We start from the raw sequence: 283,123 nt of genomic DNA, 5'->3' as shown, positions 1-283,123 counted from the left end.
GCTTAGTATTTGAAAACTGTAATATATGCAAGTTTCTTCTCCTTTCACAAAGCACTGACTGTGCAGAAATTGGTACTGTGTGGGGATTTTCTTACCTGCAAGTGGCACAACAGCCGAACTTTTAAACTCTGCAACTTTCTTTGTTAGAGTTCTTGGTTGTAAATCTCCTGATAGAAATACTATGCAGGATTCTGGAGATCAAGCTTGGGGAAATGTCACTGGGTCAGAACTGAGTCTCCCCCCCCCCCAATATATTTTCAAACAGGCCATCCCCATCAAACATGTTGTCTTATAAAACTTATCTACAATCTTACTGAAAGCTCGCTCTGTACAATACAGCACGTCTTCATCTCTTTTGCACAATGCTGCAATCCCTGTATTTGTATTTTGGAATTATGAGTTTTATTGACTTCTGCCTGAGACAGAAAAGCCAAATGTGGGTTGTGTGAGCATCAGCTATTGGTTCAGAGCTCTTGAAGCTATCTCCCAAGGTAAGTAAGTAACTTGACAAGGAAAAAAGCATTGATTGGAGGGGGATGAATTAAGCTAATTGAAGCCACTTTCATGTAAATTTTGTCACTACATATGCTTTTTTTTAAAAAACCTTTTAGACACATTTGTGAAGAATGTCTTGAGTTCTAAAGATTGTTTGCACATGGTACTTATTTTGAGATACTTTGACCACTTATGTTGTCAGGGTAGAGATGGTGATATTTGTTTTAACTGAATTATCCAATGTAAACAGGTTAAATTTAAAAAAGATTCCAATCTAGTTGATAAGAAAAATATCATCATCTGCAAGTGGTAAAAAGGTTGTTCAGTAGGAACTAACGTTAGTCACAGTTTTGTAGCAGTTTTTCAATTAAAAATGTTTCTGAATAAACTATGTTCCCAGAATCCACATCTACACACACACACAAACACAGAAAACACAAAAAAATACAATAGAAATGAGTAGCAAACATAAAAGTTGCAGTCAGGTTGTAGTGTGTGTGTGGGGGGGGGAGGTGAATCGGGAGCATAAGTAATGAACTATTTGAAACCTGTTCCTTTTTGTTCCTATCAAATAGTACCCATTTTTAAACACACTGGATTTGTGTCCTGTTCTGTATTTTGGGGAGTGAACACTCAGTTCTGACCTTGCAGTGGTGCATTTTTTCAAAGAGATCTGCTTATTTTGTGTCACTTTTAGTTTACGCATTTCTCGCAATAACCCATGTTGGGTGTTTTGTAGACACAACTTCATAGGCAGCAGTATTACTGTATAGAATTTGCACAACTTCTTGTTTTCCATTTTTTAAAGTTACTGTGTGTTTCTTTTTGAAAGTTTTTTTTTAATACACTGTATAAATGTATGTACCTTTTTTTTAGTATTGTGGAACGATAACCCTGTGGAAGTTGGGGGGGGGGTTCTTCAAAAAGAGTGAAAATGCTAGTGTAGATGTATTGCAGGCTTACCAAATCTTTTCTTAATGTTTTTGACAGTGGAAACATGCAACTGGGATCCACAACTTCACGTGATTCGGGTTTGCTAAAGACACAGGGCCATTTTGCGCTGCAGGTTTTAACATGGGGACTTCATTAGGTCTTTTGAGATCTCATGCATCCTGCCCGTCTAGCCTTCAGGGGGTTGCAACATTCACAAGTTCAGTTCACTGTTACCAAAATCTACCTTTAACAAGGGGAGAGATGGCATGTTTGCGAAGGATACGCACTGAAGATAGCCAAGTTGATTTCTTTCCTTCTGTCAGCCTTCTCTAAAGAGTAAGTTTCAAAAGATGAGGGGAAAGTATAAAAATATAACAAGCAGTCCAATTACATGTGCGGCTACGATCAGCTCTTTTAACTGCTTTTTTCAAGTTTAATTTTTCATGTGAGGGCTTTTAGAAACATGAAACTGCCTAAACTGGTTTGTAAGAATAATGGAATTGTGACATTTTTAGAGGGTTTTTTCGGTTAATTTTCATACATCCCATACATTTTTATTGGGTTTACCTTGAATTCATTCAGGTCATCTTAAAACATTGTGTACACAATACTGAACCACACCAGTTTTTTTGAGGTAGTTGATTTTTCATGAACAGACTTCTAAAATCTTTATATTTAGATCTACATTTTCCTGACTCCAGAAGTCCCAAGATAAAAAATAGGCTTAGCTATGAAGATCTGATTTATATTTCTATATTGGTAGAAAGCACTATTTAATATCTACCATGTGCTTCAATAAATATTGTTTGAAATCTCAGTGACTTGAAATTTTACAGCTCAGAGCTTTGAATCTCATTAGATTTATGTATTAATTTTGAAATAGTTGAGTTTGGAAAAAAAGCCTGCAATCCAAAAAGTCTTAAACCAGTCTGTGTCTGAATAAAGCATGTTAATCACCACAAGTACCTTTCAGAATAAAGCTAGCTGTGCAGATTTTAACACCATCAGGGATTCTACCTACTTAAACTGATTTGACAGTAATGAATTGAGTATAAGCTAGCTTCCACTTTTTGCAAGATCCTTACACCCTTGTGGCTCAGTGTATAAACATACTATTTCCCCCCAAGGGAGTGTGTTTTATCATTTCACTGAAACACAATCCAGAGATCTTGGTGTCTTTTGTAAAAAAAAAAAAAAATTCTAATGTTTTTATTAAATAGATCCACACAACTAGAGTACATATAAACCACGTGCCTGATTTCTGTGAGCACTTTAAAATATATATAAACAACGCTTGAGCTACAGTGACTCAGCATGTATTTTGAAAAGAAGGTGAGTCATCCTTTGAAGTTTCCCACGAGGAATGTTTAACTCTGAAGGGCAGCATCTGTCCTGTTAAAAACTAGAAGAAGAAAAAAGAAAAACCTCACTAAAGAAGTCAAAAGACATTTATTGGCTGTAGAATGCCTTTTTACTGTGCCCATTTTTCTGCCTGTGCTGATTTTCATCATGCATACCTTGGATAGGGAATCAGTTTACCTCAGCTTTGGACAGTTTCATAAGAAATCAGTATGCAGTTTTTCCAGTTTGAGATATGCTAAAGTGCTTACTAACATTTCAGTTACTATCCTGCAATTCTAGGTGTTTTTTTGGGGGTGTGTGTGTGGGCTTGTAGTTTAATAATAGAAGGTAGGCTGAGAAAATAAAGTAGTCTGCTCGTAACACAGCCAAACAGCCTAGGGAGAGTGTTCCTTGTGATAAAACTCCAGCTAAGGACCAGACCACACATGAACTATTGGAAAATCACTGTGGAGGCAAAATGGTGTGCTTTCGTATCAGTGAAATCGATATTTCATTGTACGTGGTTTTATCTCCTACTACCCCCAGTGTGGAGAGTATGGGAAAAAGGCCTTGAGAGAGTTTGTCTAAGCTGCCCATGTGAATGATTTTTTTTAACCATAACCATTTCTTTTGAATCTGGCTGCTAGAGGCACACCACTACCAGGCATAAAAAACAACATGAAACAAAGTTGCAGGGCTAAGTACAACTCATGGTTTACTTACCCGTTTTCATTCAAGCACATTCCTTGGTGTTCAGCCACTTGGTGTTCAGCCATAAGCATCTGGCTCCAAATTAAGCTCAATTATGAAGTGATCTTTCTTTGGCTCTTCCAGTTGCATATTTCTTCTTTTTCACTTTCTCTTTCTGTATGTGTTCCTGTTCTATTCCCTGGCATTAGTAATCTTGATCTCCTCTCCCCCCTGTTTCCCCTACCCCAGTTTGGTATACTGCCTGCCACGAAAGTCTCGAGTCACTACTGCTAGTACTAAATGACTGATTCTTTTCCCCTAAAAAGTCCATCTTTCAAATTTTTGTGATTTCTTCATTGCTCCCCTTTCCCCATTAAAAATGGCTTGTGTCTAAACTTTAAAACTGCAGATAAAACAGGAAACAAACAGGAGATGCTCCTTCAAGAGGAGTAGCATTTCCTGCCCATCATAGGATGATTGGCACTTCATTTCTGCATATGTTGTGTGTATTTTTGTGTCAGTGCCTTAACTACCAGTTTAAAGACCAAGGGGGCAGTCCACCTAGCACCACTGCTATGCATTTCCCCACTCATGCTAGCTGGGTTTTTGCAGGAGCCCCATGCAAGGCTCAATTTAATGAATGGAACTTGTGCAGCCAGCAGAATTCCTGAACAGTCCGTGCTTCTGTTTTGTTTTAATATTTAATATTGCTCCAGCACTGGGCCCAATAAACCTTTCCCCATAATTTGGGCAAGTTTCATTCCATTCCACTAATCGCCTCTTAAAAATTACAATTTAGAGTTGATTTTGGGACCATTTCAGACATTAACTTTGGCAGGTTCTGTATTCTAGGCACTCGTCCTGAGCCAGAGCTATGCATTTGCCGTGGTGTGGCCCCCATTCCACTTAAGAGTTTACCATTACAATAAATGTCTGAAAGGGTGCTTTGATCATGTAAAATATAGCTACAAAGATGATTGCTGGATTATTTTGCTGACTCTGTTGGTATCTCAGTTTCTTTATAGGCTAGTAGCAAGGACTCCCCCCTCCCCCCACCCTGTCTTCACTACGTTAATCAACAAGCTGGAAATTGGAATGCTTCTATCAGTTTAGCAAGCCTAAAATAGACCAGGTTATATCTGAATTTCAGTAGCTATTTAGAGAGCATATCTTTGATGTTCCATTATTTTGATTGATGGTTTTGGTATTTGGGTTTTTTGGTTACTAAATGGTATTTGTGAGGAAATGTGGGGGGGAGGCGGGTTCGGTTAAGACTGTGGAAACAAGTCTTTCACAACTTGGGGAGAGTATTGAATACCTTTCTCTCTTACAAAGGCTGAAGTTCTTGGATTTTGAGAGAGCTGCAGTAAAAACAGAAAATCTGATGGCTGTATCCATTAGACCATTTGTTTGTATTTGTTCAGAAGTTATAGGGGGAAATGGGCTTCATATCTGAGTACACTAAAAAGTAAGCCTAATTGTCAGTTACAAATGATATATTTAGCTGTGGCTTGCAGAAAGTAAAACTCATTTCTGTTAGCATGTGTTGTAGTGCCATTTGTAGGAAGCTTTTCTCAGGAAAGGGTTGTATATAGATTAAGTGAGCTACAGCCCATACCATGATAGTTCCTGTCTAGCCATTGTTGAACATGCAAGAAACAAAAGATATACCTAATTTTGTTTGTTCGGTGGAAGGCTCCTTGTGGCAGAGGAATGCATTGATCATAGCTTAAAGGAGTGGTAGGAATAAAACCCCATGGCCATTTCAGTCATATTCACCCAGGCGTACCCTCTCGTGGTTGCTGAACGCAAGCCATTTTTAATACTTTTTTCTTTCTTGGTGACTTGAAGCACCATTTTGATGGGGGGATTGAATGCACTATGACCTCTATGAGCGATGTGCGGTTTGGCTGCACCATGTCCTTTTCCTCCTTCTGATTTTTAATATTTTCCCCATGTGTGTGCGTTTGAACTGTCTGTTTGCATAAGCTGTTTCATGATGGCTTGAAGTATGGACTTAAGAATAAAAATTTTCCTACTGAAATAAATTACTTCAAATTTGGACTATGTGTAGTGTCATTTTGCATAATCATATTTGTGTTGCAAGAATGTTCTCTAGCTTGGAGCCAACTTGTTTAAAATGGAGTGACATCTTAGATCAGCTGGAATTTGGCTATCATGAACTGGGTTTTAGTTGAATGGAAGGTAATCCGAAAACATACTGTTGCCAATCACTGGAAAAAAGAAAATACATTGTTTTAAACCTAGAACCTGATGTAGCTTGAGGAAATGGAATATGGGTTTTTGGGTTTTTAAAAAATATATATTATACAATCAACAACAGATATATACAAAGACTAAAAACAGATAGTCATATAATCACATAAAATCACGTAAAATACTTGAACAGCTCCACATCAGTAATTCTCACTTAACCAAAACTATAGCTTAATACAAAATGGACATTTGTATTCTTCGAATCATGCTTGGTCATAAAAAGTCTACACTATTAATATCATTTTTTTGGGGGGGGGTGAGCGGTTCACTAAAATATAGGCCTGTTTTATTTTTGATATTCAATCATGTATCTTAGGAGAAGCTTTCTGATTCCACTGCCTAGCAAAGACCATTCTTGCTGCAGTTATCATATGTAAAGCAAATATCCGTTGACCTCTCGGATTATCAGGAAGATAATTCAACAACAAGGTTTCTGGCTTAAATGGAATTTGCTTCCCAAATCCAATTGACATACTTTTTACAACCTGTTTCCAAAAGATTGATGCCCATATGCAATACCCACCACATATGAAAAAAATCTGCATTGTCTTCATTACAAAACCAGCAACTGCTGGTACCTGTCTTATAAATCTTTGCCATTCTTGAAGGTGGTAGATGCCATTTATAAACCATTTTCATCTAATTTTCTTTAAATAAGAGGCTAACTGTAAAGTTTGTACTGTGTCTAAAAATGTATTCCCATTTGAATCATCTAGCTTAATACCTACATTTTACGCCACCTATTACAAAAATTTAGGTCAGGTTTAAACCACTTTCAAAAAATCAGGTATATACCATCTGATATCAACAGTTTTAAAAATTCTGTTAAAGTTTTATAATAGATTTACCATATCTTAGCAATTCACCTAAGTATCCTTTTACCTGAAGGTACTCAAAAATTGTAACATTACATTTCCAACCGTCTTTAGTCAGCTGGAATTTGGCTATCATGAATTGGGTTTTAGTTGAATGGAAGGTAATATGAAAATATACTGTTGCCAATAACTTGAAAAAATACATTGTTTTAATCCTAGAGCTTGCTGTAGCTTGAGGAAATGGAATATATTAACAGTATAAACACACACAAACCCCAATTCTATTAAAATGTGCCAAAAGTAGCATCTCAGAATTCTTCCAGTTTCACCTAAATACTATAAGGAATTTTTAAAATAGTCTGGAGATATTTTTGGAAAATGCAGATTTTGGCTAGCTTCCAAGAAAGCAAAGTTGGGGACAGCTGAAAGTGCCTCTCTGTGGGGCACTGTTGGTCTGTGGGAAAGGATGCACTTTCAGGCCATTTCAGAGTTCAATGATCCAAGCCGATGCCTAAATTGTTCCCAGACCCTATCAGGAAGGTAATGCAAATATGGGAATCTTGCTGGAATATGACCCCAACAAAGCACTCCTCAAAACATGAGCTGTTAGCTTATTTCAGTGGAATCTTTTAAACTGTCAGAAAGGACGCTCCCAAGAAATATGTGTTACAGCATTCTGCATCAGCCGGTTCTCAGTTTGTTTGTGCACTGGGACTAGTAAGCAGTACATTCTGTGGCCACATTTCCTTAAATATACACCAAGCTCTTGAAATTCATTCAACTGTTGCTGTAGCTGGAATTGTAAAGTTATAAACAAATTTTAAATGTCATGTTTTGACATGCAGACCAGTATAGAATCATAGAGTTGGAAGGGACCACCAGGGTCATCTAGTCCAACCCCCTGCACAATGCAGGAAATTTACAACCACCCTCCCCCCACCTCACTTCATGCCCAGAAGAAGACCAAGATGCCCTCCCTCTCATCATCTGCTTAATGTTATAGAATCAGCATTGCTGACTGATGGCCATCTAACCTCTTTTTAAAAACCTCCAGGGAAGGAGACGTTACCATCTCCCGAGGAAGCCTGTTCCACTGAAGAACCGCTCTATAAAACAGCCTAAGCATTAGTGGAAGTTTCTACTGATTGAACTGTTTTCTGGAATTGTTTCATTGATGGTATGAATGACAGGTACTAAATGGCAATCAACAAATATTGACAGACTTTTCACCAAATGAAGTTAGGGAAACAGGCTCTGGAAGGCCACACTGGGATTAACCGTACAATAGGGAATAGAATACCATTCATAACTGATGTCCTTATGCTCTCGGGTCACAGGTCCAGTTTGCTATCATTACTTTATTGGATTTACTGTCAAGTATGCCACCCACAAATGCAGATAGTTTAAGAACTTAAAGAACTGTGCCTGAACTAAATGGAAAGGGACAAGAATCTGGGTCTATGTTTAATAATGATGCCAGACTCCATGGCTACAAGCTGTCACAGAGCTGGACATCCATAAGCCTGTTAAAATCAAATGGAACGCTGATGGAGCTCTGTTGAACAGGCGCTCCTCACAGAAAATCTTGGGAGAGGATTACAGACAACCCACAACGTCTTTGTGGACTTCACTCTTCCAGTAGAGCTGTGAACACTTTCCAGGTTCCAACGAAGCTTTAACAGCACTGCTTGATCAGTAATGTCAAAGGCTGCAGAAAATCATGAGCAATAGGAGGCAATTGCCATGCAAATTGCTCTGAAGGAGGTGCTGTTCAAAAGCACTGCTGGGAATTCTTTCTGGTGATATTTTAAAAAATAATGATTTAGCTAATTTCTGCCAAATGTGACTCAAATTCTGTGGTGTGTGGGATCCCCGTGTAATTTGCCTCTTCTTCTAGCCTTTCAAATATTGTTGGACCTGTAAGAGATGACAAAGCAGAAGCTTTTATTAAAGGTTTTTTATCCTGAGTCAGCTGGGGGACCCAATGAAGGTAACAGTTCTGAAGAGGGTGTTGTGGCAGACATGACAGCTTCTTGATTTTGTCCTTGGCACGTTGGCCTTCTCTGTGCCAACCTTGGAATAGAGCCATTTAGCTCTGGCTGAGAAATTATGTGGATTAATGTTTGTCGATCTGCGAGTCTAAATCCCCCTTCTGCCTTATGTCCTTGATAGCACTATATATTTCTAGTCTCTCCATTGGTTTTTGATGGGTTTCTTTTTTTAAAAAAAGTGAGGCAGAGCAGACTTTTCATTATTTCCAAACTAAGGAACTTTTTACAATCCTTGAAAGTATTTAGTTCTGTTTAAAAGTACTGTGGAACTAATTTGTCTGTTTTTTTTCCTAATGATTTCTCTCATAAAACCTTTTCAGTAGTGCTCACCACAACAGGATTTGGTTGTCATATTTTTGGACAGGACCCACTTCCAAAGCGTACATTCAGGTTCTGTATTTTCAGACCGGCAGTGTCTGGGGCGCCACAGGTTGAATGATGTTGACATGGGAGCTGCGTCGCTCTTGGCTCAAGTGTGTGCTTTTTTACGAAAATCTCAAGGGAAGTTTTTTCTTCCACCTAACTTCTTTCCATACAACAATCTTTATGTAAATTTAGAGTGCTGTTTTCCTTTTTTGAAAGAGATTTACCACATATATATCCCAACCTTTCTCTAAGGAGTTCACAGCAGCAGACATAGGTAATAATTTCCTCACAGAAACCCTGTGAAAAGGTTAGGTTGAGCAACAGTGAATTTCCCAAGGCCATTCGGGAAACTTCATGTCTAAGTGGGGGTTTGAACCCAATCTTCCTGGTCCAAGTCTTAATACTTCATCCGCAACAACAGGAGGTCTCAAAAGCTTTCATGGACCTCATCCCTGCTATCTTTCCTTGCTAGCACACATCACATGCCCTACAGGACCTTTTTGAAGCATATGCACCAAGTCCATGCCTGTGAAGGCTTCCATCCCCTTGCATCCTCAATCAAATACAATGGGACCCATCACAATCGCTAAAAACAAGTTGAAGAAAAAAATGCCTGTACCGAGTGATGTCCCGGAGTAGCTCTTTCTCTAGGGCCCTTACCCAAATTCTAATCCCCTTGTTTGAATTGCTACAGAGATACTCCCCTGTTCAACTTAAAATCTGCAGGAACCAGAAGATTTCCCCCAATAGTTTATGTAGCCATTTCACCCAATGTGCTGTTTCTGTCCAGATGCACAGAGATATTCATTCTTGTTCAGCATGTGAGTGCTCTTGGATTTTGACCAAAGAGTGGGCACCATGACAAAATGGCTGCCATGTGAGCCAGGACCAATCACCAAAGGGCTGCTATGGGGGATGAGCCCATACCGAAGTTCCTCAGTGAATAGAGGGTGTTGTTTCTGGATGGGTGCGCCCTGCACGAGCAAAGTTGTTCTTCTGAAGCAGCTCCTGCTCCAATAAGATGGAGGAAAGCCAAGACTTAATCTCTATTTTGGGGAAGAGATGCTTTCAGGAAGATTGGAAATGATGCCAGATGGAAGTGGGCTCAATACTTTAACAAGACATTTCAAAAAGGTCAGGATATCATCTCCATGTCTTGACTTTATTTTGCTTGCTTGTTTTTTTCAGTTTGTTGTCCGGTGGTTTTTCTTTTTCAATCTGGATTTCTTGCTCTGTGACCGCTCTAGTTTTCTTCCTTTAAAGCGCTTCTTAAGAGCTTCTTGTGTTCTCCACCACGCCCCAAAATCCAGTCCCAAACCAAAGAAATTAACAAAATTTTATAAGAGTCTAGTGCTTCACCATTAACCTTTGCACAGTCTTGTTTCCCCGTCCCTTCCCACTCGTGCTCAGTAGATATTTAGAATGGAAGCTTTTGCCGAGGGGCTTGTTTATAATTCTTTATGACGTTTATTTTAAATACTATGCAAATAATAATGGGAGAGAGGGAACCATGTAAAACTCAAATGGAGGGGTGTGTGAAGCTGTGGTGTGGACTCAGCAAAAAACAAACTGGGATTTACAGTGCCATCCTAAGCAGAGCTGCATACTTCTAAGTCCACAGACTTCAATTAACTTTGAAGGGTCTAACACTGCTTTGGGTGGCACTGTTAGGGGAGGAGGGAACAGTGTAAATTCGCAAAAGTAAATTTGAATGTTTCAGTACTTTTCCACAATTTAAATCACCTCCACTGTCATTGCTTCCTAGACTTTTTCAGAAAATGTCTGTGGTTTTGTAACTTTTCCTATTGCTTGTAAATCTGTGTTCCTTCATATTTTCTGTTTTTCCCTCTTCTTCCTTACTGATGTTTTGAAGGACCGATCCAAATAATGCAAGCCAGTAGTTTAACAGTAGACAGGAAAAGAACATGTGGCCTGTCAAATGACCAAGAGGGCTGTCAAACACACAATAGGAAAAAATGTGTTGTCTGCAGCAGCACGCTAGGAAATTATTCACACCATTACATAATATAACAGATCTTGGAAATTTTCTGTTGGAATTTTCTCTGTTGGGTGCAGCTGCTTTACCAGTTGCACAATGGTAGAAGCGGATCCTGGTAAAATTAACAAGAAGCAGATGTTTGAAGCAGGCAAAGAGTATTTAGTATAACTAAGAATACTCTGCCGTAGAGAGCTAGTTTGGTGAAATAGTTATAGTGCCAGACAAGAATATAAGAGAGTAAGTGTTAAAATCTTAGGCCAGCCACAATTTCTCAGCCTAACTTATCTCTCAGTGTGGTTGTGAAGATAAAATGGGGAAAGGGAGAACCATGTGCACCCATCTGCCTGAAAGGCAGAATATGGCAAATGCCAATAATATAATAGAAAACAAGTAGCAAACGTTTATAGAATCACAGGGCCCAAAAAGAGGAGAACATCTGAACCTTCCAACATTTTGGCCCTTTCTTCAGATTGCTGGTAAGAAGCTGGGGGCAGAAGCCCCTACAGAAGTGGATTTGAACCATTTGTGTTTATTTGTACCACCTACTAGAGACGAAAGCAACCCTTTAATTCCCTCCCAGATCATTCAAATTATGTTATCTACTACAAAGTTGGGAAAACCCAGCTAGAAACTGGTTTCAATCCTGTTTTTATAAAAGGTGTAATTTTTTAAAAATTAAAAATACTTTCCCCTACTTCATTTTGGTTTCCTTCACAGTCCATTCTTGGGAAGAATCACATTTCAGTGAATGAGTGTCATTGTGTGTTTAAGAGCTGGAAAAATTGAATCACATGGGGACCGTGCTCCCTTTCCATATTGGAGGTTCTATTTACTTTACATTTGTGGTGTATTTTAACTAGCTCTTTGCTGCAGCTGTCCACATACAGCTTTTCTGCCCTGATATTTTAAGCCATAGGTGTCAAATGTAAATGATTTGGCGGGCAAGTTAGAAAGGATGGACAGAAAACTTTACACTTCCTCAGTCTTCAAGATAGAAAATTATCAGGCTGCTACGGCCCTCTATCAGTTCCCTGTGAGAAGATCTCTCCACCTCTGGATCTTAGAAGGAAATCATAGCCTGGCGAATGTCCTTCAGTTGGAGGCTTCCAAGCTGATTGCTCTGCCCACAATCTACCTACAGTTTTTTTAAAATGCATGCCTGGTTGCAATCTACTTCCTTGCCTAAAGAAACAAAAGCAAGAGTGGCAGATCTCCCTTTCCATGGAGTTGAGCTATTTCGCTCTCAGAGAGAGATGAGGCTGTAGAGAAAATTTGTAAGAATAAGAATCCTGCAAGGTTGCTCTCTCCAAAACATTCTTTTCAGAAACCAAGACCATATCTCCCAGGTCTTAGATTCACCATCATAAGGGACAGGGATGTCAGTATTTTCAACCACATTCGAGCTGTATGTCTTCATATGGACCTTCATATTCCAGTTCTTCGCCTCAGACAAAAAATTAGTTCCACTCTCAAAGGAGAAGAGTCCAGTAGCACCTTAAAGACTAACAAAAATATTTTCTGGTAGGGTATGAGCTTTCGTGAGCCACAGCTCACTTCTTCAGATACAGCTAGAATATGAATCCATCGGTCTTTAAGTAGAGGAACAGTATGTAAATGTGAATAGCAGGCTTGATTGGATTAGGTGTGATATGCAGAAGAGTCTGTGATGTCCAGGGGAGAGATGGGTGTGGAGAAATCAGCATTGGTAATGGGCCATGAATGCAAGGTTTTTATTCAGCCCAGGTAAATGCATTGACTTTAGTTTGAATATCAACTGTAATTCAGCAGTTTCTCTTTCCAATCTCCCTTTAAAATTCCTTTGTAAGAGAACTGCTACTCTTAAATCTGCAACAGAATGTCCTGGAAGGTTGAAATGTTCACCCACTGGTTTTTGAATATTGTGGTTTCTGATGTCAGACTTATGTCCATTTAATCTTTGTCTAAGAGACTGACCTGTTTGTCCAATGTAGATTGTGGAAGGGCATTGCTGGCATGTGATGGCATAAATCACATTAGAAGATGAGCAGGAATATGAACCTGAGATAGTATGGCTGACATTGGTGGGTCCAGAGATGGTGTTCCTAGAATCTATATGAGGGCAAAGTTGGCACCTTGGTTTGTTGCAGGCCTTGGTGCCAGAGTCTATGTTCTTGTTAAGTAGTTTATCATCATGGGTGAGAAGTTGTTTTAGGTTAGCCGGCTGTCTGTAAGCAAGAAAGGGATTGCTTACAGACAGCCGGCTAACCTAAAACAACTTCTCACCCATGATGATAAACTACTTAACAAGAACATAGACTCTGGCACCAAGGCCTGCAACAAACCAAGGTGCCAACTTTGCCCTCATATAGATTCTAGGAACACCATCTCTGGACCCACCAATGTCAGCCATACTATCTCAGGTTCATATTCCTGCTCATCTTCTAATGTGATTTATGCCATCACATGCCAGCAATGCCCTTCCACAATCTACATTGGACAAACAGGTCAGTCTCTTAGACAAAGATTAAATGGACATAAGTCTGACATCAGAAACCACAATATTCAAAAACCAGTGGGTGAACATTTCAACCTTCCAGGACATTCTGTTGCAGATTTAAGAGTAGCAGTTCTCTTACAAAGGAATTTTAAAGGGAGATTGGAAAGAGAAACTGCTGAATTACAGTTGATATTCAAACTAAAGTCAATGCATTTACCTGGGCTGAATAAAGACCTTGCATTCATGGCCCATTACCAATGCTGATTTCTCCACACCCATCTCTCCCCTGGACATCACAGACTCTTCTGCATATCACACCTAATCCAATCAAGCCTGCTATTCACATTTACATACTGTTCCTCTACTTAAAGACCGATGGATTCACATTCTAGCTGTATCTGAAGAAGTGAGCTGTGGCTCATGAAAGCTCATACCCTACCAGAAAATATTTTTGTTAGTCTTTAAAGTGCTACTGGACTCTTGCCCTTTTTGACTACTGCAAACAGACTAACACGGCTACCCACTGTGATTTATCTCAAAGGAGAGTTTCTGACAACCATTTCTTCCTGGACCCCTCCCCTTCACCCAGGCATGTAAGGGATGTGTGTGAGTGTGTGTGTGTGTTAAGTGCCGTCAAGTCGCTTCCGACTCATGCCGACCCTATGAATGAAAGTCCTCCAAAATGTCCTATCTTTGACAGCCTTGCTCAGATCTTGCAAATTGAAGGCTGTGGCTTCCTTTATTGAGTCAATCCATCTCTTGTTGGGTCTTCCTCTTTTCCTGCTGCCCTCAACTTTTCCTAGCATGACTGTCTTTTCCAGTGACTCTTGTCGTCTCATGACGTGACCAAAATATGACAGCCTCAGTTTAGTCATTTTAGCTTCTAGGGTCAGTTCAGGTTTGATTTGATCTATAACCCACTGATTTTTTTTGGCAGTCCACGGAATCCGTAACACTCTCCTCCAACACCACATTTCAAAGGAATATATTTTCTTCCTATCAGTTTTCTTCACTGTCCAGCTTTCACACCCATACATGGTAATAGGGAATACGATTGCATGAATTAATCTAGTCTTGGTGGCCAGTGACACATCCTTACACTTCAAAATCTTTTCTAGCTCCTTCATGGCTGCCCTTCCCAGTCTCAGTCTCCTCCTGATTTCTTGGCTGCAGTCTCCCTTTTGGTTGATGGTGGAGCCAAGGAATAGAAAGTCTTGAACTATTTCAATTTCCTCATTGTCAACCTTAAAGTGTAAGGGATACCCACTCTTTATATAGGAATCTACAATCTCCAACCCTAGGGCTTTGCAGTTATCTCAGAGGAATTCATGGCCACCCATACAACCTGCCTCTTCTAGCCATCATTCTCATCCCATCCCCGCAGTTCTACTCAACATATGTCATAATCAGAAAAAAAGCAAAGGCGGGGGGGGGGGGACCTAAGAAAGCTCAACAAGTTTCTGGTGGTCCAAAAGTTGAGGATGGTCTTTGTGACAAACAGGAAGCTGTCCTGGCCCTGAGGGGGGAAACAGACACTCAGCTGGACCCATGGGAGTGCTGTTCCAGCATTCAACCACCATTCAGTTTTGCCTCAGGGAGAGTGCAGTGAGAATCTGGGTCTACCCCGGTAAAAGGGCAGACAGAAGGTTAGCTCTGCCTGGTAGTGTGGCAGAGTGGCTTAGCTCTACCTCTGAGAGATAATAGAGTACCTGAATGTCAGGTCTGTCTCTAGTAATGAGTAGACCTTGTAACATTTAGTCTGACTCTTGGGCAAGGGCAGAGGCTGGTGTGAGTGCAATCCTCTCTGTGAGAAAGGATTCAAGTCAGTGAAAGCATTAAATAGAGAATTCAAACCACACTCTGAAGCCATAACTAGCTTAAATTTATATGCCTCAGCCAGGTTTCCCCTTCAGCTATCTGGAGAGCTGTGCTTCCCATCTGTTCTTTGAAACCAACCTGTATAAAAATAAATATTCTATGTCGTTTATATACAAATCCTACCTCAGTGATCTCCATATTCTACTTGCGCACCACAAAACTTGTCTCATCGCAGTGAACCCATTCCTATATACTTGCTACCTTAAGAACCACTGGTAACTGAGCGGAAGTTTTATAGTTTAAAACAGACCCGATCCCCCAAAATCGTAGAAGGCTGTATTCGGTTGGTAGAAAAGGCCTGTCACAGTCTTCATGACCGATGTCATTCTGATGCAGTTTTTCTGTTGATGCAGTCTGTACAGCTGCAACATGTCCCTCTTCCTCAATGTTTGCAAGGCATTACTCCATGGATTTTGATGCTACAAAGAAAGGAGAAGTTGTAGAAAGTGTCCTTCAGAGTTTAGTCAGCTGAGAGCTCCATCACACACCATCCACATGTGCTAACTCAGCTCACCATTTGCTCATGAAGGACAGCACATTGACCATGATGATGCAAACATTCCCTGTAACTGATGCTTAAGTGGTCACCTGTGCAGTCACAATTATTCCAGCCCTGCTGTGAGCTTTCTCACTCTGCACTCTCCTGGTCTTCTGCAGTGGCTTCGAGGAACTGACGGACGGGTGCTCCCCTCTGTCTCTTTTGCTGAAAGGGAAGTGATGTGAGAAGGAAGAGTGTTAATCCGGTACATTTTTGGCCCTGGATTGGCCCCGTTGCAGCCTCCATCTTTGAACAAAATGGATTTCAGACCCTGACTCTGCATTTGGCCATCAGAAATTGTAACTTCTGCTGAAACTGCAGAGAATACAGCGCCAAGTGATTGTTGTGCAACGGTGATCCATTCAACTGACACCTCCAGATTGGACTACTGTAACTCACTCTACACAGGGCTGCCCTTAAGACTGCTCCAGAAACTTCAACTGGTCCAGAATACGGCAGCGCGGGTTCTTATGGAGACCCCTTGGACATATTCAGCCAGTCCTCTGCCAGCTGCACTGGCTCCAGTTTGAAGACCGAATCGGGTTTAAGGTTTTAGTTCTGACTTTTAAAGCCCTTAACAGTCTGAGACCCTGAACCAGGTTGGTTTCCCCACTCCTACACATGAAGCCAGCTGGGTGACCTTGGGCTAGTCACAGCTCTTAGAGCTCTCTCAACCCCACCTACCTCACAAGGTGTCTGTTGTGGGGAGGGGAAGCGAAGGTGATTGTAAGCTGGTTTGATTTTTCCTTAAGTGGTAGAGAAAGTCGGCATATAAAAACCAACTCTCCTTCTCCTTCTCCTTCTCCTTCTTCTCCTTCTTCTCCTTCTTCTCCTTTCCTTCTCCTTCTTCTTCTCCTTCTCCTCCTCATTAATAGACCTAATCAAATAAAATTATCTTGTCTGGAATAGTGTTTATGTCCTCATTTTTTTAAGTTGTGGCACTGGGAACATTTGAAGAAGAAGAAGAGTTGGCTTTTATATGCCGACTTTCTCTACCACTTAAGGGAGACTCAACCCGGCTTACAATCACCTTCCCCTCCCCACAACAGACACACTGTGAGGTAGGTGGGACTGAGAGAGCTCTTAGAGAGCTGTGACTAGCCCAAAGTCACCCAGCTGGCTTCGCATGTAGGAGTGGGAAAACAAATCCAGTTCACCAGATTAGCACCCGCCACTCATGTGGAGGAGTGGGGAATCATACCCGGTTCTCCAGGTCAGAGTCCACCTCTCCAAACCACCGCTCTTAACCACTACACCACGTGCATACTTGGTGGGCGGTAGTGGGTGTAAAGGTTCAGCATCACTGGTCAAAATCAAAGTATGCAGTGGCCGCACATTCTTGCAGATAAAGTGTAGCCAGTTTGTCTGCTGTCCTCCGCTTCCCACATCCCCTCTGCCCATCAGCACTGGAAGCCTTGTGCCATTTCACAAGACAACAGCATCCACCCATTCTGCTCCAACGGCACAGCAGAATGGGTTGATTTGAAACATTAACACATCATTACAAGCTGATCTGGAGCTGGAGCCATTGCTGAATGTGTCCCGTCCAGAATGCTTAGTTGCCAGCCTAGAATGGGCTCATTAAGTAAACTGTATCATGCTGCGGTGCCTTACTGATGCCAGTTCAAAGCTGTCTGTACAACAGGGAAAAGATTAATGTGTCTAACTGAAGCAGTAAGCCTTAGGTTGGGAATCAGCTGAACTATTTTGTGATTAAACACATTCATCACTAGCCTAGCTGTGGAGGTCTGGTACCTATTAGAGGGGGGACAAAGCAAGCTCGCTACTATGGTATCCAGTAAACATCTCCCAAATAATGCTTTGCTTAAATCAAGGTCTTGGGTTGCTGTTCTTCCATACGCCCTGAAGTGTACAAGAACTGTCAGAGAAAAAATAACCTTCTGGCTACCAGTTCAGAATCTGTTGCTCCTTATATGCCAGTAGATTCCTGTTAACTAGTTGGACTGGAAACAGACCACAGCTTTTAAGAGAGATTAAGGTGGTATGCTAGAGGCACAATTTTCTGTCATCCCCCCTCTATTTTAAAAAAATATGTATCAGTAATACCAGATGTACCGTTGCATGAACAGAGAATTGCATATGAATGATTTGGGTTGCCAACTGCCAGGTAGTAGCAGGAGATCTCCTGCTAATTCAACTGATCTCCAGCCGATAGAGATCAGATCACCTGGAGAAAAATGGCCGCTTTGCCAATTAAACTCTATGGCATTGAAGTCCCTTCCTTCCCCAAACCCCGCCCTCCTCAGGCTCCACCCCCAAAATCTCCCACTGATAGCGAAGAGGGACCTGGCAACCCTAATGAATGATACAGGGTTTGAGTTGCTGGAAATGGGGTGATGGGGCGGTCGCCTCAGGCGCAGACCTCAGGGGGGTGCAGAACTGGCCAGAGGGGTGCAGTTTTAAACAGATTCGTTTCTGGGGGGGGGATGCAACTGAAAATGTATTTAAAAAAATAGAAATGGGGTGATGGTTCTCAGTATAATGGGACAGGAGTGGTTATCAAACAACTGATGTTCATGCTTAGCGTAAAGAGAGGAGAGGGGTCTTGAACCAAGCATTGCAGCAGCCAAGCTCCAATCCCTTGGTGTCTGGGCCACTGGCAATTTGTATCTGAAGCCTGAGTCATGGGCGCCATCAAGAGTGTCATTTAGGCTGCGGTACCAGCTTTGCCTGCTCAGCTGATGTCCAGTCCTTTTCCACCAAGCTCTAGGAACTTGCATTTGCTCCTCAGTCAAAACGACTCATCTTTGGGGTGAAAACAGTGCTCAGTCCAGCTTCTTTCTATCATGACTTGGCTGGTTTAACTATGGTACTGGATCCTGCTTACTATCTTAGAGCAGACCCTTGTTTGGACTATGTCCCAAACTACTGGATTGCATTTGATATCTGTTAATCCCCCCCCCCCCTGTATACCTGTGCTTAGAGCCTTCATCTGCACACCTGGACTTGAGAACACATGCTATACTTGTCATGTTTTTTTTAAAAAAATATTGTAAACATCAAAATAATAAGAAAAAGAGGGGAGAATCTTGAATATAATTGATTTAGTTCCACTGATGCCTCTGATCAGTCGCTGTTTTGAAGAATGCAAAAATTTTGCAAGGGTTTGCAAGAGAGACCACAGAAGGATAACGGTGCAAATCACACTCAAGTGAAGTTTCTGGGCAATCCATTTGAGGATCAAGTCTGAATGTGACTAACCAGTATTTGTAAACATATTTTCATCATGCATTCCCACTCCTCAAAGAGTGGAGATTGGCTATAGGTACCTTGTGCATGCACGCTGACGCAAAATCAAATTTGTTGCTGTGTAACTTGTTATTTATTAGGGGAATTTCTCTGCTACTTTCCCCATTAATTCAAAGTTATTTGAGAGATAAAAATAGCACTTAACAGCCAGAAAAACCTCACTGATGCCAACAGGGGAAAATGTTATACTGTTCTTAAGGATATGTAAAAGTGATGTGGCCTTTTGAACTCTTCAGGGAGGCAGTTCCAGAGCATGGGGGGCTACTATGTAGTGTTGCCATTCTTCAAGTGGGAGCTGGAGTTCTCCTGGAATTATAACTGGAGAAAATGGCAAGTTTGCAGGGTATACCATAGTCTATAGTATACCATAGTTAGGAGAAATGAAAGTGTCTCTTCAGGTACTGCCTCCAAATTTCCAGGAATTTCCAAGCCAGAGATGGCAACCCTACTACTATTGCAAAAAAGCCCACTCCACCTTTCATCTGATATAAGCGTGGAACCTGATCTTAATTGCTGCATGAGCTCACTGTGTGAAATAGCCCCTAATCTTCCTCTTCCTAAAAATGCTGTCTCGGGCCTAGACATTTGGAGATGAATTGCTGAAGTTATGCAACACAGCCTTCCTTCTGTACTCCTTAGGCACGCCCCTACATTCCGAGAACACCGTGTTCTTGATCATATCGGCCAAGACTCGTAATGTGTTTTGTTCAAATTTATTAACACAAGAAGCAGGCACAAAGTGGCACTAGAATGCAAAGGCCAGAGACAGATTATAGCAATTCTCAGAGATAGGGTTGCCAACCTCCAGGTACTAGCTGGAAGTCTCCGATTACAACTGGTCTCCAGCCGATAGAGATCGGTTCACCTGGATAAAATGGCCGCTTTGGCAATTGGACTCTATGGCATTGAAGTCCCTCCCAAACCCCGCCCTCCTCAGGCTTCACCCCCTGAAACCTCCCGCCGGTGGCGAAGAGGGACCTGGCAACTCTACTCAGAGAGCTGAACGTGGGTTACAGATGTGGGAGTAGGGGTAGGGTTGCCACTTCCAGGTACTAGCTGGAAATTATAGTGATAGGGATAACGTTTATTGTCTGTGGCCAAAGGCCACCACAAGCCACCATACACGGCGAAGAGGGACCTGGCAACCTTAGGTGGGCCCCACAAGTCTGAGGGTCTCTAGCACATTGGTTCATATTGCCTACAGTTAGTGGACTAACTGTAGGCAATATGAACCAATCATTCTCCTCCATTTTATCCTCATCCAGAGTGGGGCTTTGAATTTGAGCCTCCCAGATCCCAGTCTGACACTGTATACCACCAATTTCGCCCATCCCATCAGATTTCTTTACCCACTACATCTATGTTCTCATTTAATACAAAGCACTCGTGTGGTCTAAATGATATATTTATTACGTTCTCAGCTGGGGACATGATGCCTGGCAAGATAACTTTCCACAAGTGTTGATTGGTGCAAACATTAATCTGCATTGTGAGGTGTAAAGGATTTTTTTTTTTTTGATTTTTTTTACCAGAGTTCTGGAGGTTCTTTACCCTATAAATCATTGCAAGTTTCCTAAAGGAAGATGTAGAAGCCAGTACTTTGAAAGGGGAACCACAGATGTTGACAGATAGTTCTTGTTCTTTCTGACAGTGTGAAATGAGAAATCTAAGGCCAGCTAATACTGAAATCCTCCTTCTGGGAGTATAGTGGAAACATTCAGAATGTCACAGGCCAAAAAGATCATGGGAAAACCCCAAGGAACATTGAGGTGGATTCCTGAGATGGCAAGCTAATGATTGAATACATCCAATGTATGTGGTAAATCTTATGAATCAGTAGATGTGTGAGGTGAAAACATACATGTGCCCTTGATGTTTGTATTGTTTAGACTAGACCTTATCTTGGAGGCATCTAGTGTTTGTGCGTAAACATCTATGCTTTGTTACCTTCTCCAAGTGCCCTCAGCATACACATTTCCCTCTACAGCCCTTATGTCTCCAGAAATGGCTAGCATTTTCTGGCACCCGTACACTAGTTTGTGCCCATTTAAATGAACTGGACTAGTTAACTCACCATCCTTTAGGGATGAGTCATCTCAATCTGAATGTTCTCCACCTCCTGCTGCTTTCCCTCTGGAGTTAGTTCAGAAGCTGCTCTGAAACCCTAAGCACCAGCAGTCTGGTTCTGGTTTGGTTCTGGTGGAACACATCTCTAGTGTATGGGATTGGCTTGTTCCAAAATGTTCCTCAGCACCTAATAAACCAAAACCCTGCCTCCCAGCACCACATTTGTATTGAGAGCCATGTCCACTTGTATAGCTGGCCCAGTCTGTGGAACAGGAGATGTGTTTCTCACTTATTTGTCATTGGATCTTCTTCCCAACCCACTCCCATCTTTGTATGGGTAACAAGATGTTAATTCTCTTCTCATTTTTTAAAAATTCCTGATCACCAAAATGAGTTTGAATTGATTTTTTTTACAGTACTTCTGGAAAACACATAGACTCAGTCTTTGGCAAGTCTCCAGGGGAAGAGAATTCCAAAGGTGAGGAGCAAAGATGGTGAGAACATTTCTCTATGCACCCTTGGGCTACTGGTTTGGAGCACAGATTTAAAAGATCTTTCCTAGTCAATGGTTGTGGGGTGGATGGGTGTCTACACACACACACGCCATATGGATGCTTTTAGAGATGCTGGGATTTTCTTCAACCTTAGGGGCCTCCAATGAGCTGGAGCCTGCCCTGCCCCACCACCTGCTCTTGCCTGGCCCAAACGGCATCCATTAAGATATCTAACCCAGCATGAAATCACCACTTCTTCTTCTGTTCCAAGCAAATGGCTATGATTTGTTTTGTTTTGTGGTTTTAATTCCTGCTTGGAATCGTCTGCAAAATGGTTTAACAATGTGCTCAACCGACTCCAAGACTTTCTCTTTGCTATTTCAAGGAGCGTGAGCAAAACTCCCCCCGGGGAGTTCCTTGCCTTCCCCCATTTGAGCAGCCGAGGGCCAGCTTCCAAGAATGTTACATTCCAACTGCCTTCTCTACCAAAAGCCTGGTTAGTTTAGTATCCCCCCTTCCCCACCCCAGCTCCCTTTTTCTTCTCTGGGTCTTTAAAGTAGGAGATATTCTAGCCAAAATATTCGTCATGTCTCCAGACTTCCCTACTGCTTGATTTATAAGCAGAGAGTGCTGAAGGAAAGATTCCAGAGGGCTGTGCAGAGTGTGAACTAACTTACCTGTAGATGTGTAGCAGTGTGTGCTAGTTGTGACATGACTGACTTTGCCCAGGGACCCCCATCGAAGCTGGTGTCACAGCATCGATGGACTGGGCTTGAATGGAGGAGATGCCATTTCTTGTTGCCATACTGGAAGATAAGAGGCTCAAAGAAAATCTCTCAAATGCCCCATTATGTGTTCCAGAATGCAGCTAGAGTGAAGAAGAAGAGTTGGTTTTTATACCCCAATTTTCTCTACCTTTTAAGGAGTCTCAAACTGGCTTACAATTGCCTTCCCTTCCTCTCCCCACAACAGACACCCTGTGAGGTAGGAGGGGATGAGACAGAGAACTGTGAGTAGCCCAAGGAGAGAACTGTGACTAGCCCAAGGTCACCCAGCTGGCTTCATGTGTAGGAGTGGGGAAACCAACCCAGTTCACCAGATTAGCCTCCGCCACTCATGTGGAGGAGTGGGGAATCAAACCCGGTTCTCCAGATTAGAGTCCACAGCTCTTAACCACTACACCACGCTGTGAGGGATGCACAGTCCAACAGAAGGCAAAACCAAAAGGGTCATGGGGGATTCATTACCGAGTTGGTTTATAGATTTCCCAATCCAGTTCAAAAGTTAATGATCTGCTTCCCAAGGGCAGGTGCTTAACCTATAAATTAAATTCAGTCTGAACGCTGATTTGTTAATCTCATCCAGTTCACTCCAAAATTAAATAGATCTACTTAAACACTTGGCACAACTGAAAGGTTCGTTCAAGTGTACGGATCATAAAAAAGCTACTCTTTCCATGTCTGGCTTCCCTTGCGAATGATTGATGTTCAAAATGCATTGGGAAATTTGGGCACCAACTTGTCAATAAATCTTGACTACCTCTGTTGATTTTCCTTCCTTGACATACCAGGAATGAACATATCCATCCCTGAAGATTAAAAGGAAAATTGCTCTTCTTTGGTTCCATGTAACTGGATGACTGCTCTGTTTAGAGGTACGGGTATGATGGTAGGAGCGGATAAGGACATCCCCCTGCCCCTTTTCCCTGCTTAGCCTTTTTCCCCCTGAAAAAAGACATGACTCCTCTTCGCCAGGTTCTAATCCAGTACAAATGTAACCAATCTGTTTCCTTTATTCAGGGGTCGGCAAACTCATTAGTCAAAAGAGCCAAATATCAACAGTACAACGATTGAGATTTCTTTTGAGAGCCAAATTTCTTAAACTTAAACTATATAGGTAGGTACACTGTTTATTAACTTAATAAACTTTAATTAAAGTTTTAAGTCTTAATTAAACTATAGGTACACTGAATAAAACTTGATATCATACTTAATAGTGATCTTATTTATTGATAAAAATTAAATTGTAAGTCCCTGCCATTTCCCCCTCCCCGTCTGGAGTCCTCATCTGGAGGCCTGGTCTACCGCCAGAAAAGCCTATTGGTAGACCTGGCCTCCGGCTGAGTCCCATTGGGAGGCCAGGTCTACCCATTGGCTTTCTTGGCAGTAGACCTGGCCTCTGGAGGCCCATAGAAGCTAATTGGTAGACCTGGCCTCTGAAGGGGGACTTTTCCCCCTCCTCGGAGTCCAGGTCTACCGCCAAGAAAGCCAGTGGGTAGACATGGCCTCCCAATGGGACTCAGCCGGAGGCCAGGTCTACCAAAGGAAGCCCGCCCCTCCCAACAACTGATAGGCGGGCAGGGGGGCAGGAACCCCTGAGTCGCCTGCCCAGCAATCGCGCAGCTAGAGGGGAGGGGAGGCTTTAGCCTCCCAACCATTGAGGGCAAGGGAAAGGGGGACCTGGCCATTCTCCACGGCGGGGGGAGGGAGAGACAGTGCGCCCGCTCGCCTGCTCTCTCTCTCTCTCTCTCAGGCGCGCCGGCTCTGCAGCCCGGCTGCCGGCGCGAGCGGGCACAAGAGCAGGGGCTCCGAACCAAGCTCGGAGAGCCGCACTCAACGGGCCAAAGAGCCGCATGCGGCTCGGGAGCCGCAGTTTGCAGACCCCTGCCTTTATTATTTTAATCATTGACTGCTTTATATTTTAACTGTTTTATGCATTTGGATTCTGGTGGTGGAGGTATGATTATATACACTCCAAGTATTACCTCCTAGCTGGGGACACTTCTAATTTTCTGGCACTTGTCCTTGATAATCGCTGTACCTATGTTCTCTCTATTTTCATTTTCGAAGTGTACTGCTTTCCGTCAGAGTTTCCATTTTTCAGGGTTCAGCCCTTCCTTCTAGATCTGTACAAGCGGGAAATAGCTGTTCTCTAGTACAGCATTTTTCAGTCTGTGGGTCCCAACCTGAAAGTGGGTAGGTCCCAGGCTTTGCAAGTTTATTGATTTGTGCATGCTCTGTTTTTTTAAAGTGGGTCACCAAGTAAATTTGGACATGTGCCTCACTACACCATGAAGTTAGGAACCACTGCTTTAGTTCACATGCACTTACATGTATGCGCATGAACGCTAAAGAAAAATGTAGTACGCAACCACCCATTTCAAACAATGCCTCTGCTGGGGCTTGTTTTGAACTATTGATCATGCTAGGATAACTGGTCCCCCTCAGTGTATCTTAAAAGTACAGATATTTCTTTGCTTTTAAATTATTGTTGGAGAGGTTAACGAAACTAGCATATACAGAGTAGAACTATCAGTGTCTAATTATGGATAGCTTGGGCGGTGATTCTCAGTAAGAGGATAAGAGCAGTGCAAGAATACCAGTATTTTCATCTGTGAACTGTTAGAGCAAGGGTGTTGAACTCATTTGTTATGAGGACCAGATATGACATAAATGTCACTTGGTCGGGCCCGGGCCATGCCTCACCAGCCCAGATGAGGACTGTGGGGGTGGTTGCCTTGGCTGGCTCGTGGGCCGAATAAGAGCTTTCAAGGGGCAGGATCTGGCCCGAGGACCTTATGTATGACACCCCTGTGTTACAAGGTCCATGAGTGAAGAATGGAGTTTCCTCCTATCTTTCAATATCTGAAGGACTATCTCCTTCCATACATCCCTGAGTGCCAACTACGGTCATCAGTAGGGTTGCCAACCTCCAGGTAATGTAATGCCTTATTAACTTAGTTTATGGGGAAAACATATATTCTTTCACATATATGTATATTCACATAGCATGAGACACACACATATATATTCTTATATACAGATCTAGAATCACTATGCATGATGGGTAAAGCAGAAATCTTTGGTGAAAGATTTCACTAGTGTGAGGCCTGGGTCAGGTTGACCCAGCAAGCAGTTTGCAGCTGCAAACTGAGATCATTCTCACTTGGTACAGGCAGGCTCTCTAATTAAGGCTGAAGCTTTGATTTAAGACAAGAAATGTCATTATGGAATGTTAACTCTCGGTTCCTCATCATTAGCTAAAGTCAACGTCTTTAGAAGATTCTGATAGCTGTTTATACGTTTCTAATGGTCACTGGCTCAAGTGTTATACGCAATTGTAATTAGTGCTGTCTGTTTAATGACCTATAAAATCTGCTGTCTCCTTTGTTCTGTGTGGAAGACTCTGACACTTTTGAAAGAGTTTTCTTCCACGTGCGCTCTGCTCTTTTATTGATCAATAAAAGACCTGTTTGATTGTTAATCTCTTATTTTAATTACTTAATTGAATGCTAAAAGTAATTAGGGCTTTACAGTACTAGCTGGAGATCTTCTGCTATTACTACTGATCTCCAGCCGACAGAGATCAGTTCACCTGGAGAAAATAGCCGCTTTGGCAATTGGACTCTATGGCACTGAAGTCCCTCCCCTCCCCAAACTCTGCCCTCCTCTGGCTCCACCCCAGAAATCTCCTGTCAGCAGCAAAGAGGGACCTGGCAACTCCAGTCATCAAGAAGCCGTCTGTTGGCTATCCCATCACTTAGTGTGGCCCGTCTGACATCGACCAGAGCCCCGGCCTTTTCCATCATGGCTCTGGCTCTGTGGAATGGGTTCCCTGAAGAGGTGAGAGGGGATCCTCCTGGGAGATTGTCAGGAGGCACTGCAAAGCTTACCTGTTTGCAGGGCATTTGAGGGGGTGGGGATAGCAGGCATCTTTTAAAGGGGGGAGGAAGATATTTGGGCTCTGTTGTTTTATTCTGGTCTGAATTTGAATTGCCTTTTAACTATTATTGAAAGCAGCCTTGAACCATGAGGAAAGGTGGAGTATAAATGCTTTAACAAATAAACATTCAAACAGATATCTTTTAAACCATGACAACTCTGCTATGGGAGAAATGAAGAACTGGCCTCCATATCACCTGCCAGTAGGCTTGCCAGGCCCCGTAGCTCCACCGGCGAGAGCTTTGCGGGGCTGCGGCCAAGGTGCACGATGCACGGCACGCGTGCATCCCGCACAACATGCCTACATCACTTCCAGGTTTACCTGGAAGTGCCACAGATGCTCTAGCGATCTCGGCTGAAACTCTGTGGTTTCCATAGAGTTTTAGCTGAGGTTGCCAAAGCGTCCGCGTCACTTCTGGGTAAACCTGAAAGTGACGCGCGCACTGCATGTGCGCACGCATGCATGCACTGCCCACCGGCCCTCAGCTGGTCGGCGGGCAGTCCGGTGGATTGCGGGATTTTACCCGCCACCACTGGGCACTTGGCAACCCTACCTGCCAGTATTCTGAGCATGCCACCCAAACACATTTCTAATACATTGAAAGCTTAGAGCTCAGAACGTGCATTGAATGCACACTTGTCCTCCATTCCTGACTATCTGTCAGTGGTGAAATTGAATGGGTTTAATGTTTAGAAACGGATCTAACCTCCACGTCAGCTTGCTGTGTTGATTCCGGAGGCTTTGCAGGAGCATCATTGGTCACTCAAATGTTACTTTGTGCATCACTGGGTGCTTGAACTTCATAACCAAAAATCAAACAATCAGCCATGCAGTTCAGACAACACTATGCCTAAGCAGCACTGCTTGAGGGCCTTGTGCTGGCTCTTCCTTCTCCTTATTTACTTTTCATCTTGGCACTCTGAGGGCTTTTTCCCACTTTTATTCCAGCAGCGACTTATGTAAGTAACCATAAAGGAAATTAGTAACAGGCTAAAGCTTGGCTTCATCTTGTTACTGTAAGTGCAAGCTCCAAGGAGAAATATTTCTGCTACTGCCAAATGCTGACATTCCTTCCTAATCTGCTTTAGTACAAGGCCTATATCATAATTTTTTTTTGTGCTGCTGAAAATAATATAGTTGACAAAAGAGGGCTACAAACTTTAAATCATTTGACTACCTTCTGGAGGACACGCTTGCTGGGGCAGATTGGAAGGTTAAAATGACCCTGGGGAAAAGGCATCAGTGTGGCCTTTTGTGTCCTCCTGATGAGGTTAAAGGTCAAGGTCTAGCAGGGCACAGAGAGGGTGGCCGACCTCCAGATGCAGTCTGGAGAGCTCCCAGTATTACAACTGATCTCCAGAGATCAGTTCCCCTGGAGAAAATGGCTTGCTCTGGAGTATGGACTATATGTAGGGTTGCCAGGTCCCTCTTCTCCTCCAGCGGGAGGCCGCTGTCCAAAAGCACATGTGAGCGCGAGTAAAGTGGCCCTTTACCACTCAAACTAAGAGGTATAAGGCCCCTCGCGAGGTGGAACTTCCGGTTCTAAACCGGAAGTGACACCCGCGGTATGCACTTGCGCATGCACGTTTGCCCGCCGACCCTTAGGTGGTCGGCAGGCAGAGGAGTAAATTGCCGGGGGTTTGCTCTCCACCAGCAGGCACCTGGCAACCCTAACTATATGGCATTATACCTCACTAAGGTCCCTCCCCAGGCTCCACCCCCAAATCTCCAGGAATTTCCCAACCCACAGTTGGCAACGGTAGACCCAAAGTTGTAAGGCATTATAGCTGATTTTGACCAGGCTTTTTGTCTTGTTTCCCTTAGATACATTCCTTCTTTAAAAGGTTGCCCTCCCCATTTTTTCACTAGATGTTGGGTTTTCTTTAACTACCATGGTCCCTTTCACTTTGAACTAGTAAAATGTTCATCAGGAGAAGCAGGATCTGCTTGGAGGGAGGGAACATATCATGGCTGGCCTGCAAAAGGATAGTATAAGGAGGGTTAGGTTTGTTTGTTTATTTACTTCATTTATACCCCTACCTTTCTCCACAATAGGGACCCAAAGTGGCTTACATCACTTGCCACTTCTCCATTTTATCCTCATGACAACCTAGTTAGGTTAGATCGTCAGTATGTGTCCAGCCCAAATAGGGTTGCCAACTTCCAAGTATGAGCTGGAAACTGATCTCCAGGCGACAGAGCTCAGTTCACCTGGAGAAAATGGCTACTTTGGCCGTTGGACTCTATAGCATTGAAGCCCCTCACCTCCCCAAACCCTCAGGCTCCGCCCCCAAAAACCTCCCACCAGTGGCGAAGAGGGACCTGGCAACCCTAGGCCCAAGGTCACCCAGCAAGCTTACATGGTACAGTAGGGATTCGAACCTGGGTCACCCAGATCCTAGTCAGACACCTGAACTACTACTCTATGCTGGATGTAATTACAGCAAGCATGAGAGCATTCAGAACCCAATAATTATTTTTCTAGGCCCAATACAAACTTCTGGCACAAAGTCCCTTGGTCATACACACAATCCATCCTATATACATACAATCTCATGAATTACAACATAAAAACCTGTTTTAATTTCTGGGAAAAATTTCATGGAGAAGGGCTTAAGTCCTCACCAACCCCAGTACTGTGTACCAAACAATGTTCCTGTGCAGGTCTTATTCACTTTAATGGAGTTGTTGGAAGGAAACTTCCATGTGGATTGGGCTCGTGTATTATTATTTCTGGTAGATTCAGCTTGTTACTCTGCAAAGGGTTTGTTGAAGCTGCGAAAAAATATGCGTGGTTACCTGAAAGCATGTAACAAACGCCATTCTTTTTTTGTTTCTGTGAGTCTTGCTAGCATATTAAAACTGCCTTTGCTTTCTTTTCCAGTCCCTCTGAGATCACCAGAGCATATAAAGCTTGGCAGATATTTTTCTTATGTACTTAACTGTGAAATTTAAGATCTAAAAATAAAGAATTACTTTTACTGAGTGTTACTTTGTAAGGTTCAAATGAGCCTTGTAAATAAACACAGCTCTGATTTTCAGTGGAGTAAAGTCTGCTCTTAGGTTCGTCCTATTTCTGCTTTTTTAAGATGCATCATTCCCTTCAAGGTCCATAATAGAAAACATTTCCATGTTCATCCCTGTGAGGTGGGTTACTTGTTTATTCCCATTTTACTGACAGCAAAATGGAGATCTCTGTCAAAACAGGCGGTTTGTACCCGTGCTAGAAACCCTCACCCTTGCAGGAGAATAGTGTTATGTATTGGTCAAACCAATCTCTCTTATTCCCTGCCCCAAACCAAATTCAAACAATCTAATTTGTGCATGCTACCGACGGGATTCCAGAAGCCATAACATGTGCGTATGTGCTAGCCATTGGGCTGCCAACTCCAGAGTGGGAAATTCCTGGAAGTTTGGGGGCAGAGACTCCCAAAGTGGAGTTTGGGAAGGGGAGGGAACTCAGCAGGGTTATAATTCCATAGAGTCCACCCTCCAAAGCTGCTATTTCCTACAAAGGAACTGATCTCTGGTGTCTGAAGATCAGTTGTAATTCCCGGAGAACTCCAGACACTACCTGAAGGTTGACAACCCTAGCTAGCCATGGGCTGCCTGGAGAGGGAGAGATAGAGTTGCCAGCTTCGGGTTGGGAAATACCTGGAGATTTTGGGGGTAGAGCCTGAGGAGGGCGAGGTTTGGAGAAGGGAGGGACTTCAATGCCATAGAGTCCAATTGCCAAAGCAGCCATTTTCTCCAAGGGAACTGATCTCTGTGGAGCTCCTGGGCTACCTCATTGTGTAATGCCTGAAATCATTATATGCTATGGGAAATGTATTGGAAATGTATGCTTTTATGCTCAGTCCGCATACTCGCACTTATAAAGATGCTAAGCCCAGGATATAAGGGTTAGCATCTAGCATAATACCATGTGAGAGCACATGTATGTAATTGACATGCAGCCCCAGGTATAAGGGGTGAAATATTAATCCTTGGAACAGATGCCCTAATGTGTAATCATTTAAGTTAGCATAAGTCTGGCAGACGTCATTATGAGCTGCCAGAACAAAAGACTACATTGCTTGCCTGGTACGGCCTTTCACCAGTAGAGAAAAACAGTATCTTACCTTCATCCTTAGGAATGTGGTTTCTAGGTCACAAGACCTAGTGCTTGCTTAAAGACAGCTTCGGGCAATATCTATGCTAATTAGAGTGAAGTAGACAACCAATGTGCAGTGAATCTACATAACTGTAACACCCCTGACCCAAAGTTATAAACGTTTGTTCGGTGTGTGAATTGTCCTGCACGTTTGGGCCAATTCTCACCCGGTATGTATATTGAGCCTGATAAACTGACTGCTTTGAACTCTCAACCTCCTACTGTGTTATTGTCATTGGGAATTAATACAATAATACAGGCACATCAATTGAAGCTGCAGGGATCCCCCTGACCCCATCCAAGGTCCGGGCGATCCAGAACGCTCCGCCGCCTCGTTCCAAGCAGAAACTCCAGGCGTTCTTGGGACTTTTGAATTTCTACCACGCCTTCTTGCTGAACAAGGCGTTGGTGGCGGAGCCGCTGCACCGCCTCCTGGACAAGACTGCCCCCGGTCCTGGGGTCCGCCGAAGCAGAGCGCATTTGAAGCCGCCAGGGGCTGCTCTCCTCTTCTAGCTTGCTCGTCCATTTCGACGAGCGGAAGCCACTGGTCCTGACCTGCAATGCCTCGCCTTACGGCATCGGCGCCCTGAAGAGGGCGGGGTTTGGGGAGGGGAGGGACTTCAATGCCATAGAGTCCAATTGCCAAAGCAGCCATTTTTCTCCAGGTGATCTGATCTCTGTCGGCTGGAGATCAGTTGAATTAGCAGGAGATCTCCTGCTACTACCTGGCAGTTGGCAACCCTAGGCTCCTGAGGTATGTGGGGAAATATGATATTGTAAATGAATCAAAAATAAAATAGCTGGGGGGAATGAATATATTTAGGAGGCACCACTCATGAGTGGTGTGTCAGTTAAAGGAAAAAGTGCGTGGGGGGGGGTTAACCTGCTCCCATCCTTGAGAACTTAGAAAATAGGGGTGGGGGTGGGTGGGATTTCTGCTCCTGGAGTGGAATTTCCAAATGGTTCCCCCTTCCCATAACTCCTTGCAGCCCCCCTCCTACTTGGTAACTTCTTGCTTCTATTAAACATGCATTTGATTTGTGGCACTGGTTCAGAACTTATTTGACTAGATGCAACACTGGGACAAAAGAAATTGAGGTCCATCCCCCACACATTGTTGCCATACTATTTTTAACTCCCTTAAAAAATGATCATCTGTCACCAGTGGGAAATGTCATGAATGAAATTCAAATTACTTTAGCAGTGGAAAAGAAAAACTGTGCTTGCTTTGAGCTACATTCGGCTGTAAGGAATAGTGGAAGACCGAAGACTTGACAGCTGTGAGCGCGGTGTCCTGTGGATTGTAGGACATTTCTCTCTGGCAGAGAACCCTTTTTGTGACTGTCCTTCCTCATTGTTTTAAATTTATACCACCGTGTGCTTGGACTCCCAGTGGCCCACGGCTGCTGCTGCTGCTACCCCGAGAGCAACCCGGCCATCTTTTCAGTCTGGCTGTCCTGAATGGGATCTCCTGTGTATTTAAAGGGAAAACCTGGACCTTGAGACTGAAATTTCACCTTTGATTCTGAGGTGGATGAAAAGAGATTTTCTCTGGAATTTATGCTTATAAAACTTGACGTTTGGAATCTAATGTCAGAGCTGTATATTATCTGAATGAAAAAGAAGAAAAACCAACCAACAACGGTAATCCTCAGAATCTGGTCTTCAGAGATACACTGCCTCTGCACTTAGAAATTTCATTGAAGTACCAGGGCTAAATAAACTATTAATAAGCCAAATAAGCTATTAATAAAGAAGCCACAAGTTTGCCTGATTCTTTTAAAAGGTTATCTGAGCTATCGGTCTTGTAGTGGTGAATTCTATAAATTAATGTTGTATCCTGTGCAAAAGTATTCTCTCTTTCTTTCATTTACAATGTTAATTAACTTCATTGAATGCCTCTCATTTTTAGGTCAGTAATTTCATAGACATTCCTCAAAGAAATGACAATAAAAATTAAATTTGTGTTTTTGGACTTAGAGAGGTCTCCAAAACCTACATCAAAAGTCTAGAAAAATTGAAAGAGGTTAAAAAAATCTGTCATTTTGGGACAATGTTTCTGATTTTCATTAAGAGTGATTAAAATTTAAAAAAATGTATATAGTTGGACTTCTGTTGGTCCAATTGATCTCAAATGTGTCAATGGTAAGCTATCTTAATGCTAGCTTGCACACTAGAAACACATTGGCAATTTATTCTTGGTTATTAGCTGTGCATTCCATGCTGAAGTGGCCCGTTTTTTTCCTTTTATCCCTTAGAAGCTCCTTGATCAATTGATCTTGAGCAGCATATATCTAGTGTTGGAGGGATATAAGGACTGAAACAAATCTTGCCACTGACAATGTAGCCTTGGGGTCCCTATCGCTTAGTAAAAAAGGCATTATGTCAGTCACAGAGGCATTGGATTTGTATATTAAAAGGGGGGAAATATAGTGCGAAGTTCCTCGTAAAAGCGGCATTCCAAAAGGGCATGGGCTAATGTGTCAATAGAGCCAGAAGAGCAAGGGCAGATCCTGTCTGAGTATGGTATATTCAGAATTCTGCCCTGCATTACCATAGAAGGGTTAGCATTCAATCTACCCAAGCAAAAAGCTCTACAGAGACGAGGAGTTGACAGATAATATGTATAAGCAGGCAGACCACGTGGAGGGGGTATTCCGAAGAACTGGGATGAACAGACGCGACGAGCATGAAAAGTAGTGCTGTTATAATCGAGCTCTTTAATGCGCTTTTTAATTCTCTCTTTTTAATAGAGAGTTCTTCATGATTAATCCTTAATTAATCCTCTGTTCAGAAGTCACCTCGGAGCTGACGTGCGCTTGCTCAGCATTTCTAGGGAGCCCTTCTAATGCAACCTTTTTGTTTTGTTCCGGCCCTACCGCGAAGCAGTCATTCAAGAAATCGTGAAGAATCACAGCCCTGGGCTTCTGTGATCATGCCCCTTTGCTGCCCACTGTTGTCTTCCTCCCTCTTTCTGCAGAGCCAACCTTCCACTGATGGAAGCCATTTCCCCATTGGAGGTACAAATGCGATAGAAATTGTTTTCCAAAGGTCACTAATTCTAAATATTGTTTGTTATAGTTTTAAATCTCTGCAAATAGAGGAATGGTGTACAAACTGAACTTCCTTTCACTACCTTCTGCTCTACATACAGTTCTTGAATTGGTCCCATGCAAACAGTGTTCTGTGTAAGTAAATGTAAGTATAATGGTCTGCCTTGGCATTTGGAGCCCTGTGTTTTTCTCTTTCTTTTCTGTAATATATGATAATAAAGAGGGTTTTTTTAAAAAAAAAAGTCATCTGCATTTTGTAAACTCATGACTTTTTATGTTGGCAACTCTGAGATTTGTAGATGTTTTGATTGTCTGATAAAGCAATAATGATATTGGTTCTTGTAGGTTATCCGGGCTGTGTAACCGTGGTCTTGGAATTTTCTTTCCTGACGTTTCGCCAGCAACTGTGGCAGGCATCTTCAGAGTAGTAACACGCACTGCTAGCAAACGGCTACTCCAAGAATGAAATCAGAAGGGCCATTAAACCAAACAAAAATCAGAAAACTCAAGAAAAACAGTCTCCCATAGGAAAGGTATTCTTGCCATTTATTAAAGGAGTCACTGATAGGATGGAGAAACTTTTGAAAAAACATAACCTACAAACAGTGTTTAAACCCACCAAGAAAATACAACAAATGCTACGATCAGCAAAAGACAAAAGAGACCCCCTCACCTCTGCAGGAGTATATCGTATACCTTGCAGCTGTGGAGAAGTTTACATCGGGACCACAAAACGCAGCATACAAACAAGGATAAAAGAACATGAAAGATACTGCAGACTTGGCCAACCTGAGAAATCAGCAGTGGCTGAACATGGACTGACACAAACAGGACACAGGGTCTTATTCCAAGACACTGAAAGACTGGACAATTCTACCAACTATTTTGTCAGATTGCACAGAGAAGCCATTGAAATTCATAAACATCAGCACAACTTTAACAGAAAAGAGGAGAGTTTAAGAATGAATAAGGCTTGGCTTCCTGCCCTGAAAAACCTCCAGACAAAGACAACATTCAACAATAGCCATACAGATTAGCTTTGGATTACACACATTAACAGATCACTTCAGGATACAATGGTTCCATATTAACATACCATACCCTCATTAGCACATTATCTTGATACTTACAGGACAATACTTTTGCAGGACAATACTCAGCTCAAACCCAACCCCTTTCTGACTATATATTACTCTTCCTACACCCTTGACACTGAGAGACACTGTCCTTCAGTGTTACTACTCTGAAGATGCCTGCCACAGTTGCTGGCGAAACGTCAGGAAAGAAAATTCCAAGACCACGGTTACACAGCCCGGATAACCTACAAGAACCAATGAACTCTGACCGTGAAAGCCTTCGACAATAATGATATTATTTTGGGGACTCCACTGTTTTAACACTTGCAAGAACTATCCTGCATGTGTGTGTGTGTGTTTTAATTTAAGCAACTCAAATGAGGAAGCACATCTCCTAGCTTGAAGTGATTCCCATTCTGTATCCCTTCCCTTTAGGGATAAGATCAGGATATTTAGAGAAGCAGCTGCTCCCCTCCCCCAGTCTCATGACCACTTCCAGCTTAGACCTTGGAGGAAATCCAGTTTTCCTTTCCAGGGGAGGAGTTCATTCAGCAGCCCCAGGAATAGGGGGGGGGAGGTTTTTACAAGCCAGGGCATTCTCTGTGAGACTTTTCTCTTTCTCTCTCCAGGAGCAGCAATGCTGGCGTGTGCTGGGGAAGTTGCTGCTCCTGTTTAACTTTCTGCCAGTGGAACATCTGATGAGACGTCAGTTTCCACACCACTGGCCAGCTTGACTTGACTGCCGTCCCCAGCTGTGGGCACGAGCTTTGGGGGCCGAGGTTAACTGAACAATGTTGGACAGAGTGAATTGCTGGGATGACTTCTTGCAAGGCGAAAATGACTGTCAGTTCACCTGCACATGGGTTGAGGAACTGCCATGCCTGGATGGGGCCCCACTCACCTGGACATGTGCCTGGGGTTCAATTCTCCCTCCCAAACAGTCCATCTCATTTTTCCCTTCCCTCCTTCTTCCCATTCCTTCTAGAAGAAGGATGACCAACTGGCAGCTCAGGACTGCAGATGGTTCCAGCAGCCACTTGATCTGCTGGTCCCTTGATGCTCCTGGAAGATTTTGATTGTAGTAGCAAGAAGGAATTTGCTCCTTGTTTCACTTATAAGGAAAATGGTTGACGTGTCTCCATGTACCTCATACAGAAGGATGGTGTTCTCGTACACAGCATAGGCCCATGACCTCCTGCCATCCAAATGCACACTTTTTCTATGCCCAGAGAATGGGAGAGGAGAGGCTGTGGCTCAGAGCATGAGCCTCTGTTTTGCATTCAAAAGGTCACATGTTCAGTCCCCAGCATCTCCAGTTGAAAAGGACCAGGCAGTTAGTGATGTGAAAGACCTTTGCCTGAGAACCTGGAGAGCCACTGCCAGTCTGAGTAGACAATACTGATGTTGATAGCCCGATGGTCTGATTCATTATAAGGCAGCTTCATGTGTGTTCATGTGTTATGTGTGACCAGCCAAGCAGGGGTACGCTTCTTCTATACAACATACTCACCTCACATGTTCATAGGCCAGCTGGGGCAGCGATAACACAGTGAACGAGAGCATGTTTTGTATTGGGAAGGCCCTGGGTTCAATCCTTCTAGCGCCTCAGGTAGGTGATTGAGAAAGGACTTGGCCTGTTGCCAGTCAGAGCCGACAAGACTGAGCTAGACAGACCAGCAGCCTGAGGCAGTTTATGTGAACTTCTTGTGGTCAGTATGGATATCACAGAGGGGCAGGAGCAAGGAAGCACGGAAGGGGCTGCCTTCTGTGGCTAGGGCTGTTGATTCGGTTCGGCCCGAACTGAAAAACAGCCGAATTTCCCCTGATTTGGTGGTTTTTAGTTCAGGACGAACCGAACTCAAAAATGGAGGACAACCGGGGAGCCGAATTCAGCGAGTTCGGGAGTTCACGAATGAATCCGGCCAATTCGGGGCGTCAGTAAGCAGCATAACCGTCAGTAAGCAGCATTCTCCTTCCCTGGCCAATCGGTGGGCAAGCTGGGTCTTCTTCTGGCCAGTCAGTCAGGATTGAGTACTGGAGGAATCAGCTGATGTGTGGCCCGGCCGGGGAGAGAGAGAGAGAGGGAAATCCTCGTGTGTGTGTGTGGGAGTGCTTGTGCACATTCGCTCCTTTCTGTGGCTGCAGGGGGCGTATTTTTTGGGGTACAGACCCCAAACTTTCAGCAGAGATTCAGACAAGCCTTCTTAAGAGACCACCCAAGTTTTGTAAACATTGGGTCAGGGGGTCCCGAGATATGGGCTCCCCCCTTTTTTTTCCATGGCTGCAGGGGGTGCATTTTTGGGGGTACAGACCCCAAACTTTCAGTGGAGCTTCAGATGAACCTTCTTAAGGTACCCCCCAAGTTTTGCAAACATTGGGTCAGGGGGTCGCGAGATATGGGCTCTACCCCTTTTCCCTCCCCCCTTTTCCATTTCCGTGGCTGCAGGGGGCGCTTTTTTGGGGATACAGCTCCCAAACTTTCAGCATAGCTTCAGACAATCCTTCTTAAGATACCACCCAACTTTTGTAAAGATGGGTTCAGTGGGGGCAGAAATATCAGCTCCCCCCTTTTCTCTTTCCGTGGCTGCAGGGGGCGCATTTTTGGGGGTGCAGATCCCAAACTTTGCGCGGAGCTTCAGACAAGGCTTCTTAAGAGACCACCCAAGTTTTGTAAACATTGGGTCAGGGGGTCCCGAGATATGGGCTTTCCCCTTTCCCCTTTCCCCTATTGGGCTGAATGGATCAGTATGCATCTCCAGAGCAAAATGTCCTGTGCCTAAATGGAATCATCTTGGATTACCGAGTCCTCCCCAGCCCCTCCTGATGGAACAGAAGACAGCCACAGTAAGACCCCTTTGGGGGCTTTAATCTATAATTTTTCTCCTGTGTGTGTGTGTGTGGGGGGGAAGCAGAGTCTGTGTGTGTGTGGGGAGGGAGCAGTTTCTGTGGGTGGGGGGGGGAAGCCAAAGGGGGCTTTTGCCTGTTCTGCCTGGGGTGTGTGTTCCCCCTCGAGTCTCCCTCTCCCTGGTTTGAGGGGGGGTTTCAGTTGTGTGTCTTCAGGTTTTCCCTCATTCATAAGAGCGGTTAGGTCTATTTGGATGCTTGCTCAAAACTTGTTTTCAAATGGTGACTTAAAGAATGCATTTGGAGTCCCATGCAAAAGGGGAAATTCCACCCCTCCTGCTCATTATGCATAGCTAGCTGCCTCTGTCTCTTTCCATGGTTTGCAAACTCCCAGGTATCAGGTGTTGCTTTGCACAGTTGCAAAGGTGTTGCTTACAAGGTTGTGTTGCTTTTCAGTCGTGTTGCAATGCTTTGCAAACTTCTCAGCTGTTTGTCGGGGCTGGGAGCTTTGTGCGTGGGCGGCAAGCTCTGCTCAGAGATGCACATTAAGGGTGGGGTGGACCCCTTTCAGGGCCCATATCTCAGCCCCCCCTGACCCAATCTTTACAAAACTTGGGGGGTCTTTCAAGAAGTGTCCTTTGAAGCTTCGCTGAAAGTTTGGGACCTCTACCCCCAAAAATGCCCCCCCAGAGCCGCGGAAAGGCGCGGTTGTGTTTTTAATGGCTTTATTCGGCCGAATTTTCCCCCCGAACTTTGAATTCCTGCCGAATTGCATGGACCCGAAGCGGGGGAGTTCGGACTTCAGCATATCCCGAATCTAAACGGGCCGAATTCAGCCGAATCCGAACTATACCCAAATTTTTTTAATTCAACAGCCCTACCTGTGGCCCAGTGAGCGACTTTTCTCATGGGTGGGTTGGTCCAAAGCAATATTAACTGAATGAAAATACCTGAGGCAGTAATGTTTTCCATCCTGTTCTCTTATAAGCCAGATTCTTTCAGTATGCCATCACAGGCAAACAATTTGCCTTTCTAAAATTAAAAGCAGCTGGCAGCGGTGGGGGGAGGGGGGAATGACTCTCTCCCCCCCCCCCGTTTTTTTGGCGATGCTCTGAGATTCTCTCTGATCTCTAACAAAGCCCTGATATTTCCCTTTTGGTTTTGCTGCAGGAGAAAAAAAATGGGGCTACTAATTTTTTAACATTAGAAACTTGGGCTTTAAAAGTCCAGTTTTCCTCCAACAAACTCTTGATTTCTTTCCATGCTCAAGGATGACAGCAAATGCAGGTGTGTGTGTGTGTGTTTCATTGGGCTTAGACTGGAGTAACTTTGCATAGGAGATCTCAAACGCAATCACACAAAACTTCCCAAAGCCAAACGCTCTGGAGATCTCAAACGCAATCACACAAAACTTCCCAAAGCCATGGGATGACCCTTAGGAGGATGGTTTGAACATGCTTATCTCTTGAGGCCTGCAATATCAAAGGACGACTGGGGAAGAAGCCTGCACTCCCATGGGAGTAGAGGCTGATGAGGTCATGGGAGGCAGGCACCTGGGTGCAAGCAGATGGGGATGGTCACACATGGCTTTTTCGCCAGGGCAACAGGAACACCTAGATGCTGTTCCAGGGAGCAATGGCTGCACATGAATCAGTGGGTGTAGCTGGGGAGCTACTGATTCACCATGCAATCCTAAACAGAGCTATACCCGCCTAAGTAGGCTTACCAGGCCCTGTAGCTCCACCAGCGGGAGCTTTGCAGGGCCGCAGCTGTGGTCTGTGATGCGCGCGTGCCTGACGCAGCATGCGCACACACCTTGCGCAACGCGCCTATGTCACTTCAGGGTTTACCTGGAAGCGACGCAGACGCTCTAGCGATCTCGGCTGAAACTCTATGATTTCCATAGAGTTTTAGCTGAGGTTGCCAGAGCGTCCACGTCGCTTCCGAGTAAACCTGAAAGTGACGCGTGCACAGCATGCGCGCACTGCCCACCGGCCCTCAGCTGGTTGGCAGGCAGCCCAGTGGATTGGTGGGATTTTACCCACCACCACCGGGCACTTGGCAACCCTATGCCTAAGCCTATTTACTTCAACAGACCTGCTTAGGTTGGCGTTGTAAGTAGTGTTGGGTACCCAAATTTGGGTGAGATAAATGAAATATAAAAATAATGAAAATATAATTTATTTGGAGCACTATGTCTATATAAAAATTATTTTAAAACATTAAAACAGCACAATGGCATTCCTTAAGGCTGATATCTATAACCACCTGCCAAGAAGTGTGTGTGTGTGGAGGGATTTGCAAGCGTGCAGCGTACGCACACAATAATGTCCCACAATGGGGATGCTCTAGCATGTCCCGCATTAAAAAAAAAACTCTATGGAAACCATAGAGTTGATAGAACAAACCCGGAAGAGACAGGGACGCTCTAGCACCGTTTTGGCCGCTCTAGCACCGTGTTGGCGAACCTATGGCACCCGTGCCGGACTTGGCATGCCGAGCCCTCTCTATAAATATATATACAAGCCCTCACTTGTATATATATTTATAGCTGTTTTCACTTGTTTGTAGATGTTACACGTCTTTCACAATATATGTTTGCATAGTTTGCTTGAGTATTATTGTATCTTTTTGTTTGAGCTTAGTACTATACTTCCATAATTATCCCTGTAGTACTTGTGCATATTTTCTCCAGAGCCCTCTCTGTGGGCACGCGCGGGTAAGTTGAGCAGCCGTAGCGTCTGCCTTCCCTGGACTCCCTGCCGCCCAGCTTAGGGGCTTTGAACAAACATTAATTGTTCAAAAGCATGCCACATGCAAACTTTTACCTTTCAATAAAAAGTTGTTTGTATCATTGAAAGCTCTGTTATTATGTTTTTCTTTTAAGGCAAAAGATGTTAATAATGTATGTGTTGTTGTTTTTTAAACTAAAACCTCAGTATTCAGGTTAAATTGCTGGGTTGGCACTTTGCGATAAATAAGTGGGTTTTGGGTTGCAGTTTGGGCACTCGGTCTCTAAAAGGTTCGCCATCACTGCTCTAGCATATTCCTCTAAAACCTGTATGGTTTCCATAGAGTTTTTTTAAGGGGCATGCTAGAGAGTTCCTGTCGCTTCTGGGTTTACCTTGGAAGGGACATTATTGCGCCATGCCACGCCATGCACGTGTTGGGATTGTCTCTCCCCTTTAGCTGGCCTGTTTCCTCCACCGGGCAGTTGAGGGGCAGTGGGCAGGCCTGTTAATTGGTGGGCAATGGCCTGTTGTTAACAGGCGCATGGCAACCCTAATCGTAAGGCACTGAAAGCCAGTGTGGTGTAGTGTTTAAGAGTGTCAGACTAGTATCTGGAGAACAGAGGTTTGAATCCCCATTTGTGCCATGGAAGCTCGCTGGGTGACCTGGGGCCTGTCACACTCTCTCAGCCTAACCTGCCCACAGGGTTGTTGTGAGAATAAAATGGAGAAGAGAATGACGTAACTCGCTTTGGGACCCCGTTGGGGAGAAAGGCAGGGTATAAATAAATTAAATAATAAATAGACAAATAAATAAATAAATATTTTTTGGGTGTATGCCCCATTGAATACAATGGGATGTTGTTACAGGGTGCCTTTCTGGCATAGGGATAGATGGGCTGCCTCAATGGAAGAGAGCTTTTTATCAGGCAATGCTGACAAAAGGCTCTCTGATCATTTTGGACAGAGGTTCTGGCCTTGAGATGGCCTCAGTGCCAGGTGGACCTCCCTTCCTGGCAGGAAGTTCCACTGCATCCCTTAATCCACAGTCGAGGGGGTTTCGGATGCTCTTCCTTGTCCCTGTCTCTTGGCCCCAACTGGCACTCCTGGCCTCTACTGTAACCCACCGCAGGGGTGAGGGGAGCTACTTAGGTGCTCGGGCTACCCAGTCTTTGGATGGCCAGTTCTCCTGATTGGGTTGTTTTACTTCCATCCTCTTCTCCGGCTCTTCTTGCCTCCCTGGAGTCCCACCCCTGCAGCCACAATTAAGGGTGCAGCTCTGCCCCTTCCCATACTCCCTGCCACCTCCCAGAAGCTGTGGCAGACCTTCTCTAGCCGCCACTCCCACAGGGCACGGCCTCAGTAGCTAGTAGGCTATAGTAGAATTTCCACATCCGCATGCAAAGGATTGGGTTGCCAATCTCCAGGTACTAGATGGAGAACTCCTGCTATTACAACTGATCTTCAGCTGATAGAGCAGGGGTGGGGAACCTCTGGCCCGCGGGTCGGATCCAGCCCGCGAGATCATTTTGTCCGGCCCCCGGCCTGCCTGCCGAGGCCGGGGAGCTCCATGGAGTTAGCTGTCGCTAGCCAGGCCCTCATCTCAGCACTTCGGGCTTCACTGGGAAGCCAGAGCGTGTGCGCACAAAGCTGAAGGTCCCCTGCCAGCCCTCCCCATGCTCCATTCCACCAGCCTGCGCGCTGCCACGGGAGGGTCCTCCGCCAACCCTCCGTGTGCTCCATTCCCTCGGCCTGCGTGCTTGCTGCACTGCCACGGGAGGGTCCCCCCCAGCCCTCCCCATGCTCCATTCTCCCGGCCTGCGTGTTGCCGTGGGAGGGTCCCCCCCAGCCCTCCCCGTGCTCCATTCCCCCGGCCTGCGTGCTGCCGCGGGAGGGTCCCCCCCAGCCCTCCCCGTGCTCCATTCCCCTGGCCTGTGTGCTGCCGCGGGAGGGTCCCCCACCAGCCCTCCCCGTGTATGTGCGTGTGTGCGCGAGATCCCCGGGCTGCTGGTGAGTGCGTGTGTGTGTGGGGGAGAGAAGCCTCCCACCCTCTCTTTCCTTCCTTCCTTCCCTTCTTTCTTCCCTTCTTTCTTCCCTTCCTCCTTCCCTCCCTCCCTCCCTCCCCTCCCTCCCTCCCTTCCTTCCTCTTTCTTTCTTTCTTTCTTTCTTTCTTTCTTTCTTTCTTTCTTTCTTTCTTTCTCTTCTTCCTTCCTTCCTTCCTTCCTTCCTTCCTTCCTTCCTTCCTTCCTTCCTTCCTTCCTTCTTTCTTTCTTTCTTTCTTTCTTTCTTTCTTTCTTTCTTTCTTTCTTTCTTTCTTTCTTTCTTTCTTTCTTTCTTTCTTTCTTTCTTTCTTTCTTTCTTTCTTTCTTTCTTTCTTTCTTTCTTGCAAATCTCCTGGTGGTGGCTGGAGATCTTGCAACCCTAGCCTCTTTCTCCCCCCTCCCCCACACTGGGAGATCTATGCCTGGTATGGCCCCCGAACGATATTATAAATGTGAAAATGGCCCTTGGCAGGAAAAAGGTTCCTCACCCCTGCGATAGAGATTGGATAAAATGGCCGCTTTGGCTATTAGACTCTATGGCATTTAAGTCCCCCTCCTCCTCAAACCACACCACCTCAGGCTCTGCCCCAAAAAACCTCCTGCCGGTGGTGAAGAGGGACCTGGAAACCCTAGCTTACAGGGATCCAAGAGGCTGCAAACCTTGTGATGCAAAAGCCAGGGAACTTGGCAGGACAAATCCATTCTTAACAGGTTCTCTAATCAATTCTTCTTTGAGACAGCTTCTTTGTTTATAAACATTCCTTGCGCAAAGAGTGCTGATGGGTTTTTTTTTTTTGTTGGGGGGGAGTTGTTGTTTTTTGCCTGTGGGGTAGCCTCTCACCCCCCCAAAGATTGGAACTTTGGCAACTGGGAGAAAAACGAATGTGATAGCATCACTGTAATTAAGAACAGAAGCAAGGAAAATGAAAGAGTTTCTGGCTTCCTTCAGACACTGGGCTTTTCGAGTGGCAAAGTCCTTCGAACTTTCTACAAAAACAGGAAAAACCTGATCAGGCGGATTCAGATGGGCCAAACACTCCCCTCAGGATCTGCTGACAGGTTAACCCTTTCCCAGATTCTTTGCTGTCTGTCTGTCTCTTCTCAGGGTGCAGAAACAGTGCGCTCTTTTCAAAATGCATTGCCAAAGTGGTGGCTGCGATATAGCAGAAGAGGCTGAACATTCACGCACGAAAATCTGCACGCATCTGGAACGTCTTTGAAGTTTTCAAGGCAACGGTTCTGATTGCCAAAGCAATTTTATGCACGGCTGTTTCCCTCGCCGTCACCCCTCCAACAACTTTGGGTCTTTGTTTGGATTATGCATGCCGTTTCTGACCGTCAGAGGTCACTTCACTCTCCTTTCCATGCATTTTGCCCATGTTTTCAAATTTGAGATAAAATAGGTCCCTGAAAATGTGGGCAAAATGCAAGGAAATGGAGCGGGAGAGCGAGGCTACCTCTGACAATATTTGGAGTATTAGAAATTGATAGTGAGATGCTTATATGGTTTTCTGTGTGCTTTTGGGTTTAACTTCCAGGTAGTAGCTGGAGATCTCCTGCTATTACAGCTGATCTCCAGGTGACAGAGATCAGTTCCCCTGGAGAAAATGGCCGCTTTGGCAATTCGACTCGATGGCATTGAAGTCCCTCCCCTCCCCAAACCCTGCCCTCCTCAGGCTCCCATGGCTGGCGAAGAGGGGCCTGGTAACCCTACTTCTAATGTCCTGGTGTGTGGCCTTGTGCACATACATGTGTTTGCATATGAGCAGGAAGTTGCATACAAGGGGAATTTCTGCTAGCTGGCATCGCAAGTTGTAAACCAGCGTGTTACAGAGAACCTTACGTCATCGCAAGTTGTAAACCAGCGTGTTACAGAGAACCTTACGTCAGCCTATCTTTTTCCTTGATGCACTCGTTTTGTGTATGCAGGGAGCTTTCTTTCTTTCTTTCTTTCTTTCTTTCTTTCTTTCTTTCTTTCTTTCTTTCTTTCTTTCTTTCTTTCTTTCTTTCTTTCTTTCTTTCTTTCTGCTGAGAATATATACTGGAGCGAATACAACCTTCTATTACTCTCTTTCCTCCTGAGTAGAGATTCAGAAACATTTCTCTTGAGGAGCTCCTTATTTCCTATTTAGATTTTAGTTGCTAGGCAGCACATTAAATCCCCCCAGATTAAATTTACAGCTTTCCAACTATCCCCCCCTTGCCTTTCCCCCCTCCCAACCACACATCTGTAATGGGTCTTTGATCTGCCAGGATTCCCAGGTTGCTCCATTCATCCTTGGCTCTGCAGAAATAGAAAAGGAACCTGAGAACGCTTGTGGTTTTCACAATTCTTTTGTTTTCCTTCTCTCGTCTCCCTTCCTCCATCTCTCCCCGGCCTCCATCTGTAATTAATTCTTCCACAAAGCCACATCTGTGGGGGAGGAGGGGGTGGTGGTGGTAAAAGTGAAGTCACTCACTCTTGCCCAATAAATGCCAAAAATGCTGCAGGTGGGAAACAAAAACAGTTTCAGTGCCTGGGGAGGAATCTCTCTCCATAGCTCCCGCCGTGGTACTACTGAATTGCTGGAGTTTACTCACACTTGAATCCTTGTTCATTTGGAGGATAGAGCATTAGGTCTCTCTGGAAAGTGAGAGGTGATTCTCCCTAGGGAGACCACAAGAAACCAGAAAAAACTCTCCCAGACTCCTCGTAGGGTATGTCAGTGTTCCCCAACATGGGGTGCCCGCCAATAATTCCCTTGGAGCCCAATGGCCTTTTCAGAAAGCGGGTACAGCCATTGTAAAACAGGGCTTCTTATTGGCTCCTTTCATTCAAATGAAAGGGGTTTCCATGGATGCAAAGTAGGGAAGGGTGTATAGCTTTTGGCTCCAATTCCTGTGGCAGCCATTTTGGGGTGCTATTCTCCACTTAGGGTTGCCAGGTCCCTCTTCACCACCGGCAGGAGGTTTTTGGGGCAGAGCCTGAGGAGGGCGGGGTTTGGGGAGGGACTTCAATACCATAGAGTCCAATTGCCAGAGCTGCCATTTTCTCCAGAGGAACTGATCTCTATCAGCTAGAGATCAGTTGTAATAGCAGGAGATCTCCAGCTAGTACCTGGAGGTTGGCAACCCTATCTCCACTCCCTCTCAAAATTCCATTGGTGACCCCTGCTGTCATGAGCCCATTACACTGGAGGTCTGAATTGTGGTAAATGTCATAAATCCTCAACAAATATTTATTCATTTAGATATTAATTCCCCACATTTCTCCCCAGCAGGGACCCAGAGCAGCATACAATGTCATTCTCCCCTCTTCCATTTTAACCTCTCAATAACCCTGTGAAGTAGGATAGGCCAAGAGAAAGAGAAATTAAATGGCCCAAGATCACCCAAAGAGCTTCCATGGCAGAGTGGAGGTTCAAACCCGGCTCTCCCAGATCCTACTGTTGCACTCTAACCACTGCATAAGGTTGCCAACCTCCAGGTGGTGACTGGAGATCTCCCGTAATTACAACTGATCTCCTGCTGATAGAAATCAGTTCCCCTGGAGAAAATGGCCGCTTTGGCAATTGGACTCTATGGCATTGAAGTCCCTCCTCTCCCAAACCCCGCCCTCCTCAGACTCCACCCCAAAATCTCCAGGTATTTTCCAACCCAGAGCTGGCAACCTTACCACAGCGCCTCACTGCAGTGCTAATAGTTGCTGATATATATAGCATATTTGTGTAGCACAGTGAATAACTGACTGTGGTATTTATCAGGGCCTCCCTGACTTGAATCTCCCCTCCGCTAGGGCTGTCAATTCGGTTCGGCCCGAACTGAAAAACAGCCGAATTTCCCCTGATTCGGCAGTTTTTAGTTCGGGACGAACCGAACTCAAAAATGGCGGGAAACCGGGGGAGCCGAATTCAGCGAGTTCGGGAGTTCACAAATAAATTCGGCAAATTCGGGGCGTCAGTAAGCAGCATAACCGTCAGTAAGCAGCATTCTCCTCCCCCGGCCAATTGGTGGCCAAGCTGGGTCTTCTTCTGGCCAATCAGTCAGGATTGAGTACTGGAGGAATCAGCTGCTGCGCGGCCCGGCCGGGGAGAGAGAGAGAGTGAGAGAAATCCTCATGGGGGGGTGCTTGTGCACATTCGCTCCTTTCCATGGCTGCAGGGGGTGCATTTTTTGGGGTAGAGACGCCAAACTTTCAGCGGAGCTTCAGACGAGCCTTCTTAAGAGACCCCCCAAGTTTTGTAAACATTGGGTCAGGGGGTCCTGAGATATGGGCTCCATCCCTTTTCCCTCCCCCCTTTTCCATTTCCGTGGCTGCAGGTGGTGCTTTTTGGGGGGTGCAGCCCCCAAACCTTCAACATAGCTTCAGACGAGCCTTCTTAAGAAACCCCCCAAGTTTTGTAAAAATTCGTTCAGTGGGGGCAGAAATATGGGCTCCCCCACTTTTCTCTTTCCGTGACTGCAGGGGGTGCATTTTTGGGGGTGCAGCCCCCAAACATTCAGCATAGCTTCAGACGAGTCTTCGTAAGAGACCCCCCAAGTTTTGTAAACATTGGGTCAGGGGGTCCCGAGATATGGGCTTTCCCCTTTTCCCTATTGGGATGAATGGATCACCCGATACTGTATGCATCTCCAGAGTGCTTAAATGGAATCATATTGGATTACCCAGTCCTCCCAGCCCCTCCTGATGGAACAGAAGACAGCCACAGTAAGACCCCTTTGGGGGCTTTAATCTATAATTTTTCTCCTGTGTGTGTGTGTGTGGGGGGGGAAGCAGAGTCTGTGTGGGGGGAGGGAGCAGTTTCTGTGGGTGGGGGGGAAGCCAAAGGGGGCTTTCGCCCATTCTGCCTGGGGTGTGTGTGCCCCCTCAAGTCTCTCTCTCCCTGGTTTGAGGGGGGGCTTCAGTTGTGTGTCCTCAGGTTTTCCCTCATTCATAAGATCGGTTAGGTCTATTTTGATGCTTGCTCAAAACTGGTTTTCAAATGGTTACTTAAAGAATGCATTTGCCTGGTCCTGGGTCCCATGCAAAAGGGGAAATTCCACCCCTCCTGCTCATTATGCATAGCTAGCTGCCTCTGTCCCTTTCCATGGTTTGCAAACTCCCAGGTGTCAGGTGTTGCTTTGCATGGTTGCAAAGGTGTTGCTTTGCAGTTGTGGGTGTTGTTTTGCAGTTGTGTTGCTTTGCAGTGTTGCTTTGCAGTTCTGTTGCTTTGCAAACTTCTTAGCACCTGCCCCACCCTTGCTCTCAGCTGTTTGTGGGTGGCAAGCTCTGCTCAGAGATGCACATTAAGGGTGGGGGGACCCCTTTCAGGGCCCATATCTCAGCCCCCCCTGACCCAATCTTTACAAAACTTGGGGGGTCTTGCAAGAAGGGTCCTTTGAAGCTCCGCTGAAAGTTTGGGACCTCTACCCCCAAAAATGCCCCCCTGGAGCCGCGGAAAGGCGCAGTTGTGTTTTTAATGGCTTTATTTGGCCGAATTTTTTTCCCGAACTTTGAATTCGCGCCGAATTGCACGGACCCGAAGCGGGAGAGTTCAGACTTCGGCATATCCCGAATCCAGACGGGCCGAATTCGGCCGAATCCAAACTATACTGATTTTTTTTTTCAACAGCCCTACCCTCCGCCATGAATTCACAAGCCACTCGCTCTTTCTCACTCCCCATGCCTACCTCTCTATCAGTTGGAGATTAGTTGTAATAGCAGGAGATCTTCTGCCACCACCTGGAGGTTGCAACCGCAAACAACTAGCATGGGGCTTTACAAATTCTAATACATATACACCTATATCTAACTATTTACATACTTGTATTATACTTTTCTTTAAACACCTCAACAGGTTGATAACTACTCAATCCTTGGGTGCTTGTAACATGCTTCTATTACAAATTCAAAAGGAATCAAACAATTGTCAGCCCAATAAGTTCATACAGAAAGTCGGGGTCTGCCTGAGTACAAAGTTCAAAAGGCATCATCTTCCCAAAGATAACAAGAAATCCCAGACTGGAGATGGCAAAGACAAGAAATCCCGGACTGGGGGTGGCAAGTACGCAGAGCCGGTCTTTCACACCTTTCTGTCCTCCTTCTGCTTGCCCATCAAGTAGTATCTTGCAAAGCAGTGATTAATCTCACTTGCACTGCTTATATCAACCAGTACAAGGCAAAGGTACAATCTCAGCATTAGGAGATTTTTTGTTTGTTAAAGAGACCCTATTTGCTCGGGATGTTTGCATTTAAATGAATTTTAACCTAATCAGATGTTCATTGTCTCCCGCTGACTGCAAAAGGAGCCATGGAGCTGAATGTGGAATACCACTATTATTTGTTTGTTTTAACAGGACTTGTGCACAAGATCTCTGCAGTGCACGCTGCCCCAGCTCTCCAGGAGCAATAGAAGCAGATCGTGCATTTCTCTGAGCAAACTCCCCATTCGCACCAGTTCTTGACCCACATGGATCACAGTGCTGCTTCCTTCCACCCTGAAAACCAGAGTGAAAGAGAAGACGGCTCCCCATTTCTCCATGATTATAGATTCAGTCAACCTGGAGGACCACAAAATAGCATGGAAGGGAGGACCAATTTGGAAACCCCACCTGCTCTTCAAAACCAGCCCCTTCGGGTTTTGCTAAATTCTTGGGGACTAAAAACAGAATTCTTCTCCCCACTTTTTTCTCCTTTGTCTGACACACCATTCCACTTCTTCTGGAGCCTTTCCAGTCCAGGCTGTTTTTTAATGTTTTCTTTTTCTCTGGTTTCGTTTACAAAGTTATATTTTTCTGCCCAGTTGGGGAATCCGCCCAAGTACAGAGCTTCTTCCTTGTCTGTGGATGCCCCTGTAGTGCTGTTTTTATCATCCAGATGCAGACCCGCAGCTTTACTACTGGATAGCGATGCTATTTTAGAGGGTGTGCCTCCTGTCATATCCCAGGAAAGTTGCAAGTGAGGCTTCAGGCTTAGCCTCACTTGCAGTAACGGAAGTTTGTGTATTTGCTTGCATTTTTCTGCAAGCAGTTTCTGTTCAATGGCCTCAAGAAAGCCTCTGTACCCTGTTCCACGCTAGAGATCATATTTTGTTTGTTACAGTTGTATCTGTTCCTTCCTCTAAGAAGCTCAGGACAGCATGCGTGACTTTTGAATATGTGGGCGTTGTTTGCAAAGCAAAGGGAGTGGTGGAGCTAGGGTTGCCGGTCCTTCTTTGCCACCGGCAGGAGGTTTTATGGGCAGAGCTTAGTGTTCCCAACCTCCAGGTAGTGGAAACAGAAAAACACACCTCTATACCAATATATAGTAGTACAAAATCAGTATAGGTTCAAACCTCCTAACCTCCAGGTAGTAGCTGGAGATCTCCTACTATTACAACTGATCTCCAGCCGATAAGATCAGTTTGGACTCTATGGCATTGAAGTCCCTCTCCTCATAGCTACTAGTAAAAATGGATACTAGTCATGATGCATACCTATTCTCTCCAGGATCAGAGAAGCATGCCTAGTATATTAGGAGAAAAGGGCAAGAGTCCAGTAGAACCTTAAAGACTCACAAAAATATTTTCTGGTAGGAATGAGCTTTATATTAGGTGCTTTGGAACACAGCCAGGATAATGCTGCTGTAGTCATCTTGTTTGTGGGCTTCCTAGAGGCACCTGGTTGGCCACTGTGTGAACAAACTGCTGGACTTGACGGGCCTTGGTCCAATCCAGCATGGCCTTTCTTATGTTCTTATCTAGCTCTGTTCCTTGCAAAATTATTAGGGGGAAGGTAAGGTGCACATTTTACCTTGTATCTCTGCTATGAAAAGGAATAGAGGCTTTCCCCCCCCCCCTTAAGCTGAGCATGCACCAAAACATTGCTAATCCAAACATATTGGAAGCACTTAACATTACTAAGGCCAGTTTACACAAGCACTAACAGTATGATTGTTTAAAAACACATTTATTAATGGATTTGTGACTGTCTAAGGCTGCATCCAAAATAGTGAGCCTGCCTTTCCCCCTGCTGCACCACTGGAAGCCTATAAAATCATCAGTAATTGCAACTGCAAACTACACACTAACATTCTAAACAGCTTATATCACCATCTCCAAATTCCCAGCTTTCCTTTTAAAAAGTATCAATGCAAAGCTGTTTAATAGGCATTTGAGTTGCTCAGTGTGAGCCGAATAGCCAGGGTGACCAGTTCACATCGTGTCTGATTATTGCACATGAAAATTATTGCACATATTCAGTTGAGCTTGATAAGGAAGAGACATTTTGAACTTACATTGGATTTATGTGTACTGGCTGTAAAAACGCCACAATGTTAGATAAGTTTAAGAAGACAACGCCATTTTAAGTTGTAAAGTTGACATGTAAGTAAAATGGAACCATCTTGTATCCAGGCAGAAAAACAAAACAGCGTCGTGATAGGTAGAATGGAACTCCTCCGCGAGGCCTGACATTGGCCAGAGGGGGAGAGAGGGCATGTTGCGTCGGGGCTATAAATTGAGCTGTGCTGTGTCACAGGCTCCAGAGACAGCACCCTGGTGCTTTCTCTCCGTGAACTGCAGTCATGTATCCTGAATAAAACTACTTGCTACTAGCTGCCTTTGTTCGACTGATCTTTGATCTGTCCATAACAAGCTCATTTGATGCAAGGTTTGTGGCATCCCTATTCAGAAACCCGCCGCAATAATAGTTGGAATTCATTACTTTGTCTTTTTTACTTTCCCAATATCTTGTTTAGAATCTGGGCTCCTAAAAACACAGGCTTCCACACACACACCAAGTTCGTCCCTTATGACAGAGGGAAAAAAATACAGGAAACATTTGTGAAAACACTTCAAAGTTCAGGGAAGCATGGAGTTTCTGCAGGGCTCTGCTCCCCTTCCTCATTTCTCCCATAGCCTCCAAACATGTTTGGAGAAATGGTTTTATCATTATCACAAACATGGGAGAAATGGTTTTATCATTATCACAACTCTTTCCACCTGGTGAAAACTCTGCAAAACACAAAAATGTTGATTTGCGAGCAGGTTAATGCAAAATCTCAACATGTGCATAGCTAGCTATGGGAAGGAAAGTTTTGATATAATACTTCCTGCCTATTCAAGTGCTTTGGAGGGCAAAAGCATGCATATGAACCCACAGGAAAGTGTCCTAAGAGTAACCAACTCCTAAATAAAAAGGTAACTCTTGAGATGTATGCATGGGATACTGGTTTTAGTCTGTAGAGACGTCTGGAAAAGGTGCCACCTGGTGGCAAGAAAGGGAGTGGCAGCGGAGCACCTTTGGTTGGGTTTTAGATTGGCATGAGCAGGGAAGTGAAAACAATGTTTGCATAAAGACTGGAAGAATTTATAGCATAAACTTTTATGAAGGAAGGCTAATTTCATCAGATGCATGAAGGGTGCCTTTAGTTACCAGGTGTGTGTGTGTGTGTGTGTGTGTGTGTGTATGGAGAGTTGGATCTACGTATATTGTCACTTCAAATGAAATGTGAAATCACCTAATTTGAATTATTTCATACAATTGATTATATTAACCATGTCTTAAATTGAAATGGCACTTTCCTCACCTACTAAAGGTGTTATTTGCTTATCATAACTAGGGATGAGACAGACAGGAGATGCAATTTATCTATTAATTTACTATATAGTCCACTGTACTGGGAAGGTATATTTGAATGCCTATCCTCTCACCACTCACCTACACCCAGCAGAGGCAGCTCCATCCACCACCACCCCGCCGGCTTCCCCTTGCCTCCACCCGGGGGATGGCGGGGTGGAGGAGCAAAGAGCGGTAGCGGCCCCTTCTGCCGAGGCAGCTCTCTCCAGCCCCCAAAGACAGGATGGAAGGAAGGCCCAGAGCTTGTTTTGGTGGCTAGTGCTGCTGCTCTTGTGGGTGAGAGAGGCAGGCAGCTTAGTGCTGCCCACTCGGCAGGCTTTCTCCATCATGCGTTCGATTTTTTGAACGCGGGATGGAAAAGCATGGGACGTAACAGGGGCGAAGCAACGACTTTCCAGCCATGTGTTAACAGCCCAAGTGTTCGCTTCTCTTCTCCCCCTCCCTTCTCATGTGCAACACAAAAGCAAATTTCAGTCAGAAACAAGCTCCAATTTCCTGTGATGTCCGAGGGCAGGCTCCTGGCCCAAAGACCGCCCCCTCCCCACATTCAAAGAATTGAGGGGAGGGGCGCATTTTGTCTGCGGGCGCGAAAGGAGAGCCAGTCCTCTTGCATCTTTGCCTGACGTGGGGAAGAGGGCGGGCCTGGGGGAAAGGGCTTAAGAGCGCCGGGGTGGAAATTTCCTCCCTTTTTTGGAAGCGGACGGAGCAGACAGGCAGTCGGAGGAACAGAGGAACTCACACCCGGACACGTGGCTAAGTATCCGAGCGAGGGAGAAAGGCGGGGGGGGGGGCATCCGCGTAGTACAGTCCTCCCAAGGGGGTGGCAAGCCTCTGCTTGTGCACGGAGGGTATCAGCAGCTCCCGCTGTCCGCACGCTGCTTCGCTCCTTTTGTTTCCTCTGCTTTTAAGGGTCATATCCTTTGTCCTGTTTAGGAAGCCGGGTTGCGGACGGGCTGCCCGGCAACAGGGTCCTACTGCCCCCATTGTTAAGGGGCTGGTGGCTTAGCTTTTGTTTCTCACTCACGCACGTTTTAGAACAGAAACTTTTGTCGGCTGCAGCATCTGCCTCCTGCTTCGCGCACGTTTTTGAATCGGAAGCCCCTGCATTCCTTCTCTGACCCCTCAACCTCTGGCCTTACCAGCCATGGGATCAAGGAAAGGCACACAGCCCTCACAGGCCATAAGGTCTAAAAGGGCACGTAAGCCTACGCTGAAAGTGCTGGAGGGGCAGGCTGCTGGCCACGTGGCCCGGCACATCCAAGCCAGAAGCACGACCGCCCGGAAAGGGAAGCGGGGCGGTGCTTTTCAAGGAGTGAGTGGGGTGCAAGGAATCGTGGGGCAAGGGAGGCCGCCTGCTCGGGGTGGGGCCTCACCACAGGGGGCTCATGATTTAGAATCCATTTACCAGATTGTGTCCGTGATTGCAGGACGTATGGATGACATTGCAGGGCGTATGGATACGCTGGAGCAGGGGAATGCCAGTGAACCCAGGGAGGGCAGTGAGTCTGCCCCTGCACCAACAGGGGAGAGCTGCTCTCCACCCAGGCTCCCGGAATCAGGTGAGTCCCCAGTGCACACACAGTCACGGGCCACAACATCTACTGGGGAGTCTTTAGTTAATGAGCAGGCAATGGACTTGCCACCCCCTTACCAGTCAAATGAAGCACTGCCTGCCTTGGGGCCCACACAGTTCTCTGGGCGGGGGCGGCAGCCTTCTCGCCAGCCTGCTGCCACTGCCCAGGATCCAATGTCTGTGGTCAATCAGGTTTGGCAAGGACAGCAGGCCACTTGCCCCCGGGGGACGCTGGACGGGGGAGCCACAGGGCCAGCTACAGTGGCTGGGCAGCCTACTGCTGCAGCTACGCTTGGCCAGGGCCCTCAACCTCAGTTGATGGCACATGGGGAGATGGGGCTTCCTTTGGGATCCCACCTTCCCCAGGCCCTCACAGACAAAATACTTAGAGGGGAATATGTGGATATGTTTTCACTCCTGAATGGGGATGAGGAGCCAAAAGGGAGAGACAAGGAAGGGCATAGAGATGACGATAAGTGGCGGAGGAGGAAAGTGGACCGCACTTGGCCCAACTGGCTGGTAGGTTACCTTATCTACCAGGGGGTGATTGTGCGTGAACAGCCATCCAGGGCCTTGGCCTTGGTCAAGTATCTGGACATCATTAATCGTGCTTATAGCGAGTTCACGGGCCAGGCTTGGCTCCAGTACGATGAGAATTTCAGACTGCGAGCGGCTCGTAATCCGGCACTTGCTTGGGATGTCCCGCAGGGTGAATTGTGGATGCAGTGCATGATGCCTGCAAGGGCTGTGCAGGGTGAGAGGTCCCACAGCGGACACCTCATCGATCGCGCTCCGAGCTCTAGGCCCCCTGGGGGCCAGGCGGTTCAACCCCGCTTGCTCTGCTGGGATTTCAGTTCCACCGGCCGCTGTGATCATCGCCCCTGCAGATACAGACATGAATGCCCCATCTGTAGGGAACCCCACCCCGTCACTTCCTGCCCCAAGGGCCGACCCAATAGGCGGGGTCGAGGGGACCGGGGCTGGGGTCAGAAAGGAGGTGGGGGAACTGCCACAGGTGCTGCTCCAAAAGGCGCCCAGTCCAATTAAAGTTCTCGAACTCCGGCGCCTTTTAGCTGCCTACCCGAGGGACTTAGACGCACGGTATTTGCTGGATGGTTTTACATATGGTTTTCGGATCCCAGCGGTGGGCCCTAGGGCTCATAGCATGGCCAGGAACCTGAAGTCATTAACTGGGATGGAGGGTATAGTTAAAACGAAAATTGATAAGGAAGTCAAGGAAGGCAGAGTAGCAGGCCCGTTCAGTGACTTGCCCCTAAAAAACCTGCGTATTTCACCACTGGGTATAGTCCCAAAGAAGGCTCCTGGGGAGTTTAGGCTGATACATCATCTATCATTCCCAAAGGGCGGATCGGTGAATGATGCCATTCCCCAGGAGCTTTGTTCGGTCAAATATTCATCCTTTGATAATGCAGTGCGTTTGATACGCAATTTTGGAGAGGGTGCACTGTTGGGGAAGTGCGACATTAAGTCTGCATTCCGCCTCCTCCCCGTCCATCCACTTGACTTCGATCTCCTAGGTTTCTCATTTCAAGGCAAATTCTATTTTGACAAGGCATTGCCTATGGGCTGTTCCATATCATGCGCAGCATTTGAGAAATTCAGCTCCATGCTGGAGTGGGCAGTTAGGGTGCTTTCTGGTCTATCAGGTGTAACACATTATCTAGATGACTTCCTTTTTGCCGGCCCCCCCGATTCGCAGAAGTGTTTGGAGCTCATGCAGCGATTTCATACATTGTGCCAGGGGCTGGGAGTGCCCCTGGCCCACGAAAAGACTGAGGGCCCATCCACCAAACTGACCTATCTAGGTATCGAACTGGATACCGTGGGCCAGCTTTCGAGGCTGCCAGTCCAAAAGCTTGCTGAGCTACGGGGCCTCGTGCTTAAGGCTAAGCGGGCAAGGAAAGTCACGCTGCATGAGCTCCAATCCTTGGTGGGACATTTGAATTTTGCATGCAGGGTAGTCACGCCGGGGCGTGCCTTTTTGCGTCGCCTCTGCCGGGCCATGGCCGGCGTGCGGGCCGCCCACCATAGGATACGGGTCACTTCTGCCATGCGGCAGGACCTTTGCATGTGGGCCCATTTTCTGGAAAGTTACAATGGGGTATCTTTCTGGAGGGAAGACCTTTTGCTCGAGGCAGAACTTCAGGTGCACTCTGATGCAGCGGGGGCCCATGGGTTTGGCGTTTACTTCCGGGGCAGGTGGTGTGCCGAGCGGTGGCCAGCAGAATGGAAGGCCAGTGACATAATACGGGACCTCACTTTCCTAGAATTTTTCCCAATGGTTGTGGCAGTTCACATCTGGCCGGAGGCTCTAGCCAATCATTCAGTGCATTTCTGGTGTGACAATCAGGCTGTGGTCCACATCGTTAACACACTGTCCTCCCGCTCCCCTAGAGTCATGTCTTTGGTGCGGGCTTTTGTACTACAGTGCCTCAAATATAACATCCTCTTTTCAGCTCGCCATGTTCCTGGAATAACAAATAATTGCGCTGATGCACTATCCCGTTTTCAGATAGAGCGCTTCAGGAGCCTGGCCCCTCTAGCCCAGGAATCACCAGAGGAGATGCCCGTGGCACTGTGGAGTCTTGGAGGGGTGAGGCCTGGCGTGCCATAAACAACTCTTTGGCTCCGCGTACTCGGAATGGCTATGCCAGGAGTTTCCGGGCTTTTGAGGAGTTTAGGGGGAAGGAGCAGCTACAGCTGGCTTGGCCTATACCGGTGGACCACCTCATGCAGTACTGCGTCCAGCTGCACGACACAGGGTACACGGTTTCCACTATATCTGGCCGCCTGTCAGCTTTGGCATTCTACGCAAAGGCAGCCGGGAAGGCAGACACGACAGGCGACTTTAGGGTGCGGAGGATGCTAGAGGGGTGGGCCAGAGAAAAGCCAAGGAAGCCAGATGCCAGGGCCCCTGTGTCCCCTGAGTTGCTAGCAGGCCTGTCGCTGGGCCTAGAAGCGCACTGCGCCTCAGCTTTCGAGGTCAAACTGTATCGTGCAACTGCCCTCCTGGCCTTCTTTGGGGCCCTGCGGATTAGTGAAATGTTAGTGCGGTCCAAGTGGGATCGATCAGGCAGGGCACTGCATATGCGGGATGTTTCCGTAACGGCCACGGGTTTGGCGGTCACGCTCCGAACATCTAAGACTGATCAGAAGGGTAAGGGAGTGGTATTTCAATTGTACCCCTGTGCATCAGTGGCCATTTGCCCCGTGCAAGCCGTGCAGAGCTATGTTGCAACACGGGGACAGGGATCTGGGCCTTTTTTCCAGCATGCCGATGGCAAGCCACTTACTAGGTACCAGTTCTGGGCGGTGGTGAAGAGAGTTTTAGCCAGCCTGGGAGCCCCCCCTCACCTTTTTGGTACTCACTCATTTCGCATTGGGGCTGCCTCCACAGCGGCCACTCTGGGACATGGGGATGAAATGGTTAAGGCAGTTGGCAGGTGGCGATCAGCAGCCTTCAGGTCTTATGTCAGGCCTTTGGTCGCGGTGGCACAGCTACAAGGAGTGGGTCCGGGGCAGGGATCCTCTTTGCCGGCACACTGACATTTTGTCTTTACAGGCTGCCAGCGCAGGAGGAGGCGGGTGCTCATCTGTGGCCACAGCATTATCTTTTGGGCTAGCCGCAGGGCAGCCACAGGGGGTTTCGGCACGCAGCTGGGTTTAAGCGAAACGATGCTGATTGCATGGCTGGGCAGAAGGGGCATGCAGTGGGAACAGTTACTGCCAACCCTCCACGATCACCTGAAGGCGTCTCACCCACCTCAAGTAATCGTCATCCACTTGGGCGAGAATGACATGGGAAAGCGGCCTGGAAAGTCTATTGTTTTGCAAGCCCTGGCGGATTTTGAGCACCTGAGGGCCCTGGTGCCCGGCGTACGGTTGGTTTGGTCAGACATGCTCCAGAGACGGGTCTGGAAGGGTGCATTGGCCCCAGGGCACCTGGAAAGGGCTCGGGCAAAGGTGAATGGTGAAATACGGCGTGCAGTAGTCTCGGGGGATGGCTTGCATATTGCGCATCCGGAAATCAAGCATTGCTTTCCACACCTATACAGACCTGATGGGGTCCATCTTTCAGATGCAGGCTATGACATCTTCTTGAGGGATCTGCAGCGGGGCCTCCTGGCAGCCTAGAGGGCAAGTGGGGGCTGGGGGCGGACCAAGCATTGGGCTGATCCGCCCCCGTGGCGGGAGCAGTGCGGGAGAAAGGTGGCTTCATGGTTCATTTTACAACTCCGGTGAGCACCCTGAGGCATCACTTGGGAAGATGAAGGAGTAACCCTCAAACCAGGACTGGGGCCTCGGTGCCTGGCAGGGAACTGGGACAGGAACTCCTTGAGGGGTGCCGCTATCCTTTACCTATAGACCTCGCGGCTAGGGTGGATTGGACGCGGCACACCTCCCTCGAGCACTAAAAAGGCTTGGCAAGGAAGAGCGGGAGCCGTACCACATGTGACGGCTCGGAGCTCAGAGCCAGGGTGGGTCTCGCCCTTAGAGCGGGGATGCAAAAGCAAGAGGAGGCCTGACTCTTCAGCATCCCCACAATGGCCCGCACTGCAGTCAGTTATTGGGGATATTTTGGTTTTGTGCGCTGCAGATCCCTATTGAATGATTAAATAAAGTTGGCCCTTTTATTATCCCAGCTCTGGTGTCGGCTCACATTATTTACGCATCCGCGGACAAGACCGCCCCCTCCCCACATTCAAAGAATTGAGGGGAGGGGCGCATTTTGTCTGCGGGCGCGAAAGGAGAGCCAGTCCTCTTGCATCTTTGCCTGACGTGGGGAAGAGGGCGGGCCTGGGGGAAAGGGCTTAAGAGCGCCGGGGTGGAAATTTCCTCCCTCTTTTGGAAGCGGACGGAGCAGACATCCCACCCTCCCTCTCCGTGTTTCAGAGTAGGCGTAAGCTGGTCGCCCGTCTGGGGGCCGGGTAGGAATTTTTTACCCCCCAGGCACCATTGGCAACTAGCCGAAGGGGTTTTTTCGCCTACCCTGCTCTGAAAGTGGTAGGTAGCATGCGGGAGCAGTGCGGGAGAAAGGTGGCTTCATGGTTCATTTTACAACTCCGGTGAGCACCCTGAGGCATCACTTGGGAAGATGAAGGAGTAACCCTCAAACCAGGACTGGGGCCTCGGTGCCTGGCAGGGAACTGGGACAGGAACTCCTTGAGGGGTGCCGCTATCCTTTACCTATAGACCTCGCGGCTACGGTGGATTGGACGCGGCACACCTCCCTCGAGCACTAAAAAGGCTTGGCAAGGAAGAGCGGGAGCCGTACCACATGTGACGGCTCGGAGCTCAGAGCCAGGGTGGGTCTCGCCCTTAGAGCGGGGATGCAAAAGCAAGAGGAGGCCTGACTCTTCAGCATCCCCACAATGGCCCGCACTGCAGTCAGTTATTGGGGATATTTTGGTTTTGTGCGCTGCAGATCCCTATTGAATGATTAAATAAAGTTGGCCCTTTTATTATCCCAGCTCTGGTGTCGGCTCACATTATTTACGCATCCGTGGACAATGGAGTTTGCTGGGAATTCACAAACCCGGATTCGAAACTGGGAATTGCTTGAGAATGCCAGTTTGTGAGGGGAAGGCAAACTACTTTTGCTCAGGTGCCTGCATGTGGACATCATGGGTAACTGAAGCTTCTTTTCAACTGGAATTTGTCTTCCCACACTTGAAATGAGTGGGAGAAGAATGAGTGATAAGGAGGACATGGGAACTCAGTGAACAAGCCACATGCGCGCCCGTGGGGCAAACTGAGTTTCATTCCTGCTTAGTGTGACATCTGAACACAGACATTAGAGTTATGTCCCCATAATGCTCTTTAATTCCCGTTTTATTTTTGGCTCAGAAAGGGGGGGAAAGAGATGAGAGAGCAGAAGATTGGACTCCTCTCTGAACAGGGAAGAAAATACCAGATGGAGGGAAACGAGGAAAGCAGCATTTTAAATATGTTTATAGCATTTCACTCTTGTTCGGTTTTTGCTCCAGCTAAGCCTGCCAATTGGGTTTGCATCCTCTCTGATTCTGGTTTTGGACATGTTCTGTTCTGATGTGTTTTTAATGACTCTCTTGCGTTTCCTTCTTCGAATGGCCTGAACCAGGCTTAGCTTGGGGTCCTGATGGATTCCAGAACTAGTTGTTACTCCTTCCAAGGGAAATCAACCTGAACTGAAAGCACATCTGGGTTTCATGAAAATCATCACCAACCTACCTGCATTTAATTGCTGTACTCTGCATCCCGTTGCTTAGCATCTCCCCACCCCCGACACAGAAAAACTGCTCATTCTCTTTCCACCCCAAATAAATTTCAACTGGCCTAGTTCACTGGCCCTTTGGCTGTTGTCCCAATGGCTGGAATATCCGACAGGTCTCAAAAGGGAGAAAAGAAACTCAAGTTTGGAACGAAGATTGTGGTTGTTTTGTGGGCAAGGTGATAATTTTTTTCCTATCGTTAGCTCCAGGCAGGTGCGTTTCCAGGGTAATAAAGATGTGTTGTGTTGTGCTGTATGTGAATGATCAGCAAATTTACTTGATCTTTGCCAGGTCTGCTAAGTGAAGAGTATTCCCACGGTGGAATGGGGAGCTATTTTACACTCAGTTTACATTCATGGAGGCAACACAAACCCATGCTAATTGTGCGTGAACCACAGCTCCGAAAAACAATGCACAAACAAGTTAAAATGCACTGAGGACAGGGAAACTCTTGAAAATGTAAAACTGTGGGAAATACTAGCTCAAATGTGTTAACTGTGTGTGAACTGCCACTGACAGTCTATAAGAGGAACCCTTTCCAAGGTTTGCAGCAATCACCCCTTCCACCCTTTTTGGACATTCAGTATTAGTGTGCCAACCACAAGTAATGGGAGTGGACATTACTCGCAATCATCATTTTGTGTGAATGGGGCAACATAGTGTTTTCCATGTGTGCACAGCTTTGGTACTTGTGAACATGTTTCCTCAAAACTTTGGTGTTTCGTTTGTGCATACCGATGAGGTACGCACATGGAAATTGCACCCATTGCCCTGTTCACATGAAATGGGAAAAACTCATATCGGGAGGATTGCATGTAGCAAGCACTCCTGTTGTGCATGGCTGGAACAATAAAACTGAACATCTGAAAAGGACTCTATGAGGAGCGGTTGAAATGCTTGGGACTGTTTGGCTTGGAGAGAATGTGGTTAAGGGGAGATACAGGTCTGTAAAATTAGGCATGGTATGGAGAGAGTGGACAGGGAGAAGCTTTTCTCCCTCTCGCATAATACTAGAATGTGGAGTCATCTGCTGAAGCTGGAGGGTGAGAGATTCAAAACAGATAAAAGGAAATATTTCTTCACACAACGCATAGTTAAATTGTGGAACTCCCTGCCCCAGGATGTGGTGATGGCTGCCAACTTGGAAGGCTTTAAGAGGGGAGTGGACATATTCATGGAGGAGAGGGCTATTCATGGCTACTAGAAAAAATGGATACTAGTCATGATGCATACTTATTCTCTACAGTCTCAGAAGAGCATGCCTATTATATTAGGTGCTGTGGGCCACAGGCAGAATAATGCTGCTGCTGCAGTCGTCTTGTTTGTGGGCTTCCTAGAGGCACCTGGTTGGCCACTGTGTGAACTGACTGCTGGACTTGATGGGCCTTGGTCTGATCCGGCAGGGTTTTTCTTATGTTCTTATGACGCTTGAGAAAAAGTTATTTTCTTACTAATGACTCTCTTTCCGTAATATGATAAATCTTTTCTACAGTTACTTTACAGTCCAGTCCTCTGCACAGTTCTTGGGAAGTAAGTCTTGTTGAATTCACTAAGATTACTTCTAAGCTAGCATGCAGAGGATTTCATCTGGAATGGCCAAAGGGCTTAAAATCCTTCTCATTCACTTGGTAGCAATCCTGGAAGGTAGGCCTTTCGTTCGGACTTTATAACCACACACTGTACTATACGTCTGCTCCTGTTGTTTATTAATATACTCCTGTCTACTTGTAACAATAAATTATTTTGGCTGCTGCTTTATTGTTACAATTTATCCCACTATGATAATCTCTACAGGTTCTCTGTTTCTCTTCTGTGGTCTATTGTCCGTACACCCTTTGATAGATGACACTTATGCTATCATGGTTCTTTGCTGAATTCCATCATTTTGTGAAGCATTGGTTGTACAAATGTCAGGTCTCAATATCTTTTAAAAACGACAGTTTGGATCACAAGGATCCACTAACAGTGACACTTTAGGGAATTTATATGCTGCTTCTGCAGAGTACTGCTCAAGGCAGCTTACAAGTAAACACAATACCTTACAACTAATAAAAACTAATCAATTATCAATATAAAAACAAAACAGGACATTAAAAACACCCTAAGTCTGCCCCCGATGCAAGAGGCTCGAGATCCAACTCAGTGTTTCTAGAATGTAATGCAATCATTTTCTTCTTGGACAGACATAATGGCCTACAGTGTCCAGGTGAGGAGGTCAGTAGAAACTATTACAAATGCCGCAAAAAAAGTAGCTGCTCAGATTGGTTGAAAGCATCCAACACTGACAGTGCCATCCTAAACAGAGCTGCACCTGGCATAGTTCAGGGAAGTCAAATGAGCTTAGAAGGGTGAAACTGCTCAAGTTTGCACTGTGGTGTTCTCAGGTTGACAATGATCTTCCAAGAAGGCTGTACTGCTTAGAACAGTGGTTCCCAAAGTGGGCAATACCACCCCCTGGGGGGCGATGGGATTACCTATGGGGGCACGAAGAGGCAAGGGGGCAGCAGGGGGCACCAGAGGTGGGCCCCTTCAACTGTGTTGTTCACTAGTTTACAATAGATCAAGCTGTGGCACCATGCTGGCAAATTTGGGGGAAACCACCTGAATTTTATTCCAGACTTTGAAGAGCTGGTACCATTGGATCAAGTTCATCAGTTTTGTTGAATAAGCTTCAACTAAGAAGTTTAATTTGATTTCGAATAGATGTGCAATTAATTGTTACTGTTTTGAAATGTTATTGTTATTATCTTCTTTAGTGAGTCATGCAAACCCCTATTTTGAATCATGCTTTTTATAGGACAGGGTAGGGGGTGCTGGGGTTGAGTTTGTGGAACCAAGGGGGCGGTGGCCCGAAAAATTTGGGAACCGCTGACTTAGAACTTACAGAGCCCTAAGTGGCTTGGGTCCCACTCCTGTGTCCATTATATATCAAACTCATAAATGATCTGTTATCTCTTGACAGGATTGTACATTGGCCCATTTTTTGGGGTTGTTTTTAAGCTGAATGTTTGCTTTGGGAAAATTGCACAGATCCATTGCTGCTTCTGCTATAACTGTGGCCAAATCCAGTTACAATTACAAAATGTAATTTCTTGTGGGCATTCTGGCTGATGTTCAGATTTGAGTTTGAGGCCACAAGCCTAACAGTGCAATCCTATGCATGCATGCTTCCTCAGAAGTAAGTCCCACTGTGTTCAGTGGCGCTTCCTCCCAGCTAAATATACTGGTCGATAGGAAAATCTTAAAGATCTGCACTGACTACCCATTTATTTCTGGGCACCATACAAACTGTGCAGAGTCACACTTCAATGGATTTAGAAGGGTATAATGATTTAGAAAGTAAATATGGTACAACTCTGTTTAGGACTGCACTGAAAGTAGGGTTGCCAGGTTATTAAGATTGGCGGGCACTTGCCCGCCTATCCAGTGCCCTGCTTGGAAGCCGGGATCGTGTGCGGCAGCACCAGTGTGATTGCGTCACTTCCAGTTTACACCCTAAAGCACTGCTTCGCAACGGGGCTTTTACCACTCAAACTCCCTTAGAAGCTGTCGAGCAAGCATCTTTAGCTGGCTCTAAAAACAGCATGTGAAGAAGAAGAAGAAGTAGTAGTTGGTTTTTATATGCCGACTTTCTCTGTTACTTAAGGGAGAATCAAACCGGCTTACAATCACCTTCTCATCTCCTCCCCACAACAGACACCCTGTGAAGTAGGTGAGGCTGAAAGAGCTCTAAGAGAGCGGTGACTAGCCCAGCTAGTGGGGAATCAAACCCAGATCTCCAGATTAGAGTCCACTGCTCCAAACCACTGCTCTTAACCACTACACCATGCTGGCTCACAACAGGATAGCATTTTTGTTAAATTAGCACCACAGTGAAACTGTGGTACGGTGTGCTTAATTGCCCATTGTTGGTTCAGCACTGAATTTTGTATATGAATGGTTATTTTCTACTGGGATCATCTGCACCATCTATTAATATGGGCTCTAGCTTAAGCAGTCAATCAAGTATTAGCCACAACCATCACTACTGTACCAAATGTAGACAAAGGGTCCATCAGCACAATATAACATTTCCAGAACTCAGTCAGAGTCCAGCTTCGGGACTTCCACATTCCACCAGCAGGATGAAAAGCAAAGAGGGAAGCCCAAGCAAACACAGCTGGAATTAGTTCAGTTTTACAGGACTGGAGAAAGCCAAGACTGCACTTAGAGAGCCACCTGCTGGGAAAAGCTGATATTACAATCATCAATATATCTGATTCTGAACAGTGGTCCCAGAGTATGTATCAAAAAGAAGATGGGGGAGGCCAAAAGAAAAGGAGTGGGGAGAGACTGACTGACTCTGCTAAGGAGAGAAACAGGAAAGGGTCGGAGAGTGGGAAAGAAAGAAAGCAGGTAGGTGCAGGCGAGAGGCTAGAGGTGCTACTGGGGGAGATAAAGCAGTGTCTGCAGCTTTAAGAAATGAATGGCTACTGAGATGTCACTAAACTACATTCTAAGATCTCAGTGGTAGGGTTGCCAGGTTTGCCCCTCAGAGGTAGGGTTGCCAGGTTTGCCCCTTTGCCCCAGCTGACGGTCGGCAGGCAAACGTGCACGCGCCTACACACCGGTGCAGGTCACTTCCGGTTTACCACCGGGACGTCCAAGGCCTTATGCCACTCAAACTAAGAGTTTGTAAACCGGAAGTGATGCGCACACGCGTTGGAACGTCCACACGTTGCCTCGCAATCCCGAGATGTGCCTTAAAAGTCTCCCGCTGGAGGAGAGGTAGGACCTGGCAACCCTACTCAGCGGGCATGTGGGGTGGTTGCTAAGCAGCCATAACACCATTGCCAAACCATCAAAATCTTGATTCCTAGCAGTCAACTGGGGGTGGGGGTTGGATATAGACTGGGAGCCTGAAAAGGGTCCTACACTCCTCCCCTGCCATTCCCTTGATAGAGGAGGAATCACTTGGGCCAGGCCTAGGGTTGCCAGGTCCCTCTTTGCCACTGGTGGGAGTTTTTTGGGGCAGAGCCTGAGGAGGATGGGGTTTGGGGAGGGGAGGGACTTCAATGCCATAGAGTCCACTTGCCAAAGCAGCCATTTTCTCCAGGTGAACTGATCTCTAGAGGCTGGAGATCAGTTGTAAGAGCAGGAGATCTCCTGCCGCCACCTGGAGGTTAAAAAAACACAGTTGTAGGCTAAGTTTTTTTTTGACTACTACTTATAATTACAGTTGAGTTTACTATATTGAATGCCACCTGGAGGTTGGCAACCCTAGCCAGGCCTGATGGCAGCCACCACACAACCCACCTGGGTAACTTGCTACTGCACAATTTGGCCCGGCTTGGTGGCAGCCACCACTGAACTCACCTGGGCAACTTGCTCCCATGTAATTTGCAAGACCAGGCCCAGCCCTGCAGCAGGGGTCACCCAGCGACTAGCCCAGGTGACAAACTACTGCCTAACTTGCATGAATTGGCCGGGCTCAGTGATGGATATCTCACTGCCATGCAACATGTTCAGTTTGGCTGGGCCTGGTGGCAACCACCATCCAACTGAGTACTTTGCAACTTGCATGACTTGATTAGCCTTGGGGGGGTCCAGTGCTGCACAACTCACTCCAGCGACTGTGCATGACTCAGCAAGGTTCAGTGGAGGCTACTGCATGACTCACCTGGGTGACTTGCTATTGTGATTGATTGGTGGGGGAAGTTGGAAGAAAGTGATGTGGTTTTATTGGTTGTGTATTTGCAAGCATTATTTTGTTTCTTTGATTGTATTCCATGTTTTGAACTATTGATAAGGTCTGTCATTGACAGCTCACACTTAGTGGCAATGCCTGTTGACATCCCTCTCATGGCCCTCATAGAGTCCCTGGAAAGGAAATGATCCGTCGTTCCTTTCCTAAACACCAGCCTAACTGGAACCCCGACCTTGCATGCACCTCTTTCATCCTTGGAAGAACCCAAGGTTGAACAGAAAAAGAGAGGAATGTTGTGATTGAGTAACCACGTTCAGACACCCAAGCTACACACATAGCCAAGAAGCCGCTTGTCAGAGGCCCCAACCCCCCTCTTTAGCATCAAGCAAGCAGCCTTACATACAAATATTCCAAAGGCTGGAATGTTCCCTCTCACATAAGGAGGAACAGCCTCCCTCCCACCTATTCCTCCCGTTCTGATACTTCCATGTCTCCGTGTAAGGGAGCAATAGAGTCCCATGGTCTAATGTAGTCATGCTTACACAGGCAGGGTATAAGCTAATGACGTGGCAGTTACAAGCTATATAGGATGTTGATTGGAATGTGAATTGTCTATAAAACCTCTTGCATTGCCCCCCCTTGGGTGTGACCAGGGTGCACAGCTTACTGATTGTATCCTGGTATCACCCAGCATGCCTTATTGATCAATAAACCAGCTGTAAGCTCAATCAACCTCCTTCCTTTATTGCCTAATTGAATATTCAGGTAATTAGGAGTATACATCACTATGAACAACTTAAGCAGCTCAACTCAGCCCAGTAGCAGCCATGTGACTCACCCAGGAGTAAGGTTGCCAACCTCCAGGTAGGGCCTGGAGATCTGAAATTACAACTGATCTCCAGATGACAGAGATCAGTTTCCTTGAAGAAAATGGCTGCCTTGGAGCAGGTGGACTTAGGGTTGCCAGGTACCCGGTGGTGGCGGGTAAAATCCCGCCAATCCACCGGGTTGCCCACCAGCCAGCTGCGCGCGCGTCACTTCCGGGTTTATGGACTCTCTGGCAACCTCGGCTGAAACTCAATGGAAACCATAGAGTTTCGGCCGGGATCGCCAGGATCGCTAGAGCGTCCGCATTGCTTCTGGGTAAACCAGTAGGTGCATCACGTGGAGTGTGCACACGTGCCACATGAGGTGCGTGCACGCACACAGCACGTCCTCCATGGCCCCGCAAAGCTCCCGCCGGTGGAGCTGCGGGGCCTGGCAAGCCTAGGCAGACTCTATGCGGTTATACTTTGCTGAGGTCCCCTCTCCAAACCCTGCCCTTCCCATACTCCACCCCAAAATCTCCAATTCCCAACCCTGCTCAGGCAAATCACTGCCATGCAACTGAGCTGGGCCTAGGGTTGCCAACCTCCAGGTACTAGCTGGAGCTCCTGCTATTACAACTGATCTCCAGCTGATAGAGATCAGTTCACCGGGAGAAAATGGCCACTTTGGCCATTGGACTCCATGGCATTGAAGTCCCTCCCCTCTCGAAACCCCACCCTCCTCAGGCTCCACCTCAAAAACCTCCCACCGGTGGTGGTGAAGAGGGACCTGGCAACCCTAACTGGGCCCGATGGCAGCAACCACACAACTCCTCCAGTCAACTTAGGGTTGCCAGGTCCCTCGTCATCACCGGTGGGAGGTTTTTGGGATGGAGCCTGAGGAGGGTGGGGTTTGGGGAGGTGAGGGACTTCAATGCCATAGAGTCCAATTGCCAAAGTGGCCATTTTCTCCAGGTGAACTGATCTCTATCGGCTGGAGATCAGTTGTAATAGCAGGAGATCTCCAGCTACTACCTGGTGGTTGGCAACCCTAAATCAATTCACTACCACATAATTTGTGCAAATTGGCTGGGCCCAGGGGGAAGAAGGGAAAACTGAAGACTGGTGGAGGGGCAGACAAAGTTTAGTTGACTGGTGAGGAAAGGGGAGAAGGAAGCAGGGAAGGTGGAAAGGCTATGGGGCCTGCCAGTGGGAAGGGACATAAGGAGGGATGCTGGTTGTCATTTCCTAATGCTGTGCTCATTGTTCCAGAAACCACCTCTCTAAAAATGCTGGAGAAAGATATAGCAGAGCATTATTTCCTTGAGGACTGAAAGTGGTATGATGGGGCCTTTATAGTCTGTAGTTATCTCTTGTGCCCTGCTATTTTATCTATTTTTGAAGCATTTGAGCTGAGGCAATAGTGGGACAGAAAAAGAAATGTGTGAACATACCAGCTTCACTTGCTGAAAACATTTATTGCCTCTTTTCCTGTCAAGGTCTCCTGATTATGAATTCCATGGTACAGTAGTTAACATTCTTTTCAGAATTTTACCTCTCACTTGTTAGATTGACCTTTTCTTCTTATACCAATCAATATCTATCATTTTGATGCATAGGTAGGTAAGACTTTATCTGTGCAAGCCTATAACTTGTGTGTGCGTGTAAAGTGCCGTCAAGTCGCAGCCGACTTATGGCAACCCCTTTTGGGGGTTTTCATGGCAAGAGTCTGTGGCGCGAATATTTATAATTTGGGTTAAGAATAACCACATTCATACCTTAATATTATAACCTATAGTCACACAAAACCTGACTAAGGCTTTCAGAAAGCAGCCCTTTTTTCAGAAAGCAGCCCTCTATAGTCACACAAAACCTGACTAAGGCTTTCAGAAAGCAGACCCCAACTTTTCCATTAGGATCCTGACCTTAGAAAGTAACAGGAGATTTGCATTACTAACAGTTAGTCACCCAGAACACATTAGGTACCTAGAAATTATGTGCAGGGGTGACAAGGTCATTTAAAACGGACAGCAGAGTGCTTGCTTACGCAGGGAGGAAATTATTTATGAACATTGGGTGACGGACGGAACAAGATTTATCAGAGACCTGAACATGGCAAACTTATTATGGAACAAGATATTTCTAAACAATGTAGTCGTGATTTGCAAAAACTCATTTCCTAAAGAATGTGACAGGGAGGGGCCATTTGAGACCCTATCCTCACGGCCCAGCCTATAAAAAGGCGGTCCAAATGTCCAGTCCTTTGTCCTTCCCAGGGAGAAACCATTCTGTCTCTCCTTTGGAATGACCCAGAGCAGCTCTGATTGTCTGTCCGTCTGTTTGTGTATCAGTCTTTTTGTGGGGTGTTGTTAAATCTGTTTAAGTATTCTTCTTCTCTTTGCCTTACAACCTTTTGTAAGTTTAATTAACCTATATGCTTTACTGCTATATGTGTGTGGCCTGAAACTGTCCTAAGCACATGGTTTGTGTTTTCCCTATTACACTCTTTCCTTGGTAAGTAGCGGGCAGTGGAGTCCAAAGAAAAAAAATAAAGGGCTCAAGGGAGAGAATTTGCAGAATTCTCGCAACAGAGACTAACAGAGGTGGTTTGCCAGTGCCTTCCTCTGCACAGCAACCCTGGTATTCCTTGGTGGTCTCCCATCCAAATACGAACCAGGGATGACCCTGCTTAGAAAGTGCAAAACAACTACCTAGGGCAGCCAACTCTAAGTTGAGAAATTCCTGGACATTTGGGGGATGGAATTGGGGGGGGGCAGGGTCTGGGGAGGACGGGGTTACCAGGCAATCGCCAGGGGTGGGGGATCCCACTCTCTGAGCCCCTCCACCCACCATCAATCAGCTGGCCAGCAGAAGGACTTGTGTGTGTAAAGTGCCTTCAAGTTGCAGCCGACTTATGGTGACCCCTTTTGGGGTTTTCATGGCAAGAGACTAACAGAGGTGGTTTGCCAGTGCCTTCCTCTGCACAGCAGCCCTGCTTAGCTTCTGAGATCTGATGAGCCTGGGCCATGCAGGTCAGGGCAAGCCTATAAGTTACCCCACCCTAAAAGGTTGAATTAACAGAATAGGCTTTACCACATAAAACCCCTCCTGAATTAGACCACAAACCCACCCAACCCAGCACTGGAAATACCAACTCATCTTTCCTGGGCGCAGAGAAGCCCAACTAGCCTCACTGCGCCCACTCCATCCCGTCCCATCCTGTCTTTCCCAGGCGTCTTGGCTGGTGGTGGCCGCCTTGGCTGGCGACCTCACAGTGGGCTCGCCAGCCCAGATCTGGACGGGATGGTGGTGGCCGCCTTGGCTGGCGAGCTTGCAGCGGGTTCGCCAGCCTAGATCTGGACAGGGTGGTGGGTTGGTGAGCCCGCTTCCAGCTTGCCAGCCAAGGCGGCCACCACCACTTCGTCCAGATCTGGGCTGGCGAGTCAGCTGTGGGTTCACCAGCCAAGGAAGTCACCCCCCCCCCCCAGTTTAAAATGTTTTTTAAAAAATTAATGCGAGGGACTAGAGATCCTAAATTTATAGAGGACACAGGCATTTTATGGTATTTGTTTGTTTGTTTGGTACACATAGTCGGCCCAACCAAGTGACATTTATGTTATATCCGGCCCTCCTCACAAATGAGTTCGACACCCTTGAAATAGAGTGTAGTAGCGTATCCTGAAAGTGATTAAAGAATGGCCAGCGATTGTCATGTTCTCAGGCAGCCTTCTCAGGTAGAGTGGTAAAAGGCGCTCCTTGTTAAGGGTATATGAAACCTTCGCATATGTTTTGAATGAAATTTCTACATTGCTTTGGGGAAACTCTTGAGGCAACTCTACTGATCTTCAAAAGCGGATATGCGATTTGCAGAGCTAAGTTTTTTTTTCATGCTGTTAACTGGCCTTCAGCCCATATTTGATATTTGATTGCACCGTAAAAGTGGCTTTTGTTATTCTGTTTGCGGCTGCCATTAAAAAGGCAGCCTTCCTCAAGATGATCTGTCATCTGGACTGAATTTCCTAGTGAGGTAAACCTTTCCCTCTAGAGGTTGGAGGGGGGTTGCAGCAACCCACTGTATAAGTCACAGGCAGTCATTCAAAATGTACCTTCTCTGACCTGAGCTGTGGATCTGAAAGCTTGTAAGTAGGGTTGCCAGCTCCGGGTCAGGAAATACCTGGAGATTTTAGGGGTGGAGCCTAAGGAGGGCAGGATTTGGGGAGTGGAGGGACTTCAGTGTGGTATAATGCCATCTAGTCCACCTTCCTAAGTGGCCATTTTCTCCAGGTGAACTGATCTCTGTCTCCTGGAGATCAGTTGTAATAGCGGGAGATCTCCAGCCACCACCTGGAGGTTGGCGACCCTACTTGTAAGGGGCATAACATTCATAAAAAGATGTATGAGTGCAACACTGCACCCCCCAAAAAATTAGGAAAACACACAAACACCCCTTTTTCCCTAGGCCATCTCCCTCAAAAAAAAATTCCAATGAAAATACCAGAAATTTGGTGAAGGGCTGAAAAACCACCAAATAAATATTTTCTGTTTTGGCATGAGTGAAATGCTTCTTAAGTTTTACTCAAAACTTGTAGTATTACACTTTTTATGTAAGACAATCAATAGCATTACATAATAATTTCAGTGTATTCTGTAGATATATAGAAGCTATTTGCAGCCATATATTTATTGTTTAAATGTGACTGATTTTATCCACAATTAATATTCAACACTTGGTAGGTCTTAGTGAATCAAGTGCGTTGTCCACATCATCAGAACAAGAAGAATTGGTTTTTATATGCCGACTTTCTCTACCACTTAAGGAGGAATCAAACCAGCTTATGATCACCTTCCCTTCCTCTTCCCACAACAGACACCTTGTGAGTTAGGAGGGGCTGAGAGAGCTTGAAGAGAACTGTGACTAGCCCAAGGACACCCAGCTGGCTTAATGTGTAGGAGTGGGGAAACACATCCAGTTCACCAGATTAGCATCTGCTGCTCATGTGGAGGAGTGGGGAATCAAACCCGTTCTCTAGATCAGAGTCCACCGCTCCAGCAACAGCCTAGGCCTCAGTTTGCTGCTGGTAAGTCCCCCCACCGGCTCGCTGAATGGTGCTAGGGGAGGGGCCCCAAAGTGGGGGATCCCCAATCCCCGCTGAGGGTCTGGGAACCCTACTACGCACCCTGGTCCTGTTGGTTGCCATACCGGGCTTAGCAACTAGGGTTGCCAGGTCCCTCTTTGCCACCAGCGGGAGGATTTGGGGGTGGGCCTGAGGAGAGCGGGGTTTGAGGAGGGGAGGGACTTAAGTGCCATAGAGTCCAATGGCCAATGTGGCCATTTTCTCCAGGTGAACTGATCTCTATCGACTGGAGATCAGTTGAAATAGCAGGAGATCTCCAGCTAATACCTGGAGGTTGGTAACCCTACTAGAAACCCTAAGTGATTCATGACAATGGAGTCAAGTAGAACCTCCCCACTCCCAGAACATTATTATCCAAACTTCTCCAGAACATCAATGCAAAGTGTGACCAGCTACGTGTGCTGGGCACAATGTCAACTGAGACCCATTCATGGTTCACATGAGGGCCATGAAATCCTGAACCAGCTCAGACGGCAAAGATTCCAGTAGTACTGGTGGCAAGACCAGTTTGGTCGGCTCAGGCAGGAAGACAGAGGGGTAGATGTAGGGTTGCCAGGTCCCTCTTGGCCATCGGCCAAAGGTATTTGGGGTGGAGCCTGAGCAGGGCAGGGTTTGGGGAGGGGAGGGACTTCAATGCCATAGAGTCCAATAGCCAAATCGACCATTTTCTCCTAGTGAACTGATCTCTATCAGCTGGTGGTCTGTTGTAATAGCAGGAGATCTCCAGCTACTACCTGGATGTTGGCAACCCTAGGTAGATGGCACAAGGGTAGGCAGAACGGTAGGTGGTACACCAACAGAACCCAATTCTACCTTGAGAGACCAAAATCAGGAATAAAGATTCAAAATTCAGGGAACAGGTCATTGTTTAAGGCAATAGACTCATGCTAGAGCAAGGCAACACCACCACATCAGCCTTCAGAGTGTGCCTTTTGGGGGGCATATTTACTTCCAACCACTGTACACTAAAATCCTCCTAGACCCCCGCTCCCTCAATTGTGTTGGACAATAAGGATAGTACAGGGACTCCTACTTTCAATATCTGGATATTAAAATGAATATATTATAGATATTATCTCCCAAACTGCTAAATGTATTCAAAAGTGGATTAATTTTATAGGTTTTTGAAATACATTCCAAGAGTGTGCTTATCTATGCCAAAAGGCTTTTATCCGATTTGTCTTTCTAACTTGGTAGACTTGTCACCTTTTTAAAAAAATGATACCTAAACTGTAATGCCTCTATGTATACTTTTAAAATACAGTGATATCCTCTTGGTGATATACAGACTGTGTGTGTGTAGAGTACCATCAAGTCGCAGCCGACTTATGGCGACCCCTTTTTGGGGTTTTCATGGCAAGAGACTAACAGAGGTGGTTTGCCAGTGCCTTCCTCTGCACAGCAACCCTGGTATTCGTTGGCGGTCTCCCATCCAAAACTAACCAGAGCTGACCCTGCTTAGCTTCTGAGATCTGACAAGATCAGGCTAGCCTGGGCCATCCAGGTCAGAGTGATACACAGACTAGTATTTCTTAAATATGGCAACTTTATCTTAATGCCTGCCAGTCCATGGCCCCTAGTATAAGGAAAATATATGAGCAATTGTGCTCTATTTATGTTTATATTTATATTTTCCCCAATGGTTATGTATCTCTTTTTAGAAAGCTGATGATTTCCGTCTCTGTTTAAGTACAATTAAACTCTTTCCTATTATAGAATTCATACTTTTGTCCTTCTCTGTTTCGTTACATCCTTAGAGGATGACGTGTCCAGGCCAGCCTGTGTTTCTCAATATTTGTTTAAATAGGAGAGTTACATTTTTTCACCACAGTAACAAACTCCACCTTTCTTGCATTTCTTTAGCCACCCATATTGGATGAACAGCGCAGACCTATTAATGATTGGGTGGCTCATACTGATCACAACAAATGCAAAACGGACAAGGATTTCTGCATATTTAGGGCAGCAGGTAGGCAATTTTTTTTTTTTTTTGTAAATATGCTCCAGAAGGCACAGATAGTTGAGAGCAGTTCCAGGCCAGTTAAAGGAAGGGAAAGAGGGGAGGGGAAATTATTTTGCTGAAGAGGTTTGTTTTTATTTATTTAATTAATTCATTTGTACCCCGCCTTTCTCTCCAGTGGGGACCAAAGCGGCTTATGCCATCCTCCTCTCCTCTGTTTTATCCTCACAACAACCCTGTGAGGTTCAGGTTCAGATTTATTGCATATGGCCAAAGGCTGTTACAAGAACTGATAAAAAATCCGTATAACAATCATTGATAAAAGTTACATTTTGGTAACAGATTAAAACTCAAAAAGCATATCTCTCTAACCCGCCACAGAATGTTATAAAAGACTGAACATTTGAAGTTATCTGGGAATACTCCAACATTGAATGACAGCAATACCAATCCAGACTTGCTATAAAATAGAATAAAGTCTTGGAGGTAGCTCGGCCGCGAGCGGTTCCGCTGGGAACGGCGCGGCGCCGGGATGGGGGCCATTGGACGGTCTGTTGGCGCCGGATCAATCTCACCCTCGGTTGCTGGGTCATCGGTGTTATCCATTGCAGGCAGCTGCAACAGTGGCTCCGGGCGCTCCGGCTGTTCCGGCTCTCTGGTGACGGGGGTTGGCAGTGGTGCTGGAACCGTGGCTGCTTCCGGCAAGTCAGCAGGGCGGCGGCGTAGCTGATCGATGTGGCGCCGCAGAATGCGCCCCTCCAGGGTGGCTACCCAATAGGATACCGGGCCGGTGGTGTCCTGGACCGTGGCTGGGATCCAGGCGGGGCCCACTCTGTGGTTCCGGGTGAACACGGGGTCGTCCTGCTCAATGACCCTCAGTGTGGCGGTCGAGTCCTTGAGGCCCGGGTACTCAGGCGCCAGGTCAGGGTGCAGCCGGTCGAGCAGCGTTTTTGCCCGCCGACCCATGAGGAGTTCCACGGGGCTCTTGCCAGTCGCGGAGCTGCGTGTGGTGTGCTGAGCTAAGAGGAAGTCCACCAGCCCCCTGTCCCAGTCACGGCGGTCGATTCGCCGTAACGCGTCCTTTGTCGTTCGGACCATGCGTTCCGCCTGCCCTTTGGTGGCGGGGTGGAACGGGGCCAAGGTTGCGTGGCGGATCAAGTTCTTGGCCATGAAGTCTTTGAATTCGAAGGACATACATTGGGCCCTGTTGTTGGAGACCACAGTGTCGGGCAAGCCGTGGGTTGCGAAGACCTTGTGCAGCTCATGGATGACCACACTCGAGATCATGGAACCCACGTCAACCACCTCCAGCCACTTGAAGTAGGAGTCCATGATAATCAAGAATGTCTTACCCTGGAATGTTTGACGGTGAGCCCCGCAGTCCTGAAGTGGCCGAGCACCAGGCGGACGCGGTCTAGGAGTTCCCCCTTGGAGGCAGCGGCAATCAGGACGTCATCGAAATACGGGACGACGCCAGGCAAGCCTTTCAGGAGGTCCTCCCTGATGTTTTGGAATATCCCCGGGGCAGTGCTGACTCCGAACTGCAGGTGGGTCACCCAGAAAGCGCCCCGGTGAGTGACGATGGTCTGCGCCTCCGCCGAAGACTCGTCAACCGGCAGCTGCTGGTACGCCTGGGCCAGGTCAAGTTTGGCGAAGACCCGGCCCCCAGTGAGGAATGCCAGAAGGTGGCTGACGACAGGCACGGGATACGCGTGACTCTGAAGAGCCCGATTCAGGGTGCACTTGTAGTCCGCGCAGATGAGGATGTCCCCGTTCGGCTTCAATGGAGTTACAATCAGAGTCTCCCACCTCACGTTGGGCACCGGAACCAGGACGCCCTGGGCGATGAGCGGATCGAGCTCCGCATCGATCCGGTCCTTGAGTGTGAAGGGGACGCGGCGGGGCTTCAGGCGGATGGGGGAGGCGGCAGGGTCGATGAGGAGGAGGACAGGCGGCCCCTTGTAGCAACCCAGGGGGCCACGCCAAACATCCTCGAACTCAGACCAGACAGAGTCGAGCGACGCCTGACTGAGGTGGTGGAGGCCTGTGATATTCAGTCCAAGGGCTTTGAACCACTCAAACCCCAGTAGGCTGGTGCGGCGGCCCTCGACCACGATGAGGCGCAGGCAGCTGGTGAGGGACCCGTATTGCACAGACACGTGGCCAACACCCAAAACCCGAACACGGTGGCATTGGAAATCGGCGCGTCCAGACAAATGTCCACAAGGGTGGCCAGTGCTGCAATGCCAACTCATGCCCTCTCGACCTCCCTTCTGGCTCTGTGGTCACTGTGGGAGCTGGCCAGCCGCTGAATCTCAGCCTCACAAGAGTAAAGCCACCAAGCGTTGCCCACTGTGGAGACGGCACCAGAAACACCCCTTCAGTGGGCGCCCACATCCCTCCCTGGCGTCTGGGAGTGCCGTGTCTGCCGTGGCAACCCCTACCCACCCGCCGCTCCCCCGCCACTAAGACATGAGTCAGGAGGTGCGGCCTTCAGCGATATCATCTTTATTGGGAGGCACTGGGGATTGGGGAGTAGGAGGACACACAGGAAGGGGATTGGGAAGATGGAGGAGAACCGAGGCACCCCGCCCATGGTGCTGGTAGGGGTGTATGTCAAGATGGCCACAGCCCCTCCATTCTGCCCTCCCAGTCAATGCCAAGCAGGGCTATCAGAAGGCTGGAGGTGGGGGCTGCCAGGGCGAGGGCGGGGCCTGTGCGCTGCAGGATGGCGAGGGGAGGTGTCGGGTTGGTTCAGGAGTCGTCGCGCCAACAAGGCCGGCCGTGGAGGGAATATGGGCCACTGAGTTGCCGTGTCAGGGACCCCTGGGTCAGCAGCACGACCTTTAGTGGCACCCAAGCACCACACTATCCCTTAGCATTACTGTCAGGGAAAGTTGCATGGAGTCGCCAGGAGCCAGATGACTGTGACTCCTGAGTCCCCTGTAATCTGGGGTGACCCGGTAGTGGCCGTGGGTGCCTAACATGCAGGCGGCGGTGGCATTAGGGGTGCTTCGCGGCAGCCACAACCGTCGGCCAGACTGCAAGAACGGGGAGAGCGTCAGGACCCTCTGGTTCTTGCACAGGGAGGGGCTGGGTTGCATTCACCTGCACAGGGCAGTCATACACATGAGCTGGGAGGAAAAGCCCACCGACCGCCAAAGGGGGAGGCTTTTGCTGACATTGTAATATCACTAGTGAAGATCTGGAAGTGACAGCAACCCCCCTGCCAGGGTGAATCTCTACGAACGGACCCAATTTCCCTCCCACCCCTGCCAGTGGCCAGGGGGAATCTGGCAAACCTACTCTATAGTATTTGCTGTAGTTTTGGGGATTCCTAGAATGCTATGAAAGGCAATGACTCCCCTTCCAGGCCTGGGCCTAAACATCTCCGAGGGAGGCTGGGCATCATATGGGGGCTTACTGTGCTATAGCAATCATTTAACTGGATTTTCTTGTGTAGACAAGGCAGGAGGTGAATGATTGTTAAAGGGTAACCATAGCACAACAGTTAACTATGTATTATTATTGTGCAACTAAAAGTGCTTTTGGAAGAGCCCTGTGGCGCAGAGTGGTAAAGCTGCAGTACTGCAGTCCAAACTCTGTTCACGACCTGAGTTCGATCCCGACGGAAGTCTGTTTCAGGTAGCCGGCTCAAGGTTGACTCAGCCTTCCATCCTTCTGAGGTCGGTAAAATGAGTAACCATCTTGCTGGGGGTAAAGGGGAGATGACTGGGGAAGGCACTGGCAAACCACCCTATAAACAAAGTCTGCCTAGAAAACGTCGGGATGTGACATCACCCCATGGGTCAGGAATGACCCGGTGCTTGCACAGGGCACCTTTACCTTTACCTTTTTAAATGCTTTGGCATTTATGTTTTGTCTTTGTTCATTTTTACAGCTGGCCATCAATTAGTTGTGTTGCTAAAATGTGTTGCATAAAAATGTTAATTAATGTAACCATCCATTAGACTATGAATGATTACCACAGATAATAGAGTGCTTTGGGCATCACAAATACTTTCTACAGTAGCAAATATACTGTAAAATGTAGTACCATTTTAGATAGCTCCAAAATAAAACTGTAGACAAAAGTCTGGCCTGGCAATAGCTATTGAACATATGAAGCTGCCTTATACTGAACCAGACCCTGGGTCCATCAAAGTCAGTACTGTCTACTCAGACCAGCAGCGGCTCTCCAGGGTCTCAGGCAGAGGTCTTTCACATCACCTACTTGCCTAGTCCCTTTAACTGGAGATGCCAGGGATTGAACCTGGGACCTTCTGCATGCCAAGCAGATGCTCTACCACTAAGCCACAGCCCCCCTCCCCACCCCCGTATTAAGATTGGAAGGTAAATGCATGTATAGGGGCATTTTACTGTCACAGAAGGCATATTTATTCATTTTCTCACTTAGATTCATTTTCTCACTTAGATGGGTTTTATATTGAGAAAGCTAGGATGGAAACAACGCACTTCTTGCTAATTCGGATGCATAAGCATAAGCAGACCTACTCAAAAGTAAGCATCGTATTATCAAATGGGATTTTTACTCCCAGCCTGTCTTCTCCAGCCAGGACACGGTTAACAGGAGCACCGCGCGAGGCCCCACCCACTTCGCCTTGTATTCTACAGCGCGCTTTTTCCAATTGGCTCGCAGAGAAGGGAGAAAAGCAGCATGATTGGACAGCGGCTTCCCATTGGCGTGGCCGAGTCGCTCCGAAAGAACTCTTTTCGGGCTGCGACGTCTCCGCGTTTAGCGCGAGAGGAAACCGCGCGACGTCTCCTCGTTCTGGGCGGCCGTCGGAGGGAGGCGTGGCCTCGCCGGGCGCTCCCGTTGGCTGAAGGGGGGGTGGACGAGATGGGCGGTACCATGTTGCGTGTGTGAGAGAGGGGGGGCAGCTCGCCGAGAGGGGGCCGCTGGCGGTGGCGGCAGTGCCGGCTGGCCCAGTCAACGGGGATGGCGCGTGAGCGCTCGTCGGTTGCGTAAGTGATAAAGTAACCGTTGAGGAGAGGGAGGGGGCAGGGGAGCGAAGGGAGCGCGCGCGCACGCTGGAGGGCCAAAGGGGTTGGGGGAGGGGGGGAGAGAAGCCGGGCTGCCTTCATAATTCCCCGTGGATCCGTTCATGTGGCTGTAGTAAAGGGGGGGGGGGAGAGAATAAGGAGGGATGTACCAACCCTGTCTTGTAAGGGGGGGGGCAGAACATGCTGGCCAATTACCTTACAACTTCCCCGTTTCAGTTGTGGTGAGGGGAGGCGAAGGAAATGAAATAGGGTCTCATCTTCTATCCACCCCTTTCGTGTGTTGGGCAGAGGGGTCTTTCAGGAGCTCGACAGTCGAGGTGAATGGGTGGAAGGGGCTCTGAGCATGTGCAGAGTGTACTTTACTTTTTTTTCATTTGACAGTGGGCGGCCGTGTTAGTCTGTCTGCAGTAGTAGAAAAGAGCAAGAGTCCAGGAGCACCTTAAAGACTAAGAAAAATATTTTCTGGCAGGGTATTAAAGACTTAACAAAAATATTTTCTGGCAGGGTATGAGCTTTCGTGAGCCACAGCTCACTTCTTCAGATACCGAAGGTATCTGAAGAAGTGAGCTGTGGCTCACGAAAGCTCATACCCTGCCAGAAAATATTTTTGTTAGTCTTTAAGGTGCTACTGGACTCTTTTTATTTATTTATTTAGTGATTTATAACACGCCCTCCCCCCGCCAAAGCTGTTGACTGCTACAGAGAGCAGGTATCTGAAGAAGTGAGCTGTGGCTCACGAAAGCTCATGCCCTGCCAGAAAATATTTTTGTTAGTCTTTAAGGTGCTACTGGACTCTTTTTTTATTATTTATTTATTTATTTAGTGATTTATAACACGCCCTCCCCGGCCGAAGTTGTTGACTGCTACAGAGAGCGTGGTACTCTGTTGCTCAAAGGATGTGGATGGGGGAAAGACCCTCTGAGCATGTGTAGAGGGCTGTTCATTGCTGAATCGCTACAGACCTGCTGCTTCTCCCCCCCCCCCCCCCGCTCTGGCCTTACCTAGATGTGCTGCAGAATGAAGGGGTGGGATGGACGGTGCCGCTTCAGGCTGCAGGGGAAAGCAACAGAGTTCCACAATCTGCGGAGGTCCAGGCCAAAGTCTTTCACCCTGATGTTCTAATTCGTTATTTGCAGGGCGGTGTTTTTTTATATCTATGTAAAGAAGCATTAAAAGCTTGACTCTGCCAGCATTCTGAAGTGGGACAGCCTGTTCTACCACTTCGTTCAGCTGCATGTCTAGACCAGACCTCTCTGCAAAGGAGGAAACTTTCAGATTGGAAGTGTTATTTGCTTTCAGAAAGATCTGAACCCTGGCAGCTAGCTATCCTTGAAATATATTTTATTATTACAAGTTCTGTTACAAAGCTAATAAACATCATGGAGCAATCCTGTCTAGACAAAACGTAAGGTATAACTTCATCCTGAAACAGATCTACAGGTCTATTTGGTACATTGCTTGCCGTGGTCTTAAAATTTATGTAATGGGTTCTTAACAGAATTTCCCATCATATCTATAAAGCGCGGCTTCAGCTCTTTCTTGTTGATAGCTCTACACAGCTTAGCTGCTGTAAGCAGATCAAGAAGGATCTCCAGATCTTTCTATGCTGTCCCACCTTTCAAGTAACAGAATAGAATTGTCTTAGGTTCAAATGCCAAATAAATAACCACCCAACTCTTATTAGCTGATAAGTGCCCCAACTCGACTGAAGCAGTTGCCGAATATTTGGCAAAAAAATTAACTATGTATCCCTGTATTGACAAGTAATAGCTTTACCAATTGTATGTGTTACTTTGGTGTTTACAGTGAATTTTACTACTGTATTATACTGAACTTGATAAGTAGTCTATTAACCTAATCTGCTTCTTTTATGCCATTAAAAGTTTTTTGATTTGATTTTGAATTGGTCATTTCGTTAATGAGATCTATTGCCATAGGTGTTTTAAATCAAAGCACATTTCTAAAATATGCATAAGACTGGCGTGTATTTTTATCTGGCCCTTTTTCCAAGGAGCACAGGTTCGTTACTCCTTTTCTGTTTTGTCCTCACAATAAATTTGTGAGGTGTGTAAACAAAGTGCCGTCAAGTCGCAGCCGACTTATGGCGACCCCTTTTTGGGGGGTTTTAATGGCAAGAGACTAACAGAGGTGGTTTGCCAGTGCCTTCCTCTGCACAGCAACCCTGGTATTCCTTGGTGGTCTCCCATCCAAATGCTAACCAGGACTGACCCTGCTTAGCTTCTCAAATCTGAGGAGATCAGGCTAGCCTGGGCCATCCAGGTCAAGGCAAAATGTGTGAGGTAGGTAAGGCTAAATTAGAGTGACTGTCCATAGCAGATGGAAGGGTTGTGCCTGTACCTCTGCCATTGAGATCTGATACTCCTAACCACTGTACTACACTCCTCTTTTCTCTCCTTCTCCCCCTTGAAATTAAGCACCAGGGACAGTTCAACTAACAAATTCCAGATGCTCAATTTCCTCATTTAGTTATTAGGGGAAAGTATACCCTGCCATTGAATTTGTAAATAAGCTAAGAAGTTTACAATAAATTTTAAAAAGCTATAACATATCTGTCTTATAAAACAATTATGCCTGAACAGCTAAAAACAATAACTGCAAAACAGCAGCAGATCAAGACCTAACAAAAAGATAGAAAAGAAGAAACTGTAGCAGCCATTGAGCAACATAGTCTGTGGTAGAATTAAAACCTACAAGGTATAAACAGAGGCTATAAAATTTCAAGGCAATGAAATAATTGGTTCTGTAGGCTTTTGTGAACTTTTAGAAGTTCCATGGAAAACCAGCAAAGAAAAATCAGATCATACCACATGTCAAAGATAGAAGGAGATGAAGAATATACATTGAGTTCTCTCTGAATTTTAACCAGGATCTTCTCTGATTTGTGCAAGTCCTACATTATTAGGAAATATCAACATTAGTTCCCTCAAAACTGTTGTGAAATTAGAGAGGAAGAAAGCAGGCCTATGCAATGTTTCTGTTTTGCATTGTGTTCTCTCATTATTCTGGAAGACAATTTTTGTTGTGGGAAGGAAGGAGCTTTCTCTTTCCCTGAATTGTCACCCTAAACTGTAAAGACTTGAGTACTGTGACTGTTGCCAGTTTAGGAAAGATCTTTGAGTATTGCGGCTTTGGCTGTGTAATGCACATATCTTGTGTTATCATTCTGGCAATTGATCAGATGTTGCAATGTTCTGATCTTTTTGATGAGTAGAAAATGAATTAAGGATTAAATTTTAGGTGAAAAAAATCAGTATTGGGTGAACCATAAAATCAGTATATCTGAAATCTATTATGAAATGTCCTTAGGAGTACTGGTTCCATAAGTTTCATATCTTTGTGCCTGCTGGTTGTCACATCCTGTTCTGTATGGCTGTTTGATAAAATGTAATCCTTATTTCTTACTGGATATTGATATAGATCACAATTGCTGTAAATGATATATTGTAGAATAACTCACGAAGACTTGCAGAGTGCATCTAATTTTGCCCTCCACCACTATTTCCTTTCCATGAATTCCCCTATAGCCTCTACCATTTTCCTGCTTCGCTCTCACCTTCCCATCTTACTTTTATCTGCCCCCTCCCATCTTCAACTTTCCCTCCCTCCTTCCCATAGCAGCCTCTCCCTAGGAAAATTCTGGCCAAGTTGCTTCATGCTTGTAGAGCTGGGTCCAGTTGCACAGTAGGGAAACTGCAAGGATTTGGGGAATATGTCACTTTCCCCTGTATCCCCTCCCCATACTATTTCCTCTTTGTCTCCTCCTGGCAGATTCCATATCTTCACCTTTCCTTGCTTCTTTCTCTCCTTCCGAGTCTACCTTTTATCTGCTCCCCCATTTTCAGCTATATTAATTATTTATTTACTTCACATCTTTCTCCACAATGGGGATCCAAAGCAGCTTACATCATTCTCCTCTCCTCCATTTTGTCCTCACAACCATTCTGTGAGGTTGGATAGGCTGAGAGTGTGTGACTAGCCCAAAGTTACCCTTTGAGTTTACATGGCCAAATGGGGCATCAAACCTGGGTATCCCAGATCCTTGTCTGAAACACTTAACTGCTGCATCACACTGGGTGGCTGCAGTTGAACAGTAGCAAGCAGCCGGGCCTGGTTAAGTCATGCCGGTTGCATGGTAGTAAGTTGCCCCATCTTTGTTGCCGGGCCTGAGTGCATGGAGTCCTCCCTCTAAGGCCAAAACAGCCCTGGCTTTTACTGACAGAAACTAAGTATTGTCAAGGTTGGCAATATTGTTGTGGTTGCTGAGCAACAACTATGAAGGGCATCTGTTTCTTAAAGCTACATGGGCTCCTTTTACCATTTTGTTTTTTTTAAACTCCTCCAATTTTTTTTAAGATTTCAGATTTTTTCGCAAACCTGGGGCTTTCTCAGGTTTGTAGAAAAATCTGTCTTGTCTGTCCACTGCCCCACTCTCCGGATTTAAGTGGGGCCATGTTGAGAATTAAATAGATTATGATAAGAAGGTGTGCTCCTCAGTAGAAGAACAGCTGTGAACTACTCTCTCATAGGAGGAGTATACTGTAAGTAGGCAAGCCACATGGAACTCACAGTTTAAACGTTACTGTTAGGAGGAGGGAAGACTGAGCCAAGAAAGATTGTGGGGATGTATCTTGCTTATGAAAGGGATTGCTTTCCCCAGATCCCAGTGGTGGTGGTGGTGGTGGTCTGATCAAGATGATAAAGTGATCACACCCTCTTTGCTAACTCTTCTCGAGTTTGTATATAGAAAGTAGTTTATCATTTAAACAAAACCTGAACCACATCTGATCAACCCTGTATATTGGTAAATTGGCGTCCATTCTCTCTTTTCAGCCATGCTGTGACAAACCTATACTTAGTAGCAAGGCATCTTGGAAGCCTTTCTTCACCTCTGAATTGAGTTTATGTAGTACCAGTGGTACTTCTCATTCTTTCAGAGCACAAAGCAAGTTTTTTTAAATCTGAAAAAGTAGGGGACTTTGCAATAGAAAGACTACTAACAGAAATTAAGTGGCTTGCACTGATATAAGCAAGCATGGTCTTCCTCCTGCACAGTCTTTCTGTGTTTGTTTGGCAGCATATTTTTGCATTATTAAAAAAAAAAAAAGAAGTCCTTGTACAAGAAAGCTGTATTACCTGTTATGCGGATCTGCAGCCTATATAACTTTATTTTTCAAGATTCTTGCCAGGTATTACAGATCGCCCAGGTTCAGTTTTTTTTCTTATACCTTGTAATTAGATTTCCTTAGAATTAGCATCAACTACAGTATCTCATAGTAAAACTCCAGTGAGGGATCACTTATCTGAAGAGTTTTCCATCAGCCTTTCAGCAGTGTTGTGGAGCTCAAAAAGTGCTGGTTACAGAATGTAGAATATTGATGTGCACAGCAAAAGTACTAAAAATCCAAAATGTCCTTTATACACAGCCAAATAGCAGACCATGCCTCAAGGTATAAAATTCCACTATGTTTATTAACTTACAGTGGTACTGGAAGATGCATCTGCCACAGTGGGCTAGTTGGAGTAAAGGCTACGAATGAAATCCATCAAGTCCCACGCTGCTTCTCACCTTGCTTTGTAAGAGACTTCCTGTAGCCTTTGGAAGAGCCGATCAGGATTAAAGACTATTTTCCACCATGAAGTTGAAGCAACGAGTGGTGCTTCTGGCAATCCTCCTCGTCATCTTTATTTTCACCAAGGTTTTCCTCATAGACAACCTGGACACCTCGGCAGCTAACCGCGAGGACCAGCGCGCTTTTCATCGCATGATGGCAAGCCTGCGGGTGGAGCTGGATCCGCGACTTGACCACACCCTGCAGTCTCCCTGGGAGATCGCGGCCCAGTGGGTGGTGCCGCGGGAAGTGTATCCGGAGGAGACTCCAGAACTCGGGGCGGTAATGCATGCCATGGCTACAAAAAGGATTATCAAAGCAGATGTGGGCTACAAGGGTACTCAGCTGAAGGCGTTGCTCATATTGGAAGGGGGACAGAAAGTAGTCTTCAAACCTAAGAGGTAAAATACTCATTTAATAATAGGGTAAATAAAAGACTTTTTCTAGGGATTCCTGAAGTGGAGTGCTTGATAATCTTTACCCAGGAGAAGGAGAGAGGAGACGTGGCTAATTGCTCATCCACCTATTTCACCACAGTATGTATTTATGGCAGGGGTGGGGAACCTTTTTTCCGCCAAGGACCATTTGGATATTTATAACATCATTCGCAGGCCATACAAAATTAGCAGACCAGGCCCCAAGCAGGCAGCTGCCCCAGATGAGCCCCCACACACAGGCAAGCAGGCAGGCATCCAACCGGTGGTGCATTCGCCCACCTGGTGGCACAGGATGGTCTGTTGCACCAGCCAAGCATAGCCGTCCAGCTGCACACCGGAGTTGCTTCTGCTCTGCATGGTGAGGCCTGATTCTACAGCTGGGTCCTGCTACCTCCACCTGCAGGGATGAAATGAGGACACACTGGCTAAGAACTTGCTCCCCCATGCATTCTGGCCCTTCCCCCTTTAAACCCCGCCCCATTGTCACCACTTCCGCCCCCAGCCCTCTTGTAGTATAGAGGGAATACGTTTCTCCATGACCTGGGTGGGAAAGGGTTAACACAGTTTCTTGGGCGGTCCTAGCAGCTCCATAGCTAATGACTCTTCTGCAAGGAGGGGGGAAGGTTCCTTTTCTCAGCAAAACAAACTCACATCCGCCTTGAATAGAGGCTATTCCTGACCGCAGGAAGGGGCGGATCACCAGTCTTAGATCCTTCTGAGCTAGAGATCTTCCAGGACCCACGAAGGGCCCCTGGCAGGACGTTCCCCATTCCTGATTTATGGAAAGGGTATAGAAAGCTGGGGGGGGGGGTGGTCTGAGATGATTAGTACCATTCTCACAAACCAGCCTCTGATTGGATACATGCAATGGATTCTGGGTTTGCTAGACCTGCATTGGGAACGGCCATTTAAAAAAACCCATTCCATCTCACTGACCATGAATCACAATGTAGATTACACAACAAATTCCACTTCTACTGTTCAAAGCTCTAGCTTGCGGCTTATATGGCAATATTATTACCCAAGAAAATTACTGTAAATTAAATCCTGTTTCTTCTCAATGAATTACATTAGAATGCTGCAGAAACTCCTTTCTCTTGACCTTCTCTTTTATAGCTTGGAAGCTGAAATCCAGAACAAATGTCTCTTTTGTTACAACTTTTAGATATGCCAGAGACTATGTGGTAGAAGGAGAGCCATACGCTGGATATGACAGGCACAATGCAGAAGTGGCGGCCTTCCATCTGGACAGGTACACAAACACTGAACTACAATTAATTAGTTTTAGAGACTGGTAATAGGAACCAATGTCTACATTACACATAGTTGAAGAAAATTATTTCTTACTAGAACTGGTTACAATTGTAGGGAAAAAATGGTCCCCACTATATTGCTAACTCTTATCATGCGCTCATTTTTTTCTTCTATTTATTTGGAAGAGCTATATATCATAACATTATTTCTTTTGTTTCTAAATGTGAGGATCTAGATAATTTTCTAGGTAAGGTACCCCCACATGGTTCTTACCGCTACTAGAGCGGCAACGGAAGCAGCCATCAAAAAAATTGAAGCAAGCATGTAAATAGTCACTTTCCTGGTCATCTGTGGAAGGTAAAAAATTACTTCGAGGAGACCAGCATGGCATCTTTGCAGCAATTCTTGTTGGCTGCAGACGACTAGTGCAGGGGTCCTCAAACTATGGCCCGTGGGCTGGATCCGGCCTCCGGAGGGCTTTTTTCCGGCCCAGGGACCGAGAAAGCCAGTCCCCCCTTGCCCGCCTCCCCAGAGCTTTTCTGGGCTTCCTGGCCGCGTGCGCCCAGCCAGAAGCCTCCCTCCTGCCCCAGTCGCCCCCTTCCCTGCTCCCTCCCCGGCCCAAAACCCCTTTCCTGGGCGCACGAGGCGTCTTGCCGCCTCGTGCGCCGCCCAGTCGCCCCCTTCGCCCTCTCCCTCCCACTCTCCCCGGCCCAAAACCCCCTTTCCTGGGCACACGAGGTGTCTTGCCGCCTCGCACGCCGTCCAGTCGCCCCCTTCGCCCTCTCCCTCCTACCCTCCTCGGCCCAAAAACCCCTTTCCTGGGCACATGAGGCGTCTCGCCGCCTCGCGCGCCACCCAGTCACCCCCTTCACCCTCTCCCTCCCCTGCCCAAAACCCCCTTTCCTGGGCCTGGTCGCCCCCTTCTCTTCCGCAGCACGCCCCACCGGGAGACTTCTCCCATTGCCTAGCTTTGTACCTGGCTGGGCCTGACCTCCTCGAGCTCCATGCAGCTACGCCTGGTCCTTCGGGCTCTCCACAATGCAGCCCAACGTGGCCCTGGCATTCCTGTTTTGGCTGCAGTCGAGCAGCATTCTCACGGCTTAGGGCTCTCTCTCCTCCCGGGGGTATCCTTGTGGCCTGGAGGTAATTGTAGGGGCCCCTTGGGGGGGGGGGCTGGGCATATCTCCAGGGAGAAGAAGAAAAAGACTTGTGGCCATTTTTGCACTGGAGGGTTTGCCTTGGATTTGCCACTCTCCAGATGCACATTTTCCCCATCCAAATTCTCAGAACTCAAAAGTAAACTCCCCCCACCCCTGGGCAGAGTTTGGAGAATTCGGATGGGGAAAATGTGCATCTGGAGAGCGGCAAATCCAAGGCAAAACTTCCCGTGCATAAATGGCCTTGGTTTTTACATGCCGACTTTCTCTACCACTAAAGGGAGTCTCAAATTGCTGTAAGCTCTTGACCCATCGTACCAGAAATCACCACAGAGACAATCAGAATCCAAGCAGATGGCTTTACTGGTCAAATAGGCAATACAGTGCATTGAGGATAAGATGACAGCTATGAGTTGTCTTGCCCGTTATTTGGAAATATAAGGCAGAGAAACGGCGGGAGATTACAAAGCATAAACAGAGCATTATTTCCCAGGAGTGGCATTCCCAGGCTTTGGTATGTGAAGCCGTCCTTGAAGTCTGGACGGTTCAGCGGAGAAACGAAAGGAAACATCTAAGCCGAGATAACAGCCTGACATCCTGCTCCCCTTAAGGCCCCCTCCCATCCGGCAAGGGGGCTGGTCTGTTTGGGTAGGTGTTGTGAAAAGCGTTGACGAGTTTGGGGGCGGAGACATCCTGTGCGCGAACCCATTCGTCATAGGCAGGGGGGAAGTGTTTCCAGCGGATCAGGTATTGCAAGGCCCCGTGGTGTATGCGGGAATCGAGGATTTTGGAGACTTCGAAATGTTCCTCCCCCCCCCCCACCATTATGGGCTGTTCAGGAGGCGGCTCCGGGTGCCATTGTGGGGAAGCAACATGGGGCTTTAGAAGGCTGATATGGAAAACGGGGTGTACACGCCTCAGAGTTTTGGGGAGAGACAGTTCCACTGTGACAGGATTTATGAGGCAGATGATGGGAAATGGGCCAATGTATTTAGCATTGAGCTTATGGCATGGACGGGTGGAGCGCAGGTTCTTGGTGGAAAGGTATACCAAGTTACCCACTTGCAGGTCCCTACCGGGGGAACGATGCTTGTCGGCCTGCGCCTTGTATTTGCGCTTGGCTCGGTCTAGGTTGCTAACCAGCCAGGGCCATGTTGTACGGAGGGTGTGTGCCCAAGAGGCAATGTCGGCATCCCCCTCCCCCTCTAAACCTTCTATTGGGGTGATAGGACCGAAGTCCTGTCCATATACCGCATAAAATGGGCTGAAACCTGTGGACTGATGTACAGCATTATTGTAGGCATATTCTGCAAAAGGCAACAGTTCTACCCAGTCATCTTGGTGGTAATTGACATAACAACGCAAATAGCATTCAAGTACAGCATTGACACGTTCGGTTTGACCATCCGTTTGGGGATGGTATGCACTAGACAATCCCTGCTCCACCCCCACCAATTTGAGAAAAGCTTTCCAAAACTTAGCCACCAAACTACTTCCGCGGTCGCAGATTATCTTGCGCGGAAACGAATGTAGTCTAAAGACATGTGACACGAAGAGGCGGGCCAACTTCTGAGCGGAGGGGATCCCCGCACAAGGAACCAAATGTATTTGCTTAGAAAATAAGTCAGTGATAACCCATAACACAGTTTTTCCCCCGCTGAGAGGGAGATCCATCATAAAATCCATAGCAATCACTTCCCAGGGTTTGCTGGGTATTTCAAGTGGTTGCAGTAGTCCTGGGGGCTTGCCTTGAAATCGTTTGACTGTGGCGCAAACAGGACAGCTGCGAATAAAAGAGTCAATGTCAGAACGCATTCCCCCCCACCAAAATTGTCTGCGCAACAGGTGAAGGGTCTTTAGGAACCCAAAGTGTCCAGCTGTTTTTACTCCATGAGCCAAGTGTAAGACGTCTTTTCGGAGCGCTTTGGGCACATACAATTTCGAGTCTTTGTACCAAGAGCCTCCTTGTTCGATTACACCAGGAGGCAGGGTTTGATCAGAGCGTTCCATAAGGCATTGTTCCCGAAGGGAATTTAAGAAAGATTCGGAGACGGGAACCCCTCCCTTGTTTACGGTGGCAGTAGGAGCAGTTATGGGGGTTGACGAGGGGGAAGCGCTTACGTGCGGTGGTGTGCAGACTGCAGGCGGCTGGGCGGCCGGTTGGGTTGGAGGAGCTGGAGCGCCGGCCATCGTGAGTTTCCGTTGTGGGGGCAGCTGGGCGGCCGGTAGGGCTGGAGGAGCTTGCGCGCCGGCTACTGTGTGCTTCCGCGGGGGCAGCGTCTGGGATCGAGTTTGTACAGCCAGTACGGGCAGGGCTTCTCTTTGCGCGGGCGTAAATAAAGAGTCTGTTGGCCGATCAAGTTTCGCCGGGTATTGAGGCAACCGGGAGAGAGCATCTGCGAGAACATTTTGTTTTCCTGGGACATGCTTCAGGACAAAACGAAACTGAGCAAAGAATTCCGCCCAACGCTGTTGTTTCGCGGATAACTTATGGGTTCCTGTGAGGGCGGCTAGATTCTTGTGATCGGTCCAAACTTCGAAGGGGACTTTAGACCCTTCCAGGAATTGTCACCATAGAGTAAGTGCATGGTGAACGGCTGAGGCGTCTTTCTCCCAAATGGGCCAGTTCAATTGGGAGTGCGCAAATTTCTTTGAGAAGTAAGCGCAGGGGTGAAGGAGACCATCTGGTCCTCTTTGGAGCAGGGCCCCTCCCATAGCTACGTCGGAGGCATCGACTTGTACAATGAACATTCGATTTGGGTCTGGGTGCCGTAGCACAGGTTCCGACGTGAAAAGGCGTTTGAGGGCTACAAAGGCGGTCTGGCATTCATCAGTCCACAGTATCTTAGCGGAGGGTAATGTAGCAGAGCTTCCTTTACCCTTGGTTTTCAGAAGGTCGGTGATGGGCAGCGCTATTTGGGCGAAGTTAGGGATAAATCCGCGGTAGAAAAAGTTAGGGATAAATCCGCGGTAGAAATTAGCAAAGCCCAGAAACTGTTGTACTTGCTTGCGGTTGGAGGGAGGAGTCCAATCGAGGACGGATTGGACCTTGGCCGGGTCCATGCTAAGGCCATGGTGGAAGATTATATATCCCAAAAAAGTTATTTTGCTCTGGTGAAATTCGCATTTAGCCAGCTTTGCAAAGAGTTGGTGATTGCGCAGGCGGTGTAGAACTTCTCGGACCAAAGTGACGTGCTCGTCCATGGTTTTTGAATAAATAAGAATGTCATCCAAATAAACTACCACCCCGCGGTACAGTAAATCATGGAGGATTTCGTTGATGAGTTGCATGAAGACCCCCGGGGCACCTTTTAACCCGAAGGGCATCACAAGGAATTCAAACATTCCAAAACAGCTAGAGAAGGCAGTGAGGGGTTCGTCCCCCTCGCGGATACGGACGCGGTAGTAGGCTTCTACTAGATCCAATTTGGAGAATATACGTCCCTCTTGCAGTTGTCCCAAAATATCTGAAATTAGCGGTATAGGATAGGCGTTGGCTTGAGTAACTGCATTGAGTTTTTGGAAGTCAATGCAGAGACGTAGGTCGCCCTCCTTTTTTCGGACGAAAAACGCGGGGGCTGAGTTGGGAGCATTCGACGGGCGAATGAACCCTCTGGCAAGGTTTTTGTCCAGAAAGTCCCGTAGTACAGTGCGCTCGGAAGTGCTCATAGGGTAGATCTTACTCTTGGTTAATGTGCAGTCTTTCACCACTTCAATTGCACAGTCAGTGGCCCGGTGGGGGGGTAAGGCATCACATTCTTTAATGTTAAAGACATCCGCAAAGTCCTGGTATACATCAGGTAGGGACGGCGGTGATGGGACATCGGAGATTAATGCCGGAGCAGGTGGAGACAGCACCGCAACTTGCTGTCGGTTCTGGTCGCATTTGGGGTTGGCAAAGGAGATCGTGTTCGTCTCCCAGTCTATACTGGGACTATGACCTTTAATCCAGTTAATTCCCAGGACCACTTCAAATCGGATAGGGGCTATGGTAAAGTCTATTTGCTCCCAGTGGGAGCCAATTCCCATCACCACCCCTATAGTGCGATGATCAACTGGGCCCCCCTTGAAATGGCTTCCATCCATTTGGGCAAATTGGACGGGGGCTGGTAAAGCCTCGGACTTGACTTTGAGTGCTGCAAATGTGGCCTCATTGATGAGAGTGCGACCGCAACCGGAGTCAATGAGTGCCTTAACGGGTAGTTGGGGACCACCTTCATAGTGTTGTAAAACTGCGTCCACATAAACGGTGGTTTCCACTTCCTTTACTTTAGTGGGAGCTTTCGGTTTAGCAGGAGAATCTGCAGAGGTCTGTGGAGACGCTCCACTCACCACAGACCGGAGCCGTTTTTTGACAAATCAAGGGGGGAATCCAGGTTTAAAGCTGGAGAATTCCATGGGTTCTCTTCGTCAGAAGAAGGAAAGTTGTCCCCCAATGGGGCATTTGTAATCCGGGACCCGGCGGGGTCATTCGATGTAAGAAGGATAGATGAGTCCTCAGCGTGAAGTGCAGAGGGTGTGGGTCTTCCCGGCGCTGTGCTGTGGGTGGCCGCGGTGCCTCTGCGTTGAGGTCGTCCTCTTGCTCGGGCTGTCATGCTGGGACGAAAGGGTTCAGGGCGATGTGGGCAGACTGCTGCAAAGTGGCCCAGTTCCCCACAAGTGAGGCAAGCGCCTCTTTGAAATCGGGTTTCGCGATCCTGGGGTGGACGCGCGGGTTTCCGTGGATTGGGGGGCGGTGCCTTGGGCTGGGGCTTTTGGACGCTTTTCTCCTTGTTTCTTTGGCGGACAAGGGAAATAAAGCGCCGGCGGCTTTCCACCTCTTCGGCTAATAGGATCCAATCCTCGAGGGTGTCGGGATCACCCCTCATACACGACCAGTTCAGAATGTCAGGGTGTAAGGCTTCCCTGAAATGGTGATTTAGGGTGGCTTCGGGCCAGCCCACAATTTTGCTTGCTAGTCTTTGAAATTCATCGGCAAACTCTCGAACTGGAGTAGAGCCTTGTCTTAGTTGTAGAAGCTCCGCTTTGGCTCGTTCCCCCAGAAAGGGGTCCTCAAACCTCCTCCGTAAGGCAGTCATGAAATTGTTGAGGGAACGGATAGAGCGGGATCGGGTGTCGAACTGGAGGACCATCCAGTCGGCTGCTTTTCCTGTCAAAAGGGAAGCCACATAGCGAACCTGGCTGTCCTCTGTAGGGAAGAACTGTCCTTGTTCTCGCATATAGCTGTCCACCTGATGCAAGAAACAGGGCAGGGTTTCGAGAGATCCATCGTAAGTAGTTTTCAACTGAGTTGTTTCCAAGGACCGGGCATGGGTTGGCCCGGTTGCACGGGTGCCCTGGGTGCAGGTAAAACGGGACCTCTGGGAGCCGGAGGTTGAACAGGCACATTAGCGGGTGGCTGGGCTGGCACTCCCTGAACTGGTACTGTGGCTCCCTGTGGAACGGGTTGTGCCGGGGTTGTCAGGGCCTGCTGTAACTGCCTGTTGTCCTGAAGCAAGCGTTCCATTAGCTCCTGGAGTTGATCAACACGGCCAGGTAGCTCTCGATTCTGAGCTCGTAACAGGTGAATGTCCTCACCCGGGCCACCTGTACGATGAGGTTTGCTTGTCCTAAAACTTGTGGCCCATTGAGAACTGTCCCCATACAAGTCCTCTTCCTCAGACTCCTCAGAGTCTTGGCGTCATTCCGCAAGGCGGCGTGCGCGTTGGGTCGTGCGAGACGGGGCAAATACCGGGGGAAAAGACAGACCCAATGGAGGACCGCTCCTTCTGGAGTCTTTGGGGCGGCCGCCTGTCCGCGCCCGATCCGCAGCCAACTGCAGTTCTTTATCCCTTGCGGCTTGAGCCTCGGCTTCCGCCTTAGCCGCTTCAGCAGCTTCCCTATCTGCGAGAACTTTTGCGCTTTCAAGTCTCAGAGCGGCAGCTGCGGTAATGTGCGGTAAAAGTTCCGTTTCCAGGAGCGTGAGTAGGGGGTCGGGTTCCCCACCTAGCAATGGTTGCACTCGGACCGCGACCGCGGGTGCATCGGCCCCGAACGTCGAGGCCAAACGTTGAGCCAAGGTGGCTATCGTGGTATCCTTTGTACAATCCGCAAAGAGGAGGGCCGTCTGGATAGCGACCCTCTTGGCTTCAGCTTGACAGTCAGCTGCATTGGGTACCAAAGAAAAACCTGCCGGTGCGGCTCCCGCCATGGTACCTTTCCCCAAGGCGACAGGACGCGTTAGAGCTGTGGATGAGAGAGTCTCACGGGCAATAAGCTTATCCAATAAATCGGTTAGTATTTGTAAGTCCTGAGTTGCCAGCCGGGCATCATCCAGCAACTGATCAAAATCCTGGAGGTCTAAACGAGCATTAGTATCCTCCGACGTTAACATCCAGAGAACCCTCACCAGAGATTGCCACTGTGTCTGGACCAGTCCACTCAAGCGGCAAACCTCTGAATTAGTCCTAAAGAGTTCAGCTACTATGTCCTGTAGAAGGGTAGGATCCTCAGATGAGGACTCCAGGGTTCCAAGAAGCAGTAGTCACGGTTCACTCGGAGAGCGCCCTCCTTGCTCCCATCCGAGTGGCAGGCGAACCCTCCGGGGCTCCAGCCTGACTAAAGAATCGATGAAGAAGAGTGGATATAGCTGTCATAATGTAAGCTCTTGACCCATCGTACCAGAAATCACCACAGAGACAATCAGAATCCAAGCAGATGGCTTTACTGGTCAAATAGGCAATACAGTGCATTGAGGATAAGATGACAGCTATGAGTTGTCTTGCCCGTTATTTGGAAATATAAGGCAGAGAAATGGCGGGAGATTACAAAGCATAAACAGAGCATTATTTCCCAGGAGTGGTGTTCCCAGGCTTTGGTATGTGAAGCTGTCCTTGAAGTCTGGACGGTTCAGCGGAGAAACGAAAGGAAACATCTAAACCGAGATAACAGCCTGACAATTGCCTTGCTATCCCCTTCCCATACCCTCCCACAACAGACGCCCTGTGAGGCAGGTGGGGCTGAGAGATCTCTAACAGAGCTGTAACTTGCCCAAGGTCAGCCAGCTGGCTTCGTGTGTAGGGGTGGGGAAACCAACCAGGTTCACCAGATTAGCCTCCGCTTCTCACGTGGAGGAGTGGGGAATCTAACCCTGTTCTCTAGATCAGAGTTCCCGCTCCAAACTGCCATTCTTAACCACTACATTTGTAAGGCGCAGGCACTTGCCTCGGACTCCAGCCTCTTTATTCCCCATTAACTCGCCTCTGTGCGTGCTTGCGTGCGGAGAGCGCAAGGGAGGCCGGGGCAGGGGCGAGGCCGTGTCTGCCGAGGGAAGGCCGAGCCCCAGCCGCAGAGCGAAGGGGGAAGGTCCGGGCTTGGGAGGAGGATGCTTTTCAGGAGACCCCCCTCGTGCCGCCGCCTCCTCCCTTGCACATTCAGGGAATTTGTTCATATTTTTTTCAAACTATAGTCCGGCCTCCAACAGTGTTTGAGGGACAGTGAACTGGTCCCCTGTTTAAAAAGTTTGAGGACCCCTGGAATAGTGTGTTATTTGCAGGTAGCCGTGTTGCTCTGCAGCAATTAAAATTCGCTTGGAAAAGGGTATTAGTGTTAATAAGGTGAATTTTAATTGATATAATTTTATCTGTATTTTGTACAAAGAGATTATTTATCATGTAATCAGTTTTATTGACAAGGTTTTCTGGCTAATGCCGTAATAATAAATACCTACCTAGCTATGTGTAGTGCCGGCAAGTTTGTTTTTTAAAAAAATGGCTAGTACATTTTATGGAATTTTTTTGTAAGCAACTGAACTTTTTGTTGCAGCAGCTGCACTTTTCCCTGACCTGTGTGTGTTCCCTTAATATCTTGGTGAGCATCTCCCAGACCTAGTTATAAGAGGGTTCATCTCACATATGCCAAGAGCCTTAGTTACGCTCAGGATGAAGCCGGGCAGCCTATTCCTTAAGCAGGGGCCCGAAGGTGGCACCTACGCCAGCACGGGTTGCAAACACGCTGGTGTTTGGGAGCCCCTTTTTTTGTTTTTAATCTTTTTTTTTTGTCTTCATGATGGCTGGGAGTCCCCTGAGGAGGTGGTGTCGCGGCCCTGCTCCCGGCCGCAGCGGATCTCCCCCCCCTTCAAGAATGGGCTTAGTCATTCTAAATCAATGTTGGGGCAGGACTACACCAAAACCTGCTTTGCTGAGTTGAGCTGCTTTTCCATTGTGTGTGAGAGCACTTTCGTTACATTGTAATGTCCCTATCTTCTTAAACATGGCACAGGAGGTGGAGCTCTCAAAGTGCTATTTTTGGCATAATTCCTGTGTTGAACGTAGTGTGTAGTTCTGAGCTTGCTGCCCAGGACTTGGGTGCTTCAATGTGAAACCTCACAGCCTGAGGGCAAAGTCTTAGCTAGCAAATGGGGACACTGTGTATGTGTCGGTTTGTGAAATACGGGTATGTTGGCCCCAGTGACTTGCGCTAAATCTAAACACTAGCCGTTGGTTTTCTGCCCTTGCCCAGAGTGCATTTTGCCAGCCACACACTAGTTCCAGCAGCCAACCTCAGGGCCTTGGGCTGGAGTATAGACTCCTAGCTCTGGATTTCGGTACAGACTTGTTTTTCATGACATTGTCCCAATATTGTTTTCCTCCCTAGCCTCCCTAACTGCAAGTTTCATTGCTTTAGTGGTGAGCACTATCTAGGCCATGTGATGAGAATGGCATATGCAGTTTAGGGAGTTCTGACCCAGTTGAAACATGTTCTGTAAGTTCTCCAACTCTACACTAATGGGTTTTAACCTCTCTGTGTCAGTTGTTGTTGTTTTTTAAAAACTGATTTGCTCCATATGGCGTGTCCTCAGGCTTCATCCTATCAAATGCTTTCTCCTCCCAACAGAATCTTGGGTTTCCGGCGAGCCCCCATTGTGGTTGGCAGGTTTGTGAATCTCCGCACAGAAATCAAACCTGTTGCTACGGAGCAGCTGCTCAGTACCTTCCTGACATTAGGTGAGTGAGGAAGTACTCTCAGATGTTGAATGAAGCATACCAAAGGCTGGTAAAAAAACTTTCTGCTTGTGTTTTGCAAGTCCCTTAGGTCCAGTGCAGATGTAACTGTCTCGATCTCCCAAGGTTCAAGAAATGGGGAGGATGCAGTAGGATCAGGTGCTCCCCTTCCCTTTCTTCTCACCTCTCATACACGGGTGCTTCTGTTTGGTGTCCTTTTGGAGCTAGTCATGGTGCAGAATTATGCCTGCACTGGTATTAATGTCCACCACAATGGGTTTGCAAACTGTGGTTCAGCGCTAACTGTGGTTAGAGGTAATGTCAGTGCAGGGCAGGGAAAGAAAGGAGTGGAGGGAGCACAGAACTCCACGGCACACACCCTGTGGCTTATCTGTGGGAGACCAGAAACATTGGTGACCCACAAGCCGAACTCTGCTCATGGAATGGAACATTCCTGCTCCACCTCCTTCTGATGTAGGTCCCCCAATTGTTGGCTCAGGTGTAGAGGACTCCTAGGGATAGTGTTGGGCACAATCTGCCCTGGAGGGAGGGGTGAAACAACAAATGTCCCCCTCCACACCCACCAGAAGTGGCCTTCCACACGCAGAAGGAGTCTGTAAGATTCAACCTGTTATATCTGCAGGAAACTTATTTCACAGATTGTTCTGTGCAGAGGGTCTTCTGTTAAGGAACAATCTTTGCTGGTTCACTTCTTTTTTCATTAATTGGAACAACAGATATTTTTAAAATGTGTATATGCTGGCTTTCCTCAGGAAAGAAAATGCCCCTGTGGTTCTGGATACATAGAAACTTTTGAACATGTTCTTCTCCACTGTCAGTATTATATAGCTATCAGAGAAAGGTTCATCTCGCCATTAATTCATAAATTTCCCAGCCATATGGGACAGTTCCATATTTCATCTCTGTTACAAGATGTAAACTCGGACACAATGTATTCAGTGGCTAGATTCTGTGCTGCTGCAATTGACTTACGACGGAGGAGGGTCTGTGCTATTCAGCAGCCCTGAAAATGAAGGGATACAGTTTTAATTATATGTGCTCCCCTTTCTCGCCAAATGAGCGAGAAATACCAACAAATGAACCAGCATGTTTTACTCAGATGTGTTTTTTAGACTTATGTAAATTGGTACCTTACCTGTTTTACCTGTGCTGGTCATTGACCATAATAAAGAATTGTCTGGCTTTCTTTGAAACGAGCTTGAGGAGGCTTGCAATATAGCATAAAATAGTATCTTCAGATTTTGAAGAAGTGATTGTTTAAAACAATCAGCTGTTAACAAGTACCAGGAGGTCTTCCTCATGCTTTGATATTCCTATTATTGGTACCATGTGAATAAATGTTATTTACATATATGCGTGTAAATCAAATATCTGTCATTACCTTCCATCAGGTTTTACTCAGTCAAGTGTAGTAAGATTTGTTACAGCCTCTTTCCATGACATTGGGAAGTAGTAACTGGGTTTTCTCTTCAGCGATATAAAATTGGCTGATTTCAGGTTCTAGACTGGAAGGTCCGGAAAACCTCTGACTTGCCTCAGAACATCCCAAAGCTTTTTTTGGTTTAAAATCTAAACATCAAGTTGAAGTGGCGTTTTGTTTTGTTTTGTTTTGTTTTGAAGGTAATAATACTTGCTTCTATGGGAAGTGCTACTATTGCCGGGAAACAGAGCCAGCCTGTGCTGATGGGGACACCATGGAAGGATCGGTCACACTATGGCTGCCAGATGTTTGGCCTCTTCAAAAGCATCGGCATCCATGGGGAAGGACCTACAGGGAGGGCAAACTGGCCAGGTATGAGATTCATCACAATGATGGGCTTTTTGCAGTATTACCTGAACTAGACCCAGAAGGGGGAAATTAGCTGTAAAAAAGGGTCTCCAGAAGGGTAAACAGAGAATCTTTTATCTATGTATACAGAGGTTTTATTCCAGAGCGATATTCTGAGAGGAGAAGTAACGTAGACCGACTGATTTGAAATAAGTGGGATCTTTATTCACTAACAGTCAACCACACTATACAACCGAAATCCGAGCCAGCAGAATATCAAGGAGAAAGGAAAAGGATCCTAGAAGAAGAAGAGTTGGTTTTTATATGCCGACTTTCTCTACCACTTAAGGGAGACTCAAACCGGCTTACAATCACCTTCCCTTCCCCTCCCCACAGCAGACACCCTGTGAGGTAGGTGGGGCTGAGAGAGAATGACTAGCCCAAGGTCACCCAGCTGGCTTCGTGTGTAGGAGTGGGGAATCAAATCCAGTTGACCAGATTAGCCTCCCCCGCTCATGTGGAGGAGTGGGGAATCAAACCCGGTTCTCCAGATGAGAGTCCACTGCTCCAAACCACTGCTCTTCACCACTACACCACTCTGGCTCTCAACACAACAACATAGTGCAGGAGTATCCAGGTAGTGAGAGAACCTGGCACAGATTTTACCGGACCCCATAGCTAGACATCAGACCCCTAGGATAAGGATAGGTCCAAGAGATGAAGTTGGAATTTGACTGGTCGCTTTGAAGGTAACTGCTGTCCAGATCTGGAGGGCAGATTAGGAACATTCCAAGGTGGGGTGGTTATAAAGATCTTAGTGTGAAGCAATCCCTTGATGGATAATCCCAAGTGGATTGGATATTTGGCTGCTTTGATCAACAGTTGGATTGGAGGTGACACTTAAGGGTAACATGGAATGGTTCGTGTTGCTTTGATAGAGTATTCTTTGAAGCAAAGGATATGTTAGTATTGCACATGCCTTGGAGCTGCGGGTAGATGGAATGGCTATCGTGACATCCTACCTCTGGTAGAGAGTGCCTTGGTCATGGCGGACCAGACATGCTCTCTGAGACTCATCCTAGGGATCCCTACCACACTCAGGCTTTAAAGTGGGTGCCCTTCAAAACAACTAAAAGGAGACTTGGGGATCAAATCTAGGGGTCTCATCAGAGAGGAAGGAAAGGGTCCTCACAACAGTGTCTGTTGAGCAGTCCAGGGAAACAAGACTGTTTCACAGATGAAAAGGAGTGTCACCCAGTTTTCTTTTATCTTTGATATGGTCAGAATCTCTAATGTGATGGGTTTTATTATATGAATGAATGAGAGTGTTGGAATCTGAAGATTTAGCTGGTGGAGAAGGTGGGTTCACTGATGGGGCTTGCTGTGGCTCAAGGGTGTATGTAATCTAGGGTGCACAATTTTTAAGAGACACTGGGAGATTCAAGATTCAGGTTGCTCTCTTGGCCATTGCCTTCCTCTTTGACTTTATTAGTTCCTGTGAAATCTAGAGTCTGAGAAGAAATACAGCTGGCAGAAGACCTAATCTTTAAGATTATTCTAATGCTCCATTGTTGGCATTGCACTAACTTCTGTGAATAAACTGTGTTCAAAAGAGCACAAAATACAGTTCCAGTTCTTCCTTCCTGGCAAACACAATTGTTGACTGGGGTGAACTCTTACCATTCCATTTATTTACTAGCTCCTTTGACCAAAGGTCTTAAGCTTAACCATAACAATAATACATAATACAACACCAAATAATCAATTTACAATACCCAACATATAGTGGGGTGAATTCTGCTTTTTGTGATTCCACTCTTAAATTTGGATTCCTGAGAATCTGCTTTGATTTTAGGCAACCAGTTCCCGTACCCTACACCCCAAGTTTCTACCCTTCACAAATGCTTGGTGGGATGTGTTTGAAAACCATACCAGAATCTGTTAATTGCTCTTCAGAACAAAGGATTTCTGTGTGTGACCTGGTTAACCGTTTCTTCTTCATGACTTGCAAACATGCTCCCATAATCTTCTTCCTTACCATTTCTCCTCCTGAAATCTTAGTGCCTCTTGGAAAAGCAGAGCTTACTGCTTTATTCTGTGGGCACAGGGTGGGGAGAGCCAACTGCCTGCACTCACTTCCATCACTAGTGTTTCTTCCTACCCCTCCCCTGTGTGGGCATCTAGCTCTCTCCAAGGGAAGTGGGCCCCAGCACAGCTCTCCAGCTTGAAAGAGGAGGTAGACATTGCCAGATGCTAGTACTCTGCAACCCAGACCCACAAAAGGGCTGCTAGATCCAGACCTAGAAGAGGAGCTTTAAAGGAGATTTGGGGGGGGGGGTGAGAGCCATACAGCTAAAGGAGAAGCAATAAATTGAATTGAAGAACTGTCAGGGAGGAGAGTAGCTTCCCCTGGAGTAGGTGTGGCCTGGAGGCAATTGGCCTGGGGGCTTTGCTAGCAACACCTGAGTTAGGGAAGACTAGGGGGTGATGAAGGTCACCTCCCAGAGGAACACTGTGTTGTTAAAGCAGCAATAAATGTGCTGCATTTGAAAGGAAAAGAGCTGGCAATTTTGCTTGTACAGAGGAGATGAATGCTAAAAGGTACTATTTCTTTTACTCCTGAGAGGGCCATAGGTCCAAAATTGAGCAGTAGTATGAAAAAGGAGTTAACGTTTATTTATGAAAAGTGCAGGATATGATATATTTGTTTAGAAAATATATATGCCACCTGCTCAGGGACACTTGCAAAATATAACATGATCAATATATTTAATTTTCAATGTGTGGATACCTAAATCTAGAGATTGGGACATGGAAGGAAAAGCCCTAGGTTGGCAGAAAAATCTGCAATCTTAAATTTTTTTTACAAGGGGATTAAAATCCTCCAAAATTATAGAAGCAGTGCCTGTATCTTTAAGGAACAGTTGCACTCTCTCAGTGGCTGTTGCTAGGCAACCACAATAGTATTGCCAGCCCTCAGGCCTTGGTTTCTGGCCATAAAAGGCAGGGGGGAGGTCAAGGCTCTTTCGACAGCTATTTTGGCCTTTGAGGGAGGGCTCATCAGGCCAGGCCTGCCAGCAACCACTGGGTTGCTTGCTACTACTCACCTTGCAATAACTTGCCCAGATCCAGCTGCTTGCTACTGTTCAACAGCAGCCACCCCATGAAAGCAGTTAGAGTTTCAGATTAGGATCTGGGGGACCTAGGTTCGAATCCCTGCTCTGCCGTGGTGCTCACTGGGAGACCTTGGACCAGTCATAGACACTCAACATTACCTTCCTCACAGGGTTGTTGTGAGGATAAAATGGAATACAGGAGAATGCTGCAAGCTGCTTTGGGTCCCCATTGTAGAGAAAAGTGGGGTATAAATGAAGAAAATAATATAGCTGAAGATAGGGGGCAGATAAAAGGTGGGTAGGAGAGAGGGAGAAAAGAAAGCAGGGAAACATGAGGATATGAGAGCAGCCAGGAAGAAGAAAAGAGGAAATACTATGGAAAGGAGAATACAGGAGACAATAAGGTTCCCCTTGCATATCCTTGTGGGTTCTCCACTTCACAGATGACTTGGTTCAGCAGTTGCCAGCACACAATTTTTTCCCAGGGAGAGGATGCCAGGAGGAAGGAAAGGGAAAGGTGAAGATGGTAGAGGAGATATAAAGGTAGGTTTGCTGGTGGGTGGGAAGGAGAGAAGGAAGAATGAAAAGGAGAGAAACTATAGGGGCTTTCAGGGGAGAGAAATAGTGGGAGAGGGGGAAATGAGATGCCCCCTTCAAGTCTTTGTGGGTCCCCCTGCTTGTAAGATCATAAAACAGCAGATTGAGAAGGTGAGCTGAATGAAGTGCCCAGTCTAAGTAAAGGAAATTTGCTTGTGCAACGTGATGGAAGACTGCTAGGCTGAAATCTAAATGAAGCTGACAATTCGGCCGCCTCTTGCTGTGGGCCTTCACCAAGTAGGCTTTGAACAAATCTGACATCAAACCTTTCTGTAGATAGGCTTAATCACTCATTATTTAAATGGAAGGGTGGAGTAAATGTGGAAGCTCTGAGATCATGTAGGGCTGAATTTTTCTCAGGTCTCTCTTTAAATGTGTCTGAAGATGGGCAGCCATACGGTAAATAGATCAACACAATTTTGGTCTTGATCTTCCATGCCTTACAGGTGGGAATATGATGAGAGCTACTGTGATGCTGTGAAGAAGACTTCACCCTATGATGCAGGGCCGCGGCTCCTTGACATAATTGATACAGCCATCTTTGATTATTTGATTGGGAATGCTGATCGGCATCATTATGAAAGCTTTCAGGACGATGAAGGGGCCAGCATGCTTATTCTCCTTGACAATGCCAAAAGGTAGGTGATCTGTGGTATATCTGCAAATTGTCTGTCTTGGGGCTGTGGAGAATTGCATCTTCAGAAGTCTGGGCCATCATCATGTATTCAATCAGCTTGAACCTCTCAGTGAGTTTCTCTTACATTTTTCTATTACTTTGTGGAGCTGCTGGGTACCCAAACAGAATCATAGAGTTGGAAGGGATCACCAGGGTCATCTAGTCCAACCCTCTGTACAATGCAGGAAATTCACAACTACCTCCCCCCCACACACACACACAGTGACCCCCTGCCTACTCCATGCCCAGAAGATGGCCAAGATGCCCTCCCTCTCATGAGCTGCCTTTTAACAGTATTTTCCTTGTGGGGGTCTTAAATCTTTCTTACCTGTGTGCTTTGAGCTAGGGTGTTCAGTGCAAGGAAGTCAGACAGTTAGTATTTCCCCTAAACCGCCACCCGCCTCACCCGTTGGTGGTTAAATGTCTCACTTAAGGAATGCTGTCTTTAGAGCCTGTTTGATTGAATTGTTTCAGTTACATGAATTGAGGTGATTGTCATTGATATGGATCTGTGAAGCGGCTTTATACTAAGATTGGCTGCCGTAAGACGTAATCCACGTGGTCTGCTTGAACTAGTCACAACTTTCCAAGGTCTCAGGCAGGGTCTCTTGCAGCCCTGCTATGTGAAATGTAGAGGCTTGGTGATCAGAGTATCAGACGAGTATCTGGGAAACCCAGGTTTGAATCCCTGCTCAGTCATGGAAGCTTGCTGAGTGGGCTAGCCTTTCTTTCTCAGCCTGTCCTACCTCACAGGGCAGTTGTTATGAGGATGAAATGGAGGAAGGGAGAATGATGAGGTAAGCTGCTTTGTGTCCCCATTGAGAAGTTGGGTATAAACATCTTATTGAATATCTGGAAATACTGCAGACTCATCCTGGGACCTTCTACATTCAAAGTGTGTGCTATACCAATCTGTTATGGGCCCTACCCAAAGCTTCAAGCTATCAAGCTATTGGAGCTATCTGTGAAATTTTAGAAACCATTCAGCACAGCCCCTTAATTGATTTCATTGGGTTGGATTCTGTGGATGATTTCCATGGATGGGGGACAGGGGTGATTTTGCCGATTTTGCTCTCCTGCAGCCAACCTGTGACTCCCCTCTCATGCATTTTCTAGTAGTTCCTCTCCCTTTGAAGCAGCATTTTGATGGGCATTTTGGGCTGCAGATGGAGAGGGCAGGAGAGGGGAGGAAGTCTTGTTCCACAGATGGAACTCCCTTCCAGCTGTGGAAATCCTGTGTGGGATCCACATTGTTTGTGGGATGTTGTACTATAACACTGGTTCCCAACCAGGGGTCCGCGAAAACTAAATTAAGGTCTGCAAAACAAAGTTATAAACCCATAATAAATTAATATTTTCAATTAAAAGTTATCTATTATAAAAATATATATTAAAATATTATTCTAAGTTGAATGTTTAACTAACAGTTATGATTAAAGTTTATTTTCGAATTCTCGGAATTTTAATTTTGAACCTTGGGGTCCCTGCACCGAACAAAAAAGTCCTAGTGGTCCCTGGTCAAAAAAAGGTTGGGAACCACTGTACTATAAGATACTTGCATGCATTTCATATTTCTGCTTTGCTTTGTCAGGGGAAGTAGAATTTCCCAAAGGATTTGCCTGATTGATACCATTTTCTTTTCAGTTTTGGGAACCCTTCCCTGGATGAGAGAAGCATCCTGGCTCCTCTCTATCAATGCTGCATGTGAGTAAAGGCAAAATATCTATTGGTCTTACTTGTACCCAACATGCAAATCTTAAAAGTGAAATTGATGGTAATTAGTGTTCCTCTGAGCATCCTCTGTGTGTGCAGGTCTGGCAACTAATCCAATGCTATTCAGTGTATGGCAATAATAGTCAAGTTGTTGATGTAAATTCTGCAAAGCATATTACTTTATATTCAAGTGTTTTGATGGCTCTGGGCTTTATTTTTGTTGTTGTTGTTAGTGGTGAGCTTAAGATCCTGGTTACATGTGCAGGGACCATGTAAAAAGTTGCCACGTATAAGCCACCCTCTGACTCTTGATAATTCTGAAGGCTTCTCCAGAGATAGGCAGCCAGGGCAATCCTAAGCAGAGTTATACAAGGTCATCCAGAGAGATTAGTGGCTTGAACCTAGGCTTCCCCAATTCGTATCCACTGTTTTCTTTGTAAAGTTTTGTGGCAAAGTATGAACAATTCGAGAAGCCCTGTGGCGCAGAGTGGTTAGCTGCAGTACTGCAATCCAAGCTCTGCTCACAACCTGAATTCAATCCCAACGGAAGTCCTTTTCAGGTAGCCGGCTCAAGGTTGACTCAGCCTTCCATCCTTCCGAGGTTGGTAAAATGAGTAGCCAACTTGCTGAGGGTAAAGGGAAGACAACTGAGGAAGGCACTGGCAAACCACCCCATAAACATAGTCTGCCTAGTAAACGTTGGGATGTGACGTCACCCCATGGGTCTGGAATGACCCGGTTCTTGCCTTTATGAACCTTTACCTTTATGAACAAGTTCAGGAATTCCGCAGGGCCTGCAAGACCGAGCTATTCCGCTGGGCTTATGGTTGAGGCCAGCGACTGTTCTCGTTATAATTACTGGCCTCCCTAGTCCTTCCCCCCTTTCCCCGCTGCTGAGCACCATCCCTTCTATACCACCTTAGGGTGTGGTTAGATTAATTTATTACCTGCAAATTTCGGTCTCTGGAGTTTTGGCGCCATTGAGGGGCATTAGTGGGCTATTTTAAATTGTATTTTAAACTATTTTAATGGGTTATTGTTTTATTGTGTTTTAGACTGTGTAAATAAACTCTACCCATAGTGTGTGGATAGGCCCAAATGAGCTACCTCTGTAGCTCTCCATGATGCCTGCAGTGCAGACCCAGGCTTGTTGTACTCACTTTCTTTTTTTCTTGCAGCATCCGTGTCTCCACTTGGAACAGGCTAAACTACCTAAAGAATGGGGTACTGAAGTCTGCCTTAAAAACTGCCATGTCCCACGACCCCCTCTCGGCAGTTTTGTCCTCCCCTCACATGGACGCCTTGGATCAGCGACTCCTGAACATCCTGGCTACGATAAAACAATGTACAGACCAGTTTGGATCAGATGTTGTGCTGGTGGAAGATAGGATGACCCTTTCCCATTTGTAGCTTTCAACGGAAGAGAGCTGGAATTCTTTCCTAAAAATAAAACAATAGAAAAACAGCACAATGGGCTCTTTTGGAGCCATGAACAGGATGATCTGGAAATGAAATGCCTGGTTTTTCCTGCGCTGGAGAAGAAAACAGCAGCTTGAAGGTTCTGCTGAAGATACGAGACTTGCCCTCGGGCAGCCTTATGTAACTTTTTGGGAAGTCCATTGCTGGCAGTGGATGTTGCACTGAGAGCTTTCCTGGAGTGTGTGGAGAAAAGAACAGAACTGGGGCATTAAAACAGACTGGTTCTAGAGAAGAGCCCCTAGTCCCCCTCACTTATTCAAGATATAATTTTTTAAAATAGCTTAGTTCAGTTCAGGGTTATGAAGAATTGGCTGGTTTGCATTCCTCGACAGCTCTCTTTTTAAATGAGCAGTGGCAAGAACAAGTACAGCCGTGGAGGAGATTTTTTAGCATTTTGCTTGGAGTGTGCACACAAGCCCCACCCAGACGTCTTTCTGATCTTTTGTGAGCCCTATGAAAGGGTGTGTGACTATACATGTGGTGTTCAGCTCATTCCTTCAGTTTCAGGATGCTGAGGAGAGAAACTACTTTATGTTGTCACTGTGATCTGTGCCCCATCCACAAGCTGAATGGAGTCAGGATTGTGTGGTAATAGCACAGACCCAACCAGTCCTAAAGATGACAAATAAATTCTTCATAGAGATTACTAGGCAAGCCATTACTGTGTTCCCATAGACAAGGGTTCTTGCTCTCTAAGTAAATAATAATTCCTTTGATAGCTGCTAACGCTTAAAAAAAATCAGATGCAGGTTCAGTTGAACCAAATCCTCCTTCCAACTATGGGATGAAGGATTGAGCCTGTTATGAGAATATAGATAGCCCTTTGTGAGACACATAGGATTTGTTGCTGCAGTTGGAATAATTAGGGTACCCAAAACTTGGAAGGAGGGAAGATTTTCTGACAAATGTGTTCACATCTCCTGTGATGTAGTCATAGATGCAGTGCTATAGGATATATCTTTGGTGTTATATCAATTGTCATAGCTGAACCCTCAACTGACTAGGGACCTTCAAAAGGCCTTTTTCAACTGGTACATAGTGTCTTGTTTCAGACCCAAGCGGTGATCCACTGGCCTTGTGATTATTACCCAGAAATTGTAGCTTGCATTGATTTTCAGAAAGGTTTAGGCATCTTTGTTTTGAATAAACGCATTGGTTTTGGAAAGAACCTCCTTCCACAATGATAGGGAGAATCTGTGGAAGATTATTAAGTCTTAATTCTGACTATTGTACCCCAATGCATATTCAGACAAGACGTCATCAGAGGCATTAACCGGTCTTCATTGATTGATATTAAAATTGATGCTTGGGATTCCTGTGAAGGACTTAAAGGTAGAACCCAAATATTTGCCATTCACCTCTAACAGATTTTATATCAACAGGGTAAAAGATAAAAGCCAAGGCAGTGCCTTGGCTGACACAAATAGAATAAGGATTCTTGCTTAAATTTCAGGAACTTGCCCGCATTTTTAGACTTGTTTTCATGCCAGTAACTCTTAAAATTGCAGCCAGGTGCAAACAAACACTAATGCCATTGCCAAACACTGTCTATAGCAAGCTATCTGCTTGGGCTAAAAGAACATTCATAATTGAGTCAGTTTCGCTCAAGGTGGTTCAGCTGAGTATTAGGTGTTGCAACAGGAATGATTAGGTAATGGCTGCTACCATAAGGGTCATTGGTTAGGAACATCTTATGGAAACATAAAATGAAAATGTGAGTGAGTCGAGCATTGAAGTGAGATTTGTACTATCAAAAGCTTGCTATTATGGATTAGTCTTGCATCCAGAACTGTCATAGGTACTGCTAGTGAGAGAAATGTCATGCAGACTTGGCTGAGGTTCTCAGGATGTTCCCATCTTACTGTTCATATACAATACGTTAGCTGAAAACCACTGTAAACAACATGAACCCAGATGTTTGAAATATGGCCATTTCTTTGTTGCCCAGTAGTGGATGTCAAAGCACCAAAACTGAGTGCAAAAGAATCCTCTGTATTGTCTCTGTTGGCAGGCAGGCCAAAGGAAATAATCTAAGCTTCTGCTTTGGCATCTGATGAACTGGAAATGTTTTGTATTGCAATTTAAGAAGACACTAATTTATTAAGAAAGTAACTTATTTGTGCAGCAGCTGAAGCAGAATGCTTTAGACTCGCATCTCTTCTCGGAGCTGCCAGAGGATCGCCCTCAGCAGCAGCTGCAATATGGAACCTGTCAGCGGAAGAGAACACAGTGTAATCTCAAATGTGTTGTGTGTTTTCCCCAGAGTCAAACTCCGCATAAACAAACACTATGTGAATAAAAATTTTAATAAACCAAGAGTTTGATTGGTTATTTACTGGACGATGAACATTATCTTGGTTTCTTGGGGAAGGGCAACCCTATTTTGTCTCAATGTGCCTCTTCTGTCACTAGTTTTGCAATTGTTTCCACGCTACTAATGTGGCTCAGTTCCCAGGGAAGTTAGCAGTGGTGTTGAAAGTTTTGGACTCAAGGGCTTATACTGAAAACCTGATGGTGTGAGGTTGGCTTAGCCTTTGAAAAGATGCATGAACAACAACAAAAAAGAAGGATGAGAATAGGAAACATGCACAGAATTAACACCATATGAAGAAGAGTTGGTTTTTATATCCCACTGTTTTTCTACCTTTAAGAAGTCTCAAAGCAGCTTACAGACACCTTGTGAGGTAGGTGGGGCTGAGCTCTGAGAGAACTGTGATTAGCCCAAGGTCACCCAGCATGCTTCATTTGGAGGAACGGGGAAACCAACCCGGTTCACCAGATTAGTCATGCTGACTTTGTGCTTGATGCCAAAAAGAATGAGAAACTGGATAATTCATAAATAAATTTAATTTACAGATTTTAATCTCAAATTAACCAAGATATTTACACTGGTGCACATATACACAGGCAGAAAACCTTGCATCCTGAAATCTAATGAGCTAATGCCAATGTAAATAATTTTGCTCTGTTACAAAAACCCCAAGGAAAACAGTCCTAGTTCATTGTTTCCAATCACTCACTCTCACACACATTTCTACTTGTTAGATTTCAAATAAATGTTTCAAGAGTTTTTCTTATGTTAAGTGATTTTTGTAAACAATAAAAACCCTTAAATTTTTGAATAAACATCTTGTGTCAACTGTTTTTGCTGCTGGAAATTAAGCAGTCAAGTCTTTTTAAGACAGTTCTTTTTTTTCTTTTTTGAAAAAGCACGGCACAGTTTCTTTGATGGTCTGAATGCTATGCTACGCTACGGAATTCCTTTTGCAAATACACACTTTCATTGAAGTACTGCAAATATGTTAAGGCCACATTTTTCAAAAACCATCAAAGAGAACACACCGGGTTCCCCTATATATGACAAACTACCTTGGTAGTATGTCATTATGCAAAAAGCAAACAAATTACAGGAAGCTTTCAAAAGAAGAGGCTTGGAAAGCAGTACTGGCAGAGGTAAGCTTAGCTGGAAGTCCCGAGGACCTTAAGGAGATGAGCATGGGAAGAGGGCACAACTCTTCCCATGAACATCATCTGGGTTACCTGGCCTTTGGAGTGCTTCCTCCCACACTGGAGTTTGGAGTGCAGTGTCCAGACCTAGACAGGACAAGTGATTTGGAAACTGCTCTGGATCCATAGGTCATGCCAAGTAAACCAGATTTCCAATCAAGGCATCAGCAGTCAAGCCTAGATGAGCTGTGTTCTCTTGCAGGCTGCTTGGCTTCTCCACATTGTGTCTGACAGCAGCTGTGTTCCCATGCCATTATTTTCACCCCACAGTAGAAAACATCCACGACTCTTCACAGCTTCCCTCTTTCAAGATGATCCTAATACAGCCACCCTTCTCAGATTATGGCATTTTCAGTTATCAGATCGGGCAGCCAGTGTAGCACTAGATACTCACTTCTAACTTAAGTTATAAAATAAGTCAAATCCCGAGTCAAAAACATGCATACAAAACAAGCCTCTTTGGTACACACATTCCAAGCCCTAACATGTTCAAGTCAAGGTTCTGCCAATACACTACCCTGGACGTGATGCAAGAGAACAAGAAATGGGGTAAAAGGCTCCAGCAGGAGCATTGCTATGACAAAAGGTATCTGTCCTGGATATCACATGGGCAGTAATTCCTTCTGTTTCTCGTTGATCTGGTTAAGGATATCAATCATGTCCCTGAGTAAGTCCTCAAAAATCCCATCTGCCAGTTGCATCTTCACATATAGCTCATCCTCATCATAATTCACCCAGTGAGCTTCCTCTTCATGCAATTCCTGTAGCTGAAAATTTTAGGAAGGGAGAATAGGGGAAAGTCACTGTAGTTAAATAGATTCTGCTTGATATGCATTCTTGTAACCATCTATGGATGCCTTTTCTTTCTCTAGGCCAAGACACAATGAAAAAGCTAGTGTGGTGTAGTGGTTAGAGTGTCAGACTAGGTTATGGGAGAACAAGGTTCAAATCTCCATTCTGTCTTGGAAGCTTTGCTGGGTGACATAAGAACATAAGAAAGGCCCTGCTGGATCAGACCAAGTTCCATCAAGTCCCACAGTCTTTTCACACAGTGGCCAACCAGGTGCCTCTAGGAAGCCCACAAGCAAGACAACTGCAGCAGCATTATCCTGCCTGTGTTCCAAAGCACCTAATATAATAGGCATGCTCTTCTGATCCTGGAGAATAGGTATGCATCATGACCAGTAGCCATTTTTACTAGTAGCCATGAATAGCCCTCTCCTCCATGAACATGTCCACTCCCCTCTTAAAGCCTTCCAAGTTGGCAGCCATCACCACATCCTGGGGCAGGGAGTTACACAATTTAACTATGTGCTGTGTGAAGAAATACTTACTTTTATCTGTTTTAAGTCCGTCACCCTCCAGCTTCAGCAGATGACCCCGTGTTCTGGTATGAGAGGAAGAAAAGCTTCTCCCTGTATAATTTTACAGACCTCTATCATGTCTCCCCTTAACTCCTCATAGGGCAGTTGCTATAGCCCCTGATCATTTTGGTTGCTCCTTTCTGCACCTTCTCAAACTCTGCAATATCCTTTTTTAGGTGTGGTGACCAGAACTGTACACAGTATTCCAAGTGTGGTTTCACTACAGATTTGTACAAGGGCAGTATGATACCAGCAGTTTTATTCTCATTTCATTTCATTAACCTTTATTGGCATACCAAAAGACAGAGATAAAAAACAACAACAATATACCTCCAAAGGGCAATACATATAAGTTACAAGTCAGGTTAATAAAACTTTTCTTGTTCTTTAAGAACTCCTGTAAGAAATTCAGCCACGGTAGCCGTAATGTTAGGATCATGATCACTTAAAAGAAATTTGCATTTCACTTCATTACTCCTGTAACTCTTGTACTGGAGCAAAGTAAATAGCAGTTTATCCCGCAAAGTCACATAGAAGGGGCAATCTAAAAGGATGTGGTCAATTGTATCCAACAAATTTAAACCGCACATGCATAGGCGTTCGTGTCTAGGGATCTGAAGGTATCGGCCTAAGAGCATCCTAGATGGGAATGCGTTAACCCTAGCTAATAGAAAAGTGCAGTGATGGTTATCTAGATACCTAGCCATTTTACCCGATCCATTATTAAGGCCTAGGGCCGCCGGAGAACAGATGGGGGAAGAGCTGGATTAAAATTCTGCAATTCTACATCAAGGAGACGTTGCTTGATTCTTTTAAAGATGTAAGATTCATTGGCCAGAGCAAGATTATCTAAATCAATTCCAATTTGACAGAGTCTAGATCTAATCAATATGTCCCATGAGAAATAATGAAGTTCACTTTTCAAAATATATAAAAGGGAACCTGGCTCAGTTTGAAAGTATAATTTGAGCCAATATCTTATTGTTTGAATCCAGGCTTTGGTGGCAATCAAGTTTTGCCCGGTTTCAAGACAAATTGTAAAATATGAAACACATTTAGGTATCCCCAATATTTGTCTCAGTTTTAATCTCTATTCCTTGTCTAATCATGGCCAGCATGGAATTTGCCTTTTTCACAGCAGCTGCACACTGGGTTGACATCTTCATCGAGCCATCCACTACCACCCCAAGATCCTTTTCTTGGTCTGTCGCTGCCAGCACAGATCCTATCAGTGTATATGTAAAGTTGGGATGTTTTGCCCCAGTATGCATCTCTTTACACTTGCTCACATTCAATCTCATTTGCCATTTTAATGCCCATTCCTTCAGTTTGAAGAGATCCTTTTAGAGCTCTTCACAGACCAATTTTGTTTTAACCACCCTAAATAATTTGGTGTCATCTGCAAACTTGGCCACCTCACTGTTCACCCCCAACACCAGGTCATTGATGAACAGGCTGAAAAGCACTGGTCCCAACACAAATCCCTGAGGGACCCCACTGCTCACATCCCTCCATTGGGAGAACTGACCATTGATTCCTACTTTCTGCTTCCTATTTTTCAGCCAGCTCTCATTCCATAAGAAACCTGGTCCTCTTATCCTGTGACTATGAAGTTTGTTTAGCAGTCTTTGGTGGGGGACTTTGTCAAAAGCCTTTTGGAATTCCAAATACACAATGTCCACAGGCTCATTCCTATCCACACGCTTACTGATACTTTAAAAAAACTCTAAAAGGTTGGTGAGGCAGGACCTACCTATACAGAAGCCATGTTGAGTTTTGCTCAGCAGGGTTTGACCTTCTATATGCTTGACAATTCTATCTTTCCATCAATTTACCTGGAACTGATGTTAAACTAACTGGCCTGTAACTTCCTGGGTCCCATTCCCCAGTCCTCTAGTACAGAGGCTGGTCTAAGGGACATATTACACATTATTGTTAGAAATTCAGCAATTTCCCATTTGAGTTCTTGATAGGGCTGTTGAAAAAAAAATTCGGCATAGTTCAAATTTGGCCGAATTCGGCCCGTCTGGATTCGGGATATGCCGAAGTCCGAACTCCCCCGCTTCAGGTCCGTGCAATTCGGCGCGAATTCAAAGTTCGGGAAAAAAATCCGGCCGAATAAAGCCATTAAAAACACAACAGCGCCTTTCTGTGACTCCAGGGGGGGCATTTTTGGGGGTAGAGGTCCCAAACTTTCAGCAGAGCTTCAAAGGACCCTTCTTGCAAGACCCCCCAAGTTTTGTAAAGATTGGGTCAGGGGGGGCTGAGATATGGGCCCCGAAAGGGGTCCCCCCACCCTTAATGTGCATCTCAGAGCAGAGCTTGCTGCCCAGCACAAAGCTCCCAGCCCCGACAAACAGCTGATGAGAGGAAGGGCGGGGCAGGTGAAAAAGTTTGCAAAGCAACACAACTGCAAAGCAACACAACTGCAAAGCAACACCTTTGCAAGCATGCAAAGGGCGGGGCAGGTGCTAAGAAGTTTGCAAAGCAACACAACTGCAAAGCAACACTGCAAAGCAACACAACTGCAAAGCAACACCTTTGCAAACATGCACAGCAACACCTGACACATGGGAGTTTGCAAACCATGGAAAGGGACAGAGGCAGCTAGCTATGCATAATGCGCAGGAGGGGGTGGAATTTCCCCTTTTCCATGGGACTCGGGACCAGGAAAATGCATTCTTTAAGTCACCATTTGAAAACCAGTTTTGAGCAAGCATTAAAATAGACCTATCCCCAAGTGAGCCCCTGTCTCTTCCTGCCCTTGAGCAGAAAGACTGGCATTTCCTGTTTTGCTGAGAAGCAAACAGATCTATCTGAGGCCAACCCCAGACTTGGAAAATTGGTGACAGGTAATATTCCTTGAGGGACCATTCGTGCTGGGAAGATAATTCCCTGCTGAGGGCATCTGCTTCTATGTTGGAAGTGGCCGCAATATGGATGGCCGTGAGGGAGGGCCTGTGAGCGATCACCAATTCCCATATGGCCGTAGACTCGGGGCAGAGGGTCAAAGAACCTGGGCCCCCTTGTTTGTTTATGTAATATTTTTCTGAAGTGTTGTCGGTGGCGACCAGTATCCTCTTCCCCGACATGAGTTCTGTAAAAGAAGCAAGGGCAAACCTGATGGCATGAAGCTCCAAAAGGTTAATGTGCTGCATGGACTCATGAGCAGACCAAATACCATTCACCCTCTCTCCCGCACAATGCGCCCCCCCAACCTGTGAGTGAAGCGTCAGAGAACAATTGGATGTCATGCGGGAATACTCCAAACGGGACACCTTCTCTAAGGTTGGCTTCCACCCCCCACCAGGTTAAGGAGCGGAGGACCATCCTTGGGGTAGAGAGTTACTTGTACTGTGGGTCCACATTAGGTGTGAACTTCCGCAGGAACCAAGACTGTAAGGGTCTCATGCATAGCCTAGCATGAGCCACCACTGATGTCGTCGATGCCATTAAGCCTAGCAGTTTTTGAATTTTAACCGCCTTCTGGTGCCTACATCTTGTAAAAGCGTTAAGCAACGATTCTGGAGGTGATTCTGGAGAGTGGAAGGTAGGCGCTCCCTAGGGAGGCATCCAACTCCGCTCCAATAAAATCAATTCTCTGCATGGGTGTCAATCTAGATTTTTGGAGATTGATGACCAGATCCAGACATGCCAATGTGTGCAGTACCATCACTACCGTGTCTTTAAGGGGACTCAGAGGAGTCTGCTACCAGCAGCCAATCATCCAGATAGGGGAATATGGTGCAACCGCTTTCTGCCAAGTAAGCCACCACCACTGTCATGCATTTGGTGAAGACCCTCGGAGCAGTGGCCAACCCAAAAGGGAGCACAGTGGATTGATAAAACTTCCCATCACACTGAAATCTGAGGTACTTCCTGCAGGCCCTATGTATGGCCACATGGAAATAGGCATCTTTTAAACTGAGCACCCCAAACCAAGCCCCCATGTGGAGAAGGGGTAGGATCTCGTGCAAAGACAGCATCCTGAAGGAGCGAACTCTGAGGTCCAAAATAGGACGTTTTCCTCCGTCCTTCTTATCTATCAGGAAATACCTGGAGTAAAAACCTGAATGAAGGTCAGAAGGGGGGACTTCAGTAATCGCGCCCTTCTGCAACAACTGGCTGACCTCTTGGCTCAGCAGGTCATAAGCCCAGGGGGTCGGGCCATGCGGAGGACCACAGGTTGGGAATGAACGAAACTCAAGATAATATCCAAACGTTATTAACGATAAAACTCAAGAGTCAGAGGTAAAAGAACACCAACTATGCCAAAAAACAGACAACCTGTCCAGGAACTGCAAAATCAGGGCCTGAGCCACCTGAGCTAGTCAGGGAGCAGACTTTTTTCCAGAGGAACTTTCAGGGGGAGACTGGCCCCCCTTCCTGCCCCTGGGTCTATTCTGAAACCTTTTATTCTGGGTTGAAGGATAGTAAAGCCTGGAAGACCCTTGTTGGCCATAGTTATATGGCTGATATCTAGGCTGCCTCCCCGCGTAGGGGGGCTGCCCCTGCCTGGGATAGTACCTTTGCTTATAACTTAGGTGTTACCCAGCAGAACTTCCAACCAAGTACCTGGTGTTAACCCTGTTCTTCCTCATTTTATCTAGAGTCTCATCCGTTTGTTCATGGAAAAGACCTTGCTTATCAAAAGGCATATCCTCCACTTTGGCCTTGGCGTCTTGTGCCAGATTAGACGAACGCAGCCAAGAGGGGCGCCTTAGTGCAACTGCAGATGCCAGGGATCTAGTGACTGCATCTGCCACATGTCTTGCAGCATTAAGCTGGTGCCTTCCCAGCCTGTAGTCTTCACCCTGCAGGACTTTTCCCACAGACCTTTTTCTTCGGGCAGAAGGTCGATAAGCTGTTGGGGGCTTGTCCTGAGAGGGACCCGGCTCGGTAGGAATGGAGACCATGGATGGGGCTTTAGGTTTGGCTAGTTGGGTCCATTTATCCAGAGCCTTCAAGGTCTTTTTCCATAGGGAGGCTTTCAGACGGGCCGCTCTCTCCTGCCTGGCCTTGGGGATAAATAGGCCACACGCCTTACATGACGAGGGGATATGGCCCTTGCCCAGGCAAAAGAGGCAGTCTTCATGCTCATCGCTCTGAGCCATCTTGGAACCCCAGGCATGGCATTTCTTAAAGAGGGCCATGCCTCTGAAAACCGTCTCACCAAAGAAGGAAATATTTTACCTCACCGAGTTCTCTGAGGAAAAACTCACGAAGCTCAATAATATTCGTCCTAACTCCACGGCGGCAGAGAAAGAACTGAGGGAAGAGCACTCCCCCTCCCCCTCGTCACAGGTCCATTTGGGCGGGAAGAGCCATTGGGCTCGGCACGGAGCAAGGGGAGGGGGGAAGAACGCTCTTAAAGAGATATACCTCGCTAAGAAGCTTGTTAAAAATCTCAGCGGCTGGCCTGTGCAGTTCCCATGTGGAACGGCACAGAAGCCATGAAGATGAACCAGGGATGACCGTATTCCACTGGTTCTCTCCCCTCCACCAGGTTTCTGTAAGGCTCACTGTATCAATGTTTTCCCTTAAAACCATGCACTCTAACTCCCCAATTTTCGCATGGAGGCTTCTAACATTAGCATATAAACACCTCCACACTGTTTCTCTCTTTCAACTTGCCTGGCATGTGCCCTTGGGCATCCTTAAGTGGCTATCCTGCTTTACTTTACCATCCCCTTTCATGTCTACCCCATCTTTGTGTGGACCAGTGATTCTTTCTGTCAGTCTAGCCTAATTCACAGGGTTATTGTGAGGATAAAATGGAGGAGAGAATGATGGAAGACACTTTGGGTTCCAATTGGTGAGAAAGGCAGGGCATAAACGAAGTAAATAAATAAATAAACTTAACAATTGAAATCACCAGCGATATTCTTGTTTAAAACCAAGCCTTGAAAATTGTGATATAATAATGCTCACTTATCAACAACAATACTTTCTTCCATTCTAGCTTGTCAACTCAGCTGTAGCACTGCACACACTACACTGAAACATTATGGATGCGATCAAAGCAGGTTTTCTGCTGGTGAAAAAGGGACAGAGAGGTCCCCTTTGATAATTAAAAAAGACCCTACTGGGGATCATGGGATCTCCATGTACAAAATCCATGTGGCATGGGGGCTGCAGTAAGGAGTGAGAGTCCATGAAAAAGCTGTCTGGATCCAACCCTATGCCTTGACAACAAACACAAGTAATTTTTAGGGATTTTCTACCAGTGTTCTGCAAGTCCCTAATATGCTGTTCAATACAGGGCTTCACTGTGATGCCAGTAAATTCAACAAGCAAGTAAGATGAAGGTAAACCCCCTAAACTTCCCCTCTTACACAACTATTGACACTCATTTAAAAAAACAACAGTCCTTGCTATTCATTATTCATACTAAGCAACTATATAGATAGTGGTTACAAAGACTCCATGAAGTACTTAAACATCTCCTATTGAAGGGAATGGGCTACAAAAATACTTAACTTGGCTGGATCATGTTCATGCTTTGAGACCTAACCAACATTTCCCATGGGTATTTATTTCTAGATATCAAGTACAAGGTTTAAAAAAAAATATCTACTGACCAGTATCTGATCGACTCTATCACATTTTTCATGTCCAAATTTGACCATTTTCTGCCAATCCACTCTGTTGTTTTTCTGCTTTTCCAAATTTAACATCTTTAGCACCTCAGTTGCTATAAAGCTCTAAAGTACAGTCAACAAATACAAACACAGAATTATTTGAAGGAAGCGCTTTCTATTCACACCATGCTCTCTAAAAGACAACTTTTAGATGGAAGACTTTTATTTAAGGATTTATATATCACTGGATACAGGATTGCCCAGTCAAAGATCTAACACAATTCCAGGTAATATTTCCTGACCCTTCTGAGGACACACCATCCACTTCCAGGCTAACTGAAAACCGTAAAATTCTCATCGCTATGCGTATTCATCCCATGAGGTGGCAAGAGGGTATGAAGCTGTCTCTGACTAACTCTTCTGTTCAGAAACTTAAATATAAAGAATCTGGATGCACCAATTTAACAGTAACTATGTAGTTAACTGCAGCAGTAACAATTAACATACATTTGCACAGTTTCCATTTGAGAAGATTCATTTAAAAGGCTTCCCCTATTTCCCTAATTCCCCCCCCCCCCACAGGCACTGTACTCCTGTCAGGTGGGCTAAAATACAGGGGGAGGGGTATGTTGGAAATGTAGTAGATTCAAGAAGACTTTTAGTCAGGATGGGAAAGGCCTTTGTCATTATGGCTACATATTAATTAAGCTCTTCTACTCTTTCTATCTGTGGGAAGACCCTTGGAAATAGCACAGGTTAGTAAGCCCCAAGCTGACAGTACATTCCTGAGCGGAATGCCTGCGCCGGGCTTAGGAGGCAACGTGGCTGCGCTGCCTCCAAAGGAGGTTTCGGACCTGCCGAACCCTATCTCGGCAAAAAAGGGGGGGGCGTTCCCAGGCTGAAATGGCTTAGGAGGCAGAAGGCTCTGTTGGCGTCCTGGCCCAGCGCTGCTGTGGCAGCGGCCAGCGAGCGGCCCTTCCCGCCAGCATTGGGGATACTAACGCAGCTCAGGAATGGGCTGTCAGTGTACTTTCTTTGCAAGAAATAAAGTGGAATGCAGGACTTTTCAACAAGCTCAGTAAGGATCTTTCCACATTACTCCTTTGTCTGGTCTAGAATTGATCAACCAGCAGTAAGACAGTTTTACACATCAAAACAGGAAGAAACAGAGGGAGGGGAGGGATCAATGTTCCAGACTCCACAAGTAACAGTTTTCAGGGATAAACCAAAGTTGCACTTACTGTTGTTCATCGAGCATCTTCAGTGCAGGCATGCATGGGAACTGTGCTTGCGCAGGTTGACCACAGAGAACAATCATTATTTTTGTGCCATACTTATTCTATATATAACACATTTTTAAAATAAAACCATACTGGCAAAGAAGAAATTAAATCCTGAAGAAAAAATTTTCTGAGGTAAAAGGAAAGATGCTCTGAAACAAAGCCAGTCCTCTCTCCACAGCGGCAAAGACAGAACTGAGGGAGGAGTGCTCCCCTGCCTCTGTCACATGACCATTGGGCAGGCAGCTGCCTCGCTCTTGGCTTGGGGCAGAAGGGAGGGGGAGAGCTCCAAGCACTCTGAAGCTTCTGGAAACTTTCTAGTCAGTTCTCTGTGGCCAACCTGCGCAAGTGCAGTTCCCGTGCAGGACTGCACTGAAGACACTATGATGAACCCCCACTTCCATAGAATATTTTATGGCTTATGCATGAAGAACACCAAATCACTGTTCAAGTTAACACCTTCAATCCTACCTTGATTTCCTCTAGGTCGCTTGGATCTTTTACTCGAGGGAAGTAAGTGATCCTGCAGGATTTCATCCATATAGATTGGTTCAAAAATGGATGTTCTGCAAAGATTCCTCCAAAAATCTCTCTTGTTAAGTCAAACACAGCCTCAGAAAATAAAATCAAAAGTATTTTAAAGTTAGTTTTGATGATATTTAGGATAGAAATATTCACCTTGCAGACCAGAGGTTGCAATTCAGTCTGCACATTGATTATTGATTTTTAAGGCCTTTCTAATCTATCAAAAAAATATCTCATGCTCATACTCTTTCACACTCACTTTGTGAGACTCAACCCACCTACCACTGCAACATATACAGGGGGCCAACAGAGCAGTTCCTGTTTCCCGAAGAATCTTGTTGTTCCTCTGTTCGCACATGGGCCTGAAAGCACACTAACTGTTCCCACCCTTTACATCTGCTTGCCCCAAAAGCCCTGGATATGTGAGCACTAGCATAATCATGGTGTCAGCCTCTGCGGTATCTGGGGGTGCTCCAAGCTTGGTTTTCTTCCAAAAGATAGACAGGTTCAGAATCCATGATCTAGTGGATGAGAAGATGCAATGATGAGGATGATCGGGGGACTGGAGACCAAGCCCCTATGAGGAAAGGCTGAGGGAATTGGGAATGTTTAGTCTGGAGAAGAGGAGGTTGAGGGGGGACATGATTGCTCTCTTTAAGTATCTGAAGGGCTGTCATTTAGAGGAGGGCAGGGAGCTGTTTCGGTTGGCAGCAGAGGATAGGACTTGCAGGTAGATATTAGGGGGGAAATTCCTTACAATAAGAGTTGTCCAACAGTGGAATCAGCTACCTAGGGAGGTGGTGAACTCCCCGTCACTGGTAGTCTTTAAGCAGAGGCTAGACAAACACTTGTCAGGGATGCTCTAGGCTGAAGCTGCATTAAGCAGGGGGTTGGACTACATGCCCTGTAAGGCCCCTTCCAACTCTATGATTCTAAGAATTGTCCCCAAGCTGTACCTGTTTATAGCTTTGTTTGCTAATGGCTTCAATGTTGTCATCTTTAAGGGAATCACTTAGATCTCTGGGAAAACCAGCAACCTGAAGATCATGCCCCAGTTCTTTGCACTTCCACAGTTCCTCGGCTGCCTCTTGCACCAAGACCTCCACCTCCTCTGTGGTGTGTGGGACAGCTAAGGGCTCTTCACATGGCTTGGGGGTCACTTTGGGAGGCTCTATCTTTGGCAGAACTGCTGATTCTTCAGCTTGCTTCAGAGAGAGTTTGCGAGTACTCAAGCCAAAGTCCTCATCAAACCAATCTTGGTTATCTCCTAACACACTCAGGAATTCCCGGCTAAGCTCCAACTCTGTCAGCCTCTTGGCAAGCTCTTCCTGCCCACTGGCACCAAACATGGGGCTCCCCTGTGCAATAAGAAAAATACTGTTACTATTTTGGAGCACGTATGTGGTATGCGCCACACTTAATTAATTACCACAGTTCTACAGGCTGTGATGCTAGGCAACATCACTCCGCATTTTAACAGTAATGGATGCTGGAGAACAGCAGTGGTTGGTGGATTATACGTCCCTTAAACATGTTTCTGATGAAATCAGAGAAGGGTTCAGTGCCACACATAGACAGGGAAAGCAAAAGCCCTTCTTTATATTCTCACTTTGAGACGTCGTGTATGCGGAGCAATTACAGTGGGAAAGGTTGCAGTAGTTGCATGTAGCCCTAAAGCATAAGCACGTGGGCAGCATCCAAACAGTTACTGTTACAGCAGAATCAAATGCAGTCAGCAGGAGGAACGTAAGTGTACCCACAGAAGAGCTAATTTTTTCCTGTCAACAGGGGTCTTTTACACAAATTCAAAGCCTAATCTATTAACACAAAAGTATAAGCAGAAATGCCTTTGCCCATGGTCAACAATCTTCTTTGCTTTCAAACTCTGTTGACAGGCAAACAACATAAGAGTAAGCAAATACATAGTATTCTGGTGCCAGCAGGCTCAACCTAGGCATAAGCCAAGTGGTCAGATCCAAGAACCAAGAAACTATGGGAGGTTTCTCAAACAGAAGTCCCTTGTGTTGCGTGGCAAGCTGTTTTTGAAACAGTGCAGCCTCCAAAACAGTTTGTGAGAGGGGGTGGGAGTGATGTGTCTGGTTTAGAGAAGTCCAAAATGGCTCTGAATTAGCATAGATCCCTTGTGTGAGCTTAAGCATCTCTTGGGATGCCTGCCAATGTTTTCTCTATCTCTGAACATAAACTCTGCAAAACATTTTAGAATGCATCACAAGAGGTTGCTGCAAGTAGGACTAACCCATCAAATTAAAGCTGCTCATTTTTATGGCTGAGGCAGCACCACAACATTCATTCCTGGACCCATCTGAGGAAAGGGTACTTACGGGCCTGGGACACAAGTCGGGAGAGGACACTTCTCCATCCTCCAACTGAGAACTTATTAAGATGCTCAGTGAGTCACCAGCTAGTTCTTGATTACTGAGGTGAATCTTCTCGTTCCTGGCCTTTCTGATTTGCTGCAGCTGACAGACAGTGTCCTTCACAAACACCTGCAAGAGGCTGTCCATCAACAAACCCACTTTTTCCTGTTGCTCTTTGGATTTGTCTTCCTTGTGGGATGGGAGCCTCAGCTGGGCTTCTGATTGGCACCATTCTTCTGTGAGCAAGTCCAGGAGGGGAGCTGCAGACTTCTCCAGCACTCCTGGGGAAAGGCTCTCCGACTTTTCAGCATATTCTTGCCAAGAGGGCTGCTGTTGCTTCCATTTCTCAGGGACGATTCCATCCAAGGCCCCTTCCACTCCAACAGTTGACGACTTGCTAAGGGCATCAGAAATGAAGGCAGGCAAGAGCCGGTTGTCCTCTGCTGAGGACTTTAGAGAATTGACAACACTCTGTTCTTCAGAAAGCACTTCTTCAACAGCAGCAACAATTTGGCTTTTTTGGGCACTGAGTTTTAAATAGTTTTCAGCTGCTATGGAAGCCTCTAAGGCAGAAACGCCTCTTTGTGATTTATCCTGGAGAGATTGGTCACTTATAATTGTCCCCTCACTCTCCTCTTCTGCTTCCCCAGCACTCTCTCTGTCCTTGTGGTCTGCTTTGTGGTTGGGATCTAGTTGAATCGTACAGAAAGAGTGCTCCCCTGTGTCCACAGGGCCAACAAAACTCTCTGAAATCCATGAAATTTTTTGCGGAGGAGCAAAAATGCCATGTTTTTCCTTACAATCAAAATATTTAATGCCATCATAAATTCCATTATTCCTTCCTTCAGGCATGTCCAATTCCACACCAGCCCAAAATCCTTTAGCAAAATTTGTCAGGCCCTTAAATCTCAGTGTTCCAGGCTGGACATTACTGACAAGGATTCTGTCACCAATGCTGAAATCTTGCAGAGTATTTTCCTCTTCTTCTGTCATGGAAGAGGAAGCCCAGAACGATGGATCAACACGAGCGGATTCTCCCTCCACATCACTGCGCTCTTTACTTTTCAGCAGTCCTGTTGGCGATTTCAGAATTAATAATCTTTCTGAATGAATGCTAGAAGCCACAGAGAGAGCTCTGTCACTGAGATATTCACTTACTTCTTCGGCACTTCCAATACTTCGGCACTTCCAAGGAGCTTTTGTACACCACGATTTCGCTCCCTGTGACCTAGAGTCTTTTCCAAGAGAGGATGCAGAGGTGTCAAAATCATCCTTGTAATATTGATTATGAGGTGCCCCATCGTCTGACCTATGCTTTCTCGCTGAAGATCTCTCAAAATCGTTAGAATACAAGGGCTCTGTGCAAACAAATAGCTGTTCCGGAAGCAAAGTCTTATCCAGCTTCTGAGAGGATTGGCCTGATGCAGCACGTTCACCATTCCTGTGACATTTCTCCTGCTTCGGTATCTCCTTTGCATCTTGAACACAAGCGACAGCCAAGCCAATCTCAGCACTTGCCTTTAATGAGACTGGAGGGCAACTCTTTTGCTCAGTGTCCAAAGCAGAAGCATTGGGTCTTCCAGAAAGCCTGTGGCTATCATCTGACTCAGAGTTTTCTGATTTCACAGAAATACATTCCTCTTGTATTACAGATCTGTTAGTGGAAACAAGTGTATCACAACTTGTCGCACCTTCGAAAGTGTTCAGTGACACATGGGATGTTTTGCTCAAGTCTCCTAAATCTTTGAGAAGAGCCAAGGGGGGGAAACTATCCAGAGAATCACACGATTCTGATCCAGCTTCTTGTGGGGCCTGGAGGCCTGGGGATGGAGCTTGGAAATGCTCCTCTGTCTGAATCTCTGCCTCAATGAATTTCTTGGTGTATGAAGAGTCAGATCTCGCAGAACGCGATACAGCATCTTGAGAGGGGGGAAAAGAACGATTTTAAACATTCTAGAGGTATATCCAATTGAAATAGTTAAGAATAAAGAATCAAGGCTGCCCTAGCAAGGACATGTGAAGCCAGAGAAAAGGGGCGAGAAGGGACACATGCCACCATTTCCACTTTCAAAAGCAGGGTGGAATGGAAACCAGAAGCTCCTCCTCCCCACTCACAAAGCTCCCTTTCAGCACCAAGTAAATGAGTGCTGTTTAAAGGGGGTTCTCCCAATGTATAACTGACTGAAAATCAGATCATGCACCCATGACCTGGAACATGTAGGGCATATTATGTATTTTGGCCCTAAGTCAATACAGTCAACGGGATGGACATCCAATAAACAATGCAATAGGATAAGGATTGTAGAAATCCGAAATCAAGTAGAAAACTGAAATGGGGCTGAAACAAAGCATAAGTGTTGATACAACATGTTAAACAATGAAGAAATTACACAGTAGGATTGTACAGCCACAGATAGCACATACTATACACAGTAGTACTGTCTAAAGTCCCTGCCTTTTATTAAAGCATCTTTCTGGGCAGGGGAAATCAGCCCAGTACTGAAGTCAAGCCCAAATATATGGAGACTGGGGAGGGGGGGGAATCAGCATTAGTGTGGGGAGGGAATTAGCATCAGTGTCTTATTCAGCACTGCAATGGAGCCTAAATATAGGGAGGAACAAATTCATTACACAGTGAGATGGGAGGGGGCATCATGTTGTTCAGTGCTGCAACTGAGTGAATGAACAGGTTGTTGTTGTTTTTAAAGGAGGGTGCAGAATTGCAGTATTCTCAAGCAACGCAAAGTACCAAAATTTTTTGGAGAATCATGACACCAGCATGACAACAGTGGAGCAGGAGCCAAAACAACATGCATGTGGTGTGAAATGGAAACCAGGGCTAATAATGGTGGGGGGAAAAGATTACCCTGTGCACTCTGAAATTTCTGTTGAAAGTGAAAATTTACCAGCAACCGTACTGGCAACATGACCACCGCAGGAATATCCTCCTTGCATGGAATCAACCCTAGTTACATACCAATATGCTCTGCTATGGACTTCAGTGACCCCCTGCAGTGTTCAGAATCAGCTAGTGATTTCCAACTTCTGGCCGTCTCAGGTCTAGAGAAAAATTAAGTAGTCAATACAGATACTTAAACAATACTGTAGCACAGAACAAAATGCTGCATACAGAAGGATACAAAAACTCAGGAGCCTGGAAGGGTGGGAATTCTTTTGAGATAATGGCACACACCTAGGACTGAATTGGATCACACAACCCCAGACCACTCCCCTACGCATGGTGGGGAGAGGAGACAAGAGCATTCTTTGCCTCCCTACCCACCCTGCATGGCTATCCTATCTCAGATGCCACCAGCTGTATATGAGGGAACATAACAATCCCATGTGCATAAAATAGATCCATTTCCTTGTGTGAGAAAGCTATATTAGAGTATCACCCCCCCACCCACAGGGCCAGGGCGATGGAGGTGGGGCAGTCATGCCATGTGGGCACATAGAGGAGTGGTGGGGGTCTTATCAGACTTAGCTCCCAAGAAACAACACCTTTAACTTGAAGCATTCATTCAGTTTACCTGCGGAGTGGGGGTGGCTTGAACTTTGGTTTCTCCGTAACAGAAGATGGAGTTTTAATTTGTGGTTTAGCTGTAGGTGCTGCCTCCAGATCCTGACTCAACTCTGCTTCAGTCTTCTTGATGAATTCATCATAAGTCTAAAAAAAGATGCAAGAAGTCACAAGTTACTGTCCTTTCAAAGTATATCTCTGTGGGTGGCTTAGCTGCCCATGGAAAAAGGCATTCTTGTAAGTATTTTGTTGCTTGATTTTTATTTCCAGCTACTTTAAATGACACCTCTTAGTCTAGCTACAAATACTAACAGTAAGAAAAGGGATGATTTTGCACAAACCCCCCTTCGCACTGCAGACACTTGATCCACATTGACCCAGGTGGGCCAGCAATCTCCAGCATGAGCTTTTGGAGAATCGACAGGGGCTGCTGGGAGAAATACAGGGAACTTTAGTAGCCACCAGCAATGCAACACATAGCATATATCCTTAGTCAGTTCTCAACTAAAGACAAGAATTGTATTCTCTGAATAGCTTATCTATATTAACAAAAATGACATCCATGAAGAAATCAGTATTTTATTTTCAACACATTACTGTCAGAAAACCTTGATAAATACTATTCTCTAACACTAACAACAGTTCATTGTGACGTGGATTTCAAAAGAGACTTGACAATACTGACCTGCCATAAGATTTCTCTTACAGAATTATTCTTAGCCATTCAGCTCTTATTTAAGGACTCTTCCAAATGGTTCTTACCTCTAGCTGTTTGATCAAGCTAGCCTCCTGGGCTTTCAGCCTCTCCTTATGCCTCTTTTTCTGCTCTTTTTTCAGCTGGTAGACCACAGACTTTCTTTTCCGTAACTCATCTTTCAGAGCCCGGATTCGGCTTTCAGCGTCGCTCTGATCTGAGGTGGTTTCTGATAAGGAAAGTTTGACTGTTTTAGAGAAAGGAACTGTCATCATCATCATCATCATCATTTGTTTATTACGGTCAAAGACCAGTTTTTACAAAAAGAGATATCATAATAATTAAAACAGAATGTCTGATATTTGCTCAATAAATCATAAATTTAGTTACAACAGCTCTTGGTAAAATAGTCTGTTTGACATAAAAGTCATTTTAACAGCTTTTTCTGCCTTATTGCACATGCCCTAGCACAGAATCTCGCAACCTGATAGGTAATATCTTTAACAGAATAATCTAATAATAAAGTGGTATAGTGAACTCTGTCTCTATCTGGGAAGCTAGACAAAATTGGATCAATGAGCGTTTTGCGTATGTCTTGATAAAATGGGCAGTGTAATAGCACATGTTCAACCGTTTCCACCATTCCAGATTGGCATGGACAGAGGTGGAATTCGTAAGGGAGGCTGGCATACCTCCCGTCAAGAAGAGCAGATGGAAGGGCATTAAAACGTGCTAAGGTGAAGGCTCTCCGATGTTTAGGGTGTTCTAAGGTATTGAGGTAATTTGGAGTGGTCGAAAATTTTTTACAGTTCTCCACTATTGGGACCGAGTAAGCCCTTGATCTGTCATCTTGAAGGGCAATGTCCCAAAGCCTCTGTTTGACTATTGTTTTTGCTCCTTGATAGCCAAGATTTAGGAGAGTTGTACTTGATAAACCTAAATGTTGGTGTTTGTCCTCGGTTAGATTAATCCATCTTGAGGAGAAATTATCTGCAAAGATTAGGGGAATTAAACCAGATGAGGACAATTTCATCTTTAACCAATAAGAAATGGCATGGTACCAGGCTCGTGTTTCTAACGGTACCATCCCGGCTTCCAGTCTAATCAGTGCATTTGAAATACATTGAGGGACACCGAATAAGGATCTGAGAAATTTTGACTGGACTACTTCTAATTTGTGAAAACTTTTATAGAGGCATATCTGCGACCCAAACGTGAGTTGAGGGATCACTTTTCCCTGGAAGACTTTCATGGCAGAAGGTATATGGGCACCCCCTTTTGTAAGGGAGAATCTCAAAGTTGCCATGGCAGTCCTCTGGGATGTCTCAGACACTTGGGACAGCTGAGCTGACCATGAGCCAGAGGCTTGAAATGTTATGCCAAGGTATCTAAACATCTTGAGTTGGTCGATCTCATGGCCATCTATCTGCCACTTATGTTTTCTGGTCTTGTGAGAGAAGACCATGATTTTGGTCTTAGTAAAATTAATTAATAAGTGCTCCTCTTTGCAGTAAAACGCCATAGCTCTAAGGACTCTTCTAAGTCCTACCTCTGTATGCGCTAAGATTACCGTGTCATCCACATACAAGAGTGTGGAGATTGGTCTGTTTGCCATGTTGGGTGGGTGGAAATTAGGGTTAGATAGGCATCGTACCATAGAGTTTACATAAAAGTTAAAGAGCAGTGTAGCTAAAATACATCCTTGCTTCACTCCTCTTTTAACTGGTATCTTGTGTGATAAATGGCCACGGATGTTACATCTCACTGCCAAATGATTATTCTCATGAAGTGTACGTATGAGAACAAGCAGTCTCCGATCTATAGTAGAAGATTCTAATTTTTTCTAGAGTCTGTTACGTGAGATGCTATCGAATGCCATCTTGTAATCAACGAAGGCTGTGTAAAGGGCCCCCTGCGATCTATCAGTGTATTTCTCCACCAAGTGGCGTAGAATCAGGCATTGGTCTATTATGGAACGGCCTCTTCTAAATCCAGCTTGTTCTTCTGCTAGAATCTCCTCTCTATCGAGCCAGTCCCAGAGCTTCCAGGACAGGTGTCTAGATTAAGTTTGCTCACCACACTAAGAAGGCTTATAGGGTGATAATTTGATGGATCTGACTTCATCCCTTTTTTGTAAATTGGAATGATAATGGCCAAACCCCAGTCTCTGGGAATCTGTGCAGTTTGATCTATATAAGTGAAGAGCTTTGCGAGAACTGGTACCCACCAGTCTATATCTGTTTTAATCAATTCTGGAGGAATCAAATCGCTCCCTGGTGCTTTCCCCAGTCTTAATTGGCCTATCAGCCTTTTAACTTCTGTGGTGGTAACTGGCTGCCAAGGTGGAAAATTTTTCAGACTTGTGGGTAAGGGAGCCTCCTGTTCGGGATCTGATGAGTATATTGCTGTAAAATGCATCTCCCAAGATTCTGCTGGAATCTCACAAAAAGGGTAAGAATGATCTGACTGCATACCACCAGAGACAATTTTCCAAAAAAGCAAGGAGTTTTTAAGTTTGGCAGCCTGGATGAGATGAAGCCAAGCTGCCTTAGTAGCTTCTCTCTTTTTCATTTTAATTAATTTTTTATGTTGTTGCTTTAAAATATAAAGATCCGGGGGAATTGAGCAAAGATTCTTGGATCTGTACAGTTTAAAGGAACTGTCTTACACGCTGCAAAATAATACTGGGTACAACTGATCCTAGAACATCTCATGATCCTAGGACATCCCTTTTCCCATGAACCCACCAGTGGAAGCTTCTAATCTTCAGCCCCAATCACAACAAAGGCTGCCTTTACTTATGTCCATCTCTTGTAGGCATCTCCAGCTCCTCCCTGCTTTGTATGACCATCCTCAGGGCAGGGCCCTGCATTTTGCTAGTGGTGTAAAAACACTTAAGTCCTATTAATAAGAATGACGGACTGAAAGCGCAATTTAAATACTTGTGTATTGTTGATTTCTATCCAACTATGAGAGCACCTCTTAACTTTCTCAGAACCGTGTCTTTTTAAACACAACTGTCTGTACTTTAGACAACTCCATCTGCCCCCTAAAAGAAAGAATACTGTTACTTAATGCAGTGAAGATTCCTAGGCAGAAACCATTGATGCATATCCTCTTCCACAGCAATATCTATCTAAGCAACCACATACAGTTTTTATAATGTAAATGAAGAGTATAATGTGCTAGCTGCCTACACTCGGAGCTTGCTGGAAATACATGGTAATCATCAAGAAGTCTAATCCTTACCTGACTGGGTCATAGATAATGACTCATCAGACCAACTATAGGATACCTCCTGAGATTTTACTGGTAAAGGCTGCTGCCCTCCAGCTCTGGGGGTCCCTTTGCTGGACCCTTGGTTTGAAAAGGATGTGCTGCTTTTAGAAAGAGACTGTCCAAAGGGGAAAGAAAAAGTAATCTGCTTGTATTATTTACTTATTTATATTTAATTATTCAATTTGTACCCCGCCCTTTCCCAATCCAAATTTGCCTTTTTTTTAAAAAAACAACCTTGCATTATGACCTCTAGCACACTGTATGGAAAGCCTTCTGATGTCATAAATCCCTAGAAATACCAAATATGGGGTTAGATGAGGTCAAGCTTTCCACAGCAGATCAAGTTAAGAGCTTGGGGGTGCTCCTGGCCCCAGACTTGTTAATGAATATGCAGGTCGGTGCTGTTGCTAGGACTGCCTTCTTTCAGTTGCATCCAGCTCATAGGTTGGCCCCTTATCTAGATTCTGCCAACCGGGCTGCACTGATCCATGCTACTGTAATCTCCAGATTGGATTACTGTAGCATGCTGTACATGGGGCTGCCTTTGAAGACATCTCAGAAGCTTCAATTGGTACAAAATGGGATAGCAAGGCTCCTTTTTGGAGTCAGTCACTCAGATAGGTTTGTCATTTGCCAGGTGAGGGAATGCCTGGCCCTGACCCCCACTGCCTACCCTTTATCCAGCTGTGTAGTGGGGGGGGGGATTCAGGGCCAGACTGGCATCCCGCAATGTCATGACATCATTTCCAGCCACATAGCCAGAAGTGATTTCACCATGCCATTGGACTCTCTTGCATTCACCCAAAACTCTATGCTTTCTGTGGCCAGAAATTATGTCATGGCTCTTGGGGACACTCTTGTGGTAAGTCTCCATCCCCCAAAGATTCCCAGCGGCTGGCATCCCTATGTTTGGAACGTATAACTCCAGTGCTGCGACAACTGCACTAGATATGTTATTTGCTTTATGCCCAATTCAAAGTGCTGGTTATTACCGTTACAGCTCTTCGTGTCCTATGGCCCTCATACTTATCAAACCCCATCTCCCAGTATACAGCCCAAGCCAGTGATGTTTTGCAGACAGCCTTTCCTTAAGGAGACTTCCCCTTAAGACTGTCTGTACAGTAAGGTTGCCAACTCTGGCCTGGAATATTCCTGGAAATTTAGGGGCAGAGCCTGGGAGTTTGGGGAGGGATTTCACCTAGAATCTACGATATACCATAGAGTTTGCCCTCTGAAAGTGCTATTTTCTCCAGGGGAACTGATTTCTATAAGCTGGAGATCAGTTGTGATTCCAGGAGAATTCCAGGCCCCACCTGGAGGCTGGCAACCCTACTGTACAACTACAATATGATCATGGGCCTTTTCCATGGTCAGCCTAGCCCTTTGGAATGGTCTGCCAGAGTGGGTAAGGGTGGCACCTTAATTTGCAACATTTAGAAAAGCAAATATTCCAGAGAGTAACTGGTGAAGAATAAATTATTAAAGCAGATTTGGTTGTGATCGTTCTACTCCTGTATTTGTTGATCCTGTGTACTTTAAATCTTGAATGTTTTTAAATTTGAAAAATTTACATTTTGATCTGTGTTTTAATTTTCTTAGTTGGACTATTATAATTTATGTCCTTGCAACTTGGCTGCTGCATTGTTTGCCACCTTGGGTCTGAGGGAAAAGGGAGGGTGGATTTAAAAAAATAAATATATACATAAAAATAAACAACTAGCAAAATCTGTGAGTTTTTACAGGAGTTTCATCTGCAACTTTTGGTTAGAATGGAATCATCTAGAATAGCGAGGTTTCCCTTCAGCAAGTCTACCTGGTATGTTTTGGAGAATATGTAGAAAGTTATGAAACAATCTGAAGTATAAGCAAGTAGGGAAGATGGAGAAACGTAGAGAGAAGAGGAAGAGACAGAAGGACAAAATCAGGGAGGAGGAAGATGGAGGAGAATCATGGAGAAAGAAATATTAGGAAAGAGGAAAGGGCCAGTGCGCCTCACAGCAAATCTTTCTTTTTGCCTAGTCTTTTGTTGGAGTTCTTTGATCGAATTTCTGTTGATTTATGATGGGTCCTTGGTTGTAGGCTGCCTTGAAAACTTCAATTAAGTGTTTGTATATGATATTTTTTATAAACAGTTATTTATAGAGTGTGAAAGATTCATGTGTGATAGAAGGGGAGGAGGCTTTGGAAGAAGTGTCTGCAGAGTCGGAAGGGGGGGGAATATAGGACAGTATAAATCCAAAAGAGTGAATTGAATCATCTTAGGGGCAGGGTAGCAGCCTACATAGCCCGATTAGCTCGATCTTTTTAGAGCATGGATGCTAAGCAGGGCTGGCCATAGTTAGTACTTGGATGGGGTCCATCCAGAAAGACCGGGATTGCTATGCGGAGGCAGACAATGGCAAATCACCACTGCTCATCTCTTGCTTTGAAAACCCCAGGATGGGGTTGCCATCAGTCGGTTGCGACCTGATGGCACACTTTAGCTTAGGGGCAGGGTGGCAGTGGCATTTGGACAAGCACTCTTTTTGCCTGGTGCCTAACCTAGGCACCCCAGGTGAGATGGCAGAGACAGAATTCCATAAGTGATGTCCCATTGTGGAGAACTCCCTCTCTCTACCATCCACCATACTTCTGGCATCACTCACAGAAGAGCCTCCACAGACAATTTCAAGCAGTGGGCAGACATGAATGGGGATAAACATTCTTCCAAGTACAAGGCTCCAGACTCCTTACAGCTTTAAAGGTAATAAACATCACTTTGAATTCTGCTGGGCAGCAATGGCGTTCTCTCAGTATCAGTGAACACACATGAAGCTGCCTTTATACTGAACCAACCCTTTGGTCAATCCAGGTCAGTACTGTCTACTCCGATGGAGCAGCTCTCCAGGTAGAGGTCTTACATATCATCTCCTACCTGATCATTTTAACTGAAGATGCCAGGGATTGAACCTGGGACCTTCTGCATGTAAAGCAGATGCTGTACCATTGAGCCATAGCTCTTCCCCACTATGAGGAGACACCATGTTCTCAATGACTAGTTGCCAGTAACTTGGTGGTGTGTTTTGTGCTAGGTTGGAGCTTCCAAACCAGGCTTCACATTGGTGGGGGCAGGAGCCCATAAATAATAGCTGAAATATGTAATTGGAACCTACTAGTGGTATTTGCACTTCTCATGTAGATCGTACATTTAAGCTTTGAACAGAAGAACCTTGTGGGACCTCAGTGTAAAGTATTTGTAATACAATTGGTTTCGTTGGCAGAGCTTTATTTTGATCACAGTTGTAGTCTATGCTTGAAGAGAAAAGACTTTACAGTCTTGAGGCAGGAAGAGGTCTGAAAGTAGGTTTGTTTGCCTGAAAACCCCTTTTTTGATGGTTAGCCTTAGCCTTTTTAGATGGTTAGCTACCAAAAGGTGGCAACAGATAGATACAGAACCTCCCTAACCCCAATGGCATACACTTGCAAAAATCCTGACCATCACTGCTTTTTCTTTTATAGCATGTTTCTGGTTCCTATGAATGCAGAGAAAAAACATGAGAGAAAATATGGTAAGCGAACATGTGCAAGGACACAATTCAAAATAGTCTTCTTGCATAAGAGGGTCATGAGTTCATGGGAATGATTAGTAAAATGGATAGAAAATTGTCTACAGTCTGGCTCATGAGACACCTCCAGCCTGATCCTTAGTGCTCAACAGATTTCCCCTACTGACATATACCTTTAAAGGAGGAAAACACACTAACATTGACAAATTCCCAGCAGGAAACTGTGACTCATTTCAACCAGTCTTGACAGGTGAAGCCAGCTCATGCCATTGGCACAAGAACTCCATGTCTCTTCAGAATAGGAGTGCCTACTTTGCTATGCTTCAGGTTATTTATTTTCTCTCTCTCTTTTTGCTGCTATGTCTCCCCTGATCCCCTGCAAACACTTGACCAACCCACAGCTCAGATACCAGATAATCCTTGGAAAGTGGTACTATAAGTTAGAGTCCTTATGCCAGGTACTTGCGTTAGGGCCCAGGGCAAAGAATTTGTTCTGCAAGGCCAGAGCGGCACTCATTGCCCTATTCTCAAAAACAAAACAAAAAATCTCCCTCTCTCCCCTACTGCCCAAGTTTCCTTTGGCTTCTGACCTCCAAATTCCTACAGCATGCAACTCATTCCCCCTGTCTCAATTTTCTCTACCCTCCAGGCTCCATCTGATCTGACCCACTACGATCTGGTTTCTGCACCCCACAGAAATTTTCCTTACCAGAGTCACGGACCATCTCCTTAATAATCTCTCCTCATTATCTGGGGTCTTTCTACAACTCTTGATACAGATCATCACTTGCTCTTGCTTGACTCCACTCACTCCTTGGGCCTCTGTTATTCTATCATCAGCTTCCTACTTCTTTCTGCCAGTCTAACTGCTTATTCAGATTTCCACAGGGAAAGCTCTTCATCAGCTCTCTCCCCATCTTGGCTCTCTACTCTGCCCTTCCCACACGGTCGCTGGGTGACCTCATCAAACTGCATGGCATTCAGGACTATCTCTACAATGATGAAACCCAGCTTTGTCTCTCCATCCTTCAATCTTCTCCCTCCAGCCATCCCAAGTCTCCAGCTGTTGTCCTACATTGCTGCTTGGATGTCTCACTTCTGTCCCAAGCTCAGTATGCTCAAGAGTGAACTCGTGTTTCCTCCCATGTCCACCTCTCCTCGAACACTCTTCACAGCCATTTCTAAGGACCACCTGAAGTTAACCTGGGCCTTATGCTTGTCTTTCCTTTGTCCTCGTGTGCAGTCTGTCACCGGGCCATGTCCCTTCTCTCTCTACAACACTGGAAACAACACACAATCTTCCCTCTCTGTCCCATCAGGGAAATTCTGCTTCACACTCTGGTCATCTCTCACCTTGATAACTGCAACTCTCTTCTCTCCAATCTTCCATTGTCACACCTATGCAGCATTCTGCCACCCAAATCATTCACTTCTCATGCTGCTCTAGTAAGGCAATGTCCCTATTTAGATCCCTGCATTGCTTTCTTGTTCCCTTTGGATCTAACACAAACTCCCCATCCTTACCTTTAAAACTTGCAACGGCCTTGCCCCTTTTATCTCTTGCACCCAAACACATCCCTGCCTGTGACACATGAACACATGAAGCTGCCTTATACTGAATCAGACCCTTGTTCCATCAAAGTCAGTATTGTCTACTCAGACCAGCAGCGGCACTCCAGGGTCTCAGGCAGAGGTCTTTCACATCACCTACTTGCCTAGTCCCTTTAACTGGAGATGCCAGGGATTGAGCCTGGGACCTTCTGCATGCAAAGCAGAGGCTCTACCACTGAGCCACAGCCCCTCCCCAAAGGGAGGGACCTTCACTCCTGTATCATCTTCAGGCACCAAAAGCCTCCTGCTCCCTGCAGTAGCCTCACTCTTCTCCCTTGTTGCCCTTTGTCAGATATCAACTCCACATTTCTAGAATGGTGACTGGAAAGCCTTGTTTCTTTAGTACTGTGATGAACAAGTGTACTCACAGGTTTTCCAGGTGAGGCAGAAGATTTGATTTCCTGCGTATAAACCATTTCTTCCATAAGCGTAGTGCGATGTGGGCTTCCCAGCTGCCCTTGAACCTCAGAGTCCTTTGGTGGGCCAGACTCAACAGCTAGATTGCCCAGTTCCTCTGGGACAGAGGTGCCACTGTTGAAGCGAGGACAAGGTGGCACTGGAGAATCTTCTTCACTGGCCATTCCTGAGATGAAATACTGTAGGTCAAGCAAGCAAGAATACCCTCCCCCTTCGTGTGTATCTTCAATGGCTCTACGTCTTTTACCTTCCTAAATCTGACCTCCTTTCTTGGATAACACAGACCCAAATCAGGCAGAACTGAAAACAAAAAAACTACACACACTAGTGAAGGTATTTGATAGTGACTCAACTGCAATGGAATAAAAGTATGAAAATGCACTGACTGTTTACAGCACAAGCGCATACAGTGCTGATTTCTGTGATAAGCCAACCACCACAGCAGAAACCCAGATACTCATGTATATTTTTTTCATCTTCTGGTGATGAGAACCAAAAAAGGGGGGAAGGGTGAACATTAAAGGTTACCCACTCCTTAATTTCAAATGTTGCATAAACACAAGGCTGCTACGGCAGAATTAAGCATGAGTTTTTACCATGTTTGGGCCATTTAAACCGCTCTCAAAGAATGTTGCTTTTACTCATCCAGTGTAATCCTGAATGGGAAACCACATTTTAGTGAATTGCTCAAATTAACAATTATTTGGGAATAGTTGTTTGTTTGAAATATCACAGATCCTCTTACTGCAGGAAAACAGAGTATGAAGTAGCACAGATGGGGTGGGGGAGAGTTTTGTATATTTTAGTACTCCTTTGCTCGGGGTATTTACATCATAAGCTTGAAGGGATTTCCTTGGAAATAATTGCAAGTGATACCAGCAAGATATACTTCCAAGCAACTGCACTCAGGATCACAAGAAAAATCCCTCTGATAGAAACCCAGCGTTGTGGGAGGTCAATGCACAGGTCTTACCCACAAAACTGGCACCCCACTGAGTGCTGACCAGGGCCTTAGTCTCCCTCTCTCAGGCACCCTTTCATTCTTTCTACCTTTCTGGTCCTCCTGGTCTCCTGCTGCTACTGTTTCAAGCAGTTCTTTGTCCCAAGCAGCCCAGGCTTGTTTCTCTATCTGACGTATCTTTGCTTCTTCTGCATCTAGACGGCGTTTCCACTGCAGCAGTTCTTCGGCGTGCTGGCGCCGCTGCATCAGTTTTTGCTCTCGCTTTGTTAAGAACCTCGCAAAACAAACATTGAGAAATCAGTCACCAAAACCAAGAGCTGTAGCAGAAAGATACCCTACCTGTATTCAAGATATGGTAGCCACGGGAAAAAAGTATTTGAAGTTCTTTCCATGACTACTAGACTATAAGCAAACTTCATGACAAAGTGCACCTGGGAGATTCAAGCTTCTTTCCTAAGTGTACTCCAATGCTTAGGGTATCTATATATATCTAATTCCCAAGTCCTCCCCCTTGCTGCAGATACTTAAATCCACAGATAGGGGGCAGACTGACTCTCAACAGGTTTTTCTGCAGACTCAGAGGACCCCCTGGGTCTGCAGAAAAATCTGAAACTTAAAAACCCTGGGGGTTTAAATCCCCCCCCCCCACTAAATAAAGTGTTCTTTCCGCATGTGCAGAGAATGCACTTACTGTTGGTGGCTGCCAGGGTCACTACCCCCCCCCCCGCTCCCCCCGGTCCAGAGGCAGCTTCTTCAGACTGGCCAGACACTGACAGCCACTTAGAATTCGGGATGAGGGGGTTGCTGGTCAGCCCGCAGCGGGAACGGCTGAACCTGTCTTTACAACTATGTTTTTGAAATGTTGTATCCTGAATTGGAACCTTATTACTTATATTCTACATAGTTGTTTTTTCATCCCTATGGGAGTATGGAATATTTTTGTAATTGATATGACTTCAACTAAACAGGGCTGAAGAAGAATACAAACGATAGTCTCCCTTGCAACTTTGTTATGAAGATTTCCCTTGCAACTTTGTTATGAAGATTTCCTCACTACTCACCTGTCCTTGAACTTGTGATATTAGTACCCCTGGTGGACTATTCATAGAGTATTGTATATAGTTTCTTGTCTTTGTTATTGTTGTTTGTCATTTAAGGCACCCAATACACCTTGTTATACACCAGCTGTGTTTAATTGGTTATACTAGCCTCTCCTGTACTCATTTCCTTACCGGTGGTATCAGCACAGAGGTGTTTATTTTGGTTGCTCAACCTCCAGGTACTGGCAGAAGATCTCCTGCTATTACCACTGATCTCCAGCCGATAGAGATCGGTTCACCTGGAGAAAATGGCCACTTTGGCAATTGGACTCTACGGCATTGAAGTCCCTCCCCAAACCCCACCTTCCTCGGGCTCCACGCCAAAAACCACCTGCTGGTGGCCAAGAGAGACCTGGCAGCCCTAAGCCCCTTTCTAGTTATGATGGCAACCCATAGTGTGGCATTGGCTGCCTTTTCAGAGACTTCAAAGTTATTTTTTGAAGGGCTGGTAGAGGGTTGAAAAATCCCAATGTATGTATGAAAACCTGGTGCATATTCCAAAGTTCTGCTAACATAATTTTAAATATTGCCTATGATTTAAAACAAAAAAATTCTTACGCCGGAAACTTTCACAATAAGAAAATAACCTCAACCAACAAAAAATAAAAATAGTTACTTCTCATCCACTCGGTTGCGCATGTTCTTTAATTTCTGCATGATGCTATGAGTCTCACTGCTGGAGACAGAAGAAGGGCTACTGGTCTCTGCATCGACTGGCAGTGGGCTGGAAGAGTGTGTTTGTTTCCCACCATCTTCACTGCAATGCTCCTGCCCAAAAAAAAGTCAAGCAATATCAACAACAAGAGGCATCATGTTATGCTAGTTCCCAGCGCTGACATTCAGCTTGTCAAATGGAAAAATGAAAATGGGTAAAATGAAACGGGGCATTTTAAATTATTTTATGGAAAACTGCAGTTTCCACATAAGTGGAACACCAACATCTGCTGTGAACTGGAAAATGTATGGAATGCAGAATTGTGATGTTTTGCCATTTTCCACATATTAATTATTCCCCTTTAATCGCTATCTGAATTAAGTTTGAATAAAGTGCTACCCAGGCTTATTAGGACTGCCTCCTCCCATACTGTCCCGACTGCCAGTTAAGGTCTTCTTTCCAAGCCCTGCTCTTTCTATCTGCATAGGTGAGACAGTTGCTGAGCAGAGACAGGGCTTTTTCAGCAGTGGCACCTTGCCTTTGGAATGCCCTCCCTTTAAGGCTTACCTGGTACCCACCTAACTGGCCTTTAGGTGCCAGGCTAAAACATTTCTTTTTGCCAAGGGGTTAACTGAGGGGGTACCATCTTTTAAAGTCATGTTTATGCTCTACTTCTAGCTGGAGGACTGAGAGCCAGCATGATTAAGAGCAGAGGATTCTACATTTTACTCTAAGTTATATCAGAAAGAAAATACTCCAAAACAGAAAATAGACAAATTTCTAAACTCAATACAGATGAAAGCTTTGTCAATGACCCAGAGAGAATGTATTGAAGCTCCAGTAACAAGGGAAGAAATACAAGAAGCAATATTGAGACAAAAAACGGATAAAACACCTGGACCAGATGGAATTACTGCACTATTTTATAGAACTTTTAGTGACAATTTAGTTGGATTTTTTGGTTCACTTTACAATGCAATTTTGGACGAGGGAACATCCCCGGAGACTTGGTCACACGCATTTATATCACTGATACCCAAAGAAGGAAGAGATCCAGAAAAAAACATCTAATTACAGACCTATATCGCTCTTAAATGTGGATTACAAAATTTTTGCTTCGGTTTTGGCATGTAGGATAAAGCAATTTATTAAGGATCTTATACATGAGGACCAAGCAGGTTTTATACCAGGAAGGCAAATAAAAGACAATGTAAGAATTTTACTAGATTCACTGGAATATTATGACCATAATATTCAACAAACTGCGGCTTTTGTATTTTTGGATGCAGAAAAAGCCTTTGATATGGTCTCTTGGAACTTTTTGAAACGGATTTTGGATAAATTGAATTTTGGAGATCGTTTTCAGAAAGGTATATCGGCTATTTATACCTCCCAACAAGCTAAAATTTTGGTTAATGAATCAATGTCAGATAACTGCCAAATCACGAAAGGGACTAGACAGGGATGTCCCTTGTCTCCACTTTTATTTTTGTTGGTGTTGGAACCGCTATGTGTGAAACTAAGAAGTATGGAGGACATCCGCGGGCTAAGAATTAAAAAACATGAATTTAAGTTGAGAGCATTCGCGGATGACCTACTGCTAATTTTGGAAAACCCAACACAGTCAATGAATATACTTCAGGAGACTTTGGATGATTTTGGAAAAGTATCTGGCTTTAAAGTGAATCAAGAAAAAACAAAGATAATATTTAAAAATTTATCGGAAATACAACAACAGGAATTTATATCATATACTGGCTGGGAGAAAGCTAACAAAGTTAAATACCTGGGAATTTGGATCACTGCAAAGAATAAAGATCTGTTAACCAACAATTACCTCAAGTTATGGGGTAAGATTAAAACTGATATGATTATATGGTCAAACAAAAAATTGTCATTAATGGGACGTATCTCAACGATCCAAATGAATGTCTTACCGAGGATGCTCTTCTTATTCCAAAATTTACCAATAATATCACAAACAAAATATTTTGAAACTTGGAGGAAAGACATTTCAAACTTCATCTGGCAAGGAAAAAAACCAAGGACTGCTTATAAATACTTGGTGGATTTAAAAACTAGAGGAGGTTTAGCACTGCCTAACTTTCAACTCTATGCTGAAGCGGTAGCTTTAGTATGGCTAAAAGACTGGATGAATTTGTCAAATGTACGTTTGCTAGACTTGGAAGGTTATAATAACTTAAGTGGATGGCATGGTTATTTGTGGTATGATAAAATTAAATTACAAGCAACATTCCGTAATCATATAATCAGGTCCTCTCTACTTCGTATTTGGATGAGATATAAACACATTTTGGAACCAGAAACACCGATGTGGATATCGCCCCAAGAAATGCTAACTTTGCGCCCACTTAGACCAGACAAATTTATTACTTATCAAGATCTAACTAATTGGGAAGGAAAGAAATGCTCACTAAAAGACTTTCAACTGCTCAAGGATGATTTACAATGGCTTCAATACTACCAAATCAAATCAGTTTTTGTACAAGATGCAAAAAAAGGTTTCTCTAAAGAAAAATCTCCTTTTCAAAGGATTCTACTAGACAATAATACAAAGCTGATTTCTAAAATGTATAATCTCCTTTTAACAATATACTGTGAGCAGGACACGATTAAACCAACTATGATCGATTGGGCTCAAAATGTGGGACATGATATTGTTTTAAATAAATGGGAAAGATTATGGTCTAAAGATTTAAAAGGAATAAAAGCACAGTCAGTGCGAGAAAACATCTATAAAATGATGTATAGATGGTATCTAACACCCAAGAAAATTGCAAAGATTTATAAAACGATGTCCCCTACTTGTTGGAAATGTAACAAAGAAATTGGTTCCTTTTATCACATGTGGTGGACCTGTGACAAAGCCAAAGACTTCTGGGACATGATTTATAACGAACTGAGATTAATACTACAAAAGAATATATCCAAAACACCAGAAATGATGTTATTGAGTATGATTCCAGACGACTTAGCAACACAAAGAACTTTTCTGATATATGCCACAACAGCTGCGAGACTGCTTTATGCAGCGAAATGGAAAGGGCTAGAAACTCCAGAGAAAAAAGACTGGATTGTTAAAATGTTTGAAGTGGCAGAAATGGCAAAACTCACAGCTATTCTAAATGAAGAAAATGACGTTCGGTTTTTGGGGGAATGGGGGGCGTGGATGCATTATTGTGAATATGAGTTAAAATTGGGAAGAATGGAAGAATATTTTCTAATCTGATCCAGAGGATTATTTTTGATTTTTTTTTTTATATTGAATAAGCATAATTATATTTACTAACAGATTATGGGTTTTTATATATGGTATTGATATTTTATCAAGATTAGATTACCTATGACGGGAGGAACTTTTTATTAAGAGGCAGATAGAGGTGATGGGGAAGTCAAAAAATTTTCCATTTCTTTTTTTCTTTTTTCTTTTCTCTTTTTTATTATATGATATGGAATTATAACAACTTTAGGTTAGAATTGAAATTCGATATTGTTATAGATGTTGTTTAATGCAATGGAAAATTTCTATCATAAAACCCAATAAAATTTATATTAAAAAAAAATAAAAAAAAAAGAGCAGAGGATTCTAATCTGGAAAACTGGGTTTGATTCCCCACTCCTATGCATGAAGCCTGCTGGGTGACCTTGGGCTAATCACAGTTGTTTCCAAACTCTCTCAGTCCCACCTACCTCACAAGGTGTCCGTTATGGGAAGAGGAAGGGAAGGCATGTTTGAGACTCCTTAAAGGTAGAGAAAATCAGAGTACAAAAACCAACTTCTCTTCTTAATATTTTAGGCTGCTGAATATTGTTTTATAATATTTGTATTGCTTTCTTTAGGTTGATGTTTTTATTATGATCTTTTTACAAATCACTAATAGAATTAATCTTGCTAAAAAGATCAGAGAGAGAGTTTTCAGGTTCAGTTATTTATTAATAAAAAATTACAGCCCTCCTTTCTATTGCAGGAAATGTTTATTTTTTTAACTTGAGAACCACACTGGCACAAAGAATATTAACAAGATACTTCCCAGAGGCAGGATTCCAGTTGTTGCAACTTACCAGCTTATTTTCCCCTGCAGATTTCAGTTTTTCTTGCAGTTTCATAGTAGTTTGGTGTATTTGCTCTATCTCTTCCTGCTGCTCAAGAATAAGTTGTCTCTCTTTCTGGGCAGCCTTATTAGCCTCCTGAAGACGTTTAATTTCTGCCTATATAAGTACAATAAATCAAATCAAAACAAAAAGAGTAGTAATGTTCTCATCTTCAGAGGTTTCCTTCTTGTTCATTTCACCTTCTTGTTTTTGTTGTTGTTCATTCTGCTGCTCAGCAGGTTCTTTTCCATCTACTGCTCCTTTTATTCTCCTCTATCCTCTTTATTGTCTTTTATTCACTACAAGCAGTGTTCGCAAACTTGCTTCCCATCAGTGAGGATGCTTTTCATCCCAGCAAGTGCCTTTTAAGGCAAAGGAGTCTGCTGCACTGTACTTTAAGAGCTTTGCAACATTAGGCTTGCAGCTGATTTACATTTTTCTTTTCAGCTGAGGCTTTTCTGTGTCTCAGAAGCAACTTCTCTTAATGGAATACCTGTCTTTGGAGACCCTTTCTGCTTCCCTGTCCCTCTTGATATTTTCTCAGCCAGAGACTGTTGTGAAAAGCATTCCATTTTGCTCTCCTGCCCTTGTGCTCTCTAGAAGGTAAGAATAGAGGAGCCTTTTAAAAAAATGAAATCAGGTTTGTTACTGATTTCTGCTAAAAAGCTATTCCAAATGCAGTAGCCAGGGAGTTTGTCTGATCATTTGCGTATTTACTCAGAAATGTGTCCCACTGAATTCAATAGGGCTTACTGCCATGCAATATATACAGGATTGCAGCCTTGAACATACGAAACTGCCTTGTACCAAGATGGACCAGTTGTCCTTGTAGCACAGCATTGTCTACTCTGAAAGGTGGTGGAAAGTGAGGGTCTCATCCATACATTGTTTCCAGCCCTTCTACAGGAGATCCTTTTATCAATTTAAAACATATATGGAGATGCCAGTGTCAGAAACTGAGGACTTTCTGTGTGTGACACATTTGTTCTAAACCACCTTTCCAGACCCAGGACTAGGGGTGTGCATATTGATATCCCAAACAGCTTTTTGGGGGTTTATTTTCAATCAAATATCAAAACTGGGAATCACCACTATGCCAGATAGCTGAAAAGCCAGAAAACTATCCAGCTTTTTTGCTTTTCCTATTGAAAGCAATGGGTAGACCTTGCCTCCCCATTCGGAGGTAAGGTCTACCCATTGTTTTGCACTAGATCCACAGGTAGACCTTTTCTCCGAGTACAAAGGCAAGGTCTACCCATTTTTTTAAAACCAGAGAAGCAGGTAGGCCTTGTCCCTAGACTTGGAGACAAGGTCTACCCGCGGATCAAGTGCAAAGCAATGGGTATAAGGAGGCAAGTTCTACCCATTGCTTTTAAAACAAGAGAAGTAGGGAGATCTTGTTTCCGGACTTGGAGCCCAGCTTTACCCATTCTTTTAAAACCAAACAATCGGGTCCCCCCCCCAACTGACACTGATCAAATGGTGCACTGATTAAATAATTAAATGGTGCACTGCTGTGGGCTGGTTGTTCTGGGCTGGGAAAGGTGCGCCCCCCAGCTGGAAACAATTGTAAGCACCAATGGAAGATGGGGGCAACCCCAATTTTTACCTTTTCCTGCTGCAGCTTCAGAATCAGGCCACGCTGTTTCTTTCGGATAGGTGGCATCTTGTCATCCTCTCCTTTGTCTCTTAAGTGCCTGGGGAAATCCACAGCAAAAGAGGTTCACATTTTCAACAGAATAACCTGCACCAGTTTTTCATTTTTATATTTCTTTACTGCAGGAGTGGGGAACGCCAGGCCCGTGGGCCATTTAAGGCCCGCAAAATCATTTGGTCTGACCCTTTGTGGGTCCTGGCAGATCTCTAGCTCGGAAGGATCTAAGACTGGTGATCCGCCCCCTCCCGCAGACAGGAATAGCCTCTATTCAAGGCGAATGTGAGTTTGTTTTGCCAAGAAAATAAACCTTTTCCCCCCCTCGCAGAAGAATAGTTAGCTATGGAGCTGCTAGGACCGCCCAAGAAACTGTGTTAACCCTTTCCCACCTGGGCCATGGAGAAATGTATTATCTCGGTACTACAAGAGGGCTGGGGGCAGAAGTGGCAACAATGGAGGGGTTAAAGGGGGCAAGTTCTTAGCCAGTGTGTCCTCATTTCATCCCTGCAGGCAGAGTAGCAGGAGCCAGCTTTAAAATCCGGCCCCGACCATGCAGAGCAGGAGCAACTCTGGCGTGCGGCTGGACATCTACATCCAGCTGGTGCAACAGACCATCCTGTGCCACCAGGTGGGCGAGTGCACCACCGGTTGGATGCCTGCCTGCTTGCCTGTGCTAGGGGGGTGTCATCTGGGGCAGCTGCCTGCTTGGGGCTTGGTCGGCTAATTTTTAAGTTGATAATTTTGTATGGCCCGCAAATAATGCTATAAATATCCAAATGGCCCTTGGCGAAAAAAAGGTTCCCTACCCCTGCTTTACTGAGAATAGAACAGTACCATATCACTCTGTCTCTTTAATAAAGCCTGAAGTTTACAGTGATGTACAGAAGCCACATTGTTGGTTATTTTATCACACACATTCTCCCTCCATGATTTAACTTCCACTTAGTGCACAGCACTTTTATTTTGAATGTAAATTCAAAAAAACACAGACTGAAACCCCAGCTCTAAGAAGGTACACATAGTTGTAAAAGCATGTAAAACTGTTAAATGATGCCGCATGCTGTGGTATCCAGTGCAAGTAAGGGGTTAGAGGTCCAACCAGTGATTTCTGGTGTCTGTAGTAGCCCTGTTCTTACAGATTACTACCAAAGATAAAAGAGGAGGGTTTGCAGTGATGCAGAGTTCCACAATAAGCTGTTTGGCCTTAAGAGAATGTAACCCTGCACTTTCTAAGCTACCTGATAGGTTGATTTAGTCGTACCTTGTCCTCCCATTTTCTAGCCAGGGAAAAGCTCAGTACAATATCCCTTCTACGTAGCTGGCAATAGCAGCTGTTCTTGGCAGTGTACAAGCAACAACTCATTTGCGAGCGGAGGCTCTTACACCACATCATTCAAGGTTGGACCCCATATCTATTTGCCATCATAATGTCTCACAGGATCAAAGCCTGGAGACTCCCTAGAGCAGGGTTCGCCACCCTCATTTTGGGGAAAGGGGGTCCTATTCTAGAAAGCAGTTGAGGAGCGGGAACGATGACTGGGAACTCTATGCTTGTCGGGATCTGTGAAGTTATTACATCTATTAGATTTTTATCCCATTTTTCCTCCAAGGACCTCCAGATGGCGTACATGTCTCTCTCCTCATTTTATCATCACAGCTGAGCTTTGAGGTATGCTTGCTCATCAAGTGAGCTTCTTGGCAGTGCAGGGCTTGAAGCTGGGTGGTTTGGGTCCTAGTCCAACACTCTTGCCACCAGTTTGCATTAGCTCTTAGTTGTCAGCTGGTAACAAGGGGCTTCACAGATACCAAGCACTAGGAGGTCTTTGTATCATCCCCTAAGGGGGATGTGGATCATCCCCTAAGGGGGCTACAGATTGAAGGTGCTTCCTAAAAGATTTTCCCCCAAGAGTCAGATGGGCTTTTCCAAAATGCTCACAATAGCAATAGAATAAAGTCATCTGAAATGCGCAGGTGAATTCATTTGCTTCTTCTTCTTACAAGTGAAAAACTGGAGCAAAACTTTCACTTGTATCTTGATTACATTTATCTGGCTCCTAGTGGCCCTAGCAAAGATACTTCAGGACCAGAACAGACCCAAGGGTTACCAGATGACCAACCCTGATCCAGAACACCACTTCCTGAAACTTCACTGCAAAAAACGCAACTCTGCTTAGCTGTTCTTTCATGGCAATGCGACATTTGTAAGAGAAGACTAGAAACCAAATGTAACAGTTGAACAGCTTAATATAAATCCCAAGGATAGAATATTAGTGCTGGTATTACAAACTATCATGCTTTCCAGGATTCTCATACTTTTCTTGGTGCTCTAGCCAGGCTAGCTCAGCTTTGGTCTTCTCTTTCAGTGCTTTCTCACGCAACCGGAGCAGCGAGGACTGGTGAGCTGCCCGCATTTCTTCTTCCTTCATGTACTGCCGCACCATTCCCATTGTGAATTTGGAAAAACTGTCTTGACCACCTGAGAATGACAGGCTCAACTCCTGGAATAAGAACATAGCTCAAAATGTTAGTTATCACAGCACAACCTGGAGTCATTTTATTTTTGCCATATATCAGAGTTAGACAAAATTGCCTTTATTGACATAAGCACTGGCAGTGGCTACATGTTTGCTTCTAGGTCCAATTCAAGGTGCTAGTTTGTACCTTTAAAAACTTTTAAGTGTGGGTCCTGCCTACATGGAAGATTACCTCTCTGCATAGAGCTCTGATAGACCAGCAAGTTTTGTTCTATTTTCCTTCCTTAAAGGAGGTGAGATTTGTGATTGCCATGGTGAAAATGGTTGCTGTGGTGGCTGGGTCCTTATGGAATGGGCTCCCGTTTCTCTCCTCCAATTTAGATGGCACTGTAAGCCTGTATTGTTTAGCTGGGCTTATTTCTGACTGGGTTTTAATGGTGTTAACAAAACATCTGTTGTGTTAATGTTCTAATATGTCAGCTATCTGGACAGTTTTAATTTGCTGGTTTTATTATAAAAACAATGAGGAAAAGCAGTATGGAAATATAGAAAATAAATTCAAATCCAGAAGCACCTTAGAGAACAACAAGATATCACCTGATTAAAGGAGCGTCAACTCTTGAAAGCTTATACCCCAAAACTCTTGTTGGTCTCTGAGGTGCTACTGGACTTGAATCTACCTCTTCTACTGTAGACCAACACGGCTATCCTCCTGAAACTATAGTAAGCGAAAGTTTTTCTTCACTCAGAAGAATATGACTACGTAAATTAATTAAAAAAGTGGAAAAAAAGTCTGATGAGGCTTAAATACCATATGCTCCAAATGGTAACATGCCCATAGCCAGACAGGGCTAATGTGAAGGAACTATAGCTGTTTTGGAAGGTTCTAGGGGGATGAGTATCAGATTCAGTTGTATTCCTTTTTTCTCCTCACTTATTTCATTTCTAGTGAAAATATTGCCTTACTTTAGAAATTACTGTGTCAGTTGGGTCTTACACAATTTTTGCATGTCTTTTAAACAGGATATTCCTAATGAAATTCACTGAGCCACAGCCCCTCCCCAATGAAGAAAGCTGACAGAAAGAAAGTAGATTCCTTTGAAATGTGGTATTGGGGGAGACTTTCACAGATACCAAGGACTGCCAAAAAGACAAATAAGTGGGTTCTACATCAAATCAAGCCTGAACTTTCCCTAGAAACTAAAATAACTAAACTGAGGTTATCATACATTGGACACATTATGAGAAGACTAGAGTCAGTGGACAAAATAAGAATACAAGGAAAAGTTGAAGGCAGCAGGAAAAGAGGAAGACCCAACATGAGATGGATTGACTTAATCAAGGAAGCAACAGCCCTCAGTTTGCAAGTCCTGAGCAAGGCTGTTAATGATAGGACATTTTGGAGGTAATTAATTCATAGGGTCTCCATAAGTCACAAGCGACTTGATGGCACTTAACACATACATATATCAAAATAATCACACAATAAATAAAAGATAGTATATGTACCAAACAAACAAACCCCTGGTCATTACAAACTAACCAGAAGAGTCCCGAACATGTGAGGTCACAAAGTATTGAAAACTTGCCTTGACAGGTAATAAGGCTGTCTTTCTAGAAGAAGCTTCCTTATCAGAATAGTCATGGTGACCTCGTTTCTTCAAGTTGATCCGGCGGTGACTCTCAGAGGGTAGCAAGGACCGGAAAGACTTCTCTTCAATCTCAACTTCTGTTATGGAATCAAATTTCAGGGAGTATTCTGTTGCAATAGAAGTTGAATCTGAAGAGTAAGCCCAAAAGTTTTATTCTCAAGGGAAACAAGAAGAATGCCATGAAGCAGGTTTTGTCCCTAAGCAGGAACACATGGCTTAACAAGCGAGCAAACTGTGTAAATGTTCCTCAAGTCAATGGTCCAAACTATATTGTGCAAGTGTGAATAACCACACAATGTAATAGCAAACTACGTGGCCTGTGTGTGGGTAACAAAAGCCACACAAAGGAGTCACCCACAAACAAGATGGGATCTCTACCAATGAGGGGGACTACTCAAGTATGTGGAAAATATGACTTTGTAATATGACTTTTGAGAGACACTGTCCTTCAGTGTTACTCCTCTGAAGATGCCTGCCACAGCTGCTGGCGAAACGTCAGGAAAGAAAATACCAAGACCATGGTCACACAGCCCGGATAACCTACAAGAACCAATGACTTTGTAAATTAATTAAATGAGTACGAGGGGGGAAAGCCTGCTGAGAAATAAACATTCCCCAGAAGCAACGGAATGTTAAGACCAGTGAGCATTAAAGAAAAAAGAGATGGGGGAGGAGAAATCAGCCAGCTCAAGACCATGAGCATCTATTGAATTCTGGAGGAGCTGGAATTTTGAGGGATGGGATTTTCAAATTGTTTCTGCCCTTTTGTGATTCCTTGTAGACTCCCATCTTATCAAACTTAACATCCAACTACTGGGTCCTAATTTAGGGCCAAAACCTTCCTTGTTTCTTCCTTTCAGCTATATTGGGGACACCATGGCCGTTTATGCAGGGTCAATTTTGATGCTCGCTCAACGCTCTTTTTTTAAATGTGACCTTTAAAATGCCTATTCACGGGCCGGACACAAAAGGAGAAATTCCACCCCCCCTGGCCTGCTTCTTCGTCCCTTCCATTAGCAACCACCGTTTGCATAGCTAACGCGTGGCTGTGATTTTGCATGCTTCCTTGAGGGGATTCTTCGAGGCAGGAGCAGAGCAAACACAAAAGGTAGTGTTAAAGGGGCTTTTTTAAGAAATGCGAAACAGGTATGCGCCGGCTTCAGTCACTTCCTGAATGACGGTTCAGCGTGAAAAACTGAAAAAAATATGCGGGGCACTTCAGCCTGGAACGGGCTGCTAATTACCAAGCATAAATGGCCCATGTGATATAACAGGGAGCTACAACCCACACACTGCACCTTTCAAGCCCCCCACACACACACACACATACACACAACTTGCTTGCTTATGTATTTAGCCAGAAGCAAACCCTACTGAGTTTAGGGGGTTTTACTTCTCGGTAAGTATACAAAAGATTCTGCTGCAGCCTGACAACTTCAGTGCCTATAATCCACAGAGGACAGAGCTGTTAGATGTAGCTACGAGGTGAGAAATCCCCACTTCAGGTCTCACCTGATTTTTAGCGATTCTCTCCGCCACTGCCCATTGTTATATTGGGGGCTGTTATGTATTGACCCATCCTGCATTATTGAGAGGCTCACTGAAATAATCATTGTTCTAGGGCACTGCCACCAGCTAGTATGACCTTCACATCCACAAATAAGAAATCCAAACATTTTTCCTCAACCACATGTCTGCCCATACGAGTCCAGACTTTTTGCCATAGAGTGAGGGACTTCCAGAGCCAATTACCGACCTACAACTTTCAATCACACACACATACACACATGTGGACTTGAGAAGCATAGACTTGGGGATCTCCTCCCCGTCAATATGTTGCAGGTTGCTCACTTCTCATAGTTCGCTAGCACAATGCCAATCCTCATTATGGAGAGGCCATGCCTTGCAGGAAGAAGAACCAAATATAACACATCTATGCCCATTCAGTGGATATAAGAACACCTAGAGGGAGGGGTGGAAGGAAGGTTTTGTCCCATACTCCAGCACTTTTCATTAGGGATGATGGTTGATGGTATGGAAGAAAAGAGTAAGAAGAGTGATAAGTGAAGTCATACCACAAGGGTAAGTGCTAAAGCTGCCTCTTCCATGGCTCAAAGTTTCATATGGGGCTAGTTTTGCACACCACACCCTGCCCCCCGGCTGTATTGCATATGGAAACTAATTCATTTTGCTGCATAAAACTTAATGGAAGTCACAGAGAATCAAACCTGCCCCTATCTGCATCACCCTACCCTGAATGTGACAAACAGAAGGAATTTAAGACACAGCCTATGGTGCCTTGCACAGTATCCATGTTTATAAAACAGTTGCCACAATACTGTAGAGGCTAACTCAGTGTTTTAAATAAAAAGACCCAATGGTTTCCAGAAAAATGAGAAAACAGCCAGCCAGCAGCTTACAGCCAGGGCCTAGTGCAGCAAATGAAGTGGCAAGTGTCAGATATCAGACTGCAGTTCTCAAGCAGCTGAAAAGTTGCCAAAAAGTAATTTAGGATTACCTGTATGTGCAGACACAAGTGATATCAACCAGAGAAAGGTTTAACTTCTTGTTATATGTTTTCTGCATGATCTAGTTACAACCACCATAGATTAAGGAAGGGACAGAGCACAAACAAGCAGCGCTTATCTGAGTACTCACCTCTCTCATCTGGGATGGATGGAATGCTATTACTCTGCAGGGAATCTTTCACAGCTGTCAGAACCTCTTCCTCAATGTAGCTGTTTGGATTTTCATGGCAGGTCACTTTTTTGGTCCCCTTGGAGCATGGAACAAATGGTCTTTCCGGGTGTCTGCTGTTGCTGCTTCATAAAGAGATATAACAGGACACAGATAAATCTTGGACTACGATTCTAAAAGATAAGACTGGAGCAAACGATAGAGGGATGGTCACAGAATGTGCCTATTTTTACACCCAAAGGGGGCTGTATGCTCCTTCCACTCAAGAACGACAATAAAGACAATAGTTAATTTAAAGTTCTGAGTGTCTATCAGATTGGCATGAAACAAAGTAGCTTAACTAATGCAATATCTAATATATGTCAGATAAACTGAAACAGGGTAGCCTACACAAGTTGTTATTTCCCAGCTACATATAGTGTGGCCTGTCGGATGCTTGACAACACTCATGTTCTGTTCCAGGTGAGCAGACAGCGAGAGGAATTTTATTAAGCCTTTGGTGGACTACCAAACATGGTGTGGGCTATGTTTGAACACCTGTATTCTGTCACTCTACTAAGCTAAATATGAAGCCTTCCTCCTGCCCAAAGAACAGTCCTTCGTCACATGGTTCTTCTGCTGGTGGAAGAGTGACTTTGCAGAATGAAGGCTCTTTGGGCCAAAGGCTACAAATTTGGTTGCGCTGAATGGTAGGATGCAAGCCAAAAACTTGTACGGTTCCAAACAAGAAGAAAAACCATGACACCCACAGCCTACTGGAAACTTCTTCTGACTACAGTTTCACTGAAACAACTGGATGTTCTACAAGAGTGCCCAATAGCTCTCTTGTACAATTCCCATTCACTCTGGCACCATGCCTGAAAATTCCAATCTAACTGAGTTAATTACACCCTGGATGCATCATTCCAATAATGTTTCTTCCTCTGCAACAATTTCAAATAAAAGTAGAAAGGGTTAAGGGCCAAAAACTTAAAGATTGTTTCAATTACATTGCAAAAACATGAATGGCAGCATGGCCCTGTGGGGATCGGTAAGAACATTAATGTCCAGTGATGAATGCATGGAAAAATAAGTTTGCCTTGCTGACAGCTTTGGTTCATTGTTTAATTGCCTAGTAGCAGCGGCTTGCTGGTTTCACCACCCTGGGAACATAATTGCAAGGAACTATTTCCTAGAGAACCTTTCCAAGAGCCAGGCATCCACTCCAGCGGGATATAGCAATTATGGCATCCTTCTAGACTGCCTTTCTGGGTTGGGACTTGGAGCAGGTTCATAGCTGGGATGGGGGTGGGAATCTGGTTTAGTGTTGCAAACTTCAGGTTGGGAAACTACTGAAGATCCAGGGTGGAGCCTGGAAGGTCAGGTTTGGGGAGGGACCTCAGCAGAGCATTAATGCCATAGAGCCCACCTTCCAAAGCAGCCATTTTCTCCAGAGGAATTGATCTCTGAGGTCTGGCAATCATTAAAATACCAGGAGATCTCCAGACTCCACCATGGTGGACCCAGGCTGCTCCACTAATTAAGCAGGTGGATCAGTGGCCAAAGGTGCTTTTTACTAGCTTCAGCCGGTAAGCCAGCTGCAACCTTTCCTAGATAACAGAGATCTTGCCACTGTGATGCATGCCCTTGTAACATATAGCTTGGTTTATTGCAGTATGCTCTATCTGGGGCAGCCCTTGACCCACATTCCTGTTTATGTTTTTGACTGTTATTATATATATGTGTTTGTGTATATATGTATGTATGTACTGGTTTTAAAGTTGGTTTAATTTTTTTTAATTATTTGCCTCCTTGAAGGCCATGGCTGGGTGGAAAGGCAGGATAAAAATGTTTTAGATCAATCAATTAATCAAGCAAGCAAGCAATCAATCAAATATAAGGAGCAGAATGCTGCTGCTGTGGTACTACTGAAATGGAGCAGCCAGAAGAACCTTTGGCAGGCCCTTTAAGAATGACCCACAGACAAAGCCATAGATCCTGTGTTAACACAAGAAGAAATTCGTATTTGAATTTTATAAATAATTCAAGACTTACTAAGGGACTATTGGGGGGGATATATTACCAGTACTATCTGTAATAGACATTAATCTAATATATTCATTTTGCATGATGAATTAGAATACTATCTTTATTAACCTACCATTTAAAATTAATTAAGGATATGGCAATTTCTGTAGCTGTAATCATCCTGTTAATATAATGAATAATTAATTTTGTTAAGTAACTATGATTTGGTAATATGTTTTTGTTTTTTTCAACGTACAGATGGAAGGTTTTGACACCTTTTGGATACTGGTTGACAGTGCGATCTATGGTAGTAGCTCTCCTAAATACAAAATGACAGTGTACAGAAATATATAAACCAATATATGGCCAGGATGGCCAGAAGGAGTACCAAAAACAAAAATAAAAAGGGGGAAAAAGAGAAGGAATGATTGTTGTCAAAATGACTCCCAAAGTCTAAATTAATGTCAAGGCAAAAATGGAGCTTTTTAAAATGAAATGGGGAAAACATCAGAAAGCACAGAACAAGTCACAGAAAGAAGGGGAGTTTTAGTTCAAAAAAATTAAATCACATGTAGAAGATCCCACAGATTATGAGATGCATCAAAACGTTCTCAAAAGGAGCTCTACTCACAGAATGGAACTTTCCTGCCTTCCCCTTCCCACTGCAACCTGCTGAAGACCAGATCAGGGCACCCCCAGGATCATCAATGGATGCAATGTGGGGGTTTGCAGTGGGAAGGGTGGAAATTTGCAGAAACGTTCCTTCCTTTCGTCTGCCACTGGAAGGGCCCTTCTATCAGTGGAAAATGAGATCTGGATAAAGTCTGTGAAAGTAAAAGCTGAAACTGACGAGAAAATAAAATAGATATTAGAACTGTAGGAGGCAATAATTAAGGAATTTTTTTTAAAAAAAGTCAAGGAAAATACAGAGATAGCACTTGAAGGAGTTTTGGATCAAAATTAAGACAACCAATTCAACAGTGCTTACATCTGACACCAGTTCCTCAGGACCTCTCATGAGTAAGTTGTGAGTTCAATACGCATAAAGTTCATAACACATAAAGTGCTTCATAAAGTTTTGGCTAATATGGGAACTATCTAAAAACTTCCCATAACCTCAAGACGATGCTAATGAAACAAGCAATGCAATGTTTGCATCTTATTGCATGGAAAAACTCAGGGAAGATACCACCCGTCACTGAATACAGTGGCACAGGATACAAGGATACCGGCTCTACAAGGATGGTCTCAAGCCTACAATCAGAATTAAACCAAGAAGTTGGAAACAAACGACAATACCAGATGTGGATGAATGGAAAGATAAGATGTTAGAATATGAAAATATGGCCAGAATGACCTTTAAGATGAATCCAACAGACAATGAGTCTCAAGACCAGTTTACTGAGAAATGGCAACCATTTTATACCTATATATCAGTTAACACTTAGAGTAATATTTTCTTTTTCTTAGTAATAATATCCTAGCAAACTTACTATAAGACTTTAAACAATATAACCAGATCCAATAAGAGATGAAATGTTTTAATATGTACTGTAATGACTAATAAGAATATATATCAAGTGTAGACGGATTGCTTATCCCTTCCTCTTTCCTTCCTGTACCCCATATCTATCTATCTATCTATCTATCTATCTATCTATCTATCTATCTATCTATCTATCTATCTATCTATCTATCTATCTATCTAATCTATCTATCCGTATGTATGTATGTATGTATGTATGTATGTATGTATGTATGTATGTATGTATGTGTATATATATGAATTAAACCAGGGCAGAGCAGTCCTGCCTTGTTTCTAATCTCTAGTTTTATTGCCTTTCACACTTGAAGAAACCTCATCAGAAAAAAATACATTAATTTGCTTAATTTGCAAAGTGATGTTAAAAATCTACAAATGGAGACCTGTGTGTGTTCACAGGTTATGTTTGTGTACCTTTCATACATGAACATATTCACACAACTGACCAATATTTTAACGGTATTGCCAACTCTCTTCCTGGATGCATTTCACCAACAGCATATAGCCTCATTGGTCCCAGGTCCTGGCAGATTTTTTTTAAAATCCTTTGAGCTGTTGGAATTATTAATATTGCAATCTTCAAATAATGCACATGAAAAATCAATTTTACCCTGCTTGTAATGCCTAGTTTTCCTGAGTGAATGCCCAATACTCTCAAATTGCAACGATACCAGCAATTTGAGAGTATTGGGCATTCACTCAGGAAAATTAGGCGTTACAAGCAGGGTAAAATTGAATTTTCAATTTCAGCATGTTCTAATTTGAGTGTTAGTACAATTTTTGCATCTCCATAGTCAGTTGCATTCATCGTCACACCAAGCAGCTAGCTACTAGCTGCTGTAGCACATGCTCAGAATTAATGGGTGCAAAAAATCATGGCTCATGAAATGCAGAAAGCACTGCACAGTTGCCTAGGCAACATGTCATCCACGGCTCATAAACCCCCAACTAGCAGTGAAAGAACATGCACATAGACCACCTGATAAAAAGTGAATATTCATTTCAAGTGCTCGAGGATGCTGCTTGCAGTTTGCAATCAAATGAAATGACAATCTGAAAAAGGACAGTTCACATATCACTTGCTGGAATGTTTGAACAGCATTATCGAACAGCAGCTGAAAAAACTGCTAAGAAGGATTCATTTCTTTTAACTCAAACCAAAGCTTTCACAGCCAATTGTTACAGAGAATGCAAAGATCTCTGTGTTTAACTGAAGGTTTTTTCTTTCATCAGCTCTCCAAGAATAGAATAGAAATTTTATTACAGTCAATGACCAGCACAAATAAAACAGGTAAGTTACCAATTTACAGTCATCTAATAAAGCATCTGAATACAACATGCTGGTTCATTAGTTAATATAATAAATGAACCACTTGTAAGAAAGGAGAACACATATAATATGACTGTTTGCCTTCATTTTCAAGACTGCTGGTTAGCACAGCCCCTTGTCCGTCATATGTCAATTGCAGCGGCACAGAATCTAGCAACTGAATACGTTATATCTGAGTTGACATCTTGTAGCGGGGATGACATAAGGAACTGTCCAGACTGGCTGGAAGATTTATGAATTAGTGGTGAGATGAACCTTTCTCTGATAGCTGTATAATATTGACAATTAAAAAGAACATGTTCAAGGGTTTCTATATGTCCAGAACCACAGGGGCATTTTCTCTCCTCATATGGCATCTTCCTGTAGTGGCCTTCCTGGATGGCTGACGGGAGGGCTTCGCATCTGGCCAGGGTGAAAGCTCTTCGATGTTTTGGAATTTCAAGTCTGCTTAGATACTCCATAGGAGTAGTAAGGTATGTGCAGGGTTCACTAATAATGAAGTCTGGTGTTATGGCAAGATCTGTTTGACGCTCTGAGTTTGGACTGGGGGCATAATCTTTCAAAAATCACTAGATTGAATCTTTCCATTCTGGTCAGTGAATCGGAGTGGGTGTTCCGTCAGTGCAAGCTGAATTCTGCCTCTAGAAGAGCCGTCTGCATCTGCAGAAGGCTCCTTACTCCAAAGGAAAGTGCCACCCTTACCTGAGCAGAGTGGTAGGATATACATCCCAACATTTTCTGGCAAGTTCCGTACTTGATATTTCATTTGTCCCTTAGCAGAGATAGAAAGTGCCCTGAAGGATTTCCAAAGCTGGCTTTGACTTTGCAAAATGATATATAGGTTTGAAATTAAAAAAGGAGAGAAGAGAGAGACTTGCTATAGTCTTTCAACCAGCTAAGGAAGGACAATTTAAAGGCTATACCATGTTTCTTGCATCAAGTATTTGCCCACAGTCTTCCTATGTTGCATTTATAACCAACTCTTTAAATCTAGCTCCTCACCGCTCAATGTGTGCCTTTGATCTTAGTGATTCTGAACAACTATCAAATGAAGGAAAGGGTGCTTTGAGTCACCCATCTCCTCTTTATTTTGTGAAGGAGTAACAGATACTGTTTTCCTATTAAAGAAAAACAAGGAAGCTTGATTGAATCAAACATCAGAAGGTTGTTCCAGTTAATGGATGTAGATATATGAAGAACTAAATCCTGAAGGACAAGCTACTTAAAGTCAGATAGGTAAAGGTAGTCCCCTGTGCAAGCACCAGATCATTACTGACCCATGGGGTGATGTGACATCACGACATTTACTAGGCAGACTAAGTTTAAAGGGTGGTTTGCCACTGCCTTCCCCATTCATCTACCCCCAGCAAGCTGGGTACTCATTTTACCAACCTTGGAAGGATGGAAGGCTGAGTCAGATGAAGAATGAGGAATATTCTGTGAAATATTCCAGTTCCAGTGTAAAAAGAGCACCTGTATGCAAATAAGCATTTAGGTGTAACTTGCTTATAACTTTTGGCGTTTCTTCAAAGCGGGCGTTAAATAATAGACTACGGATAGCGTTACAGACTTATCTTTACCAGACAGCAGCTAGATTAAATGACAATCGTGACAACAAACAGGAAAGTGTGGAATTGATGGAGTAATAAGAGAAGATCTTATACAAAAATATAAATCATAACTGAATAAAAAATGGGTGTTTCTGTCTTTGCCTTTCCACATGGGCAGACTCTCTGTTTGATTGGGCTATCTAGGCATCTGCCAAATAATTTGTTGTGAGGTAAAGGCATTGTGTTTGGCCATGAAGAAAAGTCTTTGAAAGGTTCGAATGGTTAAGAATTCTAGATATTCTGGTAGCACTAGAAAAGATGGGGTACTCTGTCCCCAGAAAGAGGGTGCACATTTCCCTTTGGCATCACCACATAGTTCAAGATGGTCCCTACGTTCCAAATCGGTAAGTGTCTGCTTCATTACTAAAGAGAGGTTTGAGGGAAAACTTGGATAGGAAATCTGTAAACTTTAAAGTCTTTCGTCTACTATCTTTGTCCAAGAGGACACAAAAGGGTCAAGCTCAGCCCACTTTAAAAGATCAGGGAAAGTCCTGATCTAATAGAAAAAAATCTGAATTTCACCACAGCTTTCCATGTTAACATGGAAGTCTGCAAAGAAAAAAGATGTAAGGGAAGGTGACATTGCTTGCTAGACTGCAACTACTTGTAGCAAAACATGAGAAGCAAGAGGCAATGGTAGTTTCCCTCTACAGTCTGAAGAAGAAGGAGACAAGTGGATGTCTGACAGGTGATGTCTTCCCTGAGGCCTAGAACCAATCCATCAAAAGGACAACTATTGCAAAAGCAACTTTAAAAAATCACTCATTGCTTTTTCTTATCAACTGAGAAAACAACCGCCATATTCTATCTTTGGAATTTAAAAGTTCCATTAAAATACCTGCTTTTATCAGAACAAACTTTTATTTTCTTTATGGATGTTGAATGGTGTTCCCGCTTTTGGTCCAATAGCAATGGAACTGGATTTGCAGAGATAGTGACAGCATCTGGGTTCTGGGCACATGCTATCTCTGCCAGCTGAATAAAGGGGTATAGTGAGAAATAAATTTCACAAACATCAAACTACATCTCACGAATCAGCCTTCTGAGAGGTTACCAGATAACCATTTTTAATTCTACCAAGTGATAGGCTTCTAATTCTATCTAGTGAAAGGCTCTCTTTCCAGCCCACAAAACCTCCATTGGGGAATGAGTGGACAATCCCTCTCATGTTAGACAGAACTCTTCAGGCTGCCTGGACTAATATTGTTTTTAACTATCTATTTTAGGCACACTGTGTCCCAGACACATCAATACTTAAAAGGTAAAGGTCCCCTGTGCAAGCACCAGGTCATTCCTGACCCATGGGGTGATATCACATCCCGATGTTTTCTAGGCAGACTTTGTTTACGGGGTGGTTTGCCAGTGCCTTCCCCAGTCATCTTCCCTTTACTCCCAGCAAGCTGGGTACTCATTTTACCGACCTCGGAAGGATGGAAGGCTGAGTCAACCTTGAGCCGGCTACCTGAAACCAACTTCCGTTGGGATCGAACTCAGGTCGTGAGCAGAGCTTGGACTGCAGTACTGCAGCTTACCACTCTGCACCATGGGGCTCCTGCCATCAATACTTACCACTCTATTAAACAAAATCTGAACCTTTCCTCCAGCATAGGGAGACTTCATCCAATTTAACCAGCTCTTCCATTGAAAGTAGAGCCAGTTAAGTTGGAGGAAGGTTCCTTAGGCTGGAGGAACTTCTTCCACCTTTAGGTAGGGTACTGCCCACCTCATCAAACAGCAGTACATTTAATCATTTGGGAAAGTGTCTCACTTCATTTCCCCTCTCAAATAGGGAACAGACTTTCTTTTTCCATCTTGCAGGAGCAAGGAGAAAGCTCTGCAAAACATTGGATTGCCATAAGCCAGTGGATCTTAAGGATAAAGCAATTTTAAGACACAGCAATGCTTGCCAAGGACTTCACTCAGAATCTCACCTTGCAAATCTCCTGAGCAGCATCTGTGGTGAGAAGAGCTGCCTCTATCTGCTGAGCTGCAATTTTACACATAGTCTCCTGGACAGCCTCTACTGAGTCTTCTCGGGATTGCACCAGCTGCTGTAGTGATTCTGCGTGGGCCTACAGAGAGAGAGATCCATCCATCTTTTAAACATTATTTGTTTTCATTCATTTAGAATTACCTGATTCAGAGAAACCTGAAGAGGGAGTCCAACCCCCTATATGGGAGCAGGATCCAGTATAGCGGAGAACACTCAAACAAATTAATGCACATTGCTGGGACACAAAGCAAAGAACAGGAGCAATAGAAGAGCATCACACAGAAGTGCTTGCAAGACAACACTGTTTTTACAAGCTGGGGCCCTGCAAGGAACCGTGGGAGGAGAAATACAAAATTAGGAAATTCCTCCCATAGGGCAATAGTGCAAAACTGCAAAGATTCAGGCCTAAACGAAAGGCTTCAGTGTTGTGCCTGAGTAATCATACCTGCATCACATTCAGACATACACGCAAGCTACACGCATAAGCTGCTTACAAGCAAAACCACAGAAGCGGCTTCCCAGTGGCCCCCCTTTCCTTTCTCTTGCATACACTTCAAGTCAGCACCAAGCACACACGCACACACATTCCAAAGGCTGGTAAAATCCTCCTTTTTGATACTTTCCCTTCGCCCTGCAAGGGAACACTCTGAACTGCTCAATAAGATAGGCTCCATTCATTAATGTAGCAAGGCTCGTGCACGCGCTGAAGAAACTAATGACGTTGCATTGACAAGCTAAAATCGGATGTTAAGAAAATGTATCATTGTTGTATTGGAATGTCAAACATCTATAAAACCTCTTGCATTTGCCCTGCCTCGGGGTGACAGGATAGCAGAGCTGTTTGTATCCTAGCTCACCCAGTTATGACTTCTTGGCCAATGAAGCAAGTTGTAATCAAACCAACCTCCTGCCCTCATTGCTTTCATTGGACTCTATGAGAATGGGGGGAGCACATCATTGGAGCCCCGGAACAGGGACAGCAGGCCTGAGGGCTCTGCCCTAAACATCCTGTCGGGAGACACTCGAGCTTAGAGCCGTCAGCTTTCAGGCCCCAGATCCCCGGAGAAACCTTGACGGGGAATTCTGATTCCCAGTGCTAACTCAACTCCTTTGTTGGGGGGAACCCAGTCTTTCCCCAGAGAGGCAGACCTGGAGGAACGCTACTGAATGCCTGCCCAAGGAGGTTGGATCCACCACACGCCCAGGGACATCACACCTGAGATTCCCGGTGAGTATGGTGGAACTTGAGAACAGGGGGAAGAAAAGGGGGTGGGAATCCATGTGTATGTGTGAGAGACGGCTGAATGGTATGCACTGTCTTACATAGTGATGTTCTGAATGGGCTTTGGACTGTGTTTTCATCCTCCGGAGATGGAGTTGACTGTCAGGCCTGTGTCTCAGTTGGTTTCGTTTTCCCACTGACCAGACTCAAGGACTGTTATGCATAAAAAAATTCTTTTGAAGCTGTGGGAACCACAGCGCTGTTTGTGTTTTGTAATCTCTTGCTTTTTTCATGCTTTTATATTACCAAGTGCAAGCCAGCAAGCTCCATTGCTGTCACCTTTTCTTTGTGCTCTGTTAACCTATATGACCAGTAAAAACCAACTTCTTTAAGGTCTCCTGTTACCACATCCAATTTGTGGTTAATAGCTTGAGATGCTTGGCCAAGATTTGTCATCACAGAAGTTAGCTGTGCCATCTGTGTAGACATCTGTTCAAACTGCTTGGTTGTTGCCTCTGTTTGTTTGGCTAACATGTCCTGTAATTTCTTATCCATAGCTGAAACTTGTGCTGACTCCTTCAGTTTAGTATAGGCAGGGCTATGCAGTGAGCCAGAACGGGGCCGAGTTCCAGACATTTACATTGGAAAAAAGCTGGTAAAAATAATGTCCTCAGACAGGGCCCTCCAATTGGTGATTAATAGAGGGTAATTCAATGATCAGCTTAATAATTTTTTCGGGTTGAAAAGAGCCAAATTTGGCTTTAAAACAGCTTAGTAAAGTTTTGAAATACCAACGAGTTTTACTGGACGCTCTAGGTCGGATCTACCAGGAAGTATTCCGGAAGTTGAATTTGCCGTGGACCTTCTACCGCCTCATCTCGATGGTTGTTTCCTTCAGGAATTGTTTCTGTGTTACTCAAGTGCGACGCGTATCCGGTCCTACGACTTGTTTCCTGTTGTTATGACTCAGATGATAGAGAGGGTGGTATGGAGGGGCTTCCGGTCTGATGAATCCCTTGCTGCTAACGTGGCAGGAAATTCTTTTTCACCAGAGAATCAGGAAGAAATTCACCCTCCCCTTCCCTCAAAGTTGCTTCTCATTGGTGGAAATTTTAGTCCATCATCTAAGCGTCCTTCCAACTCTTTGTTTTGGTTTAAGCTGCTCTATTTGATAAGGCTCCTGCCGCTAATCCTGATGGAATTTACAAATCAAACTTTCCCGATTGAAATAAGGGAGGAGCAGAGGTACTGGGAATATCTTCATCTACCCCCCGGTTATTCGGTAATGCCAGTAAAAGACGAAGGGTTCTTTGTACTCACTTAGGCATCGAGAGGTGAGGTTCTTTTCTTAAAATAGTCCTTATGTTGGTATTAAGGTGGTGGAGGGTAGAGCCTTTTGCCAAAGTTGTGTTTTGGCGATTTCTTTCCCTAATTGCCCTCGCAGGACCGGCGTCCAAAGCTCTGGGGGACTTATAAAAGCTCCCTCAGAGTCTTTGGGAGGTCAAACTGCGTTTGCGGGCTGCAGGGAATTCCTGCTGTCCGACCCACTTGCAAGGGTCGGATTGGGGTGCATATATCACCCCTAAATTAGCGCAAACTTGGATTTCCCCCAGGACAACCTGAGGGAACGTCGTACTCGTCCCAGCGCACCACCGGAAGCCCCCTTATTCATTATTTCAAGGAAGCCTTACACCCTGACATTCTGAACTGGTCGTATATGCGGGGTGATCCCGAGACCCTGGAAGATTGGATTTTGCTAGCTGAGGAGGTCGAAAGCCACCGACGTTTCATTTCCCTGGTCCGACAATGGAACAGAGAAAAAAGCACCCAAAAAACCCCATCGAAAGCGCCGCTTTCCAGCCTGCGAAAACCTACGCGGCCACCTCTGGATCGCGAAGCAAGATTCCAGAGGGAGGCTTGCCTCGTTTCCGGGGAATTGGGCCACTTTGCAGCGGCTTGTCCTCAGTGCCCGGAGACCACTCGCCCCAACATGCCACCCCGAGCTCGAGGGAGACCTCAACGCAGAGGCACCGCGGCCACCCGCAGCACAGCGCCGGGACGACCCACACCCTCTGCACTTCACGTTGAGGAATCGGCTAACCTTCCTGCACCAAGCGACCCCGTAGGGTCCCGGATTACAAGTGCCCCAATGGGGGACAACTCTCCTTCTTCTGACGAGGATGATCAATGGAATTCTCCAGCTCTAAACCTGGAAACCCCTCTTGACCTGTCAAAAAACGGATACGGTCTGTGGTGAGTGGAGCGTCTCCACAGACCCCCGCAGAATCTCCTGCTAAACCCAAAGCTCCTGTCATGGTGAGTGAAGTTGAAAACACTGTTTATGTGGACGTAGTGTTACAACACTATAAAGGGGGTCCCCAATCACCTGTTAAGGCACTTATAGACTCCGGCTGTGGCCGCACTTTAATCAATGAGGCCACGTTTGCAGCCCTAAAGGTCAAATCCGAGGCTCTACCAGCTCCCGTCCAATTCGCCCAGATGGATGGGAGCCATTTCAAGGGGGGACCAGTCGATCATCGCACACGGGGAGTGGCGATGGGTATCGGGTCCCACTGGGAGCAAATAGACTTTACCATAGCCCCCATCCGGTTCGAAGTTGTTCTAGGGATTAATTGGCTCAAAGGTCATAGTCCCTATATAGACTGGGAAGCTGACACTATAACCTTTGCCAATCCCAAGTGTGAACAACACCAACTCGAAGTCGCGGTGGTGCCTCCACCCGCTCCAGCTTTAACCTCCGATGCCTCATCGCCGACACCTTTGCCCGAAGTATACCGAGACTTTGCAGATGTTTTTGATATTAAAGAATGCGATGCTTTGCCCCCCCACCGTACCACACTGTGCAACTGAGGTGGTAAAAGACTGCACACTGTCTAAGAGCAAGATTTACCCTATGAGCGTTTCCGAACGCGCTGTGTTACGTGACTTTTTGGATAAAAATCTTGCTCGAGGGTTCATTCGGCAATCGAACGCCCCCAACTCAGCCCCTGCATTCTTTGTCCGGAAAAAGGAGGGTGACCTACGTTTATGCATTGACTTCCGAAAGCTTAACGCAGTTACCCAAGCCAACGCCTACCCCATACCGTTGATTTCAGACATTTTGGGACAATTACAAGAGGGACGCGTTTTCTCCAAATTAGACTTAGTGGAAGCTTATTATCGGGTCCGTATCTGTGAGGGGGACGAACTCCTCACCGCCATCTCTAGCTGTTTTGGAATGTATGAATTTCTTGTGATGCCTTTCGGGTTAAAAGGGGCCCCGGGGGTCTTCATGCAACTTATTAACGAAATCCTCCATGATTTACTTTACCGCGGCGTGGTAGTTTATCTGGATGACATCCTCATTTATTCAAAAACCATGGAAGAGCATGTTGCTCTGGTCAGAGAAGTTTTGCAACATCTGCGTAAACACCAGCTCTATGCAAAGCTGTCTAAATGCGAATTTCACCAGGAAAAAGTGACTTTCTTGGGGTACATAATCTCTCATCGTGGCCTTAGCATGGACCCTGCTAAAGTCCAATCGGTACTTGACTGGACTCCTCCCTCCACCCGCAAACAAGTGCAGCAGTTCCTGGGCTTTGCTAGTTTCTACCGTGGTTTCATTCCCAACTTTGCTCAAGTGGCGTTGCCAATCACTGACCTCCTGAAAACAAAGGGTAAAGGGGTTTCTGCAATGTTGCCCACTGCCAAAATACTTTGGCCTGATCAATGTCAATCCGCCTTTGTAGCCCTCAAGCGGCTTTTCACTTCTGAACCTGTACTACGGCACCCGGACCCAAACCAAATGTTTATTGTACAGTTTGATGCGTCCGATGTAGCCATGGGGGGGGAGGCTCTTCTCCAGAGAGGACCGGACGGTCTCCTTCACCCCTGTGCCTACTTCTCGAAAAAGTTTGTGCATGCCCAACTGAACTGGCCCATTTGGGAGAAGGAGGCATCAGCCGTCCATCATGCCCTTACTCTGTGGAGGCAATTCCTGGAGGGGTCCAGGGTCCCCTTCGAAGTCTGGACCGATCACAAAAATCTAGCTGCCCTCACGGGGACCCATAAACTGTCCGCAAAACAACAGCGTTGGGCAGACTTCTTTGCTCAATTCCGTTTTGTTCTTAAACATGTGCCCGGGAAACAAAACGTACTTGCTGATGCCCTATCCAGGTTGCCTCAATACCCAGTAAAAATTGATCGGTCGACAGACTCTTTATTCACCCCGGCGCACAAAGGGGCCCTGCCCGTACTGGCCGTGCAGACCCGGTCCCAAACTCGGCCCCAGCCTGGAAACCGCACAGTGGCCGACAGAGTATCCAACACTAACAGCGGACTCCCTCGCCGGCCCCCCTTCCGCCGCCTGTACCCGGCGCCCCGCAGCAACCAGTCCCCCCCCCTCAATCGCCACCAGCTCCTGATCCACCCTCTTCTGCGGGAGGAGGGGGAGTGATCCTCTCCAACTCCTTCCTGGACTCCCTTCGTGCTCAGTGCTTAGCCGAACGCACTGCCCAGACCCTACCCCAAGGTTTGCTTGAGCAAGGTGGTTGTTGGTACAAAGACTCAAAATTATACGTGCCTAAGATACTTCGAAGAGAAGTCCTGCAATTGGCCCATGGAGCTAAAACTGCGGGGCACTTTGGGTTCCTGAAAACCCTTCACTTGTTGCGCAGACAGTTTTGGTGGGGGGGATGCGTTCTGATGTAGACTCCTTCATTTGCAGCTGCCCTATTTGTGCCACGGTCAAACGGTCTCAAGGCAAGCCCCCGGGACTGCTACAACCGCTGGAAATTCCCAGCAAACCCTGGGAGGTGATTGCCATGGATTTCATGACGGATCTCCCACTTAGTGGGGGCAAAACTGTACTGTGGGTTATTACTGACTTATTTTCCAAACAGGTACATTTGGTTCCGTGTGCGGGTATTCCCTCTGCCCCCAAGTTGGCCCGCCTCTTTGTGTCACATGTTTTCCGTCTACATTCCTTCCCGCGCAAGATAATCTGCGACCGCGGAAGTAGTTTCGTGGCTAAATTTTGGAAAGCTTTTCTCAAGTTGGTGGGGGTGGAGCAAGGTTTGTCTAGTGCTTATCATCCCCAGACAGATGGGCAAACTGAACATGTCAATGCTGTACTGGAATGTTATTTGCGTTGTTATGTCAATTACCACCAAGATGATTGGGTTGAACTGTTGCCTTTTGCAGAATATGCTTACAATAATGCTGTACATCAATCTACAGGATTCAGCCCTTTCTATGCTGTGTATGGTCAGGACTTCGGTCCTATTGCCCCTGTAGAAGTAACCGAGGGAGAGGGGGATCCTGACGTGGCCTCTTGGGCGCATGCTCTCTGCACCACATGGCCCTGGCTGGTGAGCAACCTAGACAGAGCCAAGCTCTAATATAAAGCGCAAGCAGATAAGCATCGCTCTCCCAGCAAGGACTTTTAAATTGGTGAATTGGTGTATCTTTCCACCAAAAACCTGCGATCCACTCGCCCTTGCCACAAACTCAGTGCCAAGTACATAGGGCCGTATCCCATTGCCCGGATCATTAACCCTGTCACTGTGGAACTGACTCTCCCTAAAAACTTAAGACTTATCCACCCAGTCTTCCATGTCAGCCTCCTCAAGCCTCATGTTGCCTCCTCGGAATGGCACCCGGAACCGCCTCCCGAGCAACCCATGATGGTGGGGGGGGGAAGAACATTTTGAAGTGTCAAAGATCCTGGATTCACGTATACGGCATGGGTCCCTGCAATACCTAATTCGCTGGAAACACTTCCCCCTGCCTACGACGAGTGGGTGCGTGCACAGGATGTATCCGCCCCACACTTAGTGAACGCCTTTCACACAGCCTACCCGGACAAGCCATCCCCCTTGCAAGATGGGGGGGGCCTTAAGGGGGGCAGAATGTCAGGCCTGTGTCTCAGTTGGTTTTGTTTTCCCACTGACTAGACTCAAGGACTGTTATGCATACCTAAACTCTTTTGAAGCTGTGGGAACCACAGCGCTGTTTGTGTTTTGTAATCTCTTGCTTTTTTCATGCTTTTATATTACCAAGTGCAAGCCAGCAAGCTCCATTGCTGTCACCTTTTCTTTGTGCTCTGTTAACCTATATGACCAGTAAAAACCAACTTCTTTGGACCTGACTGTCTCTGATGTGGTTTCTGGTTCAGATTGGGCCAAGGGCTTACATTGACCAGGACTTAGTGTCGTGTCTGTTGTGTCAAACCCCTCACTTTTGGGCAAGAGAGATCCCCTACTCTCCTGCCTAAACTCCTTTTCCTTTTGTGTCTTGTGTGTGTGACTGAAGGACACCGTCTCACATTGCTTACCCATCCCGGGGAGGGAAGCGTACAGGGAGGAGGGAAAAGGGCTTCAAATGTGATAAGGAGGCATGCAGACCCATCAGGTGGGCATAAGGCGACGCCCAGTTGATGAAGTGAAATACAAAATTCTTTAGTTGAAGCCACATGGGGAGTACTCACAGTAAGCAAGCCGGCCCCGTGGGCTGCATGCTGCAAAACTGGAAGGGGTTAAAAGAGATCAGAGGAATGGTCCCACATTGCTAAGACAGGTGCCAAATGGCCTCTGCAGGGGTCAACTGACAGCCTGCTCTTACAGCTCATGGAATCATTTTATGTCCAGGGCAAGGAAAACCAGTGTAAAAGCATATCTTTCCCCATTTTTGGGAGTTAAGAAGAGGGAAACCTCATCTGGCAATCAAATGCGATCTAGTGACACCCCCTAAGGGTCAAGAGCCACACTGTCACTCTCTGCCAGCCCCTGAAGATGAAAACATCTTTGGACCTGGAGGAGTAAAGGAAGAATGCCCATCGCCTTACATCTATCAAGCCAGCACGAACCAATAGCCCAGCCGACAGTTCCTGCGCCAGATCAACCGGTCCCCGTGCCAATCAGGGACCCCGTGCCTGCGGTGACCCTGCCATCAACCATGCCCAAGAAGGCTGCTCCTACGCCACACTCTAAAGTCAGTTCCCAAGCCCCAGCAAAAAGCAGATTCTTCCACCCAGGAAGAGGAGGGGGAGGGAAGGGAACCTCTCGGAGCTGCAGGCGGAAAGACAAAAAGACCTCCGCAGGCACTTTCTCTCTCCCCTACATGTTTAACGCTCCAGAAAGAAGCCAGCCAACTCGAGCCCGCTTCTGGCAGCCTTCTGCATACCTGAGAGGGGGGAGGCTGGAGAGAAGGAGAGAGTAAAAGAAAACGCCAAGCCTCTCTCTCTTCTGGCTGCAGCCATTTTTCACGGTGACATTAAGGACTCCCTGAGGCAGAAATGGGGGGGAAGGTGGACAAGCCCTGCTTTGGTGTTCTCTGTAGTCAACATGGGCATTTAGAGGAGGGAGTGCCCCCAGAGCCAAGCAGAGCAGCCTGACCGTTGGCAGTTGGCAGAAGCCTGGAGGCTGGCAACTGCCTGTCCCTTCCCACCCCACAACGCAAGCAACTGGCCTAGCACCCCCCCCCCAGGGCACGTCTCGGCAAGCAGCCCCTCCGCCTTCCAGATGGCCACCAAGCCCGGAGACACTCAACAGGGTCCCAGTGACTCTCTCCTGTGCAAACTTGAGCTGTGGCAATGGATCTGCCCAGCCCCCTCCAGAGATCGTGTCTCCTGGTTGTAATTTGAGAGCGCTCAGTCTGTGCAAAGGAATTTTTGGCTCAGATTGAAAAAAAGTGCATCTCAAAAGTGCATCTCAAAAGCGCCAAATCTGGAGAAAAACCTCCAGTGCATACCTGGGCCCACGGCTAAGGGGGAAAGAGCGCTCCGCTTCCCCTAAGCAGTGGCTGTGGGGGCCGGGGGGGCACCAACCCCCCCATGTAATCAGAGTGGGCATAGAGCTGTGGGAAAATCCACCCATCCTCAAACAGCGACATTGCCTGTGAAACTGATGGCTCTCCTTTCTCTTAAAAGGGAAATTCTACACCGACACTTTGCAGTTGTGGAGGAATCCTTCTGCCCAAGCTGCAGAGCCCCTGCCCGCATCAAAAGCCTGCCAGTTTCTACAGGGAGCTGACGTTTACCTCCTTGTAGTGCACTCTCATGCAAGTCACTGGCATAAACGCAGGTTTTGAGGCTTTGACAGGCAGCAGACAAGCCTCTCATAAATGAAGCACTTGCTTCAGACACTGATGGATGTCCTTTGGTTGTACTTTTTCCTGGCAATAGTGCATTGTCCTGAGCACCAGCCGGACAGCCCAGAAGTCTCCCAGGGGAACCAGGCAGTGGATTATTGGGCTCAAAAGACAGCTTTGCTCTCACCCTCTCAGCCCCTGTACAGCAGCCAGGAACTAAAAGAAAAAGTGAGGGAGATGGGTGAAATGGATGGAGGGCAACCAAATCCAACTGCCCTCTGAAGGACTCCCACCACTTGGCTTCAAGGTCGCTACTGCAACAGAGGCCAAATATCCAGGGGGAGAAGCGGCAAGTGGACTTTTGCAGAGATGCCCCTCCCCATAGACACAAGGAACATCTTTTGGCTTTCATGGATTTTTCCCTGGGTCCAGGTTGAACAAAAGAGGGGTTTGGAAAGAAATAACAGGTTGTCTTTTGTAATCAGCAGTCACCCAGCCTGTGAGTACTTTTCCTGGACATGAAATGGTCACCACACACTCAGCACATGTCCACATTTTCCAGTTCTGTAACATAAAAGGCTCTGCATAGGAAATCCATTCTCATGGATCCATTTTAATGGATTTCTGCACAATATTCGGGTTCTGCTTGCATACTCTTCATACTGTTTGAAAGGTTGTATTACCTGAGCTGCTTTCTGCCGTGCCTCTTCCAATTGCCTCTGACTTTCCAAAGCCTTTTGCTCTGCTTTGAGCTTCAGAAGAGTCAAGTCCCGCTCATGCTGTTCTTGCTGGGCCTGAACAGCAAAGAAATTAACACTTCAGTCATGGAATCTGATATACTGTTAAAAATAGTCAAGCATGTCTCTTACTTCAGCATCTTTTAACGCTGATATTTTACCAGCTTCAAAATTGCCTCTCTGATCATACAGAAATATCTGAGGTGTTATTTAATTAGATTAATCACAATGATATCAGCACTGCCAAGAAAAAACATGGAGTCCCATGGTAAAGAAACTCTCTAGGCCCCCTTCCTCACATCACCCAGACTTAACCCAAACATCACACAAAAACAAATCATGTGACTTGCCCCTGGAATTTTGTCCCATTACTCCCTTCTCCCTGAAGCTCTGACAGGTATTTATGCAAAACATGGCTGATTTGTTTTAAGGAACTGTAGACCCCAAAGTGATCTCTCATAGAAACGAACAATAATTTACAAAAAAGTATTGTGTTATCTTCTTGCCAACAACAGTAAGTGGACTCTATCACCCAATTTAAAACATTCAACAGAATTTATTTTAGCATAATCTATATTTTATTTATTTAAAACATTTATATAGGAACCTGGTCATTTTGTGGATTTAAAGGGAATATGACAACATTATTTCACTAGAACTCAGGGGGCATTTCCTCAGAGCAGCAGAAACTTTTTTAATTCATGTCTGAGATTCTTAGAGAATGCAAAGACAATTTAAAGCAGAGAGGAGTACTTCTTTTGTTACCTTTCGTACTTGAGCAAGTGAAACAATCTTCTGTTGTACAAGTGATATGTCCTGCACTTGTTCCAAACCCGAAAGCTGCTGTAGAGACTTCTCAATGGTACTTAAGTAGTTGAGTTCTGTTAATATTCGATGCTGGAGACCAGCAGGGAAGCACTGCACGGAGTCTGTAAGAAAAGCACATGACGTTACCCTAAGAAGCTGCCTTATTCTAAAAACAGGGTAGCACTTACCTGTAACTGTTGTTCATTAAGTGGTCTTCAGTCCGGGCAAACAGTGGGACTATGCATGTGCAGGCCAGCCATGGAGACAAAAATTCTAAAGGTTTCCAGTGCTTTCGATAGTGCAAGGAACACTCCTCCCATCCTCAGCCGTGCACCAGCCCTTTCCTGTCATAACAGGCATGTGACCAAGGAACAGGAGCGCTCCTTGTCTTAGTTCTCCCTTTGCTGCTGCGGAGCATCCCAGGATGCCTAAAGCAGAGAGCCCACAGTGGGGAAAGGAGGGAAGGATGCATGCCTACATGGAAAACCACTCAATGAAAACAGTTACAGGCAAATGCAACAGCTGTTTAAATCTTCACAGCTTCTGTGCAGTCCCATACTGGGAAACTCACATGTTCATTTACCCTGGAGGTGGGTGTAGGATTTTAATTGAATAGACTCCATGGAACGGAGCCTTGATTACTTACCGTGAAGGCTCCTTCTCTCCTGAGGCTCAGGCGTCTTGAGCTGTGGTTATTTCCTTGCATCATCAGGGTAGGCAGGACCAATTTTGAACTTCCTGTCTCCCCTTGGTGGGAAATAGCCTGCAAAACCTCAGTTACAGTCTTGCCTAGCTATTACGATAGGAATGAAACTAGCTCGATAAAAAACAATTAAGAAAAAACACTGATAACATCAACAATGGAACACATAACCAAAGGAGATATAACAACTTCCCATGAAGCTGCAATTGGCAGCCCTGGGATATGTTAACCAGGTCACTGTCTCTGAATGAGACGAGAAGGTTCAGATTACAATACATGCCTAGGGCGGGCAAGACGCCTTCGCCTCAGGAGAGAAGGAGCCTTCATGGTAAGTAATCAAGGCTCCGTTCTCCTCTGAGGCTCAGGCGTCTTGAGCTGTGGGACTTACAAGAGCTCCCAATTGGGTGGGTTACGGACGCTCCTCTGCCACCTGCTGTAACACCCTTCGTCCAAAGGCCGCTTGAGCAGAGGCCCACGTATTGACTCTGAAATGCTTAATAAAGGTTGAGACAGATGCCCATGTGGCAGCACGGCAAATTTCCTCTACTGGGGCCTGTCTGTCAAAGGGCGCTGTGGTGGCTACACTGCGTAACGAATGAGCGGTGATGCCCTCAGGGGAGGAAACCCCGGAGGCCCTATAAGCCTCTTGGATGTAAACTCTGAGGGTGCGACTAATCGCCACGACCGACATTCTTTTCCCCATGTTAATCCTGATGAACATGAAATCTGATTGTCTAAGGTCGTCTGTTCTATGAAGATACGTATTGCCCTACGTAGGTCAAGCGTATACCTTGGGACAGGAAGGTCTTGGGCAAAAGGATGGCAAGTTAATCTCTTGTGACCTATGGAAGCTGGATTGTGACCTTTGTGAGTTGTGACCTTTGGGGTGAAGGTGGGGTCAGGTATCAAAACCACCTTGTCCTTATGGAAGACGCATAGACCCTTATGAATGGACAGGGCCCTTATTTCGGAAACACGTCATGCTGAGGTGATGGAGATCAGGAATAATACCTTCATGCTAAGGTATTTTAAGGGAACCTCTCGGAGGGGTTCAAACGGCGGTTTGGTAAGCGCATTGAGCACTAGGTTAAGGTCCAAGAAGGAAAACGATGGGTGACAGGAGTCTGAATCTGAGTTACCCCTTTTAGAAAGGCAATGATGTGTTGATGTGTTGATGCCTGGACATAGGAACCCCCTCTAACTCTGGAATGACAGTGGCAATTGCAGCAATCTGTCTCTGTAGTGTAGAAGCGGAGAGCTTAAGCTGCAGACCTTCCTGAAGGAACTCTAGGATTTTGTGTACGCCCGGATGAAGGGGGTCAACCTTTTTTCTTCTAGCCCAGCGGACAAAGGCCTTCCATGAAGTGTTATAAATAAGCCTGGTAGCAGGTCGTCGTGCCTCTAGTATGGTAGCCATGATGCCTTTGGAGTATCTTCTATCCCTTAAAGATCTCCTCTCAAGTGCCAGGCGGTCAAACAGAACAACTGAGGATCTGCATGGACTAGGTGACCTTGTCGGAGAGTTCCCCATTGAGATGGGATTCTCCAGGGTTCCTGGCATGACATCTGGTACAAGGTTGCAAACCAGGGTCGACGAGGCCAGAACGATGCTACTAGAATGACGTTGGCCCGTTCTCTCTGGACCTTTCTCAGTACTTTTGGCAGTATGGGGAGAGGCGGGAAGGCATAAAGCAACCCCGGGGGCCACGGACTGAGAAGGGTGTCGACGCCCTCTGCTGCCGGATGGTGGTATCTTGAAAGGAACCTTGGAACCTTGAAGTTTTCTACGGAGGCGAACAAGTCTACTGAGGGAACGCCAAAGTTGGTGGTAATTTGCCAAAAGGCCTCCTGATACAAGGACCACTCCCCTTTGTCTGCAAACTGATGACTTAGTTTGTCCGCTTGCACATTTAAAACCCCCTTTATGTGCTCTGCCCGGATAGACTTGAGGTTGGTCTGGGCCCATGTAAGAATCTTTACTGCTTCCCGATATAGGGAAGAGGAACGGGACCCTCCCTGTTTGTTTAGGTGGGCCTTGGTTGCAATGTTGTCCGTTCTTACTAGGACATGTAATCCCCGAAGGAGTGGAGTGAAGGCTCGAACTGCGAACCTTACTGCCCTCAGTTCCAAGACATTGATATGCAGAGTAGTTTCCTCTGCTGACCATCGACCTTGTGTTGTGTGAGACAAGTATGTGGCTCCCCATTCCCCCAGACTGGCGTCTGTGAATATTTGTGCTGGTTCCTCGTGAATATACTGAGTGGTCCGGCAAAGGGTTGAGTGTCGAGACCACCATAGGAGACTCTTTCTTGTTTTGGGAAGGATGGGAATTAATCTGTCTCTCTTCTTTGCGATGTCCCTCTGAAAGGGGCGAATCTGCCACTGGAGTGGCCTGAAATGGAAGCGGGCCCAGGGTACCACCGCTATTCAAGCTACCATGAGGCACAGTAGTAGTGCTAATGACATAAGTCTTGCTTTCCTTGACTTGGCTAAGGAGCAAGCCAGGGTTGTTATTTTCAGAATCCGTTCCTGGGGAAGGGACAGAGTATTGTGGATAGAGTTTATCCGGACCCCCAAGTGTACCATGGACTGAGAAGGTGAAAGGGAACTTTTTTGGAAGTTGATTAAGTAGCCATGATACTGCAAGGCCTGAATCACCTTTGCTGTGTGCAGGAGGGACTGCTGTTTTGACTGCTCACAGATCAGGATGTCGTCCAGGTACGGATGTACCTGAACACCCTCCTGTCTGAGTGTGGCTATGACTGTGACTAGTATTTTCATGAACACCCTCGGGGCAGAAGCCAGACCAAAGGGGAGTGCCCTGAATTGGAAATGGGAGTGGCCAAATGCAAAGCAAAGAAAACGCTTGTGTGAGGCATGAATAGGCACATGTAGGTATACCTCTGTTAGGTCCACCGCCGTCATAAATGTGCCCGGGAGTAAGGATTCTATGATGGATTTTAAGGTTTCCATCCAAAAATGCTTGCGTGCCATCCATCTGTTTAAATAATTTAGATCCAGGATGGCCCTCCAGTCCCCGTTCTTTTGGGGGAATGTAAAAAATATGGAGTAAACCCCTTGGCGCCTTTCAAGGGTGGGGACCCTCTCTATGGCTTCGATGGAAAGTAGATGTTGTATGGCCCTGAGTGTTCTGGCTTGTTTTTGTGGTTTGAAGGGGATGGGAGACTGTAAGAAGCGATCCCTCGGGAGGGAGGTGAGTTCCAAAAGATAGTCCCTGGATATTATTTGGAGGACCTACCAGTCGGGATTTGAAGGGACCCATTTGGAGCTGAAGAGTTGAAGTCTCCCCCCCACTGGCCACTGGCTGGGGGCTATTTTTGAGAAACTTGTCCCCTTTTTCGGGACGTGCTTGTTGGGTTTGGGATCTTGAAAACTTTCCTCCCCTCCAAAAGGGCCGAGGGGGATTCCATGACCCTTTTCTATAATCAGAGCAATATCTGACGGGAGCGCGTGGAGATCAAAAGGACTGATACGAGGATGGGCGTGGCTCTTTTTTGAATTGTTCTGGAAGAGCCTGTTTCTTGTCCTTTGTAGCCACTAGTATTTTATCTAGTTTATCCCCAAACAGCCTGCCCTCTTGAATGGGGTAAGAAATGAGGGTGGCTTTGGCCTTAAAATCTGCGGGCCAAGCACGCAGTCACAGAGCCCTTCTTACTGAGGTAACGGATGCCATGGATCGCGCCACAAAGGACATGGTGTCTAGAGAGGCATCAGCCATTAAGGTGATGGTGCTTTGCACTCTCTCAAGGCCTCCGATTATCCTTTGGTTCTCCGGAGGAACCAGCTGGATGAGCTTTTTAACCCATAAGTAGGAGGTGCGCGCAAATATGGAGGTGGTTGAGCTTGCTTGAATAGCTAGGGCCGAATTTTCATGTGCCTTTCTAGTTAGGAAATCGGATTTTCTATCCAGTTTATCCCTCAAGGATCCCAGTCCATCCTCAGGTATAAGGCCTGGGGACTGTAGATCCACAACTGGGGCATCCACCAATGGTACTTTCAGCAAATTCATAGCATGAGGTGCGAGGTGGTATAGTTTTTTAACAGCGGGGGGAGTCTGCCTATTGGAGGCAGGGTTGTCCCACGCCTCCTGGACTGCCCTTAAGAAAAACTCTGGAAATGGCACTAAATTATTACGTGATTGTTTTCCGGGGAAGCATTCCGCTACCCTGTTTCAGTTTGGTTTTGGGGGCCTCCGAGGAGGTTGCTTCCTTGTTTAAGTCTAGGGCCAGAATGGCTTTTGCCAACAAGCCCTGATACTCCTCCCCAGTAAACAGACGGTTCTGTTGGGGGGCCTCGTCATCTGAGTCAAACTCTTCTTCTTCTCTTTCCTCGTCTGAATCGAGGGAGGAAGTATGGGACCCGACTGTAGAGGTCTGCTGTGCCTCAACACTGGCTTTTAGTGCTGCCTTGGTGGGCCATTGACCGCTAGTAGAGGTCCCTTGGGCAGCCGGCAAGCTCTCGCCTGTTCCGGTATTATGGGAAGGGGCCGATGATGAAGGAGACTCACAGGGACCCGGCCAGGGGAAAGGAGGGATCCTCATCTGAAAAGCCTGAAAGGCTTGCCATTGCAGTTGAAGGGCTAGGTTGACCCAGTCATCAGCCTCCTCCCGGGTGATAAAGTTACTGCCCGCCGCCCCAGATGGAGCGGGGGGGGGGGAATTACCATCTCCTGATTGGAGGGCTGAACCTGCCACCAAGGGATAAGCCGTGGGGGCAATAAAAGCCGCGGTGTGCATTCGCGATGAGAAGGCGGGTGGTCTTTTCCCGGCTCTCATCCAGAGTCCGCTCTTGTTGCTGCGCTTTCTCTTTCTAACGCCCTGCAGCTGCAGTGCGGCTTGTAGCGGCGGCGCGCCTTTTGAACTTTCGTTGCTGTGGGCGCGGTGTCGCTCTGCATGGAGCCCTCCTGAACTGTGTTCCCTAAGGGATCGCAATTGCGTCCGTTGGGAGAATCGGTATCCTTTTGGGTGGATTGGACCAGCCCGACATGGTAATCGGAGACCCACAGGAGATCATCCTCCCTATCCAAAATGGCATCTGCCATTTTGGTGACTCTGGGGAAAACCCCGGGGAAGAAGACAAAACAGAAAGACAAGTGGAAGGGAGGACGGGAATAACACAAAGGGTAAGTAGACTTACTGACAAACAGAAAGGGCGATTTCAATGAAGCGAGCTAATGCCTAAGGCAGAAATAAAGCACAGAGCTTTTCCTGTGACCTGCTTCCCCTTTCCGAGGCAGGACGGAACTGGAGGTTTTCCAGGCTATTTCCCGCCAAGGGGAATACAGGCAAAGTTACAGGCAAGTGCAACCCCTGTTTAAATCTTCACAGCTTCTGTGCAGTCCCACACTGGGAAACTCACATGTTCATTTACCCTGGAGGTGGGTGTAGGATTTTAATTGAATAGACTCCACGGAACAGCTTTGCCTCCTTTAATAGTACTGTCCCCTACCTGGTGGAACTGGTTTTACAGAGACTGTGCAAAACTGAATTGTTCAGATGTGTATTTCACTGAAGATCAGATCACCTGAACTAATCGGGCCCTGACGTTATAGTTGAGAATGGGTCCCTGGTTGTGTGGCAACAGAACAAAATATTGTTCAGTTGTTTTACCTCTGTTTTATTATGGTCTTGAATAACATAGTAACCTGCCTTGATGGAAAGCCTCCTGGCAGGCTTCAGTGATTTGACCTCCTTAGAATGAGGATGAAGATGGTGATGCAAAATGTTCCTAGACTGTAATAGAACTTCAGATTCCAGGTATATATCTTGGATGTGGGCAGAAGGTATGAACTCTCATTCCCTGGTTCTTGTCCTATGGCTCATTCCCTGTGGCCTTGAACAAGTGGCCTGTTGGATTCCAGACCAGCCCCAAGGTACAGTTTGTTCTTGTGACCCTTTATGGATATTTAAATTGCATTTCTTTGGCTGTATTTGTTGTTAGTTACTTGTAAGAGCCCCGTGGCGCAGAGTGGTAAGCTGAAGTACTGCAGTCCAAGCTCTCCTCACGGCCTGAGTTCGATCCCAACGGAAGTTGGGATCAGGTAGCCAGCTCAAGGTTGACTCAGCCTTCCATCCTTCCGAGGTCGGTAAAATGAGTACCCAGCTTGCTTGGGGTAAAGGGAAGATGACTGGGGAAGGCACTGGCAAACCACCCCGTAAAACAAAGTCTGCCTAGTAAATGTCAGGATGTGACATCACCCCATGGGTCAGGAATGACCCGGTGCTTGCACAAGGAACCTTTACCTTAAGTTACTTTGGGTCCCATTAGGGTCACATAAATACAGGCTTGGATCCTATGAAAGTGTTGCCTGCATGCATGATAGCCTCTTTTGCAGAGTGTGCTTCCTCTTGTGATAGTGCTTCTGTTTGTACAAAGCTCACTGAAAACCACCGACCCTGTGCAAATAAGAGTGCTAGTGCAAGAAGCAGCACACCCCACAGCAGAGGCTATTTAGTACACATGGAACTTGTTCATTGGACCCAAGCCTATCATTTTGGACAAAGGTAAGCTAAAAATGTCATAAATAACCCACAGTGCCTCCCCACCTATATTCATGTGCTCAAATCAAACTTTTACTCACACACACATACCAACAGTATCATATTCTTCAGGTTTGTTTTTTTTGTCAGCTCACCACTCACAACACCTGTCCCAGTCCTTTTGGCTCCAAGGTTCACATCAGGGAAAGCAAGATTTGGCTTGGGTCCAGGAGGTATAGTTGCTTGGGATCTTGAAGAGGACCTGGACTGTTCTGCTACAGGTTCCAACTGTTTCTGTACACTTGGAGACTGAGGATAGCTTGCAGTCCTTGGTGACCTTATCTTATCTGGGAGACTATAAAAGGAAAAAATCAAACCAGAAGTAAAAAAGTCTTTCAAGTCTGGACAGACAGGGCATTTATGCAGCAGTGGCTAAGAATCATTTCCTTAGAGGACTGTGCATCTCCAGTAGTACACAGAGCAAAACGTTTGCAAGGTATGAGAAAAACACCCATAACATGTGATTGACAACAATTTGGAGATCTTACAATTCATATCAAAGGAACAGTTCACAAATTATGGTTTTAACCTCACTAAGGTATCTTAGATGTGCATATGAGAATATGACATTTGAACCATATGTTTATTGCATGATAAATGGACCACAAAAGAATAGTCCTCAGTATAGGTTCTGACACCTAAGCCTGTGTCATAACTATATATATAAATAAATGCTCTAGAAATAATATTCATAGCATGTCCAAATCTGCAATAAACATTAGAATTTAACTCCAGTTTGACAACATTTTGCTCCAAGTATCAGAATACACTACAACAACTTAGCTTTATTTAAGAATTTATTGTTTTGATAATAAAACTGAACTATGTAACTGTTAAGTATTGTTAGCACCAGTTATCCCCATACCACATATTTATAGCCATAAAAAAGATTTATGATCATATACTATGGGATAAAGCCACAATTTCAAGGTAATATGCAACTCAGTCCTTTTAGCAGTTAATTTTACCTCATCAAAGAGTGACCAGAAAGTTCTTCCAAGGTGCTGTCAGAGTCTGGATTCTGTACTTGTTCTCTACTAGATACTCCATTGCTAGGCACTGAAGTTTTTGCATCTGACAGTCTGTGGTCTGACCCTGCAAACATTCTGTTTTCTTCCCACCAAGAGACAAGTGAAACCCCAGAAAAAGATTCCAGTCCTGCAAGACATATTTTACCAAAAGAGTTTTTTAAAACAAAAAAAAATCAGTGAACATATCCTGGTTGTAGAATTGCCATCCTCCCGTCATGGCAGAGGATCCCCTGCTCCCAGCTTTCGTTACCCCAGCTCAGACAAGGAGGGGGAGAAAAATAAACCCAAAAAATCACCATTGGACCAATGGTGTGATATCACTTCCAGTTAAAACCAGAAATTATGTCATGCCTCTAGAAATCGCTGAAAGCTCTATGGTTTTAAAGCTTAGTTGCATTCGTAGCAACAGGAAATTTGGGAGGGGGGGTTGGAGGTCAACAGCTCCCCATTTATCCTTTTAGACACCAGCTCTTGACACTACAGAATATCACTATATTCCACCAAAGTGTCCATGCACCACTCTAGTGCACGAATATATGAAATACATTACCCAGAGATAACAGTAAATGGCACGCTTACTTTCCTTTTCCCCTCTTCTATTAGAAGATGCAGATGAGCAAGAACTGGCAGATGGAAATCCTGAGGAATGGTGGGCAAACTCTTCAGCTTGGAGCTTGTAAGATAATTTCTTGCTGATAAACTCTTCCTTTAGACTTGGGCTGCTGCTGCAAACACTGCCACAGAACAAAAATATAGGTAGCATTTCTTAGGTACACCAGACCACACCATAGTGAAACTCAACTGGTGTTTGGAGGATGAAAAACCCAGGATCAATGACAATGATTCACCCTACAACTTCTTAGGAAGTTAATATTTGCAGTGCCATATAAGGCAGTGCCAAGCTCAGGATTTTCACCAGCCATGCTTGGAACTGCTGAAGATATACATTTAGATTTGATCTGAAACCAATACTCTGTAGTTAATTAAGCTTTAGTTGGCTACTTTGTGAGCCAAGCATTAACAGCATGCTCATTTTAAGGGATGTGTCGCGCCGCGCCTGGTCTTTAGCGGCCCCCGGGGTCTCTGCCCTGGAGAGGGGTGGGGGCGGGGGAGCCTCCTTGGCCTCAGACCAGTCCGAGGGGGAGTCAGAACTCTCCCCCCCCCTCGGACGTTGCCAGGTTGCTGGCCAAAACCTCCTTCAGCCTCCACGCAACCCTTTTCCGGCTTCCTCCCCAGCCTTGGCTCCCCTCTCGCCTTTTAACCCTCCCCGGCCAGAGATACCCCGCCCCTTTCCCACTACCGCCCCCATTCCCCGCGTTCCCCGGTGCCTGCTGGCCGCTCCTGCGGCCTCAATGGGATCTCCGGCAGCTGCGGCGGCCCTTCCCCGACCCGCCCACGCCCTCCCGACCATCAGCTGTGGAGGGGGGTGGAGTCCATCGGGCCGCGTCATTCTGGCTGCGCCGGGGCCGACGGCTCCTGTCCCGGCCGCTTTGTTCCTGGGCGGTCGCGCCCCTTCTCGCCAGCTGCCTGGAGGAGGAAAGGAACCGCCGGTAAGGCCCTCCCGACTCTCCCCCAGGGGGCCGGAGGATCCCGCGAGCCCCCCCCCGCCTACCCCGTGAGTACCTCTGGGCCCGGGGTTTAAGGAGCGGGGAGCTAGCGGCCCGAGAACCGGCCTGGAGGCTCGTCCCGGGACAGGATGTCACTATAACTGAGAATTAAAGAGAAAACCTTTAAATATCTTTACACCTTTAAATACCTTTGAGAAGGTGCCTGAATTGGAGTTTAGGTAATTTTTTTGTTTTGCCATCAAGCCACAGCCACCTTATGAAGACCCCATAGGGTTTTCAAGGCAAGAATCATTCAGAGGTGGTTTGCCATTGCCTGCCTCTAGCCTTTTATGCATGGCCTGTTTCTGCTGGAACTGCTGCTAACTGCACAGTATTTGCAGTCAAAAACACTATGCACAGGGGCTTTTCCCCTAAAAGAAATTCCAGGAGTACCTTATGCATCCCCAACAAAAATGCGGAGCTTCTGAACTATGTATGAGTCCTTCCCCCCTGAAAACACTGCTTTTTAATTGCCTGTAGTGTATTTTTAAAAAAATATGTCACTAGCCCCTAGCAGCCCCGCAGTGGGATTACCATATTTTTCGCTCCATAAGACGCACTTTTTTCCTCCTCAAAAGTGAGGGGAAATGTTCGTGAATCTTATGGAGCGAATGCCGGCTGGGCGCGTGAGCGTCGGGACAGGACGAGCCGGCATTCCCCGTCCCGACAGCCAGCTGGGAGGCGGTCGGGGCCGCACAGAGTGAGCCAGGGCACGCGCCCAGCCGGCTCTGTGCAGCCCCACCCGCCTCCCAGCTGGTTGTCGGGGCGGAGAACGCCGGCTCGCGCCGTCCGGACGCGCACGAGCCCAGCCGCCTCCCAGCTGGCGGTCGGGGCGCGTGCGGCAGCTCGCTCTGTGCGGCCCCGCCCACCTCCCAGCTGGCCGTCGGGGCGGGGAACGCCGGTTCGCGCCATCCCAAAGCGCACGCGACCAGCCGGCATTTGCTCTATAGGACAAGTTTTTAGAGGAGGAAAACAAGATTTTTTCTTGTTTTCCTCCTCTAAAAACTAGGTGTGTCTTATGGAAAGGTGTGTCCTATGGAGTGAAAAATACGGTATTTCATTTGATCTGAACCGAGTGGCCATTTTACAGCCAAAGCAGAGAAGGGCCCAGGACAACCTCCCACACACACACACACCAATGTGTTTCTGGCTATCTCATTGCAGGGATCATAAAAACATAAAAACACTTGCATGGTAACTTGTGACCATTTCATTGTTCCATTATTAGTCTTGCAGTCACAGACCAAAAACGAAAAGGCTTTCATGCCTATAAGAGGATGTGTAGAAGGGGAGGGCAACAAATCAGCCTGGCTCTGTTCCATCCTGCCAAGAACTGAAACTGACCCACACTCACTGTAAACTGACCAAATAAGCAGCCTCATGGTATTCCAGCATTATTCTCTCGCTAGTGCATTAAAAAATGGCTTTGAGCGGAAGGGTTGGATGAGGGGGACAGACACACGGGAGGGAGAAGCAAGAATGGATACGGGGAGGAAAACTCGAAGTGACAAGTATGCATAGGAGCGGCTTTCAAATAAGATCGAGGCAGACTTAACTCGGGGGAAAACAGCATTTTGAAAACGCGGGGAAAATGTGAGGGGAGAGCGAGGTGACTTCTGAAAGTCGGGAAATACATGCATAATTAAAACGAAGCCCCAAAGTAGTCCGGGGTGGTGGTGACCACAACGGGAACAACCCATGCATAAAAGGCCTATGTGTAGCAACCCTGGTATTCCTTGGTGGTCTCCCAATGTACATTTAAAATTTAATTGATTAATCTGTAATGGGCAAATAAACACTCAGTTGCCAGTCCTAATTTAAACCATTTTATCAGATTAAGGAAACTTCAGAATATTTAAATATTTTTTTCCAATCCACACCCTGGGGGCAGGTTCAGAATTAGATATATAGATAATATACTGCAGCATACAACCAAATATTGCTCAGCGGTCATAACTTTTAATTAATGATGTTCTGGCGCTATGTGTATTGTAAACCATGGGTACCTGGGCTCAACAGATGTCTTTTTGTCTGTCACTATTCCACTGCCCTGTGATGAGATGAAGTCATCTTCATATGAAACAATACTAGCTGGAGGGCTCATTACTGGAAGCAAAGGTCGCTGGATTGGTGATCCTGGTCCTGACCATTCCTCAAATCCTACAAAAGAAAAAAGAGAGGAAAACTGAATACTGTCTACATTACAGAAAGATTAAATAATCTCAACAAAAGCTCAGCCGAGGTGTGTTTCAGATGAGCAAAGGTCCTAAATTACTGGCATTCCAGCCTTTTCTATATGGCTGCACAACAGCTTAGGAAATGTACTTTTTGAGATACCCCATACTGAAAAGAAGTAAAACTTTACCAAAGACAGTAACTAGCAGGCGCCATTTCTGAAACATTATGATGAAATGATTAGAGTGCTGGACTGGGACCAGAGAGACCCAGGTGTCAGTTTTCACTCTGCCCTGATTCTCACTAGGCATACTTGGGCCAATTAACATCCCCTCAACCTAACCTACCTCACAGGGTTATTGTGGGGATAAAACAGTGGGAGGGGGAGCCTTGTACATTGCCCTGAGCTCTTTGGAGGAAGGGCAGGATAGAAATGCCCACAGATTAGAACTTCCTTATCCATCACTCAATTAATCCACAGATTTACTATGGCATTCGAAGAACAGGACCACAGAGTTATTTCTGTTACCAAATGCAAGTGCTCAAGCAGTTATCAACAAAACACCAGTGAGAGTAATACATTTCTTCTTTTATTTTTCTTACCTTTCCCATGTAGTTGATTAGATTTTGTAAAGATGTTGACACTATGTGGACTTCCTTTGGTGATTTCTTCCCAGGGACCTGAAGCACTCCCCATCTGTGCAGAAAGGGGTAAATAATTTTCTGCCTCCTTCTGAAATTGTCCTACGGGCTCACTGCTAGTTTTATCTGCAGCACAGAACTCTTTTTTCTTTAACGTCTCAGCTTTCAAAGGTGAATGTTCACACTGGTTTCCCTCCTCCTCAGACACGATATGATCACTGAGCCACTGCTCACTTATTGAGTCTACATGACAGTCATGGAGAATTATAATACTTTCAGCCTTAGGAGAGGAGTTTTGCTTCTTAGATAGGTTTCCTACTATTCCTTCAGATGTCTGCTTGCATGGGAGTGTGATGGCAGCAGCGAGAGCGCTGTTGGTCTTTTCCACTCCAGGATTTTCCAGTCCAAGGAGGTGACTGTCAAGTTGAGACACACAGGTACTCAACATGTTCTGAAGTGTGGCTGAGAAAGCATCATTCTCTTCTCTAACAGAGGGACTGCTGGCCTTCGCCCAGTAGCCGTCGCCCTGATTTCCTTGCACCAGGTCATGTTCAGAGTTCCATGCTGCTCCATAATCGATGCCAATTCCAGCTAACCTTTTGGCTTCACTTTCAATTCTGCTTGACAAAGAAGCTGCTGTTGCTTTCAGGGCTTCAATACGGCCTAATTTACCTTTATACTGGTTCATTGTGGGCTGTAGAGTAGATGTAACTGGTGGAGATGCCAAAGGCAAAGATCCCACAACTGTGCTGTGGATTCTGGTTGATAACAAAGAGTCAAAGTCTTTTTGCAAGACACTCATGTGATCCAAGGACAAACGTTGTGAAAAGAGACCTCTACTTAAGACAGCAGAAGATTGTGGGAAAGGTAGCTGGGATTTTGAACTTAGTCTATCTGACTGGATCCATGAAGGCTCCAACAAATTATCCCTAGAAACCAAAAGGTAGAATACTTGTAAGTTTACAAGAAAAGAGTCTGGGAAAATCTGACTCACATATAAAGACATCTTTGCAGTCATAGTTTAAACTGGATATGTGAACCCAGACTGGATTATACCCTTTCCATATTCCTGTTGCATGTTGAGGGGAAGAGAGTTAAGAACAGGGTATATCTGTCCAATTACCAGTTGTCCATGTGTCATTAACATGGAGCATGTGCAAAATTCAGCAGTGGATCTTATCTACCACTGTATTCTGCATTGGTCAGACCTCACTTGGAATACTGTGTCCAGTTTTGGGCTCCACAATTTAAGAAGGATGTTGACAAGTTGGAGTGGGTCCAGAGAAGGGCGACCAGAATGGTCAAAAGTCTGGAATCTATGCCCTATGAGGAGAGACTTAAGGAGCTGGGTTTGTTTAGTCTGGTGAAGAGAAGGTTAAGGGGTGACATGATAGCCATGTTTAAATATTTGAAGGGATGTCATGTTGATGAGGGAACTAGCTTGTTCTCTGTTGCTCCAGAGACTAGGACACAGAGTAATGGATTTAAACTAAGAGAAAAGAGATTCCACTTAAACATTAGGAAGAACTTTCTGATGGTGAGGGCTGTTCGACAGTGGAATGCTCTGCCTTGGAGGGTGGTGGAGTCCCAGTCTTTGGAGGTCTTTAAGCAGAGGCTGGATGGCCATCTGTCGGGAGTGCTTTGATTGTGGGATCCTGCATGGCAGGGGGTTGGACTCAATGGCCCTTGTGGTCTCTTCCAACCTTGTGAACTTGTGAATACATTGCACTGTTTCAACCATGTATCAGATTTTACATGCATGTGTCATATTAAGACATTACAGCCACAGATGGATGTCCAGTGGGGCAGGCTCATCCAGGGGGCAGGATAGCATCTCACTCTTCCCCACTGTGGATACAGAGAAGATTGGAAAAATATTGTCCAATTTGGGCTTCAGTCTTACATTATACTAAGAGGTCCTATGCATAGGGAGTATACCTTCCATGTTAATAATAATATTTTGCACCCTGGCTTTCCAAATTCTACACCAAGAAAAGCTAAGCTCTACAGTCCACATAAAGTCATCAAATCTGCATAATTTCTATTATTAAAAAAAATCTAATTTATTATCTGCTTTTCGTATCTGTGGGCAATAAGCTATGCAGGCTGGTTACCAAACTGTTGCTGCCAACAACTGGAAGTCATATGTTGCCACTACTCTGGTTTCTGAGGCTGGCATTCTGCACACACTTTCAATAAATACAAACACAGCAATAAAGGCTAGAATCTTGTTTTCTAATAAAAATGGAAAAATAGAGTTCTTAGAAAGCTGGATTATGCAACCAATAGACTTGTGCATTGTCTGCATCTCTACAGAATTTCAGAATACACCCAGCCTTGGTTATGCAGAGAAAGCATCCTGGAAATCTTAAACTACATTTTCATAATAGTCTTTTTGATTGAAATGTCCCAGATGCAGGATGCTGTAATGGTACTAAATTCTACAGATTTCAATTAAATTGCCTAAAAAAGATTTCAAATATTTTAACATATGATCTATACTATTAGTCACCTACAATACAACTGCTTTACACAAAACAACCATGCAATCCTAAATAGAATTACACCTCATTACACCCAGGATGGCGGCACTGTAAGGCTGCGAAGGTAATTTCTACTTGTGTAGTCTTTTTAAAGGGAGGGAAGGCAGCATAGCCCAATCTCATCAGATCTCGGAAGCTAACTAGGGTCAGCTCTGGTTAGTATTGGATGGGAGACCACTAAGGAATACCAGGGTTGCTATGGCAAACTACCTCTGTTAGTCTCTTGCCTTGAAAACCCCTTAAGGCAGGCATGTCCAAAGTCCGGCCCGCGGGCCAATTGCGGCCCACCGACCGGTTGAATCCGGCCCCCAGGGAGAAGGGCAAAGCTGCAGAGAGGCCCTGGGAGCCACAGCCGACCCCCGGCCATGGCAGCCCAGCGCAGAGCCGGCACACCCCGGGAGCCAGCTAGGAAGCCGCCAGCCAGCTAGGGGCAGGAGGCCCCTCCTAGCAGCCGCCCAGCGGGAGCCGGGTGCGGAGCCAGTGCGCCAGGGGAGCCGGCTTTAAAGCCGCCAGCCAGCTGGGGGGCGGGAGGCCCCTCCCAGCCGCCCAGCGCAGCAGCAGCGGGACACAGAGCCGGGCTGCCCCGGGAGCCGCCAGCCAGCTGGGAGACAAGGGTCTCCCCCATCCGCCGCACCGCGGAGCGGCAGCAGGGCGTGGAGCCAGGCCACCCTGGGAGCCGGCTGGGATGCCACCGGCCAGCTGGGGGGCGGTGGCCCTCCCCCCAGCTGCGGGAGCCTGGCAGGGGGGCCAGCAGCCAGCTTGGGGGCGGGGGTCTCCCCACTCCGCCGCCCAGCATCACGGGAGCCCGGCAGAGCCGGCTCGCCCCAGGAGCCGGCTTGGGGGAGGGGACCCTCCCCCTGGAGACCGGCACGGAGCCGCAGCACCCCGGGAGCACAGCGCGGATGCCAACCCCCCTGCACAATGTAGGAAATTTACAACTATCTCCCCCCCGCACCCCCAGTGATCCCTACTCCATGCCCAGAAGATGGCCAAGAGTTGGACGGGACCACCAGGGTCATCTAGTCCAACCCCCTGCACAATGTAGGAAATTCACAACTACCTCCCCCCACCCCCCCACATGCCCAGAAGATGGCCAAGAGTTGGACGGGACCACCAGGGTCATCTAGTCCAACCCCCTGTACAATGTAGGAAATTCACAACTACCTCCCCCCACACCCCCAGTGACCCCTACTCCATGCCCAAAGATGGCCAAGAGTTGGACGGGACCACCAGGGTCATCTAGTCCAACCCCCTGCACAATGTAGGAAATTCACAACTACCTCCTTCCACATCCCCAGTGATCTACTCCATGCCCAGAAGATGGCCAAGATGCCGGACTTTGGACATGACTGGCTTAAGGTCACAGAGGGACCAGGAAGGAGCGGGACTTCCGCCCTGAAGGAAAGGGGCGGAGCGAGGTTAATTAGCATTTAATTTTAATTTTAAATGCTAATTTTAATTTTTAATTTCAATTTAATTTAATGTTTAATTTAATTGTAATGGTTCAAAGAATGTCAGGCAAAATGGTTGGCCCTCACGCGTGTTCACTTCATCAAATCTGGCCCTCTATGAAAAAAGTTTGGACACCCCTGCTTTAAGGGGCTGTCAAGTTGTTACCGACTTATGGCGACCCCTGAAGGGGTTTTCAAGGCAAGAGACTAACATAAGTCGGCTGCGACTTGATAGCACTTTACACACACACACACACACACAGAGTCTTTTTAAAAAGCATTCCTTTTAACTTACGTAACAAGAGAATGATGAGATTCACATAGAGACATATTGCTACTGGAAGATGCACTATGTGAATGCCCCTGCATTTTGTCCTCTTTGTTAGAATCTTCAGATGGTTGATATCCAGGGTTGGGCTAGGAAGGAAGTGGCAGTGCATTAATAAACTGGAAGTATGATATTTTTAAAAAATCTAAAAAATACAGTTTAAAAGAAAATATGATCAACCCATTGGGATTTTATTCCAACAACTGCAATTTGTTCTGTACATGTACAGGGATGAAGGAGATGCCCCCCCATCCTTACCTTGGGGTAGCAATGGTCATAGAATCATAGAGTTGGAAGGGACCACCATGGTCATCTAGTCCAACCCCCTGCACAGTGCAGGAAATACACAACTACCTTTCCCATACACATCCCCAGTGACCCCTACTCCATGCCCAGAAGAAGCTTTCCTGCTGGGACAATCTGGAGGCCATGGGGGCAAGTCCCTGTCACCTTCTTCAGTAAGGAGCATCCCCCCCTTACCGCTGCTGGCAATGGTGGCAGTACTTCTGGCACAACAAGGTGCCTTTGAAGGCTGTCATGTGCCAGGCCTTGCAACTCAATGATGCAGCATTAAGGAAGGGCCATGTTGCTCTGGGGATCCAACCACAGGCAGAGCAAAAGTTGGTGAGGAGGGTGAGGAAGACGGATAGACAGACTCTGACGCCAGAGACGCTGCCCAACCCTTTTATCAGACTTGGCTCACCACCAGGCCCTTGGGAGAGGGTGGGTGCAGGGCTCCTGGGCATGTGCAGCCCCAGCCTCAAGAAGAGCAGGACATTCCAGAGTTCCCTGAGCAGCTTATGGAGAGGCTCTGGGCTGGGGTGACAGGGACCGAGGTGAAGACATGAACCCTCTTTTGTCTCCCCAGCAGACTGCTGCCAAACGCAGCGGTCCCTTCTCTAGTAAGAGACACTGGAGGGCACACAGAAGCCTGTTAGGTATGAACCTATCATTTTGTAAACTCACATCACTTCTAAATACAAGCACAATGGTTGAAGCGTAGCCCTTAAAAAGAAACCTTAGACTGAATCACAGACAAGAGCTACTACTCATATCCCATAGAGAGCCATGGTTTCTTTAAAGGGTAATAAACATCTGAAGCCACAGGCAACTACTGCTATATCCTATCACGGCAGTGAGGAGTGCTCTCAGTCTAAGCTAGAAGAAGGCTCAGTCATTCACTCTAGGAGGGAGCATGTAGATGTGAACAGAGTTGTAGCCCAGCAGCAAAAAGCTGTACCCATCCTGCTGCCTTGCTCAAAAGGCAAAAAGGACTGAACAACCACTGATTTACATACTAATAGATAATCTACTGTTCTAAATACTAATCATCATCCATTAATTACACATTATTTACAAAGTAGAAAGGTTTTAGTCAACTTCTATTTAGACCTTTCCAAATCCGATACTAAGAGAAGGACAAGATGCTACCATTCACACTGGTTGTTGCCACCCACCTGGTAGGCTGTTTTGAGGGCAAGAACTTTTTCAGCTTGGCTACTAACTCAGTATCTTCAAAAACTGCAATTCTCCCCAGCCATTTTTTGTATTGTTCTTAATTTTCATGCTTCTTTTTAAACGCTGAAACAGCAAGGAGTCACCCCTCCCCCAATAACCATACCTGTACCTCCTGTATGAATGGGGGCTGTGGCTCCTCCAGCAAGGCTTGATCAACAAGCAATTTGGAGTAAGTCTCTGGTAGTTGCTTGGGGACTTGCTCGGGAGCTGACACACTCTTTGGCTTATTAGCAACAGCCTCCCTCTGTTTCTTGTACAGTTCCCGAAGTCTCTTGTTCCTCTGTTCTGTTGTCTCCTTCTGTGCTTTCTTCTGTTCGCTCTGCTTCTTCTTCCTCTCCTGTTGCTGTTTAACAATATATTGGCGAACTACATCTGTATCATAGTGATGTTTCTTACATGTGACTTGAGGCTCTTTGTCAGCAGCTAGTTTGTCAGGTTTTTTCTTCATTGGGCAGTGAATCCTAGTCAATACAGCAGGCAATTCTGAATTCTGATTTTCTTCATCAGTCTGTTGCTTTGTACTCTGAGTCACAGAATCCACTTGTAAGTCACCAAGAATACCTTGGATATCCACTGACAAGTCCTTATTTATGTGGTGCTCTTTCTGTTCAGTATCCCGAACAGCAGTATCTCTCTTTCTCAAGCTATTCTCCCTTCTCATTTTACTCCAGGACCGTTTAGGATTTCTTGAGCAGGATTTTACGGACATATCCAGCATGGAATCAGATTCTGTCCTTCCAGTGTAAGATGCTAGAAGGAGACAAAAATAAATATTCCACTTTGGATTGTCTGAAGACTATATAAGGAGGGCCAGAGAACAAATGTATTTTGTTTTATGCCCCATGACTCAATGCATGAAAGCACATGACAGCTGGAAGTAGCATTTTTATTTAATTTCCCATATAAAAGAGAAGTATATATATTTAAAATATTATTACAAAACAGAAAGGTATTTAATCACTCTATTATTAAGCTTCAGATGCAAATTTTTCACAAGAGGACTGTAAAATGAAAAAGAGAGAAGAAATAATGACAGACAGGAATTAGTTTCTCTATGCACAACTATTGGATAGATTTAAAATTGACAAAAGATCTTATGGTTTTGAAGATGGTAAAACTGAATTTGAAACAGAACTGTGTACAAATTATAATCATGTTATTGCTAAAATGTGATATGAAAAGGAGGAAGAACAAGTAAAAGATTGCATGGTGAAATGGGCTACTAATTTTGGATATAACGTACAAATGGAACAATGGGAAAATATTGATTCCTCACGATGTTAAGCACATGATTATGCTAATTTTTAAAACCTAATTGCTGATATATTTTTGGATTTGGACAGAGGGCTAGGGCTGTCGATTCGGTTCGGCCCGAACTGAAAAACAGCCGAATTTCCCCTGATTCGGTGGTTTTTAGTTCGGGACGAACCAAACTCAAAAATGGCAGGAAACCGGGGAGCCGAATTCAGCGAGTTCGGGAGTTCACGAATAAATCCGGCAAATTCGGGGGCGTCAGTAAGCAGCATTTTCCTCCCCCGGCCAATCGGTGGTCAAGCTGGGTCTTCTTCTGGCCAATCAGTCAGGATTGAGTACTGGAGGAATCAGCTGGTGCGCGGCCGGGCTGGGGAGAGAGAGAGAGAGAGAGAGAAATCCTCGTGTGTGTGTGTGGGGGGGTGCTTGTGCACATTCGCTCCTTTCCATGGCTGCAGGGGGCACATTTTTGGGGGTAAAGACCCCAAAATTTCAGTGGAGCTTCAGACAAGCCTTCTTAAGAGACCCCCCCAAGTTTTGTAAACATTGGGTCAGGGGGTCCCGAGATATGGGCTCCCCCCTTTTCTCTTTCCGTGGCTGCAGGGGGTGCATTTTTAGGGGTACAGACCCCAAACTTTCAGCGGAGCTTTAGACAAGCCTTCTTAAGAGACCCCCCAGGTTTTGTAGACTTTGGGTCGGGGGTCCCGAGATATGGGCTCCCCCCTTTTCCCTCCCCCCTTTTCCATTTCCGTGGCTGCAGGAGGTGCTTTTTTGGGGGTGCAGCCCCCAAACCTTCAGGATATCTTCAGACGAGCCTTCTTAAGAGACCCCCCAAGTTTTGTAAAGATGAGTTCAGTGGGAGCAGAAATATCGGCTCCCCCCTTTTCTCTTTCTGTGGCTGCAGAGGGCGCGTTTTTGGGGGTACAGACCCCAAACTTTCAGCAGAGCTTCAGACAAGCGTTCTTAATAGATCCCCCAAGTTTTGTAAACATTGGGTCAGGGGCCCCCGAGATATGGGCTTTCCCATTTTCCCTTTTTCCTATTGGGATGAATGGGATCCTGTATGCATCTCCAGAGCAAAACGTCCCATGCTTAAATGGAATCGTCTTGGATTACCCAGTCCTCCTCCCAGCCCCTCCTGATGGAACAGAAGACAGCCACAGTAAGACCCCTTTGGGGGCTTTAATCTATACTTTTTTTCCTGTGTGTGTGTGGGGGAAAGCAGAGTCGGTGGGTGTGGGGGGAGGGAGCAGTTTCTGTGGGGGAGGGGAAGCCAAAGGGGGCTTTCGCCCGTTCTGCCTGGGGTGTGTGTGCCCCCTCGAGTCTCTCTCTCCCTGGTTTGAGGGGGGGCTTCAGTGTGTCCTCAGGTTTTCCCTCATTCATAAGATCGATTAGATCTATTTTGATACTTGCTCAAAACTGGTTTTCAAATGGTGACTTAAAGAATGCATTTGCCTGGTCCCAGTCCTATGCAAAAGGGGAAATTCCACCCCCTCCTGTTCCTTATGCATAGCTGGCTGCCTCTGTCCCTTTCCATGCTTTGCACGGTTGCAAAGGTGTTGCTTTGCAGGGTTGTGTTGCTTTGCAGTTGTGTTGCTTTGCAGTTGTGTTGCTTTGCAAACTTCTTAGCACCTGCCCCGCCCTTTGCATGTTTGCAAAGGTGTTGTTTTGCAGTTGTGTTGCTTTGCAGTGTTGCTTTGCAATTGTGTTGCTTTGCAAACTTCTTATCACCTGCCCCGCCCTTTGCATGTTTGCAAAGGTGTTGCTTTGCAGTTGTGTTGCTTTGCAAACTTCTTAGCACCTGCCCCGCCCTTGCTCTCATCAGCTGTTTGTCGGGGCTGGGAGCTTTGTGGGTGGGTGGCAAGCTCTGCTCAGAGATGCACATTAAGGGCGGGGGACCCCTTTCGGGTCCCATATCACAGTCCCCCCTGACCCAATCTTTACAAAACTTGGGGGGGTCTGGCAAGAAGGGTCCTTTGAAGCTCCGCTGAAAGTTTGGGACCTCTACCCCCAAAAATGCCCCCCTGGCTTTATTCGGCTGAATTTTTTCCCCGAACTTTGAATTCCCACTGAATTGCACGGACCCGAAGTGGGGGAGTTCGGACTTCTGCATATCCCGAATCTAAACGGGCCGAATTCAGCCGCATCCGAACTATACCGATTTTTTTTAATTCAACAGCCCTACAGAGGGCAACCCGCTCTTAAAGAAGCCCTCGTTAGATCCGAGGGACCTTACCAACTACTACCCCGGTGTCCAATCTGGCATATCTGGGAAAGGTAGTTGAGAGAACAGCTGCTGAGCAGCTCCAGGCTTTTCTGGATGAAGCATCAGTCCTGGACCCATTCCAGTACTGCTTCTGCACTGGCCATGGGACAGAGATGGCTCTGGTTGCCCTCATGGACTATCTCCTTTGACAGCTGGATCGGGACAGGGCGGGCTGCTGATATTATTGGACCTGTCAGCAACCTTCAACGTGGTCGATTATGAACTTTTAGACCACTGCCTCGCCGACATCGGGATTTGTGCTCAGCCCTGCAATGGCTGAGTTCCTTTTTCTATGGTAGGGGACAGAGAGTGATGATTGGGGAAGAGGTGTCACAGCGGCGCCCTTTGGTATGTGGGGTGTTGCAAGGTGCGACCCTCTCCTCTATGTTGTTTAACATCTACATGCGTCCTCTCGCCTAGCTTGTCCAGAGTTTTGGGCTTGGGTATCATTAGTACACTGATGACCCCAGCTTTATCTGTTGATGGACGGTCATCCGGACTCCGCCCCGGACACACTGGCCACACTGGATGCTGTGACTGGGTAGTTGAGGCAAAGCCGGCTGAAGCTTAATCCATCGAAGACGGAGGTCGTGTGGCTCAGCCAGGGTGGCCTTGGGGTGGAGTGCCGTCTCCTGGCTCTTGACGGTGTGCAGTTGACACCTATGCCTGCTGTCAGGAGCCTGGGTGTGACCTTGGATACCTCCTTATCTATGGAGACCCAGGTCACAACCATGGCCCGGTCGGCTTTCTTCTATCTCTGCTTGGCCAGGCAGTTGGCGCCCTAACTCTCCTGCCCCGACTTAGTCATCCATGTGACAGTCACCTGTCATCCATGTGACAGTCACCTCCAGGCTAGACTACTGTAACTTGCTCTACGTAGGGCTGCCCTTGAAGCCCAGGTGGAAACTCCAGCTGGTACAAAATGCAGTGGTGAGACTTCTTAGGGGGACCTCGTCATAGGCTCATATTACACCAGTGCTTAAATAGATGCACTGGCTCCAGCTGGAATATCGGGTCAGATTCAAGGTGCTGGTTATTACCTTTAAAGCCTTACACGGTCTGGGGCCTTCGTATCTACAGGACCGCCTCTCCTGGCATGTTCCCCAGAAGACTCTTTGTTCAATGAATACTAGTCTTTTGGTGGTCCTCGAAGAATGTCTGGCTGGCCTCGACCAGGGCCAGGGCTTTTTAGGCCCTGGCCCTCACCTGGTGGAATAGCCAGGGGTCGGCAAACCGCGGCTCCTGAGCCGCATGCGGTTCTTTGGCCCGTTGAGTGCGGCTCTCCGAACTTGGTTTGGAGCCCCTGCTCTCGTGCCGGCTCACGCCGGCAGCCGAGCTGCAGAGCCGGCGTGCCTGAGAGCGAGAGAGAATGAGAGAGAGCAGGCGAGCGGGCGTGCTGTCTCTCCCCCCACCACCGTGGAGAATGGCCGGGTCCCCTTTTCCCTTGCCCTCAATGGTTGGGAGGCTAAAGCCTCCCCTTCCCTCTAGCTGTGCGATTGCTGGGCGGGCGCCTCGGCGGTTCCTGGCCCTCCCCGCCCGCCTATCAGCTGTTGGGCGGGGCGGAATTCCTTTGGTAGACCTGGCCTCCGGCTAAGTCCCATTTGGAGGCCATGTCTACCCACTGGCTTTCTTGGCGGTAGATCTGGAATCCAAGGAGGGGAAAAAGTCCCCCTTCAGAGGCCAGGTCTACCAATTGGCTTCTATGGGCCTCCGGAGGCCAGGTCTACTGCCAAGAAAGCCAATGGGTAGACCTGGCCTCCCAATGGGACTCAGCCGGAGGCCAGGTCTACCAATAGGCTTTTATGGCGGTAGACCAGGCCTCCAGACGAGGACTCCGGACAGGGAGGGGGGAAAGGCAGGGACTTACAATTTAATTTTTATCAATAAATAAGATCACTATTAAGTATGATATCAAGTTTTATTCAGTGTACCTATAGTTTAATTAAGACTTAAAACTTTAATTAAAGTTTATTAAGTTAATAAACAATGTACCTACCTATATACTTTAAGTTTTAGAAATTTGGCTCTCAAAAGAAATCTCAATCGTTGTACTGTTGATATTTGGATCTTTTGATTAATGAGTTTGCCGACCCCTGGTATAGCCTCTTGAGTGAGACCAGGGCCCTGTGGGACCTTAAAGAGTTCTGCAGGGCCTGTAAAACAGAGTTATTCCACCAGGCTTATGGTTGAGGCCAGCTACAGTTTCCAATATATGTTTTCTGGCCTCCCAACCCTCACCATTGTTGTATCTTAATCCATCTGCTTGCCTAGTTAAACATTTTTACACCTAGAGGTGCCTAAGTAGTTTTAGGATAATTGTTTTTTTATAGCTTTAGGGCTATTTTAAATGCTGTTTTAATGGTTTTATTGATTAAATGGTTTTTACTCTCTTGTAAGCCACTCTGAGCCCGGTTTCAGCAGGGGAGAGTGGAGTGTTAAATTGAAACAATAACAACAACAACAACTTTAAACTTGTATTTAAATAAATACACTCAAAGTAAATACACTCAAAATGAACATTACACCTAACATTATTTATATTTTAAATGCAAGTCTTTTCTATATACCATTCAGATACATTCATAACATTAATACATTGTTTCAGAAATTTATGTGGGGTTCCTTACCACCTCGGATTTCTTTATAGAGGATGCAATTCCCATTCAATAAAGGAGGTGTGGTTTCCCTGATCTTAGTTTATATCATCAGGAATATTTGTTAACCTGTACTAATTATTGGGATTGCTCCTTGCTGTTGGACTGTCCATCTTTCGCTCTTCTAGAGGCTTCGTGTCTGGTGCCCCTCTCTAAGTGGGATGTGTTAGGTAGGGTTGCCAACTGCCAGGTACCGTGTTTCCCCGAAAATAAGACATACCCATAAAATAAGCCATAGCAGGATTTCCAAGCATTTGCGCAATATAAGCCATACCCCGAAAATAAGACATAGTGATAGGCGTGGCTATGCAGCGTACCGTACCGGCGCGGAGCGGTAAAGAAGACGGGCTCCCCCTGTCAGTTCCCAGTCGTTCTGTGCATGCTGCAAGCTGAGGCATAGAGGGAGACGTACCGGTAGAAACTGAAAGTAAAAGTCTCAGTGAAGTGAGGAGCAGGACGCTCTGCTTTAGGTATTGTGTGTCCTCAGGGGGAAGAAGTAAAGCTGTGGCTGCCGTTTTACTCAGCACTGTGGGTCTCTCTCCCCCAGCACCCCTGGTTTGAGGGGGGGGGCTTCAGTTGTGCAGTTGTGCATTTGCCAGGTCCCGAGTCCAATGCAAAAGGAGAAATTCCACCCCCTCCTGCTCCTTATGCATACGGTAGCTACCGGTACTTGCCTCTGTCCCTTTCCATGGTTTGCAAACTCCCAGGCGTCAAGTGTTGCTTTGCATGCTTTGCATGGTTGCAAACGTGTAGCTTTGAATGGTTTGCATGGTTGCAAATGTGTTGCTTTGCATGGAGCCCTTTATTTAGCTGCCTCCACCAAGTTATCAAAGTTAGTTCACATGCAGGGTAATCTGTTTTTGTCTCTGTGAGCTCTGTATTTGAAATTCATTGGGATCCATGTGTTGGGGTTAATGATATTTGTCTTCTGCACCTGTTGGATTAATTTCTTTTTTTAGTCTGTGGCAGAAAGGAAGGCAGAGGCTTGGATCCTTTCCTTCCTTTCAGCTTACAGAAGGCACTTCCACCAGGCAAAGTTAGGCAATTTCCCCTCACACTGCATGCTCCTTTCCATGGTTTGCAAACTCCCAGGCGTCAGGTGTTGCTTTGCATGCTTTGCATGGTTGCAAACGTGTAGCTTTGAATGGTTTGCATGGTTGCAAATGTGTTGCTTTGCATGGAGCCCTTTATTTAGCTGCCTCCACCAAGTTATCAAAGTTAGTTCACATGCAGGGTAATCTGTTTTTGTCTCTGTGAGCTCTGTATTTGAAATTCATTGGGATCCATGTGTTGGGGTTAATGATATTTGTCTTCTGCACCTGTTGGATTAATTTCTTTTTTTAGTCTGTGGCAGAAAGGAAGGCAGAGGCTTGGATCCTTTCCTTCCTTTCAGCTTACAGAAGGCACTTCCACCAGGCAAAGTTAGGCAATTTCCCCTCACACTGCATGCTCCTTTCCATGGTTTGCAAACTCCCAGGCGTCAGGTGTTGCTTTGCATGCTTTGCATGGTTGGCAATCCTAATAAATAGGCATAACTAACCAGGAGCCTTGTACTTTAAAGATTAACAAGTTTTTAGCCTAGCATGGGCTTTTGTGAATTACATGTGCTTTAGAGTGGCCGCCTGGTTGTGACAATAATGGTGGCGGTTCCGCGGTGAAAACTCTGTCGGTTCCCCCCCCCCATCGCGTTCGCCGAGCTTTGGCTGCCTGGCTCAGTCCCTATGAGGAGGCGGCGGCGGCAGCAGCTGGGCGGCCATGGGCTTGCTGAGCAGCCGGGTGTGGAGGGGGCAGGGGGGAGCCCCGCACGGAGGGGAGGCAGCGGCTGCAGCGACTGTGGCCGTGAGGGGCGAAGGCCACGGCGGGAGCCGTTGGAGCCACAGCGGGGCGGCCAAGAGGAAGCGGGGCGGCCATGGCGATGGCACGAGCGACAGTGATGGTGACGGGGAGGGTGAGCGGGAGGAGCGGCTGCTTAACACCCCCAGAAGGTACTGAGTGGGGAGGCGGACGCCCTAGTCTGTGGGTCTCTCTCACCCCACACAAACACCAGGGGATAGGGGAAAAGCTTCAGCAAGCAGTCTTTGAATAAATGTAGATTGTTGTACCATACTTAATAAAAATAAGACATCCCCTGAAAATAAGCCATAGTGTGTCTTCTTGAGGAAAAATAAATATAAGACGGTGTCTTATTTTCGGGAAAACACGGTAGTAGCAGGAGATCTCCTGCTAATTCACTGATCTCCAGCTGATAGAGATCAGATCACCTGGAGAAAAATGGCCGCTTTGGCAATTGAACTCTATGGCATTGAAGTCCCTCCCCTCCCCAAACCCCGCCTTCCTCAGGCTCTGCCCCCAAAATCTCCCGCCAGTTTAGAAGAGGGACCTGGCAACCCTAGTATTAGGGTCTACTTGTGCTAGAGTGGATCCCATCCCTCCTGCAATTTCTGCAGGTAGAGAACAATGGTTTATAATGTAAAAGAAATGTTGGGTGTGTGTGTGTAAAAAACAAAATAAAGGTGCAAAGTCCCCATAGAGGAAAGCAGGGCTATGCCACCTAAAATGGTGGTGTGGCCACACCACCACAGAAAGAGGCATTCCTGGGGCAAAAAGGGCTAGGAAGCTGCCTAAAGGCAGCTCCGCCCCTGGTAACGCCTCCTGGGACGCCGTCACAGGAACTTGCACCGGGTGAATGCTGGTTGTGCTGGCAGAGGAGGCCAATGCAGCTCCAAAATGCCCCCCGTGTTAGCATAGTGCCTATTATCATGGGATAAATGGGCACTAATGCCAGCTCAGGCTCAAGTTGGCTCCTAAACTGGTTCCCCCCCCCTTAGGAATGCACCCTTCGTGTTTGGCTTGCTGTGAATTTTATATCTTTTGTCCATGAGAATTCCCATTGTTGGAGAAATATCTCTTCCTCAAAATTTTGCATCCATTTAATCTTACGTGTTTTAACTTGTTCTGTTTTTGTGTCAAATTGGAGTAACAGCTTATAAATTCACCCTAATAATTGTTCTTTTCGCTGCATTATCACATATTCAAATTCTGTCAGTCCCCTTATTGCACCTCTTGCTGTGTGAATGTCCTTTTTTAATCTTCAAACTAGTTGAAAGTATAATCACCACTGTACATTTTTGCCTTCATCCTTTATCTTTTCCCAAAATTTAATTTCTCCTGGGGAATTTATCATATCTCCATATGATATAAAGTCATTGCTTTTTCTCACATTAAAATCATTGTTCTTTCTCATCATTGTTCTCTCTCCCATCATAATATGCTTCCATGGGGGTCATTAGTGGGGATAACAGAGGGCTGAATCTTCTTTGGGAATAATATTGTAATGAAGAAACATCAAACTATTGGGATTCCAACTGTTACTAAAAACAATCCCTGTGTAAAGTCCCTCCAATACACAAAGAGCAAATAAGTTTATCAAAGACTTTTTGTAGTACAAGGAGACTTTCTGCAATTACCCAAGAAGCATATGATACAATGTAAAAGTAGAGAAAGGAAAACAGAGTTACCTGTAACTGGTGTTCATTGAAGTCTTCGTACAGACACACATATGGGACTGCGCAGGCGCAGGCCAGCCTCTCGGTGGAAGATTTTTCTAGCCTCCTAGAAACGTGCCCCTCCCCTCCTGGGAGAGCGCAGCGGTTCCTTCCCGCCCAAACCACCACGTGACCCAATGGGAGGGGCGCCCCCTCCTCCCTCAGTTCTTGTGCGCCGCCGTGTACTCCTAAAGTAAAAGAAAAAACAATAGTGAGCTACAGCGGGGATGGAGGGAGGGATGTGTGTCTGCACAAAGACTTCAATGAACACCAGTTACAGGTAACTCTGTTTTCATTGTCAGTCTTTAGTGCAGCCTCACATATGGGATTTTAGCGAGCTACTCACGATACTGGAGGTGGGAGGCGCACTATTGGAATAGTGACTGCAGCACTGCCTTTCCAACATCTGCCTCCTTTCTCGCTTGCAGGTCCAGTGCATAATGCCGGACGAAGGTATCAGCATCCGACCATATCGCTGCTTTGCAGATGTCTACAAGGGGGACCCTCTTGTGGAAAGCAGCTAATGCACCTGTGGCCCTCGTGGAATGCGCTTTGATGATCAGCAGACATTCCTCACCCGAAGCATCATATGCAGACCGGATAGCAGCCACGACCCATCTACATAATGTCTTGGAAGAAGCAGACTTCCCTTCTTGGGGCCCGCATAACAGATAAACAGAGATTTATCTATTGTAAAATGCTTAGTTCTGTCTAAATAATAAAGGATAGCCCTCTTAACATCTAAAGTCTGCAAAGTTTTTTCAGCCACTGACGAGGGGTTAGGAAAAAACACAGATAAGGTAATAGGCTGTGCCATATAAAACTTGGAAACAACCTTGGGTAAGAATTCCAAACTGGGGTGAAGGACAACCCTCTCCTGGAAAACCTTCAGGAAAGGCGGGTCTGACCTCAAAGCCGCCAATTCACTTACTCGTCTGGTTGAGGTAATGGCCACGAGGAAGGCCACCTTCCTGGACAAAAGGGAAACAGGACATGTACTCATAGGCTCAAAGGGGGGCCTAATCATTTTAATGAGGACCAGCTGGAGGGACCACTGGGGAACCAAGACAGGAACCGGGGGGAAAACATGCAACAGACCCTTCATAAATCTCTTTGAGAGGGGGTGAGAAAAAACAGTCGACCCTTCAATTGGGTCATGGTAAGCGGATATCGCAGCCAGAAACACCTTCACCGAAGACACCGCTAATCCCTTACGTGCTAACACAAGCAAAAACTCAAGGATTAACGTTAGAGGGCAGCCAAAGGGTAGGGCACCCTTTTCTGAAATTGCGTCCATTTCCTAGCATAGGAATCTCTGGTAGAGGGTTTCCTAGCCTGTAACAGGATCTCTTGAACCTCACTGCTTAAGGTATGTATACCCTGTGCATCGATCAGCCACGCTGTTAGGTGAAGTCTGGGTATGTCTTGATGCCATACACTCGCCCACACTGGCAGATCCGGGACTTGAGGGAGGGGAATGACATTGGGACCGGCCAGTCTGACTAACTCCGGGTACCAGATTTGTCTGGGCCAGCTGGGGGCGATAAGAATACAAAAGGCGTTGTCTGCCACAATCTTGCCCAACACTCTGGGTAATAGCAGGAAGGGGAGGAAGGCATAGCAGAACCGGTGGGATCAGCTGATCTGGAATGCATCTCCCAGGGAGATGTCGTCGTTCCCCGCCAGGGAGCAGAAATGAGTCGCCTTTGTGGATTCCCGGGTTGCGAATAGGTCCACCTCTGGGTAACCCCACCTTGCAAATATCGGCAAAAGGTATTTGTCCTGGATAGACCATTCGTGATTGGTCCCATAATCTCTGCTGAGACTGTCTGCCCACGTATTTGCCACCCCTGCAATATGGATTGCCCTGATGGTGACTCCATTGGAAATGGCCACCTCCCACACCCTGATGGCTTCTTTGCAAAGGGACCTGGAACCAGTGTCCCCTTGTTTGTTGATGTAAAAGACGGTACTCCTATTGTCTGACTGGAGGAGCACCTTGCGACCTCAGACCACATCTGAAAGAGAGGTAAGGGCCAGACGTACAGTAACCAATTCTAACATATTAATATGGAGGGTGGATTGTGGCACCGCCACAACCCTTGAACTGCATGACCCTCACAATGGGCCCTCCACCCCTGTAGGGAAGCATCAGTGGTCAGGCTCACTTCATGAGACCAGTACCCGAAGGGAATACCACTGAACAGGTGAGCATCAACCAACCACCAAGTCAGAGACTTAAGTATAATCCGGGGTATCGAAAAATGGTGGAAGGGGGAGTGTAACGTAGGCTGAAAAACACTGAGAAACCACAGCTGCAATGGTCTCATGTGGAGCCTAGCATTCAGGACCACTGCTGTGGTAGAGGCCATTAGCCCTAGCAGCCTTTGGATAGACCTGACGGTCTGCCAATGCACCCTCTGAAAGGAACGAGCCAGTTTCTTGATAGAGGCAGCCCTCTCTACAGGGAGTAGACCAAGGCTTAGGTGGGAATCTAAGGCAGGGATGGGCAGGGATGAGATGGGATTTCTTCCCATTTATGGCGAGGCCTAATCGCTTGCATGTGGACAGGACCAGGTTGACCTGACTCTCCAGGATGCCAGGAGATGCGGCTACGATCAGCCAATCATCTAAATAGGGAAAAATGGTGCAGCCCAGGGTCCTGAGGTGGGCCATCACTACGGCTATGGTCTTAGTGAAGACCCGGGGAGCCATGGCCAAGCCAAAAGGGAGGGCAGTGTACTCGTAGATGTTTGAACCTTCCTGAACCTCAAATACTTCCTGTGGCTACTATGGATGGAAATATGGAAGTAAGCATCCTTTAAATCCATTACCACAAACCAGGCCTCTGGGGCCAGCAATTCCATAACACTTGGAAGCGACACCATTCAGAAACATGAAACAAACAAGAATTTATTCAACTCTCTGAGATCCAGTATAGGCCTGCGACCTCCATCTTTTTTATCTACAAGAAAAAATTTGGAGTAAAAACCCCACTCGTGGGAAGAGGGAGGGACACACTGAACAGCCCCCTTGGTGAGCAACTCTTTTAACTGAGTTGCGACCTCCTCTATTGGGTTGTCAATGGCAGTGGAGGGGGGGTATAATGGGGGTAAACTTCTAAACTCCAACTTGTAACCCATCATAACAATTTGAAGGACCCACTCATCTTGGCAGATGGCCTGCCACTGTGGTAGGTACTGGAACAATCTGTCCAGGAAAAACTGATCTTCTTCCTGGACCTGTGAGAGTCAGAATTTGCGACCCTGGTGGTGCATATCCTTCTGAGGAGGGGGCGCCGAGGAGGCTCGGTTCTTATTGCTTCCAAAGGCATTAGGTCTCCTCCCATTCCCTCGATGTTGATACTGTTGCCAAGGATACGGTTGTTGTTGCTGCTGCTGCTGCTGCTGTGGAGGCCTGTAGTAAGAGGGATAATATCCCTGCCTCCTCTGGGGTTGGAAGCAATCTCTGCTGCCACTAGTAGGGGGGAGGACCCCATACGATCTGGCTGTTTGCCGGTCTGTCTTCTTTCTTTAAGGAACTCATTGGTCGATGACGAAAAAAGGGTCTCCCCTTCGAAGGGTAGGTCCTCGACTCTAGCCCTGGTGACAATTGGGAGTGCAGTGTTCCTGAGCCAGGAATGCCTTCGAATTGTGATGGCTGACGCTAAGGTATGTGTGGAGGCGTCAGCCGCATGCTTTCCTGCTGCAATTTCCTGCAGGGAAACTTTCATGGCCTCTGTCTGCACTTGTTGAATTGCCTTCCTAGGCTCCTCTGGGATGTCATCTAAATGCAAAGACATCTTCTCCCACATAAACAGCTGGTAGCCGCCCAGGATGGTCTGGTAGTTGGCTATACGAAAGTTGAGAGCTGCAGAGGAGTAAACCTTTCTCCCCAAAGTGTTGAGCCATTTACTTTCCTTGTCTGAGGGAGAGGACTGATGGCCGATCTTGTGTTTTGATTGCATCTCCTCGGTAATGATGGAAGAAGGAGGAGGAGGGTTTGTCAAAAACTAGCAGGAATCAGGTTTTACCCTATAAAAATTCTCTACTCTCCTTGTGGTGGGGGGGGGGGTAGAGGCTGGTTTGGTAAAGATGGGAGCTTGAATGTCTTTAAGACCCTACAGTACAGGAAACAGCACCATATCAGCAGAGCCAGCATGGAGTCTGCTCAGGATCTTGTCCTTTGGCCTGGTGTCAATTGCAGCGACGTCAAGTTCCAGGGCTGCAGCAATTCGGTCTGCTCTAATCCTAGAGTCCTCAGTAGGTGAGGAGTTGTCTTGGTCTCGGACCTTATCATCCGGGGATGATTCAGAAGTGGCATCAGAGGCAACAGTTGTCGCAGAGGTGCCCTCCATAGGGTCATAAAGGTCCAGGGAAGGAGCAAATTGCTGAAACTCAGGTTGAAGAATAGGAGGGTTAGGTTGAGCAGGCAACATCTGTTGGAAAGGCTGACCAGATATATCCAAACCTCTGGATCTGCAAAAGTCAATCCAACTAGAGATGTCAGCAGGAGAGATGAGCACCTGTTGTGGATGTTGATAACCCTGCCACAGAAGGTTGGGAGGTGCAGGGGAGCCTGAGCGGGACTCAAAACCCTCAGGCGAAGGGTAGATTAAATCTTTTTTTAAATAATTTTTTTATTATTTTTCCAAAATTATTAATCACATGGTTTAACAATAACATAAACAGTAAAAAGTAAAAACAAATAGGTAACATTGTTAAAAATATTTATATATAATCAAGAATAGTTGACTTCCCCTACACCTCCCTTCATCTTGTGATAAATTAGTAATCTCTTTTGCATAAAATTCTAATCCTGATACTATTGTTAATATTTATTAATCTCTTTGACATTTATATTTTTCAACGGAAAAAAAAGAAAAAGATTAATAGATAGTAATATCATATAAAGGAAAGAAAAAAGAAAAAGGAGATAAGAAAAAAAGGAAGAAGAGAAATAGTAAATCTCACTAATAATAAATGGATTAGTATAATAAAAATCATTTGATTATTTCCATTAAAAATTAATTATTTTGTAAGTCCTCCTTTTCTCCCTAACACTCATTTAATACATATTGCTTTTCTAGTAAATTGATATCATATATAGTTCTATTTCCATTATAACCAATCCTTTTAACCAGTTCCTTTTTGATCTTATCCAGAAGAAAAACTAGACTCTTTTAAATTAGTCCCTTTGTCCGGAATTTGCAGCATTTCTTTCTTTTCCACATTAGCAGTGATAGTCAGAGCATCCTTGGAGATAGTTGGTAAAATCTCTTCTGCAGATAAATAATTTCCATAGTAAATCCATGTTGCAATATCTTCCATCCCAAATTCAAAGAAAAAGATCCTGACAGCCCCAGTTTTTCTACTCATTAAGTCCTCCAAACAGGTGTTGAAAAGTTCATCAGGCAGATTAAGGAGACAGAGGTCAAAATCACTCACATTCAAATCCATTGTTGTCAGATGGGCTATTGCAGATTGTTTATTGTAATTCCTCGTTTCCTTTGCAGGGTTCTTCTGTTCTTCATCTCTCTTGTCAACTAGAGGGCCCTCTAGTATCTCCTCTGATCTCGTTGTGATAATTTGTGTTTTTATGTCTTTAAGATCATCTAAGATGATGTCCAGTTTTTGATTAATAGATTGAAATGAAAAGTTCATCAAAGCAGAGAGTTGTTCCATCTGTTTAATCAGATATTCCATGGTTGCTACTTCTGAAAATTCCTGTTGAAACTCAATTAATAAAATCCAGGCAAATTCCAGTGTAGTAAATAACAAGGAGGTGCTGCAGGAATCAGGATCGTAGACCTTTCGTCTTCTTTGTAGTCAGGAACTTGGGAAATATTTTCCAGTTACACACTAATACCACACTTCCAATTCCAAGTTCTCTGGCTCTCTCATGATGATAGATTGTTTCCGGGAAGGATGTGACAGGAAGGCTTTGTTTAGTTACAAAGACTACTCTTTGGGGTGGGGGAGATTTCCACTCCTCCCTCCCCTTTATACGTAGTAGTTCCTGATTGGTAACTGAAGTGTCTTTCAAAAATCTTAGTTGTTATGTCTTCCCACTGATCAAATTGGTAAGATTCCTGCCGAGTTATCTGATCTTTTCTTGTTTTTAAAGAGTCATTTAAACATTGAGTGGGGAGATACGGATTCGACAGATGTATTTAGCAGTCTCCTGGCACTTCCTAATCCAGCTAAAACAAAAGAGTTCTTTTACTCAGATTTTAGGAGAGTAGGTATTCTTGCTTCTCTATAGTTACTAGATGGTAGTAGATAGGGGAGAGCGAAGCCTAAATTCCAAAGAAATGTCTGTGGCGAACTATTACCCCTCAAGCTGGAGGGACTGCTACTGAGTCTCCGAAGTCGTAAAACTCAGAGAGTTCAGTAGCCAAACCGCTCTTCATCGGCTGCAGGAGATTTCCTGATACCCGTTCCACTATTTAGGAATCGGGAGGGGCGCGTTGACACCCCTATTTAAGACGTTTCTTGGTTCCCCTCCGGGTGCCCCCGGGGAGACGGGTGCTTCGCTCAGCTGCCCTAGCGGAAGTCAAGGGTAGATTAAATCTTGTTCCAACAATGAATGAACCGGTGACCCCACCGACGGAGTCTTAAGTGGGGGGGGGGGGTAACAGCCTGCGCTGTTTTAGTGCTGGAGCTTTTATTCCTTTTGGCAGACTTGTCTTTATGCTTTAACTTTTTGGAAGAGGAGGAGGAGGAGGGCTCTAGAGAGGTAGAGGAACTCCTTCTCTTTTTAGAAGACGTGCTTGGGTCCGGAGGCATCGGGGCCGTAACTGTCGGGCCCAATCGTGAGCCCGTCTGAAATGGTGCCGGGTCGGATGGAACCGAGCCGACTATCAGCTGGTCGGTCGGAACTGAAGATGAGTATGTGACCAAGTTAGGGGCCGAGGCTTGCTACTCAGACATTGGGGCCCGGGGCACGGCTTTTTGCAATGGAGCAGAGCTCCTAGCTGGGGCCGAGGAAGTACTCCTCTTTGCGGAGTTAACCGACGCCGCCTCCAATCGATCAGCTGGTGAGCGGGTCGGGGTGGAGCGTGCAGACGCGGTTTGCTTAGCGGCAGCCTCTAAAGATTTTTCCCACAGGGCAGCCTTTAAACGGAAGGCTCTGTCCTTTCGGGCCGTATTAGTAAACCCCTTGCAAATAGTACAGGCTTGTACAACGTGCCCCTCTTCAAGACACAGTAGGCACAGGTCGTGGTCGTATAGAGAAAGATCCGACCTAGGCCAGATGAACTGCCTCAGGTCACGGTAAGTCTTTAGGAAAAACTCACAAATCAGAGATCACTAGAACACTTCTACACCAAAATGGTGGCGAAAAAGAAACTGAGGGAGGAGGTGGCGCCCCTCCCATCGGGTCACGTGGTGGTTTGGGCGAAAGGAACCGCCGCGCTCTCCCAGGAGGGGAGGGGCACCCCTTCTGTTTCTAGGAGGCTAGAAAAATCTTCCACCGAGAGGCTGGCCTGCGCCTGCGCAGTCCCATATGTGGGGCTGCACTGAAGACTGACAATGAATAACACATATAGCTCTGCTTACCTGATTTATTAGACCTATCACTCCAACTTCCATCAATGGAAGACGGTGCCTGTTTCGTTACTCTAGGTGCTGGACCAAGTATCTTCCTTGCCAATCTTTTTCCATCCCGCCAAGATGACGTACTTATATTGAAGCTTCCTAAATAAAGAACCAGCAATGATATAGAGATTGCAATGTACCTTGGGTCGTGAACTAGTAGGCATGATACAGCTGGAAAAATAACTTCACACATTACAAAGTACACTGGTTAGGTCTGGGTCCCCATCCTGCATCAGCTATGACCCAATAACATGTAAGTTGTAGGTTACCCTCAATTCCTGAGCATGTGGTGCCCAATTAGGAGCACAACCATGGTGCACGTAGCTTTCCCCCATGCCATTTTCCTAACATGAAACAAGCCGGGGGGGGGGGGGGGGCACTACTGGACCTCTTGGGAAAATGCATGTATCCCAAGGAACATGCTGGTTTCTTCAAATATGACGAGGCAGAGATTGTTTAAGTGAAGGGACAGCATCTTCCATGGAGTGGGTGCTGATACAAAAATATAAGATTTAAATTGGACCCTGTTTAAAAAGAAAGTACAGGCAAAGTGTAGGCTTAAAAGCAAGAGTTAGAATTCACCTAGCTTAGAATCATGACCTGGTAGCTCTGTCACTCTCTGGACTTCGTGCACTGTTCTGGCTGCCTTTTTCTTCTTCCTTTTTGTAATAGGTGTATCCTTCACAACAGAATCCTCTTCTGAAAATCAGAAGAAAACATATTCACAAATATTGTTTGCTACCTACATTATTAAAACTGGGGTAACCTACCTTTCTCGATTTTGGGAGGGAAGAAGGTTGTTAAGTCCGTGTGGGGAGGACACACGAGGTCGAGACGGAGTTCCAACACAACGCGTTTATTGTAGTACAGAACAGAACTGGAGAACACAGTGGAAACGGCCCTGCTTATATGCTCCTCTGGCCGCCTGCGGCCACTCCCCCCGATCTGTGATAGGGGAGGAAACAACCCCGGGGTACCAATGGCGCGTGCCGGCTTAGGGCCAAAGGCGCGCTCTGGCTGTGGCCAATCGTGTGAGCAGGGCTTAGGAGCCTTCGCCCACGACTCAAGCTCCTACGTCCCCCTGCATATTCCCTAACTATGTACATACACAACAAAGGCCACTTGGGAGTGACCGGAAACTCTTCAAGCAGTTAAAAGGAGCTCTTTTAGTGCTGCTGCAATCACTTTCTTATCCTTCCTTTGAAAGGTACTGCAGAAGCTTCTGTTTTTTGCAAATAAGAAAGAGACCACCAGCAACACCCTTTCCCATTCTCTTCCTCTTTTATGCATGCTCAGACACACTTTTGCTGTGGGTGGGAAAGGAGGAGTCTACTGTCTTATCCCCTGCATCAAAGCTGCCTCTTTTAGAAGTGTGACTAGCCCAAGGTGTGTAGGAGTGGGGAAACAAATCCAGTTCACCAGATTAGAGTCCACCATTCATGTGGAGGAGTGGGGAATCAAACCCGGTTCTCCAGATCAGAGTCCACCGCCTCCAACCACTGCTCTTAACCACTACACCACACTGGCTTAAACACATAGCTGTATATTTTCCCCTGCAGGGCAAGTAACAACTGAGGAGACAGAGCAACAAAGGAAAGGTTTTCCCACCTGAGCACTGCAGTCCTGCTCTTAGATGCTGTAATTTTTGAACAAACCACCATTTCGTGACAGACTCTACTCATTGAGCCACCATTTTGTGACTTTTAGCTCCCAAGGATCTTGAAAAAAAATTAGCAGCTCCCAGAAAGATAACGTTTATTCTCCCCTTTCTGGAATGATACTAAATAAATGCCTCCAGTCTATCAGCATTTTAACATTTATTAGAATTCATGAGAGTAGGCTTCTAAACCCATTAATTTAAATTGAATTAGAAGTGTGTAACTCTGCTCTGGATTGCCCTGTGGGTATTTTTCAGTTTTATCTTGCCTTACTAATAGTTCATAAACTAACATAAAATAGAGAACTGATACATTGTTATCTGTGGTTATTTAGGTAATATCAATATGATAAGTATGTCATCCTGGCAGGATGGACAAAGATTTACAAAAAAAGATAATGAATATTAATACAAATAGATGTAAAAAGATACTGGGACAAATATCTAAACTATAACAGCAGGATAATCAACCATCATTCACTAAGGAGTTTCTAACTTGCACTTTTGGTGCTGTGCATGAGAGGAATTCACAGGGGTGAAAGAAGAGGCAGTACACATGGTCTTTAATTCACTGTCATTGCAAACAAAATGGCATAAGAACACAGCTCCTTACCCTCTAACGGGAATTCCAAGTCTCGATAGAGCTCTGTACTGAGATTGAGAAATTCTTCATGCCATACCTTCCCACCAAGAGTATGAATCTTGGCAACCAATGGATTGAAACCTAACAGAAATAACAAAGCTATACTGAGCAAACCATTTTTAAAAACTAATTGGTTAACCTAAGAAATCTCCTCCATGTTATGGAGACTGAAATTAATTATATCAGGGAAAAGTACTATTTTAAGCATTTAATGCACGTTAGCTAGTTCATTACCGTAAAGATAAAGATACAGAGACCGTAGTGTATACTATATAATTTCAGAAACTTTTGTATAGAAAAACAGTATTCATTACTGGGTATTAAAAAATAAGGTACAGGAGACATTACAGGAAAAACCTGTTGGAATATTAGGTTAGCAGAGTGCTCAAGGCACATAACACAGTAGAGTCTATCTAGTTTGTTTGTGCTACTAAGAAACAGTTACACACACAGGCTCTTTATCTTTGCAAAACTAATATGAGTCCTTTACTGTAAGAAACTCCTATCTAGACAGGATAGAGTAGAGACAGGATTCTAATCTAGATTAGCTAAAATGCAGGAGGCATGTCCTGCTCTCATAGTGCCGAGATGAGAAGGAGAGTGGGCTGAAGGTGTCAGCCGGAAGGAAGGGAAGGAAAGGAAGGTTCCCTAACAGTGCAATTCTAAAGTGAGTTACTCCAGTCTAAACCCATTTAGGATAGAATTGTAAGAGTAGCGATCGACACATCAAAGGGATAGCATCAGAGCAGTAGAAAGGAAGGATGTTATGACTCTCTATAGTCCCCCTCTGAAGTCTGAGGCTAAGAGACAGTGCATAGTCCTTCACTTCCAACAAAACTAACCCCCAAAAAGGACTAATGAAGCTTTAATATATTTTACTAATTTCTAAAGAGCTGCCTGAATGCCAGCATTATGTTTTATGTCTGTTGTGCACATGCAGCAAGGCAGTAATCTCAAATAAGCCATATAAGAAAAAAAAATTCCACTTAGAACACTGTATTGCTATGACAATCACTGCCAGCTTAAAATAACTCCAAAATAACTAAAAGCAAATAAATGCAAAACAGATTGTGACAAAATCTGTAGCAACCCATAATGGTGCCTGACATTATGTGGCCCCCACAGGAGATAAGGAGTAAGGGATGGGAGGAGGGGAAATATGCATGGGGCCATGAGGAGAAGGCATTAGGGCCAAGCCAGCCCTGATCAATTGGCCTGTAGGATTTTTGGGGGTAGCTTGGGGTTGACAGAGAACTGGGAGGCTGAAGGAAAGCAGGAGGTTTGAGGTGCGGAGCAAGAGAGCAGGAAGCCAGGACCAGCAGGGAATGGCATTTTCCCTCCCACACAAATTCTCATGGATTCCCTGCTTGTACAATACAATACACCTGTATGGGAGGGAGGAAAAATGCAAGCGGAGCCAGGAAAACAGAAAGCATTATAAATGTTAAAATATATCAGCTGGGTAGAAGTCATTTCTAACCACCCCCACTGCAAGCATTGAAATAAAAGCCACTGGCTTAATTGAACCTACCAATAAAGATTTATCTTTGTCTACACAAATACTATAGTCAGAGACTATGTACCTTTATATGAAGGAGCAGGAGATGCAGCTGCTTCTGTTCTGACTTGAAGTGTTCCTGTATTCTCTGCAGCTGCAACAATTACTGGATGATCAACATAGTCCTGAAACTGTCCTCTGCTATTCAGTTCTTCTTGAAATTCCCACTGCTTCCTAATCCTTTCCTTCAGTTTTTCCAGTTTAGCATCATGGTGGTGACGCTTTAAGATATCTAGCCTGTGGGCACTAGAGGTACTGGCAGAGGAAGCTAGAGATTCGGCCAACTGCAGGTCTTTCAACTCAGCATATGGAACTGTGACACTCAGAGACATTTTAGCATACTTCTCTCTGGATCCCTCAGTCTTTTCCTCCTCCAATCTGGTAGGAGTTACAGATTTTAAAAAAGGGTCTGAGTTCTGCAAGGCATCGATTGCTGGCCGGTCATTCAAATATCGGACAACAGTTTCATCTGCAGAAGGGCTTTTGAAATCTCTATTTTGCAAATCTGGTTCACCTTGCTCCAACTGGCAAGAGCTTTTATTAGATGGAGACCACTGGGAATCCCTAGCAAGAGAGGCATATTGCACTATAAAACAAATGTGGGACATTGTATACAACTCTGATCAAGCTGTTTATCTTCAGATTTGTAAAGAAAGAACTGCTTTTACTAAGCAAATATCCAATTTCTAAATGATCTTATTTTGGTTGAATTTCTTACAACACATCTTTACCTTTAAGGCAGGGGTGGGAAAACCATTTTTCTGCAAAGGGCCATTTGGATATTTATAACATCATTTGCGGGCCATACAAAATAATCAACTTAAATATTAGCCAACCAAGCCCCAAGCAGGCAGCTGCCCCAGATGACCCCCCCCCCATGTGGGCAAGCAGGCAGGCAACCAACCAGTGGTGCACTCGCCCACCTGGTGGACAGGAGGTCTGTTGCACCAACCGGTCGTAGCTGTCCAGCTGCACACTGGAGTTGCTCCTGCTCAGCATGGTTGGGGCCAGATTCTACAGCTGGCTCCTCCTACCTCCAGGGATGAAATGAGGACACACTGGCTAAAAACTCGCCCCTCCCCCCGCGCGCCCCCGTGTGCATTCTGGCCCTGCCTCCTTTAACACCTCCATTGACGTCTCTTCCCAGCCCTCTTGTAGTACAGAGGGAATACGTTTCACCATGGCCTGGGTGGGAAAGGATTAACACAGTTTCTTGGGCGGTCCTAGCAGCTCCATAGCTAACGACTCTTCTGCAAGGGGGGGAAAAGGTTCCTTTTACAAATGTACAAATGGGGGAGGGGTGGTCATCCTGTTTCACTGCCCAACATAGTTATGGAACCATTCAGTTTCCTATTATGAGTGACAATCTCTGAGATCACAACAAATCATAGATAGGTTGCCAACAATCTGGAAGAAATAATATCTTGTCCCTTTAACAGAGTATTGATGTTTGGAAATGGGCAAGTGAAGTTTTGAAAGGAGGTAGCAGCATGGTGTAATGGTTAAAGTGTTGGACTAGGATCTGGGAAACCCAGGTTCGAATCCCCACTCTGCCATGGAAACTTGCTGGGTAACCTTGGGCCAGTCACACTCTCAGCCTCGACCCTGGCAAGTCTTTGGACTGGAGACTTCCAAGGAATACCATAGGTGTGATGCAGAGGCAGGCAATGGAAAACCACTTCTGAACATCTCTTGCCTTGAAAACCCTATGGGATTGCCATAAATCAGCTGTGACTTGTTGGCAAAAAAAAATCACCTGGTCAAATAACATTTTATTAAGCCTCTGTTAAAGGGACAGGACATATTCTCCAAACTACTAGCAAATCATAGAGAAGGGAAAGTACTCTATTTGGAAATTTCAGCCTCTCCACACATCCAAATCTCCCCCACCCGTCCAGGATTCTATAAACTAGGCAATTTCCCCATCTCCCTCTGTTTTTTCCTTTAATTTTCAGCATTCTGTGCCTCCTAGATTCTCTCAGTCCTCATCAAGCCAGGTTTTTTAGAGGGGTAGGAGGGTCTTGTTTTTGTGGTAAATGTATAAAGTCATATGTTCTCCATACCTGGGAATTCTCTAAATATGCTGTATATTTGTTTTCCTTACTGGCACAGACCACTATTTACTATAAAATACAGTAACATATTATAAATGTAAACTACCCTTAATAGTAGAATGCAATCAAGCTAAAGATAGTCAAAACCTGGGCCTCTGTAACCATTCAGAAACTTCCAAAAACAAGTCAGCTGGACATTATACTTCTATTTTGATATCATAATTTGACTTTTCACATTTTTGCCACACAGACCTAAAATGAGCAGAGGCCTTATTACATTCAGAATTACTTTTCTTTTTCATGCTGTTATCCAAAGCTGTACTACAAAGAGTGCTGCTGGGAGAACTCTCCGTCTTTTGGCGAGAAGACCTGCGGGCTAAAGCAAAAAAAAAATCATAATCCAAAAATCAAAGTATATAAAATGCTCTTGGGATTCCATTAGCACTTAAGTATAGTAAGTAAACCATTAATCACCTTAAGTGGGAAGCAGTCTCAGGCTTTCAGTAATAAGCAATTAAAGGAAACCAAGGGACTCATTTTAAAATAAAATGTGTAAAAATAAGTATTAAAAGTATGACAATTAGTGCAAGTTACTGAGTAATACTATTCTGAATTATAGACCCACATGTTGGTCTGTATTTTAGAACTCAAGAAGTAGGTTTGCCAACCTCTAGGTGGTGGCTAGAGAGCTCCTGCTATTACAATCTACAGGAAACAGAGAAAATGGCTTTGGAAGGTGGACTCTAATGCAGGGGTGTCAAACTCAATTGATATGAGGACCAGATATGACATAAATATCACTTGGTCAGGCCGGGCCATGTGTCGCCAGCCCAGATCGAGAGTGTACAAGGGACGCAGTTTTACAGAAACAGCCTGATCCCTTAAAGCTTAGCACAGAATAGAACCATTTTGTTGTGACAACTTTACAGCCATTACATGTGTTAGATATTTTGCAATCTGATAGATTTTCTTGGTATCTGCTTCGAGATCAGATAAGAGGAATGGCGTAAGGTTCTAAAGGAAGATCATATTTGGCTAGAATGGGTAAAATCTAGTGAGTTTTCTCTACCTTCCATTTTTTATAGAAGAGGAGCAGATAGTTTTGGGTTTCAATTACACTGACTCTGCAGTCACACAGGCGGTCAGTAAAAGGCATTTTCAAAAAGCAACCATTAACTGCATAGTTAAATTGTGGAACTCCCTGCCCCAAAATGTGGTGATGGCTACCAACTTGGAAGGCTTTAAGAGGGGAGTGGACAAGTTCATGGAGGAAAGGGGTATTCAAGGCTACTATTTTAAAATGGATACCAGTCATGATGCATACCTATTCTCTCCAGGATCAAGGGAGTATGCCTATTATCTTAGGTGCTGTGGAACACAGGCAGGATGGTGCTGCTGCAGTCGTCTTGTTTGGGGGCTTCCTAGAGGCACTTGGTTGGCCACTGTGTGAACAGACTGCTGGACTTGATGAGCCCTGGTCTGATCCAGCAGGGCTTTTCTTATGTTCTTATGTAACACCTGGGAATGCCTTGGGTAGAACAGCCCCAAACCCAAGAATACTATGGTCAGGAGGCATGAATAGCCACCCACCAAGTATTTCACATGCTAGATCAGTGGTTCCCAAACGTTTCGGGCCACCGCCCCCTTGGTTCCACAAATTCAACCCCAGCACCCCCTACCCTATCCTATAAAAAGCATTATTCAAAATAGGTGTTTGCATGACTCTCTAAAGAAGATAATAACAATAAAATTTCAAAACAGTAAAAATTAATTGCACATATATTCAAAATCAATACTTTTTAGTTGAAATGTATTAAACAAAACTGATCAACTTGATCCAGTGGTACCAGCTCTTCAAAGTCTGGAATAAAATTCTAATAGTTTTCACCAAATTTGCCATCATGGCGCCATAGCTTGATCTGTTGTAAATTAGTGAACAACACAGTTGAAGGGGCCAACCTCTAGCGCGCCCCCCTGCTGCCCTCTTGTTTCTTAGTGCCCCCTAGGTAATCCCTCTGCCCCCCGGGGGTGGTACTGCCCACTTTGGGAACCATTGTGCTAGATGGTAGGTAGCTTCCACCATTGCCGGCTGATGAGCAGCGTTTGTAGGGGACTCAAGGAAACCAAACTGACACATATATGAATGTCAGAGGACCTTCTCCTTTCTCTTTGGTGAAGAGTTGGGCGATGATATTTCCACATGGCAACCTGGGCCTTGGCATCTCTGTGTCGCAGATTGTACCCAATCTCAGCTTCTGAATTGTAGGAAAGTATGAGGTTCAAAGTCCCAAGATGACATGTGAGTGCTCCATTGAGATCAGCTGTTTCGACATGCAGGGCTCCCCAGTATTTGGGCCCCAGAAAAATTTCCTAACACTGCTGTCTTGAGGAGTCACCTTATTCAGGTGAAGATGGCCTTTTATGCATGGCTGTTTCCCTCATGGACACCCCCCCTCAACTACTTTGGGGCTTTGTTTTGATTATGCATGCATTTTCTGACTGTCAGAGGTTGCCTTGCTCTCCCTGTGCGTTTCCACGCATTTTGCCTGCATTTTCTGGATCCTGGCTAAACAGCATCCAGAAAATGCACAGAAAAAGTGCTGGGAGAGCAAGGTGACCTCTGAAGGTCAGACAATGCATGTATAATAAAAACAGAGCCCCAAAGTAGTTCGGGGGTGACCACGCGGGAAACAGCCATGCATAAAAGGCCTATATCTCAACCGTTACCCCAGCTGACAGGCACTGGACTTTTGAGTCTTAATTTTTTTTAAATTTTATTAGAAAAAAACCAATGACAATACCAAAAACTAAAAAAAAGCAGAATTACTGACAGTCTTCGTAATTTAAAATACATAATAAGATCAAGTCTCCCATGCTACAGCTTATTTCTATGTCTTCATATTCATCATTATGTCCTGACTGAGAGCAACGCATTCCTCTTTCCCGCCCTTATTTATGAAATTCTCTATTTTACTTATTGTATGTGACCATACAGCATCCAATCTTATTGTAACTGTTTTTCTGATATGCTGTTAGCTTAATTAAAATATATATTTCGTTAACTTTAACCAGCCATTCCTCTATCTTTGGAGTTGATTTTTGTTTCCAGTGACTGGCAAACTTTTGAGTCTTAATTACTCTTAATATTTCATACACCTTGTTATATGCTAGTCTTCATCCAGCCTCAGGGAGGGGGTTCCTTTTACTTGTGGTTAATATGTAAAGTCTGATTTTCCTGTCTATGCGAGGGAACTCCTGAATAGGTAAAAATTCCTACTTTTTCTGCGGGTGGCCAGTATTACTTGCCCCTAGCTTTTGTTATCTATACAGGGGGCATCTACTTGCCTATAAGATACAATTATAATAATGACAATAATGGTAACAAAAGGGAAAGGACTGAAAATAACTGCCTGAAATATTTTATCCTTGTTTTTTACGGTGCTTCCAAATATCACTCTGATCAGCACCCAAACAGAGATCACAAAAGGTAGTACTTCATACATGAGGGGCTTCCACTTGCAGAATATCACAACTCATTATGGGTGTACTACCTCCCATGGAAATCCATTTAGTCTGTCTGAAACATACACTGTCCTTCCAACCCCATTCTGCAAATGCATAGATGTTGTGGTGACTGGCAGTCCAGTTCAGAGCGCTAATTGCCCATCAATCCATTACTGGGGAATGATTCTTGAATCTACGAGCCAGTTTACACATTATGCAAACTGGGTGTGGAATTGCTACCCTGTTTAACAATGGATTGTCAATACTCCTCATTTCCTGCATGTTCAGTGCCAATTTGGATCAGCACTAAGACACCTGTGGAAAAAGTGTTTCAGCCCCGCCCCCCAATAATTCAGGGGTGTTCTTTGACCAGTTGGGAAAACCCACATCATCCCATGGTACATGCAGGGTTCCCCAAGAGGCCAAACAGCACCCCTTGGACTATTTCAGGTTGAGAAAACAGCACAGGGAAAGACTACAGACCTTCCTTACATATGCTGTAGTTCCAATCTGATCAAAGCATCACACATGCAGGAACTGAGGAAACCCCACAACTCATGTATGTTACAGAGGCTGGGAACCCTAGACACAAGCTGTGTCCTCTATAATGTGTGAATTGAACCATTTAATACTGTAAATACCTCTTTTACTTATTTTCCTGGTAGTACTGGCATATGGTTTCTTGGCATCCATGACAGAGTCCAATGCAGTCGTGCTGGCAGGAGCTACTCTTCCAATTTGCTTTCTGTGTTGCAGCTGTGGTTTGTATATGTATATTAAAAGCAACTCATAAGAAACAAATATTAAAAACCTGCCTTGCATTCATAAAGAGACAGCAGATAAACTACAGCTTTACAAATTGGGTGATTTGTGTTGGAAAATCTGCCCTTCCTAACAATGTCACCTGCCTACACATTAAGGGGGGGACCGACCACAGAGAGTCAGATAGATAGACAGGACTCGGGAGGTATCTGTAGTTACACCTCACCCTCATTTCCTGTCCCCTTTGATGTTTAGAGATGTATTGTCAGGGAAACTTCCCCCCTCTCTCTCTTTCTTTCCCTTTGCCCATCATCCAAGCAAGATTAGAGCCGGTCACTCCGCCCGTCCAGGCCTTCCCACCCCAAAGATGGAGCGGAAGGCAGATACCCTTTTATACCTAGAGAATTAGCAAGGTAGATCAGGATAGGGTACCCTTGTTTGTCCTTTCCTATCCAATGTGTATTTCAACAATAAATGTACTTTAGTTTGATTAGAGCAAACGACTGATGCTCCTTTTATTTTCGCACGTGTAGCTTCTGCTGCTGCTAAGCTTAAGGCACTCTGTTAAATACCGGAATAACCCCACGATAGATATTCCAACAATTTGTACAGGGGACAGATAAAAAAACCTGAAGCAAAATAAAATAGAGTTGGGCTGAGAACTCTTCAGCCCCCCTAGATCCCAGTTTTTATTTGCCCCTGACCATTAGCATATGTATCACTCATATCTTATATTTTTTCCTGTCTTGTTTTACTTGCCTTTTTCTCAGTTCAATTGGAAGTCCCTTAAGAAACATGAACCCATTTATTTAACAAAGCCCATGGAATTAACAGCCTAATAATCTAATAAAGACCCTGGAAAGCACTGAGTGTTTGAAACATTTCACTGCATTATTTAATTTACAGTTTTATCAAATCCTTCCTCTAAGGAGTCTGAGGCAGTGTGCATTGTTCTCCTCTATTCCACGTTGTCTTCACAGCCCTGAGAACCAAGGTAGATTAGGCTGAAGAAGAATTACTGGGCTATGATCACCCAAGCAAACTTCATGACAGAGTGGGGATTTGAAGTTGGGTGGGTGCCCAGCATCCTATCCATTATATGACTCTGGGTCTCATAATTTAATTGTTGAATAAGCATTATTATTCTTTAAAGTACTGTTTGATTTCTGTTTTATTTTGCTACATTAATGCAGCTACCCCTGAGCAATTCTCATAATTTCAGTATTATTTTTACAAGAACTCAAAGTTGGCCAATGTTGTTATCCCCACAGTGCAGAAAGGCCAAATTATAACTCTCGACCTCTCCGCTCATACTCTTAGTTTCTATGCTATAGTATCTGTAAACACTGTGAACGTAGTCATGCATATATAGAACTGAAAAGGGAAGGAGGATTATTTTGGGTCTTCTCAATGGAATAGAAACATTAAGATGTCAGGAAAACAGAAAGTAACAGCCGCAGGCTGTGAGAAGGTCTTCAAGGAGCTGCTCCTACCAGGAACATTCTTGGCCCCTTTCTTCAGTTTTCATTTTTTTAGAAAGCATAGCTTTAACCTTTTTATTTATGGAGATGAATGAAAAATATGCAACAGTATTGTCTTTAGTTATTAACTAAGAGGTAACCTGCTCACACTTGTCAGTGTCCTGGCAAGTGAGAATAGAGCGACTCAGTAAAACGGGATTTGTGACTAACATTTGCTGGATTGTATCCTAAATGTTGAGTTCCCAGAAGTGTCTATTGTTTGTAAAGCAATCATGGCAAAATGAGTACCTATTTGTTGAAATTTTATCAGTAATACTGGGGTATACTGTGCCTTAATCAATATTACAGATAGGCCTGTGTGACTTAGGAAGACACACAGAAATATCAAGCTGTGTGAGAGCAGTTTGTCACCTGTGATTAAGCATTTGTCCCAAAATGTCCCTCTCCTTGTGGAATGCACTTAGGAGGTAAGCCTAAAAAGGTCTACTCAGTAGTAAGTCCCCTTTTCTTTAATCAGGCTTACTCCCAGGAAAGTGTCTTTAGGATTGTGGCCTTGGGGGATGTCGATTTCACAGGAAATCCCACCTTCTTCAATGAAGCTTCTAGTAAGCCTTAAAAGGAAATCTGAACAGCAGCAGAAAGCTACCTGCTGTTCCATTTTTCAAAAGCCTGCCCTGCCTACCCAAACAGAAGCAGCTTCGTCTTTGTTTTGGGTTTCCATTATTATTAAAGGTTTTTAAAACCCTATATGAAAAGGATCCCCTTTTAACCAAACCAGAGCATCATAAAAAAAAGGGAGAGCTTCCTCTTAAGGGTTCCTAAGTTCGACAACTAAAGGGACGCTTATTAATAATAAACCGCTTCAAAGCAACCTGAAAAGCAAAGCAATTTCAAATCTCTGAGAGTACATTTTCAATAATAAATGAATGTATTGGTGTTTTTATCCGACAACTGAGTAAATATTTACTGTTGCTACTACTAATAATACAATTAATTTGATGCTTTTATCCTGCATTTGAGTGAATATTAATTATAACAAATGTATTGGGTTTCCCCACCACCACCCATCTCTGAATTAATATTTAACCATGTATTTTTTTTACATCTGAGTAAGCATTTTCTGTAATAAGAGTAATTAAATGTATTATGTTTTCTTACCCTACATCTGAGGGAATAACGACTGAGTGAATAATAACCACAACAGCCTTTATCGGGTTTTCCACTCCCGTGAGAGAAGATTTCTTATTAATAATCACGAAATCTACCGGCTTCTTTATACTGGAGAGTCTACCCTTGAAGGATTATTTTATTATCTGCCGCACACGTTACTTACTTCGGGATTAAAAAATAAATACAATTAGATGTTTTGTTTGTTTTCACTGTTTCTAGCCGCTGCGCGGTGGGGGAGGGGGGGCGAGCCCGCCGGAGGAGACAGCTCGCGCCAGGGTGGGCGGGGCCAAGGTGGGCGGAGGAGCAACGGACGCCCTGGGAGGATCGGAGGTGGGCGAGAGGAGCCGCTCTGTCCCCTGCCCCGGAGCTTTGTGGTTAAGATGGCGGGGGCTGAGGGGGCGAGCCCGTGAGGGCCTGGCTGGAGGAGGCGGCGGCGGCAAAAGGAGGCCGGGCAGCCCTGTGGGGAGCCGGGCTTCGCCGGGAGAAGCGGCGACCGAGGCGGCATGTGAGCGAGAGGAGAGGCAGGAGGCCGGGAGGGGGGGCGCTGGCGGGGGCCCGGGACGGGAGGAGGCCGGGGATGGGCCAGCAGGTGGGCCGTGTCGGAGAGCCGGGCGCCGCCGCCGCGCCCCAACAGCCGCCTCAGCAGCAGCAGCAGCAGCAGCCGCCTCCTTCGCAACCGAGGGGGCTCCGTGGGAGCAGCGGCGCAGCCAGGCCTGCCAGCCGGAGGCGAGAGGGGGCTGCCCCCCGAGGCGCCGAGAGTGGCTTCAATATCTTCACCCAGCACGGTAAGCGGGCGGGGAAGGAAGGAAGGAAGGAAGGAAGGAGCACGGCTTCGAGTGGGCTGCCGCCGGTATTGGGAGCCAATGGGTGTGGCACCAAAGCGGAGGCTGTGGTGGAAGTAGGGGAGGTTTCCTCCTCCTCCTCTCAAGGGGTACCGTTGGAAAAGGTGGAGGGTCGCGTGTGTGTGTGTGTGTGTGTGTGTGTGAAGTGCCCTCAAGCCGCTTCCGACTCGTGGCGACCCTATGAATCAACGCCCTCCAAAATGGCCTGTCTTTGACAGCCCGGCTCAGGTCTTAGAAAAGAGAAGGGTCCAGTAGCGCCTTAAAGACTAACCGAAATATTTTCTGGCAGGGTAGGCGCTTTCGTGAGCCACGGCTCACTTCTTCAGATACCTGATACAGACCATCTCGAGAGCAGATTTCCTGGAGAAAAGCAGCAAATAATAATGTGTAACTGAATTCATGGAGTAGTAGAAAAGGGCAAGGGTCCAGTAGCGCCTTAAAGACTAACAAAAATATTTTCTGGTAGGGTAGGAGCTTTCGTGAGCCACAGCTGTCAATCATATTAAGATATCCCATGGTAGGTAGGTAGGTAGATAGATAGATAGATATGGGCAAGAGTCCAGTAGCACCTTAAAGACTAACAGAAGTATTTTCTGGTAGGGTAGGAGCTTTCGTGAGCCACAGCTCCCTGCCAATATAAAAGGGCAAGAGTCCAGTAGCGCCTTAAAGACTAACAAGAATATTTTCTGGTAGGGTAGGAGCTTTCATGAGCCACAGCTCCCTTCCAATATAAAAGGGCAAGAGTCCAGTAACGCCTTAAAGACTAACAGAAATATTTTCTGGTAGGGTAGGAGCTTTCGTGAGCCACAGCTCCCTTCCAATATAAAAGGGCAAGAGTCCAGTAGCGCCTCAGCCACAGCTCACTTCCAATATAAAAGGGCAAGAGTCCAGTAGCGCCTCAGCCACAGCTCACTTCCAATATAAAAGGGCAAGAGTCCAGTAGCGCCTTAAAGACTAACAGAAATATTTTCTGGTAGGGTAGGAGCTTTCGTGAGCCACAGCTCCCTTCCAATATAAAAGGGCAAGAGTCCAGTAACGACTTAAAGACTAACCAAAATATTTTCTGGTAGGGTAGGAGCTTTCGTGAGCCACAGCTCACTCCCGATATAAAAGGGCAAGAGTCCAGTAGTGCCTTAAAGACTAACAGAAATATTTTCTGGTAGGGTAGGAGCTTTCGTGAGCCACAGCTCACTCCCGATATAAAAGGGCAAGAGTCCAGTAGCGCCTTAAAGACTAACCGAAATATTTTCTGGTAGGGTACCCTACCAGAAAATATTTTGGTTAGTCTTTAAGGTGCTACGGGACTCTTGCCCTTTTCTACTTCTGCAGACAGACTAACGCTGCTACCCACTGTGAATTGCTCAGGTCTTGCAAATTCAGGGCCCTGGCTTCCTTTATGGGTCAGTCCATCTCATCGGGTCTTCCTCTTTTCCTGCTGCCCTCAGTTTTTCCTAGCATTTCTTTTCTAGTGACTCTTGCCTTCTTATAATGGGACCAAAATACGATAGCCTCGGTTTAGTCATTTTAGCTTCTATGGTCATTTTAGCTTCTAGAGTCACCCGTACTTGGGAGCAAAGGAATGGCCTTATTGGATTGTAGGAAGGTCCATCTGGGTACGCATCCTGTTTCCAGCAGTAATTAAAGTGTGAAGGGGATAGGTTCTTAGTGTTGTATTTTAAATCTCGTTTTTCCTCCAAGGAGCTCTGTATGATATACATTAGGGGCATCAAACATACAGCCCGTTGGCTCTGTCTGGCCCCTTGAGAGCTCTTATCTGGCCTGTGAACTAGCCAAGGTAGCCGCCCCACCTCTGATCTGGGCTGGCGAGCCCGCTGTGGGGTAACCAGTCCCAATGACGAGGCATGGCCTAACCAAGTGACATTTATGTCATCTCCAGCTCTCAGAACAAATGGGTTCGACACCCCTGATATACATGGTTATCTCCTCTTTCTAATCTTCCAACAACCCTGTGAGGTAGATTAAAGAATGACTGGCCTAATGCTTAAGTTTCATGGCAGAGTGAGGATTTGGTCTGGCTGGTCTCGGTTTAGAACTCTTAATAGCTACACTGCATTGGCTGTGCTTAAGAACATACAGACTTTACATACAGGCTTTACTCTGTTCTGGTTAGACCTCACCTAGAGTATTGCTTTCAGTTTTGAGCACCACAATTTAAGAAAGATGTAGACAAGCTGGAATGTGTCCAGAGGAGGGCAACAAAGATGGTGAGGGGTCTGGAGACCAAATCATATAAGGAAAGGTTGAAGGAGTATGTTTAGCTTGAAGAGGAGAAGACTGAGAGGAGATGATAACCATCTTCAAGCACTTGAAGGGCTGTCACATAGAGGAGGGTGCCGAGTTGTTTTCTGTTGCCCCAGAAGGTCGGACCAGAACCAACGGGTTGAAATTAAATCAAAAGAGTTTCCGTCTAGACATTAGGAAGAGTTTTCTAACAGTTAGAGCGTTTCCTCAGTGGAACAGGCTTCCTCGGGAGTTGGTAAGCTCTCCTTCCCTGGAGGTTTTTAAGAAGAGGTTAGATGGCCATCTGTCAGCAATGCTGATTCTATATCCTTAAGCAGATGATGAGAGGGAACGCATCTTGGTCATCTTCTGAGCATGTAGTGGGGGTCACTGGGGGTGTGGGGGGAGGGTAGTTGTAAATTGTGCAGGGGGTTGGACTAGATGACCCTGGTGGTCCCTTCCAACTCTATGATTCGCCTTTTCAGATCAGGTCAACAGGCCATGTCTACTAATTTAGTGGTCCCCCCTACTCTTCCACCAAAGAGCTCACAGTGGCATGCATAGTTTTCCTTCATTTTATTTTCCCAACCACTCTGTGAGGCAGGTCAGACTGAGAGGATGGTTGGCCTGAGTTCACTCCTTGTGCTTCTATGGCCAGAGGGGGTACTTGAACCTGAGTCTAGTCTGACAGGCTTAACACAGGCTCTCCCATCTAATCCAGCATTGCCTCTGGGAGAGTATACAAGCAAGGCATGAAGATTACATACTCCCTCTCTGACTGTTCTAAGCGTCTGATAATCGCAGTGATACTGTTCCTAGGCTCGGAGTTCCAGTTTTGACTGTTGTGGCCAATAGCTGTCAAACTTAAGTCATCTTAAGCTAGTGGCCCTTACTGCATTACTTTAGATTATTATCTATTTCAGTGACTTCAACATGCTTCTGGCCATAAATGGGCTCTGACTCTTGGTTTGTTTGTTTTTTACTTGCAAAATATAAATATGGCTGCTGGTGTAGAATTCTGAGCTCATGTGATTATTCCTTTGGGAATGCCTTTATCTGTGGCTGATATGCTGGTTCTTACACAAGTGGCCATTTTTATAAGTGACTGAATGGGCCTGTTTAGTAGAACGTCAAGTGCAACAAGTGTTCTAAAAATGTATAATTTTGTTTACATTTTAAGTATCTCCAAGTGGCATCGCTGCTCATCTTCCTCTTATCCTTTCCTGGCTCTGTCGCTATCTGTTGGTGTCTCTTGTCTCTTGTCTCAGGGGAGAGGCCATGGCTCAGTGATAGAGCTTCTGCTTGACATGCAGAATGTCCCAGGATCAATCCCTGGCATCTACCATTTAAAAAGATCAGGCAGTAAGCGATGTGAAAGACCTCACCTTGAGACCTTGGAGAGCAGCTGCCACTCTGAGTAGATAATACTGGTCTGATTCATTAGAGGCAGCTTCATATGTTCATATGATCCCCTAGTGCTGCTTTATTGGCATGATAAAGGTATGTTATTGTTGCTATGTATAAATCCCCATTGTAATAGCACATCAGGAAGTGCAGTTCTTGTCAGGCTTCCTGTGTGATGCGTATTCTAGAGCTCCTTGTGGCCGTTGTCCATCCCTATTCCTTTTTGGCATCCTTGAGAGGCATCATGATGCCAGCTTTGTTCTTCTCAAATTAATGCTCTATTGACCTTTACTGGCAGGGTGGTAGGAAGAAGTGAATGCTACGTTTGAGAGATAGTGGCATCTCTTGAGAGAGTATCAGCATCTTTAGCTGGGAGACTTTGGGTAGGTCAATAAGAAATGCAGTGCTATTTGGAAAAATTCAGAACACTTTATCAGATTTCTGTCAGCATTGGTTTTTTTTTTTTATTATCTCCCGATAAGTCTCTTTGTAGCTGTTGGCAACTCTGCAAAGTTGTCTCCCAAAATCAGAGGCAATTAATCCTTCATCACTGTTGGAAGGCAGACCACTTTCATTTAAGGTTTTCATAGAAAGCCCAACCAGGCAACCATCAGCACTGGGGTGGGGGTTGGTAGGCTGGTGGGAAATACCTGATGAAGGTGAGCTGTGTAGTTATCCCTAGGATGATCACTGGCTGCTGTAGGCAAATATAGCAGACTTCTTACATTATAGTAGTAGTTTTAAAGCCTCCTTTCAAGGAACCTGTTCCATGCTGTTATAGGGGATAACCTAAGCTTTTACAGAGTGCTAGCCAGACTCCATAAGTTCTGCTGTTCATGCATGAAATGATAATATATCCTGAAACATACCAAACCTGTGGTTGTGGCTGTGCATCAGAAGGGAAGGTGGGGAAAGCTTTGTGAAAAGCTTAGGGAGGTTTGCTCACTATGACTGATGTTCTCATTGAGGAAACCTTTTATAAACTTTTGAGCAACTCCAGAATTCCCTAGAACAGTGGTGGCGAATCTATGGCACTCGTGCCAGAGGGGGCACTCAGAGCCCTCTCTGTGGGCATGCGCGCCATCGCCCCAGCACAGAGTTTGCCTGAGCTTGTTACTAGAAAGCCAGAGGGACGTGGGGCTGGGCTGCTCCCCTCCCCTCTCCACGCGCGCCTGAGGGCATTTCTCACATCACCCGCCCCTCTGCCCAGCAGCCCAATGGTAACACTTCCTCCCCCCCCGTCACATGCGGCAGGGCGACTCACATGCCGGGCGGCTCACATGTGGCGTGAGGGTGCGGCGCGAACGGCAGCCTGTTGAGTCTGTGGCAAAGGTGATTCCCATGGTGGGATTGGAGAGGAGCTAGGTTGGAGGGGAGCATAGCTCACAGTGTGGCATAGCTGGAGGGGAGCAGAGTGCTCGGGCCACAACGCGGGCTTTGCGGCGCCTCCCACCTTCCAGTGAAATCCCTTACTAAAAGAGGCACACCCACTTACCCAGCATGTAATTAACCAGCGGAACGCCTTGCCACAGGATGTGGTGATGGCATCTAGCCTAGATGCCTTTAAGAGGGGACTGGATAAATTTCTGGACAAAAAGTCCATCACGGGTTACTAGTCACTAACAGATGACCGGAGTGCTGCATGTGTTGCACTCAAACTTACAAAACTTACATTAGTTAGAATGGATACTAGTCATGCTGCATACCTATTCTCTCTAGTATCAGAGGAGCATGCCTATTATATTGGGTGAGGTGGAACACAGGCAGGATGGTGCTGCTGCAGTCATCTTGTTTGTGGCTTCCTAGAGACACCTGGTTGGCCACTGTGTGAACAGACTGCTGGACTTGATGGGCCTTGGTCTGATCCAGCAGGGCCTTTCTTATGTTCAATTATGAGCCAAGGTTAGACAAATTATCAGCATGCATACAAAGGCAAAAATCACATTAATTGTTCAAAAGCATGCCAAATGTAAACTTTTACCTTTCAATAAAAAGTTATTTGAATCATTGAAAGCTCTGTTATTGTGTTTTTCTTTTAAGACAAAAGATGTTAATGTATGAATTGTTTTTTCTAAATTAACACCTCAGTATTCAGGTTAAATTGCCGTGTTGGCACTTTGTGATAAATAAGTGGGTTTTGGGTTGCGGTTTGGGCACTCAATCTCTAAAAGGTTTGCCATCACTGCCCTAGAACATAGTTTTGAATATTACTGGGTGAGGATGACGTAGCTAACACTGGATTTGAAAAAAGTGTAGATCCACAGGTTATCAATTGGTACTCTCTTATCATGGGTTTTGTTATCTTTTGCTACCATGTATATAAAAAGCATGTCTTGTCAAAATGCCTTTCATCATTGGGGTTAAATCCTAAATATTTATCTAAAGCTCAACCATCCTGAAGGCTGTGGGAAGATGAAAACTTCAAACACAGACAGCCCATTCCTAAGGGGTGTGTGTGTGTGTTACAACAGTGGCCACGAGTGATGCTGCCACACCACCTCCTCAGAGACATCTTAGCTACGCCGCTATGGGAAGGGGCGTTCCTGGGACGAAAGGGGTTAGGAAGCTGTCTAAAGGCAGCTCCGCCCCTGGGAACACCTCCTAGGATGCTGGTGCAGGGACTTGCGCCTCTGGAATGCTGCCAAGAGTCAGTGCCTGTGCCTGAGCTGCAGCATGGTGTCCCAGTGCCAGCATGGATGCCACCCGTGACGGCATAAGTGACCCTTATCATGGATTAAATGGGCACTTAACGCCGGCACAGGGTCACACTGGCTCCTAAAGAACTTCTCCCCCCCCCTTTTCAGGACTGCAGCCTTAATTACAGTTTTTGACAAATTGGTCAGATCATCTCTTGTTTAATTTGTTCTCCTAAAGCTGGCTTAAACCAACCTTGCTGAGCAAGTTTCATTCTTGGGCCTGGGCAGAAGGCAGCAGTTGTCACCAAAAGTATTTCTCTGCACCTTTCTGTCTGGGCTTGGTGAAAAGATGTTGTCTTTAAGAGGGTTGTGTTAATCTGGTTTTGTAGGTTGTGAATAATTCTTCTCTAATGGACTATACACTTAATTGTGTTTGCCCTTAGCCTATAATGTAATTTGGCCAGATTAGACTTCCCTCATTGCTGTCCTTATATGTACTTAGCTTTAATGCGTCACACAGAGCTATCTAGTGTTGCTGCAACATATAGTCATGATACCATCCTTGAGACATCAACCAAGGTTGGGGATCCACTTTATGTGAAGTAAAAGACAGCCTTAGCTTGCTTTGAAGGAGAAACCAGAAAGTTATTGAAGGCTGCAGAAGTTCTAAGGCAGCCTGTCAGTGGTGGAGGCCTTTACATGATCCTAAGATAGCAACTGTTTTTCTCTCTTCAACCTTGAATTTAACTCATTCCAGGTTGTTAACATAGTGAAATGGAAGCCAAATATAAGGAACGGAGCTCCTGAATAATCAGGATACCTTTCCTTTTGTTCATCCTAGGTGACAGAGGTCCCCCTCATGTGACATGACATTCTTAAGTGTACACCCAGATATGTAAAGAATGAATGTGGCAAGCAAAGTAAGGATCTGTAGTGGGATGGAATCAGCAAAAATTATCCTAAAAGTTCTCCAAGTGGAGGCCACTTCCATCAATATAAAATACTATTAGAATACAAGCAAGTATTTATATCTGCAGAAATAAGCTATAACATCACCTCAGGGAAATTCTGACGCTGCTGGAATTGGCCCTTCAGCCTGGTTCATCTTGGCTAAAGCTAGAGGCTAGAACTTTCTTCAGTTGGAAGGGAACCTGTAGTAATGAATACTGCCCATACAGTACCCTCGCATTTAAACAGTTTTAATTGTGCTGGGCAAGAATCCAAGCTTTGAATGCCTTTAGAGAACCAGAAAATCAGATACCCTGACAAGAGAATTCCCCTTCCCCCCCCCACACTTGCTTTGTTGTCTTGAACCACTTCCCTTATTTTTGCTCTCTACTGGTGTTCGAACAGTTTCTTTGACTTCAGGTATCTTGTTCTCCTCCTCCCGAGAGGATTCTTATTTTAGATTGCAGCACACATAATTAATACACCCACCTTTTCATTCTAAAATGGAACCTTGTGAAGAGCATTTTATCTTTTCTATTTGATGCAAACAATTGAAGACAGAAACTTTTTTCATTTCTTGCGCAATCCAGTGATGAGCGTAGAACAACAAGAAGGCCCTTTGCACCAGCGGTAACTTGTATAGTGGAGTTTCGTCCCTCTCCCAAGCCACCGTAGAAAGGGAGAAGATTAGACATCAAGGCCAGGACTTTAGATGGCTGCATCTGAAATTAGAGGGTGGGGGAGTTTTCAACTCAGGCTTTCTGAAGGTAATGATGTGAGCTGGGGAAGGTGCAACCTACAGGGCACAGGTGTGTTGACCATGCAAAGGAGGAGACCCAGTTCCTAATACAGCATGGTGTAGTGGTTAAGAGTAGTGGTTTGGAGTGGTGGGCTCTAATCTGGAGAACCGGGTTTGATTCCCCACTCTTCCACATGAGCGGTGGACACTAATCTGGTTAACCGGGTTGGTTTCCCCACCCCTACACATGAAGCCAGCTGGGTGGCCTTGGGCTAGTCACAGTTCTCTGAACTCTCTCAGCCACACCTACCTCACAGGGTGTGTTGTGTGGAGGGGAAGGGAAGGTGATTGTAACCCGGTTTGATTCTTCCTTAAGTGATAGAGAAAGTCGACATATAAAAACCAATTCTTCTTTTTTTTCTGATTTTATACTAGGCTTTGTCAGAACTCAGCAGCTTTTTCCTGCCATCCAATAGTTCATATTGCACATTCCTATTCCCTTCTGTACATGAAGAGGGCTCTGACGCCTGTGTGTACACAGCTTACTAGGCTAGATCAGGTTAATTAAGTTCCCCTGCCTTGGACAAGGTCCATTAATTATAGTTAACAGATCCCGGTCTCCGATCCTGAGGCTCCCACTTCAAGCGCTAATGACTCTGGGTGAGTTTAGAGCTAAGCTCCTGCCCTCCAAAGGAATTTTCACAGGCATGATGGTCTGCTAGTTACACTGCAATATTTATTATTCATTATATCCACTTTCTGTATTTTGTCACGGAACTCAAGGTAACAGACTTGGAGCTCCCATGTAGGCGCTGAACAGTCCTCCTTAGTTTCAGTAAAACTGTTGTATCATATGCTTTCGGAATACACCCTTGGACATTTTACTCCCATTAACTACTATTGATAAGGTGCTATGTGGATGAAAACTCAAACACAATAGAACACTGATTGCGTTGGCACAATAGGATGATTTCTCAAATGTGAGTCCTTTTTAAATAGCAAATCGGGGGGTGTATTGCTGGACAATCTGTCTTTACTACTTATCTTGAAAAGTAGGTAAGTAGGGTATTGTATATTTCATAGAGAACTGAGTGCATACAAGCGCTTGAATATATTCTGCACAAAACAGTCTTGTGTTAGTAGCATTTGCTCTTGCTGGCTGGTAAATGTAAACAACAAACATACATTTTCTGTTAGCGTCTCCCCACATGTGCAATAAAGATTCTTGCCCCGAGTGTTGTAGACTGAACACTTATAAACCACTTTGAAGATGAAGTGCGTGTTAATTGGTATAAATTAGTAGTTAGTACATAAGCAAGATAATGAGTCTCTATTGTGGCTGTTTCTACAGAAACTGTCTTTGGTAATGGGCCTGTTGGGGACTAGTACTTTTTGCAAGCTTTTGGTAGAGCAGGAAAAATTCTATGTCTCTTTCAGAAAGGGAAATTTAGCAGTGCTTGTTTATGTGAGAAAGTCAAGCAAGCTTAGCTATGAAGGCCTCCAAAATGGAGTATATGGTAGAGTCAACTGTAATTACCCTTTTTACATTAGAACAAAGAGAGGGAGTATGAAACACATAGAAGCATACTGGATCAGCCCAGCAAGTGCATATTCTAGCAAGACTCAAAATATGGTAAGATTTCTGTATGTGCGTGTGTAGGGGGGGTGCGCTTTCTGAATGGGGTGGTTGATGTGGTACTAATCATATTGGCAATAGGCTGCGGTGGCCCTTGTTAATCTGTAGCACCACAATTTGTTTTGGTGGTAAGACACAGTAAAATTTTGCAGGGTAAATACCCTTAAGAAATAACTGCTTTAAGTTAATGCTAGTTCACATTTGAACTTCTCTCTTAAGGAGGATAAAAGACCTTTAAATTCAGTTTTCATGTTTGAACTCTGCAGTCTGAACCTATACGTGTGGACTTGAAAGTAAGCTTACATAGACTAGGGCTCCGGTTGTATGTTTACAGGGCTGTATAAATGATGAGAGGTAAGGTTAGCTTTTTCTGTCCTTTAAAATTTAAAATGTTGAGAGCTGTCCAAGTTAAAAATTCCTCCAATTTCTGTCTTCCTGAAAAAGCACCTGTGTACTTCCCTTTGTAAAAAGGAAGACTAACAAACTGTAAAATAAGCTATTGACACGTCAGACTTGTAAGGCTGCAGGAGCTGGTGTAGCAAGGTGAGTAGGAGGCTGGGTTATGAGTCAGGAAGTCCCTAGTTGGAGTTCTCACTTATGAGCCTGTCAGGTGACTGGAGGCAAAGTGCTCTCTCCTGGCCTCAGCTCCACCACCAAGTCTGTAAAGTGGAGACAGTACTTCTGAACTACCTCACAATATAGTTGTAAAGACTCCAGTAAGCTGATGTATATGAAGTGTTTTGTATCTTCTCCAAGGTTGGGAAAGGGCAGGATAAAAATCAAATAAATAAAGTACTATATTTCATGGCTACCCTTCATGGGATCAGAAAATCTGTAGTTTGCAGGTTCTCTTTTCATTGTAGAGGTATGAAAAGCTCCTGTGGATTCATGGCTTCCACTGGTCAGCAGTATATTGAAAGTTGGCTCAGACAATTTGCTGATATTACTGAAGCCACCCCTAGATGATCTTTATACCCATGATACACTGCCAGGGGCTGTACTAATTTCTTTTTTGGTTTGCTGTATGATTGGGTCCTGGTGGGTAACAGTTCTTTAAGGCAGGTTAGACTTCACTAAAATATTAGTACGCCACACTAAAATCTCCCCAGTATATTCTGCTCTTGCCAGTAAAAATAGGATGATCTAATATGCTTAAAGATTCTCAGGCTTTCACAAGTCTCCAGGGAAAGGTTGTCTCTAATGAGTTGTTGCAGGAATAGTGGATGCTCCAGGCAGGTGGGCTTTTGTATTCCCTTAAGCTTCGTCTGATTCTGCTGGTCACGGGAATGTATTTCATGGAAATTCTATTGATGTCAGCTGCTGAGTCTCCTAACATGCTCTGATGGAGAAGAAGGGAGGTTGCCCCCTCATGTAGGTACCTACTGTCTGGTGATAGCAGCAGTGATCAGGAAGAAGGTGGCTAGGAGATACTCTCCAGTGTTACAAGATTTCACAAAGGTGATTTGCTGATAACTGAGAATTTCATATAACCATGTTACATTTAAAGTCTGATCCTTTTCTAGTTTACCAACCATCATTTGGAAAGTTTGTACTAGTCAGAGGAATGGGACCAGTGCTGTGACGTCACTACCCTCCTCCTGTCTGTGGAACTGCAATACAAATATCAGCTCTCTTCCCCAACGGAGGTAAAATGGGTCTTGTTCCTGAAACAGAGCACAAAATAAATCCATAGTCCAGTGGCACTTCAGAGACTACTAACTGATTCCAGCATAAGCTTTCTTGAGTCAGATCTTACTTCATCAGATGCATTAGGCTGACACATTTATGTCAGCAGCAGAAAGGTGAGATGAGGGAAAACGTGTTACAAAGAGGTTAAAGTTTACTTCTATTGAACTTATATGAATAAAATATTACACAATGTTATGCATAAACAGACAAACCAGAAGGGTGTGTGCAATCTTAACTGTTTGACGCATTAAGCCAAAAAGTGAAGTGTCACATTTATAAGAGGAAGACAGGACACTGACGCAAGATTTCATGTAGCTTAATAAACAACACTGGAGCAACTGAGCACAAATATGAGGTTCTTGGAAAATAAGTAAGGCAGACAAAATACACCTGAAGGGCGTAAAGGGTGAGAGCAAATTTATCAGTCGACTTAGAGCATAACCAACTATGTTCGTTCTTGTATAAATAGTTGGTTATGCTCTAACTTGTTGTTCATTAAGCTACATGAAATCTTGCGTCAATGTCCTTTCTTCCTCTTATAAATGTGACACTTCACTTTTTGGCTTAATGCTTCAAATAGTTAAGATTGCACAAACTCTTCCTAAATGCTAGACTAGGCATAGTTATACAGTCTTAATGGTCAGACTAAGTTGTTACTGCTTAGCTTGAACTGTTTTATGAACGTGATCTCCAGTCTCATTGTGACGTGTCATTCAAGGACTGTTTTTTAGATCTCCAATCTCATTGTGACATGTCATTCAAGGACTGCTTTTTTTAAAGTCTTAGTCAATTAGCTTAGAGCTCCAGATTTTAGGTCTAAAGTCCAGCGTGTCAGATTATGGTGTGTTTATAGGAGACATTTTGTTAGATGCTTCCTCATATTTACATGAGAATCAGGAAGGTAACTATACAAAACTTCACCTATCTTTTTCATGCATATGTTCAAATGGTAAGTCTCCTTTTCTGTTTATTTCATTATGAATTAACAGCAGGTTGTTGATATTTGGTTTAGGTGTCACATATGTTGTACCTTGAACACATGAAGCTGCCTTATACTGAATCAGACCCTGGGTCCATCAAAGTCAGTATTGTCTACTCAGACTGGCAGCTGCTTCCCATGGTCTCAGGTAGAGGTATTTCACATCAACTACTTGCCTGGTCCCTTTAACTGGAGATGCTGGGTATTGAACCTGGGACCTTCTGCATGCCAAGCAGATGCTCTACCACTGAGCCACAGTCCCTCTCTATCTTCTAGTAGCAGGCACCCCAGTTACCTTGATGAACAACTTTTATAGCAACTTTGATACCCATTGTACAGTATGTGAGATCTTTATAGGATGGAAAGAGAGCAGAAATATATAGATCTCATGGACACCTTACAAGCTTAATGAAAAACAGTATGTAACAATATTGAAAAATGCTGTAACAGAACAAAAAGAGATTGGCAGCTTAAAACAAGACAATTCTATCAATTACTCAAGTTGTTTTCCTATTCCAGAGATCAACCAAGACTTTGCAAGTAATGCCAGCCATTCTAGTAGGATCTCCCAGCCCCCCAAGCTATTAGCTGTCTGATTACTGTAGTCTTTGGTATCAATCATTTCCTCGGTCCCGAAGAGTTCTGCATCTCTTGTTGGTCAATCCAGGTAGTGATCTGTCCATGACAAAGGAACTACCAAAAGCTCTCCCTCCCCAGGTCATCTTCTGGTCCTGAACAAAGTGCCAGGTCACAAGAACATCCACCTGCATAAGACTTGAAAGTATTCTTAAATAGGGAGACTGCTTCATGAAACCCAGGTGTGGAGATATATTTCAAAAGTTAGCAAGGAGTTACCTTAGACTTTCAGTGTGTAACTTCTGTATTGTTCATTGAAGGCTGCCTGGCCTTCATGGTTGTGCAATGGTTCACTTCACTTAAAACACAAATATTGTTATGGGCTGTGGAAGCATTTTCTCGGATAAATGGGCAGCCAACTGCATTACAAAGCCCTTGAGGTTTCTTTCTGGCAGCACTTGTAAACCACAACACATAGCTTTATTTGTGTCAGCAATGTCTGCTTTGGAAAATTCATGGTTTGTGGGTTTTTATGCACATATAGGAATACCTGCTCTGTAGGGCAGGCTCCCTACATTTATATTTGTAACACAATAAATAACTATAATGGTGAGGGTGGCTTTTCTAACAGCCAAACCAGCAAAGATTAATTCAAGCTAGCTTTTGATACTGGTGTCTTCCGAAGATGTGGGAAAGATGGAACCCACAGTTTCCTCTCTCAGAATAGAGTTGTTTCAATTGACTTTTAGTGCTAAAATGTTACACCGGGCCAACTCTTTCAGGGTGGACGCACCATTCTGAGAAGGTAATAATGGGAACCTTATTCTGACCAGTTTTGAAAAGACCTTGATTCAGAAAAGAACTTGATCTGTAATGTATTCTACCCACAACTTGTAATTGTCATGTTTTCTGATGCTCCTTTGATGTGTTAGGGATACAGTCCACATCAGAACTTCTGTCATCGGGTGCTTCTAATACTGAACATTGCATGGAAACTTGTAGCCCATCCTATACTAGTGGTTTACCCCCAAGAGGCCAACCTGCAAATGGGGAAAACTCAGATGATCTCATGCTTTACTTACCATGTAATTCAATTAATTTCTGTTCCTCTAACTCAGTGGTTCCCAACCTTTTTTTGACCAGGGACCACTAGGACTTTTTTGTTCGGTGCAGGGACCCCAAGGTTCAAAATAAAAATTCCAACAATTTGAAAATAAACTTTAATCATAACTGTTAGTTAAACATTAAACTTAGAATAATATTTGAATATATATTTTTACAATAGAGAACTTTTAATTGAAAATATTAATTTATTATGGGTTTATAACTTTGTTTCGCGGACCTTAATTTAGTTCTCGTGGACCCCTGGGGGTCCACAGACCCCTGGTTGGGAACCAGTGCTCTAACTGAAGTACAGCTTTCCCCCCTCAGTCCTGTGTTTTTCTGTTCTCTCCCTTACAGGTTGGTGTCTTGTCCCTACTGCTGTATTTACAAAGGCTCGGGTAGCTGCTTTTATGTGGCACTGGGGGTGCTTTCTTCTTCAGTGCAAACCTTGCCTCCATACTATAGTCCAGGATTTGAAGGGTTGATGGGCTTATCATTGTTGATGTTCTGAGAAGAAACAAATGTTGGTATTGACTCTTTAAAATTTCCTAGTCCTCATTGAGAAGCTCTATCAGCGGTAGGCATATAACAAAACGTACCTGTCACATTGGGCTTCAGATCATTTTCCTTTGTCGTCCTTCTTTCGCTATGGGAAACGGTTTCTGTAACTTGCTGGCCAAGAAAAAGTGAAAGTGACTGGACTATCGCTTCTGTTTTTTCATTTACTGCTTGAGAAACCTATGAATGGTAGGCAGTTGTTTGGCCTATTGCTGGCTGGTGTTGGCAGCAGGACACAATAGTATGAGTTTATCCTAGGACAGATAAGGCTGTAAGTGCCTTTTGGACTAAATGGCATTTTAGGTTTGAACTTCAAGTGTGACTACATCATTGTGTGTTTTTTTTCATTAGCGCTTGTATAATCTTGAAGCAGTGACACAACAAAGGCCTGTGTTCATGAATGGCTAGGCTAATTGTTAGAAAGATGATGACGAAGTCTGTTAGATCAGATGTGGAAGAGTCTTCTAATAAGGTTTTCTGAGTGATCTCTGTTAAATAATTTTGTTGCTTTGTCACTGTTATGAACCCAACATTCTCTGAGTTCAGCGTAGCTCTGAATATGCTCTTGCATGGTGCTTGTGTGCCTTGTGATTCATTTGCTTTCAAGAACATACAGTTTTGTAAAGCTTTCTTTGTAGCTTTCAGTTCACTAGCAGAAGTTGCCTGTAGGTATGAGCAGTGGAGTCTGTTAGCCCAAGCTGGCTTGAGCCTGTTCTTTCATGCTACATAACCCTGTGAACTGCAAAAGATGCTGAAGCTTGGGAATACTGTAAGGCACATGTGCTGGGTGGTGGGTGGACCTACTAGACATCAATACTTGTGCATGTTTTTTAAAATTTATTTACGTTATAGTCTGCCTTTCTCACTGAGGCTCAAAGTGGATTGCACAGTGTGAGTCAACAGAATTAAACATTTAATAAGCAATTTAATACTACTAGGGTTATGTAAGCCTGAAGTAAAGCATTAGGCATGTTAAATAATGCAGAATGTGGTATTACATAAGTGGGAAACAATGCAGTGAGAGCAGGATAATATCTAATACAGGATAATAGCTAATACTTACTGTACACAGTGGTATAGTCCAGTCCTGTTTCCTTTATAAGAAGCATCTTCCTGAACTATTATGCTATAATATGGCCCTGTTACCTTTAATGAAATGCTTTCTTGAACCATTCTGTTTTACATAGTTTGTGGAATAACAGAAGCATGACCTCTTCAGGCAAGCCATTCCTTTTGGCTGCTCTATATTACATGCACCGGGCAGAGCCCCCACTTCTGTATGCTCCCCTTGGTCCCGTTCCCCACTTACTTTGGGGAGGGTCCATTATTCTCGGGAGTTAGCTCTGCTGGGAGCTTAGGGCACCATATTTATTATTTGTATTATTTTATAGAGTTTTACTCTATTTTAACTGATTCTGTTTTTAAATGTTTACTTGACATGTTGTTACCTGCCCCGAGCCCCGCTGTAGTGGAGTACAGGGGCAGGATATAAATCTAAAATATAAATGAATAAATATTTCTCTAGATAAGGTCTGTAACAGCAAATGCAAGTGTACTGGTGGTTGTTGATCTTGCCTTTTTACTGGGTGGCACACCCAGAAAACCCTGCTCAGATTAAAAAAGCTCTTGTGGCAGAGCATAGGACAGGCAGTTCTGCAGAAATGGGGAGTGTGCCTGGAATGTATGTGGCATCCTTTTTCCTGTGGCAACTCATTGCAGGAGAAGATCAGCAATGGAGGGGCAAGTTGTTGGAAAGCTTATTTGTCATTCTCATTGATTAGCTTCCATGGAATCCCAAGGTTCAGTTGAAATACAATCTAGAACAAGATTTTCAAAATAGTATTTTGACTTAATCTTGGTTTGACAGTCCTAGACAGCTGTCATTGTAGAGTTGGCATGAAAATCCTGAGCGGCCTCGCTTTGGTGGCCACATTTTGGCTGTACCTATAGGTCAGCTGGTGTGAGGTAGGGCTTCAGAAGAAGATCACACCATCTTCTTAAGGAGAGTGTAGCTGGCAGGGCTTGCACAACGTTGCCAGCAAAAGTGGCATAAGCCGTTGCAGCCTCTCAGTTATCCCTGTGTCTCGTCCTTTTGAGGTTCCTGGCCCTATATTTGGTTTAAGAGGAAAGTGGTAATTTGACAAATGTGTGATAAGAACATTGCCCGGTTATTCCGAGTCTGGAACTAGCCCATTGTCATTTGAGAGCTTATCGTTGACTTGCAACTTTGAGTCCAGTCCAATGAGGGCTCAGTAACTCCTTTTTTTTGTACATCTGAATAGGTTCGGATCCAGTTTATCTGAAAAATATAAATATGATGTGCAGGTTGTGATGGTTTTATACAAAGTAGGTCTGTTTAGTAGGTAGTCTATTAAAGCTACCTGCACCTAAGCTAGAACTCAGGTTAATTGCATTCTGTTGTCCAGGAACAGAATTATTCAAGGAAAAGCTGTGTATATGGTGATACTTTAGTCTACAGTTAAAATGAGGTTCCAGTAGCTGCTTTAACCGCTGCAGAGGCTGGCTGAACATTACAGCATGGTGGGGGCACTCTACAATACTCCCCAAACTTCATCTGTACTGCTTCTGCTCCCCAGTTCTTTAAGGAAAGTGGCATACAGACCCTGGTCAATCTTTGATTGTATAAAACTTCTTTCAGTTACTAGTTTGTGTCCATGGGGGGCGGGGGCAGTGAGCATGCCACACAATCAATACTTTAGTTACATCTTCATTCTGGATCAGTTACCTGAAATGTGTTTTTGATTTGTTCTTCCTGAACTAAGTCTTACCCCTCTTCTGCTGGAGAAGGTCAAGAAGGGGAGTGTTTGTTTAATTCTCATGGCCCTCAAGAGAGCAGGCTGGGAGACTTGCCGTTTGTGTGCCACCTTCTGTGAAGATATGTTACCTTTTAAATATGTGAATGTTGGGTCAGTTGTTCAGGTATCTTATTGACAGAACTGATAGAAAAACAGAATTAATTTCCTTTTTAATTGTTGTCGGGCCTTTTCAGAGGTTTGGATCCTAAGTTGCTGGTTTCATTCACAAAGTAGCATTTCCTTTGGTGGGGAAGGGAAGGGTGATTTCTGATTATGTCTGTTCCCTCATTGCACACATCACTTAAGCTCGCCACACTGTTTCTGGGGAAAAGAGTACAGTTTCAGGGGGGAGGCATCAAAGGCTGCTGAGAGATGGGGCAGGGAGCTGCCTTCTTTTTGCATGCCTGGTCATGCTGCTTAGGATGCAAGCAAGATTCTGTAGGTGTGTGCAGTGAAGGCATGGGAGGGGGCTTGATTGCAGCAGGAGGATCCCTCCTGCATGCATTCAGCTCTCCCCATATGATTAGATGCCCTCCCTTTCCCATGTTCTTGGTTGTGTGGTGAGAATTGTGCTCTATGCATATGTTCCAGTGATCACAACTGCCTCTCATTCCGCTCTTCCCCTATGACTGATGGAGTTATGCTCCCACACCGCCGGGCAGTCATACAGGGGAGTGGTGACTGACAAAGGGGGAACCTCCCCCTCTCAAAATGTTCACTGTACTTGGTTCAACTTTGAAAAAGCTTCTTGTTATTGCCCCTTAAGTTGATGGGTTTGGAGCTTTGTTTTGCCTTCACCATTTTCAATTCTGCAGTAGAAGCTTTCTAAAACAAATGCTTAAATTTGCAGTGAAGTTATGTGTTGCTTACACCATTCAAAGTTCTAGAAATTTCCTCTAAATATCCATATAAGAGTATCATATTTATTACAAGAATGACTTAGTCAGTATTCAGGTAGGGAATTTACCCTGTGGCAAACCACCCCATAAACAAAGTCTGCCTAGGAAACATCGGGATGTGACGTCACCCCATGGGTCAGGAATGACCCGGTGCTTGCACAGGGGACCTTTACCGCTATATATCCAACATTCTTTTTCTGCTTTGTTGCTGGAAGGTTTTCGTTTTAAATATGACAAAAGGTACTAGCAATAGAGGATAGATTATAGTGCATAATGTTGGGTTTGAATCAAGGAGGCCTGGGCTTATTTCTGTTCAGCCATTCAGCTTAGAAACACTGACAGGTTTCTGACATTTATCACAGGGTTTATAACAAGGATAGTCTTCATATAACCTTGAGCTCTGTGGAGGATTCAAATGTCAGAGGACATTGTTTGAAGGCACATGATGGTGCAGCCTTGCTGAAGTGATGCAGAGATGGATCTGGTGAGTGCCTAGAAGGGAGGCTGCCTGAGAACCCGACACTCATCACATTGAATTCTGTGGAAGAAAGGCAGGATGCACATGTAAAAAATGTTAATATGTTCAATAAAATACAAATGCCATCAGTTTGCAAACCTCTCAGCAGTCAAGTTCTGCATTTAGAAGTGCTTTGTGTTGTGTAACTCAAGGGTATGCATTAGTTCTACAGACCCTAGTCTGCATACTTTAGAGCATTGGTCCTCAACTGGGAAACTTGAGAGTCACAAGTGGCTTATGCCCTGATTTAAGGTTGGCCGTGCAGGTGGCTTAGCCACCATTTTTAAAACCATTTACTTAAAAAAAAAAACCAGAAAGAAAAAAGTATAGTGTAGGAAGGCTGATCATAAAGACATTGCATAAAGACATTGGAGCATTTACATTTAATAGTCATTATAGAAGAGGGAATTTTAACAGATATCAATTTTTCTCTTCTGTAAAAGTCTCCAAATACAGTAACCCTGTCCTTATATTGAATTCAATCACCCTACCTGTTAAAAAAGTGGGGCATAAATAGTAACATTAAAAAACAGGTCCCATACTGTCTGTAGACTGTGGTTAAGAGTGGGCCCTTGATCTGATAAAGCTTGAAGACGTCTGCACCGGTAATAGGGTTGCACTGCACAAAATTGTTTACAAACTGACTTGGATAAGTGATTAGGGACTGTGGTCTATACTGCTGTGTATAACTTTCTGTAAGTAGGATGCTGTTATGTCATTTTTGCCCTTAATGTGTCATGTTAATACTTCTGCTATGCTTCAGTTCTGTTGGATTTCTGGTTTGTTCCAGGCATTTGCAATCGTAGTGCATTGTATAGTGAATGTTCCATTTTGTTGACTGTATTGACTCACCATGTGTAATCTACCTTGAATCCCTGTGTGAAAGGTGAACTATAAACAATGTAAATAAAATAAATACTTCAGAGTAGGCTAATGTCCCATTTAATTTCATATGAAGTTCTGTAGGAACAGGCTGCAAGGGAATACAAAGTATTTCTAGAAAAGGTTCCTCACTGTTTTAAGCATAGTGGTAGTACTCAGTGTGGCATAATTTAAAGGAATATAGCCAGCTCTGTCCACATATGAGCACATGGCAGAGGTGATCTGTGATGCTGGCACAATACAGTGTTTGACTTACGTGGTTTCTTGAGTTAAAATAATTAGAACTGCATCTGAGAAATTGATTAAAAGATTCTCTTTACCTGCCCTCCCCCTTATTTTATAACCTTCCCTCATAGCTAAGCATGTTAAATATTCCGCAGTAATTTCTTAGGAAAACTGTAGTCGAGTTAATTTGTGCATAAGAGGCCTTGCTTGTAATTTAACTGCTGCAACACACTGTAAAGTAATCACTCCATTTTTCCACTAGGGGACGCTGCCAGCCTTGAGTAATCTACACATAAGCCAACAACAAAAGCTCTGCTAGCATGTGCACAGAGGAGTTGTGGGAGTCTCTGTGTTAGTGCTGCTTTTCCTCAGTCACAGGTACTTGGATGCTAAATGTGGTAGGGCCAGTACTCTGGATCATGCGCCTTTTCTGTTATCAGAAGGGAAAACAACCACTAAGACCCCTGGGGGTTCTGAGGGCCTTTAAAGGCTGCTGTGGAAACGGCCTTTTAACAGAGTTCAGCAGAGAAAAGACTTTTGGTTTCTTTCAAACAGATCTCTCTTTATTATACTGAACAATATAGTGCTTGGTTAATTTTTCACTTTGGACAAATTGGTATGTGTAGTGACTCTGCTCTCTGTTTTCAGAATACCAAACTGCATGTTACAAGTCGGTTCCAAGAAACTTGGAATGCACGTACAGTACCCACTTTAACCAAAAGTGAAGTTTGGGGGTGGGAGATGTCATTGTCTCCCAAGTGTTTTAAATATGTATGTGCTCCGGGAGATGTTGAGGTTCTAATTGCTTAGGGACTCTGTCTTACACAAATAACAGTTATGTACTTACCTGTTCTTCTGTTGCTTTTGTGTTGCTTACTATAAATTAAGGAATAAAAGTGGGGAATTCAGGCAGCCAAACTATAGGAGACATCTACTTACATTTAGGATTTTTTAACAAAAGAACACTAGGACATAGCATTTTCATTTGAGGTCTTCAAACTGTATTCAGCAAAATTGCCACAATATTTGTGCACATGCATTCTTCTGTTTTCCATACGAGTGCTGCGCAAGCACCTTGATGTGGATGGCCACACTCCTAATGATCAAAAATACTGTTTTAAAACTATACAGGTATAGCCTTTTGGGCTGTTGGAATACTTTGAGAACGTGTGGTAAAATCTCTAAAACTACAGTGTGGCTAGTGGAATCTATGTTGGTCAGTGGGGCTGGTTCTCAGGGCTGCCCCCCATTCAAATTTACAAACTGTTTGTTTCTAATCTTCAACTCTGTTGCTCTTTTAGTTTCCATACTCCTTGAAGAAAACTACTAATGGTTTGAAAATGGAATGGTGCCTGTGGGGGGAGCGTGCACAGTCTCTAAAACTTTAGAAGGCACTGCAAGGCCATTCTGTTTGCTCAGGCTTTTAATGGTGCATAGGCTGCAGGCATTTTTTTAGGGTGTGGAGGGGGGACTGTGTTTTCTATTTATGTTTTTTTATTTTGGATTTGTAAGATTTCTTTGAGTTAAAGTGAAAGGTACAGTATGCATATTTTAATAAGCTAGATATTGAATTAGTTGCACAGAGTAAGGAGTTACTGTTACTTGACATCCATATTTTTGATTAGACAGTAGAATTTTTGTGTGTGATAGAGCTAGTCAAAAATACTCCACCAGATATTTAAACCATATTAAAAGATGTTCAGAGATGGAACAGGTGTATAGTGGAAATACATGTTCATACAGGTGTTCAGGTGTGCCAAGTCAAAGCACTTGCATGATCAGTAATATTGGCTTGGGTCCAAAATAATGTGAGCAGAGCTCAGAGGGAAGAACAGAATTTTCCCATCCTCCCTTCTCCTGCTACTCTGTCCCCACTGAAACACTGCCCTTGGGGTCAGGAGACCCACAGAAACAGTGCTGTGCATGTTGGATCTGCAATGGATCTGCACCTCCCATAGGATCTGCAATGGGAGGCGATGTTCAACGAAAATCATGTGCACGCACCGCCAGCAGAAAACAGTTATGCTCCAAGCCATTACTTTTTGAAGAAAAGGCAAAGCTCTCCATCACTCAATTCTGAAATTGTTGGGTGAAAGCTGGAAAAGTGATATTCAGCATAATAATTTGATTGGCTTAGCTTTTCCCCAATAAGTTGACAAAGTGTCAGTTAAAGCTGTGAGGCTGCCCTAAGCGCACACTCTTGTATGTGCATTTAGCTCATGTTAAGCACTGTACTGGGTAAATCAAAATGCTTGAAAGTAATTGTAACTTGTATGGCATTCTTTAAATGAGCATTTTGTAAGCTACCTAGAGCCACAAGGAAAGGCAGGATATAAATATTTAAATGAAATAAGTTAGTTGCATTATCTTTCGCAGGTGTAATTTTCACTTAACAGACACTGATAAGCTGCCGTTTTATGATGATATTTGTAGCCTTGTAAAAAAAATTGAGAGGTTTCACTGCCAGGACTCTTTGGGGAAATTGACATAGGCTACTTAGACGAAAATAATAGGCAGTAGCCCATGTCAGTCCTCCCAGAAGAATTCAGGCAGTGCAACCTCCCTCCCCCCAATTTTTTCCCCAGAAGGTTGCAAACGTCATCATAAAATGGCAGCTTATCTGTGTGAAATTAAAAATTTGGGGGAGGTTGTACTGCCTGAATTCTTCTGGGAGAATTGACATGGGCTACTACTGATGTGAAAGATCTATAGGTTAACTTCAAGCTGAGTAACTATGCAGTTAACTGGTCAGAAATTCTTTCCCCATGCTTGGAATCTAGAGAACAGAGTGCCAGAACAGCTGATGAGATAACCCAGCCGTCTTCACTTGTTTTGTTAGAGAGGAGGTGGCAGGAGTCCTATGCTACAATTTAATTTTGGTGCTTTGATGTTGTCTGTGATGCCCATTCCACAACTGTGTGCATTATCTTGCAAGTCATGCTTTCTAGTCTTGATCTGGAACTAGATATGATTTGAGAATTAGAGTCAAGCAACCATATGGCAAAAGTTTTTGCAGTTGGAAGAGGCATTAATTAATATGAGGAAATGGGCATCAGAGGGGGAAAGTAGTGGGAATCCTACTTTTTTGGACTTTCTGAATTCTTAGCCCCCCCCACACACACACACACACATACATGAGCCCCGCTACTGCTAAAATGTGCGATTCAAGTTTTCAGCTGGTAACTCCTAGGAGTTTGGAGGAAGGGGCTAGGCATCTTTTGGTATCACTTCTGGTCGCATAACTGTAAGCGATGTCACACACTCACTTGTGTGGCACTCCAGCAATCTGTATGGTAAAACTATAGATATTTGGGAGATTGCTAGAACGTCACAGCAGTGTGTTATGTCACTTGTGCTTATGCCACAGGAAGTGACATTGGGGAATCGCTGCTGCACACACCCCTTTTCTGTCACTACTGCACCAGGGCACAATAATATTATGGCAGTGCCACAAGAATATATTTGAATTACCCACATAATAGAAAACCAGTTTGTGTTCTCCCCTCATGTTTAAAAGGGAGCAGTTGTGCTAACTGGTTGCACTAATGGAACAGTTGATGCTGACTTTAAAAGAGACTGTGTACAAGAGAGAAACCTCCTGTCTCAGATTTCAAATTCAATTTGGTATCTACTTCGTTTCTTTAGAAGCTTAAATCCAATTCTAGTCTTTGGAGGGACACTTCTTCCCCTCATTGCACATTCTTGATCTGGCTGCATTATACATCTTTGCTAAACCTGGCTGACATTCAGTAGCTTTGCTATTGAGTGGCAGAAGAAATGCAAAAGGGCTCCCAAGGCTAAAATAATCCTCTGGGAGCAAGAAGCTCTTAACATGGCAATAGGACCAAGATATCTATAGATGCAAACATCAGAGCAAGTATGTACATGTTACCATTTAATTGTGTGGGCTGGATCATATCTACAATGATGCTTCTGATGTGTTGGCAAGCAGAGACTCTACTCTGCTGTGAGTGAAGCCAGGAAGAGTATCATGTCCGTGCCTGATTTCAAGTGGACACTAATCTGATCTGTATATAGAAACCAAGTTAACTATGCCTTTTGCTCTGTATTAATGTTAGGTCTCCCACTGTGGCTTTACCCTCTCTTACTCAACTTTAAATACGTAGAAAACTGAATTTTAAGATTGGCAGCTCTGAGACAGGTGTCATGGAGACAAATGTTTGTGGGGCCTCCCCATAAAAACGGCTGATGCTGTCCTGACCAATCTTTTATGGCATTCCACTCACGCCACCACTGTGGCAACAGGAAGGAATGATGCAATAGCAGCCAAGTTCATCTCTGTGTGGGAGGAAGGCTCTTAAAATAACGGTAGGTGGGCCCTGTTTCTTGACTTGTTTGTTACAGTTGGTTTGTGAAGGAAAGTTTGTGAATCTTAAGTTCTTGGCCTGGGAGACTCTTAGGAGTACAGTTTCAGGAGGGTATCCATGTTGGTCTGCAGTAGAAGAGCTAGATTCAAGTCCATTAGAACCTAAGAAACCAACACGATTTTCGAAGTATAAGCTTTTGAGAGTCAGCTTCCTTTGTCATATACAAATCTGGGGGTTCCAAACCTCACAGTGATCATACTGGAGGAACCAAGGCGGATTGATTTAAATCGTTCCCCATTTTGAAAGGCATAAATGCCCTAAACAAGCATACATTCTAGCTAGTTACTATAAGAAAACTTGTCAGCTTGTAAGTTAATAGAGCTTATACAACATAGGAGCATAATGGTTGGCCTTGCTGTGCACATGTATTCTTAAAATTAGCTCTGCTTTGATGACATATCTGTTTGTTGTTAACGGTTGTTGTTAACGGTACACATACAAGGGTAGTAAAGGACACCATTTACTTTGAAGTTTAAGAATCCAGAACATCCCTTAAATAAAGTGTGGTAGTTACTAGGCCAAATAGTGCTTCTTCACACTGCTTAGTTAGTAGAATCATAATTGCTCATAATGTGAAACCTGAAAACCTTGCAGCCCTCAGGTAGTTGTTTGTTTTTGCCGTCAAGTCACAGATGACTTATGGCGACCACATAACGTTTTCAAGGCAAAATATGTTCAGAGGTGGCTTGCCATTGCCTGCCTCTAGCTCATGCCCCTGGTATTTCTCGGAGGTCTCCCATCCAAATACTAGCCAGAGGCAGGGCTCAGAGTGTGTGGCCCAAGGCCACCAAGCAAGCTTCCATGGCACAAGTGGAGATTTGAACTGGGGTGTCCTAGTCCGACACCTTAACCCTCAGGTAATTTGAAGGCATGAAACGGGTATATGATCATCCATGTAAAGTTAGTGGATAATCCCACTGAAGCCCAAGGCAATGGCTTGAATCCAGTGATGCACAAGAGGAGACAAAAATAGACTTGGCGTCGTTCCACTTGCTCAAGATCTTGTAAGACACCTAGGACTTTCCTCCCCATATACCCAAGAACGGATTGCCCAAGGGCTTCCTCCAGTGGAAGTGCAAGTGGGGATACAATGAGTTTGACTTAGATCATGGTAGCTGCTTGTGGTTTTTCTTGTGTTTCTGCTTGTGCAAGAGCTTTAGAGCAAGTGGAAACTTTACACTGGATCCAACCCAGTAGCTCCTAGGTTCTTGGACTTATGGTGAATTGTTAGTCTCTGGATTCCATAGGAAATATAGCACATTTATCATGTCATTTAGAATACTTAGCTTAAGAAATTAGAATTCCCCCACCGTGGTTCTTCCCCTTGGTGTTCTCTTACATAGAAAAGCAGTGTTTGATAAATGTATGTAATTCATATTATGTTCTAATGCGTTCGTATTAAAGACAGCAGATTTGCTTTCAACCAGGTTATTTTAAAAGCTACAGTTGAACTTTAAAGGGAAAACAACTGATTTGTAAATTTCTAAAAGAAACATGATTTCCATCATTTGCTTAGAAGATATGATGGGGAGGGCTATTTTTCTCCTGACCTCTTAATAAGCCTAACCCCAGCGGGTTGGGTGGGTTAAAAAACAACAACTTGAAAAGCTCTTGTTATGATTGTTGAACACATGAAGCTGCCTTATACTGAATTGAACGCTTGGTTCATTATGATTAGTATTGTCTACTCAGACTGGCAGCAGCTCTCCAGAGTGTCTGCTAGAGGTCTTCTGCATCACCCACTACCTGATATTTTTAGCTGGAGATGCCAGGAATTGAACCTGAGACCTTCTGTGTGCCAAACAGATGCTCTGCCACTGAGCCACAGGCACATTCAATACAGTGAAATTTTTAAAGGAGTGCAGAACTTGGGGAATCTCTCTCGTGTGCTACTGTGCTTCCATTCTCCAAAGCTCATGTAATGTTAATTTACAGTTACAAATATACTATGCTACTTGGCTTGAGAGAGTATTGAAAAGATTTCTACTGTTGCTGCTGCCCCATCATTTCAGTATGGGAGGGTTGGTCCCCATAAAGATGGGCAAGTATAGAGAAAGTAAAATGAATTGGACCCAGCATGAGATGTCCCCCTGCCTTTATCACATTTTAACCCATACAAAGCAGCTCAAGGCAACTTAGAGTTTCTTCCTTTTTCTGTTTTTTTTTTAAATTTAAATAACAACCTTGTGAAAGAGATTGACTTGCCCATGGTCACCCAGTGAGCTTCATGGCTGACTGGGGATTTAAATCTGGGTCTTGCCATTCATTTGTAGTCCAGCATGTAACTGCACTGGTTTTGAGGTCTTAGGGACTCATTTGACAATGCTGCATGGCCAGTCTTCTGTTCCCATTGGCAGTCAAGATTGTGGGAGTGAGTGATTTGAAAACACCTCAGGTTTCCTAGCTTTTGATGTCATTCCGAAGCATGCACTTGTGTGTGCTGAAATTATTTACTAAAAAATACAAGTCAGAGTGCACAGCTTATATTTTGAAATCATTCTTTAGTCAGAAAGATGTAGGGCAAACTTGTACTGGTGGGCTTAATAAACCCGCTTTATAGCTTGAACTGAGAATTTGGAATGACTTCACATTTAGCTGACCTGTTATGTATAACTAGAGAGTCACGCCTCATTTGTGATACCAGGCTTCTTTGCTTAACTCCTCCCCTTCCCCCCTTCTGCAGCTTTCTTTAAACGAGGCAGATTATTTTCCTTCTTTCCAGTGTATGTGAGGAAGTGAGCTCTGGCTAAAGAAGCTCATAAATGTTGTTAGTCTTTAGGGGGCCACTGGACTTCTGTTTTGCTACAATTGACTTACATGGCTTTCTCTTTGGAATTCACATTATTTTGTCAGGTATTATGAGAGTTTAATGCTGATGAGAGATTGCAAATGAGGATATCTATGAGGAGAATGATTAGAGGGTGAAGTCATCCCCTCCCTAACAATGACAATATCCACTCAGAAGGTCTTTGTGTTTTCTAAGCAATTAGCTACCATCAATATATTTTTATGTTCTCTGTATATGCAAAAGTGCCCAAAAAAATCTTACAGAAAAACAGGGCATACCATTGCTTTGTTTACACTGCACTATATTGAATCATAGTGATAATTCTTCCATCAATATGGAAGAATTATTTTCTCTTACAGACCTTAAAAGGATGAGAATCCCTACTACTTCCAAGCATACATCTGAAAGTTAACAAGCGTTCTGTGTTCTTGGCCAGTTATGGCCATGCAAGTTCATAGATTCCCTTCCATGACAAGATGTTAAAAGGTAGACTGTTTTATTGAATCTTTTTTATTTTCATTGTGTGCATTGCTGATCCACCTCTGTTCTGGTCCAAGGACTGGAACATGGATGCTGTATCTACTGCCAAAGTGGACTGAGAAAAGGGAAGAAAAGTGCTCAGTTGAAGGACGCCCTCCTTTTGCCGTCTGTGGGGTTTTCTATTACCTTGGATGTTTGGCAGCTGCTAGTATCATGCTTGTGAATAGTCCCTTGTCTTTGACTGAGTCAGTTAGATTGACTGAGAAGACCAAAGAGAAACACTGCAGCCCCTATCTAAGTGTGCCTCTGTATTTATATATACACACATTTTTTCCTGATCTAATAAGCAAACAGGTCCAGCCTAGCTCATAACACCTATCTTCACTAGAAGAATCCATTGTCTGTTCTGAATTTCAGAGTTCAAGAGGGGGCAACCAACCTAAGGTGAAATTTTTAATGTTGCTTTTTGTAGGAGCATAACCAATCATCTTTCAAGTATTCACATCTTCTGTTCTAGGATTTTAAAAATGCATAGGATGAGGGAAGTCTTCTGTTTCAATATTCTAATGGACTTGTTTCAGTCAAGGTAATTGAAGCTACCTACTGACTAGTGGGTATCCTGTGCCCTATACTGTTTAGAGGCATAATGCATATAGTAGCTTGTTGCGGTGAATGCGTCAGCTTGCTTGCATTCTGTGTAATTTTCGTGATGGAATTTTGTTAATGAGCATTTTGGGACTCCTTTTGAACAGATCCGGTATAGTGTAAATGCAGACCATATAATCTTAGATGGGGAAACTGCTCTATCCCCAAATATTGGCAAGCAAAGAGATAGTCTTGATGTTGGTCTTTCTTGTTATCAGTTAGTGTGGCGTTCCTGTAAAAAAGGTTGAATATGGCAAAATATTTGGAAGAATCTTCACTTAGAGTTCTCTAAACACAGACGTGTATCTTTTCCAGATCCTTTGGACAGTAAAAGTAGAGTCTAAGCCTGTGCAGACACTGATACTAGTGTGTGTATTGAACATCTTCTGGAGTTTAAGGGGTTTTCAAGAGGAAAGCCATTTTATCTTTCAAAATCTAAATAAGAAGAAGAGTTGGTTTTTATACCCCACTTTTCTCTGTCTTTAAGGAGTCTCAAATCAGCTTACAATCACCTTCCCTTCCTCTCCCCAAAACAGACACCTTGTAAAGTAGGTGGGGCTGAGAGAGTTTGGAGAGAACTGTGATTAGTCCAAGGTCACCCATCAGGCTTCGTGTGTAGGAGTAGAGAAATAAACCTGGTTCTCCAGATTAGAGTCCACTGCTCCTAACCACTACACCACACTGGCTCTTATGCTTCAGCTACCTGTCTTGCAACTGGTTAGCATAGCTAATTGATTTGATGCACGATCAGACTGCACAGGCACTGGACTGTTCTTGGTGATTGTCCAATTCTGTTGTCATTTAAAACTTTACTCTGGAGCAGGCATGTTCATCAAGGAAAAACATCTGAGATTAGGAGTCCCACTTGAATACTTGTGTGGTGGACTAATAGTCGTCACTAACACACACACCAGTGCGTGTAATAGTATTGATCTAAGAACATAATTTGTGGGAAGCCTTCATTTTGTAAACCTTATTTGTAGTTACATTCAAGGTAGTTCTTAGTGAGTTCATACAAATACATGATGCCACTGTACATACTGAAAAATATGCAGGTCTTGTATGCATCGCTCAGATATACTGAAACGCTTCATTCAAGCAATTTTATTTCCTACCATGAATGAATAAGGTTTCATTGTTGTTCCATGTCAATTCCTAAGTTGTTTCAATTTGCAGTCCATTCCCGGCATCCTGACTTCTAGGAAAATCTCCACCTTTCCAAAGCTTCCTGTTGCTTAGTGTAGGAATGCTTTCCCTTGCCTGTATCCCCACCCTTTGCCAGCAGTTCTGCCTCTTGGCTCCAGCTCTTGTTCATAGTAATCAGATTTGCGTGACACACCATGCCTGAGGGAGTTGCTTTCTGACTTGTGCCAGGCATTTGCGTTGGTTTTCTTGTGGACACAACATGATTCTGGGAACCATTCTTCAGTCAAACAGTTTTGGTAAAGAGAATGATGTGCAGTTGTGCTCCTTCTGTGAAAAGGCCTCCTATCCTAGATTATCAGGTTTGACAGGTATGTTGAAAAGGGATATTACATATGATTCTGTTTTTCTGTGTACAGAGCATTTTTTCCTCTCCAGCAGAGCAGAGGACAACTCTCACATGAACCTGAATGAGCAGCCATATATATTGGGCTTGACTTTTTAAGAATGATATTTGGTTCTCTCTCTGGTTTATTTCTGCTTGATTTTGTGTTGGGTGTGAAGTAATCCGCAGTGTGGTAGGAGGATTAAGTGAATTAAGTGACTCAGACAGCAAGGAAGTTATGGGGGGATGCATGAGAAAGGGGAAAGGATGTGGTGGGGCAGTCTGTTCACAATCAGAACCTATGCAGCTTGGTTGGGCAGCAGATTTTTTTAAAAATGTTATTTTTATAGATATAAACAGAACAGAAAAAAGAAATTAAAAGCCATATCAAAACAACAATTATGTCAAAAGACAAAGGAAAAGAGTATACACATAATAAACTATGATATAATAAACAATAATAGCAGTTATGAACAGTAAATATTGATATAATAGCATTAATTATAATAATCAGCATAAATCATAAAGTGTCCTATAGAATACTTGAATTGTAATGAAATATAATTGAAAAAAACTTGCAGTGGTATACTTTTAAAAATTCCTTAAAATATTTCCCAAGTATTGAAAATTGGATTCATGTATTATCATCAATTCATAATATATTTAAATGGCTCCCCTTTTACACTTTTTCAAGGCATCAAGAGAATTATTAATAATTCATATACATCATTTCAACAACCTTCTCCCCTTCCCATTTTTTGGGAATAATATAAGTAATAGGATTTCCATTTATCTTTAAATTATTTAACTGGTCTTAGGGCAGCAGATGTTTTGAAGTGCTAAATTTTTCCTTTGTGTGTGAATGAAAAGCTGTAGTGTAGTAGGTAAGTTATTGAACCATATATTTAAAGATTGCACTTCTACATTTCCATAAGATTATAGGGATGTTCACATAAAGCTAAATGGTCTCTTACTAATGCTCTCACTATGTAAGGGCACAGTTAACTTACTATTTGAAATGCAGTTACTTCAGTAGCTGCTTGGTTTTAAGTATTCATTTTCTGAGTGTGGTTAAGGAAAGGGGTTTTGTAGTCCAGTTTCTTACATTCTCTGCTCTGTCTTTCATAGGTTTTTTTTTAAACTTTGTTTTAAAGTGCCAAGAGTTCCCATTGTGGCTTGTCCTTCCACTTACTGCTTTCAGTCCTTTTATCATTCTCTGCTAGATTCAGCTGTGAAAATTCTATCAAAGATGTACCATACATTTTATAGTAAGATTAGTACTACTGTTTACTGTGAACAAGATATATGGCAAAATCAATCTTCTGGCTATGTTCAGTATTAGGAAAAAGTTGAAGATGAGGATACAGAAGTGCATTTATCAGGATGGAGGTGATAATTCTTGATATAGAGTGCCCAGTAATAAAAAGTTTACTGTGACGTGTTAGATGTCTGTCAGGTATGACTTTGATTTAACTGTCCTTTTTCAAATGCAAAGGGGATGACTCAAATGACCCCTTGAGGTCCCCTTTAAACTTGGCGTGCTAATAAATTATGTAGTCTTAAATGCTTCAGCATTAATCTTTTATGTAATTGGATTGCAGAATTATCTGACAATTGCCCCCTTTTCCATTGGAGCAAAGTTAGTGAATATGTAAAAGTCAAATTAATTATGACTGGTTTCTCGGCTCTTGCAGTGTGGCTTGAAGCCCTGCACATCTGCCTGAAATTCTTGGTCCTGGTGTGGCATAGCACAGCACTACAAATGGCTTTGTGGGCAGTGCTGTGAAACGGGCAGCAGCAGGTGGGATGCTACTGCCGCTTTCTTTCTTTGGGACCAGACGTGTCTTTCACGTGTGTTGCTATGGCCAACTTGCATGTGGTCCGGCTATTGGTGTGTGGTAGTGCTTGAGTTTACTTTAGCGCTGCACTGAACTAGTCCTGGATTTGGGGCATTATGGAAGGGGGCCAGATAGCTCCTTGTCCTCCTGTTCCTTGCCCTTTCAACAGTCAGTGCTACTGCCTGTTCCCCCCCTTTCTGTCTTGCTGCTGCCACCTAAAGTGAGATGAGGAGCAGCAGCTGATTGCTAAGCGCAGACCCTTGAGGGCAGTCTTCAGCAAATGCTCTGTTCATCCACTGGACGAATTGGCTGGCCTTGGTTTTCGTGACTGTCATAATGTTATGCTGTTACTGAAGAGGGACTTGCATGACCGTTGAAGGTTATAATGATGACAGTGACCTATCCATATATCAAATGAGGGCATATCTATTTTAAATTATTAAGAGTCCTTATTAGGGAATAAATTCTAAGCCTATTCTGACAATACCTGCCTTAATTTGGATTTTGCTCCTCTTTTTAAAAAAGTTGTAGGCTGTAAAGCAAAGGCATAGCTGAACCTTGCTTTTTCCAGATTTCAGAAACTTTGGTTAGCACCAGCATATCTAGATCATAACAGCGTTGATGAGGTCTGACTCTATACATGTACCATATCTCAGTTCTAACAGCTGAGTTTCACCACAGATGCTGAACTCTTTAACCACAAAATTCAAATTCTGCATGTGGGATACATTTTGCAGTTTGCAGGCTCAATGCCATCTGAATAGTGTTTCTCCTTGCCCCTTTCTTCTTTGAATGTGTGTGGTGAACGATGTTTGGTACACAAGAACTATGTCTAATAGACTGGAGAGAATGGGGAGAAGAAAGAAGACACAGGCTGGAGCTATGATATATGGAAGGAAAGAGACAAGGGGTGAGGCTACTAGATGTGGCTAACCGCTGTGTTATGTTTGGTGGCCAACCACTTAGAGAAGTGTGCCAAGTCAAGTCCAGAATATGGGATAGTGCCACTGCAGTATGTGCTATAATACATATGCATCACTCCAGTGCTTTGGTGTGGGTTTATCACACTAGAGCGAGACAGCTGTACATGATGAGACAGGCAAGCAGTAGTCCAGGCCTGATTATGTCATAGCCAGGGATTTCTGTTCATGTAGAAGAGTGGTCCACTACTAGGGTTGCCAGCTCTGGATTGGGAAATTCCTGGAGATTTGGGAGTAGAGCCTCAGGAGGGTGGAGTTTGGGGAGGGGACCTAAGCGGGGCATAATGCCATAGACTCCCATCCTCCAAAGCTGCCATTTTCTCCATAGGAACTGATCTCTGTAGTCTGGAAAGATTTCACTTGGGATCCCATACCCTATTCTCAGAGCTCATGCAGAGGTCTAGGTCACTTATAAAGCACCTCTGCTGAAATCTGGGGGTGAATGAGATGTACAAACTCCTGAAGCATATGGTTGTCCATTCTTTCTTGGTGAACCTGATTAGCTCTTTCTCCACATGCACACTTTAACTTCCAAGATTTCATGTCATTGTTATGTTAACACAAGAGTTTCTGAGACATGGATCTATTTTCTCTATCTGTTTGGATTAAGTAATTTTTGTGTGCTGCGTGTACGTGCAAATACTTGATCTTACCTGGAGTCGTCATTGTCGTCAGGGCTGATGGCATTAATCTCTCATATAAGAAGCTTCAGACTGTAAATTTGAGAATGCCACTAAAGGAGGGAGGCACAGTTCTGATCAGTGGGGAGTGTTCATATATAAGCCCCACTGAAATGAACAAGAGCTGTGCAAGAACAGGTACTCCCAGTGCATTGTATGCTGTGTATCGTCTGTCTCCCACTCTGCTACCCAGCTAGTTAGTAGAGCTTTCAGTGAGATTGTTGTATGTTAATTAGCAGGGAGGGATGGTTCCATTTGAATGGGGCTTTTTGCACCAGGCACCCCAAAGTCCTGGCTTATCCCTGCTTTTGCCTTCGAGCTATAACAACAAATCTTGCTTTTGGCTTGGATGGCTCCTAGATCTTGCTGTCTAGGTCAGGGGTCGGCAAACTCATTAGTCAAAAGAGCCAAATATCAACAGTACAATGATTGAGATTTATTTTGAGAGCCAAATTTCTTAAACTTAAACTATATAGGTAGGTACACTGTTTATTAACTTAAACTTTAATTAAAGTTTTAAGTCTTAAACTATAGGTACACTGAATAAAACTTGATATCATACTTAATAGTGATCTTATTTATTGATAAAAATTAAATTGTAAGTCTCTGCCATTTCCCCCTCCCCGTCCGGAGTCCTCGTCTGGAGGCCTGGTCTACCGCCATAAAAGCCTATTGGTAGACCTGGCCTCCGGCTGAGTCCCATTGGGAGGCCAGTTCTACCCATTGGCTTTCTTGGCAGTAGACCTGGCCTCCGGAGGCCCATAGAAGCCAATTGGTAGACCTGGCCTCTGAAGGGGGACTTTTTCCCCTCCTCGGAGTCCAGGTCTACCGCCAAGAAAGCCGGTGGTTGACATGGCCTCCCAATGGGACTCAGCCGGAGGCCAGGTCTACCAAAGGAAGCCTGCCCCGCCTAACAGCTGATAGGCGGGCAGGGAGGCCAGGAACTGCCGAGCCGCCCGCCCAGCAATCGCACGGCTAGAGGGGAGGGCAAGCTTTAGCCTCCCAACCATTGAGGGCAAGGGAAAGGGGGACCGGCTATTCTCCACGGCAGGGGGTGGGGAGAGACAGCGTGCCCGCTCTCTCTCTCAGGCGCGACGGCTCCGCAGCCCGGCTGCAGGCGCAAGCAGGCACAAGAGCAGGGGCTCCGTTCGGAGAGCCGCACTCAACGGGCCAAAGAGCCGCATGCGGCTCTGGAGCCGCAGTTTTGAGACCGCTGGTCTAGGTCTTGATTCACAGTGGTGGCAGCATATCCTGGATTTGAATGAATATGGAAGCTGAACATTGTTGTTTTTTTCCTCCCCCAGAGGCTCTGCACCGCCCCTATGGTTGTGACACTGAACCCCAGGCACTGAATGAAGCCATCAGGTGGAGCTCCAAGGAGAACCTGCTTGGAGCCACTGAGAGCGACCCCAATCTTTTTGTTGCACTTTACGATTTTGTAGCAAGTGGTGACAATACGCTCAGCATCACCAAAGGTAAGCCTGACAGTTTCCTTTCTGGGAGAGGGTGTGTAGAAGGGGAGAGAACATGGGTTTGTGAAGGCCAGCATGGCTGATTTGGAGTTTGAGGAAGGGAGAGGCTGCAGCAGTAGCTGTTATGGCCATGCAGGAAGGAGATGAAGAAGGTGAAGATGGTGTGTGGCAAAAGAAAGCAGATGACACACACAGACACACACCAGGAATACTGCAAGTCTTGTGGGTAGTGATCATAGGAAGACTTTTGCAGATCTATTTTGAATTGGCTTCGTTACTGCTTGGGTTCAGATTCTTTGAGGCTTGGGGTTCATTTGTTTTATTTCAGCTTCTTTACACTCGGGTGAAACCCAGTCAGTTGTGTTCAGGTTTAATGATGCTTCAGATTATTGTGTACTCCTGCAGAAAGTTCACTGTTTTGTGAAATAAAACTTACTTATTGACCAAAATAGCATTAAATAGCTACTTATACAGGTGACCTGGTTACTGTGGTGTCCATAAGATGCCATTGCTGTTATCCGTTCACTCCGTCATGGTGAAACAAAGCCCTAATGTTGAATGCCTTTGTTATTGTGGAGAGGCATTTGCTATAAATCCAACCCCACCCCCTGAGACTTTATGGTGCCAATTTATGGTGCCAATTGGATTCCAAAACTCTTCTAGAACCACAGTATCTCCATACAGATCAGCTTGGCCACTGAGATCTCTGAATGACTGACAAATTTAAAAACAGTAAATCTAAAAATTCAAACTAAAATTTGAAACAAAAGAAAACCTAAAAGCTAATAAGAGCAGGAACAATCAGTTGTTTTTTTTTAAAGTTACCTCCGCTTCCAAATACTAGTGTTGTGTATTAAAATCACTTATAGCCTGCCCTTTCCTTACATCACCAGAGATCGTTCATGTATATTTGCTTTTTGGTCCATTTCTATAGCAGCAGTGCAGAACACCTTCCTTTGCCCAGTCTTTCTGACCTCCTTTTGAATGCTGAAGACTGTACTTTTTACTGGGGGCTGTATTGGTTATACTGCAGTAGTGTTTTTTAATATCTCTTTAATAATTCTAGCTTTAATTGATGGTTTTCATGTTGTACTTATGATGATGATGATGATGGGAGAACTAGGGATTGCTTGCAAGCTTGGTGATAAGTAACCCTTTTAAAAAGCAGTGTTTCATTTTCAGTCTTCGGTGCAGCCCCACATGTGGGACTGCGCCTGCACGCAGGCCTGCCGCTGGAAACCTTTATTAGCCTCAGACCTCTAATTGGGGATGCCCCTCCCCTTGACAGGTGGGCTGGCTTCGCACCGGAACCACCGCATGCTCCTGGGCGGCATCCCCTCCCTCCTCAATTCCTTCTTTGCCGCCGCCGAGAACGGAGCTTTTTTCCTGACCTCAGAATTTTCTTCTTCGGAGCTACTTTCGATTTGTGAGTCTTTACTACGGGCTGCCGCCCAGGGCTTCCTGTCCAGCCCTCGTCTGATCCTTCTACTTCGACCTATATTCGGAGAGACAACAATTCCTCCAGTCCTCGGTCCCCTAGGCTGTGTGCTGAGGGCCGGTATGGCTCCTAAAATGCTCTTCAAGCTATGTCCTAAGTGCACCACAAAGATCCCGCACCCGGACCAGCACGAGCTGTGCTTACTTTGCTTGGGCGAGGGACACAACATGTCGGCTTGTAACATCTGCCAAAAATTTTCCACCCAGGCTCGTAACGCCCGTGCCGATCCACTGAATGCAGAGCTGTGGAAAAAGGCCCTGATGGCCCCCTCCCCATCAGCCGGTTCCAGAACGCAACGAGACGCGCTATCCGTTCTCTCGGCTCCCATCTCGCCGACCCCCGGATCCGGCTCGGATCCGAGACCTTCGGATCCGTCCCCTCAGTCAGATCCGACGCACGTCTCAAAGAAGCACAAACACAAGTCGAAGCACAGGGACAAGCCCAGCACTTCCAACCGCCCGAGCTCCAGACCGGCTATGGCCACTCCGGCGACCTCGGATCCGACGATCATCGAGCCAGTACCGATCTCAGTACTGAGGACCCCGTCCTTCCACTCAGGCTCCCCACTCCAGTGTTTCTCTGATGCAGAGCTGGACCCGTTGGAGGACCCTCTCCTACTCTCGGTAGACAGCTCAGAAGGCATCTCTGAACCCTCTCCAGATGAGTTGGTGGGGGATACAGAAGCAGTCTCACCCTCAGAGGACCTTAGATTAAGGACGGAACAAATGATACGGATGGCAGAGGCTTTGGATATCAACATCTCTGCATCCTACAACAAGGATAAAATACTCAGCCGCCTGTACCCTGATTCACCAGGCATTGCTGCTTTTCCCATCTTAGAGGGCCTATCTGATGTCACCAAATCCGTTTGGAAGAAGCCAGCTTCTGCCCCCCATCGACCAAGAAAATAGAAAACCTCTATAGGGTCAAGCCTGACTTCGCAGAGTTCCTGATGGTCCACCCTCCCCCATCCTCCATAGTTACGGGGGAAATGCAGACCCGGCAGGGACAGGGACAGCACTCCACCCCTCAGACCAAGAAAGCAGGAGAATGGACCACCTGGGCAGAAAGGCTTACACCTCTTCAGTGCTCAGCTTCCGTATCGCAAATTACCAGACGATCATGGGGGGCTACCAACTTTTCCTTTGGGAAAAAGCCACCCTCACCTGGACCTCCTACCTGAGGAGTCCAGGGCTGCCTTAAAGCTCATCCAAACTGAAGCAACTCACTTGTCCAAGCAAGAGATCAGCGTGGGCAAGCACGCTGCCGAGATAGCAGCCAGATCCATGGCCACAGCAATCACCTTGAGACGCCATTCCTAGCTATGCACTACCGCTCTTCCTTTAGACACAAGATCCCAGATTGAAGATCTGCCATTTGAGGGTGACACCTTGTTTGCATCAGGCACAACCGAGTTCTTGACTAACATAAAGAAAGATTGTCAGACAGCGAGATCTCTTGGCATCACTCCCTCTTTTCACACTCAAAGAGAGAGATTCCAGCCCTGTCACCAGAGCTTCGGATCACCCTTCCACAAGAGCGAGTGGTACCAAAGATTTCAGCCGTATCCTCCACAGGGAAAGTTTCATCAACAACCCAATCAGTCGGGGCAATGCAAGCATAATTTTAAGTAGAGGCCCACTACTAGCCGTCAGCACAAGGATCAACGGCAATCCAACCAGAGATTCTGACTAACAGAGCAGGAAACTCAAGGGGATTTTCCTTTCCTGGAGAGACTGGCCAGATTCGCTGACGATTGGCGTTCCATTTGTTCGGAGTCTGGGTCCTCAGTTATTTTGGAGGGCTACCACCTAGAGTTTAAGGCCCAGCCCATTTGTTCTCCCGCTAGTTCAGTGCGGGATAATCCCTTTCCAGAGTTTGCTCCCCAGTTGCAAGAGCTCTTGCTGAAAGGCGCTGTTCAAAGAGCTTCCCCATCTTGTTTTGGTTTCTTCTCCAGAATTTTTATGGTGGAGAAAAAGGATGGAGGCTCCAGACCCATCATTGACCTCAAAGTCCTCAATAAATGTTTATGGATTTCAAAGTTCCATGTGGTCTCACTGCCTTCTGTAATGGAGCTTATTACCCCCAATACATGGTTCGCCGTTTTAGACCTCAAAGACGAATACTTTCATGTCTCTATACACTCCGATCACAGAAAGTACCTCATGTTTCGCTACGAGAAGGCAGTCTTTCACCACACTGTGCTCCCATTCGGTCTCGCTACAGCCCCGCGAGTCTTCACAAAATGTATGGCAGTGGTCATATCATTCTTTAGGAGCAAGGGATGTAGTATCTTCCCGTATTTAGACGACTGGCTTGTTACAGCCGACAGTCCTACTGCCTTGTCATCCCACATCGAGCTGGTTCTGTCCACTTGTGATAGACTGGGTCTCATGGTTAACCTAAAAAAGTCCAAGCTGACTCCTTCCCCACAGGCTCAGTTCATAGGAGCAGTGTTAGACTCGAGTAAAGGGAAAGCATTCCTACCCCAAGGAAGGGTTGTAGCAATCAGACGCATGGTTCAACACTTTACCAGGTGTAGACATCAGCCAGTTATCTCCATCCAGCGATTATTAGGCCTCATGGCTTCCGTGACAGCTGTTACCCCCTTTGCGGGACTGCAGATGAGAGGGCTCCAGAACTGATTTATCAGGTCCTTTTATTTATCCAGACACTCCCAGTTACACAGCCTCTCCATCCCTAGGAGAATCCTAAGATCTTTACAGTGGTGGCTTTCAGAGTCTAATCTCCTAATGGGGATGCCCTTCGGCCACTGGAGCCCTGAGTTCACCCTAACCACGGACGCCTCCCTGGAGGGTTGGGGTGGCCATTGCGGTGACCTGTCTGTACAAGGGAGATGGGACCTGTCTGTACAAGGGAGTCATCCCTGCATATTAACCTGTTAGAACTATGGGCTGTACATTATGCACTTACTTCCTTTACAGATATCCTGCGGGGGTCCAGCACTCTCCTCCAATCCGACAACACCTCCACGGTGTATTACATCAACAAACAAGGAGGCACTGGCTCCGTACCATTGTGCTCGGAGGCACAGAGAGTCTGGCAGGTGGCTCTCTTGAACGATATCCACTTAAGAGCCATACACATAGCAGGGGCACACAACACCTGGGCAGACTCCCTCAGCAAAAGATTCCTCACGAATCACGAGTGGGAACTCCAGGAGATCTTCCTGCAGCCAATTTTTCGGGACTGGGGAGTTCCGCAAGTCGACCTGTTCGCCACCAGAGAGAACAGGAAGACGGAGAGATTTTGTTCCCTGGCAGGCAGCGATCCGGGATCCTTAGGGGATGCCTTTCAGATTATCTGGTCGGGCACCCTCTTTTACACCTTCCCCCCTTTCCCTCTCTTAGCGAGGGTCCTAGGGAAGATCAGAGCAGACAACACCTCATACATATTGATAGCTCCCCTGTGGCCCAGGCAGATCTGGTTCACGGAGCTGGTAAACTTAGCGGGAGGGAATTACAGAACCTTCCCAAACCACCCAGGGTTACTCAGGTGGGGCAGCCTCAATCACCACGATGTGGACAGGCTACATCTAGCTGCTTGGAGAATAGAGCCCAGCTGGACAGCCTTTCCTCCCCAGTAAAGGAGGTGATACTCCTAGCCAGAAAACCTTCCACACACTATTCCTATGACAGGAAGTGGGAGAGATTTGATAGATGGTCCAGGTCTCGGGGGCTTTCTCCTTTTCTATGTCCGCTCCCTCGTATTTTGGACTACTTGCTGGAATTGACCAAGACAGGCCTCACAGTGTCATCTGTGCGGGTACATCTAGCTGCAATCTCGGCTTTTCATGATAAAATGGAGGGGTACGCTGCTTTCTCACATTCCCTATCCAAGTGTTTCCTAAAGGGGCTCAATAATTTGTTTTCCCCAACGCCCAGCCTGGTCCCTCAGTGGTCCTTTCCCTTGGTACTGGCCAAACTCATGCTGCCTCCTTTTGAGCCTTTGGCCCATGTGCATTTATCCTTGCTTCCGATTAAAGTGGCATTCTTAATTGCTGTCACTTCTACCAGAAGGGTTGGGGAGCTGGCTGCCCTTAGTGTTGATAGCCCTTTCCTCAAGGTGTACAACGAGAGGGTAGTCCTACATCCCAGTCTCAAGTTTAAGCCCAAGGTGATCTCCACCTTTCACATGACCCAAGATCTGGTACTTCCAGTTTTTTCCCCGAATCCAACTTCTCCAGCAGAGAAGACCCTGCATACCCTGACCTCAGGAGGGCCATTCTGTATTATATTGACAGAACAAAACACTTTAGAAAATCAAAATCCCTTTTTATTTGTTACCAAGGTCCCAAAAAGAGAAAACCAGCTTCCCCCCAGTCCATAGCTAGGTGGATTGTGTCAGCAGTATGGCTCGCTTACAAGGCAGCGAGCTAGACATGTCCTTTGGACGTTCGAGCCCACTCTACCAGAGCCCAGGGCTCTTCCGCTGCTCTTCACAGACAGGTTCCCATCCATGACATCTGTAAGGCAGCGACGTGGTCAAGCGAGGACATGTTCATCAGAAACTACGCCTTGGACCTACAGGCAAGAAAAGATGCTGAAGTGGGAAAGGCGGTTCTTCAGACGTTGTTCTCCTTGATCGACACCCACCTCCTGATGGGGTAAGCTTGTTAAAATCCCACATGTGGGGCTGCACCGAAGACTGAAAATGAAAACCGAGTTGCACTTACCTGTAACTGCTGTTCATTGAGGTCTTTGGTGCAGACACACATCCCTCCCTCCGACCCCGCTGTCGACCTAAAAAACAAAACAAAAAAACAAAAGAGAGATGAGAGCCTAAAGGTACAGAGAGCCAGATTCAGGCCAATTTGGAGCTATAAGGCTGTTGGTTCGGTGACAGGGTCGCCATGTGGTGCCTAGGGCCAATTATCCACTGCTTACATAGGTCGGCGGCGGGCAAGGAACTGAGGAGGGAGGGGATGCCCCGCCCAGGAACACTCGGTGGTTTTGGCGCGAAGCCGGCCCGCCTGTCAAGGGGAGGGGCATCCCCAATTAGAGGTCTGAGACTAATAAAAGTTTCCGGCGGCAGGCCTGCACGCAGGCCCACATGTGTGTCTGCACCGAAGACCTCAATAAACAGCAGTTAGAGGTAAGTGCAACTCTGTTTTACTCCGTCCTGCATGATGCAAGCCAGCAGGGGTTCTCATAACGAAATTCAGTCTGGCGACACTGGCTTGTGGGCCTAAGTGCTCCAGAATCCATTGTATACACGTTGCTGCTTCAGCTTGCAGCAATGACCAGGTATACTTTTTACAAAGAGGAAGCTCTTGCTTTTTCGTTGGAGCTTTGGATCCCACAGACATAGCTTGACAATCTTGGTGGTAGACTGCTGTGATGTGCCATCCATTAGACTACCCTTGGTAACTACTGGGCAACTTCCATTGGTGTGCAGCAGAATAGCTAACAAGGAGAAGACCAACCATCATAAGCTGTAGATTCTGTGAGAAGTGCCTGCAATCTTAGAGACTGCTTCCCATCTACTATCCTATCATGACTTCTCATATCAGCCATGATCAGTTCTTTAAGCATCTCTTGTGTGTGACACATTAAAACTCCAAAGGCACACTGAGAGGTTATCTTCATTATGGCTCCCCAGCTCAGAAAACCTCTTCATCTCTTGAGTTTCACCAAAGCATGAGCCTCAGCATGTTCTCAAGACTTACTTGTTTTGATTCTAATAAGTTGCACAGAACAAGAAAAGATGCTATGATATCAGTGTTTTCCCCAGCATATTTTAAAGCTGAACTATGGCCATGTGGAGCTTTGATATAGATCAAGGCCATGTGGGGAGGAAATAGAGCCCTTTTGGGGAAAATGCTAATAAGAACAGGGATGAGGCCAGTTTTAGTCATCAGAACTAAGCAGGAGGAGAAGAGTTAAACCTCCTCTCCCCTTCCTGCGTGGTCGTGATGCAAATCAAGTTGTTACCCAAAGACTGAGGCTGACCCATATAGGCGTCCCCACAAGTGCACACCCCGATAGTCTTAAGGATCGTTTTAGGCCTGTGTGTACACTGGCTTTCCCTGACATGCCCCTTCCCCCCAAAAAAAAGTTGGAAAGAAATACACCTCTAATAAGCAGTAGCAAACCTTATTGACTAACAAGTGAACAGATCAAAGAAGGAAAGTAAAGTTATCAATTCTTCAGTGGTAGTTCATATATGCCATAATGATAATCTCAATCCTAGTGTGATTATTCCCTTATTTTACAGCAGCGTTTCACCCTCCTCTGTATTCCCTTTTTCTGCGACCCAACAGAGGGAAGGGTGTGTGTGTTAGGTCCTGGCAGAGGCCATGAGACAGGAACATCTGAAGTGAGAGAGAGAGAGACAGACACATAGGGCACAGATGATGAGGACTAGAAACCTCCTGGGACTGAACCCAAGTGGCTATATTATGGTTGGAGGTAAGGGAAAGCTGCTGGGTTGCAAAAGTTTCTGGAGAGAAGGGGGCGATGCGGAGCTCTAGTGGTCAGACAGAAGGAGAGAAAGACAGAGCAGGAGTATGCTGTGGGATAGTGCTTGTGGAGGACTGGTAGGTAGTTTTAGAGCTGGATGCAGTGGGAGAGGAGAGCGCAACAGTATACAAGAGTGTGTGAGAAATTAAATTGTGCTTCACTTGATTCTGTTGTCCTGGTATTGGAGTGGCAGTAGAGGTCAGCTTGGAAGAGAAACTGAACTTTTTTTGTGGCTAAAATTCCAGCCCTGGGGCTCCCTTGGCTTTTGGGGAGTCTTATTTGCTAGTTTCAGGCTTCACGAAACTTGCTTCTTTTGCTGATATTTCTTTGGGGCATTGCTTACTGTGACCTGAGATTGTGCCAATATTCTGTTTAACTCAAAAACAATAATTGAATATTTGCTTAAAGAGGTGTTGGAGCTCAAGTTCTGTAGGTGGTTTTTGTCCTTATAATTAACTCTGGAAGGAGACTAAATTGTTCTTTTGAAGAAGAAGAGGAGTTGGTTTTTATATGCCGACTTTCTCTACCACTTAAGGGAGACTCAGACCGGCTTACAATCACCTTCCCTTCCCCACCTCACAACAGACACTCTGTGAGTGAGGCTGAGAGTGTGTGACTTGCCCAAGGTCACCCAGCTGGCTTTGTGTGTAGGAGCAGGGAAACAAATCCTGTTCACCAGATTCGCCTCCGCCGCTCATGTGGAGGAGTGGGGAATCAAACCTGGTTCTCCAGATCAGACTCCACTGCTCCAAACCACTGCTGTTAACCACTACACCACTCTGTTAGACATTGTCTTAATTTCTTTTAGTCTTCTACAATATTTATCCTTTGTCACAAACCCGGAGTATATTTTTGTGGCTGGAATCTGAACTGATCTCAGCTAATCAAAGTGCTTGCTTTTAAGATGAACTTTTCTGTACTCGGAGAGTGAAGGGGTGCTTTTAGATGCCCCTTTTCTATGTTCTGGGGCAGCCTTACACCCAAGATAATTATAGAGGTGCTGGCATAAGAAGGTGGACCTACACAGTTGTAGTTCTTGTTTTAAAAATAATGTTGGGAGGTCAACAGTCTGCTGTATCTAGTTTGAAAATAACAGAATATGCTGTTAAAAAATATTTTGTGCCCTACTGGTGTTTTTGTTGTCATCTGACCATGTAATTTTTCTTTATCTCTGAATAAGAACAGTTAAAAATAATCCCAAAACCTCATTTTGCGGTGTTGATTCTCTTCCCCTAACCCCTACCCACCACCTCTTTACAGGTGAGAAGTTACGAGTATTGGGTTACAACCAGAACGGTGAATGGAGTGAGGTACGCTCAAAGAACGGGCAGGGATGGGTACCTAGTAACTACATCACCCCAGTGAACAGTCTGGAGAAGCATTCCTGGTATCACGGACCAGTGTCACGCAGTGCAGCTGAGTATCTGCTGAGCAGCCTCATTAATGGCAGCTTCCTAGTTCGGGAAAGTGAGAGCAGCCCAGGACAACTGTCCATCTCTCTCAGGTACGAGGGACGCGTTTACCACTACAGGATCAATACCACCACGGACAGCAAGGTAAATAACTTGGGGAGCACCCATTTTTTTTAGTGTGAAAACATTCTTGTTTTTATTTCTTGTCTTTTAAAGCAGCACTTGCAGTGAAAGGAATATTGAAAATGCCGTTGTGTTAAGCAGATGTTTTCTTCAAGTTCTGCTCAGTAACTCTGATCTCCCTTGAAATAACTAAGTGATGAGCTTCCTTCCAAGAGGAGATCTTCTGGTTCTGAGTCAGTAATCAGCAACTCTCACGCCAGGCTAACTCCAAGCAAACACTGAGTTTACAGGCCTCTCTTGTCTCTTCCCCTTATGCTGGGCAATAGTGCCGAGGCTAAATACTCTGAAAGAGGATATTTCATAAATGATTTTTACAGGCTCTTGGTTACCCTCTTAACAGGTGTATGTTACAGCTGAAAGCCGCTTCAACACGTTGGCAGAGTTAGTTCACCATCACTCAACGGTAGCTGATGGCCTGGTGACCACCTTGCACTACCCAGCTCCAAAGTGCAATAAGCCCACAGTCTATGGAGTGTCCCCCATCCATGACAAATGGGAAATGGAACGAACAGACATCACCATGAAGCACAAGCTTGGGGGAGGGCAGTACGGTGAAGTGTATGTTGGGGTATGGAAGAAATACAACCTCACAGTTGCTGTAAAAACACTCAAGGTATGTTACGAGTCTTTTGCTCATCAGATAATGGTACCCAGTGTGTAACTAGAAACCCTCAGAATGCCGGTAGTTCTGGAATGCATGCTCACTGCCATGACCAAAACCAGTTGGTGTTTACAGGTGGTAGCTTGTAGAGGGCTTATTGCCAAATCAGAGTGCGTGGTTTCCATGCAGCATGGAACTGTGGCATCTCTAATCTCTTAGAGAAGTGGCAGATAACCCACAGGCAGCATCAAACTGGTGACATTAGAGGAATAAAATGCATAAATTAATTTTTGGAACTTTAATGCTTACAACCTATTAAAGCGTTGTTTCCAATGTGTCTGTAATAAATTGGAAAACGTCAGATGCTGCCTGAATTTAATGTGGCCAGTAGTGCGTCGGTTTTCGCTTGGAAATGTCCCTGGCACATGATATGTGAAGCAGTGTCTCTCTGCTGCTGAGAAACATCCGTGCCCATTTCTTCCTTTGTTACGAATATGAATACGAAAGCCTTTATTGGCATTCAAAGGAAACCGTAGAGTGAAGTTTACAGTAAGATCATGATATAAGGGCATGCGGATATCATACGATAAAATTTACTATAAAATCATTTTTATAAAAACATGCAAATCCCACTGAATTGGTTACTTGGTTACTCAATCCTGACTTAACCGTTATGTGGTGCAGAGTAACAATCGTGTTCTCTTAATTACGAGCTGAAAAAACCTTGCCACCGAGTCAATAATAATTGGATCCTGTGTGGTCATGAGGTGGGACACATTAGATTTGGCAGGTAACCATTCCCTATCAGCAAGTAACAGGTATATGAGATTAGAACGGCCCCTATCGTAGAGCGAACACTTAAGGAGGATATGTGAAACTGTTTCTATGTCACCCTCCCCACATGGGCAGACCCTATCCAGATATGGAATTTAATTAAAACTTCCATATAGTAATGCAGATGGTAATACATTTAATCTTTGCTGTTGGGGTACAGTTAGGCACGTGAAATATTGTGCCACAGATTGTTTATATGGCCAAGGCTCCCAGCACAGGGGCTAACATCTACTACTAGCCAATCTTCTAAGCTCCTGCAGTTCAATGTCTATAAATCTATGCTTGATCATCTCAAATGCTGCTTTTTCTATAAGGCAGTTCAAGGAATCCAAGGGGATTCCAATTGATTTATTTTTATTTTCAATAAAACTTATCCATCTGTTGTAGCTTCCATGTCTGCAGCTCACACGGTTCCTGAGAACCTCTGTGTTCTGAGGAGGAAAGGGCAGCATTCTTCTTTGTGGGTTGCTCAGAGGCATCTGATTGGTCACTACTGTAAACAAATTCTGGGCTAAGCAGACATTGGTCAAATCTAGCAGGGCAATTCCTATATCCTTACCAAATATACAAGAAAACCATGATCACAGTTGGGGTGGGATCTAGGACCTGATATTTTCGGTGCATGTAAATACTTTATAATGATTACTTCTCTCTAGTTTCCTTCCCCCCTTTTTTTAATGGTCTCTGTTAAAAGTATCCTTTCCCACATTCAGGAAGATACTATGGAGGTGGAAGAGTTCTTGAAAGAAGCTTCTGTTATGAAGGAAATCAAGCATCCCAATCTGGTGCAGTTGTTAGGTGAGTGCAATAACCTGACCACAACGCCTTTGTTACTTATAATTTCAGAGTCGTTATTTGGATCATCTCATGGCCAGCCCACTCCAAAAACCGTTTGGGCATAACGTCCAAACTTCACTTCCGTTGGGCCATACTAGGCAAATCTCTGTATGGTAGGGCCTACTCACAGTGAGAGTGGGATTGTGCTTGCTTGCCCTGCCCAATGGGCCTTTCTGTCCTTCCTCTAAGTCCGCCACATGTTGGACATAACATTAGCACTGGGTTTGTGTACCTAATGTGCAGCTTGTGTAGGCCCAGATTGGTTAGTTGTTGCCCAGATTTTATGCAAACTAATAAGTTTGCAGTTTGAGTTTATGCACATTTTGTTATGCACATTTTATTTTATGTGCATGGGCCTTATGTAAGCATAACACAACAGGTTGGTGTCCAGAGGCAAGACAGGTAGCTGTAGTCCCTCCCTCCCTTGCCACATAACTTGTATATTCACTTAGATGTTGCCTAAACTGATCCATAGTCTGTTCTGACAAACAGAACAGAAGGCCCCTCAGCACATTTGATTCAAATAGTGTTAAAGGCAGGGAATCTCAGCCTCTGCCTCTTACAATGCATTCCTAAGGAGAGTTACTCCAGTCTAAGCCCAATTAAATGAATGGGCTTAGACTGGAGTAACTCTCTTTAGGAATGCACTGTTACTCTGCATAATCTAAATATTATTGCTTTGCATGCTTTTTATTATAGATTTTTAGGATTCAAGGTTTGTTTCAGAAAAGTGGATTGTGGGCAGAAGAGGTAGATGTCCAACATACCCCAAACCTTAAGAGATCTTCTGGACCAGAGCACCTGGTAGATATTGTAGCTGGACTTTTCTGTTCAGCCATGAGGACTAGTAATAGTTTAGTTTCTACATGGTGGGATTGTCCACCCTGTGGGAAAAATTGCCACATGTCACAACACAGCTATGGTGAGGCAGTCTTCTAGATTTCCCTGATTTGGCCTCTGGGAGTATGTAATACGCAACCAGCTTTTTACAGACATTGGGAGACTTTATTTAAGATGTTGGGAAACCTTTGTTATTTTTTTTCTGTTTGAAAGTGCTACTTTGCAGTCTTCCCTCAGGCACTGTGGTAAATTTGATCCCCATCACTTTCCCCCCAAAATCAAACTAGATCTTGGTTATAAAAATATAGTTACACTTTGGAATCCTTATTCTGTCTGCATAATTTGAGAGAATTTGACGAATCCTTGTTGCGCTCTGTTTTGGACATGTGGTGTTTTCTCAAATTACATCCATGGATAGCTTATTGAATCAACCAATGCAGTTTGGTCAAACTGGTTCTGTCAACAATTTTACTTTTTTCCTGGCACTATGAAAGAAGGTCAATGATGCACAAAAGCAAAGGTACAGCTGCTTATAAGAAAAGAATAGCTGAGTTGAGAGAAATTATTTGAACCAGTGATAATCAGTGGCTTAGGAGCCGCGGGTGGCTTTTTGGCGTGCCACCTGTGGCTCTTCCCAGCACTGTTCCCCAACGTGGCACCTTCTTCTTCAGTGTAGTCTTTCTGCATCACCCTTATAGCTTTGCACCTGTGGAGAGCAATGATTTGGAAACTTCTAGAGTTAGCAAATAGGTGCAGAAGCTTTGTACCACGCAAGCCTCTCAGTTCTCCTTCATCCACCACAGCAACGACACAGTTCTTGCTTTCCTAGGTTGCTTTGAGGGCTCAGGATCTGGCCCAGTCCTTAGGCTTCAGAAGAGCCTGGTCTTAACTTTGGAAAATCCGGCAGAATCAATAGTACATCTTATGAAAGAAATTGAAAAATATGGTCAGTTGTCCAGATACAAAATAAATAAAAATAAAACGAAGATCATCTTAGAAAACATAGAAAACTTGGAGAAGCAAAATATTCAGCAAATGAAAGGATTCAAAACAACAAAAGAACCGGTAAGATATCTGGGAATCTACCTGACTGGAAAAAACCAAACATTGTTAAAGGACAACTATAAAAAAACTTGGCTGTCAATACAGAATGACCTAGAAAGATGGACTAAACTGAATCTGTCATGGACGGGAAGAATAGCAGCAATAAAGATGAATGTGTTACCGGATTGACCTTTCTCTTTCAAATACTCCCAATACAAATAGAAGAAAAAATAGTGGCTGAATTGCAAAAACAAATTAACAAATTTGTGTGGGCTGGTAAAAAACCAAGGATCAACTTTAAAGTCATGCAAGATGGGAAGAAAAGAGGAGGACTGGCACTACCAAACATGAAGTTATATCATCAAGCGGCAGGATTATCTTGGATTGCCGATTGGATGAGAGACCCAAATAAAAAAATGTTGAAGATAGAAAAGGGAACATGGAATTGTGGTTTCCACTATTATCTATGGAAAGCAAAAAAATCAGATCTTTGCACAGAAACACATTATTAAAGATGGATTGATGAAGACCTGGATCAGGAACAAAAACAGATTTAAGTCCCTTACCATCTCTGATCATGTCTCCTACAGATACATATTTAAGTAAGGGAGAGAAAAAACGCACAGATTTTATAAGATATCAGGACATGTTAAATAAACAAGAGGAAATAAAATCTTGGGATGAAATGAAGCGGACCAAAAACGTAGACTGGCTAATTTACAATCAAATGATCATGAAAATACGACAAGACTGTTATCAACAGACCAAACTAAAAAAGAATACAGAATTTGAAAATCTAATCAGTAAAGAGACAGAACATATCTAGGGGGGAAATTACAAATTATTGCTTAAATTTGAAACGGAACAAGAGCAAGTTAAAGTATGCATGGTCAAATGGATGGAGAATTTTAAGAAGGAGATAACAATGCAGCAATGGGAAAGACTATGGACTAGGTCAATTAAATTCACTGCCAGTAATAATCTGCGAGAATACTGGTACAAACAATTTTTCAGATGGTATATCACACCAATGGATATTAAAAAGATAGATAAAACATATGATGGCTGCTGCTGGAAATGCAAAGATAAAGAGGGAACTTATTTTCATCTGTGGTGGACTTGTAAAAGGTTAGGAAAGTGTTTGTATATGGTTGTTTGTTACCTTTGCTTTTGAAAATGTTAATAAAATACCTTTAAAAAAAAAAAGAGCCCGGGCTTGGCTTTTATGGAAGAATTCAGCGTGTTCTTGAAGCATAATGGGAACCACCCCAAAACTAACTTTGAGCAAACCTCTTATCTACCTCTTATGAGTGTTCCCCTTCTAATTTCATCCTACAACAACTCTGTGAGATAGTTAGACTGACTGGCCTAAGATCACTTAGTGAGCGTCATGGCTGAATGGGGGTTTAAACTGGGTTTATCTTGATTCCAGTCTGAAAATAAATTCTTAAAAACATGGGCCCTTTATTGTACACAGGTGAGAACTAGAAATCTTAGTCATAAACTCATGACTAATGTTAATTCATGTTAGCCACTCTGAGCCCAGCTTTGCCAGGGGAGGTCAGAATATAAATAAAAGATTATGATGATGGTTGTCATCGTACAGGATGGGACACATAGCTGAAGGTTGTTAATGACGAGTAGAGTATGCCAAAGGGGACAAAATCCCCTATTGAAGCCAGGCACAAGTGGAACATGCTTGGCCACTTGCTGCTTTTTTCACACATTACCCCCCACCCCCACCCCAAAAATGTTGGCATGCATAGTATGGTGGCTGCTGCCATGTACTTTGAATTCTCTCAGTGTTTGGAGCTATTTGCTAGTGTATGCTAACATCTGTTGCTGGGCTTCAGATTAGCACTGCCAGTTTGTTGTAGGGCAAAAGTGGAAAATGCTGGGAATGCTAGGAACTTAAGTGACCGCAACCATACTGCACCCCTTATGAAACAGACATTTGCGACCTGTATGTTGCATTCCATTTCTAGGTCTTCATTAGACACAGTGATCTATTTTGGAGCTGTAACTTTTTAAACATTGACATAGTTATGGTAAATGTACAAAACACTGAGTCCGCTGTGCCATCAAACCACATCTCATTGGGGTGGGGAGAGAGGTCATAATTCCCATTTTATAGAGAGAGATGGGGCTAAGTAGTACTTAGTAATACCTTAATCCTGATCCAATATTCATTCTGGAGCCAGTGCAGCTGGCGGAGCACCAGCTGGATATGTGCTTTCCAAGGGGTCCATGTAAGGACTCTTGATGCTGCATTCTGGACCTTTAGAAGCTTCCAGAACAGATCCTAAGGGCCGCCCTACATAGAGCAAGTTACAATAGTCTAATCTGGAGGTGACCATTGCCTGGGTCTCTGTGGCTAGGTTCTGATGGGACAGATAAGGCACCAACTGGCTCAGATGGAAAAACGCTGCCTTGGCCACATGTGTGACCTGTGCCTCCCTAGGCAGGGAGGCATCTAGTATCACACCTAGACCCTTGACGATAGGTGCGGATGTTATTTGAACCCTGTCAAGAGCAGCAAGGGCGCCACTCCCTCCCCCCCCTCCCCACCACAAGACCTCAGTCTTCACAATTACGTTTTAGACTGCTTTTTTTAACCATCCCACCACGGCCTCCAGACATCTGGCCAAGGTATCTGGGACAGCGTCTGGTTGGCTGTCCCTCAGCAGAAATAGTTGGGTGTCATCAGCGTACTGATGACAACCCAGCCTGAAACTCCAGACCAGCTGGGAAAGGGGGCTCATGTAGATGTTTAACAACACTGGGGAGAGAATCTCCTCCAAGGGACCTCACACACCAAGGGGTGTCATGGTGAAACTCTCCCCCCAAGCGCCACCCTCCCTCTGTCCCCAACCTTGGAGAAATGACAGCAGCCACTAAAAGGTTGTCCCACGTATCCCAACATTGGCTGTCCCACGTATCCCAACATTGTTAGAACCGTAATATAACAGAGGAGCAGAAGAGGCATCGCCTACCTTATACTGTGATATCCTCTATGATATCCTCTACCTTTGTAAGCACCTTCCGTCATTAAGGCATGTCATGCCTTATTTGTTGGCGTTATTTTCTGTACTCCTGGTCCCACTGAAATATTTACTTGGAGATCTTTGCTGTCTGACTGAATTTTTTTAAATATTTTTTTTAACCCACCTTGAATCCCAATCAGAATCATGGATAGGTTGATAGGGTTGGGTCAGTTTTAGGTCTGGTAGTTGTGCATAGGTAGTTGGTCATTGATAGTGCACAACCTATCTGTCACATTCAATGGATGAGGAGAGATTTTGTATTGAGTTTTAAAGCCAAGCCAGTATTTCTGACTAGCCAGCTGTTGACAAACATCCCTGCCCATAGAAGCTGTGATGAGGAAGGAGAACAGATTGGAAAGGGGTTGCCATCTGATGATGCTAGAGTTCAGTGATGTTGCAATAATTGCAGATAATGCACCTGAAAATCAAACTCCTTCTGCTTTGTAATACTCGTGCTTTTTGTCTCGAGTCAGTCCCTTTACTCTCAAGTTACTGATGTATTTGCAATATACAGTTAGCTATATTTTTCATTTATGTGCTGTTTTTGTGTTTCCACAGTAGGCAGCCAGTTGGTAGCCACTGTTGGTACATGCACTGAACATACTTGATTGCATAATCCAGGGGTTGGGAACCTTTTTTCCGCCAAGGGCCATTTGGATATTTATAACATCATTCGTGGGCCATACAAAATTATCAACTTAAAAATTAGCCGACCAAGCCCCAAGCAGGCAGCTGCTCCAGATGACACATACCCCGGCGCAGGCAAGCAGACAGGCATCCAACCAATGGTGCACTTGCCCACCTGGTGGCACAGGATAGTCTGTTGCACCAGCCAGGCATAGCCATCCATCCACACGCCAGAGTTGTTCCTGCTCTGCATGGTCGGGGCCGGATTCTACAGCCGGCTCCTGCTGCCTCCGCCTGCAGGGATGAAATGAGGACACACTGGCTAAGAACTCGCCACTCCCCCCTCCGTGCATTCTGGCCCTGCCCCCTTTGACCCCTCCATTGTCGCCACTTTCGCCCCCAGTCCTCTTGTAGTGCAGAGGGAATACGTTTCTCCACGGCCCGGATGGGAAAAGGTTAACACAGTTTCTTGGGCGGTCCTATCAGCTCCATAGCTAACAACTCTTTTGCAGGGGGGGGGGTTCCTTTTCTCAGCAAAAAAACTTGAATAGAGGCTATTCCTGTCTGCGGGAGGGGGCGGATCGCCAGTCTTAGATCCTTCTGAGGTAGAGATCTGCCAGGACCCATGAAGGGCCAGACCAAATGATTTTGCGGTCCTTAAACGGCCCCCGGGCCTGACGTTCCCCACCCCTGGCGTAATCCTTTACTAGGGGACAGTATGAATGATTTCTGAATGCCTATTTCTGAACCTGACTTGACATGCCAGCAAATAAGAATACAACTTACAGAACTGGTGTCCAGAGTCACATATGCCCTCCCAAAGAATCATGTAAACATAGATGCTTTTGGTCCAGTCCTGACCTTGCATCTCCTGTTTGTCAGGGGACTGACTCACACTAGTGTTGGGCTGCTGCTTTTCCGCCTAGGGAGGAGGACTGGAAGGAAGCAGCAGAGTTCTGGTGGAAGGTGCTGCTGCTTGGTTGTAGAAAGCCAGGAACAGTGTTCTTTTCCCAATTCTATTGCGCTCCTTATGCAAACCTACTGCATGAGTGGTGCCTGTGTGAGAACCCCAATCACCTATGGTTGTATACAGAAAGCAGAGGAACCTACAGCTGGGCCCCTTACCTTGGAAGCTTAAACACCTTTGCCTTGTGTTAAAGATGCCCATAACACCAAAGTTGAGAATCTTGCCCATTATCTCACTAGAAGGCTGTCCCTAAAGTAAGGTTTAAACGGCCAACTCTCCTTCCTCCCACCAGGTGTGTGTACTCTGGAACCCCCCTTTTACATCGTGACTGAATACATGCCATATGGGAATTTGTTGGACTACCTGCGGGAGTGCAATCGGGAGGAGGTGACGGCTGTTGTCCTGCTGTACATGGCCACTCAGATATCCTCTGCTATGGAGTACCTGGAGAAGAAGAACTTCATCCACAGGTTAGCAGGCAACTTCTGTAGAAGGACAGGGTCAAGGAAGGAAACTTATGGGATTTGCTAATGGGCTTCTAAGCAGCATTATCACCAGCTGTTCGCTAGCGGCTCCTTAGCTCAACAGCTTTGTGCCAGCTGTTCTCTGCAGACGGCTGTGCATGTGTTTGTGGGTTTTGGCAATCTGGAGTTGTAATTTTCTTTTGAACAAAGGACAGGATGCCGGCTAAGTCCCCATTTCGGTGTATGAATCTTCATCAGTCACGAATGACCTTGCACTGGTTGATTTGGAAGCCAGAACAAAGGACAGGATGCCGGCTAAGTCCCCATTTCGGTGTATGAATCTTCATCAGTCACGAATGACCTTGCACTGGTTGATTTGGAAGCCAGAAAATCAAGAGCAAATTCATAATATGTAGGACGATGTAACTTCAAAAGACAATCACTGTGGCTCCTACCCAAAGGTTTTGTTTTTTTTTTCATTTTTGATGCTCTTATGATAATTTTTTAGACTTTTGGTACTTAATGCCCCTTTTTTTAAATATACATGTAGAGCCCCAACAGCAAATAATAATAATAATAATCTGCTTGCCTCAGCACCCAACTATGACCTATGTCAAACTGTAAAATGGTTGTATCCTTTTAAGTGAGAGATATAAATGCCGAGTATTTAATGGGGATGAGTTGAGGATAAATCTAGATGGCTACAGCAGTTCTGAGTCTACACTGTCTTTCTCTGCATAGGGATCTAGCTGCTCGCAATTGTCTGGTGGGAGAAAATCATGTGGTGAAGGTGGCTGACTTTGGCTTAAGCAGACTGATGACTGGAGACACATACACAGCTCATGCTGGAGCAAAGTTTCCTATCAAATGGACAGCACCGGAAAGTCTAGCCTATAACACGTTCTCTATCAAATCAGATGTTTGGGGTAAGAGTTTCCTTATGCATTGTGGCCCTGATTGCATGTTAATCTGGGCTGTAAGGCTGGGAAGGGGGTGATGGGGAGACAACATTTGCATTCTCAGGGGTAGCTCTAGTCTTAAAACTGTGGCTTGGGTGACAGGCATTTGTTTGATTTGGCACACTGACCAGATCACTGTTTATCAGGTTGCACTGTACAGTCGGTGCCATGAAGAAGAGAGAGCATCACGGTTACAGAGTAGTACATGCACTCAGACTCAGCTTGGGTATTATGTACAAGATCCATAGAGTGATTTAGTATTGAAACATGCAGCGTAGTGGTGGTGTAGTAGTTAAGAGTGGTGGTTTGGAGCGGTGGAGTCTGACCTGGAGAACTGGGTTCGATTCCCCACTCCTCCAGATGAGCGGCGGAGGCTAATCTGGTCAACTGGATTTGTTTCCCCACTCTTCCACGTGAAGCCAGCTGGATGACCTTGGACAAGTCACATTCTCTCAGCCCCCACCTACCTCACAGGTATCTGTTGTGGGGAAGGGAAGGTGATTGTAAACCAGTTTGAGTCTCCCTTAGAGAAAGTCGGCATATAAAAACCAACTCTTCTTCTTTTTCAACTTTCAAAACAGTTTTGCTTTTTATTGCAAGTGGACTTTCTGTCACACCTTGATTGAAAATGTGGATAGACTCGGGCTGAGAGCTGGTAAAATTCCTTCATGGGGGCTGGATGCAGGACAATGAATGGCTGCTGCTGTGTGGCCTCGTCTTTTGCTCCTTTTGTCCTCCTTTGTACAGTAGCAAGGCTTAAGAGCATTCCAATTAAGCTAATTGCTACATCAAAAAACAAACAATCCCCCTGCACACACATTTCTTAGCATCTATTTTTTCCTCCCTAATTTTTTTGTACTAATAATAAAATATTTTTTCATCAAGAACAATCTTCCTTGAGCCACAATTTAGGAAATAGTGATGTACAGACAATGAAGAAGGGCATAGCAAAAAAAAAATCTTGTTCTTAACTCGCAGCCTTTGGAGTGTTGCTGTGGGAGATTGCGACTTATGGGATGTCACCCTATCCCGGCATCGATCTCTCTCAGGTTTATGATCTGCTGGAGAAAGGGTATCGGATGGAACAGCCTGAAGGTTGCCCCCCAAAGGTCTATGAGCTCATGAGAGCATGTGAGTACCACTTTTTTTGTTTTGATTTTGCGAGGGAGGTGGCAGCACGGTACTGATACAATAAGCTGTAAAAAGTCAGTGGGGCCAAAGAGGTGGTACATATTTTTTACCATATTCTGTGGAAATATGTACTGACATCTTCATAAGAGTTAACAGACTGGGCAGAATGTAGGTCTGTATACCATTCACTGGAGCAAACAAATCTGCATGTTGCTTAACCCAGCATCCTTACCGAATTCAAAATATTTTAGCCCATTTTTTTTACCATCATGGTTACAGAGAAACCCTTGAAAGTTGTATTTCTGCTGAAAACCTTTAGAAGTGTCAATATGGTTTCCACTAATCTGATGTGCCAATCCATTTTCCATGGCACAGTCCTCTGTCTACATCTTTATCAATCCATGATTTTTTTTAATATTCTGCCCTTTTCCCACAATCCTCTTCCTAGTCTAACACAAACCCCATCCCACTACATTGTGAAATCATCCACTAGCAACCCTAATGAATTGTGCATATAGACCTATGAAAACGTATCTGCTTTCTAGAATCCCAAACTCTGACAGTGGTTCAGAATTCAGAGGCATCATTGGCTTGCTTTTTAGGGTTTTGCGAACATTTTTGGTGCAGCTGTGTGCCCATGTCACAGGAGAAGCCTAAATTTAAAACAGTATGAAAGGCTTCTCAACTGAGGATGTGCGTGTGTTCTTCTCTGAGTGTATTAGAGCTCGGTAGAAACCGTTGAAGCTGATCGGCAGTAGGTTCAAGACCAAATAAAGTGCTGCTTCACACAGCACATAATTAACTTACAAAATTTGGTGTCACAAGGAGCTTTTAAGGGATTAAATTCATGGAGGGTAGGCCTGGCAGCAGCCTTTAACTGTGATAGCTAAATGAAACCTCCACTATGCTTCAGAATATCAAATGCTGGGGGCAGAAACTGGGGACCCCTGGCTAAATTCACTGCTTTTGAGCTTCCCAGAGGTATATGGCTTTTTGACTTCAGGAAACAGAATGCTGGTCCAGGTGGACCCTTAGTTGGGTTCAGCCTGGCGATTCTCAAGTGCTTATTTTACTGTTCTGAGGTATGTATATAGAATGCAGAGACATGAATCTTAAAACCTTTTTTCAGTAAAAAGTGAGTGGCAATACTGATGCTGTATGTTTCTCGCAAGTTCTTCCTTCTAATGATATGTAATAGTAATCTCTCCTTGGCTTCTCTAATTCTGTAGGCTGGAAGTGGAGCCCCCTAGACAGGCCTTCATTTGCTGAGACGCATCAGGCCTTTGAGACCATGTTCCATGATTCTAGCATCTCTGAAGGTGCGAACCCCTTTTTGTTACCTTACAATCTACAAAGCATTAACATTTTTACTTCTTCTACAGAGTCCATAGTCTTTTTTTTAAGTGACCTTTCTAGCATATTAAAGTACTTTAGATGTATTTCTTCAAATTTTCTATCAGAATTCTACTGGAGATCTAGGCTTGTAAACTTTATTTGTATTTGCTGTTCTTGAGAAGTTGGGTTTCTTGATTTGCCATAATTGAGCCTCTTATTTCACGTTTGTGAACTTTCTGAAAACTGTTAAGCTAATTTTCTGCATCTTTCTAGCCTTTATGATTGGGGCGAACATCTGTGCCCCAGTGTTGCCTATCTTGCCCTCTGGCCTATTGACATATGCTGGTTTCTGACTCTTTCTTGCTCTTGGTACCACACTTCACTTTGCCCAAAATCCACATACCGCAGAAATTCAGCTAGTGTTCAGAATAAGGAGTTTACGGCAAGTAGCTTTACTTCAAAACAAGCAGATTTGCTTTACTTACTTTGATCATATTTCCTTAGTGCAGTGGTTTTGTGCTGTGTTTTACAGAGCCCCTGGAAGTTGCTCAAGAGGTTCTTCGCTGTGAATATCAGTTAATAGTGGACAAGTGTCCCCAAAAGACAACTTGTACACCCCTGCTGACCTTCTCAGTCACTGCACACGTTCAGTTCATGCAGGACAGTTAGGAGGCCTGGCCAGTGCTCTGAACTGTGTGCACCCCTGAGAATGCCCAGGAATTTCTGCGACAAGGCAGCATCTGTCCCCCACCAGGGGAGCAGGGCCCAATGCACATGGAGTCACCCTGGAATTTAAAAGCTACCGACTTAGTGAAGAAGCTGTAACATACAATACCAAGCATTTGCAGAAGCTTGGAGAGTTTGCAGAGAACAACTAAAAGGGGGCTTTGCACAAGACATGGACACTCTGAAAGAAGGAACTATGAATCACTTCATCTTCCGTTCCCTTCATGCTTCAGATTTCATGCAAAGAGAGGAGTGAGCTTTGTATATCCCTTGCATTAAAGGAATCCACATATTTGGTGTAAAGAGAATGCCCATCTTGGTGTGGATGGTATAAACATTTCTCCCTTCCCCCTGTTTCATGTGAGACCCAGAAATTCAGGGATGATCTGAGTCTGTCTGCAAATTGATTTTGAATATGAAGTGAGATTAAAATATGGGTGAGATACAGGTCCATATTCTTTTGAAGTCTTCTCAACAGTGGACATGTTATGTAAAGCTTAAGTCATATCCCAGAAAGGAGATCCAATTTTAGAAGCCATGCTAAAATGTTCAGATTGTCAACCCATATAGGTGTGCTTGAGCTTCAGAGAGAAGGCAAAGAAAGGATGAGCGAGTAGATATTTGAATAAGTATGTTCCAGTTACACTTTAATCTTTCAGCTCAGTGGTACTCTGGATGGCTTTGCCTGAAACACAGAAGTGTCAGTGGGGAGTGTGATTTTATTTGTTGTTACCTCCTCTTCTGGGTCTTGTGCAAAGGGGTAGGGGCGTTTTCCCTGTGGCAATGGTGCATGTTCTCCTTTGAATGCACGAAACATACATCTTGTCAGAGGGGGATATGCATGTCTTTCCTCTGGACACACGAGTCACTCAGTAGTTCTCTCAATGTTGCTTGCTACTTCAGTGTTTTGTGCGAAGCCATCTTCTGCACCTTAGCTTAGCCCCTAGACTTCTGCTGGCAGGGTGTACAACTAAAGTAATAGGAGGAGTTTGTGTCTGTGAGAGGTATACTTGGACCACTTTGGCCTTTGAACAGCACTCTTCCTATGCCTGACCCTGTATGAGAGCTCTGGTTTAGTTATGCTCACTTGCTTACTGTGTTGGCATGTGAAATCCCGTACTGCTAGTCCCTTTAAATGTTTTAAAGGAATATCATCGTAACCTCACTAAATTTCTGAGTGATTTTTCTTTCATTTTTGGTTTTCTGTGCAGTCTGCCATTGGGACTGTGCATGTGTGGGCCTGTTACCGGGGCTTTTTCTACAGATCTACCACTAGGGGGCACAGCACATCATCTCGGTTACGCCCATTCTTGCCCAAACGGTCACATGTCCCAATGCAGCTGCACCCCTTCCTCTCAGTTCCTTCTTTGCCGCTATCGGAGCAAGACGTCTCAGCAGCTACTTCTCCTTTGTTGCGTCATTAGTTCGGGAAAGTCTTCATAAGTCTTCTCTGTTCCAACTGTACCCATGGTGGTTTCTTACAGAGGTGGCAGAAGAGCTTGGGCGGACGGCATCCTCCTCATCCATTGTGCCATATCTGCCTCGGCTACCCATGCTTCCTTCCAAGACCAGGACTTTGAAGAAACAAGCAGAAAACAAAGAGAATATTGAGGGACCCCAAGAGGCCGTAGAGCATTCCGCCTCCAGTTCTGCACCAGGTATGCTGTGTAAGCTACTCTGAAGCGGCAGCTTTGCGAATTAGTTTTTCCTGCTCGACTTCAGTGAGTGGTCCAGATTCTGGATGCTGGAATGTACAGTTTCAGTGAAAGGACTGGGCCTGGGTTACAAGCACCTCTCTTCCTGTGATGGTCAGTTCTCTCTGCCTTTCTGGGAGTAGGTGGCAGGCCAGCTGTGAGTAGGACCTTATGCAGCAGGTCACAAGGGCTGCTAAGAGCCACACCTGAGCTTGTTGTCCTTTGCAGCCCAGGCTGATTTCAGCAGTTTTATAGCTGCCTTTTCCTTCTCTTTGCTCACACTGAGAAGTACAAAGAGAGGAGTTGGCTGAATCTACGATCAGTGGCCCAAATAAGCAGAAAAGAGCAACCAAAATGATCAGGGGGCTAGAGCAACTGCCCTATGAGGAGCGGTTAAAATGCTTAGGTCTATTTAGCTTAGAAAGAAGGCAATTAAGGGGGGAGATATGATAGAGGTCTATAAAATTGTGCATGGTATGGAGAGAGTGAACAGGGAGAAGCTTCTCTCCCTCTCTCATAATACCAGAACACGGGATCATCTGCTGAAGCTGGTGCTTGAGAGATTTAAAACAGATAAAAGGAAGTATTTCTTTACACAATGAATAGTTAAATTGTGGAACTCCCTGCCCCAGGATGTGGTGATGGCTGTCAACTTGGAATGCTTTAAGAGGGGTGTGGACATGTTCATGGAGGAGAGGGCTATTCATGACTACTAGTCAAAATGGATACTAGTCATGATACATACCTGTTCTCTCCAGGATCAGAGGAGCTTGCCTGTTATATTAGGTGCTGTGGAACACAGGCGGGACAATGCTGCTGCAGTTGTCTTGTTTTGTGGGCTTCCTAGAGGCACCTGGTTGGCCGCTGTGTGAACAGACTGCTGGACTTGATGGACCTTGGTCTGAGCCAGCGTGTCTTTTCTTATGTTCTTAATCTTAAATATGATGACAAATACGCATGGGATTAATCCAGACAAAACGGAATGGTTTGTTCCTGCACAGCTGAGCCATGTAATACATGGAGAAACTCTTGATAGATCTACATTGTAGAAATCAGGTTAACATAATACCTTGTTTTAAAAATGTGCTGATTCATGTTCATTTTGCAGCATCCTGCCTCGTGAGTCCAGATTAAGGAGTACAGGTTTAAACTGAATCTAGGGTAGGACTGCACAGCACGAAAGGCATTTCACTCCATTTTCAACAGATTCCATTGAGTCTTCTGGGACAAGATCAATGGATTTCAGTCTGAATTCACTTGAAGGAGGCAAAGCCTCCCCCTCCTCCCAAAGTGGGATTACAAGCACAGATTTACCCCCTGCTGCGGTGCTGCCCCCCAATTGCATCCCCATGGGAAACTCTCATATAGGTAGGTATGTGGGGGGGGGGTATGACAATACATAATATTACAAATTATGTACAGAAACTAGATAAGACTTCTCCCTCCCCCAATAACATGAGGACTTTGATTCTCACATTGGAATCAATTCAGTAGATTCAGGACAAACAAAGGGACTACCTCACACAGCATGTAAGTAACTTAGAGCTGCCACAAATAGTTGTTAAGGCCACTAGATTAAGCATTTTTAAAAAGGGATTAGACAGATCCATGGGTGATAGGCCTATCAGTGGCTGTGCTAACCAGATCCTCCACATCGATGGGCAGTATATCTGGTTATCCAAGGCTTCTTGCCCTGTTTCCTGAAAGCATCTAGCAGGCCATTGTTGGAAACAAGGTACTAGACTAGATGGTCCCTTTGGTCTAATCAGGATGGCACTTCATATTATTGTTCACTCCTGTGGCTAAAAGTTCATTGCTTCGCTGTTGGCTCAGCCTGCCTTGACAGTTCAAGAAGGCTCCCTGCGCATGCCCATCATCTCGATGAGTATTTTGCTTGAATAAACAAGCCTCAACCAGGTTAGTCAATGTAAATAGCGTAGCTTTGCAGAATGATCGTTTCACGGTTATCTAGCAAGGTTAACATTAGTTCAGTGATTTACATTCTTGCTCTCTCTAGGTTTTATCAGAAGCACACAGCAGACCAGTGGATCGCCAGCACTACCTCGCAAGCAGAGAGACAAGTCACCCAGCAGCCTCTTAGAAGACACCAGAGAGACAACCTTCACTAGAGACCGAAAAGGTGGCTTCTTTAGCTCTTTCATGAAGAAGAAAAATGCTCCCACCCCTCCAAAACGCAGCAGCTCCTTCCGCGAGATGGAAAACCAGCCTCATAAGAAGTATGAGTTGACGGGTAACTTTTCAGCCGTTGGTCCTTTGCAGCATATTGATGGGTTTTCTTTTACCCCCTCGCAGCAGGATGGAAACCTTTCCTCTTCTAAGTGCTATGGTGGAGGCTTCACACAGCGGAACTTCTATGGTGATGATAGTGGTGGTGGTGGTGGAGGCTCTAGCGGTGGTGGAGGCACAAGTGCCGGTAGCAGCTGGTCAGGCATAACAGGCTTCTTCACCCCACGCCTGATTAAAAAGACACTAGGTTTACGAGCTGGGAGACCTGCTGGTAGTGAAGAAGCTTCCAAACCTTTTCCCCGGTCCAACTCAACATCTTCCATGTCCTCAGGTCTTCCCGAGCAGGAAAGAATGGCAATGACCCTTCCCAGGAATTGCCACAGGTCCAAAGTCCAACTAGAAAGGACGGTGTCCACCTCCTCTCAACCAGAGGAGAGCACAAGCAAACCCAACGACCTGCTCCCTAAAAGGTGTGAAGAAGTCCCTCTTATGACCAGAGACAGACCAAAAGCCAAACTTCTGCCCAGAGGCGCTACGGCTGTTCCCCTCAAGACTCCTGCTGTGGACTCAGCTGTTTCAGAAAAGGACAGTCCGGGGCTGACAGCCACTGCGAGCCTGAAGAGTAAAGAGAAAAACAGCAGTGCGTGGCAAGGGTTGGCAGAAAGTGAGGAGAAATCAGGCTGGTCTTCTCCAACCAAGGGTTCAGCAATACTTCCGACCACTCACAACCACAAAGTGCCAGTCCTGATCTCGCCCACTCTGAAGCATACTCCAGCAGACGTGCAGCTCATTGGCACAGACTCTCAGGGGAACCGGTTCAAGCTCTTATCTGAGCATCAGGTCACAGCTTCCAATGACAGGCCCCGGCGGATCAAACCAAAGTGTGCTCCACCCCCACCCCCGGTGATGAGGCTCCTGCAGCAGCCTCCAGCTTGCTCGGAGGCAGCGGACGAGCTGAACAACGGAGCGCCGGCACAGCAGCACGGCCAGGAGTCAAGTGAGGGCGCCAAAAGGGCAGCGCCGGCACCCGCCGGTGGGAAAGCTGGCAGGCCCGTGATGCCCCCGCCTCAAGTGCCTCCGCCATCGTCTTCCACCTCGCCCGCCAAAATGGCAAATGGCACAGCAGGGGCCAAAGTAGCGCTGAGAAAGACGAAGCAGGCCGTCGAGAGGATTTCGGCTGACAAAATCAGCAAAGAGGCTCTGCTGGAGTGCGCGGACCTCCTCTCGAGCGCCATCGCTGAGCCCTCTACAAACAGCCAGCTGGTCGACACGGGGCACCAGCTGCTCGACTACTGCTCAGGCTACGTGGACTGCATCCCCCAGACACGCAACAAGTTTGCCTTCCGGGAAGCTGTGAGCAAACTGGAACTCAGCCTGCAGGAACTGCAGGTGTCCTCGGCGGCTGCTAGCCTGCCTGGCGCGAACCCTGTACTTAATAACTTATTGTCTTGTGTCCAAGAAATCAGTGATGTTGTCCAGAGGTAGCTACTGTCGAATATCTGGTTGGGAGGAAAAATTACAATGTGGAGAGAGAAGAGAAGGGTCAGGATGACTTTTCTGTGGTCCCCCCTCTCCCTCCCCCCTCAAATGTTGTTGCTTTTGAAATGAAAGACTGATACTTGAGCGAGTTTTATGTGAAGTACCTCAGATCACTGAGCTCTCATGTTTACAGGTTCATCTCAGTACATGGGGCGGATGGGAGGGAAGCCAAGCTTCATGGGGAGGGGAGTCTGGATATTGCAGCTGACAGCGGCAGAATATCGAGAATTCGCCCTGGCCAGAAAACGCGATCTTGCATTTGCAAAGGGGGGGGGGAACTTATGTTCTCAGCCCTCTTCCTCGAAGGCAGGAGAATCAGCCGCAGGGTCCTTGTTTTGAGAAAGGTCCGCTGTTCTCCACATTGTCCAGATGACCAGAGCGACCGGGAGGGGAAGCTGCTTCCTGTTCTGCACTACTGCATGTTTTGGCCTTCTGAGCTATGGTGGAAAATGTTCAGGGGCACCATTGGAACTGGAGTTTGCAACCCCCCCCCCAAGAAAAAGGGAGGAGGGTTAGTTGTGGGGGGGGGGGGTAAGGCCTGTCATATTAAATGACGTTTGGAAGCTTTGGGAAGGGGATGCACTAGCCCAGATGGCATATCTTCCACAGTGTGTTTTGCTGCTGTAATAAGAGTCGCAAAAAGCCAGCTGATGTATAAAACACAGGCCGTTTTGTTTTCCTCACGTCTTACCCCACCACCACCACCACTGCACGTCCCTCACTGGTAGCCGAGTGATGCTGAGCAAACTGGCCACTGGATTTCACTCCCTGACTCCCAAGAGCACTCGAACTGGCTGTGATCACCATTTGGGTAGTGTAGCATGGGTATCTGTCTAACCTGGCAATCACTTGAGTAGTTTGGGGCTGTAGCACAAACTTAACCAGCATGTGTCCGAAAGCTGTTTTTAAACTTGTGTCTGTGTTTAAACTTTGGTACACTCTTGGCTCCTTCTCCTTCGATAAACCTTGAGGGGCCTCCCTGGTGTAAAGGCATTGCAGAATGCTGCTGCTGCTGTTCTCTACATTCCTTTTTTAAAAAAATAAAGTAAAAATAAAGCGTAGTTAACCCTAATCCAGCTGTTTTTGAGGGAACCAGAAGCAATATAGCTGAACCAGACCTGAGTTCATTTGTCTCCCCCTGCTTCTCACAAACAGGCTCCGAGGAATACCTAGTCTGTGATATTACTTACCGCTCATATTAAAAACGTGGATGTTTTTTTGCCCTGTTCTAAATGGCTTGTTTAGTGAACATACATTGCTGGGGAAAGTAATCTAATGGTGTGGATAGGGTGATGATAACTACAGGGGCTAAAGGAAGAAGGGACTGTTAACTCACCCTTCTCGCACTTTTAGTTCAGGCAAGAGTCTACCTATGTTTTGGACCCATCTCAGACCAGAGCAATGGTGGTCCTCCCACAGTGGCAACATGGAAATGGTCCTCTGTCTTCTCCCTGCGGGTAACATTACCTGACGTAGGTGCTCCAGATGGATTGACCCCATCTCCCTCCCTCCCTCTTTTAACAGGGTGAAAGAAATGACACCCACATGAAGCACCTTTGTCATTATTCGGGGTAGGTGAGGGGCATGCACATCTGAACGATAAGACTTACTGCCTGTTGTGGGAACTGGGCCTTGGCTGCCCATTCTGGCTTAATCTATAGAGTGCTGTCGTCCATGAAGTGTTTTTCTAACAAACACAGACAAGACCTAGTTTTTATCTGATATGTTGCACACAAAAAATCCGTTCCCTTAAATAGAATTCTGTCATGCCCTGAAGTCACGTGTACTAAAAGATTAAGAGAAACTTGATTTGTACCAGATTACACTTCTTAAAATGTGGGAATGGAATTCCTGCCCTTAGAAATCCACCAAATTGAACACAAATCTCACCTCTTCTCCTTGTTTTTCTCCAGGAGAGATACTGCTGGGGTGGGGAGGTCTTTGTAGTTC

At 45.3% G+C, this 283,123-nt stretch overlaps 3 protein-coding genes and 1 non-coding gene across 4 annotated transcripts; 2 read left to right on the top strand and 2 right to left on the bottom strand.

Moving 5' to 3' along the window:
* Nucleotides 1-83,851: 83,851 nt before the first annotated feature.
* On the top strand, nt 83,852-105,165 carry FAM20B (FAM20B glycosaminoglycan xylosylkinase). The gene is made up of 7 exons (XM_056844405.1): nt 83,852-84,373; nt 85,575-85,661; nt 95,695-95,804; nt 97,443-97,614; nt 101,750-101,941; nt 103,624-103,683; nt 104,871-105,165. Exons 1-7 carry the CDS (start codon nt 83,997-83,999, stop codon nt 105,100-105,102), a joined length of 1,230 nt encoding a protein of 409 aa, XP_056700383.1. The 5' UTR covers nt 83,852-83,996; the 3' UTR covers nt 105,103-105,165.
* A 4,115-nt stretch (nt 105,166-109,280) lies between these two features.
* On the bottom strand, nt 109,281-214,523 carry LOC130473173 (centrosome-associated protein 350-like). The gene is given in 36 exon segments (XM_056844702.1): nt 109,281-109,445; nt 116,624-116,746; nt 118,375-118,515; nt 119,385-119,786; nt 120,771-122,725; nt 123,784-123,866; nt 124,340-124,476; nt 125,092-125,270; nt 127,942-127,944; nt 128,273-128,417; nt 133,827-134,041; nt 134,926-135,110; nt 136,553-136,704; nt 140,675-140,821; nt 142,314-142,401; nt 144,672-144,856; nt 146,422-146,612; nt 149,143-149,306; nt 155,064-155,115; nt 155,118-155,179; nt 156,510-156,646; nt 157,603-157,743; nt 167,658-167,768; nt 168,477-168,640; nt 175,877-176,076; nt 176,750-176,939; nt 177,392-177,546; nt 180,426-180,579; nt 181,198-182,165; nt 185,526-185,647; nt 187,180-187,826; nt 204,352-204,489; nt 204,973-205,089; nt 206,661-206,771; nt 208,274-208,834; nt 214,448-214,523. Coding segments are annotated over 36 exon segments (8,742 nt in total). The 5' UTR covers nt 214,500-214,523.
* On the bottom strand, nt 131,231-131,304 carry TRNAV-UAC (transfer RNA valine (anticodon UAC)). Its single transcript has one exon. It is a non-coding gene; the product is annotated as a tRNA-Val (tRNA).
* A 3,240-nt stretch (nt 214,524-217,763) lies between the features above and the next one.
* Nucleotides 217,764-281,162, top strand: ABL2 (ABL proto-oncogene 2, non-receptor tyrosine kinase). The gene is made up of 11 exons (XM_056844401.1): nt 217,764-218,004; nt 252,542-252,712; nt 261,950-262,245; nt 262,625-262,897; nt 264,433-264,517; nt 271,371-271,548; nt 272,284-272,468; nt 273,480-273,632; nt 274,862-274,951; nt 277,178-277,351; nt 279,405-281,162. The coding sequence occupies exons 1-11, from the start codon at nt 217,797-217,799 to the stop codon at nt 281,117-281,119; spliced, it is 3,528 nt and encodes a 1,175-aa protein (XP_056700379.1). The 5' UTR covers nt 217,764-217,796; the 3' UTR covers nt 281,120-281,162.
* The last annotated feature ends 1,961 nt before the right edge of the window (nt 281,163-283,123 follow it).

This window comes from Euleptes europaea, chromosome 2 (genome assembly GCF_029931775.1).
Source record: "Euleptes europaea isolate rEulEur1 chromosome 2, rEulEur1.hap1, whole genome shotgun sequence".
Lineage (NCBI taxonomy): Eukaryota > Metazoa > Chordata > Lepidosauria > Squamata > Sphaerodactylidae > Euleptes > Euleptes europaea.
Note: the sequence above shows the minus strand (reverse complement) of the source record. Positions and strands in the feature narration are given on the sequence as shown.

Bases quoted from the DNA above. Each gene is read 5' to 3' on its own strand.
- FAM20B (XM_056844405.1), top strand. From the start codon at position 83,997: ATGAAGTTGAAGCAACGAGTGGTGCTTCTGGCAATCCTCCTCGTCATC. The intron at 84,374-85,574 runs GTAAAATACTCA...TACAACTTTTAG, and splicing joins GTAGTCTTCAAACCTAAGAG to ATATGCCAGAGACTATGTGG. The intron at 95,805-97,442 runs GTGAGTGAGGAA...TTTGTTTTGAAG, and splicing joins CAGTACCTTCCTGACATTAG to GTAATAATACTTGCTTCTAT.
- ABL2 (XM_056844401.1), top strand. From the start codon at position 217,797: ATGGGCCAGCAGGTGGGCCGTGTCGGAGAGCCGGGCGCCGCCGCCGCG. The intron at 271,549-272,283 runs GTTAGCAGGCAA...TTCTCTGCATAG, and splicing joins AAGAAGAACTTCATCCACAG to GGATCTAGCTGCTCGCAATT. The intron at 272,469-273,479 runs GTAAGAGTTTCC...CTTAACTCGCAG, and splicing joins TATCAAATCAGATGTTTGGG to CCTTTGGAGTGTTGCTGTGG.